The sequence below is a fragment of the Anomaloglossus baeobatrachus genome, chromosome 3 (genome assembly GCF_048569485.1).
Source record: "Anomaloglossus baeobatrachus isolate aAnoBae1 chromosome 3, aAnoBae1.hap1, whole genome shotgun sequence".
Taxonomy (NCBI): domain Eukaryota; kingdom Metazoa; phylum Chordata; class Amphibia; order Anura; family Aromobatidae; genus Anomaloglossus; species Anomaloglossus baeobatrachus.
Genome location: NC_134355.1, coordinates 456,452,103 through 456,683,802, shown reverse-complemented (window position 1 = coordinate 456,683,802; position 231,700 = coordinate 456,452,103). Strand labels below are relative to the sequence as shown.

Genomic DNA, 231,700 nt, shown 5'->3' with positions numbered 1-231,700 from the left:
TTTGTCACCTTTTGGACACCTTTGAAGGTGTTTTCTATCTGTTTTTATTTGCCTCCCAATGATTTCAATGGGGTTCGAGAGGTTCGTCGAACGGTTCGTTGAGCCGAACTCGAACGCAGCCTCCGTTCGACGAACCGAACCGAACTCGAGCCTTTAGATGCTCGCTCATCTCTAGCTATTATGTGGTACAGTATCAAATGCCTTTGCAAAGTCCAAATAAATCACATCAACTGCATTACCAATATCCAGATTTGCCCTTACCCCCTCATAGAACCCCAACAGATTGGTTAGACACGACTTATCTGTCATGAATCCATGCTGTCTGTCAGTTATTATATTATTTTCTGCAATATATTTTTGCATGTCATCCCCATGTCATGTCATGTGTGACTCCCACCGAACTTGCAGGCACATGCACTAAACAGATCAGAATTGCAGATCAGAACTTGCAGGCGCATGTGCAGATCCGGCAGTTCTGATCTACTTAGTGAATGTGCTGGCTCCATCACGTTTCAGGAACCCTAACATATCTGTGCAAGTGCTGGTTCAGCCATATTATTGCAGTTCTTATTGGGAACATAGAGCGCTTATGCGATTTTGTTAACAGCACGTGAGCATTTGTATTTGAACCTAGTTCAAATGTGCATGCAAGGATCCAAAAATTCTGATCTGCTTAGGGCATTTGCAGATTTCAACATATCATAGGATCTTGGACACATCTGCGCAAGTGTGTATGCAGGCATTTTTTTGTAGCCCTATAATGGGACATAATACGATTGTTGGTTATGCAGGAAGAGTCAGCTTACATTTCCTGTCTCTCACTTTCCTCGAGTGCTCACCGCCATTACATGATGCATACATACACTTTGGCCGGTCGTCCACACATCTTGGTACAATTTAGGTAACTATCCATTATATTCAAAGTTTGTAAGCCAGGAATTTTGTGCAGCCTCTGCCCCTCCCTGATGAAGCCACAGTGCTAGCGGTCATACATATAGGGTTACAACCTATCCTGCTGTCTACATAATTTTGTTTTTCCTGGTCATCCCAATTTAGTATTTTTTACTCAAACTTGTATATTGATTGTGCCATACCTCCCAACTTTTGAAAAAAAGAAAATAGGACAAATTTTCACACCACTAGCCACACTCAAGGCAAACCCATTTGGCAGTGAAGAACTTACAGCAAATGTCCTGGACTTTCTTTCAGTCATAAGATGTTGGCTGTTGGTCTCACATAAAACTGGCCATTTTTGTGTGCTAAGTATATCATTTCTTTACATGTTTCCTTAAGAAGTATTGCATGTCTATATTCCTATATTTATTGTTACATATACAAGTGCATCTCAATAAATTAGAATATCCGCAAAATGTTACTTTATTTCTGTAATTCAATACAAAAAGGAAATGCATGTATTATATAGTTTTTACAAACAGAGTGATCTACTTCAAGTGTTTATTTCTGTTAATGTTGATGATTATGGCTTACAGCCAATAAAAACCCAAAAGTCATTATCTCAGAAAATTAGAATGGGGAAGACTGCTGACTTGACAGGTGTCCAGAAGGCAGTCATTGACATACTTCACAAGGAGGGTAAGACTCAAAAGGTCATTGCTAATTAAGCTGGCTATTTACAGAGTGCTGTATCCAAGCATAATAATATAAAGTTGAGTGGAAGGAAAAATTGAGGTAGAAAAGAGAGCACAAGCAACTGGGATAACCGCAGCCTTGATAGGATTGTTAAGAAAATGCCATTCAAAAATTTTGAGGAGATTCACAAGGAGTGGACTATTGCTGGGGTCAGTGCTTCAAGAGCCACCAGACGCAGACAGGACATGGGTCACAACTGAAAGTAAATTTTGCATGTTATTTGAAAATCAAGGTCCCAGAGTCTGGAGGAAGAGTGAAGAGGCCACAATCCAAGCTGCATAAGGTCTAGTTTGAAGTTTCCATAATCCGTGTGTAGCGGTTGCCTGGATCTACAGACTTAGAAGGGCTGTAATGGACAGGCTAGAGGGAAGCCACTCACCAAGCAGGACCCCTAGAACCCTGAAACCCTTTAACCTCTATACAAGGATTTTGAATCACACAGGGCCCAAGGTGATCACTACCTGTGGAAGGCTGCAGTCCGATGAGAGTAGTATTCAGGCAGGGTCGAACCGGGAAATGCAAAACAGGAACAGATCATCAGGCAAGGACGTAATCAGAATACAAAGCAGAGGTCAAATCTGGATCGGGCAGCGAGGTACATAAACGGCAGGCAGGAGGGTAGTCAGGAAACAAGCAAAAGTCAGAACACCAGAATCATTAAACAGAAAAGGGCGGGACAGGAATCAGGAATACAGAGCTATCTCTGGCAGTGGTCAGCAGACAGGAGGGGGAAAAACAAGGGTGTGGTGTCTTCCCATTGGTTGTAGCTGAATGATGGTAACTTCAGCTGGAAGACACATGCCACCTCCAGTCAGCCAGCGGTACTGCAGATCCCAAGGAAACCCAGCCCAGTGGATAAGCGCAACCTGCGCTCACCAGCGCCGCTGGCCTCTCCCATCACCAGCTCTATCCATGGCAGGAACACGGCGTCGCCTGGTGATTGAAGTTGAAGCCGCTGGAGCAGAATCCGGTGGGGACGTAACACAGTGATGGTTTGAGGAGGCGTCTCGAAACATGTCTTGTGATTTATGCTTTTATGGAGATGGTGTATCCCCCTCTTTTTCCCCTATTTTAAACAATGAAATAAAGAAGAAACTTTGAATTTTATACAGTGCTGGATCATCAGTCTTTTTTCGTCCTCAATGTTAGAGCTGCTGTCTATGGATGAACAGCTCCAGAGTTCTCATCCTTGGAAACCAGAGAAGAATTTGATTCATGCACCGAGAGTTAATTTATGCACTGCATTGAGAGAAGGAATTGGGACCAGAGCACTGAATAGCAGGACAGCGGGACTGTTGTGCTATTGTACATTTAGTGCAATCTTTCTTGCACTTGTTTATTTTAACTTTGGGCTGTAGTTAATTAATTGCTTAAACACTGCTGAATTCCATTATTGTCAACCTTTCATTTTTTTCATAGACTGTACAATATCTTCCAAAATAAATGGAAAACCACCAAAGTTGTATTCTATGGGTCTGAGGCTTTTTTTGTAACTAATGGTTCAAAGTAATATAACAATAAAACATTGTCAACTTACATTTTGCATTTTCAAATAAGAAACAGAATAAACAGCATGTGCAACAATAAAGGCCCCTAATTAATACTTGGCTGCACACTCTTTGGCATTGATGACAGCCTCCAAACATTTCTTGTTGCCATCTTTAAGCTTCTTTCACTTTTCAGCTGATATTTTCTTCCACTCTTCCTTTGCAGTTTTTTCAAGCTTTTTTTTGAATGTTTGAAGGATTCTTTTTCCCAATGGCAGATTTCAACTCATCCCAAAGATTTTCATTGAGGTCAGGACTCATTGCTGGCCATTTTAAAACAAATTATTTTTCATTTTTCAACCATTCCTGTGTACTTTTAGATGTGTTCTTTGGGTCATTGTCTTGCTGAAGGACCAATGATTTTCAACTCAAACCAAGTTTTCTTATACTAGGTTGTACATTTCATTCTAAATACTCTTGCTAATTTTCAGATTTTATGATTCCTGTGATACGGTAAAGGCTTCCAGTACCAGATGCAGCAAAGCAACCCTACAGCATTATGGATCCTCTACTATGCTTAACTGTTGGTAGGGTGTTCTTTTCCTTATAAACTTCATTGCACCATCTATAAGCAAACTGTTGCTTTTCATTTCCAAAAAGGTCTATTTTCATTTCATCTGTCCACAGAACATTTTCCCAGAATGATTGTGGTTTGTCAAGGTACTTTTTGGCAAAGATCAGTCGTTCCTTTTTAGGTATTTTCTTCAGCAATTGTTTCTTCCTTGGTAGTGCGAGTGGACTCGCAGATACCTGGGATTGGTAGCTACAAGCGAGTTTAAAAAAAAACCTAATTCGAATTGATACTGGATATCTGGCCAGACACTGGTTCCCCTATAAGTCTATGAAGATCCCAATCAGGAGCTTAAAAATGGTGGTTGAAGGGATAGGGGGATTGGAGCAGGCGAGTAGGCTGCTCATTAACCTCATACATATGCACTGTTTACCCTGCCCACCAGCAGTCGTCATGTCTCTGATTGGTTGCAGTGAGACATGCCCCCATCCTGTGTGACAGCATTTCTGACTGCTTTCAATCAGATACACTGTCTGTGTGTCTATATTACTGTAAAAATAAATGAATAAAAAAATTTGCATAGGTTCCCCCGATATTATATTATGCAGCACAGATAAAGCATACGTCTACACACTTCAGCCTCAGCCGTGCGCTTATATTAGTTGTGTATCAAACAAAGTGGGACCACATGCGGCTTTTTCTAAAATTATAAAACAGAGTGCAGTCCCCTTCAATTTTGATACCCAGCCATGATAAATCCAATAGGTGGAGACTGGTATTCTGAGGCTGGGGAAACCTGTGCTTATTGGCCCCTCCAGCTTAAAAATAGAAGCCTGCAGCAACCCAGGATTGTTGCATCAATTTGATGTGACAATGCCAGCACTTTACCCAGCTCATCATGATTGCCCTGATGCAGTGGCAATTGGGGTAATAAGGGGTTAATAACAGCTCCCAGCTGCCACTAAAATCTAAATTAGTAATGAGAGGTGTCTATGAGATTCCCTTATTACTAATCTGTAAATGAAAAGAAATAAACACAAACACCAAAAAAAAAACCTCAGTCTCTTTCACCCCTTTATTAACATGCAAAACACCCAGGTCCAACGTATTTTACACGAGGTTCCATGATGATTCCGGCTCTGCTACATTACTGAAGGCATGGTACTTGGACATAGAACTTGACCACCTGCTGTGAGCTTCAGGTAGAGACTGAGCCACACAATCATTCAGGTTATTTGCGGTCACAGCTGAAGGCTCCACCTGTGACCACAGGTAACCTGACATCAGGTGAACTTATTGAACTGAGGGATCTCACCTCAGGTGAGGTCACTGAGTTTACAGACCTACATTTCCCGACAGAATACCACGTTTTTTTTACCCAGAGATGCAGATTTGCTGCTAAAATGTCTACACCATAAACATTTCGGGACCAAATCTGCATCTCTTGGCCAAAAAATGTACAAAAATGGTTTTGACGTTGTTTCAGTTTTCTGCCAGGAGGGGCAAATTTGGTGCTGAAATCTGGTGTAGACAATTAAATAATTTAAAAAAGCTGCATGTGGTCCCTCTTACCTTGATACGCAGCCAAGATAAGCGCACAGCAGGGGGCTGCAGCCTGTAGCAGTATGCTTTATCTGTGCTGGGTATCCTAATCTGTGGGACCATATGACGATTTTTTTCATTTGTTTTTACATCAATATATATATAAAAGCACACACAGATTGAAAGCAGTCAGACACACTGTCACACAGGGTGGGAATGCTGCCTGACTGCAACCAATCAAAGATGCGGGGACTGCCAGTGGACAGGCGAAGCAGTGCATTTGTATGAGGATAATGTGCAGCCCCAGAAGTAGACTTAATAAGTATAACGTGCCTGCTTTCCCCTTTATTTTTTTTTAACCCCTTCGTCCCCGGCCACTAAAACACCCTAATGACCGGGCCATTTTTTGCAATTCTGACCAGTGTCATTTTGACAGGTTATAACTCTGGAACGCTTCAACGGATCCTGGCGATTCTGACATTGCTTTTTCGTGACATATTGTACTTCATGAAAGTGGTAAATTTAGGCCCATATTTTTTGCGTTTATGTGTGAAAATTTTGGAAATTTTGCAAAAATTTTGAAAATTTTGCAAATTTCAAACATTGAAAATATACGCCCATAAATCCGAGAATTATGTCACACAAAATAGTTACTAAATAAAATTTCCCACTTGTTTACTTTACATTAGCACAGTTTTCTAAACAATTTTTTTTTCGTTAGGATGTTAGAAGGGGTCAAATTTCATCAGCAATTTCTCATTTTTCCAGCAAAATTTACAAAATATTTTTTTTAGGGATCACATCACATTTAAGGTGACTTTGAGAGACATAGGTGACAGAAAATACCCCAAAATAACCCCATTCTAAAAACTGCACCCCTCTCACTGCTCAAAACCACATCCAAGAAGTTTATTAACCCTTCAGGTTTTTCACAGGAACCAAAGCAATGTGGAAGTAAAAAATGAAAATTTTACTTTTTAACACAAAAATGTTACTTTAGCCATAAAATTTTGCATTTTCACAAGGGAGAAAAGAGAAACTGCACCATACAATCTATTATGCAATTTCTCCTGAGTACGCTGATACCCCATATGTGGTAAAAATCAATAGTTTGGGCGCACAGCAGAGCTCGGAAGGGAAGGCGCGCCATTTGAATTTTTGAACGCAAAATTAGCTGCACTCATTGGCGGACGCCATGTCGAGTTTGAAGACCCCCTGTCGAGTTTGAAGACCCCCTGTCGAGTTTGAAGACCCCCTGAGGTGCTTAAACAATGGAGCTCACCCACAAGTGACCCCATTTTGGAAACTAGAGCCCTCAAATATTTTTTCTAGAGATTTGGTGAGCACTTTGAACCCCTGGGGGCTTCACAGAAGTTTATAACATTGAGCCGTGAAAAGAATTATTTTTTTACCACAAAACTGTTGCTTCAACTAGGTAGCTTTTTTTTCACAAGGGTTTCAGGAAAAATTGCACCATAAAATGTATTGTGTATTTTTTCCTGAGTATGACGATACCTCATATGTGGTAAAAATCAATTGATTGGGTGCACAGCAGGACTCTGAAGGGAAGGAGCACCATTCGAATTTTTGAGCGCAGAATTAGCTGGACTCATTAGCGGACGCCATGTCGGGTTTGGAGACTCCTTGAGGTGCCTAAACAATGGAGCTCCCCCACAAGTGACACCATTTTGGAAACTAGACCCCTCAATAAATGTATCTAGATATTTGGTGAGCCTTTTGATCCCTGGGGGCTTCAGAGAAGTTGATAACGTTGAGCCGTGAATATATATATATATATATATATATTTTTTTTTTTTTTTCTTACCACAAAACTGTTACTTGAACCAGGTAGCTTTTTTTCACAAGGGTATCAGGAAAAAATGTACCATAAAATGTATTGTGCAATTTCTCCTGATTATGGAGATACCTCATATGTGGTGGAAGGTATTTTTTTGGGTGCACAGCGGGGCTCAGAAGTGAAGGAGCACCATTTGACAGCAAAATTGGTTGGAATCATTAGCCCAAGTGAGGTTGCACTTGGAGACCCCCTGAGGTTCCTAAACAATGGAGCTCTCCCACATGTGACCCCATTTTGGAAACTAGACCCCTCAAGGAATTTATCTAGCTGTTTAGTGAGCCCCAAGGGGCTTCACAGAAGTTGATAATGTTGAGCCATGAATACATTTTTTTTTTTACCACAAAACTGTTACTTGAACTAGGTAGCTTTTGTTTCACAAGGGTATCAGGAAACAAAATGCACCATAAAACATATTTTGCAATTTTTCCTGAGTATGCAGATACCTCATATGTGGTGGAAAGTAATTGTTTGGGTGCATGGCGGGGCTCAGAAGAGAAGGAGCACCATTTCACAGCAAAATTGGTTGGAATCATTAGCGGAGGCCATGTCACGTTTGGAGACACCCTATGGTGCCTAAACAGTGGAGCTCCCCCACAAATGACCCCAGTTTGGAACTAGACCCCTCAAGGAATTTATCTAGATGTTTGGTGAGCCCCTTGTACCCCCAGGGGCTCTGCAGAAGTTGACAACGTTGAACCGTGAAAATTATTTTTTTTTTTAGCACAAAATTTTTCCTTCAACCAGGTAGCTTTTTTTTTTACAAAGGTATCAGGAAAAAATGCACCATAAAACGTATCGTGCAATTTTTCCTGAGTACGCAGATACCTCATATGTGGTTGAAATCAATTGTTTGGGCGCACAGCAGGGCTTGGAAGAGAGAGCGCCATTTGACTTCTCAAACGCACAGACACCGTGCATCACTGATCGGCCGCTGCAAGACGCACGGTCAGATGAGATACAAAAAGCGTTGGGGATACGGAAAAAAAAGTCACTCCAAAAATTGAGCAAGGATGCCCATCCATTATGTGCATCCCTCATAAGTGCTTGGCTGCTGCAGGACGCACACACAGATGAGATGCAAAAAACCGACGCAAGATACGGACAAAAAAAAAAAAGTCCCGCTGAAAATTGACCACGGATGCAGATACGTTATCTGCATCACTGATCAGCGCTCGGCGGGAAGCATGGACGGATGAGGTGTAAAGACGGACAGGGGATACATAAAAAAAACAAATTATACTCAAGAAGATCACTGACCAGAGTAGCTGCAGGAGGAATAGAAGGCAGCAAGTAGACAGCTTCTTACAGGAGCAGCAGGCAGGAAGTTGGACAGCTCATCAGAAGACCCAGGAAGGACCCAGGAAGGACCCAGCGATGGAAGCAGATGTGATCAGGCTAGTGAAGACCTCGAACGACTCGATGAAGGAAGGTAGGGGACGTCAGAGGGAGAGCAAATTGAGAGGGGGAGGGGGAGACCGGAGAAGCAGAGGCAGGAGAATGGGAGTGGAATAGAAATCGTGGGGAACACAGATCGGCAGGGGGCAGGGGAAATCACGGGAGCGCGCAGGGACCATCAGGGGGAGCGCGCAATTCTCGCGTGGAGCAGGAGCAGCGATCAGGCGGCGGCATGAGCAGCGCCGGCGGCAGCAGCGTCGATGTGGTACTACAAGTACCAGCCAGTGCATGCCGCAGACATGCTGGGGGAGTACTTCCCAGACCAACACAAGCCTGGGGAGGGTGGTCACCTCCAGATCAGACCGCCCCACTGCATGCTGATTGGAGTGCTTGCGAATCATAGCACGATCTCCTCCAATCAGTGCTGCAGGGGCTGAGGGGCGCCATTTTTGAGCTCCAGCTATGATCTGCTGCAACTGCTGCAGCACCTCATAGCAGGATTTCACAGTATCGCACTTGTACAGGCATTGTTTTAGCCGAAACCAGTGCGATCGATGTGGTTGGCGGTTTAGATTTGAACAGCCAATCACAATGATCATCGATGGGGGGTGGCGATGCCACCCCCCCTGGGGTCAGGCAAAGGTCTCCTGCTGTAAGAATTAGCAGGGAACATCATTTGAAAGCCGTTGCTATGGCCACGGCAATCAAATGAATTTTCGACAGCAAAGTTACGTCCCTGGTTGTTAAGTCACGTAAAAATAGGACGTAACTTTACTGTCCGCGGTCGTGAAGGGGTTAATTACCCAAGTTGCCAGACCCAGCTCGTTACCCAAAGTTCTCTGAGAACTCTGGGCCCAGGGTCAGTGTATGGGTACTTTTGAACCCACGCGGATCCGAACTTTTACAGTCCGGGTCTGCCTATCACTATTCCTTGGCCTTCGCCCATAAAGCTCTGCTTGGTTTAGCGTACGGGGCATGGTTCTTGTTGAAACCATGACCACAGACTGTTCCAGGTTGGCCTTCAGGTGTTTGGATGTTTGACGTGGTGTTTTTTTCCACCATTTGCACCAACGTTCAACGACACTGCTTGTCGTCTTTCTCCCACATTCTCTGACAGCTCCTTTATGTTCACCATTGTGGCAAAGGAACAGCGCCTACCATGTGGCTTTTAAAAACTCTGAAGTCATCATTCATTGGGTAACTTATGTCACATGGGCACTGACAATTTATCACAGATGATTCACATGAGTGATTTACCATAGGTGATTCAGACTCAAAATATGTTACCATACTAATTTAATGTAAAGGAGCCAATACCTGAGTCACAGCAGCTTTAGGTTTTTCTATTTTTCCCTCCAATTGCTTTTTATTTAAATTGTTGTTTATCAAGTGCTCTTTTGTATCTAACACGAGTGCTCTATACAAAAAGCTGTTTTACTTGATTCATTTTTTTCAGGAGATATTCCACATTATGTGCTTAACTTTATGGCTGCCAATAATGATGCGCAGGACTGTATGTTTCCTTTGCATGCTCACATGCCAGGTTTCAGTTTGCTGTGTGGCTCATTTGCAGTATGTTTGTTGCCAATAGCAACCAATTTTCATGGCACAGAGTGACTATCTGAGTTTGTTCAGGCACAGCAGATTTTGGGTGGGGGTTACACCCTTTCCTGCTGTCTATAGAATTTTGTTTTTCCTGATCATCTCAGTATGGTATCCTTTCTTAAGCTTATGTATTGGTTGTGTTATGTACATTTATTTAGTGCAACCTTTCTTGATTGATTGATTGATTGATTGATTTGACAGTGGGCTGGAATGAACTATTTGTGTATATGTATTCATTTGCATGTTGACCTGCCAGGCTTCAAAGTATTGTGTTTAGCTTATTTTTCAGTGTTTGTTGCCAATAGCAACCAATTGACACAGCAGAGAGTACCTGACTTTATCTGAGTTTGTTCAGGCACAGCAGATTTTGGGTGGGGGTTACACCCTTTCCTTCTGTCTATATTATTTAGTTTTTTCCAATCACCTCTGTATGGTATTTTTTCTCAAACCTATGTATTGTTGAGCTAGTGTACTTACAGTGCAGCCTTTCTTGCACTTAACAGTGGGCTGGAATGAATGATTTGATTATAAGTATTAATATACATGTTCACATGCCAGGCTCCTGTGTAGCTCATTTGCAGAATATTTGTGCTAATAGCAACCAATATACACAGCACAGATTGATTGACTCTTTATCTGAAATTTCTGGGGACTGCAGTGCTCTGGCCGACAGGTACACATGCACTGAAGGACAGCGTTCATCTGTGGGGGGAGTTCGCACACAATGTGCTTCCATTCCACAGATGAAGAGAGGAGTGGAAGTGCCAGCGACCCCGTACTGTATATGCCACCAGCAACATGTATGCCCCCACAGGGGTAAATGTGCTCCCCAAGTAAATGTATGCCCCCAGTACTGTATGTGGTCCCCAGCAATGTGTATGTCTCCTAGTACTATGTGCCCCCTAGCAATGTGTATGACCCACAGTGCTCTATATGCCCCTTCAGCAATGTGTATGCCCCCTCAGTAATGTGTATATGCCCCTAGTGCTATCACCATTGTACTGTTTTCCTCCTCAATAATGTGTATGCCCCCCAGTATTGTGCATGCCCCCCAGTAATGTGTGTGCTCCTACAGTGATGTATACCTCTAGTAATTTGTATGCCCCCCCAGTGCTTTATGCTCCCCCAGGAAAATTTATGCCACCAAAGGATGTCTATGCCCCCCAGTGATATCTATACCCCCAGCCTCCCCTGTAATGTATATACCATAGTCTTATGTCTTCTGTGATGTATATACTCCAGCCCTTCCTGTGATGTATATACTGCCGCTCCTATGTCTCCTGTGATGCATATGCTCCCAGCCGCTCCTGTGATGTATGTGCCCCCAACCTCTCCTTTGATGTACATGTCCCAGCCCCTCCTGTGATATGTGTATATGACTGTGTATATATTTGTCTGTTTTTATATGTATTTTTGTGAACATGTCTTAAAATATGTATGTGTACACATACCTGTTTCAGTAAGTATCTGTGTATGTGCGTGTCTGCATGTACATGGGGCCACTGAGACTCATTCGCCCGATGCCCTCAAAAACCTCGATTATTTTGTATAGAAGGCTAGCCTAGACTCTGTCAATGCTACTGCAGCCCACAGATCTAAGGTGTCTGGGAGTAACCCAGGTCCAAGTTTTGCCCTGAGGCCTAAAGGACTTTACTTATGTGATGCCCTGGACTAGCCAGGTAGTCACAGACATACCAACACACACACCCCCACCCTAGACAGTTACAGCAGCCAAACACAAAACCCTTGTTGCCTCCCTCCAGAGTCTGATGTCCACACCAGGTGGGGCGGAGCCAGGCGGTTGGCCCCAACCACCGAGGAGTTCACAGGCATGGAGGCGGGAAAAGTGTCAGAGTTTGGAGGTGAAAGTGATAGGAGTGAACACTTGGGTGTCTGGGTTGGAGCCAAGGCACTAACAGCAAGGTTGGCAGACGATGGTGGCCGTCTGTAGGAGTTAGTGGAACTCCGCAGAGCCGTAAGGACCGTGGTCGAGCGTTGGCCCGCCGGTACTGGACCGGGGAACGGAGTGAAGCTAAGCACACAGGCAGGGCCATCGGACCCAGACCAGGCTTGGAGCCGCCGTCAATAGTCAAATCCAAATGTGACAGGAACCCCAGGGGTTTCTCAACTACTAAAGTCCCGATTGAAGGCAACCGTCCACCCAGAGACCCAGAGAGGATATACAGCCACCGCCACAGGCTAGAGATCCAAGGGCCAGCGCCTGCGGGCAAAACGGGCTCCTATGGCACCTATACACCGGGGAGCGGACTACCGGTGGGCAACCACAGGAGTCAGAACATTTTCAAAGGTGCAGGGAAAGACAGCCACCATCAACAACACTGCAGCCGGCTGCTGGAACCGTCCATCCGGCCGTTTTGGTTTACCAGAGACTTTGTCAGTGATTGTCTGAGTGAGTACACCAGTGCCGTCAGGCACCACACCGCGCTGTCCCTGCAACCCTGCACCCCAGCCATCCAGCCTCCCCGTTACACCATCGGGCCCCGGGATCACCAACCCCTGCCCACGGAGGGGACAACATCTCAGCTGCACTCCCGGGATCCCCGTTACCAGCAGCGGTGGTGCCATTATCACCACGACCAGTGGGTGGCGTCACGAACAATCTCCCTAAACATACCACCCCCTTTTCACTCACGGGTGAGGAGCGCTGCTCGAGTCCCCGGGTCCGGTCCACCGCTGGAGCCACCAAGCAGCAGCAGCAGAAGCCCCGGACCCGAGCGTGGCGAGCGCGTCCCCTCCGCCCGCGACACTTACCTTAAGTGGCTTAACCAAAGTTACTTTTTTATTATTATTATTATTATTATTATTATTATTATTATTATTCTGCACCTGGGGACAATATTTTAAGGAAACATAAGATATTTTAATTAAAAAATGTAGTTTTGTTCCCGGACCCAAATATTCCTCTAGTCTGTTCTATTAAAATTCAAATGTCACGAGAGCTAAAAAAGTTCCACAATTTACCATGTGAATTAACATCCATTATACAGTACAGGTTTGTAAATAGATTTCAGCACACTCCAGCCTGACGGCAATTCTTCTGTATGAATACAATAGTGTAAGTGCAGCACCAAAGACTATTGGTCACTGGAGAGGATTTAATTAAGGGCGTGTACGTAGTAGTAACGTTAAAAGAATAGGAGCTACTGAAGACATCCACACTAAGCCCTGGAAGACAGCTGTAACTCCTGCTGTATAGGTTATCCAGAAGACACAAGAGATGGAAACCAATAAGCCAGGTACACATGCCCTGCTGAACCCGGGGGAGGAGAACGAAATGGTAAGATGACATTCCATATGAAAACTATGTATAAAATATCACATTATTTCAATATAAATCCTCTATTTACTAATAATAAGGTAAAATTGATTGGGTAAAATAAGATGCATATCATAATCATGTCTTCTAAACTGAAGTGGACCTTTGGTGCAACCCGTGCAGATGCCCAAGGGTAGGGGGCAGCATCAGCTTCTGTCACACACACATATTGGACTGCAGGGGACCCACATACACTTCTGGCACAGGAGTTCTGTCTGTATTTACCTATTTATAAAGACAGTACATACATCTATAGTGATACTTCTTTGAGTCAACCAACCAAGATTGAAGGGAAAAACTAAGTTTTACAACTAAAAGAAGGTGACACATATATCTATGAAATGATATGTGTTGGTCTTCTAAATATTTGGCATTTTAGAGAGGTGTCGGTGGTCTATTGAAGACATTTCACTATATTACATGACACACAATATGAAGATCTAATAGAGAATGGTTACATTATGTATTATAGTGTGTGAAGTACTATATGGTATAAGTATTATGTACACTTCTGTACGGTATGTGTACAGTATGTACGGTATATGTATGACGTATTATGTACACCTCTGTATGGTATGTGTACAGTATGTATAATATATTATGTACAGAATGTATGGTATGTGCATTATGTTCAGTCCTATATGGTATATGTAAGGTATATATCGTATATGTAAGATGCATTATGTAGAGTATGTGTGGCATGTGCATGATGTATTATGTAAAGTACTCTCGGGTATATGTATTACGTCCAGTGTGATATGTGTATGCTGCATTATGTAGAGTACACTATGGTATATGCATGATGTACTATATACCATACTATATGCTAGAGATGTATTATATATGGTACTGTATGGTATATGTAAGATGCATTATGTACAGTATGTATGGCACGTGCATGATGTATTATGTAAAGTACTCTCTGGTATATGTTTTATGTCCAGTGTGATATGTGTATGCTGCATTATGTAGAGTACACTATGGTATATGCATGATGTACTATATACCATACTGTATGCTAGAGATGTATTATGTATGGTACTGTATGGTATATGTATTACATACAGTACTTTACAGTATATGTATGATGTATTTTGTGCAGTACCTTATGGTATATGTATGATGCATTATCTTCAGTACTTTTTGGTATATGTTTAATGTCTTCTGTGCAAAACTGTATGGTATATGTATGATATATTACGGTATGTGCACTACTGTATGATATACAGGGGGTGAAATAAGTATTGAACACGTCACTCATTTTCTAAGTAAATATAGTTCTAAAGCTGCCATTGACATGAAATTCTCACCAGATGTTGGTGACAACTCATCCAATCCCCACAGGCAAAAAATCAAGTCATAGATATCCATGAATTAAATTATGTGTAATACTGAGAAGTACTACAGGGAAAAAGTATTGCGCAGGCTTACTGAAACTTATTTATTACTTTGTTTAACCCTTTGCTGGTGATGATAGTTTCAAGACGCCTCAAGTAAGGAGAAACTAGTTGCATGCATTGCTCAGATGTGATTTTGGTCCATGATTCCACAAAAATAATCTTCAAATTCTGAAGGTTCAATGCAGGAATATGGTCTGATCATACCATAGCTCCTAGACAGGGAAGATCATTAAGTACAGTACACCCATATCACAGTATGGGATCACAGCTGATTCTTTTTGTAAGGCAAAGCATTTCCCTGCCTGTTTTAAAGGGACCCTGTCACCAGTTTTTTCAGTATTGAACCAAAAGTAGTACCTTTTGCAGCTCCTGGGCTGCATTCTATGAAGGTGCACCTTGCTCCCTGACTCCCCTTGCTGACCCCAGAAATGACTTTATAAAATCTGACCGCCATGTATGCAAATGACCTGTTCTGGTTGGATGGGCATGCTCCTTTTCGGGTCCTGTTACCCCTTCCTGCCGCTGTTTGCTATCCGCCTTTGATGATTGTCGTGTCTGACGCCTCCATCATCCATGTAGCTGGGCTGAATCTCATGCCTGCGCAGTCATTCCTGGCTCATGCAGGCGCACTTCACTCTGCCCCATAGCCATAAAAATAGGTGAGATTGCGCGAGGCTGTGAGCTCGCTCACAATGTCGCATCTACGCAGAGAGATCACAGGCTCGTGCAAGCGCACTTATGTTTTCGGCTCTGCCCGCAATGGGGCAGAGTGTAGTGAGCCTGCGTGAGCTGGAAATGACTGTGCAGACGCGAGATTCAGCCCAGCTATGTGGATGATGACGGAGGCATCAGACCCGTCAATCATCAAAGGAGGAGGGCAAACAGCGGCAAGAGGGGGGAACAGGAGCCGAAAAAGAGCATGCTCATTTGACCAGAACAGGTCATTTGCATACGTGGCGGTCAGAGTTTATAAAGTGATTTCTGGATTCTGCAAGGGCAGTCAGGGAACAAGGTGCACCTTCATAAAATGCAGCCCAGGAGCAGCAGAAGATGAGAATTTTGGTTCAGTACTGAAAAAATTGGTGACAGGTTCCCATTAAGCAATATTTTACTTCAAAGAAAATATAATTTGCAATCCTGTGCTGTAATGTCTGTATACTCTTTTGCATCATCTCCTGCCCAGGAGTTGTGGTATCATCAGACAATGTTCCTAGAGGGTCAGACACGGCCATTACACAGTACATAGCCGGGACATTATTTATAAAATTATCTCTGTCCAAGAACATTTTTTTTAAACATTTCCAATTGTGGAACTTATTTTTATTACAAGATGTATTGATTAAAATTAACGTTGTTGGTGTGAAAAATGTCTTTAAGCCGGCCATGTGCATGAGTTGGATAAATGACAGATATATTTTTCAACTCCCCCAAAATCAAACATTCCACTTGCAAGAATGCGGATGCTTTTTCAAAAAGGCTAAAGTGGCTGCCACACCATGGCACTTATGTCCCAGCACAGCCTTTTCTTTGTTTCTCCTACGGGATGCTGGGATGATTACTCTATGTTAGATTTAATGTCTACTGAAAGCTATAAACGAAAGATTAGGTTCTGTGCACTGGTGGACACAGACAGAATGGGGCCCATGTGCAAGAACAATATATGGGCCCTTTGCAGCACAAGAACTAATAAAAATGCAAAATTGCACCTGTTTTGGAGGTAGAAATGGGCCTCTTTACCTCTTGGGCCTCTGTGCGGCCACACAGGTTGTACCAATGATATGTCTGCTCCTGGTTCTGTGACATTTGTACCTGGTGCAAAGTAATGCTTTTGACAAATGTATATGTTTTTGGGGGCGGGGACCGCTGCCGCTTCTTCTCGGGGGCCTTCTCGGATCTGTGTTCGCTGCTGCGGCTCGAGTGGTGAACGGACCCGGGCTCGCACGGCTGTCCGTCCTCACAACCGTCAGAAAAGGGAATATTTACAGGGGAGGTGTTGTGTCTGTGACGCCACCCGTGGGTTGCGGGGAGGGATGGTGCCACCGCCGCTGCCTGGTGATGGGGAGCCCGTGGCTGATGGAGCGGGGCAGCAAGATGTGATACCCTCCACGGGTAGGGGAGGTGTAGTCCCGCGGTCCGTGGTCTGAACACGGAAGTGATGGCTGCTGGAGGTGGCGCGCCGAGTTGGATCGGAGGACAATGGTGTACTCACAGTTCAGTAATTTCACACAAGTCCAATAGTAAACCAAGTTGCCAGTGGCTGGCTGCCCTAGGAGGGTGCATTCGGGTCCCACACCCAGGTGATAAACAGGAGTCCCTTCCTCCTGCACTTTGTGTTTGTCTTTCTCTTTAGACGACTTCGTGTGGAATGGAGAAGTCCACTCCCGGTTCGGTATGTGTTGGGAGCTGTGGCCTGCGAAAACTGACCCTTGGGATTTCAGTTGGTTTTTGACGGACACCCTATCCCCCGCGTTGGGCTTCCGTTTCGCTCTATCTGGGCAGTTGATGGAACAAGGCCTGAAACCTTGTCCCCGGCTGGTTAATTGAAGAGGGGCCTTGCAACCTTCCTCGCCCTAGGGTTCAAACACCCCGACTGTGCACGGCCTCCGGACCAGATTCCCGCTGTCGGCACCGGCGGGCTACAACCCTGCCCCGGTCCACTTTAAATTTCCCGCTACCGGATCTCCGTCGCCTGTGGCCCTGTTCACCTCCTGCCACCTAGCAGGGTAGTCCAAGGGCTCCTACCCCTGACTACACTGCACTGTCTGTACTTGACCTCCACTTGACTCTCTCAGACTAGACTGCAACTGAAACTCTAAACTCCAACTGCAACTGACATGTTCCCGCCTCTGACACCTCAGGACCCCTAGGTGGGCGTTCACATCCACCTGATCCCGCCCACTGGTGTGTTCCTATTATCACGAGGGGGTGGCTAGGGTTTAATGGCTGTGTGTTGCCTAAGTGTGGGTTTCTGGTGGTAACAATGAGGATGTACTAATATGTGATTACCTGGTTTTGCCAGGGCGTCACATATAAGCCATTTAACTTTGACTTAAAAATGTTAGGTAGGAGAGCAATATCAGATCTCGGAGACTCAAACTCCTAGCACCTCCAAAAATCAAACTGTAGCTCTATACATTGTGAAGTAACCGTACACCCTATGCTTGAATAGGAGAGAGCTGTGGTACTATTCACGGCCACTATACAATGTAAGGCATTTTGCCTAATCCGGCTCAATTTGGTCCCTTCAATACGCTAATTGCCGGATGTTCTGGAAGCTGATTTAATCTTGACAATCCAATGAATGTGGTGTTTCAGCCTTCCTCAGATATAGATTTCCATGAATGAGGGTAATGGACTTGTAAATGGATGTATAAATTAAAAACACTGCAAACGGTAGGAATGAAGCTCATTTCAGCACCATTCCTACAAAGTTTGAGACCACAGCTCAGTACACTTCCATTAAGCAAGGCCGTGATCCTCTAGCCTGATTCTGGCCGGGAGTCTGCATATCGCATACTTGTGACCACCGTTCTCAGCTATGACATTGGTGAATCCTCACAGCGCAGAGTGCGTGTAATGTGAGGCTTCACAAGTGACTACAGACTTGTCATTTTAGACTGGACAACCCCTTTAATGCACGAAGTGAGGAAATATCACTAGTAAAAAGACACAAAAACATATTAAAAATACTCTAATGGTATGTTTAGATGGAGTTTTTCCACATGGACTTTAAAGTGGTTCTGCTTTAAAGTCCATATAAAAATCTGAGAGAACCAAAAAAATGAGCTTGAACCCCTGTTAGGTATACATTCACACTGTATATATATTTTACTGCACATTTTGCACTTTTATGCAGGAATCAATATTGACCTTGTAAACTAGGGTGCCTGTCCCTGTGGGGTGCACTTATATAGTCCTGGACACCACACTGGATCTAATTGTTTGGGCGTCACTGATAGGCTGTAAGCAGCCAGTCACTATGCACTATATAAATGTGACTGGTGCCCTTTAGGCTATGTGCGCATTTTGCGTTTTTTTCCGCGGAAACGCTGCGTTTTGAACTGCAGCGTTTTCAGTGCCAAATTGCATGCGTTCAGCTTCCCCAGCAAAGTCTATGGGAAAGCCGTAAAATCAATGCGCATGCTGAGTTTGTAAACGCAGTGTTTTGGATGCCCAAAATCGCTGTGGAAAAAAAGCAGCATGTCACGTCTTTTGTGCATTGTAGCTGCGTTCTCCACCCATTGAAATCAATGATGTGGGTCAAAACGCAACCAAAATGCACTTGGACTGCATTTTTGTTGCGTTCCGCATGCTTTTTTGACAAGCAAAACGCAGGTCCTTCAGTCTCTCTCTGTCAATGTCGGTCAATCTCTGTCTATGGATGTCGGTGAATCTCCCTCTGTCTGTCGGCTTGTCGGTCTCTTTCTCTGTCAGTTGGTTGCTCTGTCTGTCTCTCTCTCTCTTTGTTGGTTGGTCTCTCTCTCTGTCTGTCCCTCTCTCTGTCCGTCCGTCAATCTCTTCCCCGCTCTCATACTCACCGATCCCTGATCACCGGCGCTGCGCTGCACGGCTGTCACACTGCTTCGGCGGCTTTTCCTCTTTTGAAAATGCCGGACGCTCATTATTCAATCTGGTATTCCCTGCTTTCCCCGCCCACCGGTGCCTATGATTGGTTGCAGTCAGACACACCCCCACGCTGAGCTGTCTCACTGCAACCAATCACAGCCGAAGGTGGGCGGGTCTATATCGTGCAGTAAAATAAATAAATAAATAATTAAAAAAAAAGACGTGCGGTCCCTCCCAATTTTGATACCAGCCAGGGTAAAGCCACACGGCTGAAGGCTGGTATTCTCAGGATGGGGAGCGCCACGTTATGGGGAGCTCCCCAGCCTAACAATATCAGCCAGCCGCCTGGAATTGCCGCATTCTTTAGATGCCACAGTCTTGGGACTCTACCCGGCTCATCCCGAATTGCCTTGGTGCGGTGGCAATCGAGGTAATAAGGAGTTAATGGCAGCAGCCCATAGCTGCCACTATTCTAAGTCTGAACTGGGTGCAAAAACCTAAAAAAACATCACTATGGGGAGATAAGGTATGCACACCAGTGACTATGTAAGGGGAATACATGGAATAGCAGAAACTGCTGTGTGAATACTGACTTGAAAAATCCAATAGCTATATGTAAGAGTGAAAATGTGAAAAATGGAATCTGCATTACTGCCATGAACATATGAATCAAGAGAAATTTAGCTACTGAATTGATCAATGCAATACATGGAATAGCAGAAACTGCAGTTTCTGCTATTCCATGTATTGCATTGATCAATTCAGTAGCTAAATTTCTCTTGATTCATATGTTCATGGCAGTAATGCAGATTCCATTTTTCACATTTTGACTCTTACATATAGCTATTGGATTTTTCAAGTCAGTATTCACACAGCAGTTTCTGCTATTTCATGTATTCCCCTTACATAGTCACTGGTGTGCATACCTTATCTCCCCATAGTAATTTTTTTTAGGTTTTTGCACCCAGTTCAGACTTAGAATGGTGTTCCAAACGTTATTCCTTATTTGTTAGTTGTTTTTCGTTTGTGAACCCTCCCCAACCACACCTATTGCCAATCCATATCATACGCATAAATAGCCTGGGTCTCAGCTTCCCATACACGGTAAGTTTTTTAACTGCATGAGAGGACACACACAAGCTAGGGACCCCAACGTAGAGAAATACTTTGGCGTAGTGTTGGGGCTCTATTGCATTGATCAATTCAGTAGCTAAATTTCTCTTGATTCATATGTTCATGGCAGTAATGCAGATTCCATTTTTCACATTTTCACTCTTACATATAGCTATTGGATTTTTCAAGTCAGTATTCACACAGCAGTTTCTGCTATTTCATGTATTCCCCTTACATAGTCACTGGTGTGCATACCTTATCTCCCCATAGCTGCCACTATATCCTAGGTTAATCATGGCAGGCGTCTCCCCGAGATACTTTCCATGATTAACCTGTAAGTTAAAGAAAATAAACACACATAGCCAAAAACACTTTATTTGGAATAAAAGACAAAAAAAACCCACCCTCTTTCACCACTTTATTAAAATCCTCAAATACCCTTCCAGGTCCGACGTAATCCACACGGGGTCCCGCAACGCTCTCAGCTCTGCTACATGAAGCTGGCAAGAGAAGTTACAGACCAGACCACTCTCTGTCAGCTCCATGCAGCAAATGAAGTGAGCCGCGCGATCAGCGATGAAGTCACAGGTGAGTTGCGGTCTCGGGTGGAGGACTCCAGCTGGCCGCGGGTAACCTGAGTGATGGCACCACTAATCTCGCTGCTCACTACAGTCACTCAGGGAATTAGCGGTCACTGGTGAGTCCTTCACTGGTGACCGCTAATCAGTACGCCACACACAGACAGAGCCGCGGTATGACAATGAAGTCAGGTGAAGTTCACCCGAGTTCATTCTCATCGCGCGACTCTGTCTGTGTTTGCTGTCAGCCGGCATGTAGCAGAGCTGAATTGCCGGGGGAACGCACTGTCAAAAATGCATCCAAAACGCATGCAAAATGCATGGAAAAAGCATCCAAAATGCATGCGTTGTGGATGCATTTTTTTTTACAAACGCAGTGTCCAGTCTGCCAGAGGGTGCGTTCTTTTCTGCACTGCAGAGAACGCAATGTGCACACATACCCTTACAAGCATCAAGAGGGTCTGCTGCATCCTGTAAATATATTCGTTTTGTCACCTGTTTTGCCTTTATACTGCTATGGTTTTTTTTAATTTTTGTGTCCTTTTTTGTGTTTTGCTTTTAAATCTACCAAAATAGTGGACATATCCAGAAATACGGAAATGTCGGGTTAGAGTTGGTGAAAGCACTGTAAGGGGCAGCTGTGAGGCATGGAGCAAACTGGGAAACAATCAGAACTATACTGAGCCCTATATACTGTGCTGTGTCCCCAGTCTATAGGAACTGTACCAGTATTCTTATAAGGAAAATGTGGACTAATAAAGGGCATCATATGGATCATATAGTGTTTTTGATAATGCAAACTCCACATACTAAACCTGTGTTCTGCTGTATTACTATATAGCTATATTAAAGTCTAAATTGGAAACCATTGTCACAGTAAACGTTGTACTTATCACTACAGTCATGTGCATGAACCCTTTTCAGAACCGGATTATAGGATTCTGAAACCTTCAAAATTCCATTCATCAGTGCATAATAAATAGTTATTAAATATGACAGTGACATTTGGTAAAATTTGATTAATATTAATGAAAACTGCGTACTACTCAGTGAACCCAGTGTATTATTTGCATATTTCTGAATCACTATAAGTAGACCAGTACAACCTGTCTGTCCTGGTCGGGTTCTGGAACACTGTTTTCATATGGTATCAAATAACCTGCCAAGAAAAAATACAAACAAAATATTCAATCAGAGATGATTCTCTATGATATTGTGTGGCCCCCATAATTGAAATTAACAAAACCACAATTCCTAAAAGTTTAAAATTTTATCAAATAATTTGATATGAGAAGAGCACTTAAAAAAAAACAAAAAACAAATGAAAGAACCAAAAAATGTGAGGTAAGCAAGGATCTAGGTAAGCCTAAAGAGCCCTACCGTTGCCCCTATGGTCTCACGCTACCTTGCCATGGAGGTTGGCACCCTAATAAAACGCAAATGGTGGCCCTGCTCACTAATGACACCCTTAAAGACCCTGATGAGTCCCTAAAATGGATCCTATCAGAAATATCCACAATACCAAATCTGATCAAATAGGTTTTAACAATCAGGCTCAAAAAAGATAACAACGGTGGTGTCCACTATTAATATGCCATGCTGGATCTTAATAGATACCGCATGTAACAACCAATCAAAATGCCAGGACTACTGGTGTACACAACAGTGCCCCACAAAATTGAATTGAAAAGCCCACATAGGTTGCAAACCAAAACCAAAGAGTTTTTTATGTAACAGAACGTTTGCAACATTTCTGCACCTGTTATCTAAATTAGGTTATTTGCATTTTTATCTCATTTTTTATTGTGTTTTTTACTTTACATTTTTTGTCTCTTATTGCTATATCATGCGTTAATCACTTCACCTCCCAGCCTGTTTTCATCTTCCTGAGTCTTGCAGAAAAGTACTCACAAAATATTAGTTTATTAATAAGTATTAAAATATGTAGAGAGTCCAAAATTAAAAAGAAAAATATAAAAAAGCATATAAAACTAGATATAAATCACACGTGAATAAAAGAATAGGAGGCACTAACCCTCATACATTAGGCATTGGGGTATACTGCAGGTGGACCCAGACATATCAGATTTGTTAGCCCCCTATCCAGCTATCACCTTTAGGATAGATAGAACAATGTGCAACCAATTGGTACACAGCAGATACATACATTTTCCTTTCCCCTGCATCCAACTAGCTTACCAACAGAAGAGTGGGCACCTTTAGATGTTGTAAATGTAAGTTTTGTAAATACGTAAAGACAGGAGATACCTTTTTCAGTGAAAAGACAAAAATACTTTTTTACCTCTTGTGGCAGCCTATTCCACTCGTTGATCACCCTTAAAAACCAAATGAGAATTCAAGAAACATATTGGTGACCATATGGGGGACATCAAATTCTCCCGAGATACCCCTATCTCTAGGCACATCAGAGTGACATATGATGAGAGACTGGAGTGCTTTACTTTTAGTGACTGGAACTGTACAATCCTTCAAAAATAAACTTAATGGATACATAGAATGCAAACTGTTAACTCACAGGGTTTAAATGAACAAATCTCATATAACTCTTTTCTATAACTTGGCACATTGTCTCCTCATCATTTTTGGATTTTAGCATCCTCCAACCAACCCACTGACCCATATGGGTATTATGATGGATCTTCTTTTTAAACCCATCTATTTGGATGGGATATTATTCAGCGATGGGGTCCTGGGTTCAAATCCCACCAAGGACAACATCTGTAAGGAGTTTGTATGTTCTCCCAGTCAAAAATAGAGCACTTCTGGAGGAGGAAGGGCAGAGTTTTATTTCCTTTTTTTGTGCACACTACATCTGATAACGCTTATTTATCTTCAGCGCAGGCCATTCAGAGACTGCAAGTTGCACTTGGCCAAGCACCAAGTGCACCCGAGCACCACGATACTCGCTCAAGTAGTTTGCATATATAAAGCACCAGAACTCCAAACTCGAGCACTGATTTTTTTGTAAAGTCTTTATTAGGTACAAACACCGAACTTTACTATTCAGGTTTGCTCATCTCTACTAATTACTTGGCTAATAAATAGAGATGAGCAAACATGAACTGTAAAGTTCGGAATTTGTACTGAACACGGATTTTAAAGTAAACTCAGTGTACAAATTTAGAGTTCAGGTGCTGTGCGTATGCTAACTTCTTGATCGAGCATCGGGGTGCTTGTCTATACTTGGTGCTTGGCCTAGTGAGAGCTGTTTGCAGTCTATGAATGGCTATTACTTGGGGTAAATACAATGCTTTCAGATACTGTGTCTAAAAGTATCAAACAAACAAAAAAAAACAAGCCTTCCTTTGAAAATGCTCTGTTTATGAGTGCAGAGCCATTGACTTCCAGTGGGGCTCGGGCTCTGGGATCAAGTTCAGGTCTTGCCCAGGTCCCGAACTGAACTTTATCTAAAGTCTGGCTTAACCCAGCAAACCCAAACTTCCACAGATCCTCTCATCTCTATTTATAACCTTTTATTTTTTAGTAATTTTAATACAAAATGTGCAGTTATGAGTGAAACTTCATATGGTTTCCTGCATTCATCCTTTGAGGCTATTCATATTTACAGATCTTGATAGTAGAAGATCCTGGAAACGATTTAGGATAATCTTGTTTGCTACAATTATGAGTCAATGTAATGCCTTGTTTGCTACTCCCAACCTGCACATAACGTATACACAATACCTGCAGTAATAGCCTGAAGTTACTTTACCTGGCGGTACGCTTTGCCAAAACAGTTAATTGAAAACAGGGAGTCTGAGACAAGCCAAAAATACTTGTACCTTATTTATTTCTATGGGCTATTGAAGAGTTCCAGCTATCTAGTCAAAAAGGCAATTATTCACCAGTGTAATCCACCCCATGCCACAAATTAACAACTGGAATTGATAACACATACTTTTCAGCACAATACCTTCTATAAAGGTTTAGGAGAAAGTCTATCAGGGTGGAAAAAAGTAGAATTTGGAAAACTAAATAGGTACATTCACTGGAGCACGAACCAGAAAACAATCTTAGGCTATGTACTTAAGACACTAGGATAATAGTAAAAACAAACACATTGTGACAATAGAGTGAGTCACTATATCAACAAATAAATAATTAAGATTTAAAGAAATCTAAAATGTTTTACGTTAATTATTGAGCCATAAAAATAATACACTTAAGGCCCCGTCACACTAAGCAACATCGCTAACAACATCGCTGCTAACGAACAACTTTTGTGACGTAGCAGCGATGTTGCTAGTGATGTCGCTGTGTGTGACATCCAGCAACAACCTGGCCCCTGCTGTGAGGTCGTTGGTTGTTGCTGAATGTCCTGGGCCATTTTTTAGTTGTTGCTGTCCTGCTGTGAAGCACACATCGCTGTGTGTGACAGCGAGACAGCAACAACTAAATGTGCAGGCAGCAGGAGCCGGCTTCTGCGGAGGCTGGTAACCAATGTAAACATCGGGTAACCAAGAAGCCCTGTCCTTGCTTACCCGATATTTACCTTTGTTACCAGCCTCCGCCACTCTCACTGTCAGTGCCGGCTCCTGCTCTGTGCACATGTAGCTGCAGCACACATCGGGTAATTAACCCAATGTGTGCTGTAACTAGGAGAGCAGGGAGCCAGCGCTAAGCATTGTGCGCTGCTCCCTGCTCTGTGCACATGTAGCTGCAGCACACATCGGGTAATTAACCCGATGTGTGCTGTAACTAGGAGAGCAAGGAGCCAGCGCTAAGCATTGTGCGCTGCTCCCTGCTCTGTGCACATGTAGCTGCAGCACACATCAGGTAATTAACCCGATGTGTGCTGTAACTAGGAGAGCAAGGAGCCGGCGCTAAGCATTGTGCGCTGCTCCCTGCTCTGTGCACATGTAGCTGCAGCACACATCGGGTAATTAACCCGATGTGTGCTGTAACTAGGAGAGCAGGGAGCCAGCGCTAAGCGGTGTGCGCTCCTCCCTGCTCTGTGCACATTTAGCTGCAGTACACATCGGGTAATTAACCCGATGTGTGCTGTAACTAGGAGAGCAAGGAGCCAGCGCTAAGCAGTGTGCGCTGCTCCCTGCTCTTTGCCCGTGTAGCTGCGTGCACTGGTAACCAAGGTAAATATCGGGTTGGTTACCCGATATTTACCTTAGTTACCAAGCGCAGCATCTTCCACACGGCGCTGGGGGCTGGTCACTGGTTGCTGGTGAGCTCACCAGCAACTCGTGTAGCGACGCTCCAGCGATCCCTGCCAGGTCAGGTTGCTGGTGGGATCGCTGGAGCGTCGCAGTGTGACATCTCACCAGCAACCTCCTAGCAACTTACCAGCGATCCCTATCAGGTTTGATCGTTGTTGGGATCGCTGGTAAGTTGTTTAGTGTGACTGGGCCTTTAGAATTGGTGAATGTAAAATATGTTGTGCCTTTTTGGGGAAGATTGTGGCACTCAATAGGTGCAATATAATGTATTGGGATGGTTAGTTATGCTACTAAAAGGGATGCAAGCAATCTGTTATATTGCATCTATACTTTATATTTCCATACTAAACTACCATGTAATGTATTATTATTATTATTATTTCACCATTTATTTTATGGCGCTTTACATGTGAAAAGGGGTATTCTTTATAGGGGAAAGTACAATAATCATTAACAAGACAGGTACAGGAGGAGAGAGGTCCCTGCTCGAGAGGGCTCACAGTCTGCAAGGGATGGGTGAGGACTGGTTGGGCAGTGGTATAGTGAACTGAGGGTTACTGCAGGTTGCAGGTTTGTTGGAAAAGGTGGATCTTCAGGTTCCATGGTAGGAGAGAGTCGGATGTGTTGGGGTAGAGAGTTCCAGATTATGGGGGAGGCAGGGGAGAAATCTTGTATGTGATTGCGGGAAGAGGAGATAACAGGGAAATAGAGAAGGAGATCTTGTGAGGATCCGAGGTTTCGTGTAGTTGAGTAATGGGAGACTAGGACACAGATTAATTTATTATAATTATTTACCACATATGTACACTACCAACTTGATAAACACAGAAAGGATATTCCAAAAGGGAAACTAATTGAACTGTATGTAGTGTTTTTAGAGATGCTATGTTTGAGTGAATAATGCTATGTGAATACAGCTTAATAGTATCATTATCAGTAAACATTGCAGCTATTAGCCTTTATTTTTACCAGATATCTCACATAAAAGCTGGAATCACACAAACTTAAAAAAAACAGTCCCATTTTCATCCAGGAGAGTAGGATGATTTTTTTTCTCACTTGTCATCCGTGTGCTGTCAGTGTGCAATCCGTGTTTTTTCTCAGCAGCTATTTGTCATTTACAATCATGTATAGGACCATTTACATTATTCTGTGCTACATGATAGTAATGTATCCATAAAAATGGACGTTACTATGATGGTGCGTGTGCCGTCCGTGTGGAGTCCATTTTTTTCTCGCACCCATTGACTTGTATTGGCTAGTCTCAGATGATTTCGGAAGCAAATCGAGCATGTTGCGACTTTTCTCTCATCCAGAATCTGGATGAGAAAAAAGCTGACCAACTGCTCTGCCTCATTGACTAACATTGGTCCGAGTGCAATGAGAGATTTTCTCGTGTGAGTGTACCATAACAAGGCTGCAGAACCCAATTTTTATTTTATTTTTAGTCCGTGCTGCTTCAGCTAACCGGAATAACCGTGGGTTTGTTCATCACTACTGTTTACCAATCGGTTAATTTTATTTTATATTTTGATAGATTTAACATTTCTGAACTCAGGGATATCACATATGTGTATTTTTTAGATTTTTTAAAGGTTTATTTTCAAAGGGGAATGAGGCGGATTTGATCTTTTGTGTTTATTCTACAGGCGGGAGGTTGCCCAATGATGGCCTTTTCTACCCAGTGCCAGCTCAGATCGGTCACAGGTCCCTACTGCCGACTAGTCTGCAGATTCTCGTCGGCAGACTAGCTCTCCCTCGCTGCTGTGTCGTTAGGTTATGACTGCCAATGTCACGCTCATCACTAGTTAATATATACAATAGTCAATTGGCAAATATTTATTGGTTCACTGCTGGTGGATGGTCCATGATAAGGGTATGCATTTTTGCTTCTAAAACATATGTTGGCTGGAAAAATACTGCATGAAAAATATGCGTTTTTAATGCGTTTTTTTTCCCATTCATTGGAATGAGTGAAAATCACTGCTACAATGCAGAAAGAAGTGACATGCTGCAGACAAGAAACAGCTTCAAATCTGCAAGGAAAATATAATCAGCATGTGCATCAGATTTCAGACATGTCATTCACTTTGCTGGGACTGTCAAACACTGCATATTTTTTGCTGTAAAGATATAGCGAAAAACAGGAGATGTAAACATATCCTAAATTAATTATTTGTCTAATATATACAGATTTTTTGGGATGTGACTGGTCCTTTTATTAATCCACCTGAACCTGACCATAATATAAAGTGTGCGGAGCCTTTTATCAGCAGGAATCTGCATAACAATGTCAGGGACCAAGTGGAGGAAGTCGGACACATCCACTGCAAATATTGTCCTAATAAAAGCTATTTACACAATTTACACCTGCCATTGCCCACTCACATTGTTTTCTCAGTCAGCTGCAGGGAGGCAACAAAAGGGCAAACCTCCCTGTTTTGTACTAATAGCTTTTATCACCACAGGAGGGTGATAAGTAGATATGGAGGTAAATGGGACTTGCAGACAGAGAGGCAGGAGTTACCAGAGAGCAGAGGAGGAGAGTTTCACATCTCTCCATGCTGAAAAAAGCCTTAGGTCAAATTTACACTTTAAGTATTTGGTGAGTTTTTCACCTCAGTATTTGTAATACAAAATCAGGAGTGGGTAATAAATACAGAAGTGGTGCCCGTGTTTCTATTATACTTTCCTCTGATTGTTCCACTCCTGGTTTTGGCTACAAATACTGAGGTAAAATACAGACCGAACACTCAATGTGCGCACGTGGTTTACTACTCACCAACCAGAATGGCAGAGGGGGTTGCAGTAGAGGCAGTGATCTTGCTGCCATTCAGCAGTTGCTGCCTGCGCCAGCCTGCTCTTACTATGAGCTGAGTGCAGCTGAGAATGATGCTGACTGGCTGCATCAGCATTGGTACTTCTTTCTCCTTCATGTGCCTGTGAGTAAAGGCCCAGTCACACACAACAACTTACCAGCAATCTCGAAAACGATGCGACCTGATAGAGATCGCAGGTAAGTCGCTGGGAGGTCGCTGGTGAGATGTCACACAGTCACATCTTACCAGCGATGCAGAACAATACAGATCGCAGTAGCGACCTGTATAACGATCTCAGCAGTCACTGTGACCCTGTCACACAGTGTCAAACACAGCGATGGGTCCTGCCCAGCAGGACATCGCCTTTGAAGAAAATGGCCTGGACCATTCTGCAACGACTAGAGATCTCACAGCAAGGACCTGATCGCTGGTAGGTGTCACACATAACAAGATCACTAACGGGATTGCTACTGCGTCACAGAAACTGTGACTCAGCTGCGATCTCGCTAGCGATCTCATTATGTGTGACGGTACTTTAGAAGGAAAGGAGGTCATGTGGGAGAGAGGGTGGGAAGTACAAGGGTCTAAATGTTCTATTGCATGAAAGAGCTACAAAGTGACAGTGTTTCACTGCTAGCACTGGCCCATCTGGAAATTGTCAACATTGCAAGATGGCCAGTCCAACTCTGGACTCCCTCCTCTTAGAAATTGGAGGTGGCTACTTCCAGGGAAAGTCTAAGGGTATGGTTCCACTTGCGTTTTGCACGGACAAGTGCAATCTAATAAAATATCCGATTGTTCTCACTCTAGTGCAAAACTTTGGGGCAGTGTTCATTTGTGATTGATTTCTCATGCCATGGCGGCATGCAGAGTGAATCGCAGCATGGTGAATCGCAGCATGCTGCATTTGGCAGAGAGTCTCAGCTCACGAACCCCCAAACAAGTCTAGGGGAGCATGTGAAACATCACACTGCACACATATGTCATCCAAGTGCTGTGCGATATACACAGAGACAGGCCGGGGAGAAGATGGGGAGAAAGTGTTCCCTCCCTCTTCTCTGCAGCTGTGACCCGATCGCACAATCGCATCACAGTCGCATGACACTTGGCTGACACTCGCAGCTGAGGGTCATTAGTATATCACTTCCGATGCTCTCGCATTGAAAGCTATGCGCAAGGGGCACCGTACCCTAAGCCTAAGTTCCCATGATAAATATTTGTTGTATTTTTTTCCACTACCTATTTTCATTGTGCAAAAAAATGCAGGAATTTATAGTTCTAGCAAAGTGGATGGGATTTATAGAAACCTCATGCCCACTGTCCTTTTTATTTTAGCACCACGTAAACTGAACTGCAGTGCGGTTTTTAAATCTGCAAGATGTCAATTTTTTGTTGCAGAAAATGTGAGTTTTCTTTGTGTATTTTTCTGTAGACTTAAATGAGATGAGGAAAATGAGGAAAACAGGTAAAAACGCTTACATGTTTATAGTGTGTTTCTGCAGCAGAAAAGCATGAAAAATGCATGTAATTTGCATATGACATCAGTAAAGAGGGTAGTTGGAAGTTTGCAAAACAAAACAGTTTTATTTCAGCATGACACACTATAAATTGATGAAAACTGCAACAGAAAATCCCAATAAAGAAGGGCCCGTGCCCATGATCGGTGTAAGCAGTGGATTGGATGCAGAGTGTTTTTGCTGTGTCCACAATGGGGTTTATAGAAATAAAGTGCCCACTGTGCTTCTTTTAGATGCTTCATAAACTGACATGCGGCGTAGCTTTCTATACCACAGCATGTCTTTTTATCCTGCAGAGACGCTAGTGTTCTAAGTAGGAGAACACAGCAAAAATACGCTGTGTCAATGACTCTCTGTGTACGGCAGCACAGTCTTCTGCCCAGGACACTAGCATCTCCGCAAGAGAAAGTATGCTGTGTTTAGAACGCGCACCCATTGGGCTCATGTACATGTAGAATTTTTACACCAATCCGCACCTTTGTTTGCATGCATTTTTTCATTGTGTTTTTTAACCTAATAAATAATTTAAGAAAACTATGTGGGTTTTCCCCTTTGTTTGATAACCAGGAAAAGTAAAGCAGAAAGCTGTGAACTCATATATTATCAGATTGGTCCATGGTTATTGTTCACTTCCCAACCTAAAAATACAAGCCCACTGCTGCCCTAAAAGTGGCGCATCACATTAGATGCGCCAATTCTGGCACTTGGCGTCAGCTCTGCCCGACTGCCCTTGTGCGGCGACAATCGGATTAATGGTAGTTGGGGTTGATGTAAGCCATGTAGTGTTAGCTGGTATCAAGCCCTGGTGTTAATAATGGAGGGTCGTCTATCAGACAAAACCTCCCCAATTATTTTGCCCAGGTTTCCAGGTTTACCAATCTAATTAAATAAAAAAAGTAATTCAGGTCCAATGTAAGGCAGGGATTCCAATATAGTCCAGGGAATCTTACATAGTCCACAAATAAAAACCTGAAAGCCATAAAAAATAGAAATAAAATCAAGATATTGTCCTTTATTCATCAATTTAATAGAAGGCATATTTCCGAGCTCTGTCGTAGTGGCTACTATGAAGTTTCTAAAATTACCTAGATCAAAGCCTATGGAGCCCCAGGATGAGGTTCCATTAACTATGAGCAGCAGCCGTGCCCGACTCCCACTGTGACTGTGAGGAGCGGTGACATCAGCAACATCATCGCTCATCACTGATGAGTGGTGACATCAAAACTGTCATTGCTCATCACTCTGTCGAACAGTGACATCAGGAACATCATCATCATGATGAGCGGTGATGTTCCTGATAGACTATGTTGAAGCTGGGAGCTTTGCTTTCTAATAAATTGGGGAACGAAGGACAGTCTCTTGTTTTTATTTCTTTTTCTTTTTATGTATTTCATGTTTCCATTAGTGGATTATGTCTAATTACTTACTCTATGTCCGAATCCCTGAACCAAGAAAAGTGTGGGGGAGTGTTTATTTAAATTAAATATTTTTGTGTGTGTGTTTTTTTTCTTTTTACTTACTGAGTTAGTAATGGGGTGAGTATAAAGCATCTTTGTCTTCTCTATGGGGAGTTTGGCGATCTCTGATAGCCAGTTCCCCACTCCCGTAACTTCATGATTGCATGTAGCTGTACTTACTATGCAGTGACATTTTAGAACTTCACTGCAGATTAGGACCAGGATTGCCCAAATGTAAAGTCAACCAACGATCTGGAAACAGTTAGGCTATGTTCGCACGTTGCGTCGGAGTACCTGCAGTTTATTCTGCACGTTTTCCTTCCCTTGGTTTTTGACCAAATGGCTTTTGACCATTTTTTAGCGGTAAAAACGCATGCGTATTTACCGCGTTTTTAGTGCGTTTTCAGCGCTTTTTACCTGCGTTTTCACCTGCGTTTCTGCAGATGCGTTTTGTAGATCAAGACACTGAGAAATAAAGTTGAAATAGTCAAAAAGAATGAAAAAAGAGAAAAAAAGTATAAAATTAACTTTTAATAAAACTATATGGAAAATTAACAATTTTAGGCCCGTTTCACACGTCAGTGAAAAACACAGACGTTTTTCACTGGCATGTAAAACACGCACATGTCCCTGCGTGTGCCGTGAATCTCGGCACACGTGGGTTGTCTAAGTGCAATCCGGGCTCCGTTCTCCGTGGCCCCTGATTGCACGTAGAAATCAACTCACCTGCGCCCGCTCCCACTCTCCATGGTGCTAAATCCTCCCGCGGTGCAGCATCCGGCCGGCGCTTACCCCTGCAGCAGCTGCTTCCGGGTCGGCTGTGTCGCGCATGATGAATATGCGCGACAGTAATCAGCCGGCTTAGAAGCAGCAGGGAGAACGGGCTGCAGAGGACATCGCTGGACGCCGGGTGAGTTAAAATGTTTTTTATTTTAAAAGCACGTTTTTTTCTGGCACGTGTTTCTTGGACCACACCACTGCGTGGTCCGTGGGACATCAGTGATGCCAGAAAAAAATGGACATGTCTCCGTGCGGCAAACACGCACACGCGGGTACGCCGCACGGAGACACGTGCAGTGAAAAATCACTCATCAATCATTCATTAGAATGGGTCTGCGTATGTCAGTGATTCTGGTACGTTTAAAAAAAAAAGCACAAACGTACCAAAATCACTGACATGTGAAAGGGGCCTTAATGAAATAGTAGTAGTTATGCACATTTTAACAGAAAAATAGGTAAAGTTTATTATTTTTTAGCATTTAAATTTTCCGTTATTGTGTGTGTGTAAAGGAACATTAGAACCCTTTAATTTTTGGCCAGAAAAGCATGTGTTTTTGGAGCCAAAAACGCAGTGGAAAAGCAGGTAAAAAGCATAAAAAACGCAGGAATTGTGATTTTGGTTGCATTTTGCCATTTCTCATTGACTCCAATGTTAAGGAAACGCTGCAGAAATGGCAAAAACAACTGACATGCTGCTTCTTTTTCAGCATGGTTTTTGACCCAAAATATGCAAATTAAACGCTGCAGAAAAAAAAGCAAAGTGCAGACAGGATTTCTGCTTTTCCCATAGACTTTGCTGGAAAACAAAAACGCATGCGTTTTAGCGCAGAAATGCTGCTGCTAAAAACGCTGCAGAAACGCGGGAAAAAATGCAACGTTTGAACATAGCCTTAATCAGCATTCTCAGTGATCGGAGCACTACTTAATGATCATCAACTTGGGATCAGTACCTTAACCTGAGTTTTGTTGATATTGCCCTGGCAGTAGAGGCTAGAACTCAGAGGCCACATCTGTTAGACTGGGAGGAGTACAGACTCTTTATACTACATTAACAATTTCACTTATTGTTCGAATTAAATTACTCCCATAGGTGATTTATTTAGAATTTCATAATATTTTTATGTCCGTGCATTTGGAACTAGCACAATAGATCCCTTTATCGGATATCCTCAAATAAGTATCTATCGGGGGTTACTTGTAAAGAAGGAATGAAAAGCACTGATCAATGCAAGACATTTGCATAAAGCTAGTAAATTTTTGGCTTTTCATAATTAGAGATTTTAGCTGTCTCATACTATGACTAACTCAGATTAAGGAATACATAACCTTGCTGCCAGTACATGTTCTTCTTCATTTTGCATTTTTAAAAACTTGTGTACAGAGGATTAGCACAAGAACCATAATTATGGTATAAATATGTCCAATTATTATAATATTGGATTGAGTCAGCCATGATATAAACACTCCCAATTATTCTGTACTACTTGTTTAACAATTACAGTGCCTGTGAAAGTATTCACCCCTCTGGCTTTTTATCTATTTTGCTACTTTGCAACCCGTATTTAAATATTTTGTAATCCAATTTGTCATCAGCACTAAATAATCTAAATTGAGGAAGTGAAGGGAGAAAAATATAGGCAAAAAAAAAGATTTCTGAGTTATAATAAAGAAAAATTGCCATGTGCATATTTATTCACCCCTATTGTTATGATGCCCCTTAAAACTTCTGGTGCAAACAATTATGTTTTTGTCCATTCAGCAGGTTGGACAATTCAAATGCGTTTTTGCTTTTTTTTTTTCCAAACATGAAGGTTTAATTATAAGAAAATTAAATAATATAAAATCAGTTAATATCTATATAATATAGCAGAGAGTTCAAATATAAATATTTCTAATGTGGTAAAACATTTTGCCAGTATTTTGCAACTGAAAATATTAATAGTTTTGACGTTTTTGCCACAGAAATAATATATAACAATTTTTGGGAGATGAATTATGAACAGATGTTGTGAGATGGGGAAATTCCTTGTTTTTTTTTTTCTTTAAATATACAAATACTGCATGGTTTGAATCTAAAAAGTAAAGTGATGCCTCACTATTAAAAATTGGTATTTGTATTGGTATTTTATATTGGTATTTTCATCATTTTTGTCCATTTAGCTGGTATTTTATGAAAAGTTTTATTTGTTCATGTTTTGTGTTTTTTCTATGTAGGTTCTTTCTCACACATGTCACTAATTTCTTATAATGAATGTGATTCATTTAAGTTGGTGTGGTGACCTATTAACATACTCACCAAGTCTAAGGCTATGTGCGCACAGTGCGTTTTTTGCGGCGTTTTTGCGCGTTTTTCGGGTGCGTTTTTGGCCTCAAAACTGCATGACTTTGCTTCCCCAGCAAAGTCTATGAGTTTTCATTTTTGCTGTCCGCACACAACTGTTTTTTTAAGCTGCGTTTTTGAGCTTGAAAAAAAAAATGGACATGTCAATTCTTTCTTGCGTTTTTCTGCGTTTTCCGCCCATGCAATGCATTGGAAAAACGCAGCAAAACGCAGAGATCAAAAACGCAGCAAATCGCAGCCAAAAACGCACCAAATCGCGGTAAAAACGCATGCGTTTTTTGATGCATTTTTTCGACGCAGGTGCGTTTTTGTGCATTTTTAGCGGCCAAAAACGCACAGAAACACAGCATAAAAAAAAACGCAGTGTGCGCACATAGCCTAAGATCAGTTCCTGATTGAATCGCGTCTGGTGTACCGTGCTGGTTGTGACTGTCTTTTTCTTGTGAAATCTACAATTTTGTAAATTTTAAAGAATCCAATAAAGAAGCGGATTTTATTGTAATTTTCCCGGAAGCTGGTTCCTTTCCTTCACTTGCAAACAATTACCTTCACAATTCACATGCTTAGTGAAAGGAAGTCCACCTGTCTGCAGTCTAAGTGTCACATGGTCTGGCAGTATACAGACACCTTTTCTGAAAGGCCACAGAGCTGCAACACCATTAAACAAAAGGTACCACTAACTAAACAACACCATGAAGACCAAAGAGATCTACAAACAAGGTAGAGACAAAATTATTGAGAAGTACAAGTCAGGGTTGTTTTTTAAAAACAATACCAATCTATGATGATCCCCTGGAGCACCATCAAATCATCAAAAGGAAAGAACATGGTACCACAAGAAACCTGCCAAAAATGGGTCACCCACAAAAACTCTCACACCAGGCAAGGAGGGCATCAATCAAAAAGGCAGCACAGAGACCAAAGATAATCTTAAAGGAGCTTCATAGATCCCAAGAACAGACTGGGGTATCTGTCCATACAATCTCGTTAAGCCATATACTCCATAGAACTGGCCTTCTGGCAAAAATTGGAAAGTTTGTTTTGATTTTGCCAAAAGACATGTGGGAGACTCCCCAAATGTATGAAGGAAGGTGCTGTGGTCAGATGAGATCAAAATGTACCTTTTTGGCTACCAAGGTAAACGTTATGTCTGGCAGAAAACTAGCACAGCTCATCACCCCAAGGACACTATCCCTACAGTGAAACAGTGATGGCAGCTTCTTGCTGTGGGGATGGGATTTTTTTCAGCAGCAGGGGCAGGGATGATGAGAAATCCAGGGATATTCCTGGACAAAACCTATTTCAGTCTCCCACTGATTTGAGGCTGGGATGGAGGTTCACCTTCTAACAATACAATGACCCAAAGCATACTGCTAAATTAACACTGGAGTGGTTTAAGAGAAAATGTGTAAACATATGCCAGGAGCCTAGTGAAAGCCCAGACCTTAATCCAATTGAGAATTTGTGGTCAGACTTGAAGATTGCTGTTCACCAAAGGAAATCATCCAACTAAAAAGAACTGGAGTAGTTTTGTCATGAGGAATGGGAAAAAATCTCAGTGGCAAGATATGGAAGGCTCATAAAGACTTATCCGAACTTGCAGCTATAATTGCTAATTGCTAATAAAGGAGGCTTTACACTTATTTTACGAGGGTGAATAGTTATGCACTCTGAAGTTTTCAGTTATTTGTTGTTTTCTTCTCAAGAGAAAGAAAACCAGTTGTAGGCATGTTGTTTACTAGAGTTGAGCGATGTTCAAGGTTCGCCAATTTCATGTTCGAGGGATTTTGGGGGGTGTTCGAGAAGCTTGACGAACTCGAGCTTTTTGCTAAAAGCTCGACAGTTCAAGTTACGTTCGAGAACGGTTCGAGCACCAAAAAGCCAAGCTAGTTACTAGCTGGCTTTTCACTGTAATAGTGTGATTCACTGTGTATCACGCTATTATCAAAATTCAGCGTATAGTGTGCGGGGGGTACGGGGTTTAGATCAGTGCTGCTGCTGAGTGCTGAGAGAATGCCGATCGCCATTTTTTTTTTCCCTAACCGCGCGTACAGTGGGGCGGGCCAGGCTGTCAGCAAATCACAGAGACACACACTGCACAGTGGATTTTTGCTCGACAAGCAAGGACTTGTGTCATAGGCTGAGTATGTCACATGTCTTTGCTCTATAAGATCCAGCCATTTTCCCCGTCGCCGCCATTATCTGTCTGCTGCGTGTGGGTGACAGTCACTACTCCCGCTCCCGCTGCTACTGCTGCTGTGTGCGCTATAGAGATACAGTGCAATCTACATCGCTCTTTAGGGATTAAGGACTACTGTTTTTTTAAGCCCTTTTCAGGGCTGATTTAAAGGCGTAGCTGCTAGGCAAGTCCATGCAAACGCTGTGCATTCTACCCCCCTGGCCATTTTTTGCCAGGCTATTTTATTTCCCCAAAGAGCTGACACTTTTTGTAGCATCCTAAAAGTGTCTGGAATACTAAGTTAGTGTTCCTTTGCTGTCCACTGACCCACAGCACCCGTGCATTCTACCCACCTGCCCATTTTTTGCCAGGTTATTTTATTTCCCCAAAGAGCTGACACTTTTTGCGGCATCCTAAAAGTGTCTGGAATACTAAGTTAGTGTTCCTTTGTTGTCCACTGACCCACAGCACCTGTGTATGCTACACACCTGTCCATTTTTGCTACACAATTCTAATTGCAAACTGTGCTGCCACTGTTGAGGGCATACTAAAATTGCCTGGGATACTCAGTGTTGGTTCTTCAGCTGTCAATAAAGCTAGACCACCTCTGCATTGTACACATGTCAATTTTTAGCTACGTAATTCTAATTGCAAACTGTGCTGACACTGTTAGGGGCATATTAAAATTGACCGGGATATTCAGTGTTGGTTCTTCAGCTGTCAATAAAGCTAGACAACCTCTGCAATCTACACCACCTCTCCATTTTTGCTACCACATTTTAAGTGTCCTATCTTGTTGCTAACAAAATGAGTGGCAAAAGGACAGATGCTGGTGGAAAGGGGAACAGGTGTGTTGGAAAAGGAAAAAAAAGTTTGTGTCCGTGGGGTAGGTGGTAAAGCTACAGTGCCTACAAGTAGTATTAAACCCCCTGCAGATTTAGCAGGTTTACACATTCGGAATTAACTTGGCATTGTGACATTTGGACTGTAGATCAGCCTGGAAGTGTGAAATGCACTGCAGCAAAAAAGAATGTTATTTCTTTTTTTTTTTTTTTTTAATTGTGAAAAGTTTATTTAGAGGGTCATTTATTATTCAACCCCTCAAACCACCAGAATTCTGTTTGGTTCCCCTAAAGTATTAAGAAGTATTTCAGGCACAAAGAAAATGAGCTTCACATGTTTGGATTAATTATCTTTTTTTCCAGCCTTTTCTGACTAATTAAGACCCTCCCCAAACTTGTGAACAGCACTCATACTAGGTCAACATGGGAAAGACAAAGGAGCATTCCAAGGCCATCAGAGACAAGATCGTGGAGGGTCACAAGGCTAGCAAGGGGTACAAAACCCTTTACAAGGAGTTGGGCCTACCTGTCTCCACTGTTGGGAGCATCATCCGGAAGTGGAAGGCTTATGGAACTACTGTTAGCCTTCCACGGCCTGGACAGCCTTTGAAAGTTTCCACCCGTGCCGAGGCCAGGCTTGTCCGAAGAGTCAAGGCTAACCCAAGGACAACAAGGAAGGAGCTCTGGGAAGATCTCATGGCAGTGGGGACATTGGTTTCAGTCAATACCATAAGTAACGTACTCCACCGCAATGGTCTCCGTTCCAGACGAGCCCGTAAGGTACCTTTACTTTCAAAGCGTCATGTCAAGGCTCGTCTACAGTTTGCTCATGATCACTTGGAGGACTCTGAGACAGACTGGTTCAAGGTTCTCTGGTCTGATGAGACCAAGATCGAGATCTTTGGTGCCAACCACACTCGTGACGTTTGGAGACTGGATGGCACTGCATACGACCCCAAGAATACCATCCCTACAGTCAAGCATGGTGGTGGCAGCATCATGCTGTGGGGCTGTTTCTCAGCCAAGGGGCCTGGCCATCTGCTCCGCATCCATGGGAAGATGGATAGCACGGCCTACCTGGAGAGTTTGGCCAAGAACCTCCGCTCCTCCATAAAGGATCTTAAGATGGGTCGTCATTTCATCTTCCAACAAGACAACGACCCAAAGCACACAGCCAAGAAAACCAAGGCCTGGTTCAAGATGGAAAAAATCAAGGTGTTGCAGTGGCCTAGTCAGTCTCCTGACCTTAACCCAATTGAAAACTCGTGGAAGGAGCTCAAGATTAAAGTCCACATGAGACACCCAAAGAACCTAGATAACTTGGAGAAGATCTGCATGGAGGAGTGGGACAAGATAACTCCAGAGACCTGTGCCGGCCTGATCAGGTCTTATAAAAGACGATTATTAGCTGTGATTGCAAACAAGGATTATTCCACAAAATATTAAACCTAGGGGTTGAATAATAATTGACCCACACTTTTATGTTGAAAATTTATTAAAATTTAACTGAGCAACATAACTTGTTGGTTTGTAAGATTTATGCATCTGTTAATAAATCCTGCTCTTGTTTGAAGTTTGCAGGCTCTAACTTATTTGCATCTTATCAAACCTGCTAAATCTGCAGGGGGTTGAATACTACTTGTAGGCACTGTACATTAACATCTGCTGAAGAAAGGCCATCTTCCAGCAAAAGTAAGATGTCTACTACTTTCCGTGGCCAATCTGATGTGCTCCCTTTTTTTGCGGAACCGAACAACTCTAACAAAGGTAGATGATGCACCAAAAAAGAACATGCTTGAATGGATCCAAAGTGCTCCAACAAGTGGCCTCTCCTCCACCTCAACTTCAACATCCAAAAAACAACAGTCCCCTGAGTTGTCACCCCAATCACACTTGCTTTCTCCCAGCTTTCAAGTCTCCACCCTCCATGCAGAGTATGGTGTAACAGAGATGGCTGAGTCTGCAGAGCTGTTCAGTCACACTATAGCCTGGTAATTAGAGGTCTACTCCCAAGCTACAGTGAGTACAGACCAGGAAATGGTCTGCAGTGATGCTCAGAAGCTTTGTGAGTCTTATTCAGGGCCTGATGACCAAGTTTCTGAGCATAATGTACACCCTCATTTCCAAACTGTAACACCTGTTGGTGGAGACAATGAGGAACATTCTGATGATGATGAGATGCAGATACCTGATTGGGATGACAACTTAACTATTCAGTCAGGGCAGGAAGAGGTTAGGTCTGAGGGTGAGGGGAGTGCAAACACAACGCTTGATTATGAAGTTCTAGATCTCACTTACTGTCAACCCACAGTCAGGCACTCGAGGAGGTCAGCAGAGGCAGTGAAGGAGGATGCGACTGACGACGAAGTTATCTTGCGCCTTCCTGGACAGAGTCGGAGTACTGGAAGCACATCAACAACTGTATCCTCAGCCACAACTCTGCCTCTCATCACAAGTCGGGGTGGCTCTGCAGGTTGCATTTGCTCTAAGCCTTGCCTTGCCTGGTCCTTTTTTGACCTCGCAAAGGATCTCCCAAATCATGTGATATCTAAGATTTGTCGCCAATCTATAAGTAGAGGCCAAAAACTCACTAGTTTGACAACTTCTTCCATGAATTGTCACATGAATAACAAGCATAAGTCCCAGTGGGAAGCTTACTGTGCTACAATGCGGCCTAGCGGAGTGGGCCAACCACCGTCTGCCCCTTCAAGTGCATCCGCGCGCTCTTCTTCCTCTATGCCTGTGGGGACAGCTGTCACACATGTTTTTCCACACACACCTTCCACTTCTTTAATCGCAACAGGCAGTTTGCTTAGCAGGTCGTCAGTTGTTTTGGGAGGGGAAACAAGAGCTGGTGTAGAGCTCTATCAGACATCAAGAGCACCAAGTTTGGATGAAGGCAACATCATGTCTCTGCCTGCACTTTCCTCACAGACCTGCAGTTTTCCAGGGACACCCTACTAAACACCGTCTCCACACAGCAGCCAGATCTCGGTCCCTCAGATGTGGACAAATAAAAGGCCATTTCCTCCGAGCCATGACAAAGCCAAGAGGTTGACTTTCACCCTCTGTAAGCTCTTGGCTACCGAAATGCTACCTTTCCGCCTGGTGGACACAGAGGATTTTCGAAACCTTATTTCAGTCACAGTGCCCCAGTACCAGATGCCCAGTCGCCACTACTTCTCTAAGAAAGGTGTGCCTGCGCTACACCAGCATGTCGCACACAATATCACCGCTTCCCTGAGAAACTCTGTGTCTGACAGGGTGCATTTCACCACCGATACTTTGAACTGTAGGCATGGACAGGGGCATTACATGTCGCTGACTGGGAACTGGGTAACTATGGTGAGAGATGAAGAAGGGTCTGCTGAACAAGTCTTGCCATCCCCATGACTTGTGCGTCAATCCTCTTTACGTAGAAGTTCCTCCACTGCTTCTGCCTCCTCAACCTCATCTGGGTCCTCCACCTCCTCCGCAAGCATGCCTTGTCAGGCCACCCACGTTGTAACTGTGCACAAGGAATCTTGTACACCTCCTTACTATGCTGGCAGCAGAGCTCAATGGCATCAGGCGGTCTTTACGTTGAAATGTCTGGGAAAAAAGAGTCACACAGCTGAGAAGTTGTGGTCAGCTCTGCGGTCCGAGTTTCGTAAATGGTTGTCTCCACTCAACCTGCAGCCTGGGAAGCCCGTTTGTGACAATGCTGCAAACCTGGGTGTGGCCCTTTGCCTGGGCAAGGTGACACACATGCTTTGTATGGCTCACGTGTTGAACCTTGTTGTCCAGCAAGTTTTAACCCACTATCTCGGCCTAGATGGGCTTCTGCACAGGGCACGGTCACACTCTGCTTCCTTCTGCCGTTCAACCGGCGCAGCTGGCCAACTTGCATCGCTCCAGAAGTCTTTCGGCCTGACGGTTCACCGCCTGAAATGCGATGTGGCGACACGCTGGAATTCAAAATGTTTGCAGCAACTGTGGCAGCACCACCGAGCCCTGGTGCAATACGTTATGACATATAGCCTGGGCCAATGAAATGCAGAGGTGGGGCAGATCAAGCTGCTGGAGTGGTCTCAGATCAAGGATCTATGCACCCTTCTGCAGAGTTTTGACATGGCGACGAATATGTTTAGTGCTGACCATGCCATTATCAGCATGACAATTCCAGTCATTTACATGCTGGAGCACATGCTAAACACTGGGGGGGTGGAACAAGAGGAAGGGTAGGAAGTACAAGAGGATTCATATGCGCAAGGGATACCAACATCTACAAGGTCCAGACATTCAGCATCACCAAGGCAGCAGGCATGGGACGGTGGGGGAGAGGGATTAACAAGGGCGCATGGTAGCAGCTAAAATGTTGAGAAAGGTGCAGGAGACCAGGAAGAAATGGAGGACGCTCTCTCGATGGCCATGGAATGCTCAGCAGATGAGGGAGACCTTGGTGAAATTTCGGTTGAACGAGGTTGGGGGGAGATGTCAGAGGTAGAAAGCACGGTTCTCACCTCGCCGCCACAAACACAGCGACGACTTGGTCCACATGGATACGCAAGACACATGAGCGCCTTCTTGCTGCACTACCTACAACATGACCCTTGCATTGTCCGAATTAGAAGTGATGATGACTACTGGGTTGCCACACTATTAGATCCCCGATACAAATCCAAATTTGGCGAAATAATTCCAGCCATAGAAAGGGACGCACGTATGCAGAAGTATCAGCAGAAGCTGTTACGCAATCTTAGCTCGGCTTTTCCACCAAACACCAGTGGTGCATGGAGTGAGTCTCCCAGTTGTAACTTGGCAAGCAAGGGACTATCTCGTCATTATCAGTCAAACCGTACCAGCAACACCATATCTGGTGGTGTTATCAGCAATTTTTTTAAATCGTTTCATAATTTTTTTAGACCATCCAATGCAACAAGAGACAAGAAGTCTGACACATAGTCAACGGCTGGAGAGGATGATACAGGAGTATCTTCAAATGAACATCGATGCCATGACTTTGCAAATGGAGCCTTGCTCATTTTGGGCTTCAAATCTTGAAAAATGGCCTGAGCTCGCCACTTACGCCTTGGAGATCTTGTGTCCCGCAGCCAGCGTTGTTTCCGAACGTGTCTTCAGTGCTGCTGGGTGTGTGCTTACAGATAAGCGCTCATGTCTGTCCAGTGACAATGTGGACAGACTAACGTTCATCATGATTTTAGAAGGGCATGACATGCCTTTATCTGTGTCTACTCCTCTTTTTCCTCGTCCAGCTGTTTTGTTTTCGCATGAGTATATGTCTTTGTCACTTTCCCATGTGTTTGTGGTGTCTTTGGAATTGTTTGTCACCTTTTGGACACCTTTGAATGTGTTTTCTATGTGTTTTTATGTGTTTGGGTTTGCCTCCCATTGTTTTCAATGGGGTTCGAGAGGTTTGTCGAACGGTTCTTCGAGCCGAACTCGAACACGGCCTACGTTCGACGAACTGAACTCGAGCCTTTAGAGGCTCGCTCATCTCTATTGTTTACATGAACTGATGCAAACAGCTCCAAAAAAATTGTGACATTCTAGGTTGTGAAGCAGCAAAACACAAACAATGCCAGGGGAAGCTAATACGGTCGCAAGGCTCTGAACATGTGCATCCAGTGTATGAACTTTGAAATTTGATTCTCATGCTGTTTTGCTTGGCAGGACTGTACAATTGAAACTTTCATCTGCATTCCAACATTGTCACGTACTGCAGCATAGGCATAGCTTAACAGAATGCAGACATTGCACCTGGGCCTTGGTTCCATTAGGCTAGTCTAAACACTCATCAGCTACTTAAGAAGACAGTAGTAGCAGAATTTTTCCATACTTTGTTACAGATTTTGTATACCTCAAGCTGTATCTCAGTACTGTAGATTAGTGTGGAGATACCTATATTTTACTAGTCAGATTAATTGCTCATAAAAAGAATGAGAACTACTGACTCACTCACAAGTAGATCAGTAGGCGACTGGAACTGGGATTAGAGATTTAATTGCTCAACTCGATGACATCAATTGCAATGTAATGGCTGAATTTCAAAAGGCTTATTCCACCTTTATAAGCCTTGTCAATATGCTATTTTAGGGAAGATGAGACAATACATTGGTATCCCCAAGGCTTCCTGATCTATTATACTGACCACACTTTGATTTTGTTTTTTTTTTAATTTATCATATATCTCTTTAAAAAAGAAAACTAAACAAAATATGAAAGAAAGGAAAATAATAATAGATAACATAATGTATGAAACAAAGTAGAATTGAATAGCAAACATGTTACTCTATGAGGTTGCTCCCATGAGCTATTTTTCTCAGCCATAATCGGACTGAGAAAACAGTTGCAGCATGCTGCGGGTAGAATCCGATTAATCTTCTCTCGCACCCATACAAGTCTATAAGTGCGAGAGAAACATCGAACTTCACTCACATTACACTGGAGTACAGTGTGATAATTGCATCAGCTGGCAATAGAGGAGATAGGGAGATTAGTCCCTCCCTCTCCTCCGCAGCTGTGCTCCTATCGCAGAATCGCAGCACAGTGGCATGACATTCGGCTTACACTTGTTGTATAGCAAAAGTATAACTCAGAAATTTCAAAGTTTCCGTGTTGATTACCGAATGTAAGTAAGGAAATAAAGGTACAGAAATAAGTAAAGAGGGGAAAAGGTGACAGAAGAAAAGGGGGGGAGAATGGGTGCAAAAACTCATAGCACTAAGAAATAGTTTCACTGATTAAATAACTCAGTTCAATAGAATCGCTGAAAAATCATTGCATTCGCTAAACATAATTAAAATCTGCCAAGTTCTAAAGAAATAATCGGGATTGAATTTATTGTGCGTTAAGAGCCTCTCCATTCTACATGAAGAGTCGATTTATGCAGCCCTTTGTAGGATAGATGGGGCTATCTCACAACGCTATTTTCTCGGGACAATGAAGCTGTCAAGCAATGCTTCAGTATTTCTTGCTTGATAGCTTTATAGGAACTTGAAATCATTTGGTAGAGTAAATGCTGTTGATAGGACATGTTGGAGTTTAGTTTTATGGCTGAATGCCCAGACTATAAATCTTTTCACTTCTATCCTGGCGGGGAATTTTGGGTTATCAAATAAAGCGGTCATAAGCCTGGTATATTGGAGATTTTAAGCTATGAAATATTTTGTTCCCAAGTCTGAAGCGTGACAAGTGTTAAAACAGGTAGATAAGTCAATGGTGGGCGACATCCCCTATGAATCCAGGGCAGAGAAGTCAATAATAATTGGGATAATGAGAATTCTTAAGATACCCACTGCTTCTGCTCAGCACCATGAAATCAATCCAATAGGCGCGCTGACATTGCTGCCTGATGATAGGACCGGAAATCCAGGAGACCAGTTTCCACCCTCGCTTTGGATCTACTTAATCTACCAGATCTCCAGATAGCTACATGGTTTATTTAGATGTTTAAAATAAACATGGAAAGGCTATAGGGACTGCCTGAAACAAATAGAGGAATTTAGGGAGGAGATCTATTTTCAAGACATTAATTCTACCAAACAAAATAAGACAACCACAATTTATTAGAAAATGTAAGATCCTTAATGATACAGATTAGTAAATATTTGTGATTGTAATGAAAAAATTGAGACATGTTTGGTAATAACTGTACAGTCCCTGACAAGAGTTCTGTTGCTTAGCCATGTTATGTAAATAAAAGCTTATAACCTGACTTTAAATTTATCCATTGGTTTCATAAATTACTCTTTTAAAAGCTGAAACCCTCCCAAATTTGGTTTAGGTTATGAAATTAAAGTTGCTGCAAAGCTGAAATATTCATCATTTAATGAACACAGAAAGGTCAGATTTTGACAAGACAAATGTTTTGTCGCCTTGTTATATAATGCACCCAATCCTAGTTTACATCCTCACCTGTGCTCACTAAATGATCGGTTAATTAGTGGGTTTGTATAAAAAGAAACCCAGCATCCCAGACCTTCACTTGAACGGCAACTTGACCTCTGACAACATACCAAAAATCCACCTTACGACCAAAGCCTTTAATGTGTCTCAGCGTCAAGTACAAAGAATTAAAAAAAGATTTTAAGAGACTAGAGATGTTTTTGACAAGCCTAATTCCAGCAGACCCCGCAAGACAACTGCTCAGGAGGAAAGTTTGTTGGTTAGAAAATCCAAAGCCAGCCGCTTTTCCACTGCAGCAGAGCTCCGAAAGGCCTGGTCACCTCAAGTCACTGGGTCAACTAGAACAGTTTGTAGGATTCTGTCTCGAAATATCCTCCATGGTCGAATCAGTACCCAGAAGCCAGCACTAAACAAAAGGCAATTAAAAAAACGTGTGACATTTGCCAAGTCCCAAAGCCTGCTAAACAGAAGGACGCTGGAGAAGTGGCAGAAGGTGGATTTCTCTGATGAATCTTCAGTTGAATTACACCACATCCACCACAAATACTGCAGGAGACCCACTGGAGCCCGAATGGATCCAGAAAACAAAACAGTTAAGTTTGGTGGAGGAAAGATCATAGTCTGGGGTTACAATCAGTATAGGGGTGTGCGAAACATTTGCAATGTGGAAGGCAATATCAATAGCCTAAAATATCCAGAAGTATTAGCCACCTCTTACATTCACAAACATAAAAGGGGTCAAATTCTGCAGCAGGATGGTGCTCCATCTCATACATCCATTTCTACAACAAAGTTCCTCCTGGCAAAGAAGATCAAGGTGCTCAAGGACTGGCCAGCCCAGTCACCAGACATGAACATCATTGAGCATGTTTGGGGTAGGATGAAAGAGGAAGCTTGAAAGACAAAACCAAAAAATCTAGATGAACTCTGGGAGGCTGAATAAATTGTATGAATCATTGTTGAGCCACATGGATGCAGTCCTTCAAGCTCATGGAAGTCACACAAAATATTAAATATGGATCTAATAGCACCACAACTTCATTCACTAATGTTATGCAACATATCTTTGTATTAGTAGTTAATTATTTGTTTGAATTTGGGCGGCACGGTGGCTCAGTGGTTAGCACTGCAGCTTTGCAGCGCTGGAGTCCTGGGTTCAAATCCCACCAAGGACACCATCTGCAAGGAGTTTGTATGTTCTCCCCGTGTTTGCGTGGGTTTCCTCCGGTTTCCTCCCACACTCCAAAGACATACAGATAGGGACTCTAGATTGTGAGCCCCAATGGGGACAATGTTGCCAATGTATGTAAAGCGCTGTGGAATTAATAGCGCTATATAAATGAATAAAATTATTATTATTATTATTATTAATTTCACATTACTTTCTGTGGGTGACAAAACTTTTGTCTTGCCAAGATCTGACCTTTCTGTTTTCATCAAATGATCAATATTTCAGCTTTTCAGCAACTTTATTTTCAAAACCTAAACCAAATTTGGGAGGTTTTCAGCTTTCAAAAGAGTAATTTATGAAACCAATGAATGAATTTAAAGTCAGATTATAAGCGTTTATTTACATAACATGGATAAATGACAAAATTTTTGGCAGGGACTGTATATCCAAATATATCATTGATGAGTAACACCAGCGAACAGAAGCTTTGAAGTGTGAGTTTTTTCCAGGGAAGAGATGTTAATATTGAGGATCTCTTAAGAAATAGTAGTCCTTGAATTCTTTCAAGTTGGATTGTAAAGTTGTTCTGGGGTTTAGATATATAACAAAAAGTCGTCTGCATATAACGCAGGTTTATGGGATTTACGCCCAGCAGTGATGCCGTGAATATTTGAGTTGGATTGTTCCTTAAATCTATTGGTAAGTATTCCATTACGATATCATATAGGAAAGGGAAGAGTGGGTATCACTGTCTAGTCCCATTAGAACCTGCAAAGGAGTATAAGAACATACAATTACACCAAATTTTACCCAAGGGGTTCTCATACAAGACCATTATTTTGTTATATATGCTTGGGCTTAAATTGATCTGTTCCAAGCTAACCCGGTTAAATGTCTTCTCGGCATCTATTGATAACATTCAAGTTGGGGTTTTCAATGTCTGAGCTTGTTCTACAAGGAGCAGTGATTTAGTTGTATTATTTCTTGCTTCTGTATGAGGGACAAATCCCACCTGGTTGTTATGTGTAATATGGGGCATAAATGGGGCTAATCTCTGGCTTTAATATTATAGTTTCACATCAATATTCACTAACGAAATTTGACAATAAATTGAGTCTTTTCCATGCTTGAAATAATTGTGATGTGAGCTTCTAAGGTTTGCTAAGGATTGGGGGGCGAAAAATAATTAAACTTTGGTTAAATATGGCGACAGTAGTGGGGCTCATTTCTTATAAAATTCAGAGGTGTATCTGTCTAGGCCAGGGCTTTTATTTGACAGTGACATCTAGTAATATTTATTCCTCAGTAAAGGGTTGGTCTTGAGTATCATGAATATCCTCAGTAAAAGAGGGGAGAGCTGTTTTACTAATGTATTGACCTATTTTGCCTGAGGGTGTGATTGGAATAAAGCTGAATATTGACCTTTAATGTTATATGAGGATTTGTAATATTCCTTGAATGGCTCATCAATTTGTCGGGACTTATTAACTTCTGTTTCTCTTGAAGTACAGATAGTTGGTATGCAGGTGGCGGGAGCTCTTGGATGGATACTTCTAGCCAGTAGACCACCACATTTGTCTGCAAATTCATAGAAAAATTGATGCATCCTGTCTCTATGCTTGGAATACAAAAATACATACAGCTGCACTCTAAAATGCTAACATTGAATAAGAGAATTCTGGTTTTGCATTACTGCTATAGGAAAATTTGAATAAAGAGATACTTAGCTTATATTGGCCAATGCATGTGAGCCCTATAACCAACAACAAGGTGATCTCTTATATATTAGGTACCTAACTTTAAATGCCTCTATCTGGGATGAAAACCTACAAGTCTAGGCAGAAAGGATCATTTGGCGCCTGTTCACACCTTTTGGATGTGCGGGCCAGTCTTTTTGAGGTATATGCCTGGAATAGCTCTAATCTAATAGTTATTTTTAGGTTATCTCTTTATTTATTTAGATTAATAAGAGTTGTGGGAATTGGATTTTGTTTATGTGCTTGTTCCAGAACATGTATGTGTTTTAGTATTTCTGTTATTTTTAGCGTTGAGCTTTCTCTGATGAGAATACCTCTTGGTATACATTTTAAGGCCTCCCATTGCATAAAAAGTGGGGTAAAGTTTTTTTTGTGATTTAATAATAATTCAATGATTGTCTGTTTCATGGTCACTACTGTATTAGTGTCTGGTAAAAGATTTGGTTTAGCCACCAATACCATAGTTTGGGGGATGCTTCTGGTGGTTGGAATGTGAAAAAAAAATAGTGCATGATCGTAGCAGGTCATGGTACCGATACAAGAAGCAGGACTCTTACTCAGCAGTAGAGATGAGCGAACCGGTCCCGGTTCGGCTCGAGGTCGGCTCGCCGAACGGAGGTCCCGTTCGAGTTCGGTTCGTCGAACGTTCGACGAACCGAACTCGAACTGCATAGGAAACAATGGCAGGCAATCACAAACACATAAAAACACCTAGAAAACACCCTCAAAGGTGTCCAAAAGGTGACAAACAACTCACAACACAACACAAACACATGGGAAAGTGACAAGGACATATACTCATGCGAAAACAAAACAGCTGGACAAGGAAAAAGAGGAGGACACACAGATATAGGCATGGCACTCCCTTCTAAAATCATGTAAAACACCGCAAGGTGACTCCAAGCGTAGTCTCCCTTTTTTTCCAAAAATTGGGCCCCACACACACCCACCCATTCAGTGGCAGCACTTGTGCCCTAGTTGTACACTTCACAGCTAGATTTGAATCAATCACATTAAAAAATACGCCATACTTAACCGTCCCCAGGATGACACCGGGGTAGGTAGCAAAGTCTTTCCCGATCCCAGCTCTGTTCATCTTGGCTCCTTTTAAAAACAATGTAAGCAAGGGTTACTCCAAGCGGAGTCTCCCTTTTTTTCCAAAAATTGGGCCCCACACACACCCACCCCTTCAGTGGCAGCAGTTGTGCCCCAGTTGTACACTTCACAGCTAGATTTGCATCAAGGACATTCAAAAATACGCTATTCTTAACCGTCCCCAGGATGACACCGGGGTAGGTAGCAAAGTCTTTCCTGATCCCAGCTCTGTTCATCTTGGCTTCTTTTAAAAACACAGCAAGCAAGGGTTACTCCAAGTGGAGTCTCCCTTTTTTTCCAAAAATTATGCCCCACACACACCCACCCATTCAGTGGCAGCACTTGTGCCCTAGTTGTGCATTTCACAGCTAGATTTGCATCAAGCACATTCAAAAATACGGCCTAATTAACCGTCCCCAGGATGACACCAGGGTAGGTAGCAAAGTCTTTCCTGATCCCAGCTCTGTTTATCTTGGCTTCTTTTAAAAACACAGCAAGCAAGGGTTACTCCAAGCGGAGTCTCCCTTTTTTTCCAAAAATTGGGCCCCACACACACCCACCCATTCAGTGGCAGCACTTGTGCCCTAGTTGTACACTTCACAGCTAGATTTGCATCAATCACATTCAAAAATACGCCATACTTAACCGTCCCCAGGATGACACCGGGGTAGGTAGCAAAGTCTTTCCTGATCCCAGCTCTGTTCATCTTGGCTCCTTTTAAAAACAATGTAAGCAAGGGTTACTCCAAGCGGAGTCTCCCTTTTTTTCCAAAAATTGTGCCCTACACACACCCACCCATTCAGTGGCAGCACTTGTGCCCTAGTTGTGCACTTCACAGCTAGATTTGCATCAAGCACATTCAAAAATACGGCCTAATTAACCGTCCCCAGGATGACACCAGGGTAGGTAGCAAAGTCTTTCCTGATCCCAGCTCTGTTCATCTTGGCTTCTTTTAAAAACACAGCAAGCAAGGGTTACTCCAAGCGGAGTCTCCCTTTTTTTCCAAAAATTGGGCCCCACACACACCCACCCATTCAGTGGCAGCACTTGTGCCCTAGTTGTACACTTCACAGCTAGATTTGCATCAAGCACATTCAAAAATACGCTATTCTTAACCGTCCCCAGGATGACACCGGGGTAGGTAGCAAAGTCTTTCCTGATCCCAGCTCTGTTCATCTTGGCTCCTTTTAAAAACAATGTAAGCAAGGGTTACTCCAAGCGGAGTCTCCCTTTTTTCCAAAAATTGTGCCCCACACACACCCACCCCTTCAGTTGCAGCAGTTGAGCCCTAGTTGTGCACTTCACAGCTAGATTTGCATCAAGCACATTCAAAAATACGCTATTCTTAACCGTCCCCAGGATGACACCGGGGTAGGTAGCAAAGTCTTTCCTGATCCCAGCTCTGTTCATCTTGGCTTCTTTTAAAAACACAGCAAGCAAGGGTTACTCCAAGCGGAGTCTCCCTTTTTTCCAAAAATTGGGCCACACAGACACCCCATCAGTGGCAGCACTTGTGCCCTAGTTGCAAACAGGATGTTTTGATTTGCATCAAGCACATTCCAAATCCACAAGCATTTACTCTCCCCAGGATGACACAGGGGTAGTAAATTCCTTCTGGATCCATGACTTGTTCATTTTGATGAACGTCAGTCTGTCCACATTGTCACTGGACAGACGCGTGCGCTTATTTGTCAGCACACACCCAGCAGCACTGAAGACACGTTCAGAGACAACGCTGGCAGCTGGACACGACAAAATCTCCAAGGCGTAACTGGAGAGCTCTGGCCATTTTTCTAGATTTGAAGCCCAAAAGGAGCAAGGCTCCATTTGCAAAGTCATGGCATCGATGTTCATTTGGAGATACTCCTGTATCATCCTCTCCAGCCGTTGACTATGTGCCAGACTTGTTGTCTCTGGTGGCCTTGCAAAAGAGGGTCTAAAAAAATTATGAAAAGATTCCATAAAATTGCTGTTACCAGCACCAGATACGGTCCTACTGGTACGGGTAGACTGTTGAAGATGACGAGACCGTCCCATGTTTGTCAAGTTACAACTGGGAGATTCACTCCCTGCACCTGCACGGTTGTTTGGTGGAAAAGCCGAGCTAAGATCGAGTAACAGCTTCTGCTGATACTCCTGCATACGTGCGTCCCTTTCTATGGCTGGAATTATGTCACAAAATTTGGACTTGTACCGGGGATCTAATAGTGTGGCAATCCAGTAGTCATCATCACTTCTAATTTTGACAATACGAGTGTCATGTTGGAGGTAGTGCAACAAGAAGGCACTCATGTGTCTTGCGCAGCCATGCGGACCAAGTCCATGCTGTGTTTGTGGCATAGAGGTGCTACCCGTTCTTTCTTCCTCTGACATCTCCCCCCAACCTCTTTCAACTGAAATTTGACCAAGGTCTCCCTCATCCGCTGAGTCTTCCATGTCCATGGACAGTTCGTCCTCCATTTCTTCATGTTCTCCTGCACCTTCCTCAACATTTCGCCTGCTACTATGCGCCCTTGTTGATCCCTGTCCCCCATGGTCCCATGCCTGCTGCGTTGGTGATGATGGACGTCTGGACCTTGGTGATGTTGTTGTCCCTTGCGCATATGAATCCTCATGTAGTTCCTCCCCTTCCTGTTGTCCCACCCCCTGACTCCGAATAGTGTTTAGCGTGTGCTCCAGCATGTAAATGACTGGAATCGTCATGCTGATAATGGCATTGTCAGCGCTAAACATATTCGTCGCCATGTCAAAACTGTGCAGAAGGGTGCATAGGTCCTTGATCTGAGACCACTCCATCAGGGTGATCTGCCCCACCTCTGCATCTCGTTGGCCCAGGCTATACGTCATGACGTATTGCACCAGGGCTCGGCGGTGCTGCCACAGTCGCTGTAACATGTGGAGAGTTGAATTCCAGCGTGTCGCCACATCGCATTTCAGGCGATGAACCGGCAGGCCGAAAGATTTCTGGAGCGATGCAAGTCGCTCAGCTGCGGCGCTTGAACGGCGGAAGTGAGCAGACAGTTTTCGTGCCCTGTTCAGAAGGCCATCTAGGCCGGGATAGTGTGTTAAAAATTGCTGGACGACAAGGTTCAACACGTGAGCCATACAAGGTACGTGTGTCACCTTGCCCAGGCGAAGGGCCGCACCCAGGTTTGCAGCATTGTCGCACGCGGCCTTACCAGGCTGCAGGTTGAGTGGAGACAACCATTTATTAAACTCGGACCGCAGAGCTGACCACAACTCCTCAGCTGTGTGACTCTTATTCCCAAGACATGTCAAGCTAAAGACCGCCTGATGCCGTTGCGCTCTGCTGCCAGCATAGTAATGAGGGGTGCGTGATTCCTTCTGCGCAGTGAGAACGCTGGTGGCCTGACCAGGCAGGCTTGGGGCGGAGGTGGAGGACCCAGATGAGGTGGAGGATGCAGAAGCAGTGGCGGAACTTGGACAGACAGAGGATTGACACACAAGTCGTGGGGACGGCAAGACTTGTGCAGCAGACCCTTCACCATCTATCACCATAGTTACCCAGTGCCCAGTCAGCGACATGTAACGTCCCTGTCCATGCTTACTGGTCCAAGTATCGGTGGTGAAATGCACCCGTTCACACACAGAGTTTCTCAAGGAAGCGGTGATGTTGTGTGCGACATGCTGGTGTAGCGCGGGCACACCTTTCTTAGAGAAGTAGTGGCGACTAGGCATCTGGTACTGGGGCACAGCGACAGACATAAGGTCTCTAAAATCCGGTGTGTCCACTAGGCGGAAAGGCAGCATTTCGGTAGCCAACAGCTTACAGGGGGATAGAGTCAACCTCTTAGCTTTGTCATGGGTCGCAGGAAGTGGCCTTTTATTTGACCACATCTGAGGGACAGAGATCTGGCTGCTGTGTGTAGACGGTGTTGAGTAGGGTGTCCCTGGAAAAATGCAGGTTTGTGAGGAAAGTGCAGGCGGAGACATGATGTTGCCTTCATCCAACGTTGGTGCTATCGATGTCTGAGAGAGCTGTACACACTCACTTTTTTCCCCTTCCAAACCAACTGACGACCTACCAAGCAAACTGCCTGTTGCGGTTACAGTGGTGGAAGTTGTGCGTGGAAAAACAGGTGTGACAGCTGTCCCCACAGTCCTAGAAGATGAAGAGCGCGCGGATGCACTGGAAGGGGCAGGCCGTGGATGGTTCGCTCCGCTAGGCCGCATTGCAGCACAGTGAGCTTCCCACCGGGACCTATGATATTTATTCATGTGACGATTCATGGAAGAAGTTGTCAAACTGCTGAGGTTTTGACCTCTACTAAGAGAACCATGACAAATTTTACAGATCACATAATTTGGGCTATCTTTTTCTATGTCAAAAAAGGACCAGGCTAGGCAAGGCTTAGAGGCCATGCGACCTGTTGATCCACCCCGAATAATGCTCAGAGGCAGAGTGGTGGCTGAGGATGCAGTTGTAGACGTGCTACCAGTGCTCCGACTCTGTCCAGGAAGGCGCAAGGTAACTTCATCGTCGGTTGCATCCTCCTCCACCGCCTCTGTTGACCTCCTCGAGTGCCTGACTGGGGGTTGACAGTAGGTGGGATCTAGAACTTCATCATCAATTGTTGTGTTTGCACTCCCCTCCCCCTCAGACCGAGCCTCTTCTTGCCCTGACCGAATATTTAAGTTGTCATCCCAATCGGGTATCTACGCCTCATCTTCATCAGTATGTTCCTCATTGTCTATAACCACAGGTGTTACAGTTTGTGACAAAGGGTCAACATTATGCTCAGAAACTTGGTCCTCACGGCCTGAATCAGAGTCACAAAGGTTCTGGGCATCACTGCAGACCATTTCCTGTTCTGTACTCACTGTAGCTTGGGAGCAGACCTCTGATTCCCAGGCTATAGTGTGACTGAACAGCTCTGCAGACTCAGCCATCTCAGTTCCACCATACTGTGCAGGGCTGATGGAGACTTCAGAGCTGGGAGAAAGCAAGTTTGATTGGGATAACAACTCAGAGGACTGGTGTTTTTTGGATGCGGTACTTGAAGTGGCTGAGAGGGCACTTGTTGGACCACTTGAGATCCATTCAAGCATTTTCCTTTTTTGGCCATCATCTACCTTTGTTCCTGTTGTTCGTGTCCGTAAAAAAGGGAGCACATCGGATTGTCCACGGTAAGTAGTAGACATCTTACTTTTGCTGGTAGATGGTCTATCTTCAGCAGATGATAATGGAGCTTTGCCACCTTCCCCACGGACAAAACCTTTTTTTCCTTTTCCACCACGCCTCTTCCCCTTTCCACCAGCATCTGTCATTTTGCCACTCATGTTGATTGCGACAAGATTATGCACTTAAAATGTGGTAGTAAAAATTGAGAGGTGGTGTAGATTGCAGCGGTGGTCTAGCTTTATTAACAGCAGAATAATAAAGAATAAATATCCCTGACAATGCAACTACGGCCCTTAAACTGGCAGCATCAATTGCTAATATAATGGCTTAGTTATAATGAGTTGGAGTGTGCAATGCAGGTAGAGGTGCTGCAAATGTCTTTGCACTAGTGGGACTATAGCAAAGTCCAATAGCCACGTTTAGGATGCCATTAGGTACACTGAGTGTTTGCTAGTATAATGGGCTTAGTTATAATGAGTTGGAGTGTGCAATGCAGGCAGACGTGCTGCAAATGTCTTTGCACCAGTGGGACTAGACAAAAGTCCAATAGCCACGTTTAGGATGCAACTAGGTACACTGAGTGTTTGCTAGTATAATGGCTTAGTTATAATGAGTTGGAGTGTGCAATGCAGGTAGAGGTGCTGCAAATGTCTTTGCACTAGTGGGACTATAGCAAAGTCCAATAGCCACGTTTAGGATGCCACTAGGTACACTGAGTGTTTGCTAGTATAATGGCTTAGTTATAATGAGTTGGAGTGTGCAATGCAGGTAGAGGTGCTGCAAATGTCTTTGCACTAGTGTGACTAGACAACAGTCCAATAGCCACGTTTAGGATGCCACTAGGTACACTGAGTGTTTGCTAGTATAATGGCTTAGTTATAATGAGTTGGAGTGTGCAATGCAGGCAGAGGTGCTGCAAATGTCTTTGCACTAGTGTGACTAGACAACAGTCCAATAGCCACGTTTAGGATGCCACTAGGTACACTGAGTGTTTGCTACTATAATGGCTTAGTTATAATGAGTTGGAGTGTGCAATGCAGGTAGAGGTGCTGCAAATGTCTTTGCACTAGTGGGACTATAGCAAAGTCCAATAGCCACGTTTAGGATGCCACTAGGTACACTGAGTGTTTGCTAGTATAATGGCTTAGTTATAATGAGTTGGAGTGTGCAATGCAGGTAGAGGTGCTGCAAATGTCTTTACACTAGTGGGACTATAGCAAAGTCCAATAGCCACGTTTAGGATGCCACTAGGTACGCTGAGTGTTTGCTAGTATAATGGCTTAGTTATAATGAGTTGGAGTGTGCAATGCAGGTAGAGGTGCTGCAAATGTCTTTGCACTAGTGGGACTATAGCAAAGTCCAATAGCCACGTTTAGGATGCCACTAGGTACACTGAGTGTTTGCTAGTATAATGGCTTAGTTATAATGAGTTGGAGTGTGCAATGCAGGCAGAGGTGCTGCAAATGTCTTTGCACTAGTGTGACTAGACAACAGTCCAATAGCCACGTTTAGGATGCCACTAGGTACACTGAGTGTTTGCTAGTATAATGGCTTAGTTATAATGAGTTGGAGTGTGCAATGCAGGTAGAGGTGCTGCAAATGTCTTTGCACTAATGGGACTATAGCAAAGTCCAATAGCCACGTTTAGGATGCCACTAGGTACACTGAGTGTTTGCTAGTATAATGGCTTAGTTATAAAGAGTTGGAGTGTGCAATGCAGGTAGTGGTGCTGCAAATGTCTTTGCACTAGTGGGAATATAGCAAAGTCCAATAGCCACGTTTAGGATGCCACTAGGTACACTGAGTGTTTGCTAGTATAATGGCTTAGTTATAATGAGTTGGAGTGTGCAATGCAGGTAGAGGTGCTGCAAATGTCTTTGCACTAGTGGGACTATAGCAAAGTCCAATAGCCACGTTTAGGATGCCACTAGGTACACTGAGTGTTTTCTAGTATAATGGCTTAGTTATAATGAGTTGGAGTGTGCAATGCAGGCAGACGTGCTGCAAATGTCTTTGCACTAGTGGGAATAGACAAAAGTCCAATAGCCACGTTTAGGATGCCACTAGGTACACTGAGTGTTTGCTAGTATAATGGCTTAGTTATAATGAGTTGGAGTGTGCAATGCAGGCAGAGGTGCTGCAAATGTCTTTGCACTAGTGTGACTAGACAACAGTCCAATAGCCACGTTTAGGATGCCACTAGGTACACTGAGTGTTTGCTAGTATAATGGCTTAGTTATAATGAGTTGGAGTGTGCAATGCAGGTAGAGGTGCTGCAAATGTCTTTGCACTAGTGGGACTATAGCAAAGTCCAATAGCCACGTTTAGGATGCCACTAGGTACACTAAGTGTTTGCTAGTATAATGGCTTAGTTATAATGAGTTGGAGTGTGCAATGCAGGTAGAGGTGGTGCAAATGTCTTTGCACTAGTGGGACTAGACAACAGTCCAATAGCTACGTTTAGGATGCCACTAGGTACAGTGAGTGTTTGCTAGTATAATGGCTTAGTTATAATGAGTTGGAGTGTGCAATGCAGCAGAGGTGCTGCAAATGTCTTTGCACTAGTGTGACTAGACAACAGTCCAATAGCCACGTTTAGGATGCCACTAGGTACACTGAGTGTTTGCTAGTATAATGGCTTAGTTATAATGAGTTGGAGTGTGCAATGCAGGTAGAGGTGCTGCAAATGTCTTTGCACTAATGGGACTATAGCAAAGTCCAATAGCCACGTTTAGGATGCCACTAGGTACACTGAGTGTTTGCTAGTATAATGGCTTAGTTATAAAGAGTTGGAGTGTGCAATGCAGGTAGTGGTGCTGCAAATGTCTTTGCACTAGTGGGAATATAGCAAAGTCCAATAGCCACGTTTAGGATGCCACTAGGTACACTGAGTGTTTGCTAGTATAATGGCTTAGTTATAATGAGTTGGAGTGTGCAATGCAGGCAGACGTGCTGCAAATGTCTTTGCACTAGTGGGACTAGACAAAAGTCCAATAGCCACGTTTAGGATGCCACTAGGTACACTGAGTGTTTGCTAGTATAATGGCTTAGTTATAATGAGTTGGAGTGTGCAATGCAGGCAGATGTGCTGCAAATGTCTTTGCACTAGTGTGACTAGACAACAGTCCAATAGCCACGTTTAGGATGCCACTAGGTACACTGAATGTTTGCTAGTATAATGGCTTAGTTATAAGGAGTTGGAGTGTGCAATGCAGGTAGAGGTGCTGCAAATGTCTTTGCACTAGTGGGACTATAGCAAAGTCCAATAGCCACGTTTAGGATGCCACTAGGTATACTGAGTGTTTGCTAGTATAATGGCTTAGTTATAATGAGTTGGAGTGTGCAATGCAGGTAGAGGTGCTGCAAATATCTTTGCACTAGTGGGACTATAGCAAAGTCCAATAGCCACGTTTAGGATGCCACTAGGTACACTGAGTGTTTGCTAGTATAATGGCTTAGTTATAATGAGTTGGAGTGTGCAATGCAGGCAGAGGTGCTGCAAATGTCTTTGCACTAGTGTGACTAGACAACAGTCCAATAGCCACGTTTAGGATGCCACTAGGTACATTGAGTGTTTGCTAGTATAATGGCTTAGTTATAATGAGTTGGAGTGTGCAATGCAGGTAGAGGTGCTGCAAATGTCTTTGCACTAGTGGGACTATAGCAAAGTCCAATAGCCACGTTTAGGATGCCACTAGGTACACTGAGTGTTTGCTAGTATAATGGCTTAGTTATAATTAGTTGGAGTGTGCAATGCAGGTAGAGGTGCTGCAAATGTCTTTGCACTAGTGGGACTATAGCAAAGTCCAACAGCCACGTTTAGGATGCCACTAGGTACACTGAGTGTTTGCTAGTATAATGGCTTAGTTATAATGAGTTGGAGTGTGCAATGCAGGTAGAGGTGCTGCAAATGTCTTTGCACTAGTGGGACTATAGCAAAGTCCAATAGCCACGTTTAGGATGCCACTAGGTACACTGAGTGTTTGCTAGTATAATGGCTTAGTTATAATGAGTTGGAGTGTGCAATGCAGGTAGAGGTGCTGCAAATGTCTTTGCACTAGTGTGACTAGACAACAGTCCAATAGCCACGTTTAGGATGCCACTAGGTACACTGAGTGTTTGCTAGTATAATGGCTTAGTTATAATGAGTTGGAGTTTGCAATGCAGGCAGAGGTGCTGCAAATGTCTTTGCACTAATGGGACTATAGCAAAGTCCAATAGCCACGTTTAGGATGCCACTAGGTACACTGAGTGTTTGCTAGTATAATGGCTTAGTTATAATGAGTTGGAGTGTGCAATGCAGGTAGAGGTGCTGCAAATGTCTTTGCACTAGTGTGACTAGACAACAGTCCAATAGCCACGTTTAGGATGCCACTAGGTACATTGAGTGTTTGCTAGTATAATGGCTTAGTTATAAGGAGTTGGAGTGTGCAATGCAGGTAGAGGTGCTGCAAATGTCTTTGCACTAATGGGACTATAGCAAAGTCCAATAGCCACGTTTAGGATGCCACTAGGTACACTGAGTGTTTGCTAGTATAATGGCTTAGTTATAATGAGTTGGAGTGTGCAATGCAGGTAGAGGTGCTGCAAATGTCTTTGCACTAGTGGGACTATAGCAAAGTCCAATAGCCACGTTTAGGATGCCACTAGGTACACTGAGTGTTTGCTAGTATAATGGCTTAGTTATAATGAGTTGGAGTGTGCAATGCAGGTAGAGGTGCTGCAAATGTCTTTGCACTAGTGGGACTATAGCAAAGTCCAATAGCCACGTTTAGGATGCCACTAGGTACACTGAGTGTTTTCTAGTATAATGGCTTAGTTATAATGAGTTGGAGTGTGCAATGCAAGCAGACGTGCTGCAAATGTCTTTGCACTAGTGGGACTAGACAAAAGTCCAATAGCCACGTTTAGGATGCCACTAGGTACACTGAGTGTTTGCTAGTATAATGGCTTAGTTATAATGAGTTGGAGTGTGCAATGCAGGTAGAGGTGCTGCAAATGTCTTTGCACTAGTGGGACAAGACAACAGTCCAATAGCCACGTTTAGGATGCCACTAGGTACATTGAGTGTTTGCTAGTATAATGGCTTAGTTATAATGAGTTGGAGTGTGCAATGCAGGTAGAGGTGCTGCAAATGTCTTTGCACTAGTGGGACTATAGCAAAGTCCAATAGCCACGTTTAGGATGCCACTAGGTACACTGAGTGTTTTTTAGTATAATGGCTAAGTTATAATGAGTTGGAGTGTGCAATGCAGGCAGACGTGCTGCAAATGTCTTTGCACTAGTGGGACTAGACAAAAGTCCAATAGCCACGTTTAGGATGCCACTAGGTACACTGAGTGTTTGCTAGTATAATGGCTTAGTTATAATGAGTTGGAGTGTGCAATGCAGGTAGAGGTGCTGCAAATGTCTTTGCACTAGTGGGACAAGACAACAGTCCAATAGCCACGTTTAGGATGCCACTAGGTACACTGAGTGTTTTCTAGTATAATGGCTTAGTTATAATGAGTTGAAGTGTGCAATGCAAGCAGAGGTGCTGCAAATGTCTTTTCACTAGTGTGACTAGACAACAGTCCAATAGCCACGTTTAGGATGCCACTAGGTACACTGAGTGTTTGCTAGTATAATGGCTTAGTTATAATGAGTTGGAGTGTGCAATGCAGGTAGAGGTGCTGCAAATGTCTTTGCACTAGTGGGACTATAGCAAAGTCCAATAGCCACGTTTAGGATGCCACTAGGTACACTGAGTGTTTGCTAGTATAATGGCTTAGTTATAATGAGTTGGAGTGTGCAATGCAGGTAGAGGTGCTGCAAATGTCTTTGCACTAGTGGGACTATAGCAAAGTCCAATAGCCACGTTTAGGATGCCACTAGGTACACTGAGTGTTTGCTAGTATAATGGCTTAGTTATAATGAGTTGGAGTGTGCAATGCAGGTAGAGGTGCTGCAAATGTCTTTGCACTAGTGGGACTATAGCAAAGTCCAATAGCCACGTTTAGGATGCCACTAGGTACACCGAGTGTTTGCTAGTATAATGGCTTAGTTATAATGAGTTGGAGTGTGCAATGCAGGTAGAGGTGCTGCAAATGTCTTTGCACTAGTGGGACTATAGCAAAGTCCAATAGCCACGTTTAGGATGCCACTAGGTACACTGAGTGTTTGCTAGTATAATGGCTTAGTTATAATGAGTTGGAGTGTGCAATGCAGGTAGAGGTGCTGCAAATGTCTTTGCACTAGTGGGACTATAGCAAAGCCCAATAGGCACGTTTAGGATGCCACTAGGTACACTGAGTGTTTGCTAGTATAATGGCTTAGTTATAATGAGTTGGAGTGTGCAATGCAGGTAGAGGTGCTGCAAATGTCTTTGCACTAGTGGGACTATAGCAAAGTCCAATAGCCACGTTTAGGATGCCACTAGGTACACTGAGTGTTTGCTAGTATAATGGTTTAGTTATAATGAGTTGGAGTGTGCAATGCAGGTAGAGGTGCTGCAAATGTCTTTGCACTAGTGGGACTATAGCAAAGTCCAATAGCCACGTTTAGGATGCCACTAGGTACACTGAGTTTTTGCTAGTATAATGGCTTAGTTATAATGAGTTGGAGTGTGCAATGCAGGTAGAGGTGCTGCAAATGTCTTTGCACTAGTGGGACTATAGCAAAGTCCAATAGCCACGTTTAGGATGCCACTAGGTACACTGAGTGTTTGCTAGTATAATGGCTTAGTTATAATGAGTTGGAGTGTGCAATGCAGGTAGAGGTGCTGCAAATGTCTTTGCACTAGTGGGACTATAGCAAAGCCCAATAGCCACGTTTAGGATGCCACTAGGTACACTGAGTGTTTGCTAGTATAATGGCTTAGTTATAATGAGTTGGAGTGTGCAATGCAGGTAGAGGTGCTGCAAATGTCTTTGCACTAGTGGGACTATAGCAAAGTCCAATAGCCACGTTTAGGATGCCACTAGGTACACTGAGTGTTTGCTAGTATAATGGCTTAGTTATAATGAGTTGGAGTGTGCAATGCAGGCAGAAGTGCTGCAAATGTCTTTGCACTAGTGTGACTAGACTACAGTCCAATAGCCACGTTTAGGATGCCACTAGGTACACTGAGTGTTTGCTAGTATAATGGCTTAGTTATAATGAGTTGGAGTGTGCAATGCAGGTAGAGGTGCTGCAAATGTCTTTGCACTAATGGGACTATAGCAAAGTCCAATAGCCACGTTTAGGATGCCACTAGGTACACTGAGTGTTTGCTAGTATAATGGCTTAGGTATAATGAGTTGGAGTGTGCAATGCAGGTAGAGGTGCTGCAAATGTCTTTGCACTAGTGGGACTATAGCAAAGTCCAATAGCCACGTTTAGGATGCCACTAGGTACACTGAGTGTTTGCTAGTATAATGGCTTAGTTATAATGAGTTGGAGTGTGCAATGCAGGCAGACGTGCTGCAAATGTGTTTGCACTAGTGGGACTAGACAAAAGTCCAATAGCCACGTTTAGGATGCCACTAGGTACACTGAGTGTTTGCTAGTATAATGGCTTAGTTATAATGAGTTGGAGTGTGCAATGCAGGTAGAGGTGCTGCAAATGTCTTTGCACTAGTGGGACTATAGCAAAGTCCAATAGCGACGTTTAGGATGCCACTAGGTACACTGAGTGTTTGCTAGTATAATGGCTTAGTTATAATGAGTTGGAGTGTGCAATGCAGGTAGAGGTGCTGCAAATGTCTTTGCACTAGTGAGACTATAGCAAAGTCCAATAGCCACGTTTAGGATGCCACTAGGTACACTGAGTGTTAGCTAGTATAATGGCTTAGTTATAATGAGTTGGAGTGTGCAATGCAGGCAGAGGTGCTGCAAATGTCTTTGCACTAGTGGGACTATAGCAAAGTCCAATAGCCACGTTTAGGATGCCACTAGGTACACTGAGTGTTTGCTAGTATAATGGCTTAGTTATAATGAGTTGGAGTGTGCAATGCAGGTAGAGGTGCTGCAAATGTCTTTGCACTAGTGGGACTATAGCAAAGTCCAATAGCCACGTTTAGGATGCCACTAGGTACACTGAGTGTTTGCTAGTATAATGGCTTAGTTATAATGAGTTGGAGTGTGCAATGCAGGCAGAGGTGCTACAAATGTCTTTGCACTAGTGTGACTAGACAACAGTCCAATAGCCACGTTTAGGATGCCACTAGGTACACTGAGTGTTTGCTAGTATAATGGCTTAGTTATAATGAGTTGGAGTGTGCAATGCAGGCAGAGGTGCTGCAAATGTCTTTGCACTAGTGTGACTAGACAACAGTCCAATAGCCACGTTTAGGATGCCACTAGGTACACTGAGTGTTTGCTAGTATAATGGCTTAGTTATAATGAGTTGGAGTGTGCAATGCAGGCAGAGGTGCTGCAAATGTCTTTGCACTAGTGGGACTATAGCAAAGTCCAATAGCCACATTTAGGATGCCACTAGGTACACTGAGTGTTTGCTAGTATAATGGCTTAGTTATAATGAGTTGGAGTGTGCAGAGGGCAGGAGGGTACAGTGCCAGGATTGTGGGGCTCTGGGTAGAGGAAAGGAAGCCTGCCTTTCTATTCCCTCCTAATGGGGAAATGCAGCGACGAAATCCCTGACCTTTGCTACACAGACGCTGTCGCTGTTTTCAGGACCTGTCACCTTAACTCTGACCCTGCCCGTACGAGCCCTTAAAAGGACTGATGGAAAGTGCTATCCCTATGCTGTCCAGCGCTGTGTATGGAGCGCATACAGCAGTATCGGCGATAGGACAAAGGACGGAGCTGCGCCAGTGATGTCTGACACCAAGGACGCATAAGAGATAATGGCGTCCTGGAGGAAAATGTCCGGTTTTATAATGCACGGACATGTGACATGGACATCCTATCACACATGCCATTGCTTCTCTGGCTAAAAGTCCACTTAGCTGTGTGTGTGTCTGGGATTGGCTGACATGCTGGCCCGCCCCACAAGACGTGCGCGCTTAGGGAAGGAAGACAAGGAAAGAAAAAAAAAAATGGCTATCGCCATTATACAAACAGCAGTGATCTGAAGGTGCTGTTCCCGCACACTATACACTGAAATGTCATAATAGTGTGAGTCACAGAGTGACTTACACTATTACAGCGGAAATCCAGCTAGGAATTAGCTGTTTTTTTGCTGCTAGAACCGTTCTCGAACGTTTCTAGAACTATCGAGCTTTTGCAAAAAGCTCGAGTTCTAGTTCGATCTAGAACAGGCCCCAAAATCACTCGAGCCTAGAACTGGAGAACCTCGAACCGCGAACCGCGCTCAACTCTACTCAGCAGATGATAGTTGATCAAAAAGCGATTTAATTCTACAGAATGAATTTTGAATTGATGAGCTGTAGGTGTAGTCTCTGTCTTTTGTTTGTAGAATGTGCCAAACATCTACCGCCTGTAATTTGAATAGCTTGTTTTTTATTGTGGTCAAGTAAGTAGGTTGTATTGATGATTTACCCACAGATGATTATAATAGTTTGTTCATTGTCAGGGTGAGGTCACCTCCTAGAATCAGCAGACCCGCCATAAAATCTTCCAGCAGGCTCAGATACACTTGACAAATCTTTGCTTGATCCTTGTTTCGGAGATAAACATGAGCACAAGTATAGATTAAATACTAATATATTTTTTTTATAGCGACAACATATTCCGTAGTACTTTATAGATTTGATTCATAATTAAGACCTTTGGAAAAAGGAAACAACAATTTTTTTTTTGTATTCAATCCCATTAAGGTAAAAAGTAGACTTCTATGTAAGGCAATACTGACCCCTTTGAATTTAGAGATTGGATTTGTGCCATGATACAAGTGTGTATAATAACAATTCTTTACTTCTGGAAAATGATTGCTTTTAAAATGGTCTCTTATATGAAGATGATCTAAACTCCCAATGTATGCATACCACATAAAATAGACCGTTTTTGTGGGGTATTGAATCCCCTGACATTTAATGAGTCTACTTTAATCACAAGTCATGTTTTTTGGATAAGGTGGGGATATAGGAAGGAAAAACAAGTGGGGTAGGAGATAGGAAGAAAGAATAAAGTGTTAGTTACATACTTAGAAAAAAGGAAATTGGAGAGAAAAAGAAGATAAGCTAATAAGAGAAAATTAGATGATTACCTCAAGCCTAAATTGAGGTTAGACAATAAGAAAAACATTCTTTTTTCGTATTAAAGAAAAAAATAGGAATTTTCCCAACCTTTAACTAACAGGATATTCTACTGGAGGGTGTATTTCATAGGTGGTAGGAGCAATTGCTATGAATAGCAGTAAACTACACATTGCATAGTGGGGAAAATAAAAATATACTGGATCAATTCCCTATACTGTAATTAGAGGGTAATCTTAATATGTTAAACAAACCAGATGAATTCACCCTCTATGAGATGTAATCTCTTTCTTTGTAATATTTTGTTTTTTATTGTACTATTGTCTTTTTGTAATCATGTTAATTTTGCTTTCTGTAACATCATGTTCTTTTCTCTTATTCATGTCATCAGTCTTATTTAGACCTGGAGAAAAGTCCTACTGGGACTGAAACGTTGGGGACAAACTTGAGTGAAAAAAACTCCTTTGTTTCAATAAAAACAATGTTTTTTGCATTATCCCGGATCTTGTTTTACCTTTCTTGTGGTGTGTCGGAGCGTCTTTTTCTAATATTGGACTATTTTTTCCAGAACACCCCAACTTTTATAGTTGAGCCAGGTCTACTACTACTCCAGATGAATTCACAGGCTAAAAAGAAAAAATATGTAAATTTGTGAATTCTTTCCAACAACTTTTTGTGAAAACAATTTGCAAATCTCTTTTTCCTATATAATCAATGGGAATTCATCTTAGATGCAAAGAAGTTCCAAAAATGTGATAGTGTAAATACAGGTTACCATGACTTATCAGAAAAAAATTATCTACACATACAGGTTCCAAAAACGTATCAGAAGAAAGTTATATACATATACATTTTCCAGAGTCCTATTATAAACTTGTTCTTCATAAGGCAAATTGCAATAATCTATCAGTTAGTGATTTCATGTGCCTACATGTCCTTACCGATGCAAGCACAGGAAATAAGATTCCAGAATATAAAGGAACATTTTAATCTAGTTAAAGGAACAATACAGATATCGCAGATGGTTCAGTTATGTATATGGTCAATGAACCAGTTGTAATGGTCATCTTCGTTCTCATGGTTGTTGAGGGCAATGATGGTTACCGTACTGGTCAGGAGGAGCAAGTGGGTTTCCTGGCCATTCAGTGATGTAGTTGTAGGTAGTCCTAAGTCCTCCAAGAACAACTGTAGGCCTTGTGGATATTTTTTGCAAACGGGGACTTAGAAAGGGAAGCCTTAGATATGAGATACCTTTTTCTCTTAGCACTTGTAGGACAGGATGTAAATCTTTTCATTTTACTACATTGTCTCTCAGGGGTTCACTAAGAAATGTAGCCGAGCTTCATCAAAGTGAAAGGTGCCTATATTTCCGACTTATCACATTATTTATTCTTTAATATTGAAGTAGTGTGTCTGACATATTATTTCTTGTGTTTGTTAACATCAATGTTGTGGAGGTGGAGGGCTCGGTATGCATTATCAGTCAAGATTCCTACCTCAGGTGGATACACAGAATGGTATTAAAGAGGTCAGTTAGAGTGGGTATAAGATTAGCTGTATATTTAGGTTCTGGAAGATCCCATATTTAGATATTGTTTTGCTGAATGTGATTGTCTAGGTCTTTATAAGTACTCAATCTGTCTAGTGTGTTGCTCAATAGTCAGATGCTGATTTGTTTGTTCTACTATAATTATGGCCAAGAAGACTTCAGTTGAGACACTCTATCAGAGATCTTTGAGATAGTGGTATTAAGGCCTTGAATTTCTGATTTATATTTATTTTCCAAAAGAGCAATGTAGCCATCCATGTCTGACTTTGCTGGTAATTTTCCCCTTTGGGAGCGGAGTTCTCTGATTTCTCCCATGATTAGTGCTGTACCCTCAGAGGACAAATCTGAAGGAGTCCCATCCATAAGAATAAGTGGATGAGGATGAGTAGGTGGTGGGTAGCGCTGAAAACCCTCAGCTAGTTGAGCCTCCCTCTGTTCATCTCCATGTATCCTATACTCATCCTATCCTATTGTTGCTTTAATTTCATAGGAGCTGTTTGGATACAGAACACTGATGTGGAGACAAGTACTATGTATTATTGGGTATATCTTTTCCTTAGGGTTTCTGCTACTCTTATTTTATTGGAAACCTGAATGGGACGTCTGGTGTCAATGTGCTCCATGTGCCCTTGAGAAAGCTGATGTTATTTTACTGAGAACCACGGTGCGTATTTATGCCTTTTCAAATATATTTGAACAATGACCCTGTTTACTTATTTAAATGCCGTTTTTTGTTGATTGTCTAACAATTGTTATTCTATTGTTAATCACTCAACCTGAGTTCTAATGGGTACAGTTTCTTCTTGTAACAAGTTGTCATAGACCAGGCTATGCTTCCTGGTATCAAAATTAGCTCTCCTTTAAAGATAATAAACCTAGCTCCCTAACCGGACTGAGCTACTCTGTACATCAATGTCTTATATTTTTAAAAGTTTTTGCCGCATGCACTGACCCATCCAAAGACAGCTGTTTCAGGGTTATTTATTTTTTAACAACCCATGACTACCTTCAACTGGACAAGTTTTAAATTCCACATCCTAATAAAAAGACCTAAAATAAGGATATGTGCTCCAAAGAGTAATAACAATCTTTATATAGCGCCAACATATTCCGTAGGGCTTTACATACATCAACAACACTGTCCCCATTGAGGGTCACAATCTAAATTCCCTATCTGTATGCCTTTGGCGTGTGGGAGTATAACCAGAATACCCAGAGGACACCCACGCAATCACGGCGAGAACATGCAAACTCCTTGCAGATGGTTCATGGTGGGATATGAATCTAGGACCCCAGCGCTGCAAGACTACAGTGCTAACTTCTGAGCCACTGTGCCACCCAAGAATGAAAGTAATGTGCATGCAAATGGGCCACTAACGTAGATGGAGTCCCACAGTCAGTGAGTTAAGGCACTCTTAGTGACATCTCCAACTTGGGCTTTCAAACTACTCTAGCCATTGCTTTGATCCTGGAGTTTGGTGTCACCTGACCAGATAGCTATATAAGCCACCTGACATGTATCCCAAAACTTCCACCTAGTGTGTATTAGTGTGTCTGAAACAAACCAGCTAAAAGATCCTCCTATAAATGTTTACATAAATGTTTATGAAAGAGATAAAAAATAGGGGACTAGAGTAAACAGGGAAATCCACTAAATTTAGGTGTAAGTATTTGTGTCCCTAATTGACACCTAAATATGTCCTTACCTGGCCGCAGAGGTTGATACTCTAAAGTTAACAATATGCTCAATGTGGACTCACCCTTAATATCCCTAAAATTAACCTACCTCCCTGACACAACAACAGTGCAGATTTAAATTTACAAAAATAAATAAATTATATAAATTTTTCATGGCTTAGAATAAGAGTATGTAGCTAAGTTCAAAACGTTCCATCTTATACACACATTCTTTTCGGCCAATCTAACCAAATATCGTTGGCACATGAAATAAAACTCTCATGTGAGGTGGCCCAATGTAGATATAAATCAAGGTAATATTTTCACCCACACCATATTAGAGATCACATGACAGACCACAAATAGCGATAATACAGCATAGTCTTCTACAGGGATGTATTAAACCCAAGTAGTCACAAGTATTGATAAGGGTAACAATGACTCTCCAGTCTGATAAGAGCTCATGATAAATGATTAGATGAAAGGAAAGGGTTAAAACGGAGTTGCCCTATTTAGAGATATGAGTACAAGATTCCATTAATGAGATTTATTATTCCAATACAGTCCTGCAGAGATTTGGTTGCCTGGTCAAACCCATGCTAGCAGGGCCTTCAAGCATCTTCTCCCACCACTCTCTGCCCGAACGTTGGTTCCTAGTGGCTCGTCTACCAGCATCTTTTTGTCGCATCTATTTATATTGATTCTCCTATGTTTTACCTAGTTTCTTAATCTGTCCAGTCTGATCTCTCCGCTTCTGACCTCAGTTACATATACTAAAACTATGCTGCCTACCCTGACTGACTGTCTTACTACATCTCTACCTGTGCCCTTTGTACCTTGTACATCTGCCGTAACCCGTTGCTCAGCTGCTGCAGTCTTGAGGACTGCCTTGCTACTGTGTTTCTCTGAAAATAAGACCTACCCTGAAAATAAGCGATAGCAGTAGTTTTTAGCATTTTTGGCATAAGGCTTAACTATAAGCTCTACTCTGAAAATAAGCCCTAGTCGTGGTTCAATAAGAAGTGTCCATGCAGCTAGTAAAGTTAAAGAGTACTGCTGGACACTTCTTTATAGAAAGCAGAAACCCCCAAAAGAGAGAGGAAAGAAGAGAGAAGACCCCATGATCATACTCACCAAATGCCAAACTGGAGGACCTGTAATGGAATACACAACCACACACATCAGATCGCACACCAATGCACATCAGATCGCACATGCACACACATCAGATCACACACATACATTAGGTCACACAAACACACACATCAGATCACACACACTCCCACATCAGATTGCACACACACACACACACACACACACATCAGATCACACACAAAATCACACAGCAGTTTGCGCACACACACTCACCACATCTGGTGATACTAATTGCTTCTGGCAGGCATAAGGACTACCCCAAGTTTTCTATGTGTTCCACCACAGTTCATCACGCTCCACTACACTGCATCCCAGGATTCTCTGCCAGCCAGAAGCAATCGGTATTGCCAGATGTGGTGAGTGTATGTGCGATCTGATGTGTGTGTGCATGAGTGTGTGTGTGCACTCTGATGTGTGTGAGTGTGTAGACCAGGAGCAAGGGAGGACCACGTGGAGCATACCTGCAAGGAGTGCCTGACAAAGATTGCAGGAGGACCTGGATGCAACGCAGATGCCTGTTGGAAACTCAACACATTGCTTCCTTCTCTCCTCCAACATCATCTCCCGATGGAAAATAGTAAGGCCCTCATACACATTAGACTGTTGGCCACTCCTGGTGATATTGATAGAATTGGCTAATTAATAGGTTTATAAAAATAAAAAAATACTGAAAATGCATGTACACTACACATGATTGTATCAGAGCCCATTTTGTTAATATATTTTCTGCCTCAATTCCTTCTAAATGTTAAGATTTTTAATCACAAAGTTAAATTCCCCATATACATCAGCTTGAATTCATGGCCAATGGCCATTTTCAACCATAATGGTAAAATTTCAGTTGCCAAGATGAAATAAACAATTGTTTTGTATGATGGCTGACCAAAAAGCATTCAATAGACTTGTTGGTCGTATTGGATTTTTCACTAGCTGTATTAACGGCCAATGCAGACTGAGATACTTATTTTTGTTTACTACCAATGAGTGACCATTTGTCTGACAAATGAATGATTCTTCTCTAGACCACATTTGCCTAATGTGTATGGAGGCCTTTACTTAACCAGCAATTTGCAGAAGACGGATGTTTATGTCCTGCCTAGAAACACCCATATTTCCAACAGGGAGCAACCAAGACCTTGTTGCACCACCAACTTTGGATGAGGTTTACATAAGCGCTATCCATTTTTGGTTGTGCACAGCCCACAATTTGTCTGGATTACATAAAAAATAGCAAATCCTAACAAATTCAGACAGTTGGCAGCTTTCTATTTGCTTATGAAAAAATCGGAAATGTATACCAGTTTCAGTATGGATAGCAGAGATATGGATTCTAATGCCTTAATCACCTGTGTGTCATTACATTACCAGGACAGATTTTTAGTTTCCGAGTGCAAAGAATGAAACTATCTATCAAATGGCAGAAATATGAGACCTTAAACAGATTTTGTAAGGCATGAGGAATTGTGGCAAACATATTTTATAAATGATATACAATTTCATTATATCTAAATACCTCTTTAGCTTTTAATTACTGACTTTATCTGAATTGTTTTCCTTCTAGGATGATTTTAAAAAATACACTAAGAAAAAAGTATTTTGGGTAAAACCTTTAACAACAACAGATAAAAGATCAGATGGGGTGACTTCTGATGAGAAATCTCTAATCAACAAAGCTTTGATCATGCCAGAATGCAAGGTTTGTTCTTCATTTCATTATATTAAATGTCCAAAATTGAAACGCTATAGTTTATTCACACTATGCATTTACTGGGAACAAGTTAAGATTTGTTTGGCAGATCGGGTTGTAAGTAAATGTTAATAGAATTTCTAAATATACCAATAGCACATAAAGTCATAACTAGAGTTAGACAAATGGGCCCCTCTATCATTCTAGATATTTTTTAAAAAATATGTATTCGCATCCCCAATTAAATAAAAAGATATAATAAAGATCAAATATATAAAGCTCACAGAAAATGTAGTAATAAAATCATTTTCTAACTAATGCTTCTAGATAATAGTCATATAGTTACCAAATAACAATTCAATAACACCACATAAAAATAAACGCTGTCATACTATGAACATATATTATTACCAAATAGTCTGAATAGAATCACCATCTTGTTACTGAACAAAATTCACTATATCAAGAACTAATATACCAATATCCCATAAAAGGCAAAAATACTGCCACACCATGGCCAGACCACATATTACCACCACATACTGACAGAATACTATAACCACACTGATCAATTAGCAAAAATTACTGTACTAACGCTAATGCACACAAGTGAGTGATATACGCAAGAGTTCTGTAGATAGTGTAAGTACATGTAGTCCAGGTAAATCCAGTGATGCATCAAAAAAGTTTCAATGAAAGTAGTTCATTTTTTATTTTCTTCCTCATCTGGCTCAGACCACTATATTGAGGCATGACTCGTCTCTGAAAAAAATAACACAGAAACATCTATGGTTTGCTTCTAGAACAACATTCCTACTTTATTCCCCAATTTTGCATTGTACCATATAAAGAAGAAAAATTCTATAGTGCTGACCTAGTACCATACACAGTAAAAGCACCCATCTTTTAATTTCCCCACAATAACAGTATCCCCAAAAATAAAATTTATTACAGTAGTGATACCTCCCTTTGTGGCCCCCTTAACAGTAAAAATGTCTTCCCCTGTGGCCACACATAGTAATAATGCACATGCCCCATTTTGTGGCCCCGTAAAATAGTGAAGTTCCATTCATGCCTCAGTAAACTAGTAATGTCTGTCTTTGTGCTGAAATACAACAGTAATGCCCTTCTCCCAGTGGTAATAATACTGTAATAGCGTCTACCTTTTATGCCTCAATACAGTTGTATTGTCCTGAATTGTAGCTCCATAAATTATTAGTTGTTTGGGCCGTAATGGTGAATATTATCTATGGCCCTTATTCTGGTCCCCATATAGTAGTAATGTCCCCAATTGTCCTCATATCATACCCCATTGGCCTTTTTTTTTATAAGATCTAGAGTGCTGTAGGGGCCCATTCATTTAATATTGTCCCACATTTGGCCACATATAGGAAGAATGTCCAAAATTGAAACTATATAGTAATAATGTCCCTCCAATTGGCCCCATATAGTAATAATACCCTCAATTTGCCCCATATTAATAATAATGGCCGCCAATTGGCTCTATATGCTAAAATATTTCTTTATTCTGGCCCCAATACTGTAAAAATGTACCCAGTTTTTGCACCAATGCTGTAATTATGTCACCCATCTAGGCACAATGTGGTATTAAAGATCCTCCTTCCTGGCACTCTTCACATAGGCATTAAAAAAGATTCTTTTTATCTGTCCCTGCTCACACAACCCCTTCAGAGCTGGTTCAGAGCGATGGCGCAATACAGTGATATTATTGTGCCACTTGCGACAAGACACAGATATCTACTGCTGACCTCTGAAGGACCGGTGTAATTATAGAGGAGCAGAAAGCCAGGGGTTATCTTCTCAATAATACTTTCAAACTGAATATGTGTGTGTGGACACATATCCAGCTGTAAATAACTAGGGCACCGACAGGACCCCTTTCTTCACGGGCCTGACTGTTATGCATATTGGAATAATGTGCAGTGCTGTCATGTTGAAGTGAGCTTGTTTGAAATTCTTTTACATATAAAAGTAGTTGTTTGATTATTTAAGGCTTTGTCGCAATAAATTTATATTTTTTTCTTGTAGAGCCCTAATGTGCCAGTCATCAGAGATCTAGTGTAAAAATCATAAGTCATTTTTAAATTAGCCTAGATGTGAACTGGGACTATGCCAGTGCAAAAAGCAATGCAAGAACTCATAGCTTAACTCATTAAAGTGAACCTGTCAGGTGCAATATGCACCCAGAACCATGAGCAGTTCTGGGTGCATATTGCTAATCTCTGCCTAACAGTTCCGTTATCTAGTAGCATAGATAAAGAGATCTTTAGAAAAAGTATTTCTAAAGATTTTTTATCATATGCTAATGAGGCCAGTGACTAGTCGCAAGGGCGTTAGTTCCCTTGGCTAGTCAGCCCACTTAGCATGTAAGCATATCCCTCTGCCTGTGCCAACATGCTAATGAATGCGCAGCAATAGAGGCATGGTCACTCTCACCTCTGTTGCCACCGCTGGTTTTCAGCTCAGTGTGCAAGATCAGAACATCCCCGGACTTCAGGTCATGTTCACTACACCAGTTTGAAGCCGGGATGCATACACCAAGGTTTATAGTACGCATGACTTGAAGTCCGGGACTTCTGATCATGTGCAACGAGCCAAATACCAGCGGTGGTAGCAGAGGTGAGCGTGACCATGCCTTTGATGCTGTGCATCCATTAGCATGATAGCACATCCACAGGGGCGTGTTTCCATGCTAAGGGGGCCGACTAGCCAAGAGAACTAATGCCCTTGTGACTAGTCGCTGGCTTCATTGGCATATGATAAAAGATCTTTAGACATACGTTTTCTAAATATCCCTTTATCTATGCTACTAGATGCAGGGATGGTTAGACAGGGATTAGCAATATACACCCAGAACTGCTTGTGGTTCTGGTTGCATATTGCACCTGACAGGTTCCCTTTAACATCTTCACAGTCTCTATTTTACATCAACTCTTTGTTTTTTTAGGTGCGATGTTTAAGAGTACAGAAAATTAGATATGTTTGGAACACATTAGAGGGAAATTTTCAGAAAATTGGGTGAGTCCAAGAAATATGGGTACACCTCATTGAAACATAAGATTTCACCTAAATCTCCCTTAACACAAACACAAGCACAATTTCCTAAATTTTGACAATATTAAATTTCACTGAACATTTTTTAACCTATAACATGAACGTACGGTTAATAATATAATTTTCATTACAAAATATTCAGTGTTAAGTTTTACTCAACTTACATACATACACAGTGGCATGCAAATGTTTGGGCACCCTTGGTCAAAATTACTATTATTGTTAACAATTAAGCAAGTTGAAGATAAACTGATTTCTGAAATAACATAAGGTTAAAGATGACACATTTCCTTTGTAGGCATAAAAAAAACTTTTAGCATTTTTAAAATTACAAAAAGGAAAATGGGACAATGCAAAAGTTTGGGCACCTGTGGAGATTTGTGTGCTCAGATAACTTTGACCAAGGTTTCAGACCTTAATTTGCCTGTTAGGGTAATTGCTTGTTCACCATCATCATTAGGAAAGGCCAGATGATGTAAATTTCACAGCTTTATGAAAACCCAGCCTCCTCTATCCTTGTGCCAGAAACCAGGAGCCATGGGTTTTTCTAAGCAGCTGCCTAGCACTCTGAAAATGAAAATGATGGAAGCTCAAAAAGCAGGAGGAGGCTACAAGAAGATAGCAAAGCGTTTTCAAGTTGCCCTTTCCTCAATTTGAAATGTAATTGAGAAATGTCAGTTTCCAGGAACAGTGGAGGTCAAGATAAGGTCTAAAAGACCAAGCAAAATTTCTGTGAGAACTGCTCCAAAAATTGCTAGAGAAGCACATCAGAACCCCCGTGTGACTGCAGAAAATCATCAGGAAGATTTTTCAGACTCTGGAGTTGTGGTACATTGTTCTACTGTTCAGAGACACCTGTACAAATATGACCTTCATGGAAGAGTCCTCAGAAGAAAATCTCTCCTGTGTCCTCATTAATCTACTCAGCATCAGAAGTATGCAAAAGAACATCTAAACAAGCCTGATGCAGTTTGGAAGGTTGAAAAAGAACTTTATGGCCTGAATAAACAAAGGTATGTGTGGAGAAAAAAGGCATAGAATTTCAAGAAAAGAACATATTGCTAACCATCAATCATGCTTTGGGTTTGTGCTACAGCTAATGGCATGGAGAACATTTCATAGGTAGAGGGAAAAGATTCAATGAAATTTCAACAAATTGCTGAGGCAAACATAACACCATCTCTGTAGTTGAAAAGAGAACAGGTTCTACAATAGATAACAATCCAAAGCACACATCAAAATCTAGAACAGATTACCTCAAAAAGGTGTGAGCTGAAGGTTTTACAATTATCCTCACTGTCCCCTGACCTGAACATCATTCAAAATCTGTGGCTAGACCTCAAAAGAGCAGTGCATGCAAGATGACCTCGGAATTTCACATAAATGGAAGAGTTTTCAAAGGAAGAATGGATGAAAATACCTCAAAGAAGAATTGAAAGACTCTTGACTGGCAACAAAAAGCATTTCCAAGCTGTGATACTTGCCAAAATGTAAAAGATTAAAAATATATATTTTTTTTTTACCTAAAATACAAAGGAAATGTGTCATCTTTAACTTTATGTCTTTTAGAGAACCATGTTATCTTCAACTTGCTTAACTGTTCACAATAACAGTTATCTTGACCAGGGGTGCCAAACCTGTGCATGCCACAGTATAAGGAAATGTCAAATGGATTTACCAAAAAGTTGTATTTAGTTAAAGAACGCACAATATTTTTTAGAATTTATATATATATATATATATATATATATATTTTTATTTGTCCCTCTTTTAAAAATATAGACATTCTTGCATTTATTGCTCTCCTGATATTTATTTTATATATTAGTATTTATTAAATTTGAATAGTTTTCCTTGATTTCTTTTGAATTAGGGTTTTAGAAGATGAATACTCTTGCTCAGATATACAAACAAAGTTTGGCTCTGGTTTTACTCCAGAAGAACAAGAAATGCGGTATGTGTAGACAACACAAAGGTGTACAGCTATAGATCTAACTGTATAGAATATTTTAGATTAGACTGTTGCAATTTTTTTTATCCAAGATTTACTAATAGGTCACTGTAATTAATTTTAAAATACAGAAAACAAGTATGTGGAATGAATACACTCGAGGTAGAAGTTACTCCAATCTGGAAGTTGCTTTTCAAAGAGGTGGGAGATTTATATAATTTTTTCTCGTAATATTGTTCTTTACTCTACAAATTAGGAGACAGAAATTGGACAGAAATGCTTTGGAGTTTTCCATCCAAGAAACGATGGTGTTTTCTTGAATTTCATTTCATTTTAAGTCATCAGCATGTTAATTTATGTTGTTCAATTTGCTGATGTTTTGTGGATTTCCCCACAACCCAGAAATAAAAAAATAACACTTTTTTCAATGTTTTAAATAAAATCAATCAATATACTTTCCTCTATTGATGCATTTGTAGCTCCCTTACTTGGTCCTCTGCCATTCTCTGTACAACTTGGTCTCCTGTGATGACATTTCGTCCCATGTGTTAACTGCTGTCAATCACCGCTAGTCGCCGCAGTGGTGACTTACTAATCAAGTGACTGGCTGCAGCACTCATTCAAGGAAGTCTGAATTCTTTGTGTATTTTATAATCCAAAAAGGAGTTTGCAAAAACACTTCTATTGATTGCATGACTCCTTTAAATATGTTTAGCATTGAAATTGTAATTTGCTGCCCTTTAATTGCTATCATCACCCAGTTAAGGCAATATTTATTCATAGATCTCAACAGTATCTATAAGATTTGTATATAAAAATTCAGACTGCTCCTAATGTACTCAGGAATTTTGCAATAAGGAGGTTGTACGCATTTGGTGCAAATGAAGACTTGGTGTCCCATTCTGTTTGTCCTGTCTGTGACCCTGGGGCCTATTTCATAATCTAGTTGCTTGTTAAAAAGGTAGTTCACACCTTTTGTATGACACTGTATATTGCACATTTCATAACACCTGCAAGGTGGTATTAGATCACTGTCACCTAAAAAGAAAGTGTTTTACTTAAAGAGACTCTGTCAGAAGGTTTTTGCTACGTCATCTCATACCAGCATGTTACATAGTTACATAGGTTGGAAAAAGCCCTAGGTCCACCTACTTCAAACTTCCTCCACCAATTTTACATTTTGTCCCTACTGTAAATAGTTTATAATCGACAATGTTGTGTGTACTGAGGAAATCATTCAGCACTTTTTTAAAGGCTGTTATAGTATCTGCCATTACTACCTCCTGTGGTAGGGCATTCCACAGTCTGACTATTCTAACTGTAAAGAACCCTTTCCTATTTACTTGCCGGAATTTCTTTTCTTCCATTCGCAGTGTATGCCCCCTGGTTCTTAGTATTGTCTTTGGAAGGAATAAGTCATGTGCCAGTCATTTGTATTGACCACAGATGTATTTATACATATAAATGAGATCTCCTCTGAGATGTGTTTTTTCTAAGCTAAACAAATCCAACTTTTCCAACCTCTCTTCATATGGGAGGCCTTCCATTCCTTGCAATGATCTAGTTGTCTGCCTTTTAACTGACTCTAACTTCAAAATAACCTTTTTAAAATGTGGAGCCCAAATGTTGTAGGAAAAGATTCTCTCAATTCAATGATGTATCATTTAGATCAGTGTTCCCAAACTCCAGTCCTAAGGAGCTGCCAACAGTGCTCCATATATTACAATGCAACCCCATAGTCCTCCACATATTATAATGCATCCCATATATTATAATTCACCCTACATAATCCTGCACCCTCAAACTCCTCCATATTGTATAATGCACCCCATAGACCTTTACATAGTATAATGCATCCCATATATTATAATTCACCCTACATAATCCTGCATATCATACGATACACACCACATAGTCCTCTATATATTATAACGCGCCACATAATCCTCCATATGTTATAATACATCCCCATAGTCCTCCACATATTATAATGCACTCCCCATAGTCCTTTAATCACCAATGTACTCCCACTGTGTCTGCGCTGAGTCATCATAGTGCAGACACAGCGGGAGAATGATGGAGGAGGGAGTGTTAGCAGATTGCTTTCTCTCTCATTATTGCATCCAACTGTATCGGCAGCCCCAGACTCATGGGCTCCATAGCGGCCATATGGTCTGCGGCATCAGTTTTACTGTTGTGTTTGAATTGCATAGCAAAATCCTGCAGACAGGTTCCCTTTAATAGGTATAGCAGATCATTGCTGGTTGTACAGTTGATGTCATACTTTCATTTTCTACCTTTGCAAAAAAAAAAAGAAAACACAACAGATTTTAAACTAAAGCTTATATTTTCTGATGACAATTAAGTACGTTTCAGCAGGACTAAGTTATTCAGCACTGTGTGGTTTATTGCAAACATTCACCTATTGACAATATGCAGTAAAGCAGTGCATTATTCCAAAGTACCGTAACTATTTCCAATAATTCTTATTCCCTTTATTTTCCATAGGTTTTGAATCCATATTACCTTTTTCAAGCTTTCTCTTTGAGTCTTTGGTTTGCTACTGGCTACATTGAATATTCTGTAATTCTAGTTGTGATAACCTTGCTCTCCATTGCTGCCACAATATACAATATGAGAATGGTAAGTGATCTTAGAGATGTAATCTTTAGGCCTAAGTATGTATATGTAGAACTGACAATATACATTTCTGTTAGACATAGATAGATTGAACAAAAATATAAACACAACACTTTTGTTTTTGCTCTCATGTTTCATGAGCTGAACTGAAATATCTAAGGCCGCTTTCCCATTGTGTTTTCACCTACGTTCACTGGTCCCGTTGGGGCATCCGTCCGAACCCCTCTCCACAAAACATGTTTTAGATACATATGCCAATGGAGCCATTTACTATAATAGAGACGACGGAGTCAGCTTGTGTTCTGTCTTGCACCATTTTCGGGCATATACGTTTTCTGCAGGAGGACACCTGCCTCTTTTTGCTTATTTAATTTTAGCTCCACGTCATCATTGCTGCTGTTGTTGTGCAATATAAGACGCAGGAGGAGCAATATACATTGACGACCTGACCCACCAATGCTCGCACCAGTGCACACATCAATCAAAGTGCAGTGCATTTCTGCAACTTTTATTACAGATATTTCAACAACCAAGCATCCGATCTGTCTACAAAAGGTATGCCTGGATTCAGCATCCTAGTGTCAGTATGGCACTGCTTTTACTTTATACAGTGCCTACAAGTAGTATTCAACCCCCTGCAGATTTAGCAGGTTTGATTAGATGCAAATAAGTTAGAGCCAGCAAACTTCAAACAAGAGCAGGATTTATTAACAGATGCATAAATCTTACAAACCAACAAGTTATGTTGCTCAGTTAAATTTTAATAAATTTTCAACATAAAAGTGTGGGTCAATTATTATTCAACCCCTAGGTTTAATATTTTGTGGAATAACCCTTGTTTGCAATTACAGCTAATAATCGTTTTTTATAAGACCTGATCAGGCCGGCACAGGTCTCTGGAGTTATCTTGGCCCACTCCTCCATGCAGATCTTCTCCAAGTTATCTACGTTCTTTGGGTGTCTCATGTGGACTTTAATCTTGAGCATCTTCCACAAGTTTTCAATCGGGTTAAGGTCAGGAGACTGACTAGGCCACTGCAACACCTTGATTTTTTTCCCTCTTGAACCAGGCCTTGGTCTTCTTGACTGTGTGCTTTGGGTCCTTGTCTTGTTGGAAGATGAAATGACGACCCATCTTAAGATCCTTGATGGAGGAGCAGAGGTTCTTGGCCAAAATCTCCAGGTAGGCCGTGCTATCCATCTTCCCATGGATGCGGACCAGATGGCCAGGCCCCTTGGCTGAGAAACAGCCCCACAGCATGATGCTGCCACCACCATGCTTGATTGTAGGGATGGTATTCTTGGGGTCGTATGTAGTGCCATCCAGTCTCCAAACGTCACGTGTGTGGTTGGCACTAAAGATCTCGATCTTGGTCTCATCAGACCAGAGAACCTTGAACCAGTCTGTCTCAGAGTCCTCCAAGTGATCATGAGCAAACTGTAGACGAGCCTTGACATGACGCTTTGAAAGTAAAGGTACCTTACGGGCTCGTCTGGAACGGAGACCATTGTGGTGGAGTACGTTACTTATGGTATTGACTGAAACCAATGTCCCCACTGCCATGAGATCTTCCCGGAGCTGCTTCCTTGTTGTCCTTGGGTTAGCCTTGACTCTTCGGACAAGCCTGGCCTCGGCACGGGTGGAAACTTTCAAAGGCTGTCCAGGCCGTGGAAGGCTAACAGTAGTTCCATAAGCCTTCCACTTCCAGATGATGCTCCCAACAGTGGAGACAGGTAGGCCCAACTCCTTTGAAAGGGTTTTGTACCCCTTGCCAGCCTTGTGACCCTCCACGATCTTGTCTCTGATGGCCTTGGAATGCTCCTTTGTCTTTCCCATGTTGACCAAGTATGAGTGCTGTTCACAAGTTTGGGGAGGGTCTTAATTAGTCAGAAAAGGCTGGAAAAAGAGATAATTAATCCAAACATGTGAAGCTCATTGTTCTTTGTGCCTGAAATATTTCTTAATACTTTAGGGGAACCAAACAGAATTCTGGTGGTTTGAGGGGTTGAATAATAAATGACCCCCTGAATAAACTTTTCACAATTTAAAAAAAAAATAATTAAACAAATATTCTTTTTTTGCTGCAGTGCATTTCACACTTCCAGGCTGATCTACAGTCCAAATGTCACAATGCCAAGTTAATTCCGAATGTGTAAACCTGCTAAATCTGCAAGGGGTTGAATACTACTTGTAGGCACTGTATACAAAATCCTGGTGGCTGGTTCCCTTTAATGCTAGAATCCCAAGTAGCCAATACTTATATACAAAAATAGAAAACATATACAATAATTGCATTTAGCCATTTGTGTTAGCTCATCCCTAGTACATTGCAAAATTGTTGATCTTCGAGTTCAGCTCATGAAAAATGGGAGCAAAAACAAAAGTGTTGCATTTTTATTTTTGTTCAGTATATATACTGTGTGTATATATATATATATATCTATATATCTATCTATATATATATATATATATATATATATATATATATAGATATATTTATAGATAGATAGATAGATACATATACAGAGAGAGAAGAAAAAATTAGAGTAGCACTATTTTCACCTTCAAGTTGTAGGTGCCAGGCTTCCAAGGCAACATTCCATTGCCATAATATAGGGAGAAAAAGATGAAGGTGGCACTCCATATGTTACAAGAATGAAAAAACTTTATTGCCTCATAATGTTTATCAGCAACGTTTTGTTTCCTGAGAACCTTCTTCAAGCCTAAAAATAGCAGCCTGCAGCCACCCAGACTTGTTGCCTCCAGTAGATGCGACAATCCCGATACTTTACCCAGCTCTTCTTGCCCTGGTGCTATGGCAATCAGGGTAATATAAGGGGTTAATGACAGCTCACAGCTGCCACTAAGTGCTTAATTAGTAATGGGAGGCATCTATGAGACCCCCCCATTAATAATCTGCAAGAGAAAAAAATTAACACAAACATCAAATCCTTTATTTGAAATAAAATACAAAAACCCCCACTTTATCCAATTTCTTAACTCCTAAAACACTTAAGTCCGACGCAATCCACACAAGGACTCACGACTATTGTGGCTCTGCTACATACTGAAGTCACAGTGCACGAGCACATTATAAAACATGACTGCATGATGTGGGCTTTAGGCAGAGACTGACTGAGCCACATCTGTGAGCGGTGACATCACTCAATTTATTTGCGGTCACAGCTGGCGGTTTCCACAGTACCCCACCTGTGACATCAGGCAAACTGACCTCAGGTGTCCTTATTGAACACAATCACGTCACTTCAGGTAAAATCATTCAGTTCAATGAAACCTATATCAAGATCCGTTGCTGGCAGCTCACTTTGCAATTCCCGACCAATGACATCCTAGATGTGCTTGAAACACTGCAGCCCATTGCAGTATTTTTAGCTCACACAAGATGCTCACAGTAGCTTGAGCAAGAAGCGGTCTTTCATTGTCATAAAAAACTACTACTGTTTCAATGATTATGTCATACTCTATTGCTAGTTAAATTGGATATCACATACAAAGTCTAGATGTCAGTATCTACATAACCCATAATAAGGTTTTTACACAACACTGGACTACAAGCCAGACTTTCAGCTACAGGTGTTTCACTGACCTCATGCCACCATTTTCAAAGGCTATTGTGCAGAACCATACAGCAATGGACTTTGAAATGGAGATCTGTCCTGTTCAGTAATGAGTTTTGGTTTTATAATAGATACAATGATAGCCAGAAATAAATCTGGAAACCACGTGGGCACTCTATGAAGAGGCGTTCACGAGAGTATGTCACACTGATCCTACTCCCAGGATTGTGGTGTTTAGTGTCATAACTTACAGTAGCCATTAGCCAGACCCCTCTAATCTTCAATTCAGGTCTACTAACAGCTAAGTGGTACTTTGATATGCTTGTGGAACCAGTGGTACGGCCATTTCTCTAAACAGTTAGTCGTTCAGTATATCACCAGTTTGCATGTTAATTGTGTATGGCCTCAATGCTTTACCATAGCCTGCAGCATCTCTGGACTTGTCTCCCATTGAGCACATTTGAGATATAATTGGACAGCAATTGTAAAAGAGAGTTACCAGCAATGCATCTCGATGAATTGTGGGCTCAAGCACATTCAGCGTGGCAGAATATTCCTCAGAAAGCCATTATAATCTTGTTGATAACATGCTGCATTTAGCCCTAATGCTCAATACTGAATAAATCAAGATCATTTTGAAAATTTTGTTTCCAGTTATTTAGTATTTGGCTATCATTAACATGTCTATCGATGCTGTGATTTCTATAATTTGTTCTTCATGGGGTTGCAATTTCAGTGTTGTGGAGTGTATAAGTATGATATGTGTGTTGTAACTCATTTTATCCATATACTTTTTTTCAGCAATCTGTTAAATTACACAAGATGGTTTCATCTCATAACAGTATGAAGGTTACTATACTTAACAGAAATGGAGGTGAGTGATGTAAACACTTGATATTCAACAATTAGTTAAATAAGTACATTGAATTTCTTTATGTTAAATAGGTGGTGGCGGAGAGGAGGAGGTGTGAGGGAGTTGCACAGTATTAAGGCTAGGGCTGCACTTACTCCTGTTACCTCCCAAGAGAAATATACTTGAGCTGTAACCTCTGGGACTCTTTATATATAGTACTATTGATCCGCAACTTTACTTCTGAATATAAAAAAAGTGTTTTCCAACTAGAACAGTTTTCAGAATGAGAGATAACTATTGTGAGAGGATTTCAATGCCAATAAGAGGAACAATGGTTAGCTTATTTTATAGCAGCTGAGACTTCCTGCTAGTGGAGTGAAAAACATGGTGACAAATAATTTGTAACACTTCACACTTAAATACTGTGAATTAAAGGACTTAGAATACTATCTAGATTATTGACATGTATTTGTTTTTTTCTGTGCAGAAAAGGCACTTTTGCATAGGAAGCGATCTGTTATCCTCTAAAGGGGGCTTTACACGGAGCGACATCGCTAGCGATGGCATCTGCCCCCGTCGTTTGTGCGTCACACGCAAATCGCACCCGTGGTGCACAATCTCGCTTGTCTGTGTCACACGTACCGCCTTCCCTAACGATGTCGCTGTGGGCGGTTAATAGCCTCCCCTGAAAGGGGGAGGTTCGTTCGGCGTCACAGCGACATCACAGAGCGGGCCACCAATAGAAGCAGATGGGCGGAGAGCAGCCGCATCTCCATCATTCCCACCTCGGTGCTCGTTGAGGACACAGGTATGCTGTAGTTCGTCGTTCCCGAAGTGTCACACATAGCAATGTATGCTGCCACGGGAACGACGAGCAACCTGCGTCCTCAACAACCAACGATTTTTTGAAAATGAACGACATGTTTTCCATCATTAACAGCCATTCGTTGGTGTCACACGCAATGACGTCGCTAACAATGCCGGATGTGTGTCACGGAATCCATGACCCCGGCCATATATCGTTAGATACGTCGTTGCGTGTAACGGGGCCTTTATTATTTGTATCTCCCGTATTGTTCAAATACAATGACACTATACTTTATGAATGTTTGAGAACTTTAACGCAACATGTAATATTTGCACAAGAAAAATGTTCATGTTTTCAAAACGGCCTTGATAACATAAATGGCACATTCCAATTTCACAATACTATTGTCTGAATTGAATACAAGTTTAAAAGAGCCTGTCAGCACGATTTTTCTAGTTAAAGACATGGTTATAATGGTGGTATATTGATTTAATCTATACTTTCAGTGAGTAAATTCGTTTTGTAATTTTTCATTAACCTGCTTTTGAAGATTTCATGTAATAATATTTAGGCGCACAGGGGCGGGACTGTGGGAAGGGTCTTCTGCTCCTGTCCCGGCCCCTCTCTCTATCTCTGGTGTCTCGGTATACATGGAGTAGAAGGAAAGGGTTACCCCACGCTGTCGTGTGGAATGAGGAGATAGCTTAGGAGAATATCTTATTCAATGCATTTCAGAGTCAGTATAACTCCTTTTTCAGAAATCAAAATCACAGATGTACATCGGTGATTTTGATTCCTGAAGAAGGAGTTATATTGACTCTCAAACGAGTTGAATAATAAAATCAAGAATATATTCTCCCAAGTTATATCCTCATTCCATACGAGAGCGTGGGGTAACCCTTTCCTTTTACTCCACATATACCAATTCCCACACAGTGTCTGCAGCAGCCATCATGGTAATCTTTTCTGCTTATGTGGTAGTTGTGACCCTCACAACTGCTCCAGGTGAGTGCTTCCCTGTTATTTAATCTGGTTTCACCAGGATAAGACACTATTTGCATCTTTGTCTTTTACAGCAAAACTTTTACCTATGGTGTCTCTATGACAGGTCATTGCTTTGTGACTAATCTGCCTCTTGTTTGAGAGTTCACACTGACACCATCCTCACTGCCTGTGGCACTTGCGTAGATAGATTTCTTGGCGGTCTTCAATAAAATGGCACCGGTGGCAATGCATGTACAGGTTGAGATCTCGACTCAATGATGTCCTTTAGAAATTTAATTGAGCCAAGATCTCAACCTGCGCATGTGCTGCCATCATTGTTATTTTATTGAAGACAGCCAGGAGACCAGTCTGCGCAAGTGCCACCTGTGGTGGATGACGCCGGCGCAAACTTTCAAACATACAACAGGTCACTCACAAAGTAGTGACCTGTCATACACACACCAGAGGTAGACAGAAGGGCTGGGGCAGGAGCCAAAGACCTTACCATCAGTCCCGCTCCTGTGCACCTAAATATTATTGCATGAAAACTTTATTAGCAGATTAAATAACAATCATAATCTCTTCACTAAAGGTATTACTTTAACGTGCAAAATTATAATAACACGTTCCCTTTGGAACTTTGAAATACATTTTGGCCCTGATTCATTATAACCAGCAATTTTTACACTAGTCTTGATGAGGGTGGCGTGTGAGGAATCTGATCCATTAAGAACACACCTCAGGCTTGGTGAGTGATGGGCACTTCTGTGTGTACCTCATCATAAATCTTACTCAAGTCAAGGACTGAAGTAAGATTTTTGTGGTGAAGTGCACCCCCGTTTGTCATAAATTTGATAAGCGGAGGACACACCCCTATTTTGTCAGACATGGGGGAAAATGGTGTAAAAACGCCAGAAGTTGACAATATATTTTGTCAGTCTTGTGTTGAATTGGGGCCTAAATGTTTGAATGCCTCAATTGCTAAGATTTAAAGGGATTTTCTAATTTTATTTATATTTTATGCCACAAACATACAGCAATAGAAACTAAAATAAATGAGCCTTACTTACCTTATGGTGCTCTAATGCTGCCTCTCCACTGCCCCACCTGCAAAAAGTGACTACTGATGCCAATTATTGGGCTTTAAGGGAACCTGTCACTGGATGTTTACAATACTCACCTAACGGTCGGTGCGGAGCAGACTGGTTGGATGGGCGTCTCTGTTCTCCGGGTCCACGCCTCCTCTTTCAGCCATTTTTGTCCTCCTTCTTCTGAAGCTAGTCTGGATGATGCGTTCTACGTTATCTACACTAGCAGACATTGAAGTCCCGTGCAGGCGCACTACAATACTTTGAGCTGCCCTACTCAGGGCAAATCAAAGTACGCCTGCGCAGGACCTCAATGTCGGCTTGTATGTATGAAGTAGAACGCGTCATCCTCACTAGCTTCAGAAGGAGGACAAAGATGGCCAAAAGAGGAGGCACGGATCCGAAGAATGGAGGCACCCATTTGACCAGTCTGGTCCACACCGACCATTAGATAAGTATTATAAACATCCGGTGACAGGTTCCCTTTAACAGTCTCTTTGCAGCATGAGTCCAGCGATTTGAAGTCATGTCACCACTATAGCTGTGTCACTAAAGACCAGGACACTAGTGGTGAGGCAATGCTGGAGCAGCACAGGTGTAATAAGGCATATTTTAATATTATTTACTAGAGAATGCCTGTGGTGTAAACCACTAAAAGGGATGAAGATTTTAACAGTGATTAATATAAAACCAGAACACTTCTTTGTTATTTCCAGCTCAACAATATGCTATAATACAGTATCCTAAAGTGTATGTTTATGTAATATTTATGTACCAATGGTACAATTTATGCAGAGAAAGTAATGATAGTAACTACAACATTTTTCTTCAGATATACAAGAAGTAGAGTCTCAGGATTTGGTACCTGGAGATGTCATTGTTTTAACAGGAAAGAAATTCTATTTGCCCTGTGATTCCATCTTAATTACAGGAAGCTGCGTTGTTAATGAAGGAATGCTAACAGGTAACATTTCAGCTCACACAGATGTCTTCTTGTTTTTTGCTCTATACACCACATATAAAAAAAAAACAATGGAAGTAAAACATAACATAACAAACATAATTTGTGATGACCGTCTGAGCACAAATCCCTAGCATTAACTATTCTGCATGTTATTTATCAGCCATCATGTAGTAACAAACATAATCTCTGGAGCAATGAGTTGCTGTTGAGGTTGGAGATAGAGATGGGCAAATAAATTCGAGTGAAATTCAATTCTACTCGAATGTTAGGAAATCTGCACTATGCACACGCCAAACTGAGGATTGTTTTGTAATTTGCTTCTGTGCAAATTCAGCAAAGTGGACTATAAAAGATTGTTTCTGTACCTTAAAAGGCTATCAAAATGATAGAAAAAAACCTCCTTTTGCTCATTTCTCTAGCCCCTCCACATCACTCATCTGGCCCTTGTCACATCTTCAGATTGTCTCCTCTCACGCTGAAATCCCTGGAGCTGTTACACTGGGTCAGGACTAATGGCTTGGCTTTGATGAGGACCTGGGAGAGTGTTGTGCAAGGCAGCAAAAAGTCATGGCGCCATTCTGTCATTTTTTATTTATTTACACATTACATTTATTATGCTCTGAGATCTTGCATTGGAACCTCAGTGGCTCTGCAAACGCGGCATAGCGTCCACAATCTATCCCAGATAATTTTATACTGCAGAAATTAAAAACTATTTCATCCCTTCCAAGCCATGTTGTGCGCCAAACAATAATTTTCCACTACATAAGGGATATCAGTGTACTCAGGAGAAATTGTTCAAAAAACTATTTGGTGCAATTTTTCCTGCTAACCTTGTGAAAATGCAAATTTTGAGCTAAAACAACATTTTTGTTGGAAAAAAGTTTTTTATTTTCCCAGCTCAATATTATAAAATTCTGTGGAGCACCTAGGAGTTTAAGGTGCTCACCACGAATCTAGTTACATTCCTTCAAGGGTCTAGTTTCCAAAATGGGGTCAGTTGTGGGGCGTTTTCAGTATTTAGGTCCATCAGGGGCATTCCAAACATTATATGTCCCCTGTTATTGATTCCAGACGATTTTGAGTCCCAAAAGTCAAATAGCTTTCCTTCCCTTCTGCCGTGCAACCAAACAGTAGTTTTCCACAACGTATGGGGTATTGATGTAATCAAAAGAAATTGTACAACACATTTTATAATATATTTTCTCCTGTTACCATTGTAAAAATGCAAAATTGGGGCTAAAGCAACATTTTTCATTTTTGTTGAAAAACTGTTTTATTTTCTTGTTTTGACATTGCTTTAATGGGACTCACCTAAAGGGTTAATAAACTTCCTAGATGTTGTTTTGAACATTCTTAAGGGTGCAGGATTTACGACTAGGATAAATTAGAATGCATTACGAAAAAACAGTCTCAGAATCACTGTGATCTGTTGAATTGTTCCAAAGTTATTACCTCATAAAGTGACAAATTGGCCTGTACAGAAAGGTAAAAACAGGCTGAGGGGGTGAAGGGGTTAAAAAGATGTTCCTGTGCTGAGATGATCTTATACATATGCTCCTGCTATGTACTGATATACTGTTAAATAAAATAGAAAGTCCAGCTGACCCCGAAGACTGCTCAAGTTTATCGGCGGTTGGATCCCGCTGCTACTTCAGCACCATGCACAAGTGAATGAGCAAAATGATACAGTTTCCATACTCTTATTTATAATAAAACCCAGCCTTTAACCCTAGAACGCATACCTGGGCCTCACAGGCCTGCTAGGTTACTTGTTTTCTATGGTAGATTTCTATCGTTGCGCGTTCTAGGGTTAATGGTAATTTTCTTTAAAATCAATACATCAGACATAATTCATAAATGATATAGCAGGTCCATTGGAATTGCAGGACTCACACCAGACGCGTTTCGAGCGTAACGCTTTTAAGGCCACTTTACACGCAACAACATCGCTAACGAGATGTTGTTGCGGTCACGGAATTTGTGACGCACCTCCGGCCTCGTTAGTAACGTTGTTGCGTGTGAAACGCAGGAACGACCGTTAACGATCAAAAATACTCACCATATCGTTGATCGTTGACACGTCGTTCTAATTTCAAATATCGTTGCTGCTGCAGGTACGATGTTGTTTGTCGCTCCTGCGGCAGCACACATCGCTATGTGTGACACTACATGAACGAGGAACATCACCGTACCTGTGGCCGCCGGCAATGAGGAAGGAAGGAGGTGGGCGGGATGTTACGGCCGCTCATCTCCGCCCCTCCGCTTCAATTGGGCGGCCGATTAGTGATGCCGCTGTGATGCCACACGGACCATCCCCTTAGAAAGGAGGCGGTTCGCCAGCAACAGCGACGTCGCTAGGCAGGTAAGTATGTGTGATGGCTGTTAGCGATGTTGTGCACCACGGGCAGCGATTTGCCCGTGACGCACAACCGACGGGGGCGGGTGCTTTCACCAGCGACATCGCTAGCGATATCGCTGTGTGTAAAGTGCCCTTTAGACTTGGTGAATCTGAACAACTAGTATGTCTGCAGTGTTGAAATAGCTGATCAATTGATTGGTAAATCAAAACATCTGACAGCTAGCTGGACCACATCTATGCTATATACTGCCAGAATTTAGAGTTAAAAACATACAAACTAATGCACAGTAGTTAAAAAAAGACAGAATAAAGTGCAATAAACAAATCCATGGACAATATGCAAAATACATTCATTATACATACAACAATTTACTGAAAAAAATAATTAATTAAATAAATTTTTACTATAAAAAAAAAGGAAAAATGACAATTTAAATAGAATACTGCATCCATTAATAATGTAATATCACCTCATATCTAATGTTCAAACCCAGTGGAGCCTCCGTTCTCAACACAAAAATCCAATATGCTTCTCTATTTCTCAAAAGGAACCACAGCCACACCATGATTTACCAGACGTATATATAGATAATAACCATCATAGTATGTATAAAGTCCTGGATGGGGACTGAGGATAAGTCGTAATTAATAGCAACCGAGGAGAAAACACACGACCAAAATCCAAAGTGCAAAAGTGAGATCTTTATTAGCATAGGGGTAGGTGCGGGGCGGCACAGTACAAGTGAGGGCACGGACAATAAAACACTGACTATAATATATAGACAATTAGTCAAGTAAATGATATATCCATATTAAAGATCACATAACCTCAATCATTATGCATGTGAAAGACCAATTGATAACTTGTACTTGATAAATAAAGAAATACAAGTGTCAACAGGAAAGATTGCATCACGAAGAAAAGGGGGGGGGGGAAGGATTACCCGCATATCCCATGCATCAGAGTACCCAATTGATTGCAGTATTTGGTTCTAAGGACCGTAGTTGCAAAAAACTTTATTTGAAATTCAAGGGAACCCAAGAAAGTGCATATTAATAATAGAATCTTGGGATGCACATAGCCTGTATTGACACCAATTTGCAGACTGACACAGTGAGCCTTATAGACAGGTTGTGATCATGTCTAAAGGTCATATGATGCACATAAAGGAGTAAATGGACAAATATATACAACATCAACCAGGGAGAGCCATACCATTATGTATGATAGAGGAAAACCTTTTCTACACATTTTATCAGTGTTGGTCCCCAATCCAGTATTAAATGGTGTGACTAATACTATACCTGGAGGATTAGGTGGTCAGTGGGTGTTGTCCGCGTCCTTCCCGACGGCCGTTTCGGACAACACCCACTGACCACCTAATCCTCCAGGTATAGTGCCACATCAGACAACTCTTACGGTTGTGGAAGTTTCCCCTTGTATATGGGTGTTACAGCTATATTAGTCACACCATTTAATACTGGATTGGGGACCAACACTGATAAAATGTGTAGAAAAGGTTTTCCTCTATCATACATAATGGTATGGCTCTCCCTGGTTGATGTTGTATATATTTGTCCATTTACTCCTTTATGTGCATCATATGACCTTTAGACATGATCACAACCTGTCTATAAGGCTCACTGTGTCAGTCTGCAAATTGGTGTCAATACAGGCTATGTGCATCGCAAGATTCTATTATTAATATGCACTTTCTGGGGTTCCCTTGAATTTCAAATAAAGTTTTTTGCAACTACGGTCCTTAGAACCAAATACTGCAATCAATTGGGTACTCTGACGTATGGGATATGCGGGTAATCCTTTCCCCCCCCCCTTTTCTTGGTGATGCAATCTTTCCTGTTGACACTTGTATTTCTTTATTTATCTAGTACAAGTTATCAATTGGTCTTTCACATGCATAATGATTGAGGTTATGTGATCTTTAATATGGATATAGCATTTACTTGACTAATTGTCTATATATTATGGTCAGTGTTTTATTGTCCGTGCCCTCACTTGTACTGTGCCGCCCCGCACCTACCCCTATGCTAATAAAGATCTCACTTTTGCACTTTGGATTTTGGTCGTGTGTTTTCTCCTCGGTTTCTCTATTTCTCAGCATAACATCTCTGTCCCCACTATGGGTGCGTTTATTTATAGATTCATTTGCAAAAATCCGAAAACTATTCATATTGTGGTTATGATAATTAATAAAATGTTTTGCGACATTGGACACTTTCCTATTGAAATTATCTGAAATATCATAGAGATCGTAGCTTATCCTACATTTTAACCTTCTAATAATGCAGCCCACGTATTTAAATTTACACTCAGTGCATAAGATGACATACACTACATAACTGGAATTCTGGTTTAAACATTTATGGATCTTAAGTAAGAGAAAATTTGCATGTCTTGAGGGAGGGCCATATAGTGAATACTATTTTGAGAATAGTCTCTAGGAGAGCGCCGACTTTGGGACAATCATTATCTCCTAGTTAATTGAAATGTCATAAAAAAAACTTGTAATAATTCCATGTGGTTAACCATGTGGTTTATCCATGTAGAACATGTACTTTTTCTCTGAAAACACACAATTTTGGTAATTATGATAATAGTAAAAAATATAAGAGCCATACATTTTTAAACTATAATTCTGATTATGTAGTGTATGTCATTTTATGCACTGAGTGCAATCATATGTGGGCTGCACTATTACAAGGTTCAAATGTAGGATAAGGGAATATCTCTATGATATTTCTGATAATTCCAATAGGAATGTGTCCGATGTTGAAAAACATTTTATTAACTATTATAACCACAGTATGAATAGTTTTTAGGTTTTTGCAATTGAATCTATAAATAAATGCACCTGTGGTGGAGAAAGAGCATTTATGCTGAGAAATAGAGACGCATATTGGATTTTTGTGTTGGGAACTGAGGCTCCACTGGGTTTAAATATTAGAAATGAGGTGATGTTACATTATTAATGGATGCAGTATTCGAAAAACGTCTGGTGTGAGTCCTCAAATTTCCAATGGACCTGCTTTATCATTTATGAATTTTGCCTGATCTACTGATGATTTTAAAGAAAATTACATTGAAGTCTGGATTTTATTATAAAGAAGAGTATGGAAGCTGGATCATTTTCCTCATTCGCTGATGTACTGTGTAATGGCTGTGTCTGACCATACAGGGACATGGTCTGATCATACCACAGCTCTTGGGCAGTAGAGGATGCAAAAAGAGTATACAGATAGCAAAGCATGAGATCATAGCGGAATTTTTTTGTGAAGTAAAACATTTCCTTGTCTGTTTTGTAAAAAAATGTTGTATCTTAAAGAAAGAATAATTTTCAATACTGTGCTATAATATCTATTTTATTTTTTATTTCCTCCCCTGCTGAGGAGATGTGGTATGATCAGACTATGTCCCTGTACGGTCAGACACAGCCATTACATAGTACACAGCAGGGGCACATATATAAGATTATCTCAGCACAGTAACATTTTCATTAAACATATCAAATTGTGGAAATTATTATTATTCCAAGATATATTAATTAAATTGAATTTTGTACTTGGGACAACCCCTTTAAAATCTCTTTCATGATAGAAAAAGGCAGGAATTTATTAGGCCACTTAACAGGCAATGCATTGTCACTTAAGAGTGATGAATGTACGGAGATCTGTTCTATTATCTAAACTGTGGTGTATCGTTTGCTTCAAGGTCATTGTTAAATAACTGGCAAATATATGAATGTCCTTCATTGTGGAAGTGGGAGTGTTCATAAATACTGTAATCAAGGGATGAAGAGAAATCAGAGACTTTTTATCTGCATTTTAAATTTGTTAAAGTCTTTCCTTGGTAATTAATATGTTTTATCCAAATTAGGATAAATCTATAAGATGTCTGAAATAAATCTGTACTGAGAACACACAGGGCCTGCATGCTCCACATAGCTATTGTTTAGGTATAGCATTAGAACTTCATAAAAGTTTAGAGGCTTTGAGTTATCCACTGCTTGCTTGTTTTGGGGGGCTTAAGCTGGGTTCACACTAAGCGACAGCGACAACGACGTCGCTGTTACGTCACCATTTTCTGTGACGTAACAGCGACCTTGTAAGTCATTGTTTTGATCGCTGCTTAGCTGTCAAACACAGCAGCCGAAGCAGCGATCATAACGACACGCGTCGCTGTGCTGCAACATGTGCAGAGAGCAGGAGCCGCACACACTGAGCGCTGGCTCCCTGCTCTCTTAGCTACAGTACACATCGGGTTAATTCCCCAATGTGTACTGCAGCTACATGTGCTGAGAGCAGGGTGCCGCACACACTGCTTAGCGCTGGCTCCCTGCACTCCTAGCTACAGTACACATCGGGTTAATTACCCGATGTGTACTGCAGCCATATGTGCATAGAGCTGGGAGCTGGCGCTGTCAGCGTGAGAGCAACGGAGGCTGGTAGCGAAGGTAAATATCGGGTAACCACCTTGGTTACCCGATGTTTACCTTGGTTATAGCTTACCGCAGGCTGCCAGACGCCGACTCCTGCTCTCTGCACATTCAGGATTGTTGCTCTGTCGCTGTCACACACAGCGATGTGTGCTTATCAGCGGGAGAGCAGCAATAAAAAAACGAACCAGGGCTGTGTGTAATGAGCAGCGATCTCACAGCAGGGGCCAGATCGCTGCTCAGTGTCACACACAGCGAGATCGCTAATGAGGTCACAAAAACCGTGACTCAGCAGCGATCTCAGCAGCGATCTCGCTGTGTGTGAAGTACCCCTTATAGTCATTCCTTATTGACATAATGACAATGCAAATGAAAGAAACTGATCATTACTTTTATTTATTACTAGATTTTATTGACATATTAAAGGGAATCTCTCGGTAGGATTAACCATCCTAAGCCGTCAACATGGACATGTAGGTCATAGAAAGTTGAACAAAATGATACCTTGATATCTGTGATATGACATCTTATTCCAGAAAAATCCACTTTTGTCTTATATGTAAATGAGCTGCTAAGATCTATCAACCAGACATAGATCTCCCTGAGATTCTGCCTCTAGAGCTTATTGTAAATCAAAGAGGGTATTACCAGTGTGAGACATGTAATGACTGACAACAAAAAATAATAATAGGACCCACAGTTATTTATTATTAAATTAATGCACAGGTGCAGATATAAATTATGTGGCCAATATAGAAACATATATACTTACACTATGCATCAGCACAACACACATAATGAATACATGAACTCCACTACTGCTGTAAGGTTAAAAATGTAAGGTACTTAGTTAACGCTTCTTGATCAAAAAGCTCAAAGCTATCAACCACATCAATTCTACATATGAATGGACTTTATTACATACTATATGTCCTACCTCTCAATGTGGTAAAACAGGCCTCATCTAAATGGAAAGTGAAATAAATCCAGATGTAGCTTGCAATTATAAGGTTGCGTGAAACGATGTGCAGATAAGAGTGCTGAGCCCTGAAAGGGACCATACTTCCCCAATATATACTACAAAAAAAACAAGGCTCGGTTTAAGTCCTTGTTTGGCACATGGATAGGTAACATATAAGTAATAGGGTCCATCCTTGTTTAGGTACACCTTGACTTGGTTGGATGGTTTTTGTGCTCTTTGATCAAAAAGTGCTAACTATGTACTTTATGTTTTTAATGTTCACAGCAGTAGTGCAGTTCATGTATTCATTAATCACATTGTGCTGATGCATCATGTATGCATATTTATGTAATGACTGACAGTCTGCTCTCCTGATCTACATTTCCCACACTGACAACTCTCCATTATTTATTTAAAAAAAAGCTCTGGAGATACTCTCAGGCAGATCTGTGTCAATCAAATAGATATTAACAGCTCATGTATATATAAGAAAAACATGGATTTCTCTGACATAAAACATCACATCCCAGGTATCATGTTATTCACCTTTCTATGCTTTACATGCCCATATAGACAGCTTAAGAGGGTTAATAATACTAACAAATTCCCTTTAAAGAGAACCCATCAGCACAATTTTGTAGTGTAAAGTAAAGACATGGCTATAATTACGCTGTAATACAGATTAAATTGATACCTTTGGTGAACAAATCCAATTTGTGGTTCTTCTTTAATCACTATTTCGTGTTTCCTGCTAATCAGTGCACGGCATTTCTCCTCCCTGTCTGTGATTCCGCAGCCTTTCTGCCTCCCTCCATCCTTTCAATGACCTGCCAACTTAGTCTGAAATCTCAGCAGTGACTTGTCATTCACAGATCTGAGGCAGGCGGCAGGGACTGGTTGCTACAGACAGGGAAAAGACGACCCAATTAGCAAAAAACTTCAAATGTTTATTACAGAAAAAACACAGAGTTAATTTCTTCACCAAGGTATCGATGTAATCAGTATTACAACGCCATTACAGCCATGTCTTTATGTTACATTACAAAATTGTGTGGACAGGTTCTCTCTAAGTGATCTACATTTATAGCATTACTAAATTGGTAGAAAAAAAACACCTAGAAAAAAGGAGGAAATAAAAGTAACAACAATTAATATACTATAATAATACACTAAAAAGGTTTTTCAACATTTAAATATCTAGTGAACAATAAATCCAGATTCTTCTAATTGACACTGGACATATTATGTAGATGCTCTGATGAGACACTTAAAAGTACAATAGGGGTAATAAATTATATGTAGCAGGAATAGCCAGAGGTATTTTTACATGTGTAGTTTAGCATGATTTCTGTAATCTTGTAGAGAAATGTAATATGGGGGAAACCCAATTAAACATAGCACAACATAAAATTGTTAAAAGTAACTGGTTATTAAAGAGGACATTTTACCAATTTTAGCATATTAAACTGGACACGTCACGGAATTGTGGTTGCAGATCTGAATAAAACAACTTTTTTTAATTTCTTATCTCTGTCAAGGAGATATTTGCTTGTAAAGTTTAGTTTCTGGTTTATGGTAAGTCCAAGTTGGCGTAAGCAGAGAGTCATCTTCACGGATGTTTATTTCTTCCCTTGCATGATGATAACCAATCATAAGTAGAATGCATCATGCAGAGAAAAAAATGAACATGGCTACATAAAAGGTATAAACATGCTTTCTCCTGTGAGACATATACGCAGAATTGCACCCCTCTGTGATCTGACTATCAGCAGCTACTGTGCAGAGTAGAGCAGAGTTGAGTGTCATGACAAACACCTCTTGCAGATCTATTCTCAAGGCACTGTCAATGTCGGGGAGGGGGTACTACATCAAAGTGGATAGTATCTTAAGATGAGAGCTGCAATAGGAATTTGTAAACACACATGACCCTGCCCTACCACCCCTCTTTACACACTGACAGTGCCATAACAGGAGATCTGCAAGAAATGTTAATAATGACACACAGCTCTGCTCTATGCTGCACAGTGGTTGCCAGCAGTCAGACCTCAAAGGAGAGCAGGGCTGCAACATTGCATATTTCACAGGAGGTTTGACCTTTTCTGGTGGGATATTCTAAAACTCCCTTAGATGTAGCATAAATGAAAATCTAAATTTTGTAAGCTAATATCTCCGCAATGGAAACAAAAAATTAAAAAATAAAAAAAGATTATTTATTCAGCGCTCCAAGCTTTATCTTTTATGTTGTCAGTGACCAATTTAACATGTTAAAAGTGGTGAAAGGTCCTCTTTAAGGGTTAAAAATAGAAAATATATTAGAAAGTCCCAACTCTTTTTAGGTCCCCTTTGTAGTATTAATTCATTGTATTATCATTGGATGTTTTACAACATGGCAAATGTGACAATGACCAGTATGCGTTTGTGTAGGCATAAGGCCAGAGTCACACTTGCGAGTGACTCGCGTGAGTCTCACATTGGCATCACCCAGCATGGCCGCACATTCTTATGACAGGAGCGTCTCAGCTGCATGGAAATACATGCAGCTGAGAAGCTCCTGTCCATAAAGTGTGCGGCCATGCCGGGTGATGCTGATGCGAGACTCACGCGAGTCACTCGCAAGTGTGACTCTGGCCTTAAGTTTAAAATGTTAGCTTATCAGCAACTATTTAGGATCAGGAAATGTAATTTGTTCTGCAAACAAGTTTTGGATGTTTGTATTTAAATATTGAGTTGTATTTTAGGGGAAAGTGTTCCTGTGACCAAGACACCATTGCCAAATGTTGACAATTCCATTCCTTGGAAAGTACACAGTGGTGAAGATTTCAAGAGACATGTGCTCTTTTGTGGCACGGAGGTCATCCAGACTCAAGCTCCTAGCAAGTGTTTGGTGAAAGCAGTCGTATTAAGAACAGGTATTGGAATATAGTTCCCATTGTAGATTAAGGAAGATTCATGAGCAAAAAGAAAAAACTGATAACTTTGTTTATCTTTGTTAATGTACTTCGAACAGATTCAATTTTAAATAATAGGAATCATATATTTTATAAATACAAAAAGTGGTATGGGCAGCTTTACTGTGCATTATATAATGGTGTACTGGCCATTCTACATTTGGGGACGTCTTACGCCTAGAGCAGCCAGAAAGCTAAGTCCTAGAACAAATCCTGTAAGATATTCTATCATTTTTTTTTTTTTTGCATTTTATTTTTATTTTAACTCTATTTCCCCATGTTTGAAAAGAAAAAAGACACTGATTCCTTCTGTCATATGTACTATGTAGTATAATCAGTAAATTCATTACAAAATTTCTTTGTTGCTAACTTTAAAGTGGCTCTGTTGCTTGCTTTACCCTATTTATTATTATTTATTATTATTTATTATTATAGCGCCATTTATTCCATGGCGCTTTACAAGTGAGAGAGGGTATACATACAACAATCATTAACAGTACATAACAGACTGGTGAATGAGGAGAGAGGACCCTGCCCGCAAGGGCTCACAGTCTACAGGGAATGGGTGATGGTACAATAGGTGAGGACAGAGCTGGTTGCGCAGTGGTCTACTGGACTGAGGGCTATTGTAGGTTGTAGGCTTGTTGGAAGAGGTGGGTCTTGAGGTTCCTCTTGAAGCTTTCCATGGTAGTGGAGAGTCTGATGTGCTGAGGTAGAGCGTTCCAGAGTATGGGGGATGCACGGAAGAAATCTTGTACGCGATTGTGGGAAGAGGAGATAAGAGAGGAGCAGAGAAGGAGATCTTGTGAGGATCTGAGGTTGCGTGCAGGTAGGTACCGGGAGACTAGGTCACAGATGTAGGGAGGAGACAGGTTGTGCATAGCTTTGTATGTCATGGTTAATGTTTTGAACTGGAGTCGTTGGGCGATGGGAAGCCAGTGAAGGGATTGGCAGAGTGGCGAGGCTGGGGAGAACTGTATACACAATTCAATATTCTCTCAGACTTATTTAGGTTTGTGTACAGTGAAAATCCATTTTCTTGACTAATTTTAAAATTATTATTTTAGTAGACCAGCTAGGGCCTAAAATTCTACAATGCTCATTTTAACTGGAAGATTATATAGACATTGTGGCATGAATTAGGAAAAAACACAAGCCTCACAAGGTCTAAAAGATCTTTTTGATAACATATAAAGATTATATTTTGAAATCTAGCAACAGACATGCTTTACAATGCATCTATATTTATATTTCCTAAACCCCAATTACTGGTCAAATCTAGCTGCCCGTTTCCATCAAAGATCATAATGGTATGTATCATCTAATCTATCTAAATAAAGGTTGACTGTCATCACAAATTGATTATTCAGACTAAGTTCAATACCTTGTAGGGAACATAGCCCAAATGAAAATTGTACATTTAGTATTTTAACGAGTTCCTGCATTTTCTCGGAATCCTCCTTTATTCAGATATACTATTCAGGTGCTCAAAGCACACTTAGCATTGGTACCTATTTGTTAAACATGAACACTTTACCAGAGCAAGCATTGTCAATCAGGAAAAAGGGGGTGGAGATACATGTATTCTATGCAAGGGGAAGGTGCACAGAACTCTTCAGCCTCTCAAAAGGGTGTATTGAGAACCTCATTAGCATATTTGATAAAGGAGGATTTGAGGCAAAAACAGAAATAGATTAAAACACCTTGGGCAAACACCTTTATTAAGACTATTATCTCTAATATGTTCTATGCTTAATTTGGACGCAGTTTATGTTGACAGATGCCCTTTAAAGGAGACCTGTCACACTGGATATAGGGTTAATCAGCAGGTCAATAACATTGTGAAGGTGCTCAGTCATCATACTAAAAGTGTGACTGCCTGACTGGAGAAAATGGATTTTTATTCTTCTCGAAGCTGTAGGCTTTCAGTCATTAGGGGTGCCAATGTGGCTACAGTCACTGCTCACAGCAATGTGAGTGTCAGCTGTAAGCAGGCAACAGCACTATCACTGACAGCTGGCTCAAAAGTGCAGCAGAATCAACTGTCATTTAAAGCACCAGGGTGTGCTTACAGCCACCATGTTGAAATGCCAGTGTGTGCTTACAGCCACCATGTTCAAATGCCAGTGGATGCTTACAGCCGCCAGGTTAAAGTGCCAGTGTGTGCTTACAGCCACTATGTTGAAGTGCCAGTGTATGCTTACAGCCACTATGTTGAAGTGCCAGTGTATGCTTACAGCCACCATGTTCAAATGACAGCGTATTCTTACAGCCGCCAGGTTAAAGTGCCAGTGTGTGCTTACAGCCACTATGTTGAAGTGCCAGTGTATGCTTACAGCCACTATGTTGAAGTGCCAGTGTGTGCTTACAGCCACCAGGTTAAAGTGCCAGTGTGTGCTTACAGACACCATGTTCAAATGCCAGTGGATGCTTACAGCCGCCAGGTTAAAGTGCCAGTGTGTGCTTACAGCCACTATGTTGAAGTGCCAGTGTATGCTTACAGCCACTATGTTGAAGTGCCAGTGTGTGCTTACAGCCACCAGGTTAAAGTGCCAGTGTGTGCTTACAGCCACTATGTTGAAGTGCCAGTGTGTGCTTACAGCCGTCAGGTTAAAGTGCCAGTGTATGCTTACAGCCGCCAGGTTAAAGTGCCAGTGTGTGCTTACAGCCACTATGTTGAAGTGCCAGTGTATGCTTACAGCCACTATGTTGAAGTGCCAGTGTGTGCTTACAGCCACCAGGTTAAAGTGCCAGTGTGTGCTTACAGCCACTATGTTGAAGTGCCAGTGTGTGCTTACAGCCGTCAGGTTAAAGTGCCAGTGTATGCTTACAGCCGCCAGGTTAAAGTGCCAGTGTGTGCTTACAGCCGCCATGTTAAACTGCTGGAGTGTGCTTACAGTAACCACTCGCAGTGCTGTGAGGGATGAATGTAGCCAACCCATCATAAACCTGTGTGAGAGAAACTCGACGGCACCTGGAAGGAATAAAGTTTGTTTTCTCCCAAGTGCCACACTTTCATTATGGTAAATGGGCATCTTTCTAGCACTATTAACCTCCAGATTAACCCTATATCTGCAGATTAATAGCATTATCTGACATGACAGGTTCCCTTCAAACTGTATTTAAATAAATGTAGGTTTTCACCTACTGTAAATGTTGTAACGTGTCTGTGTGTGGAGAAAAGGCGAATGCTTGACTTGTACTAAAATAAGCAAAGCAATAGGGTCTCACATAAATTTTGAAAATACTTGGGTCAGAAAAGAAGAACACAGACAAAAGTGGTTGTGGTGATCATTGCTTCCAAAATATCCAGGGCACTGTGCAGAACACCAAAAGCTCGAAGATAAATATGGGTTTATATTACCTGATTTTATAGCATCAAGCAACCGCTCTATCAGTAAATATAACCCGATTGGTGGTTAATGTAATAGCTTATTTACACAGGCTGATTCCACTTCAGATACACTCGGAATAATCAGTAATAGAACGTTCAGTGCACATAGGCTGCCATCGTTCTCTGCAGCTCAGGTTGATGTTCTACTGAAAATGATGATTTTTTTTTTTTGTGCAAACCAAAAGATTAATTCACTCAATGAACAATCATTTTGCTCATGGCATCTAAGTGACCTGTTTAGTCATCTCAGATTGCATGATTATTGTCAGCGAGCAGTCCTAAGTATTATTATTTATTATTCATTTCTTGTGCAGTTTAAATGTACTTTACCTTTTTATGAATGGGAAATTTTCATTTTTTTGAGATTTAATTTTTTACTTCTGTTCTTATAAGGATCGTAATTTTACATTTCTCCGTCAAGGTAATCATAGCAGGGCTTGGTTTTTGTGGGATGAGATTTAGTTTTGAATTCACTGTACTATGTAATGTACTGACAAATTAGAAAACAAAATTGTAGTGAAATGGTGGAAAACAACACAATACCCAATGGAATTTTTGGTTTTCTAATTATGGCATTTATTATTTGGTAAAAAAAAAGAGGCCTGGCAGTTTTATCCTTCAGGTCAATATGAGTATCGCCATACTAAACTTAGAATTTTTTTTATATCTTACTGTTAAAAAGATGAAGAACTTTATAAAAAAAAGAATTGTTTTTTGTCACCTTTTCTTGAGGTCTGTATTTTTTTCTGTCATGGAGCTGTGTGAAATCTGTAATTTCTGGTGCTTTGATCATACTTTTTTATTTCCGGCATTTCAGAATACATATAAAGTTTGGATTGAGTTTTTGTTGCAATTGTTTGTTGGCATTGCAGCGACTGAAAAAATAATATTTTTGCATTTTGACCTTTTTTTACTTTTGGTGTTTAACACATGGTTAAAAGAATTTTATAGATTGCACTTTTTACAGACATCAAAAAAATGTTTTTTATTTTTCTTTATTTTTTACAGGGAACCTGTCAGGTCCCATATGCATTCTGAGCTATAAGCAGTGTGTTGTGTGGCCTAGGTTCCCCTTCCTATCCATCCCTGTGTTGTAATATTGTGTAATATTAAATTAATAAAAAGCATTTTATTACTTACATATTCCCTATGTAAATGAGCAGGTCTCTAGCCTCATGGGCGTCACATCGCCCTGTGGGTGTTTGCATGTATTCCGTGGTATCAAGCCCACAGGGGTGTGATACCATGGATTTACATGAGTGATGTCACCATCAGAAACTTCAGATCCCGCGTGTGCGTACTTACCATTCTCACAGCCGTCATCAGAGTGCTCGCTTCTCTGCTTCAGATGCGCTCTGTGCATCTGTGCAGCAGTCTTCTGAGCATGCGCAGTGCTCATCTGAAGCAGAGACCTGCTCATTTACATAGGGAATATGTAAGTAATAAAACGTTTTTTATTACTTTCATATTCCACAATATTACAACAAAAGGATGGGTAGGAAGGAGTTATTAGGGAGCACAACACACTGCTTATAGCTCAGAATGCATATGGGACCTGACAGGTTCCCTGTAAATGGGAAAGGAGGAAGAACTTTTTTTTAGAAAATATTTATTTATAGCTTTGAATACTTTTTTTGTATTTGCCTGGATTTCTTCAGTCCTTTTAGGGCACTTCAACTTGAGATCATTTCATCGCTTACACTATATACTATAGTTGACATTATTGCAGTACAGAGTGAAAATGACCAATATGGCAGTTAGGCCTCTTTCACACATCAGTGATTTTGGTAAGTATGTGCTAGTTTTTATACATACTAGAATCATGGACATACGCAGAACTATTACAATTCCAGACCCATTACTGGCTGCGTAATAATGTATGTAGCCACAGCCGACCCGGAAGTAGCTGCTGTGGTGGTCAGCACCGGCCGGAAACATAGCAGAGCCAAAGACTTCAGCACCATGGACAGCATGAGCAGGGACAGGTGAGTTTATCTCCATGTGTAATTACGTATCACGGAGCATAGATAACGGATAGCACATGATCAACCCACATGTGCCGTGAATCAGGGCACATGGAGGGACATATGCGTTTTTTACACATCAGTGAAAAACTTCTGTGTTTTTCACTGATGTGTGAAACAGGCTTTACAGAGATTTTCAGCAGGACCCTGGCTGCAAAGACACCGGTTTCTGCCAATCTCACCATCTCATGCTGATGGGAGTAGGTGCATGCGTGCACGAGTGATTGCACTATTTAAATACTGCTGGCAAAGATTAAACTAAACCCGAGATGATCAAAATCATGTTGGGTTTTGTTTACCTTATGGCTAGTATGAACATGCGCTTATAATTTGCATGCATACCAACTCACACTCCGGCTCATTTTTTTTCTTTTTTCTGTCAAAGATTTGTCAGTGGCATTAATATAGTTAAACAGTTCCAGGCAGTGCTAACTCTATATGTTAAAGGCATCTCTCCGGCACAGTGGGCAGCTGTCTGGTATAGTGCGAGCTCAGTTCTGGAGACCACAGCCAATGTTACCACATGCCGTATCTTTATGTTTTGTGGTCACCATTGGGTTAAAGCTTAAGAAAACAGTTGTTTAAGTAGACTTGTCAATGACTTATCAAAAGTAAAGCAACAAACTGTATTATAGGTGCCACGTTGTAGGAGCATTCATGTGGAAACCCTTCAGTTAATGCGCAAGTATTTAGTGAACATTCTCTTTTATATTCTCAGGATTCAATACAGCAAAAGGTGATCTCGTGAGGTCTATCCTCTACCCCAAACCAGTGAACTTTAAACTGCACAGAGATGCAATCAGATTTTTACTTGGGCTTGTGGCAATTACAGTCGTTGGAGTGATTTACACACCTATTGTCTTTACAAAAAATGGAGTAAGTTGTTTTTCAGTTTTGAGATGATAAATTGCTCCAAAAGGTAATAACTAAAAGTTATTCAAATAAAAAAAGGTATTCTTGTAGTACTATTTTATGGGCATTCTTTGGGGACTTTTTCTTATACAATGAAATTAAAGATGATATTTCACCACATTTTTCATGTTAAACTGGACATTGGATGTAATAGTGGCCGAAGAGTCAAATCATTTTTTTTTCCATTTTGCCTCTCTTTTGCACTGATATTAGCACTCAACGTATTTGGCACCTCATGAGTTAACTGTTTTAAAATCCAATTTGGTGTTATCAGACAGTTTTCATTGGGGATATACACTTCTCCCTGTATGCTGCTGATCAACTCTAAGCAATATATATGATGTATGACAGTCTAACCTCCTGCATGAGTCAGTGTTGGAGGAGGAGCAGCACAGCTGAGCTTAGCTATGTCACATTACAAGCCCTTCTGTCAGTTCTTCTGAATATTCAGTGTGTCAGTTTATGTCATTTTGGTCAAGCAACTTGCACTCGCTCTGCAGTGAAATCAGGGCTGTCATTACATCTTGCACAGGTCTCACCTGTCCTGTGTAAACTGAGATGTAATAACTCCCTAGTGTGAGCCCACTGTAGGGCAAGTGCAAGTTAAGCACAACCGTTATAAGTGTGATATTGCCACTTCCAGCACTCATCTCTGGACAGTCAATGTGGGCAAGAAGCAGTACAGCAGAGCTAACAGTAGAGAGAGAGAAGAGCTGATAGAAGGGTGTGCAGTGTAACACAGCTAAACCCGGCAGCGCCGCTCCTCTCCCCACACTTATCCACACAGGAGGTGAAACTGGGAGATCAGAGCTGTATCATTACATCTCACAGTGAGAAAGCTGCTCTATGCTATGGTGGGGGCATGTTATTCTTTTCTTTGAATGTTGTCTGTTTATAATTAGTCAGAATTATACAGGGAGAAGTACATGCCTCTAGTGAAAACTGTGTGATAACACCCATTTGGACTTTAAAGGAAAAATGTAAAAAAAAATGGATTAGACTCTGCAACCACAATAACATTGTGTCCAGTTTTACATTAAATTTTGGTAAAAAGGTCCTCTTTACAATAATTGTCCATTTTTCACAGCTTTCCTCACAAACTGAACCGCACTTTTATGCATTCAATGGCTGCTTGTGGAGGAGCAGTGTCCAGACCCATCCATCAGTCCAATTTTAAAACACCTCACAATGTAAAGTTTAATTTCTATTGGAGAAGGCTGATTGATGAAAACGTCTGGTCACACGAGCAGCCATTTTATGGACAGAAGTGCTGATCAGTTTGTAAGAAAATCTGTACAAACAAGTGAAAGTGGACAGTCCATTTAAGATATGTACCTAGTATCTGAATTACTTTTAATAATCAAAATAGCCCAATATGAATTAAGAAGCTTTTATAAATGTAGATTTTTGTGGGCATGGTAACATGATTTCCAGGAGCCAACGTCACGCAGCTACTGGACATCTTGACCAGGCACGATGCTCATTTCGGCAGCATCAGTGTGCCTTAGAAGCCTGGTGTGCATGTCTCGGCTTCAGAGAGGCGCATCACGCATGAAGCTGCCGGAATGAGCCTCGTGCATACTCAAGATTTCCAGGAGCTGTGGTGATAACATGGAAAGAGGGACGACTAGTCTCGGAAAACAACATCCCTTTATCTAGTCATAGGCCTAATTACTATAGGAACATTGATTTTAGTAAATAATATATACAGGGCTGGTTAAGCAGTGAATTTTGGCATAGAGATGTTAATACTGATGGGTTGGGGGCATAAGGGACCTGACAGCTGTCCTTTAAGGAGAAGCTCTGTCTGAAAAATAATTTCACATATTAATTATCCTGTAGTATAATGTTAGCTAGTAACTCAACATATGGAGTTCTAAACTATCAAATTCTTACTTACCTCCATGGCCCATTTTTATAGCTCCTACTGTATGTTGCGTTCTACTTGGCTCTAGATGCAGACGTTGTCCATAACAAAACAAACAGCATTGAAGGCAGGACGTACCAAGAAGTTTCAATAGAAAATTCTCTTAATATCCGTTTTGCAGTTAGCAATAAGAACATTTTCTACACTGAATACCAGTATTGTTACAAAATATCACCTCGCTATCATATATTGTATAGTTAATTATCATCAAACAGTATTTTTACAGCCATAAAGCCTTATAAAGTTATTATGTGAATTATAATATAGGTTTTAGATATTGAATATAAGATTTTAGTGAATTTAATCTCATGTTTATGATTTAGGCTTCTGTATCAGACACTGTCATCTGGTCATTGCTTATCGTTACCGTCAGCGTTCCCGCAGCTCTCCCCGCAGCAGTCCAAGTCTGTATACTGTATTCCCAAACTAGGCTTAAGAGGAATGGCATATTCTGTCTAAGTGCACAACGGATTAATATGTGTGGCCAACTAAATATTATCTGTTTTGATAAGGTAAATTATGTGTTTTTTTTCTTATTATTTTATCATTAAAACCACCAGGATTTTCCTATATAAACTAAAGCCAGCGCTATACTGGCACTATTATGCTGATGCTAACCAAACCTTTAGTTGTGAGAACAGATTTATAGTTTCTGAAATACAAGCAAGTAAAGTTTGTGAAATGCACTGTTATTTGATGATAGGTGCAATAGAATATTTAATAGGCGGGTTTTGCTAGTTATTCCCACCTCTGTCTGCCTTCCTGTCCTTCATCCTCCCTCTCCTTCCTCCCTCCTTCCTCCCCTTATAATAACAGAGACAGGGGGAGGGAAGACAGGCAATCAGACAGGGGTGGGAATAACTAGCAAATTCTGACCCATCTATTAGATATTTCATTGCACCTATCATCAAATAACAGTGTACTTCACAAACTTTACTTGCTTGTATTTAAGAAACTATACATCCAATCCCACAACTAAAGGTATGTTTAAAATCAGAATGATAGCGCCAGTATAAAATTGGCTTTAGTTTATACAGGAAAATCCTGGTGGTTGGTCCTCTTTAAGCCAGCCAGAATTCTGATATCAACTGCTTTAAAAAGTAGCATAAGTTTTGCTAAACACGAGGCTGTGCAAAACTTGTGACTTTTGGTGTTTTCATGCCATTTTTGCCGAGCTCTGACAAAGTGGGTAGAGCTGGGATGGGAAAGGGGCATGGTGACCCCTGCTCATTAAAGTCAGGAGAATAGGCAACATTCTTTACCCCAGAAATCTTAGTACAGGTTCAGATATTGATGATGATGATGATGGAAAAATGGCCATGCTGGTAAAGCCACCTTGAAATCATTGAACATTAAACAGGTATCTGATATTTAAAGTTATTTTTCAAAAAGGCATTTTATTTTCTAAATATCCCGCAAAGATTTTTCATTTTTATTGTACTCACCCTTTTCCCCCAAATCAGTGCAATAAGTTGGCGTGTAGCTCTGGCATTTGGCAATCCAGAGAGCCACATTTCCCACAAAGCTTAGTGTCGGCTTTTCACCAGTGCTAGCTCTAATCAGCCATGCACACTTTTCTGTTTTTGTACTAACCCTCTCTTCCGACCTGTCTGCATGCATTCCGAACCTTTTTTTCACAATAAGTGGCTGAAGGCTATCGGCACATGCTCAGTAAAGATGGTAACTCAGTTGCAGTAGGCATAGACTGCACAGGCACTGGCAATGAATAGTGTGTCTGACAAAGATGGGTAGTGCCGCTGGAGGTAGACTGCACTGAGCATGTGCATCAGCAATGGTATTCTATTTGAGTCTACATTAGGCTTGCCTGAGCTTACCAATTGAATGTCATCAGAATTGGAAAAAGTGCAAACAGCCAAAAATTAGGTAGAGAATTGTGGGGACGTTTTGATGGCAGTAAATTTAAACAAATGCTAATTTTCAAAGCAGGGAAACATTTATGCTAAGATTTTGACTGTTAGGGGCACTTTGCACACTACGACATCGCAGTTGCGATGTCGGTGGGGTCAAATCGAAAGTGACGCACATCCGGCGTCGCAGTCGATATCGTAGTGTGTAAATCCTTTTTGATACGATTAATGAGCGCAAAAGCGTCGTTATCGTATCATCGGTGTAGGGTCCGGCATTTCCATGAATTGGGAAATACCGATGTTATGATGTTGTTCCTCGTTCCTACGGCAGCACACATTGCTGTGTGTGAAGTCGCAGGAGTGAGGAACATCTCCTACTTGCGTCCTGCGGCTCACCCCGGCTATGCGGAAGGAAGAAGGTGGGCGGGATGTTTACGTCCCTCTCATCTCCGCCCCTCCGCTTCTATTGGCCGCCTGCCGTGGGACGTCGCTATGACGCCGCATGACCCGCCCCCTTAATAAGGAGGCAGTTCGCCGGCTAGAGCGACGTTGCAGGGCAGGTGAGTGCATGTGAAGCTGCCGTAGCGATAATGTTCGCTACGGCATCTATCACCATGATATCGCAGCTGCAACGGGGGCGGGGACTATCGCGCACGGCATCGCAGCATCGACTTGCGATGTCATAGAGTGCAAAGTGCCCCTTAAACTAATCTTTTAAAGATACTTTCTTCTGTGACCGCCTTTTTCAGTTTGCCATGAATATCTTTATAGTTCATAATGTATTTTTATACAGACAGGCACTTTAACAGAAGATGGAATGGAATTATGGGGTATTGTTCCTTCAGATATGAGAAGGTATGGTTACCATGCATAATAGAACTCCAATTAACAATATATGTGTTTAACGACATGGTAGAAGAAAATAGAAAAAAGGGTATAAAAGAGAAATAGTCCATCTATCGAATTAATGTATGACATTACATAGTCCACAACATTCATTAGTAGAAATGATTCTAATATACAGTACATGCATTAGAGATACATTCTGATTATCCACTACTAAATTTACTTGCTTCTCATGAAAAGTTACTACATTAATAATATTAATAATATAACAAGAGATTCAGTATAGCTTTCTTAGCTATGAGAGTGAAGGTCTACTGCCTAACGGCTTAGGTGGCCATACATGTTAGCTGTTGGCCGAAAATTGCTCCCATACACCTAGCGCTCCTGTATTCTCTATGAAAAAGTCACCTACAAGTGTTCCGGCGGTTTATCTCAGGGAGAATGCATTGTGATCAGCAGTCCAAAACCTGACATATGTGATTGACACCTGTCCAGACCATGGATTGGCTGACATCCACATATACATTAGACCATCATCTTAACTCATTGATATGTGTATGAGGGCCCTAAAACTTGTTATTTAACTATTCTGATTATCACATGTCCCAAAATCTCTCATAAACTGTATTTTCCCAGTCTGGGAGCTCTGTAATCACTGCCTAATAAAACTAATAGAATATCCTAATAGAATTTGAATCTAGAATAGCTCAGAAATCTGAGACAGTAATATTGGGTCAGGATTGGGACAGAAAGAAGTAAATGTTTCCAGTACTTTGATGTTCAAAACTTAGATGTTGTTTTAGATAAACAGCACTTATCATTATTAAAGCTCCAGTCCAGTGGAACTTGGGGGGGTTCACTGCTGAGTGGTGCTTTAAATATTAAGTCCTCTGCCCCCAGTCTTATACATAGCATCTGGCATTTTTACCTTTTTTCAGTGATCCGGTCCTTTGGCACCTTCTTGTGACCATAACCTCTAACTGGCCAGAAGGCAGAAGTTACATCACAAGTAAAGTTAAATGAGTTCCGAAATATTTGTATTCGTAATACTCCTAACGAATACTTTGTAATACTCGTGTATTCGTTCCGAAGAGCGAGTACAATACAAGTCAATGGGATACGCAAGTAATTTTCTGGACTCCAGCAGAAAATTACTCGCATATCCCATTGACTTGCATTGTACTTGCATACTTGTTCCGAATACGAATATTTTGATACTCGCTCAACTCAAGCTCTCAATTCAAGTTCATGAGAGCCAAAACAAGGCTCTCATAGACCTGCACTGATTTGTAACTTCTGGCTTTCTCCATGAAACACTGGAGCAGCCGGCTGGTCACAAAATGCCCGAGATTGATGGGAGCGGCGGTTATAGAAGTTGAAAACATAGGTAGGTGAGTATAAGGGGTACTTGGCACGTTGCGACATCACTAGCTGATGGTAGCAATGCTGAGCACGATAGTACCCGCCGCCATCGCACATGCGATATCTTGTGATAGCTGCCGTAGCGAACATTATAGCTATGGCAGCTTCACACGCACTTACCTTCACTGCGACGTCACTCTGGCCGGCGACTCACCTCCTTCCTAAGGGGGCGGGTCGTGCGGCGTCACAGCAACGTTACAAGGCAGGCGGCCAATGGAAGCGGAGGGGCGGAGATGAGCGGTACGTAAACATCCCGCCCACCTCTTTGCTTCCGCATAGCCGGTGGAGACAGGTAAGGAGAAGTTCCTCGCTCCTGCGGCTTCATACACAGCGATGTGTGCTGCCGCAGGAACAAGGAACAACATCGTACCTGTCGCTGCAGCGAAATTATGAAAATGACTGACACTACACAGATCACCGATTTCTGACGCTTTTGCGATCATTTATCGGTGCATCTAGGCTTTACACGTTGCACCGTCGTTACTGGTGTCGGATGTGCGTCACTTTCAATTTGACCCGACAACATCGCCGTAGCGATGTCGCAACGTGCAAAGTACCCCTAAGACTAGGGGCAGGGAACTTAGACTTAAAGCACCACTCCAGCAGTAAAATAATGAAAAAAAAATCTAGATTGGTGCTTTATTTCATTTAGTGCAACATTTTACTGTATCTCTAAAACATTTTTGTGATAACTTCTGAATTCTCTTGTAGCTTCCAAGAAGTTTATTTATTTACACCAGGTAGTAGCTTGCCATGGAGCCCGGTACTAGTAGGAATGGTCAGCTGTCATTCATTGATTTACTTGGATGGAAAAATACAGGGAGACCCATTGGACCTGAAAATGTTCGAGGGTACAGGCTGGGTACGTTCTATATAAAAAATACTAAATTAATGTTTATGGAAATGTTCACTGATGTTTTGTATCTAAATCCCTTATTTAATACAGAGGGTCTTGTTATAAAAATATGTTTCCAGAGAAACTCCAGCGGACAGATTCCAAGGCAAAAGTTTTCTCATAAAATTCTTTCAAATTTAATATCATACAATCCATTAAAAATAGATCCACACGTGGGGCAAAAGTAGTAACACGGGTAAGGGTAGTAGCCCCCCTGGACTACGTGTTTCGCCATATGTGCGCCTTCTACATGGTCCATAAACAATAAACTTCTTGCAAATCGTTAACAAGGGAAGTGGGGGGTAGGGTAAAAACAAACATGCAACACCCATGTTAACTCTATATTTACATACCCCTCCAGTAAAATACAATGAACCGTTTATCATTATATAAACAAACAGGAAAAAATAATACTTGCACAAGGAACAAATTATTCTGCTATTATAATCAAAAAAGAGTGAGCGAAATGAAACTTAGAAGGCGAGCTCCATCAAAAAAGCACATATGTATTACAAAATATGCACAAAAGGGTAGATCTAATAAAATGAAAGAATTCTTCACATCAATTATTATGTTTTAGCATTAAAGACAATGCTGAATTTTATAGACACATTAACCTCATAGGTGTTCGATTAATGATTGCTATTAATAATGGGTGAGTCTATCAGCATATTAACGATCCTAAGTTACACCACAAAATGCAAATGTCTCTTAAGGGTGCTTTACACGTTGCGACATCACTAGCGATAGCTAGCGATGTCGTGCACGATAGCACCCGCCCACGTCACTGTTTCGTCATGAGGGTAATCGCTGCAGTAGCGAACAATATCGCTACGGCAGCATCACACGCACATACCTGCTTAGCGACGTCGCTGGAGACACCGAACAATCTCTCCTTTAAGGGGCGGTTCATTCGACGTGACAGCGGCATCACTAAGCGGCCGCCCAATAGCAGAGGAGGGGAGGATATGAGCGGCCGGAGCATGCACCACCAACAATATTATGAAAAGGAGCGACATATCAACGATCAACGATTTTTGACGTTTTTGCAATCGTTGATCGTCGCTCCTTTTAGTCACACACAACGATGACGCTAACGGCGCCAGATGTGTGTCACGAACACCGTGACCCCGACGATATATCGTTAGCGATATCGTTGTGTGTAAAGCACCCTTTAATGAAATCTGTAGAAAAATCCTAGATTCCAGATACAACTAATAGCATATTCTAAGGTTTTGCCTTTTATACAGACCATCGGGCATGCGGCTGCCCAAAGTAAAGATCCAATAACTCTCCCTATTTTGGAGTTTCCATTTATGGTTACCTCCTCTCAGAGGTTGAAAAACCTTCTCAATGCCCGCAAATAGGAAGGTGGACACATCTCTATTGTGTTTTGTTACAAAATGCCGCGAGGCCGAAGAGATGTTAATCGCAGTAATGCTAATCACAAAGAGGGTCTTGTTGTCACTCTCACTGCCACTTAGCCCCTACAGCACACATCCCTCTAGCACCACACTAACTGAGTCCCTTCTTGAAATACTAGATTATGCTAAAGAAGTGTTCAATTAAACTCAAATATTTACTTTAATATCTTTACACTTGTGTTCGGAGATTTGGTCTTTCTGTTACTCTTTTGTGAACAGACATAAAGAATTCATGTCCTCAATGGATCCAGTACATAACTGATGCAAGCGCAAGCAGAGGGGCTCCACTGATTATTAATGGATCGTCAGGATTCCACTATGTGGAAATGAACTTCACAAAATCCTCCAAAGTAAATGCAATAGTGAGAGATTTATTTAGTACAACAGGTACATATTATCAATGGATAGAAATAATTAGTGCTTTAGGAGAAAATGGATAAAAGACATTTTGGCTCCCCCGAGTCTTTGTCTAGACTTCAGAACATCAGTATATTAAGAAGGAATCCAAGTGTAATGGGCACTAAGTAGCACCAAGTAGAAGCACCCACTTAGCATTGCTTTGTGCCCGTTACACCCAGACTCCACCTTACATATACATACATAACTTCTACAACTTGGGATAGTCTAAGCAACTCTTTTTTTCATTGGCGCCTGAAGCAGTCAATATTTCTATCCATTCATGGGCGGACATTGCTGCAACCTGTGCAGCTGCACGTGATCCAAAGGGGTAAGGGGGCCCATTTCCACCTCCAAAGTTTGCATTATGATGAGCTATTGGCATGGAAAGGGCCCATTTATTGTTCTTGCATAGGGCCCCATTTATGCCAGTGTATCCATTCAAGATATGTACCTGCTGAACTAAATAAATGTCTAATGATTGCATTCATGTGGAAGTGTGCAGTGAAGTTCATTTCCATGTATGTTGGGACTTCAGTCCTGTCTACTAGCACCTTCTACCACCTGATGATTGAGGACTCCCCAGTTTAAAAGAACTGGATTTTATTCTGTGTTAGTTTTCAGAATGGAATAAAAATGTTTGGTAGAATGCACATTTTCTTCTATTCTAAAAGAGACATACAGTGGGCAAAAAGTATTTAGTCACCCACCAATTGTGCAAGTTCTCCCACTTAAGATGAGAGAGGCCTGTGATTGACACCATAGGTAGACCACAACTATGAGAGACAAAATGAGAAAACAAACCCATAAAATCACCTTGTCTGATTTTGCAAGATTCTATTTTCAAATTATGATGAAAAATGAGTATTTGATCAAAAATGTTGTTATATATCTTTGTTGACAAAGACAGAGGCCAAACGTTTTCTGTAAGTCTTCACAAGGTTGGCACACACTGTTGGTGGTATGTTGGCCCATTCCTCCATGAAGATGTCCTCTAGAGCAGTGAGGTTTTGGGACTGTCACTGGGAAACATGGACATTGAATTTCTTCCAAAGGTTTTCTATGGAGTTGAGATCTGGAGGCTGGCTAGGCTACTCCAGGACCTTCATATGCTTCTTACAAAGCCACTCCTTTGTTGCCCTGGCAGTGTGCTTGCAATGATTATAATGCTGAAAGACCCTGCACACGTTTCATCTTCAATGCCCTTGCTGATGGAAGGAGGTTTGCACTCAAAATCTCACGATACATGGCCCCATTCATTCCTTCATGTACACTGATTAATCATCCTGGTCCCTTTGCAGAGAAACAGCCCCAAAGCATGATGTTGCCATCCTGATGCTTCACAGTAGGTATGGTGTTCTTTGAATGCAAGTCAGCATTCTGTTTCCTCCAAACACGACTAGTTGTGTTTCTACCAAACAGTTTTACTTTGGCTTTATCAGACCATATGACATTCTCCCAATACTGTTCGGGATAATCAAATGCCAAACCAAATGATGTATGCACAAACAGAATATACTAAACCTTCCTCTTGAAGGCGGCCACAGCCCAGGTGCAAGATGCTGTTGTCACAGCCACTACCACTCAACCCTCAAAGCTAGGGGGGAGGAGCAGCTGCTCAGCTGGGCTGCGGCCGCTTTCAAGAGGAAGGTTTACTACATTCTGTTTGTGCATACATCATCTGGTTTGGCACCATTGGTATGTTTTTTCTTTTTTTGATACAGTTCTATGTGTTTTTTTCTTGATAATCCAAATGCTCTCTAGCAAACTTCAGACGGGCCTTAATATGTACTGGCTTAAGTAACGGGACACATCTGGCACTGCAGGATCTGAGTCCCTGGTGGCGTAGTGTGTTCCTGATGGTAGCTTTTGTTACAGTGGTCCCAGCTCTATGCAGATCATTCACTAGGTCCCCCGTGTGGTTCTGGGATTTTTTCTCACCGTTCTTGTGATCATTTTGACCCCATGGGGTAAGACCTTGCATGGAGCCCCAGATCAAGAAAAGTTATCAGTGGTCTTGTATGTCTTCCATTTTCTTATTATTGCTCCCACAGTTGATTTCATCAAACCAAGCTGCTTGCCTATTACAGTTTCAGCCTTCCCAGCCTGGTGCAGGGCTACAATTTTGTTTCTGGTGTCCTTTGACAGCTCTTTGGTCTTCACCATAGTGGAGAATGGAGTGTGAATGTTTGAGGGTGAGGAGAGGTGTCTATTATACTGATAACAAGTTCAAACAGGTGCCATTACTACAGGTAATGAGTGGAGGACAGAGGAGCCTCTTAAAGAAGAAGTTAAGAAGTTACAGGCCTGTGAGAGCCAGAAATCTTGCATGGTTTTAGGTGACTAAATACTTATTTTCCACCAGAATTTGCAAATAAATCTTGCAAAATCGGACAAGGTGATTTTCTGGATTTGTTTTCTCATTTTGTCTCCCATATTTGTGGTGTAACTATGATGTCAATTACAGGCCTCTCTCATCTCTTTAAGTAGGAGAACTTGCACAATTGGTGGCTGACTAAATACTTTTTTTCCCCACTGTATAATGGAACCAAGACAGACCCCATAACAATAAACAGGGTGTCAAAGTGGTCTCTCTGCATTAGCAGACCTGTGACAGGTTCAGGCCCAAAGTCTCACAGTGCTCTGAGGCTCTTTATATTAAATGTGTTAAATTTCTTTTGGTAGCTCAAGGGTTAATGTCAATTTTTCTTGTCAGGAGCTTCTCATTACCTCTCCTTGGGTGCATCCGGTTGGTGACCACTCTCATCCCCTATATATGATCACATCTCCCAGTAGAGGTTGCCGGTTATTCTGATTGCATTCTGAAATTAGCCATGTAGATGGAAGGAGCTGATAGACCCCTTGTAGTCAGAAGCGGTGTAGGCTGCAGTCCAGGTGTCTGACTGCAGCCATGAAGTTGGACCTTATCCTTATGTTGATTCCCCCTGACTTTCTTTGCTTCCCTTCCATGTTGATTTGTGCAGCAGTGTGTCTTTGCTGGCCATCTCACTAGAAAAGGTATGTGCAGGGCTAGTGAAAGTTTAGATATCCGGCTCGGCAACCGGTTGAAACATCCTGAATAGGGACGCTAGGGAGCTCAGGAAACAGCTTGTGGTGTCCTTCAACCCTCTCCCTAGTGGTAGTGTCGCGGGCGGAGGAGGGGACGCCGCGCTCTCCTACTGCTCGGGTCCGGCTGCCGCTGCGGCTGCTGCGGCCTGCTGCTGCTGCTCGGTGGCTCGAGCGATGGGCCGAATCCCGGGGACTCGAGCGGCGCTCCTCGCCCGTGAGTGAAAGGGGATTGGGTTTTGGGATAGTTTATTGTCCGTGACGCCACCCATGGTTGTGGTGATTAAGTGGACACCACCGCTGCTCTTTCTGGGGAGCCCGGGAGTGATGGTATGGAGCAGCCAGTTGTTGGTTTGCCCCTCCGTGGGTAGGGGTTTTGGTGGTCCCGGGGCCCAGTGATGGGGTTGGTATGGTGGACAGGCGGGTATGGGGCCTGTGGAGGTGCAGGGGCGCAGGGGCAGCGCTGTGCCGCACAGCACGGAGGTATTCACTCAGCCAGTAAACACGACACAGTTCTCGGTAAACAAACGGCTGGTTGGATGGGTCCCTCGGACGGTTACGGTGCTGATGTTCCCTGCAGTTAGCGGTGACAGTCGCTTCCCTGCACCTATGTAAAGTCTTTTTGGTAGCGATGGGTTCCCACCGGTTACCCGCTCCCCGACCTGGACATGAGCCGGAGGAGCCTCTCTCTTGCCCGCAGGCGCTGGCCCTGGGAAACTGGTGCCTTGGCGGTGGTGGTGTCTCCCCTTAACGGTCGGACTGTTGCCTTCAATCGGGACTTGGTTGTTAGGAGACAGAGGTCCCCTTCACTGACAGATTTGGCAAATTATGGCGACTCCTAGCCTTGCCGGGATCCGAAAGGCCCCTGCCCTGGTGCTGACTGTTCTTCGTATACTGCTCCAGTACCGCCGGGTCACCACCCGTCCGCGGTCCTTCCAGCAACCTCCAAGCAGTCCCCCTGCAGACTATCACCGCCGTCTGCTGACCTTGCTGTCTCAGTCCGGGGCACATACCCGGACCAACTTCAGGCTATCTTAACTGTTCCTTTTCTGTCGCCACTCTTACTGTCCTCCTTTACCACTTCCTTCTATTTCACTCCCCTAGCTTCACTGCCTGGTTTTCCCGCCTCCAGGGCTGTGAACTCCTCGGTGGGCGGAGCCAACTGCCTGGCCCATCCCCTGGTGTGGACATCAGCCCCTGGAGGAAGGCAACAAGGATTTTAGGTTAGCCTAGGTGTACCTGCCGGGAATGTGGGGTGCGTGTGATGTTGTGACCTGTGACCCCTGGCTTGCCCAGGGCGTCACAGTAGGGCCACCATTGTTGAAGTGTCCCTGATGTATCTCTTGTTTGTTGCTTGTTTCATGGTGCGCCGGACATCACCTAGTCCGTGAATGACGTGGGGTTTCCCTGTATTAGTTTGCATACTTGAATGCGGTGTGAAGATTCAATGACCCCTTCTCATATACAACACCATGGAATCAATAGTGCTCTATAATTAAATATTAATAATATCCTTATCATGTGAGAACATGTTATCTATTTTTTTAAACTGTTGTTCAAAATTTCTGCTTTTACATTTAAAAATGCTTTATTTAAAGTTCATGAAACAATTCAATTTGCAAACCAAGTGCACGATGATATAGCATATCACATTTTTGTAAATATTATATTATATCTTTACATGAGGCAACACTGAAGATATGACACTCTGATACTATGTAAAGTAGTCAGTGTGCAACTTGTATAACAGTGTAAGTGCCTTCTAAATAGCTCAACACACAGCCATTAACCCCTTAACGACAGCTTGCAGTAATATTACGTCCTAGCGGTCATAGTGTTACTGCCAGCAGCTTGTTGCGATTGGCGCACATCTCAGCTGATTTTCACAGCTGAGATGTGTGCCTGTCAGGCATGAGCAGAATTGTTATCTGCTCGTGCCGTGTAACCCCTTAAATGACGCTGTCAATATGTGACAGCGCCATTATAATGGCATACACGGTAAACATTTACTTACCTGCTGATACCGGAAATCACGTAACGTGATCATGTGACTTCCGGTGGTTGTCATGGTAGCACAGGGTCCTGTGATGACTCCTGTAACTCACATGACTCACTTTCAGTTTCACCTGGCCCAGAGGTGGTTGAAACATGAAATGAGCATATCTGCTATTCACAGCTGTGTAGTTGTTTTCAGCATATATGGCAGAGCGATCAGATTGCTGATCCATATAGTCCCCTAGGGGGACTAGTAAAATAATTAAAAAAAAGTTTTAAAAATTTTAAAAAAACCTAAAAGTTCAAATCACCCCCCTTTCGCCCCATTGAATATTAAAGGGTTAAAAAATTAAAAAATATACATATATTTGGTATCGCCGCGTTCAGAAATGCCTGATCTATAAAAATATAAAATCAATTAATCTGATCGGTAAACGGCGTGGCAGCAAAAAAATCCAAACGCCAAAATTACGTTTTTTGGTTGCCACACATTTTGCGCTAAATGCAATAACAGGCGATCAAAACATAGCATAGATACTATCAAAAGTAGTATCAGTAAAAATGTCTGCTTAAGACACAAAAAATAAGCCATCAATGAGCCATAGATACCAAAAAATAAGACCGCTAAGGGTCACGGAATATGGCATAAAACGTGCGCCACTTTTTTCGTACAAACTTCTGATTTTTTTTTAACCCCATACATAAAAGTAAACCTATACATGTTTGCTGTCTATGAACTCGCACCAACCTCAGGTATCATACTGACACATCAGTTTTACCATATAGTGAACACAGTGGATAAAATATCTCAAAAACAATAGTGCTATTGCACTTTTTTTGCAATTTTTCCGCATTTGAAATTTTTTGCCATTTTCCAGTACACTATATAGTAAAACTTATAGTCTCATTTAAAAGTACAGCTCGTTCCACAAGAAATGATCCCTCACAAGACCATATTGACTGAAAAATAAAAAAGTTACATGTCTCGGAAGAAGAATGGCGAAAAAAACCCCCCGCAAAGCGAAAAATCGGCCGGTCGTGAAGGGGTTAATGTAAAAACTGCTGGTAAAAAAGTGTGTACACCCCTAAGTGAAAATGGCCAAATTGTGCCCAAAGTGTCAATATTTTGTGTGGCCACCATTATTTTCAAGCACTGCCTCAATTTTCTTGGGCATGGAGTACACTAGATCTTCACAGGAGCCATTACCCCATACTGAAGAGAGGCGGCTGAATCACACTGCTGCATGGAGTACATATAATGTCATATATGAGTAATAGGTGATCATTGTTACTAATTTATAATTTTAGATTTTACAAGATACTGACATGGAAACCAAAGAAGATGAGGACTTGCAGCAATATAAAATTGTTAAACCTGGATTAGATTCTGAACAGGTAAATTCTCCGAGTTCAAACAATTTCCTCTAGTGCAGTGTTCCCCAACTCTAGTCCTCAAGGGCTACTAACAGATAATATTTTCCAGAGTTTCCTAGTATTGTACAGGTGATGGAATTTTCACCTGGGGAATATGATCTATTGGTGTTTCCTGAAGACTGGAGTTGAATAACGCTTTAGCATATGTATTTAAAGTAGTATGATATATGGTAATCAATTCTAATTCATAATTTTGTGCTCTGTTGATTAAAGGGAACCTGTCAGCAGATTTGGGGCCTATAAGCTGCAGCCACCACCACCGGGCTCTTATATACAGCATTCTAACATGCTGTATATAAGAGCACAGGCCGCTGTGTAGAACATAAAAAACACTTTATAAAACTCACCTAACGGTCATGCTGTGTTGGAGTTGGGCCTCCGTTGTATAGGCATCTCCGTTGTCCGGTGAACGGCGCCGCCTCTTTCGGCCATCTTCGTCCTCCTTCTGAGGCCTGTGTGTATGATGCATCCTACATCAAACACTCTTGCCGGTACCGCGCAGGCGCACTACAATACTTTGATCCGCCTGTGCAGGATCTCAATGACGGCGAGTGTTGATGACATAGACACGTCATGCACCCCGGCTACAGAAGAAGGAAGACAAAGATGGCCAAAAGAGGAGGCGCCGGCACCGGAGAACAGAGACACCCATCTGACTCAACTCCACCACAGCGCGACTGTTAGGTAAGTATTATAAAGTGTTTTTTATGTTGTACACAGCGGCCTGAGCTGTTACATACAGCATGTTAGAATGCTGTATATAAGAGCCTACTGGTGGTGGCCGCAGCTTATAGGCTCTAAATCTGCTGACAGGTTCCCTTTAACCTAAAGTATCCACAAATTAATTATTATTTATTTACTGAAATAACGAGGCAGATTAATTCCAATACTTATAGAACAAGTTAAGATCAGTCATAAAATACATCACATTCATTATAAAGGCTCATACTGGATGATATACTGTATATAGTGCATATTTAGACACGTGTGTAAATTTACACAATCTCTTGGTGATCTTTTTTGAGACTAATATTTGTCGCACTTTTCATGTTTTAATAAACGCCTCTTTTTATCTGATTCCTCTTCCCTGTGAAACCATCTTTTAGGCTATGTGCGCACTCTGCATTTTTACCTGCGTTTCCAACTGCAGCGTTTTAATGCCAAAATGCATGCGTTTTGATTTTCAAGCAGTCTATGGGAAATAGGGATTTGTTGTGCGCACTTTGCTGTTAAAAACGCAGCGTTTTAGATGCAGAAAATTTGGCAAAATATCAGCGTATAAAGAAGCAGCATGTCAATTGTTTTTCCTATTTTGGCAGCGTTTTGCTAACATTGGAGTCAATGAGAAGTTGCAAAACGCAATCTACTTCAAAAATCTAGCATTTTACATGCTTTTTTGATGCAGAAAACACGCTTTTCGGACCAATTAAATGCATGCGTTTTTGACAAAATATTAATGGCATGATAGGTCCCTTTACATACACACATAGTCCGACAAATACATTTATGAAAATCAATAAATAAATGTAATTTTATCCATAAATATTAGCTCACAGTTAACATTTTAATAAAATAAGCAATTTTATGTATGATTTTAATCATGATATTTGTTATCATTTTTTTGCTTTTTTTTATAGTGTTTGAATGTTTAAACTTTATTTAGCAGTGTATTTGTATTCAAAACGAATCTGACTTTAGGCAGTAAAAAAGCATGTAAAACGCAGTAAAAACGCAAGTGTATTTATAGCGTTTTTGTGGTCAAAACAAAATTTGACAGACAATTTCTGCCAGTGGATGCAGTTAGAACTGCAAGTAACTGAACGCAACGTGTGCACATAGCCTTTGCACAGGTGCGATGTCGGTGAGGTCATGTTGAAAGTGACGCACTTCCTGCGTCGCTCTCGACATCGTAGTGTGTAAATCCTAGATGATACGATAAATGAGCGCAAAATCGTCGTAATCGTATCATCGGTGTAGCGTCGGCGAATTCCATAATTACGCTGATGCGATGGTCCGATGTTGTTCCTCGCTCCTGCGGCAGCACACATCGCTGTGTGTGAAGTTGTAGGAGCGAGGAACATCTCCTACCTGCGTACCGGCTGCAATGCGGAAGGAAGGAGGTGGGCGGGATGTTTACATCCCGCTCATCTCCGCCCCTCCGCTTCTATTGGCCGCCTGCCGTGTGATGTCGCAGTGATGCCGCACGACCCGCCCCCTTAATAAGGAGGCGGTTCGCCGGACAGAGCGACATCGCATGACAGGTGAGTTCATGTTAAGCAGCTGTAGCGATAATATTCGCTACGGCAGCTATCACAATGATATTGCCGCTGCGACGGGGGCGGGGACTATCGCGCTCGGCATCGCAGCATTGGCTTGCGATGTCGTAGTGTGCAAAGTACCCCTAAGAGTGAACTCCATTCACTCTTTTGGACTTTTCATAAATAAGTAAAGAATTTTGTACTGGAATCGAAGCACACTGAATATAATAAATGTGCTGCAAAGTTCTACTCTGGTGTTAGTTTAACAAAATGACAGATAATATTGAATTCTGTAATCTGCAATCTGATTTTGGAATGTACAAAGTGTCCGGATTGTCTCATGTCTTGATGCATTTGTTTTCTAACATTGACAAATTACTGCACAACAGACAATACTATTCTATGTGTGTCAATATGAACTTGATGGAGCAAAGGTGTGAAAACCTTATCCAATATAAGAATAATATATTTTGTATTAAAACTAGTCCTCTTCGATCAGGTTCCAGTGGAAGGTATAGCCATCCTGCACCAGTTTCCGTTCTCATCGAGTCTACAGCGCATGTCAGTCATTGCTGAGATCATGGGAAAAGATGAATTTTTCATTTTTATGAAAGGAGCTCCAGAAATGGTAGAACAGTTTTGTACACCAGACACAGGTATTGTTACAAGAACAATTAAAACTATTTACATCTTTAAACACATTTTTATTTCAGTGAATGTACTTTTACAAATAAGAGATTTGGCTTGCAATTGTTTTTATATTTATATTTGGCAATTGGCTTGTGTAGCAGTTAAGTGTATACACTACTGCAAAAAGCAAAAAGTTGAAACTAGCATTAGGAACAAGCTATTTTATTATTAACACATTTTTTAAATCCAGAGTTGCATGTTACTGCTTATGCTTACATGTTTTGAGCTTTATCTTTACTGTTCTTAGCAACTAACCATCACAAGAGATGCACTAAAATACCGGGGGTGTCTAATTACAACTGCATCATGGACCCCACCCATTTAACACATGATAAAATCAAAGAATAAAAAACAATGAAAAAAATCTATTTTTATGGAAAAAAACAAACTATATAGAATTTAATAAAAGTTACATGATTTCCCTTTTAAATGTAAAGGGAATCTGTCAGCCAGTTTTTGCTATGTAATCTAAAAGCAGCATATTATAAGGGCAGAGAGCCTGATTCCAGGGATGTGTCATTATTCGGCTGTTTCAACAAAATCAGTGCTTTATCAGTTGGAGATTATCACTACAGGACTTGGTGTCTCATGCTTCCTAGCCTATTGCTCTGTGTAACCCCACCTTCTTCACTAATTATCAGCTTTCTACAATGTACATTGTACACAGAGAGCTACCAGTCAGTGATATGGGTGGGGATATACAGGGTTCAGCTTTCTGAGCAAAGTTAGGCGTGCAGCAGAGAAAACAGTAGTAGTATCAAAATGAGAGCATGAAGCCTAGTAAGTGACATATCAATGGAATCAGGGTCTCAGGCCTTACATCATGCTGCTCTCAGATTACCTAGTAAAAAACCTGGCGAACGATTCCCTTTAAACCCAAGGAAAAATGTGATACTAGTAAAATAGGAGTTTTAATTTTCCCAGCGTTAAACCCAATTTCCTACTTTTTGGAGTTGTGATTTAGATAGTAGCCAGGGCTAAGAATAAGCAGGGAATGCCACTATCCTGAAATGGGTGGTGAGTGTTTTGAAGATTACTACTATTTTTTAAGTATATAAAGTATATTACAAAAGAGAGTACACCCCATTATATTTTTGTAAACATTTTATTATAACTTTTAAAGGGACAGCACTGAAGATCTGACACTATGATACAATGTAAAGTACTCAGTGTACAGCTTGTATAACAGTGTAAATTTGGTGTCCTCTAAATTTATCAATACACAGTTGTCGCGGGCGGCGGGGCACTGCGCTCACCACGCTCGGGTCCGGCGCTGCTGCTGCTGCTCGGTGGCTCGAGCGGTGGGCCGGATCCGGGGACTCGAGCGGCACTCCTCGCCCGTGAGTGAAAAGGGGGGGTAGTTCGGTTTCGGGATTTGGTCCGTGACGCCACCCACAGGTTGTGGTGAGGTTGGGCACCACCGCTGCTATTGACGGGGATCCCAGGAGCGATGGCAGGGAGCAGCTGGGATGTTTCTCTTCCCTCCGTGGGTAGGGGGTTGGTGGTCCCGAGGCCCGGTGAGGTGACGGGGAGGCAGGGTTGGCAAGGTGCAGCTCCCCAGCATGTATATGTGCCACAAGAGCCCTTTTGCCCGCAGGCTCTGGCCCTGGGAACCCTAGCTGTGGCGGTAGCTGTATTTCCCTTTTGCTGGTTGGACGGTTGCCTTCAATCGGGTCTTGGCTGTTAGGAAACCCCTGGGGTTCTGGTCACTAACGGATTTGACCTGTTTAACGGCGACTACAAGCCTGGTCGGGGTCCGCAGGCCCTGCCGGTTTGTGCTGGCTTCACTTCGCTCCCCGGTTCGGTACCTGCGGACCACCGCTCGTCCCCGGTCCTACGGTTCCGCGTTGATCTGCCTCTCCTGCAGATGGCCACCACCGTCTGCCAACCTTGCTCTCGGTGCCCGGGCCACGTACCCGGACACAGTCAGTTTGCTCCTCTACTACCACTTCCCTAACTGCACTCGAGCTCTGCCCGAGCTGAACTCCCTTCCTTTCCCACCTCCAGGACTATGAACTCCTCAGTGGGTGGGGCCAACCGCCTGGCTCCACCCCACCTGGTGTGGACATCAGCCCCTGGAGGGGGGGCAACAAGGATTTGTGTCTGACTGATGTGCCTATCTCGGGGTGGGGGTGTCGTGTTGTAGTCTTTGTGACGACCTGGCTAGTCCAGGGCACCACATTCCCCCTTGGTTAAATGCAGACCGTCCGCGGGCTGCCCATCCATCACCCGTTTTATTTTTCAACTGTAAAAGGTAGAAAACATATGAAAACATTCAACAAAAGCATATTTATGAATCTTCCCTTAGCCGGAGGCACGGTACTTCAACGTTACAAACACATTTTTATTAATAACGGTCGGCTTCCGCTCTCCTACCCAAACAACCTGGCCCTGATGCTGCCCCTAAGAAGTGGGCAGCACCCCTTGACCCCAGTCCAGATCCAGGCTGCCCGAGCGGGAATGGGTACGGTGTCTCGTACCCTACTGTCACTTCAGGGGACCTCACGTTCATGGGGGACCCCTGACCCCCGGAGGATCGCCACCGGTTGCGGTAGTGGCGGGCCTGGGCCAACACTTTCCTCCAGGCCCATCCTCCAAATCAGCCTCTCCGGAGGCAGCAACGGAATTATGCCCAACATATTTACATTTCCACTAGTTTGTGGGTGCCCTGCTAGTTCTCAGGCATGTCCATAAGCAGTTTCTTATGCAACGGTACAAAGGGTCCCTACGGGGACTACTTGCCGGCAACGGCCGAATCAATCACAGTCGACAATCAGGTAAAACTTCGGTTGATTACTTTTCATTCAACAGGTTAATGGTATTGGTGGTCCCAACGGGGACAACGGTGCAACGGAGGGACCGCTGACTTTAGGGCGGCTACCACCACGGGGGGTCGGCCCAATCGGGGACCGGATGGTACATCGGGTTCTCCTTCCATAGGCAGTGCAGTCCAGAACCGCTGATCGCCGGTGGAAACGGTGGTGGGGGCAGCGTGCTCGGGATCTCCTCCTCCATCAGCTGCACTCTCTCGGGACCTCCTGCTGCGGTACCGGCCCCCGGCTCCTGGCTCCCACTCAATCAAGGCTGGTTCAGGAATTTGGGTGGCCTGATGACGATGCAGCACGGCCGCCGCGGCCCCTTGCTCACGGGCCCACACCACGGTGACCATTCTGCGCACCTCCGCCTTCTAATCCAGCAGCTGCTGCAAGCTCTGTGCCCTCACCTTCAAGCAGAACCGGCCCAGCTCCCGTTCCAGCCACGCAGCGGTCCCGGCGGGGAGCTCACCCGGGCTGCAGTCTTCAAAGGCTACTCCTCCTCTGCCCCTCCAGAGCTTGGACGCACCGGTGGCAGGCGCTCCCACTCTCCAGCCCGAAGACGCCGCCATCTCTCCATCCGTCACCCCCTTGGTCTTTTCTCCGGCACCTCCTCTTCAGGGGTGGGGCTTCGGCTTTCGCTCCTCCAATGGTCGAGAAGACGCTCGAGCGGGAAAATCTTCGCGCCCAAGATGGCGGATTCTGAAATTTTTCGGCCGGACACCGCCGGCGGGACTCAAGGCGCACTTCTACCAGCCGGTAGAATGGTAAGATCCTGTTCGTGACGCCAAGTTTGTCGCGGGCGGCGGGGCGTTGCGCTCACCACGCTCGGGTCCGGCGCTGCTGCTGCTGCTCAGTGGCTCGAGCGGTGGGCCGGATCCGGGGACTCGAGCGGCGCTCCTCGCCCGTGAGTGAAAAGGGGGGGTAGTTCAGTTTGGGGATTTGGTCCGTGACGCCACCCACGGGTTGTGGTGAGGTTGGGCACCACCGCTGCTATTGACGGGGATCCCGGGAGCGATGGCAGGGAGCATCTGGGATGTTTCTCTCCCCTCCGTGGGTAGGAGGTTGGTGGTCCCGGGGCCCGGTGAGGTGACGGGGAGGCAGGGTTGGCAAGGTGCAGGGTCGCCTGGACTGCGCAGCACGGTGCCAGATGGCACGGTAGTACTCACTCAGACACAAATGGATGCAAAGTCTCTGGTAAAACAAACGGCTGGATGGATGGGTCCCGCAGCCGGCTGCTGTGGTTTCTCCCGGACGGGTGGTGGTGGCTGCCTTTCCCTGCACCTTTTGTGTATGTTCGGTCCTGATGGCTTCCCACCGGTAACCCGCTCCCCAGCATATATATGTGCTGGAGGAGCCCTTTTGCCCGCAGGCTCTGGCCCTGGGAACCCTAGCTGTGGCGGTAGCTGTATTTCCCTTTTGCTGGTTGGATGGTTGCCTTTAATCGGATCTTGGCTGTTAGGAAACCACTGGGGTTCTGGTCACTAACGGATTTGACCTGTTTAACGGTGACTCCAAGCCTGGTCGGGGTCCGCAGGCCCTGCCGGTTTGTGCTGGCTTCACTTCGCTCCCCGGTTCGGTACCGGCGGGCCACCGCCCGTCCCCGGTCCTACGGTTCCGCGTTGATCTGCCTCTCCTGCAGATGGCCACCACCGTCTGCCAACCTTGCTCTCGGTTCCCGGGCCACGTACCCGGACACAGTCAGTTTGCTCCTCTACTACCACTTCCCTAACTGCACTCGAGCTCTGCCCGAGCTGAACTCCCTTCCTTTCCCGCCTCCAGGACTGTGAACTCCTCAGTGGGTGGGGCGAACCGCCTGGCTCCACCCCACCTGGTGTGGACATCAGCCCCTGGAGGGGGGGAACAAGGATTTGTGTCTGACTGATGTGCCTATCTCGGGGTGGGGGTGTTGTGTTGTAGTCCCTGTGACGACCTGGCTAGTCCAGTGCGCCACACAGTCATTAATGGCTGGCAACAAAAGTGATACACCCCTAAGTAAAAAGTGATACACCCCTAAGTAAAAATGGCCAAATTGTGCCCAGAATGTCAATATTTTGTGCAGCCACCATTATTTTCAAGCACCGCCTTAACTCTCTTGGGCATCGAGTTCACTGGAGTTTCAAAGAAGCCACTGGACTCCCATTCCACTTCTCCATGATGACATCACGGCGCTGGTGATTTTTAAAGATCTTGCACCCTCCACCTTCTGTTTGAGGATGCCCCACAGTTGCTCAATAGGTTCAGATTTGGACATATGCTTGGCCAATCCAGCCCTTTTATCCTTAGTTTCTTTAGCAAGGCAATGGTCGTCTTGCAGGTGTGTTTTGGGTTGCATTCCTGTTGGAATACCGCCCTTCAGCCCAGTTTCCAAAGGGAGGGGATCATGCTCAGCTTCAATATGTCACAGTAAATTTTGGTATTCATGGTTCTCTCAATGAACTATAGCTCCCCAGAGTCGGCAGCACTCATGCAGCCTTAAACCATGACACTATTATCACCATGCTTTACTGTGGGCAAGACACACTTGTCTTTGTACTCCTTACCTGGTTGCCACCACACACGCTTGACACCAACTGAACTAAATAAATTTATCCTGGTCTCATCAGACCACAGGACATGGTTCTAGTAATCCATGTCCTTTGTCTGCTTGTCTTTCGCAAACTGTTTGCAGGCCTTCTTTTGGATAGAATCAAACATTGTAATGAATTTGTATTCCTAGACCCTTCTATGGGTCTGTGATCTGAAGTTGCCTTTTAATATGACAACTTTCATGTGGTTTACGTTGTGTCCTGGAGTACAGAAATGTTGAAATGTTTGGCCACGTTTACCTGTTGCCAAACATTTCTGAGCTCGAGGACACAACATAAACCACGTGAAAGTTTTCATATTAAAAGGCAACTTTAGATCACAGAATCATCGAAGGGTCTGGAAATACAAATTCATTACCATGCTTGATTCTGTCCACATAGGACCTGTCAGGAGGATTTATGAACCACTACAAAATCTGAGAGGTCTGCTCCAGAGATGATGAGGGCAGCAGACCTCTGATCCTACATGGATATTGAGACAATACAACTTTTACACCACTAATCAAAGCTAATTAAGGATTCACTCTCTAAGCACAGTGTTTGTTTATTCAAATGCTCTTTTGTTATACCATCCCTCTGCCCTGTTTGTGTATATATTTGTGTTTCTTCGGATATTTTGTCATACCATGCCTGATGAAGAGACCTGAGAAGTCTCGAAAGCTTTCTCTGTAACATCATTTATTTTATTTTAGTTAGCCATTGAAAGGTATCACAACTACAAGATTATAATTTTGTTTCTCTCACTGAGACCAATGAATCATTTAATGGAGACAGTGATTACTATGACTGTAAAGCCCTGTGGAATACATTGGCTCTATATAAGCAAAAATAAATAGATATAATGGTTAGAAATAGGTTATTCCTTATGTACACACACATCTTACTTTGAAAACTCAGCTGAATATCTATCTTTTTTTTCTCATTTGTAACTTTAAAGGGAACCTGACATATAGAAAAAATGCTATTAGCCTGCAGATATGGGTTTAACCCCTTCACGACCTTTGACGGATCTAGCCGTCATGGTGCCCTGGTACTTAAAGACCCATGACGGCTAGATCCGTCATGGCGAAATCGCGGCCCCGGAGCACCGGGCACCGCGATCGGTTTTAAAAAACTGTAGATTCGGGAAGGAGAGGACGTGTACCTGACCTCAGGAGGGGTGGTGTCTCCTTCCTGGACCTACGGAGGCTGTGATTGGCTGAACGGCGTTCGTCAGCCAATCACAGCCAGTGTTATGTTTCAGCCATTGAAAATGGCTGAAGCATTGAAATCCAGCTATGTCAGTGCAGCTGCAGCACTGGACATTGGCTGGAGCTCAGTGAGCTTTACTGCACCCGCCCCCAGCTCTGATTGGAGAGATCGGCCTTGTGACCGATTTCTCCAAGCAGCACCGTGCCTCTGGAACCGGGTGAGCTCGCTGTAGGAGATCGCTCTCCTTAGCTTCTCCCTCCGTGGAATCTGAGGAGAGCGATCCCTGCGGGCGCCCATCTGTGAGTCACAGCCCCCGATCCACCGCTGCCCTGCTCCATATGCTTCGCCCCTGCTCTCCCACTGCGCCCCTGCATCTGACGCCGCTACTCTCCCCCTGCATGTGACGCCGCTACTCAGCAGTAAGAGCAAGCGGCGTCAGATGCAGGGGGTGGCGCAGCGGGAGGAGAGCGTCACGGCGGCCGCTGCACTCTCCCCATCAGCCGCTCCCCCACCCCAGCATCTGCCGCTCCCCTCTCCCCATCAGTCACTGCCCTCGCCCCATCTGCTGCTCCACCGCCCCAGCATCTGCCGCTCCCCTCTCCCCATCAGTCACTGCTCTCGCCCCATCTGCTGCTCCACCGCCCCAGCATCTGCCGCTCCCCTCTCCCCATCAGTCACTGCTCTCGCCCCATCTGCTGCTCCACCGCCCCAGCATCTGCCGCTCGCCTCTCCCCATCAGTCACTGCTCTCGCCCCATCTGCTGCTCCACCGCCCAGCATCTGCCGCTCCCCTCTCCCCATCAGTCACTGCTCTCGTCCCATCTGCTGCTCCACCGCCCAACATCTGCCGCTCCCCTCTCCCCATCAGTCACTGCTCTCGCCCCATCTGCTGCTCCACCGCCCAGCATCTGCCGCTCCCCTCTCCCCATCAGTCACTGCTCTCGCCCCATCTGCTGCTCCACCGCCCCAGCATCTGCCGCTCCCCTCTCCCCATCAGTCACTGCTCTCGCCCCATCTGCTGCTCCACCGCCCAGCATATGCCGCTCCCCTCTCCCCATCAGTCACTGCTCTCGCCCCATCTGCTGCTCCACCGCCCCAGCATCTGCCGCACCCCTCTCCCCATCAGTCACTGCTCTCGCCCCATCTGCTGCTCCACCGCCCAGCATCTGCCGCTCTCCTCTCCCCATCAGTCACTGCTCTCGCCCCATCTGCTGCTCCACCGCCCCAGCATCTGCCGCTCCCCTCTCCCCATCAGTCACTGCTCTCGCCCCATCTGCTGCTCCACCGCCCCAGCATCTGCCGCTCCCCTCTCCCCATCAGTCACTGCTCTCGCCGCATCTGCCGCTCCACCGCCCCAGCATCTGCCGCTCCACCGCCCCAGCATCTGCCGCTCCACTCTCCCCATCAGCCGCTCCACCGCCCCTGCATCAGCCGCCACACTCTCCCCATCAGCCGCTCCACCGCCCCTGCATAAGCCGCCACACTCTCCCCATCAGCAGCCGCACTCTCCCCATCAGCCGCTCCACCGCCCCTGCATTAGCCGCCGCACTCTCCCCATCAGCTGCTCCACCGCCCCTGCATCTGCCGCCGCACTCTCCCCATCTGCCGCTGCACTCTCCCAATCAGCCACAGTTCTCTCCCCATCTGCCGCTGCGCCCCTGCATCAGCCACCTCACTCCCCCATCAGCCTCTGCGCCCCTGCATCTGCCACCTCACTCCCCCATCAGCCTCTGCGCCCCTGCATCTGCCACCTCACTCCCCAATCAGCCTCTGCGCCCCTGCATCTGCCACCTCACTCCCCCATCAGCCTCTGCGCCCCTGCATCTGCCACCTCACTCCCCAATCAGCCTCTGCGCCCCTGCATCTGCCACCTCACTCCCCAATCAGCCTCTGCGCCCTTGCATCTGCCACCTCACTCCCCCATCAGCCTCTGCCCCCTCCCTGATCTGCTGCCTGCTCTCTCTCATCCCCTTAATCCTCTTCCCCCTCCCCCCCCCCTCCCGGATCTGCTGCAATCATGCTGCCTAGATCCATTCTGTAAGGTAGCTATCCCCAATCTCACCTCTCACTCCCCTTCCACCCTTCCCCTCTCCCCCCCTTCCTCCGCCACTCCTGCATCCGTTGTGCCCTCACCCATCCTCCACCGCTCCTCCATCCACCACGCCCTCCCATCCTCCGCCGTGCCCCCTCACCCATCCTCCGCCGTGCCCCCTCACCCATCCTCCGCCGCTCCTGCATCCGTTGCGCCCTCTTCTATCCTCCATCCATCTTTTTTCCATCCCACCTAGTCCCCCCCCTTTTTGCAGTACATCCGTGCGTTCGTCCTAATTTTTTTTTCTGTAAACTAAGAAAGAAATACAAATAAACTTAGTTTAGGGCCAGTAAAATTATACTGTAGTAATCATCAACTACAGTATTTTTTACTGAATATTGTAAGTGTCAGCCCAGTGCCACACATGAGAGCGATGCTCGAGTCTCACACCGCAACATCCGGCACGGTCGCTCTCTTCCAGACAGGAGTGTGCGGCTGTGTCGGGTGATGCGATGCGAGATTTGTGCATTGCTCTCACGTGTGGCACTTGCCTTAGTGTCAGTTGCAGGTGCATATATTTTTTTTTTTTTACTGACGTCTGTATTTTTTATTATGCCAAACTAATATTTCTTTGTATGGGGGGGGTCTAGTTTCCAACATGGGGTCACATGTGGGGGAGCTCCACTGTTTGGGCATATCAGGGGGATCTCCAAACGCGACATGGTGCGGCTAACGATTCCAGCTAATTTTCCATTTAAAAAGTCAAATGACGCTCCTTTCCTCTGGAGCTCTGCCGTGCGCCCAAACAGCGTTTTTCTGCCACATATGAGGTATCAGCGTACTCAGAACAAATTGCCCAACAAATTTTGCGGTCCACTTTATCCTGTTACCCCTGTACAAATTAAAAAATGGAGCCTAAAATAACATTTTGTGGAAAAAAAAAAGTACTTTTTTGTTTTTATGCCTCAATGTATGAAGCACGTGAGGATTCAAAGTGCTCATTACCCATGTAGATTTATGCCATGGGGGTTTAGTTTCCAAAATGAGGTCACTTGTGGGGGAGCTCCATTGTTTAGGCACCTCAGGGGGTCTCCAAACGCAGCATGGCGTACGCTAATAATTCCAACCAATTTTGCTGTGAAATGGCGCTCCTTCTCTTCTGAGCCCCGCTGTGTTCCCAGACAATTACTTTCCACCACATATGAGGTATCTGTGTACTCAGGAGAAATTGCACAATACATTGTATGGTGCATTTTTTTCCTGATACCCTTGTGGAAAAAAAAAGCTACCTGGTTGAAATAACAATTTCATGGTAAAAAAAAAATATATATATTTTCACGGCTGAACGTTCTTAACTTTTGTGAAGCCTCCAGGGGTTCAAAGTGTTCAGTAAACATCTAGATAAATTCAATGAGGGGTCTAGTTTCCAAAATGGGGTCCCTTGTGGGGGAGCTCCATTGTTTAGGCACCTCAGGGGTCTCCAAACACAACATGGCATCCACTAACGATTCCAGACAATTTTGCGTTTGAAAAGTCAATTGTCACACCTTGCCTTCCGAGCCCTGCTGTGCGCCCAAACATTTGATTTCCACCACATATGAGGTATCTGTGTGCTCAGGAGAAAATGCACAATACATTTTATGTTGCAATTTTTCCTGATACCCTTGTGAAAAAAAGCTACTTGGTTGAAGTAACAATTTCGTGGTAATTTTATTTTTTTTTATTTTCATTGCTCAAAGTTATTAACTTTTGTGAAGCCCCCAGAGGTTCAAAGTGCTCAATAAACATCTAGATAAATTCCATGAGGGGTCTAGTTTGCAAAATGGGGTCACTTGTGGGGGAGCTCCATTGTTTAGGAACCTCAGGGGGTCTCCAAACGCAACATCACATCTGCTAATTATTCCAGACAATATTGCTTTCAAAAATTCAAATGATGCTCCTTCTCTTCCGAGCCTTGCCGTGCGCCCAAACAATTGATTTCCCCCACATATGAGATATCGGTGTACTCAGGAGAAATTGCACAATTAATTTTATGGTGCATTTTTCCTGATACCCTTGTGAAAATGCTAAATTTTATGGCTAAAGTAACATTTTTGTGTAAAAAAGTAAAATTTTCATTTTTTCATTCCACATTGCTTTGGTTGCTGTAAAGCTCCTAAAGGGTTAATAAACTTCTTGGATGTAGTTTTGAGCAGTGTGAGGGGTGCAGATTTTAGAATGGGGTCACTTTTGGGTATTTTCTGTCACCTAGGCCTCTCAAAGTCACTCCAAATGTGATGTGGTACCTAAAAAATTTTTTTTGTAAATTTTGTTGGAAAAATGAAAAATTGCTGATGAACTTTGAACCCTTCTAACTTCCTAACGGAAAAAAATTTTGTTTCGGAAATTGCGCTGGTGTAAAGTAGACAAGTGGGAAATGTTACATAGTAACTATTTTGTGTGACATATCTCACAGATTTATGGGCATAAAATTTCAAAATTTGAAAATTGCGAAATTTTCAAAATGTTCGCCAAATTTCCAAACTTTTCACACATAAACGCAAAAAATATCGGCCTAAATTTACCATTGACATGAAGTACAATATGTCACGAAAAAACAATCTCAGAATCGCCAGGATCCGTTGAAGCGTTCCAGAGTTATAACCTGTCAAAGTGACACTGGTCAGAAATGTAAAAAATGGCCCGGTCTTTAAGGTGAAAACAGGCTGGGGGCTGAAGGGGTTAATCTGCAGGCTAATAGCATTATGAACCTTTGCAGTGCCTGCTGCCGGGAGGAAATGAATAGGTTCCCTTTAAGTTTAATAAATTCCAAAAAAATCCTAATATTTACTTTTACCAATTATGAATAACCCCTTAACGACCGCCGATACGCCTTTTAACGGCGACAAATTAGGGTACTTCTTCCGATCTGCCGCTTTTTAATGGCGGTTGGAAAAAAGGGTCTAGCGCCCCCCAGAGTCAGAAAATTTCCGGGGTCTCAGCTGCCGGGGGTAGCTGAGACCCTGGAGATCATGATTCTGGCCGTTTTTTCCGGTCCCCGCTCACCTGATGACCGGTATACACCGTATACCAATGATCAGGTTACAGTAAATGACCGCGCCGGTAAAAAATCATTTATCTCCCATCTGGCATAAACAAACATGTCAGATGGGAGATAAATCTCCTCCCCCGGTCCTTTCGGGTCCCCCGGTGTCGCTAAAGTGTCCCCCCACCCCCCCTTCCTCCCGAAAATCTAACATGGCGCTGCACATACCGGCGCGCACAGCAGCGCGCCGGCCACATTTCCCCCTTTCCTATGGTTTCTGTCGCATGTGCTATGACACATACGACAGAAACCTGCTCCCCAGGCCCTGCCAAGTCACCCCCTATCCCCACCCCGGTGTTCCCCGGTGTCCCCCGTACCTGTTAGCTCTGATCCCCCGCGGCCCCCTCCTCCGGCTCCTTCACAGTGCACGCCGGTCACACGTGCAGAGCGCGGCTGTCAGCTTCCTGTGTCTGTGACTCAGACGCTGGCTGCTGCTGCTGCTTGCACAGAGTCTGTAGCTGTGACCCGGGGAGGGTGGGTGCAAATTCTTTGCACCCACTCTCCTCAAATGGATGGTCTGCACTCCTAGAAAATGGGGGATACATTCCCTGAACGTGCCCCCCATATTCTAGAAGGTCCAGAATCGCCGCGGGACTTTCACAATGGATTACAGCAGGGACTTGATTTTTTTTTATTTTCTTTTCAATAAATTGGCCAAAGAGGGAATGTTTTTGGGGAGTGTTTTTTCAAATACATTTTTTTTTTGTTGCCAATTTTTTTTATTATTACTGTCAATTAGTTATGTCTGGTATCAAATAGACGCTGTGACATAACTAATTGCTGGGCTTGATGCCAGGTGACATTACACATCTGGTATCAACCCCATTTATTACCCCGTTAGCCACCGCACCAGGGCGCGGGTTGAGTTGGGGCGAAGCGCCAGGATTGGCGCATCTGATGCGCCACTTCTGGGGCGACTGCGGCCTGCTATTTTTAGGCTGGGAAGAGTCCAATGACCATGGCTCTTCCCACCCTGAGAATACCAGACCCCAGCTGTCAGCTTCACCTTGACTGGTGATCTAATTTGGGGGGACCCTACGTTTGTTTGTTTTTTTTTAATTATTTATTTATAAATAATTAAAAAAAAAACAACAGCTTGGGGAAGCCCTCCAAATTGATCACCAGCCAACGTGAAGCTGTCAGCTGTGGTTTGCAGGCTACAGCTGTCTGCTTTACCCTAGCTGGCTATCAAAAATAGGGGGGACCCCACGTCATTTATTTTAATTATTTTTTTTTCTTTTTGGGCTAAATACAAGGCTAGGCACCCTTTAGTGCCACATGAAAGGCACTAAAGGGCGCCAGCTTAGAATATGCAGGGGGGTGGGACGTTATATATGTTTGACATTAATTAATAGAGAGAAAAGAAGTGCCAAAAAACTGAGGGATCACCATATACATAATTAATCAAAAATATTTTATTGTATATCAAGGAACATAAAAAGCACATTTGTGTCACACAACACCAAATGGTATCACAACAACCATAGACACATTTTAAAAACATTTAAAAACATACAAAAAGGAAACCATGTGATTCCCTATATAAAGTGGACCAAGATTCTAACCAAGCTAGCTGGCATAATGAACAGATCAGAAGTTAGTTAAATTTTCAAAGCACATGGTGTTGCAGCATAGCAAAAAATGTGCTGTAGCACTTCACAAATAATTATACATATTGAACCCAGCAACAGCTTGGGTGGGTAAGGTGATTCCCTGGACCTTCAAACAGCTTTGTGCTTTACATTATCCTGCTTTAACCCTTTGAACTTTGGTGCATAGACACACGAGTCAAGTCAAAATCTGTCTCCTTGAGGAGGAATTTTTTTTTTTTTGCACTCATTTTCTCAGCCCAGGGCTAGGGATTATCAGGCTGCAGCTCTGGGAATTGTGGTGCTCAGGTTTAACCTGGGGTTATGCTAGTTGAGATATTGGGATTTCTATAATTTTTCTGCACTAGGCTGCATTGTCTAAGTATCAAGGTATATTATGACTGCATTACAAGCTGTTGCTGGGTTCAATATGTATAATTATTTGTGAAGTGCTACAGCACATTTTTTGCTATGCTGCAACACCATGTGCTTTGAAAATTTAACTAACTTCTGATCTGTTCATTATACCAGCTAGCTTGGTTAGAATCTTGGTCCACTTTATATAGGGAATCACATGGTTTCCTTTTTGTATGTTTTTAAATGTTTTTAAAATTTGTCTATGGTTGTTGTGATACCATTTGGTGTTGTGTGACACAAATGTGCTTTTTATGTTCCTTGATATACAATAAAATATTTTTGATTAATTATGTATATGGTGATCCCTCAGTTTTTTGGCACTTCTTTTCTCTCTATTAATTATTAGCTTTCAGTGCCAGGGGTGATCCCAGGATTTGGTGCCCTCCTACTTCTTGAGTAAACAATATATGTTTGACATCTATCCATTCATCCATTGTAGCATTTTAGGCTATGTGCCCATAATCAGGGTTTGCAGCGTTTTGGGCGCAGAGTGTTTTCCCTGCGTCCATAACGCTGCGTTGTGCAGTAGAAGCACAGTGGAAGGATTTTTAGAAATCCCGTGCCCACTGTGCTTCTTTTCTCCGCAGCATAAACCGACCTGTGGCGCAGCTTCCCGAGCCTCAGCATGTCAATTTATGCTGCGGAGATGAGTGTTCTCTGCAGGTAGCATAGAACTAAAGTCCACAGCAGCCTGAACCCAAATCGTGGGCATGGGCAGCTGCGTTCTCCCGTGGACAACACTCACATCTCTGTAGGAAGGCTGACACTGTGTACTGGACGCCGTGTCGCTGGATCATGGCCACATAGCCTAAATGTGAGAAATTTGTTGCTACAGCAACATTTTTGTGAAGTACCTGTGGATTCAAAATGCTTACTATACTCCTGAATAAAATCCTTGAGGGGTCCAGTTTCCAAAATGGAGTCACTTGTGGGGGGTTTCTAATGTATAGGTAACCAAGAGGCCCTGCTAATGTGACATGGTGCGCGCAATTTATTTCAACTTTTCCAAAATTCAAATGGTGCTCCTTCCATTCCAAGCCCTCCCATATATCCAAACAGAGGTTTTTGGCCACATATGGGGTATCCCTGCGCTCACAAGAAATTGGATAACAACCTGTGGGGTCCACGTTTTGTTGTTGCCTCTTGAAAAAGTGAGAAATGTGATGCTAAAGAAACATTTTTGTGAAAAAAATAAAAATTTTCAATATGGCAACCTAAGCTTATCAAATTCTGTGAAGTATTCGTGGATTCAAAATGCTCAATATACACCTAGATAAAAGCCTTGAGGTGTCTTGATTCCAGAATGGGGTCACTTGTGGGGGGCCTCTACTGTTTAGGCTCTTTAGGGGCTTTCCAAATGCGACATAGCGTCCACTAATTATTCCAGCTAAATGTTCAGTCAAATTGCACTCCTTCCCTTCCAAGACCTGCCGTGTGCCCAAACAGTTGATTTCCACCACATATAAGATATCACCAAATTCAGGAGAAATTGCAGAATACATTTCATGGTGATTTTTTTCCTGTTACCCTTGTGAAAAAAAAGCTACCTGGTTGAAGTAACAATTTTGTGGTGGTAAAATTTTATTTTTTTATTTTCATGGCTCAACATTATAAACTTCTGTGAAGCACCTGGGGGTTCAGGGTACTCACCAAACATCTAGATAAATTCCTTCAGAGGCCTAGTTTCCAAAATCGGGTCACTTGTGGTGTTTTTTTGCTGTTTGCGTACCTTAGGGGTCCTCCAAATGCAACATGGTGCCCGCAATCTTTTTCAGCCAAATTTCCTTTCCAAAATTCAAATATTGCTCCTTTCGTTCCAAGCCCTCCCATTTGTCCAAACAAAGGTTTCAGACCACATGTGAGGTATCACCGCGCTCATAAAAAAGTGGGTAACAAACATTTGGGTCAAATTTTTGGAATTACCTCTTGAAAAAGAGAGAGAATTTATGCTAAAGCAACATTTTTGAGAAAAAAATTACAATTTTCAATATGACAAAGTAACGTTATCAAAATCTGTGAAGTACCTGTGGGTCCAAAATGCTCAGTATACCCCTCGATAGAAGCCTTCAGGGGTCTAGTTTCCAAAATGGGGTCACTTGAGGGGGGTTCCTTCTGTTTAGGTACCTTAGGGGATCTGTAAAAGCAACATGGTGCCGGCAATCTGTTTCAGCCAACTTTGCTTTCCAAAATTCAAATATTGCTCCTTTCATTCCGAGCTCTCCCATTTACCCAAAAAATGTTTCTGACCACATGTGGGGTATTGGCGCGCTCATAAGAAAGTGGGTAACAAAGTGTGAGGTCCAATTTTTGGTGTTACCTCTTGAAAAAGTAAGAAAATTAGTGCTAAAGTAACATTTTTAGGTAAAATGTTAATTTTTATTTTTTTTCATTCCACATTACTTTAGTTCCTGTGAAGCACCTGAAGAGTTAATAAACTTCTTGAATGTGGTTTTGAGTACCTTGAGGGGTGCAGGTTTTAGAATGGTGTCACTTTTGGGTATTTTCTGTCACCCAGGCCTCTCAAAGTCACATCAAATGGGATGTGGTCCCTAAAAAAATGGTTTTGTAAACTTTGTTGAAAAAATGGGAAATTGCTGATGAACTTTGAACCCTTCTAACTTCCTAACCCCAAAAAATGTTGTTTCAAAAATTGCGCTGATCTAAAGTAGACAAGTGGGAAATGTTATTTATTAACTATTTTGTGTGACATATCTCTCCGGTTTATGGGCATAAAAATTAAAAGTTTGAAACTTGCAAAATTTTTAATTTTTTTGTCAAATTTCAGATTTTTTCACAAATAAAATAAAAAAATATCATCCTAAATTTACCTCTAACATGAAGCCCAATATGTCACGAACAAACAATCTCAGAATCACCGGGATCCATTGAAGCGTTCCAGAGTTATAACCTTATAAAGTGACACTGGTCAAAATTGCAAAAAATGGCCTGGGCATTAAGTACAAAACTGGCTTCGTCCTTAAGGGGTTAAATAAATACAATGTTAAATTATTGCATTAAATATGAATTGATCTTCTGCATGAATGTGCAAGCCAATCAAGATCATATATCGTTGTGTAGAAATATCATGGCGCCAGTGACAGTGTGAATTAATATATGTAAGAATTAGCCACACATATCATTTTTAATATCATTGACTGAAAAAATATATTTTTTTGTTGTGTAGTGCCAATAAATTACCGTAAAGAACTTGAACATTATACTTTACAAGGTTTCCGAGTGATTGCGCTGGCATATAAGCAACTCGATACAAATAATGCCCAGAGCATAGAAAGCTTAGAAAGGTAAAGTATATAAAGCATGTAACTATAAGCTTTTTATGTTTGTTGTAACTGATCATCATCTTTACATGTTATAAGTACATTACATACCATTTTATTAATTTATTTGCTCACTCATTCCTTATCACCATGCTTTCTTTAGGGAAGAAGTAGAGTGTGATTTAGTATTTCTTGGATTCCTTGTAATGGAAAATAAACTAAAACCTGAGACAAAACCGGTGCTTCAAGAACTTACGGAAGCAAAAATAAGGACTGTCATGATAACCGGTACACTTATGTTATACTACTACAGATCTAACAAAGATATATTATAGAACTGGCTCATGGTTTTATGTGTTAGGCTTCAAAAAGTGTCATTCTAATGCCATTGAAATTTGTTAAAAAGAACATGTGCATACATTATGTTGTTTTAGATTGAGATTCTTTGTTGTCTACTAAAGCAAATAACATATAACTAACATAGCTAAAAAAATAAGATCAAATTATATTCTATGGATTGCATTAAAACTGCTTCCTTTTGGCTAAATGATCAGCAGAAATAGAGAGAAAAGTAGGCAAGACGTTTTGTTGCTGTCTTATTTTTTTAGGTGACAACCTCCAGACTGCTTGTACTATTGGGAAAGCGTCGGGGATGATACCTCCAGGAAGTGACTTGCTTGTTATAGAAGCCAATGCTCCAGAAGAAGGTTCTCCAGCAACAATTACTTGGGGAAGTAGTGAGGAAATCCAAGAAAAAAGTAATGTACCAGAGGTATGGCCCAGTATTTTACAGTACAACTTTCTCATGCAAAAACAAAATCACAGTCTTCTTGTAGAACAGATTACAGATATAACAGGGAATCATAATTACTGAAAGGTACTAAAATATTTTTTTTTTTTTTTTAAATCTGTCAGTCAAATTGGATAGAGATTTTGAGTTCACCAACGCACTCTATTCTTACAATTCTTTTTCTATTTAAAGCATTTACATATCATTAGTAATATAAGTCATTTATGATATATCCTTAAAGGAAACCTTGCATCAGGTTTTTGCAACCTCATTTGAGAGCAGCATGATTTAGGGGCAGAGACCCTGATTCCAGTTATTGTCACATCCCCACCGGAGTCCGCTCCTGTGACCTCTGCTTTGGTCACCAGGCACCGCCGTATTCCCACTGTGGACAGTGCTGGTGATATGGGAGGAGTCGGTACTAGTGGCTCTGGTGGGTGCAAACTCTGTCCATTCACTAGGCAGGGTTTTCTGGAATCTGCAATACTACTTGCTGACTGTGGTGGGGTTTGTCTTCCAGCTGAAGTTTCCACCTTTCTGCTACAACCAATGGGAAGACACCACACGCTTCTAATTCCCCCTCCTGTCTGCTGGTCACTGGCAGATATAGTTTTGTATTCCTGCTTGTTTCTGGTTCCTGCTCTGTTCTAAATATTGATCCCTGTGTTTTGACCTCTGCCTGCTCTCTGACGACTCTCCTGCCTGACGTTTTTGCATCTCGCTGTAATCTCCGGTTTTGATTTCAGCTTGATTTCCTGGCTATGCACTTGTCTGCCAATTTTGTCCCTTTTCAGTATTTCCTGGATTGACCCGGTCTGATGACTACTCTCCTCTGGACTCAGCCTTCCACAGGTAGCGATCTACGCAGCCCTGTAGTAATTCCAAATCCCTGCATAGGGGTTAAATAGTTTTGGGGCTCTAGGGATCCTGCTTAGTGGGCGGCTTTCCTCTAGCCTGTCCGTGACAGCCATTCTGAGACTGTGGTTCCAGGCAGGCGTTATAGTTATGTGTCAATACTGAGTTGATTGCTGTCATGTTTTTGAAATCGCTGTTTTCTCTGCTGCAGATCTATCAGTTCGCAGAATGCTGAGCTCAGTATAACCCCACTCACACCCCTGATTGGTAGCTTACTGCCCATGTACAGTATAGTGAAGATAAACTGGAAAAACAATAGCGCAATAGGGTCTTTCCCAGGTTAAAAGAATATCAAGATATAGGGAATTGCTCACCTGGCGAACTTGTGAAGCTACAACAACACAATGCACTTGAATATGGCTGCTGCAGACCCTCAAGAAATTCTAGAATGAAAGAAATAGAGGATAAATTGGGTTTTTAGCACTGCCAAGAGCACCAGTAAATGAAGACAAGGATCTCTGATAGATGAAGCCAGGAGACCAGGAAAAGTTCAAGTATAGTTTGTCAACGTATTTCAAAGTTAACAATCTTCTTCCTCAAATCTCTGGTTTGTCCAAAGGGAGAGGTTTGCTAAGATTGAAACGTGTTGACAATAAACCACACGTAAACCTTTCCTGTTCTCTTGGCTTCATCAACTAGCGATTCTTGTCTCCAATTCACTGGTGTCCTTGGCAGTCCAGAAAACCCAGTTTATCCTCCATTTCTTTCATGCAGGTGCAATATTCAGAGAAAGCTGCCAATCAGTGGTGTGACCCTGGTTATAATGAGCACAAGAACATACTTGACAACCTGACTGAAGAGTTATTAGTCCTCCAATAATAATCTCCTGCTGATTAAAAAGTGATTTTTATCAAAACTACACCAATCAGCCCAGTAAGTAACAAATTGCTGGAATCAGGGTCTCTGTCACTACATTATGCTGCTCTCAGATTAGGTAACAAAAACCTGGTGACAGATTCCCTTTAAAGAATACTACAGTTATACTACTATATACTTTATAGTATGCTATAGTATGCTACCAACTACAGTTTGTTACTAAGACCTTTTTGGTGTATGCACTGGTGATGGTTATCAGGTGCAGAGTATACTCAAGAAGATAGAAATCTACAATGTTTAGGTCGTATTGGTTTTTAAGTAATTTTACCCAGATTTCTGCTCACAATGGTCATCGATCAATGATTATCTCATTTAAAAGCCATTTTACACAAACCAATCAAATCTGTGTTAGATCAATCCTTATTAAAAACAAAATTGATTCCCAGACAGAATATTGTAGGTAGCAGATCCTGTGTCTAGATATCAAAATGTGTGGCCAATGATTGTTTTAAAGGCTATATAAAAAAACTGTTAAAAATGTAAGCATTAACCAAGCACTGATGAAACTCTGATCCAAAACACTAATGAAATGTCTGTGTATTTACACACAAGAAAAATCACAAAAGTCTGAATATGGCCTAAAGCTTCAAATGCATTTCAAAGTGTAAACCTCTTCATCAGATATGAGATCTTCTGCATGAATATGATGTTAGCTGTGGTCCTCTGCTAGTCCTTTATTTAGTCAGTCTATTGTAACGGGGTGCCAGGGGCGCCTCGGGGATTGTAGTCGTGGCCCCTTCTGCTAGGCTTACCCCTGGTGCCGCCGTCACTTTGGGGACAGGAGATGACTTGGTGGGGCAGAGTGTGGTGGTGCAGACACCGTCATCAGTTGTACAGAGACTCTGCAGACATGGATCAATTGAACCAGCAGGCATTTTTATTACGCGCTTTTTCTTCACAGGGGCACAACACTTCAGGTGACTTCACACTTTTTGGCTGAGGGGAAAAACCTGCTCCTGACGTCTCCTCCAGTGGGGATGTGCCCGGCTAATCCACTTCACCTGGCTCCCACTACGGCTATCACAGACCGGACCCACACCAGTACTGCTTCACACTTGAGGTTCCGCCTTCTCCTTTTCTCTCCGGCTTTCCTATTCACCCAGCTCCCACACTCTGCCCCTTCTCTGCTTCTTCTCTCCCGTCCCGGACTCAACTGACTGCTGGTTCTAGCTTTTTTCTTAACAACTCTCCTCCCTCCCCTTTCTGCTGCCGGCTCCTCCTTTCCTCTGCCCTGTTTCTGTGGAGACAGCCGTCCCACCCGGCCACTAGGGGATCCCACTAAAACAGTGTGATAATCATTAAAACATTTTTATTAAATAACATCAACATTCCGGGGAAACTGTACCTCATTGTAAGGGGTCTGCCCACCCCTTACATACCTCCCCTCTTTAAGCCTAAGCCTCCCGGCAAGGCACAAACCTAAAAACTACATTTATGTCATAAAGTCATTGTAATAAAACTATAAACATGTCCACCTTAGGGCACACGCAAGGGGCCCACCAGTCCGGCGCCCGGAGTCCCTCCTGAGAGCTCCCGGTCTTAGAAGAAAGCGTGCCCGGAGGCCTTCAGTAAGCACTCCCGGTCTTTGCAGGTCTTCCGCCCGGAGGCTTTTGCAGCACTCCCGGTCTTAGACGGCAGGAACACCAAATAGCAAAGTTTCCTTTAACCACACGGATGGAGCCCCTGGCTCAGTCCAGCGTCAGGCTCCCTCCGGGCTCAGTAGCTTGAACAAATTGCAAACAGCAGAACTTCTCCGGCTCTGAACAATGCCGGTATCTAACATAAACAGGTCCACTATCTTCCGGTCACGACGGTTCACTCGGGGTGATAAGCACGTTGCCATTCCGCCCATTGAGCCTTCACGTAGTCAGACAAGGACTGACCAGGCAACCGGCGCAGCCTCCGGAAGGGTTCATAGTTGACGGTTGGCTCCGGTGTCTCAGTCTCCGGTCTTGTCTCCTCAACCCCCGACGGGGGCGAGGGGGTCGCTGCACGGGATGGCTGGGGGCTGCCCATGACAATCACCGGGTGAGTAACCAGGCTCTGTTGGATAGCCAGCACCGCCGGGGTCCCCTTCTCTGGGTCAGCGCTCGGTCCGGTCATAACTTCAGGTGCTACTGCCAGTGTGCTTTTCGGGCGGGAAATCTCAGCCAGTACCGGTCTTTGCTGTGCACGCCGCCGGTATTGGCATTCTTCCCACTCGATTTCTTGCTGCCATTGGGCAGCCTCTTGGGTAGTGGGCATCCGGGTCACTCCTACCGCAAATAGGCCCCGGCATCCCACCTCTCTCATGAACCGCACCTTGTCTCCCGGGTATAAAGTGTGAAGGCGTTGTGGTAGGCCCTCAGTGTTCAGGTTCACCCGGTTGTAAAAGTAATGATCACCGGTCTCTTCATCCTCGATGAAACCATAGCCCTCTTTCTGGTTGAACTTTACCACAGTTCCGACGGTACACTGTCGTTCGAATTCTTCACTCCGGGGACCGGCCATCATTTCACGGGCCACGGTCTCGGCCAGCAACCTCTCCTGTACCGGGTCGGGTTCTGGTGATGGGGACTTCCGCCGAGTCTGGGACGACGGCTGCACTGGATCCCAGAAGAAACCCCACTCGTCCTTTTCTAGCTCCCGGGCGTGTGATTCTTCCGGGGCCGGAACTGTTGCGTGGGTTGAAGATCCCACCGCGACCGGCGGGGGTACCTCCGGGCACCGGTAGGGAGTTCCCAGGAGCCTGTTCCCCGACGGCAGCTGTGCCGTGTAAGTAGCTCGGACCTCGGTCGTGGTCTCTCCGGTCGCGGCGTCCCAGGTGGTAACCCAGGTAACCTTCGTGGGCCGCTCCGGTCCTCCGGGCACAGCCGGTAAGTTAGAGGTGAGTCCTTCCGCAGCTGCAGCCGCAGTCGGCTTCTGATGTCCCCTGCCCAGGCCAGTCGCGACCAACGCAGCCATCGCAGCTTGCTGTCTTTCGGAGTTCTCCATCTTGCTTGCAGTCTGCGTCTCTGGTAATGGCGTCAGGGTCAGTGGAGATGCTGGAGGAAGTGGAGGCGGGCCTATTTTTCCCGCTCTTGGGTATACTCCACCCCCAGTCTCCCACATCAGATCGACCCCTCCGCGGCGGTTCTTCTTTTTTTCTGGAACACCGCCCACTTCACATGTCTTCTTCAGCATCCTGGGGCCAGCACCTCCCCTCTTTGAGCGGCGCACTCCGCACTTCTTTTTCTTCACCGGCCAGCCCCAGGCTCTTCTTTTGGCGCCAATTCTTCGCGCGCCCACTGTGTCCATAAAGACGGCGGCCATCTTGCCGCCATCTTGTGCCCAGTCCAACGCCTTAGGCACTACTTCTTCTTCCCACCATGGGATCGGGACCCTTTGCCAATAATCCGGATCCTGTGCCCTAGGCACCACTTGGTCTCCATCTTCTTGGATCGGGACCCCTTGCATATAATCCGGATCCTGCCGACTACGCCACATGTAACGGGGTGCCAGGGGCGCCTCGGGGATTGTAGTCGTGGCCCCTTCTGCTAGGCTTACCCCTGGTGCCGCCGTCACTTTGGGGACAGGAGATGACTTGGTGGGGCAGAGTGTGGTGGTGCAGACGCCGTCGTCAGTTGTACAGAGACTCTGCAGACATGGATCAATTGAACCAGCAGGCATTTTTATTACGCGCTTTTTATTCACAGAGGCACAACACTTCAGGTGACTTCACACTTTTTGGCTGAGGGGAAAAACCTGCTCCTGACGTCTCCTCCAGTGGGGATGTGCCAGGCTAATCCACTTCACCTGGCTACCACTACGGCTATCACAGACCGGACCCACACCAGTAGTGCTTCACACTTGAGGTTCCGCCTTCTCCTTTTCTCTCCGGCTTTCCTATTCACCCAGCTCCCACACTCTGCCCCTTCTCTGCTTCTTCTCTCCCGTCCCGGACTCAACTGACTGCTGGTTCTAGCTTTTTTTCTTAACAACTCTCCTCCCTCCCCTTTCTGCTGCCGGCTCCTCCTTTCCTCTGCCCTGTTTCTGTGGAGACAGCCGTCCCACCCGGCCACTAGGGGATCCCACTAAAACAGTGTAATAATCATTAAAACATTTTTATTAAATAACATCAACATTCCGGGGAAACTGTACCTCATTGTAAGGGGTCTGCCCACCCCTTACACTATCTCTGATATTCTTGTACATGACCCTCTGCTAGTCCTTTAGTTAGTCAGTCTATCCCTGATATTCTTGTACATGGCCCCCTGCTAGTCCTTTAGTTTGTCAGTCTATCCCTGATTTTCTTGTACATGGCCCTCTGCTAGTCCTTTAGTTTGTCAGTCTATCCCTGATTTTCTTGTACATGGCCCCCTGCTAGTCCTTTATTTAGTCAGTTTATTCCTGATTTTCTTGTACATGGCCCTCTGCTAGTCCTTTAGTTAGTCAGTCTATTCCTGATTTTCTTGTACATGGCCCCCTGCTAGTCCTTTATTTAGTCAGTCTATTCCTGATTTTCTTGTACATGGCCCTCTGCTAGTCCTTTAGTTAGTCAGTCTATTCCTGATTTTGTTGTACATGGCCCCCTGCTAGTCCTTTATTTAGTCAGTCTATTCCTGATTTTCTTGTACATGGCCCTCTGCTAGTCCTTTAGTTTGTCAGTCTATCCCTGATTTTCTTGTACATGGCCCCCTGCTAGTCCTTTATTTAGTCAGTCTATTCCTGATTTTCTTGTACATGGCCCTCTGCTAGTCCTTTAGTTAGTCAGTCTATTCCTGATTTTGTTGTACATGGCCCTCTGCTAGTCCTTTAGTCAGTCTATTCCTGATTTTCTTGTACATGACCCTCTGCTAGTCCTTTATTTAGTCAGTCTATTCCTGATTTTGTTGTACATGACCCTCTGCTAGTCCTTTAGCTAGTCAGTCTATTTCTGATTTTCTTGTACATGGCCCTCTGCTAGTCCTTTAGTTAGTCAGTGTATTCCTGATCCTCTTGTACATGGCCCTCTGCTAGTCCTTTAGTTTGTCAGTCTATTCATGATTTTCTTGTACATGGCCCTCTGCTAGTTCTTTAGTTAGTCTATTCCTGATATTCTTGTACATGACCCTCTGCTAGTCCTTTAGTTAGTCAGTCTATTCCTGATTTTCTTGTACATGACCCTCTGCTAGTCCTTTAGTTAGTCAGTCTATTCCTGATTTTCTTGTACATGACCCTCTGCTAGTCCTTTAGTTAGTCAGTCTATTCCTGATTTTCTTGTACATGACCCTCTGCTAGTCCTTTAGTTTGTCAGTCTATTCCTGATTTTCTTGTACATGACCCTCTGCTAGTCCTTTAGTTAGTCAGTCTATTCCTGATTTTCTTGTACATGACCCTCTGCTAGTCCTTTAGTTAGTCAGTCTATTCCTGATTTTCTTGTACATGGCCCTCTGCTCGTCCTTTAGTTAGTCTATTCCTGATATTCTTGTACATGACCCTCTGCTAGTCCTTTAGTTAGTCAGTCTATTCCTGATTTTCTTGTACATGACCCTCTGCTAGTCCTTCAGCTAGTCAGTCTATTTCTGATTTTCTTGTACATGGCCCTCTGCTAGTCCTTTAGTTAGTCAGTCTATTCCTGATTTTGTTGTACATGGCCCTCTGCTAGTCCTTTAGTTAGTCTATCCCTGATTTTGTTGTACATGGCCCTCTGCTAGTCCTTTAGTTAGTCAGTTTGTCCCTGATTTTGTTGTACATGAGATTCCATCATCACATAACCCACTGCATTTTCTTATTCCATAAAAAATCATAATGGACATATTTTTTTTAATATGTTTAATGGTTTTCTAAAACTGTTTCCAGTTATTGAAATCTCCACTGCTTTGGCTGCCATTTGTTTAAAAAAAAAAAAAAAGAGCTTTACTCACCCTCCCCAGGTTCAATGCTGAGGCTCCACCGCTGCTACCATGATTTCTATTGTCTTTATTTCTGTTCAGGCCAAAAGACTACTGCTACTCCAGCAGGATACAGCTAAACCCCCACTAGGTGGAGGCAAGTGGGTGGGGGGGGGGTTTAGCTGTATCCTGCTGGAGTAGCAGTAGTCTTTTGGCCTGAGCAATATACAGCTACAGCTGCAATTCCATCTTGCTGTAAGTAATGATATTTTCTTTTTTGCTTTTTTATGTCTTTATTTCTGACGTCAAGTTGACAGTGCTGCAGGTATTCGGTGAGCTCAGCAGCTGTGAGCAGCTTATGCCATCACCTCAGGCAGAGCTGCTGACCTCAGTTGTTGGCTGCAGCATTGTTGACATGACATAAACACTACAGGCAATAACAGACATGGGGAGTAGCAGTGAAATCTTAGTGCTGGACTCGTATACATGAGTAAAGCTTGTTTTTTTTAAACAAATTTCAGTGATGGAACCTGGATTTTACAAAACTGCAAAACTCCTTTGTTCTCAGAGATGAGAAAATCTATTTGAAGTGAATCAAATTTGTGTGGATATTTGGGAGTACGCTGAACCCAGCAGATTAGAACAACTTGCAATTTGCTTCACGGAAATCTACTAAAATTTCTCTTGCCATTTTACAGATTGCAGCAAATTACAACAACCAGAGTAACTAGATAAACTTCCTCGTAACACTTTACAGCTATCACATCACATGATAGAGCACAGCCAATCAAGAGGAATAATCATAGCCTGTATAAAAGCAGAAGCAGGAAATGCAGCAGTCATTTGTGGTGATTCTGGATAGTGAGTGGATGTCACAACTCACATATAGGCCATAAAGATAGGGAGAAAAGCTATAAAACACTGAACAAACCGTACAGATAGTGTGTGTGTGTGACAGCAGAGCAGGGAAGAATGATTACCTTCTCTTTTTGCATAGACATATACTGTATCTTGAGGTCACTTTGACATTACTAAGGGATTAGATACAGTCATATGAGATCTCAGTACTACATAATTCTTTTCAGGGAAATTGGAGTACTTGTGATTCCAGGTTAATTATTTGCTGCAACTTATATTTTTGGGGAAGAATTAGAATTTAATTTAAATAGTTTTTATTGATTTTTAAATGTTGCGTAGGGTTATAATTTCAAAAGACTCACTTGTCTAGTTGCTAATTAATACTTCTCGTTTTTTTATAACCCTAATACACAGGGCTCACGTATCACTATCTGTGACACACATAAAACAAGAACAGGTTTTCATTTTGCTATGACTGGAAAGTCCTATCAAGTTATTGTGAATCATTTCTATGAATTACTTCCTAAAGTGAGTATAACAACATTTGAATCACTTGCATACTAATTGATATAGAAATAAAGGCTAAGGGCGGCTTTGCATACTACGACATCGCAGGTGCGATGTCGGTGGGGTCAAATCGAAAGTGACGCACATCCGGCGTCACTTGTGATGTCGTAGTGTGTAAATCCTAGATAATACAATGAACGAGCGCAAAAGCGTCGTTATCGTATCATCGGTGTATTCTCTGACATTTCCATAATGCCGCTGCCGCGACAGGTACGATGTAGTTCCTCGTTCCTGCGGCAGCACACATCGCTGTGTGTGAAGCCGCAGGAGCGAGGAACATCTCCTTACCTGCCACCGGCGGCTGTATGGAAGGAAGGAGGTGGGCGGGATTTTTACATCCTGCTCATCTCTGCCCCTCCGCCGCTATTGGCCGCCTGCCGTGTGACGTCGCTATGATGCCGCATGAACCGCCCTCTTAGGAAGGAGGTGGATCGCTGGCCAGAGCGACGGTCGCAGGGCAGGTAAGTGCATGTGAAGCTGGGGTAGCGATAATTTTCGCTACGCCAGCTATCACAATATATCGTACCTGCGACGGGGGCGGGGACTATCGCGTGCTACATCGCAGCATCGGCTTGCGATGTCGCAACGTGCAAAACCCGCCTAAGGCTGTGTTCACACATTTAAGATTTTCATGCAGTTTATTATAAGCCAAAAACCGTGAGGACAAGTACAATAGGGGCACCTCTATCATATTCACGGATCTTGTCCACCACAGAATCATTATCATCATCATTGACTTGGCTGACAGTTACCTCATTGCGGAAAGTGGCCTCAACAACTTGCCTTTCTGTCTGATTCCCACCAAGAAATGTCCCCTGCCAGTGCCTCTACCACCATGACTCTCGGAGCCAGCAATATAGCTTGGCATTCTATTCGTGTCCTCCATCTCCACACAGCTAGACTAACTCAACATTAGCAGCCAATTTCACTAGATATCCATTGCTGAAAAAAGACAATAACATAATAGAGCAATATAACAATATAATTCTAGATATAGTGATTAACCCATAAAACAAGAGAAACATAATAGTACACACTAGTAAATTATAGTAATTGTTGACTGCAATTAAAATAGAAAAACACCGTCCCCACTCCCAACATTTTTCACTGCACAGAGGCCTTAACAAAACAGGCTATGAGAAGAAAAGCTAGGTAAACCCCCTCACATCCCAAAAGGAAGCACCTGCAAGAGGCCACTGCAGTCGAGTGGTGTGTATAAGTGTAATATTGGAGTATTATGCTATCTCATTCTGTGAGGTAGTCGGTGGTATTTAAATGTCTGGAACATTGAGAATTTTCATTTGTCTTTAAAAAAAATAAATAAAATAAAATAAAAAACAACTTGGCTTTACAAAAAAAAGATGCTAAAGAAATGGAAAAAAATGATATTTATTATGGCTTGTCTATCTCACAAGTCAGGACGCATACTTTATTCTGACAGACAATCCTTAGTTTCAGTTTTTTTCTTCAGTAGGAAATTAGAACTTAGGGTACCTAAATTATTCTTTTTTTTATGTGCAGTAGTTCATCAAGAATTAAAAACATAGTGTTATTAAGTTGCTTTAATTCAGTATTTCATGTATCAATCAATTAACATAGTTACAAAGACTCTGCAGGTCCTGCACCTTCTAGTTCTTGAATCTGTGTATTATTATTATTATTCACAGACTGTGATTACCACTCCTGTTTTCTATGTTCTTGAGTGCAACAGTAGTACACTATACTCTGATTTAGAACTTTCAATCTCAATATATTTGTCACGCCAGAGTGTACAAACCTTCAGCACGCAGTGCCACACAAGTGTGAAAACAGGGATGGTATAGAAGGAAGGCCCTGGCGATAGGGAGAGGGGAGACCTCCTGCCCTACAACTCACCTGAGTCTCTATCCTAAGCTCCCTATCATCCCTATATGAGCCCCCCACCCGCGTCGCCCTCACATGCCTAGGTCCCCACTTGCCCTAAACTCACCCTGGCTAGTGAGAAGGCCAGCAAGGGCACTAGTCTCACCACTACAATAATACAACACCAGGTAAGGGAGACAGACAGACTTAAAAAGATACAAAAATAAAAAAACTTCAAGTTTCTTCAATGTAATAAAAACACCACTGCTGCAATAGTCACAACTCCTTAATTTCTATAGCAAAGGGGAGTGGTCACAAAAGAGCTGCACCTGGGTTTAAGGCTACAAAGGACAGCCACATAAGAAACAGTCCTTAACCCCTACAGCACTAAAAGAAAGTAGATTTCACTCAAATACAAGTATTAGATCTGCGTATAATAAGGCATTGTGACATTCTGATCCCAGACTCGCCAGAGGTCTTCCCAGAATGTGGCGATACCCCACATGTAGTGATAAAGTACTGTTTGGATAAATGGCAGGGCTCATAAGGGAAGTAGAACTATTCACAAATTTGGCTGTAATGGATCGCTGGAACCATGTCGCATTTGCATGACTACTAAGGTACCGAAACAGCAGAAAGCCACCAGAAGTGACCTCATTTTGGAAACTACAACCTCAAGGATTTTATCCAGGGATAAAGTAAGCATTTTGAACCCACTGAGAGTTAATAGAATTTAATCAAATTTTGTTGTCATATTGAAAATTTTCATTTCACAAAAATGTTGCTTTAGCCCCAAATTTTCTATTTTTGCAAGAGGTAACAGCAAAAAGTGGACCACTCAGTTTGATGCCTCCTTTCTTCTAAGCACAGCCATACCTATAGTCAAAAAGTTCTGTTTGGACAAACGGTAGAGAATTCATGTAGCGGTGTGTTGAGCATTTTGAACCCATAGGTGCTTTACAGAACGTTTTAAAATGTGAATATAAAAACGATGGTTACGTTTTGTTTTTTTTGCTACAATGTTTTATCTCCAAATTTGTAATTTTCACAATGGATAGCAGCAGAAAACAAACCCTATAATTTGTTATGCAATTTCTACTGAACACAGTGATACCTCATAGATGGTCAAAAAAGCCGGCGGTGATTAGACCGAAATGAGCAAGGACATATCAGTACGTCCTTGGTTGTAAAGAGGTTGATCTTTATTTTTTAAATGGCAAGAAGAATACAATTCTACATTTTTATCTTATTTTATTCTATTTTTTTGTTTATTTTATTTTTATTTTGTTGTTTACCATTCATTACGATTCATACAGTCATGGACGAAAATGATAGCACCCTAGGAACAGCTCAAGTAAATGAAGCATTTGTCCAAAAAATTATTGCATTTACACTTGTCTTGTCTCTTTTGTGAAAGTAGAGAAAAAAAGTATTCAGCTCACCCATGTAAGGTCCTCCAGTCTGCGGTTGATGCACGTAGTCCTGCGGACAGGCAGGTCCAGCTTCAGAGTAAACGGTAATAGAAAATGAGTGGGACTCAGCACCAATATGGATGAATAAAAATCTTCATGCTTTATTTGAAAAGTTTAAAAATAAAGAAAAGGGTCACAAATCATCCAAAATCGCCATGCGACTTGCCGTGCGGCTTGACGCGTTTCGGACACAAAAGGGGAATTTAAAAACAGTCCTTAATCATAAGCCATGTAGGATGGGAGGCAAGAGATATATATAGCACCTTAAGAAGCAATGAAATACAAGAGCAAGATGGAAAACAGGAAGGGAGTCCACCCGAAAACATGCAAATTAGTAAGAGGGTTGGTATTAGAGATGAGCGAACCGGTCCCGGTTCGGGTCGAGGTCGGTTCGCCGAACGGAGGTCCCGTTCGAGTTCGGCTCGTCGAACGTTCGACGAACTGAACTCGAACTGCATAGGAAACAATGGCAGGCAATCACAAACACAGAAAAACACCTAGAAAACACCCTCAAAGGTGTCCAAAAGGTGACAAACAACACAAACACATGGGAAAGTGACAAGGACATATACTCATGCGAAAACAAAAGAGCTGGACAAGGAAAAAGAGGAGGAGACACAGATATAGGCATGGCACGCCCTTCTAAAATCATGTAAAACACCGCAAGGTGACTCCAAGCAGAGTCTCCCTTTTTTCCAAAAATTGGGCCCCACACACACCCACCCCTTCAGTGGCAGCAGTTGTGCCCCAGTTGTACACTTCACAGCTAGATTTGCATCAAGCAAATTCAAAAATACGCCATAATTAACCGTCCCCAGGATGACACCGAGGTAGGTAGCAAAGTCTTTCCTGATCCCAGCTCTGTTCATCTTGGCTCCTTTTAAAAAACACAGCAAGCAAGGGTTACTCCAAGCGGAGTCTCCTTTTTTTCCAAAAATTGGGCCCCACACACACCCACCCCTTCAGTGGCAGCAGTTGTGCCCCAGTTGTACACTTCACAGCTAGATTTGCATCAAGCACATTCAAAAATACGCCATAATTAACCATCCCCAGGATGACTCTGGAGTAGGTAGATAAAGTCTTTGCTGAACCATGACTTGTTCATCTTGGCTCTTTTTAAAAACAATGTAAGCAAGGGTTACTCTAAGCGGAGTCTCCCTTTTTTCCAAAAATTGGGCCCCACACACACCCACCCCTTCAGTGGCAGCAGTTGTGCCCCAGTTGTACACTTCACAGCTAGATTTGCATCAAGCACATTCAAAAATACGCCATAATTAACCGTCCCCAGGATGACTCTGGAGTAGGTAGATAAAGTCTTTGCTGAACCATGACTTGTTCATCTTGGCTCTTTTTAAAAACAATGTAAGCAAGGGTTACTCCAAGCAGAGTATCCCTTTTTTCAAAAAATTGGGCCCCACACACACCCACCCCTTCAGTGGCAGCAGTTGTGCCCTAGTTGCAAACAGGATGTTTTGATTTGCATCAAGCACATTCCAAATCCACAAGCATTTACTCTCCCCAGGATGACACAGGGGTAGTAAATTCCTTCTGGATCCATGACTTGTTCATTTTGATGAACGTCAGTCTGTCCACATTGTCACTGGACAGACGCGTGCGCTTATCTGTCAGCACACACCCAGCAGCACTGAAGACACGTTCAGAGACAACGATGGCAGCTGGACACGACAAAATCTCCAAGGCGTAACTGGAGAGCTCTGGCCATTTTTCTAGATTTGAAGCCCAAAAGGAGCAAGGCTCCATTTGCAAAGTCATGGCATCGATGTTCATTTGGAGATACTCCTGTATCATCCTCTCCAGCCGTTGACTATGTGTCAGACTTGTTGTCTCTGGTGGCCTTGCAAAAGAGGGTCTAAAAAAATTATGAAAAGATTCCATAAAATTGCTGTTACCAGCACCAGATACGGTCCTACTGGTACGGGTAGACTGTTGAAGATGACGAGACCGTCCCATGTTTGGCAAGTTACAACTGGGAGAATCACTCCCTGCACCTGCACGGTTGTTTGGTGGAAAAGCCGAGCTAAGATCGAGTAACAGCTTCTGCTGATACTCCTGCATACGTGCGTCCCTTTCTATGGCTGGAATTATGTCACAAAATTTGGACTTGTACCGGGGATCTAATAGTGTGGCAAGCCAGTAGTCATCATCACTTCTAATTTTGACAATACGAGGGTCATGTTGGAGGTAGTGCAACAAGAAGGCACTCATGTGTCTTGCGCAGCCATGCGGACCAAGTGCACGCTGTGTTTGTGGCATAGAGGTGCTAACCGTTCTTTCTTCCTCTGACATCTCCCCCCAACCTCTTTCAACTGAAATTTGACCAAGGTCTCCCTCATCCGCTGAGTCTTCCATGTCCATGGACAGTTCGTCCTCCATTTCTTCATGTTCTCCTGCACCTTCCTCAACATCTCGCCTGCTACCATGTGCCCTTGTTGATCCCTGTCCCCCATGGTCCCATGCCTGCCGCCTTGGTGATGATGAACGTCTGGACCTTGGTGATGTTGTTGTGTCTTGCGCATATGAATCCTCCTGTAGTTCATCCATTTCATGTTGTCCCACCCCCTGACTCCGAATAGTGTTTAGCGTGTGCTCCAGCATGTAAATGACTGGAATCGTCATGCTGATAATGGCATTGTGAGCGCTAAACATATTCGTCGCCATGTCGAAACTGTGCAGAAGGGTGCATAGGTCCTTGATCTGAGACCACTCCATCAGGGTGATCTGCCCCACCTCTGCATCTCGTTGGCCCAGGCTATACGTCATGACGTATTGCACCAGGGCTCGGCGGTGCTGCCACAGTTGCTGTAACATGTGGAGAGTTGAATTCCAGCGTGTCGCCACATCGCATTTCAGGCGATGAACCGGCAGGCCGAAAGACTTCTGGAGCGATGCAAGTCGCTCAGCTGCGGCGCTTGAACGGCGGAAGTGAGCAGACAGTTTTCATGCCCTGTTCAGAAGGCCATCTAGGCCGGGATAGTGTGTTAAAAATTGCTGGACGACAAGGTTCAACACGTGAGCCATACAAGGTACGTGTGTCACCTTGCCCAGGCGAAGGGCCGCACCCAGGTTTGCAGCATTGTCGCACACGGCCTTACCAGGCTGCAGGTTGAGTGGAGACAACCATTTATTAAACTCGGACCGCAGAGCTGACCACAACTCCTCAGCTGTGTGACTCTTATTCCCAAGACATGTCAAGCTAAAGACCGCCTGATGCCGTTGCGCTCTGCTGCCAGCATAGTAATGAGGGGTGCGTGATTCCTTTTGCGCTGTGAGAACGCTGGTGGCCTGACCAGGCAGGCTTGGGGCGGAGGTGGAGGACCCAGATGAGGTGGAGGATGCAGAAACAGTGGCGGAACTTGGACAGACAGAGGATTGACACACAAGTCGTGGGGACGGCAAGACTTGTGCAGCAGACCCTTCACCATCTATCACCATAGTTACCCAGTGCCCAGTCAGCGACATGTAACGTCCCTGTCCATGCTTACTGGTCCAAGTATTGGTGGTGAAATGCACCCGTTCACACACAGAGTTTCTCAAGGAAGCGGTGATGTTGTGTGCGACATGCTGGTGTAGCGCGGGCACACCTTTCTTAGAGAAGTTGTGGCGACTAGGCATCTGGTACTGGGGCACAGCGACAGACATAAGGTCTCTAAAATCCTGTGTGTCCACTAGGCGGAAAGGCAGCATTTCGGTAGCCAACAGCTTACAGAGGGATAGAGTCAACCTCTTAGCTTTGTCATGGGTCGCAGGAAGTGGCCTTTTATTTGACCACATCTGAGGGACAGAGATCTGGCTGCTGTGTGTAGACGGTGTTGAGTAGGGTGCCCCTGGAAAAATGCAGGTTTGTGAGGAAAGTGCTGGCGGAGACATGATGTTGCCTTCATCCAACGTTGGTGCTATCGATGTCTGAGAGAGCTGTACACACTCACTTGTTTCCCCTTCCAAACCAACTGACGACCTACTAAGCAAACTGCCTGTTGCGGTTACAGTGGTGGAAGTTGTGGGTGGAAAAACAGGTGTGACAGCTGTCCCCACAGTCCTAGAAGATGACGAGCGCGCGGATGCACTGGAAGGGGCAGGCGGTGGATGGTTCGCTCCACTAGGCCGCATTGCAGCACGGTGAGCTTCCCACCGGGCCATATGATATTTATTCATGTGACGATTCATGGAAGAAGTTGTCAAACTGCTGAGGTTTTGACCTCTGCTAAGAGAACCATGACAAATTTTACAGATCACATAATTGGGGCGATCTTTTTCAATGTCAAAAAAGGACCAGGCTAGGCAAGGCTTAGAGGCCATGCGACCTGTTGATCCACCCCGAATAATGCTCAGAGGCAGAGTGGTGGCTGAGGATGCAGTTGTAGACGTGCTACCAGTGCTCCGACTGTGTCCAGGAAGGCGCAAGGTAACTTCGTCATCAGTTGCATCCTCCTCCACCACCTCTGTTGACCTCCTCGAGTGCCTGACTGTGGGTTGACAGTAGGTGGGATCTAGAACTTCCTCATCAATTGTTGTGTTTGCACTCCCCTCCCCCTCAGACCGAGCCTCTTCTTGCCCTGACCGAATATTTAAGTTGTCATCCCAATCGGGTATCTGCGTCTCATCTTCATCAGTATGTTCCTCATTGTCTATAACCACAGGTGTTACAGTTTGTGACAAAGGGTCAACATTATGCTCAGAAACTTGGTCCTCACGGCCTGAATCAGAGTCACAAAGGTTCTGGGCATCACTGCAGACCATTTCCTGTTCTGTACTCACTGTAGCTTGGGAGCAGACCTCTGATTCCCAGGCTATAGTGTGACTGAACAGCTCTGCAGACTCAGCCATCTCAGTTCCACCATACTGTGCAGGGCTGATGGAGACTTCAGAGCTGGGAGAAAGCAAGTTTGATTGGGATGACAACTCAGAGGACTGGTGTTTTTTGGATGCGGTACTTGAAGTGGCTGAGAGGGCACTTGTTGGACCACTTGAGATCCATTCAAGCATTTTCCTTTTTTGGCCATCATCTACCTTTGTTCCTGTTGTTCGTGTCCGTAAAAAAGGGAGCACATCGGATTGTCCACGGTAAGTAGTAGACATCTTACTTTTGCTGGTAGATGGTCTCTCTTCAGCAGATGATAATGGAGCTTTGCCACCTTCCCCACGGACAAACCCTTTTTTTACTTTTCCACCACGCCTCTTCCCCTTTGAACCAACATCTGTCATTTTGCCACTCATGTTGATTGCGACAAGATTGTGCACTGAAAATGTGGTAGTAAAAATTGAGAGGTGGTGTAGATTGCAGCGGTGGTCTAGCTTTATTAACAGCAGAATAAAAAAGAATAAATATCCCTGAGAATGCAACTACGGCCCTTAAACTTGCAGCATCAATTGCTAGTATAATGGCTTAGTTATAATGAGTTGGAGTGTCCAATGCAGGTAGAGGTGCTGCAAATGTCTTTGCACTAGTGTGACTAGACAAAAGTCCAATAGCCACGTTTAGGATGCCACTAGGTACACTGAGTGTTTGCTAGTATAATGGCTTAGTTATAATGAGTTGGAGTGTGCAATGCAGGCAGAGGTGCTGCAAATGTCTTTGCACTAGTGTGACTAGACAAAAGTCCAATAGCCACGTTTAGGATGCCACTAGGTACACTGAGTGTTTGCTAGTATAATGGCTTAGTTATAATGAGTTGGAGTATGCAATGCAGGCAGAGGTGCTGCAAATGTCTTTGCACTAGTGTGACTAGACAAAAGTCCAATAGCCACGTTTAGGATGCCACTAGGTACACTGAGTGTTTGCTAGTATATTGGCTTAGTTATAATGAGTTGGAGTGTGCAATGCAGGCAGAGGTACTGCAAATGTCTTTGCACTAGTGTGACTAGACAAAAGTCCAATAGCCACGTTTAGGATGCCACTAGGTACACTGAGTGTTTGCTAGTATAATGGCTTAGTTATAATGAGTTGGAGTGTGCAATGCAGGCAGAGGTGCTGCAAATGTCTTTGCACTAGTGTGACTAGACAAAAGTCCAATAGCCACGTTTAGGATGCCACTAGGTACACTGAGTGTTTGCTAGTATAATGGCTTAGTTATAATGAGTTGGAGTGTGCAATGCAGGCAGAGGTGCTGCAAATGTCTTTGCACTAGTGTGACTAGACAAAAGTCCAATAGCCACGTTTAGGATGCCACTAGGTACACTGAGTGTTTGCTAGTATAATGGCTTAGTTATAATGAGTTCGAGTGTGCAATGCAGGCAGAGGTGCTGCAAATGTCTTTGCACTAGTGTGACTAGACAAAAGTCCAATAGCCACGTTTAGGATGCCACTAGGTACACTGAGTGTTTGCTAGTATAATGGCTTAGTTATAATGAGTTGGAGTGTGCAATGCAGGCAGAGGTGCTGCAAATGTCTTTGCACTAGTGTGACTAGACAAAAGTCCAATAGCCACGTTTAGGATGCCACTAGGTACACTGACTGTTTGCTAGTATAATGGCTTAGTTATAATGAGTTGGAGTGTGCAGAGGACAGGAGGGTACAGTGGCAGGGTTGTGGGTCTCTGGGTAGAGGAATGGAAGCCTGCCTTTCTATTCCCTCCTAATGGGGAAATGCAGCAACGAAATCCCTGACCTTTGCTACACAGACGCTGTCGCTGTTTTCAGGACCTGTCACCTATGGCTCTGACCCTGCCGGTACGAGCCCTTAAAAGGACTGATAGAAAGTGCTATCCCTAAGCTGTCTAGCGCTGTGTATGGAGCGCATACAGCAGTATCGGCGATAGGACAAAGGACGGAGCTGCGCCAGTGATGTCTGACACCAAGGACGCAGAAGAGATAATGGCGTCCGGACGGCCAGATACTCGTTTTTATAATGCAGGGACATGTGACATGGACATCCTATCACACATGCCGTTGCTTCTCTGGCTAAAAGTCCACTTAGCTGTGTGTGTGTCTGGGATTGGCTGACATGCTGGCCCTCCCCACTACACGCGCGTGCTTAGGGAAGAAGACAAGGAAAAAAAAAAAATGGCAATCGCCATTATACAAACAGCAGTGATCTGAAGGCGCTGTTCCCGCACACTATACACTGAAATGTCATAATAGTGTGAGTCACAGAGTGACTTACACTATTACAGCGGAAACCAAGCTAGGAATTAGCTGTTTTTTTGCTGCTAGAACCGTTCTCGAACGTTTCTAGAACTATCGAGCTTTTGCAAAAAGCTCGAGTTTCAGTTCGATCTAGAACAGGCCCCAAAATCACTCGAGCCTAGAACTGGAGAACCGCGAACCGCGAACCGCGCTCAACTCTAGTTGGTATATCATTGGATTCTCTTAACCCCATATGCGTATGTATATCTACTGGGGAATTCAATGAAAAACAATTCTTAGATTACAAAAAGACCTCAAAATAAGGTCAATGCAAGCATACATGTGTATATGTGCACCATTCCACCCACCCATATATTTCGTATAGCAATTATTTCACTAAGGAAACAAGAAGATTATTTCATTGGTCTATAAAAAGATGTTCATGCAGATATTATAATAAGTGGATATATCTTATATAGATGGTATGTGTACACATGCATATAAATGCATGTGCTCTGTGGGTGCAGGGCAAAGAAAAAGATAGATAGAAATAGAAATACATGTATGTGGACTAGATATTATATCGTTTCCAGTATAGGATTTTATATATTATAGACATATGAAATAAAAAAAAAATTTTTTTCATTTTAGTTTTTATTTTTATTTCTATATTTTGTATGTGTAGCTATATGAGCTCTATGTACACATGTGTGCAGTGTGTACACATGTGTACGATGGGAGAAACTTATAAAACATAGGATATCCAGGAATTCAGTTATGAGAATTATTAATGAGATTTATATCCTACTCTGAGATATGAGTAATTCTCCAATAAATTCATATTATCCTTTTGTGTTAATATTTATATCTTCTGATTGTTTCCTCAGTATATATCTATCACACAAAATGTTCATATGGCCATTGATATTGGAGGTGAGGTAGAATAAAAAAAAAAAAACCCTATGATTGTATTTCATATATATATATATATATATATATATATATATATATAATAATCATATGACATAGCGTAGATCGGAACAATAATTAAGTCCCTTTGGATGCCAGGTATCGAAGCCGTAATATCCATTTAGCCTCGGTGTAGAGAAGTTCACGAAACCAAATCGCCTCCTCTTAGAGGTTTTTTGACTTGCTCGATGCCTACAATGTTCATAGTGGAAAAATCACCGTTGTGAAGGTCAAGAAAATGTCTGGTGAGACCTGAAATAGATCTTTTATTATTATTTATTTCGGCGGATTCGAAGAAAGAGTTGGGAGTGGGATGTGGGTATGCTCGGATATCCTTTTTCTGAGAGGCCTGGAAGTGCAGCCTATGTAGTCCTTCGAGCATATGGTACAAGAGGCCTTATATATAACATATGTAGTAGAGCAATTTATGAAAGCGGAAATGTTATAGGAAATGTCACCCACTGGAAAAGACAGCGTTTTTCTCATAAATTTACAAAGTCCGCATCGTGGCAAAGCGCACTTGTGGGAGCCTTTTGTACTAAGCCAGGTCTCTGTTTTATTTTGAGAAATGAAAAGACTAGGAGATATCATATTGCCTATGGTTTTGACCTTCCTGGCCACGACATTGACACCATTGGATAATATTTGAGTTAACTCCGGATCCTGTTGGAGAAGGGGAATATAGCGTAAAAAAACTTTTTTTATTTCAGAAAAATCAACACTGTAAGGAGTAGAGAAGACAATGCGGCAGTTTTTTTCATCAGATTTGACTTTGTCAGAGAGTAGATCATTGCGGGTTCTTTCTCCAGCGTTTTTTTCAGCACGAGAGAGGATCTTATTCTTATAACCTCTGTATTGTAGACGCTTCTTCATAGTTTCCAATTCCAGGGAGTAGGCAGTATCTGTAGAGCAAAGCCGGCGTGCTCTGAGAAATTCGCCAAGGGGTAGATTATGTATGGTATGCCTAGCATGATTGCTATTTGCATGCAAGATAGTGTTTCCCACTAAGCGGTTTTCTATATAAAGAAGTATTAATGGAACCTGTTTCGGGGTCACCGGTAAGATATACATCCAAAAAGGGGGTAGAATTTCCAGAAAACATTACAGTAAAGCTCAAATTCATGTGGTTTGAATTCAAATAAGAAAGAAAATTATCTGATAGGTTTGTGATGGGTGCGTTTTTCTTGCGTTTCCAGATCATTATGAGATCGTCTATGTATCTCGCGTACCAAAAAATTTGATCCAAAAAGGGATTGTCAGGTGTATGTATGTATATGGCTTCCCAGGAAACCATGTATAAATTAGCTAGAACGCAAGAAAAACTAGCACCCATAGGGCATCCATTAACTTGTAAAAAGAACTGTTGGTTAAAGCTGAAAAAATTATGTTTCAAAAGAAACTCACAGATCAAAATGACATAATCTTTGTGTATGTCACTCATATTGGTCAATCGATTTAAATGGTGAGATAAGGAATTAAGAGCTGATTTATGTGGAATGCATGAATATAATGATGCAACATCACTTGTGACCCAGAAAAGGTTGTCAGTCCAGGTAAGGGCAGGAAGAATTTGTAACAAATGTTTAGAATCCCTGATGTACCCAGCTGAATCTTTCACAAGAGGCTGTAAGATGTTATCTAGCCAATCTGAGGTCCGACTTGTGAGAGAATTGGTGTTGGCTACAATAGGTCGTAGTGGTGGTGGAAAGAGACCCTTGTGGGTTTTGGGAAGTCCTTGAAAGATTGGACACACAGGAACATCATTAATCAGGAAATCATGGGTTGATTTATCAAAAATACCCAAAGACAATCCTTGGTCAAGAATGGTATTTAATTTCCTGGAAAAGGCTTCTGTAGGATCAGATGTGAGCCGTTTATAAGTGGTGGGATCCTCCAACATGTGCATAATTTCTCTCTCATACAGCGAACTGTCGAGAATGACCACTGAGCCACCCTTATCGGCTGCTCTTATGGTGATATAAGGGTTTTTACTCAAATCCTTAAGAGCTTTGCACTCATGGGTGCTAAGATTGTTGGACGATGCAGAACTGGAGGAAAGAATATTTTTTATTTCAGTTTCCATTAGATCCTGGTATGTGTCCATAATGGGAACATGTGAAGCCACTGGATAAAAATCTTTATTCGTTGTTTTAAACGGAGAAATATGAAGTTCAGGACTATTGGAGTTGTCTATTTCAGACAGGATTTTTGTGGAGATATGTTCCCTGAGACTCATATGTATTGGAAAGGAGGATTCTTCAGTGGCGGCACTGGAGGTGGAAGCAGTATCAGCACGGCTCTGTTCAGATGAAAGGAAATGTTTTTTAACCGTGAGGTTTCTGATAAATATGTTAATGTCCTTAATGGTCTGAAACAAATCGGCCCGGGATGTAGGGGCAAAATTCAGACCCTTTTTAAGAACCTGTGATTGAGCAGAGCTGATAGAACATGCAGATAGATTTATAACAGAAAACTCAGCATGATTGGATGTACTCAATACCTTTGATGCCGGTTTCTGTTGGTGCGTCGAGGAGTGAATTTTACCGCACCTCTGGTGCATCCTTCCTCCTCGATGGCCATTCCGTTTTTTGACTTCTTGGGAATCGCACCTTCAGCAATATTTGAACTCCTATCTGAATCCAATGAACTGCCACTTCCACCTGTGGTATCCAGGTCGGTTGAAGTGAATATTACAGACTTTTCCTTAGGATTATAATCCTTGCGGTATTTCAAGATGGATCTTTTGGACGTATTCCAAGAATAAACTTGGTTGGTACTGTAATCATTAGTATCCCTCTTATACTTTCTTTGTTTGTATTGAATGAGATTATCTTCAATTCTATGGATATTAATGAGGAATTTATCATGGAGTTTTTTATAATCCACTGCATCATAATTTGTGTTCAAGAAATCTTGAATTTTATTAATTTGTATGTCAAAAGATTTTAGTCTTTCTTCCTCCTCCTTGATGATGAGATTCATGAAGTTGAGTGAACAGGTGGTAAGAATATTATTCCACTCTGTCTGAAAATCTTGGTGGAATATAAAGGTGGGGAACTTTTTTATTCTTAAGCCACGTGGGATTATGGATTTTTCAATGTACTTTTTGAGAGTGGCTGAGTCCCACCAGGTCCTGAGTCTCTGTGTGAACGCTTTTTCAAGGTCCCAAAAGGTATAAGTTTTTTCTGAGCCAAGGGGAAAATCAGGTGTGTCCACAATATTATCAGAAAAAATGGATTCAAGTTTTTTTCGCCTCTCCTCATTGTCAAATGATGAGATATCCATAATTTGCTCTTTGTAAAAAAATATATATGTATATATATGCTTGATGACAAAAAAGTGCTGATGTTTGGCAGGCGTCAGGTATGATTTGTGACCAAAATAGTAGAAAAACTCTTATATATGTTAGATTCTTATAGTTGTATGTGCATAGCTGGAGATATATATTAAAGTGTTTCGTAGCATTATAAATCCAGTATATGTTAGAACAAATTCAAGGGTGGGCGCGAATAAAAAACGCCAAAAACAGGGAAAGTAGAGAAAAAAGTATTCAGCTCACCCATGTAAGGTCCTCCAGTCTGCGGTTGATGCACGTAGTCCTGCGGACAGGCAGGTCCAGCTTCAGAGTAAACGGTAATAGAAAATGAGTGGGACTCAGCACCAATATGGATGAATAAAAATCTTCATGCTTTATTTGAAAAGTTTAACCCCTTAACGACCGCGGGCCGTAAAATTACGTCCTAAATGACATAATGTTACTGCCCGCGGTCCTCCGGCGGCAGCATGCCGCGATCGGCACACATCTCAGCTGATTTTCACAGCTGAGATGTGTGCCTGCTAGGCACGAGCAGAATCGTTATCTGCTCGTGCCGATTAACCCCTTATATGGCGCTGTCAATACATGACAGCGCCATTATAAGCGCGATTGCGGTAAGCATTTACTTACCGCCCGAAACCGGAAGTCACGTGACGCGATCACGTGACTCCCGATAGTTGTCATGGTAGCACAGGGTCATGTGATGACTCCTGTACTACACATGACTTGGTTTCACTTTCGCTGTGCCCGGGGCACAGCAAAAGAGAAAGACAGCGTATCTGCTGTTTACAGCCTTCCAGCTGTGATCAGAAGATACTGCAGAGCGATCGGAATGCTGATCGCAATAGCCCCCTAGGGGGACTAGTAAAATAAAAAAAAAAAGTTAAAAAATAAGTTTTAAAAAATTAAAAAAAAACAAAAAAACCTAAAAGTTCAAATCACCCCCCATTCGCCCCATTGAAAATTAAAGGGTTAAAAAAATAAAAAATATACACACATTTGGTATCGCCGCGTTCAGAAACGCCCGATCTATCAAAATATAAAATCAATTAATCTGATCAGTAAACGGCGTAGCGGCAAAAAAATTCCAAACGCCAAAACGACATTTTTTTGTCGCCACAACTTTTGCGCAAAATGCAATAAGAGGCGATCAAAACGTAGCATCTGCGCAAAAATGGTACCGTTAAAAACGTCAGCTCGAGACGCAAAAAATAAGCCGTCATTGAGCCTAAGATCCCGAAAAATGAGAACGCTACGGGTCACGGAATATGGCGTAAAACGTGCGCCACTTTTTTCGGACAAACTTCCGATTTTTTTTTAACCCCTTATATAAAAGTAAACCTATACATGTTTGGTGTCTACGAACTCGCACTGACCTGAGGCATCACACCCACACATCAGTTTTACCATATAGTGAACACAGTGAATAAAATATCTCAAAAACCATAGTGCTATCGCACTTTTTTTGCAATTTTTCAGCATTTGGAATTTTTTTGCCATTTTCTAGTACACAATATGGTAAAACTGATGGTTTCATTTAAAAGTACAGCTCGTTCCGCAAAAAATGAGCCCTCACATGACCATATTGACTGAAAAATAAAAAAGTTACGTCTCTCAGAAAAAGAATGGCGAAAAAAAAAAACGGAAAGCGAAAAATCGGCCGGTCGTGAAGGGGTTAAAAATAAAGAAAAGGGTTACAAATCATCCAAAATCGCCATGCGACTTGCCAGCACCAATTCTCTCACAAGTCGGACCTCAGATTGGCTAGATAACATCTTACAGCCTCTTGTGAAAGATTCAGCTGGCTACATCAGGGATTCTAAACATTTGTTACAAATTCTTCCTGCCCTTACCTGGACTGACAACCTTTTCTGGGTCACAAGTGATGTTGCATCATTATATTCATGCATTCCACATAAATCAGCTCTTAATTCCTTATCTCACCATTTAAATCGATTGACCAATATGAGTGACATACACAAAGATTATGTCATTTTGATCTGTGAGTTTCTTTTGAAACATAATTTTTTCAGCTTTAACCAACAGTTCTTTTTACAAGTTAATGGATGCCCTATGGGTGCTAGTTTTTCTTGCGTTCTAGCTAATTTATACATGGTTTCCTGGGAAGCCATATACATACATACACCTGACAATCCCTTTTTGGATCAAATTTTTTGGTACGCGAGATACATAGACGATCTCACAATGATCTGGAAACGCAAGAAAAACGCACCCATCACAAACCTATAAGATAATTTTCTTTCTTATTTGAATTCAAACCACATGAATTTGAGCTTTACTGTAATGTTTTCTGGAAATTCTACCCCCTTTTTGGATGTATATCTTACCGGTGACCCCGAAACAGGTTCCATTAATACTTCTTTATATAGAAAACCGCTTAGTGGGAACACTATCTTGCATGCAAATAGCAATCATGCTAGGCATACCATAAATAATCTACCCCTTGGCGAATTTCTCAGAGCACGCTGGCTTTGCTCTACAGATACTGCCTACTCCCTGGAATTGGAAACTATGAAGAAGCGTCTACAATACAGAGGTTATAAGAATAAGATCCTCTCTCGTGCTGAAAAAAACGCTGGAGAAAGAACCCGCAATGATCTACTCTCTGACAAAGTCAAATCTGATGAAAAAACTGCCGCATTGTCTTCTCTACTCCTTACAGTGTTGATTTTTCTGAAATAAAAAAAGTTTTTTTACGCTATATTCCCCTTCTCCAACAGGATCCGGAGTTAGCTCAAATATTATCCAATGGTGTCAATGTCGTGGCCAGGAAGGCCAAAACCATAGGCAATATGATATCTCCTAGTCTTTTCATTTCTCAAAATAAAACAGAGACCTGGCTTAGTACAAAAGGCTCCCACAAGTGCGCTTTGCCACGATGCGGACTTTGTAAATTTATGAGAAAAACACTGTCTTTTCCAGTGGGTGACATTTCCTATAACATTTCCGCTTTCATAAATTGCTCTACTACATATGGTATATATAAGGCCTCTTGTACCATATGCTCGAAGGACTACATAGGCTGCACTTCCAGGCCTCTCAGAAAAAGGATATTTGAGCATACCCACATCCCACTCCCAACTCTTTCTTCGAATCCGCCGAAATATAAAAGATCTATTTCAGGTCTCACCAGACATTTTCTTGACCTTCACAACGGTGATTTTTCCACTATGAACATTGTAGGCATCGAGCAAGTCAAAAAACCTCTAAGAGGAGGCGATTGGTTTCGTGAACTTCTCTACACCGAGGCTAAATGGATATTACGGCTCGATACCCGGCATCCAAAGGGACTTAATTATCGTTCCGATCTACGCTATGTCATATGATTATTATATATATATATGAAATACAATCATAGGGTTTTTGTTTTTTTTGGTTTTTTTTATTCTACCTCACCTCCAATATCAATGGCCATATGAACATTTTGTGTGATAGATATATACTGAGGAAACAATCAGAAGATATAAATATTAACACAAAAGGATAATATGAATTTATTGGAGAATTACTCATATCTCAGAGTAGGATATAAATCTCATTAATAATTCTCATAACTGAATTCCTGGATATCCTATGTTTTATAAGTTTCTCCCATCGTACACATGTGTACACACTGCACACATGTGTACATAGAGCTCATATAGCTACACATACAAAATATAGAAATAAAAATAAAAACTAAAATGAAAAAAATTTTTTTTTTATTTCATATGTCTATAATATATAAAATCCTATACTGGAAACGATATAATATCTAGTCCACATACATGTATTTCTATTTCTATCTATCTTTTTCTTTGCCCTGCACCCACAGAGCACATGCATTTATATGCATGTATACACATACCATCTATATAAGATATATCCACTTATTATAATATCTGCATGAACATCTTTTCATAGACCAATGAAATAATCTTCTTGTTTCCTTAGTGAAATAATTGCTATACAAAATATATGGGTGGGTGGAATGGTGCACATATACACATGTATGCTTGCATTGACCTTATTTTGAGGTCTTTTTGAAATCTAAGAATTGTTTTTCATTGAATTCCCCAGTAGATATACATACGCATATGGGATTAAGAGAATCCAATGATATACCAACCCTCTTACCAATTTGCATGTTTTCGGGTGGACTCCCTTCCTGTTTTCCATCTTGCTCTTGTATTTCATTGCTTCTTAAGGTGCTATATATATCTCTTGCCTCCCATCCTACATGGCTTATGATTAAGGACTGTTTTTAAATTCCCCTTTTGTGTCCGAAACGCGTCAAGCCGCACGGCAAGTCGCATGGCGATTTTGGATGATTTGTGACCCTTTTCTTTATTTTTAAACTTTTCAAATAAAGCATGAAGATTTTTATTCATCCATATTGGTGCTGAGTCCCACTCATTTTCTATTACCTTGTCTCTTTTGTGCATATTGCAACAAAACAAAAACAAATTGGACATAATTTCACGCATAACTACAAAAATGGGCCAGACAAAATTGTTGGTATTTTCAACTTAACATTTGGTTGCACAACCTTTGGAATAAATAACTACGATCAATCGCTTCCTATAACCATCAACACGCTTCTTCACCTCCCAACTGGAATTTTGGACCACTCTTCTTTTACAAACTGCTCTAGGTCGCTCATATATAAAGGATGCCTTCTCCCAACAGCAAAATAAGATCTCTCCACAGGTTTTCAATGGGTTTTATTGCTGGCCATTTCAGAACTCTCCATCTCTTTGTTTACATCCATTTCTGTTTGCTTTTTGAAGTATGTTTTGGGTCAATGTCCTGCTAGAAGGCCCATGACCTGACATTGTGACCCATAATCTTTTGACAATCTTCAGATTTCATTATGCTTTGGACATAGTTAAGGCACCAAGTGCCAGAGCCAACAAAATAACCCCAATACATCTTTGAACCTTTAACATATTTCACTGTAGGTATTATGTTCTTTTCTTTGTAGGCTTCATTCCATTTTCAGTAAACAGTAGAATGATGCACTATACCAAAAGACTCTTTCTTGGTGTCATCTGTCCACAAGACACTTTTAAAAAAGGATTTTGAAATATTCACGTACATTTTGTCAAACTGCGGTTTAGCTTTTTTATATCTCTGTGTCAGCACTGCAGTGGAATCCTCCTTGGTCTCCTGCCATAGTGTTTCAATTCATTCAAAACCCAATAGATAGTTCACACTGACAGTGATGCACCCTGATCCTGCAGGACAGCTTGCATTTTTTTGGAACTTAATTGGGGCTGCTTATTTACTATCCGGACTATCCAGCGTTGCAACCTTTCATCAATTTTTCTCTGCTGTCCATGTCCAGAGAGATTAACTGCAGTGTCATGCGTTGTAAACTTCTTGATTGTTGTGCACTGTGGACAAAGGAACATCAAGATCTCTAGAAATTGACTTGATATTGTTGATATTTTTCAACAATTTTGGTTCTAAAATTCTCAGACATTTCTCTTCTCCTTTTTCTGTTCTCCCTTAATGTTACTTGCCAAAGGTGAATTTGAATGAGCATCACATGCTTGAAACAAATTTACCTACATTTTTCTAAAAGTACCAACAATTTTGTAAGGCCCATTTTTTGGGTTTTGTGTGAAATTTTGTCCAATTTGCCTTTTTATCTCTGTTTTCTATTTTTGGTGTTGTAATACACACAAAGGAAATAAATATGTTTATAGTAGAGATGAGTGGACCCGAACTTTAAACTTCAGTGTTCATATGGAACACAGTGAAGAACAATACAACAACACTTCACAATAGTTTAGATACAAAAATTGTGTCTCTCAATTTATTGAGTACAAGGTAATTCCATGATATTAGTACATATGCGACATTTTGACCTATCCCAGGTCTTACTCATTTTGTCGCTTAGTCCTGTATTGAGAAGATGTCTAAATCGGCGCCGTGAGCTCTGTGGGGTGTGGTTGTTTTGTTCTTCATAGTGAATCTTTGGGTTTTACCCAGTACAACCCACCAGTAACTACGCTGAGTGCACACCAACATTTCCGCACAAATTTCATACTGAACACAGACTTTACAAAAGAAATCAGTGGTCAAGTTCAGAGTTCAGGTGGTATATGTATGGAAACCTCTCAAGTGAGCATCGCTGTGCTCGGGTACGCTCAGTGCCCAGCCCAATGTGAGCTGCTTGCATTGTTTGAATGGCTTGCACTGGTGGTAAAATCATTGCTATGTAATATAGTGTGCACAAAAAAAAATGAAATAACCCCTCCCTTCCCCAGAAGTGCTCTGTTTATGGGTGACTGCATGTGGGCAGAGAGTCAAACTGACCAATCAGTGAATTTCAATGAGGTTAAGGTCCAGAACAAAGGTTTATCTAAAGTCCAGCTGAATCCAAAGAACTAAACTTCCACGGGTCCGCTAATCTCTAGTTTGTAGCAAAACGTGTAATTGCAATAATTTTCTGGGAGAAATACTTCTTTCTGAAATAATTTCAAGGGTGCCAACACTTTCGAGTATGACTGTAATTGCTATGCGCTAACAGAGATTTATACTAGATAGCTCTGGGGTCTTTGTTAGGGGGTTTGCTTGCAGTATAAAGCTGTCAGCTCCAGTGATCACATGATAGGGGCTGGCAGAGGATGCAAAGGGAGCCTCTTCTCTTTGATGGCATTCTCAGAACAATAAAAAAAAGATCTATCATTATTAACTCGTTTTCCTACCAATATCATTTCTTGTATATCCAGATTAAAAGTTAGCTTGGTGATCCCACTGCTTAAAAGAAATCTGTCAGCAGGTTTTTGCTATGTAATCTGAAGACAGCATGCTGCAGGGGTTAGCAGGAAGATATCAATTAAATTTGCTTCTTTTCACACTGTGTGCAGTTATTTACCTGCAATGTTTGTTTTAGCTTCAGGAGATTATATATGCCAGACAAGGTCAGCTAGAGGTCAGCTAGTCTGGCACACCCCTTCCTGTTATTAGCATCTCGCTGTCTATAGGCAATGTACATAAGGAGCCTGTGTGGGTGGGGGCAGCTTTCTGAGCTCTGCTGCATACAAAATCTGAAAACTCTGTCAGAACCACTGCACCCAGTAAACTAGATGATATACCATTGGATTCAGGGTCTCTTTTCCTACATCATGCTACTCTCAGAAGAGGTAGCAAAAACCTGTTAACAGATTCCCATTAAACATGAGATTCCCTTATTGTTATAAGTATTATTAAGTATAACATATCATAATTAATTTACAGATCCTTCTCAATGGCACAATTTTTGCTAGAATGAGTCCAGGACAAAAATCCAGTCTTATTGAAGAATTGCAAAAAATAGAGTAAGTTGATATAGTTATGTAAAGTTGGATGTTTAAACAATTTACGTTTTAACATATTAAGAAAATGAATGACTTTGTTGGGAAGATGAAAAAGATGAAACAATTACTACATGGATGAGTTGGGTTTTCAACAAGACATCAATATCCCATTATACAGCACAAGAAAAAGGTCTACATTTGTAATCTGCAACCTTTCTTACCTTGAGATACAATAAGCTCCATTAGATGGTTGTGATCCACACTTAGCATGACCCCTTCCAGCTGTACCATAGTGACACCAAGATCCCTGCAGCCCCAATATAATGACAGCCAAAGCTTCCCCACAGGAATCACAATGAAACATTATGCCCTAACTTCCTTATGAATTGTATACTTATAACCAGGGTTCCCCATATTACTCACTTTCACTATTTTTGCACCAAGCACGCTCATCACACTAGCGCACCCAGCTAAGTGCTCCTCTAACTGGCAGTATCATCCTATCTTCAGTTCATATATTTATTCCCTAGGGATGAGCAAACCCAAACTATAAAGTTCAGGGTTTGTACCGGAAAAAAAAAAAAGTTAAATTATTACTTAGAACTTCCAAGATTTAATTTTAACATAGAATAATGTCCCAAGATGTTCATCAACTCCTATGGGGTGTCGTACTGATAACTTTCTCAGAACGACGGTTCATAGGTAACTTCTGGTCAGCGGCAGCCCGAAATTTCTTTCTAGCGGTAACATCAAGTTTGGGTCCCAAACCCAATGAACCCTAATATCCATGGGTCCTCTCATTTATATTATCCTCCCTTCCCCACAAGAACATGCACATACTAATCTGCTCTTCTGTGAGGGGCTACCCACAAGAATCACCAATTGGAGACCTTCTCTTTGTAGTTATTTGCTAAGCCTGTTACTAAACCTGGCAGTCAAGCCACACAACATAAACTTATGACCCACATGTGACTCTGGTGACCACAGATTGCCGACCCCTGCTTTATGTTTAAGATTTTAATGAAAAAACTTCAAAAAGTTACAGTACATTACACAAATTTGATATCAATTAATTTCCAATGTATTTTCCTTAGTTATTATGCTGCAATGTGTGGTGATGGAGCAAATGACTGCGGGGTGAGTAACATTTAAAATTCTTTCTTATCGCTTATGATTACATTTTCATTGAGATATTTCTTCCCTTTCTTTTACACTGTAATGTAATACTGCACACCGTAGTTTCCTTAATCCTGAAATTTAAATTAGTCAAACTAATAATGACTAGTGATGGATGATCATGCTTGGCACTGCTCTTAACTCGATCGAGAATTTGGGTGCTCGAGACACTCGATACTTGAGTGAGTATCCTGGTACTCAGGCACCATGATCGAGTACTGATTTTCAGCTACTAAACATACATGGATTACCTGCTAATCACTGTAGCGCCATAGCCATGTTGGCTACTGGCATTACTGTGAGTGCATGGCAACATAACAGCCAGATGGCCTACCTCAGAGACATCATGATTGGTGCACTGTACCCAGAAACAGTGTAAGGAAAGTTTCTGTTGGAAAAGGGACAGAGTCTCATCTGCTGGTGCAACACTAAACCAACAGTCCTTTTAAGGGCTAATTCAAATAGATTCTATTCTATACTAATACCACTCTTAACAGTAATTATTAGTTATAAGGTTACTTTCTGGAGTAGGGATATTGTATTAGAGGCATTTAGGCAGAGTTCTTTATCTTTCCATATGTTGCTGTTGCCACATACAACCAACAGTCTTTTTAAGGGCTTAATACATTGCAGTTTCTAATAACATTGCTCTTGTCTGCATGCATAATTTAAAATTCACAAGGTGCGCAGCAAGGAACGCGGAATGGACGTTCCCCTGATGGTGGTGCATGCAGAAGCTGTGGCTGTGGGCCAGGGCAAACTGAGCCTGCTGCAGAAGAATACAAAACACACTTATCTAGAACTAGCTTCCCCTCTCACTATACAGGGGGGCGCAGGACACCACTATTAAAGCCAGAACACTGTGAATAGCTTTTGGGTTAGATGGCAGAAAATGCTTCAAAATCTGTTTACTAGCTCCACCCTTTGCTCAATACAGTCCAGTCTGACTAGTCAATAGTCTGGACCACATAATCTTCACCCTGATCCTCCTTTCCCCCAAAAGTCCCATGATACAAGTGACCCCACACTTGGACATTTGAGCAACTCTTTACCTTTCCCTTTATAGCTTCTTCTGGCCTCTCACCTTACAGGTGTCAAGAGGAATAAGAATAGATCATGTACGGTGATGCCCAAATATTTGAGCAGCCATCATCAGTTCAAGCCTATGACATCAATATCAATATCTGCGATATCAATATCTGCGGGTAACACCACTGTCTCCTCCACTGTGCTACGTTTTGGGTCATCCCCTGTCCAGAATGCAAGCATAAATGCCTCCTGCCCTGCACCTGTCATTGCATATTTTCAACCACCATCAGCAACCAAGTCCTTGTCTCAGCACAGCATTCAGCTGTCGCTTCCCCAAGCCATGGAAAGCAAGCTGAAACAAGCATCCATCCATCTATTATAATTTTCCTCTGATTTTACCACTCCTGGTTTTGGCTACAAATTCTGGTCTAAAATACTGACCAAATACTCTATGGGTGCACAGGGCTTTAATAGAGGTGATTAATTGTTTTCAGCAGACAACCTCTGTAAGTGCATACCTGCTACAGTGAGAAGAAATACAGAGAGAAATACAGCCACATCATGACTAGACCACATATTACCACCACACAGAGACCGAATACAACCACATACAAGGAAGAAATACCGTGACCAGAAAACATATCAACATAGTGTTCAATAGAGATGAGCGAACTGGTCCCGGTTCGGCTCGTCGAACGTTCGACGAACCGAACTCGAACTGCATAGGAAACAATGGCAGGCAATCACAAACACATAAAAACACCTAGAAAACACCCTCAAAGGTGTCCAAAAGGTGACAAACAACTCACAACACAAACACATGGGAAAGTGACAAGGACAAATTGTCATGTGAAAACAAAACAGCGTTACGAGGAAAAAGAGGACGAGACACAGATATAGGCATGGCACGCCCTTCTAAAATCATGTAAAACACCGGAAGGTGACTCCAAGCAGAGTCTCCCTTTTTTCCAAAAATTGGGCCCCACAGACACCACTTCAGTGGCAGCACTTGTGCCCCAGTTGTACAATTCACAGCTAGGTTTGCATCAAGCACATTCAAAAATACGCCATAATTAACCGTCCCCAGGATGACACCAGGGTAGGTAGCAAAGTCTTTCCTGATCCCAGCTCTGTTCATCTTGGCTCCTTTTAAAAAACACAGCAAGCAAGGGTTACTCCAAGCGGAGTCTCCCGATTTTCCAAAAATTGGGCCCCACACACACCCACCCCTTCAGTGGCAGCAGTTGTGCCCCAGTTGTACACTTCACAGCTAGATTTGCATCAAGCACATTCAAAAATACGCCATAATTAACCGTCCCCAGGATGACACCAGGGTAGGTAGCAAAGTCTTTCCTGATCCCAGCTCTGTTCATCTTGGCTTCTTTTAAAAAACAATGTAAGCAAGGGTTACTCCAAGCGGAGTCTCCCTTTTTTCCAAAAATTGGGCCCCACACACACCCACCCCTTCAGTGGCAGCAGTTGTGCCCCAGTTGTACACTTCACAGCTAGATTTGCATCAAGCACATTCAAAAATACGCCATAATTAACCGTCCCCAGGATGACTCTGGAGTAGGTAGATAAAGTCTTTGCTGAACCATGACTTGTTCATCTTGGCTCTTTTTAAAAACAATGTAAGCAAGGGTTACTCCAAGCGGAGTCTCCCTTTTTTCCAAAAATTGGGCCCCACACACACCCACCCCTTCAGTGGCAGCAGTTGTGCCCCAGTTATACACTTCTCAGCTAGATTTGCATCAAGCACATTCAAAAATACGCCATAATTAACCGTCCCCAGGATGACTCTGGAGTAGGTAGATAAAGTCTTTGCTGAACCATGACTTATTCATCTTGGCTCTTTTTAAAAACAATGTAAGCAAGGGTTACTCCAAGCGGAGTCTCCCTTTTTTCAAAAAATTGGGCCCCACACACACCCACCCCTTCAGTGGCAGCAGTTGTGCCCTAGTTGCAAACAGGATGTTTTGATTTGCATCAAGCACATTCCAAATCCACAAGCATTTACTCTCCCCAGGATGATACAGGGGTAGTAAATTCCTTCTCGATCCATGACTTGTTCATTTTGATGAACGTCAGTCTGTCCACATTGTCACTGGACAGACGCGTGCGCTTATCTGTCAGCACACACCCAGCAGCACTGAAGACACGTTCAGAGACAACGCTGGCAGCTGGACACGACAAAATCTCCAAGGCGTAACTGGAGAGCTCTGGCCATTTTTCTAGATTTGAAGCCCAAAAGGAGCAAGGCTCCATTTGCAAAGTCATGGCATCGATGTTCATTTGGAGATACTCCTGTATCATCCTCTCCAGCCGTTGACTATGTGTCAGACTTGTTGTCTCTGGTGGCCTTGCAAAAGAGGGTCTAAAAAAATTATGAAAAGATTCCATAAAATTGCTGTTACCAGCACCAGATACGGTCCTACTGGTACGGGTAGACTGTTGAAGATGACGAGACCGTCCCATGTTTGGCAAGTTACAACTGGGAGAATCACTCCGTGCACCTGCACGGTTGTTTGGTGGAAAAGCCGAGCTAAGATCGAGTAACAGCTTCTGCTGATACTCCTGCATACGTGCGTCCCTTTCTATGGCTGGAATTATGTCACAAAATTTGGACTTGTACCGGGGATCAAATAGTGTGGCAATCCAGTAGTCATCATCACTTCTAATTTTGACAATACGAGGGTCATGTTGGAGGTAGTGCAACAAGAAGGCACTCATGTGTCTTGCGCAGCCATGCGGACCAAGTCCACGCTGTGTTTGTGGCATAGAGGTGCTAACCGTTCTTTCTTCCTCTGACATCTCCCCCCAACCTCTTTCAACTGAAATTTGACCAAGGTCTCCCTCATCTGCTGAGTCTTCTATGTCCATGGACAGTTCGTCCTCCATTTCTTCATGTTCTCCTGCACCTTCCTCAACATTTAACCTGCTACTATGCGCCCTTGTTGATCCCTGTCCCCCATGGTCCCATGCCTGGCGCCTTGTTGATGATGAACGTCTGGACCTTGGTGATGTTGTTGTGTCTTGCGCATATGAATCCTCCTGTAGTTCATCCCCTTCCTGTTGACCCACCCCCTGACTCCGAATAGTGTTTAGCGTGTGCTCCAGCATGTAAATGACTGGAATCGTCATGCTGATAATGGCATTGTCAGCGCTAAACATATTCGTCGCCATGTCGAAACTGTGCAGAAGGGTGCATAGGTCCTTGATTTCAGACCACTCCATCAGGGTGATCTGCCCCACCTCTGCATCACGTTGGCCCAGGCTATACGTCATGACGTATTGCACCAGGGCTCGGCGGTGCTGCCACAGTTGCTGTAACATGTGGAGAGTTGAATTCCAGCGTGTCGCCACATCGCATTTCAGGCGATGAACCGGCAGGCCGAAAGACTTCTGGAGCGATGTAAGTCGCTCAGCTGCGGCGCTTGAACGGCGGAAGTGAGCAGACAGTTTTCGTGCCCTGTTCAGAAGGCCATCTAGGCCGGGATAGTGTGTTAAAAATTGCTGCACGACAAGGTTCAACACGTGAGCCATACAAGGTACGTGTGTCACCTTGCCCAGGCGAAGGGCCGCACCCAGGTTTGGAGCATTGTCGCACACGGCCTTACCAGGCTGCAGGTTGAGTGGAGACAACCATTTATTAAACTCGGACCGCAGAGCTGACCACAACTCCTCAGCTGTGTGACTCTTATTCCCAAGACATGTCAAGCTAAAGACCGCCTGATGCCGTTGCGCTCTGCTGCCAGCATAGTAATAAGGGTGCGTGATTCCTTCTGCGCAGTGAGAACGCTGGTGGCCTGACCAGGCAGGCTTGGGGCGGAGGTGGAGGACCCAGATGAGGTGGAGGATGCAGAAGCAGTGGCGGAACTTGGACAGACAGAGGATTGACACACAAGTCGTGGGGACGGCAAGACTTGTGCAGCAGACCCTTCACCATCTATCACCATAGTTACCCAGTGCCCAGTCAGTGACATGTAACTCCCTGTCCATGCTTACTGGTCCAAGTATCGGTGGTGAAATGCACCCGTTCACACACAGAGTTTCTCAAGGAAGCGGTGATGTTGTGTGCGACATGCTGGTGTAGCGCGGGCACACCTTTCTTAGAGAAGTAGTGGCGACTAGGCATCTGGTACTGGGGCACAGCGACAGACATAAGGTCTCTAAAATCCTGTGTGTCCACTAGGCGGAAAGGCAGCATTTCGGTAGCCAACAGCTTACAGAGGGATAGAGTCAACCTCTTAGCTTTGTCATGGGTCGCAGGAAGTGGCCTTTTATTTGACCACATCTGAGGGACAGAGATCTGGCTGCTGTGTGTAGACGGTGTTGAGTAGGGTGTCCCTGGAAAAATGCAGGTCTGTGAGGAAAGTGCAGGCGGAGACATGATGTTGCCTTCATCCAACGTTGGTGCTATCGATGTCTGAGAGAGCTGTACACACTCACTTGTTTCCCCTTCCAAACCAACTGACGACCTACCAAGCAAACTGCCTGTTGCGGTTACAGTGGTGGAAGTTGTGGGTGGAAAAACAGGTGTGACAGCTGTCCCCACAGTCCTAGAAGATGACGAGCGCGCGGATGCACTGGAAGGGGCAGGCGGTGGATGGTTCGCTCCGCTAGGCCGCATTGCAGCATGGTGAGCTTCCCACCGGGCCATATGATATTTATTTATGTGATGATTCATGGAAGAAGTTGTCAAACTGCTGAGGTTTTGACCTCTACTAAGAGAACCATGACAAATTTTACAGATCACATAATTGGGGCGATCTTTTTCTATATCAAAAAAGGACCAGGCTAGGCAAGGCTTAGAGGCCATGCGACCTGTTGATCCACCCCGAATAATGCTCAGAGGCAGAGTGGTGGCTGAGGATGCAGTTGTAGACGTGCTATCAGTACTCCGACTGTGTCCAGGAAGGCGCAAGGTAACTTCGTCATCAGTTGCATCCTCCTCCACCACCTCTGTTGACCTCCTCGAGTGCCTGACTGTGGGTTGACAGTAGGTGGGATCTAGAACTTCATCATCAATTGTTGTGTTTGCACTCCCCTCCCCCTCAGACCGAGCCTCTTCTTGCCCTGACCGAATATTTAAGTTGTCATCCCAATCGGGTATCTGCGTCTCATCTTTATCAGTATGTTCCTCATTGTCTATAACCACAGGTGTTACAGTTTGTGACAAAGGGTCAACATTATGCTCAGAAACTTAGTCCTCACGGCCTGAATCAGAGTCACAAAGGTTCTGGGCATCACTGCAGACCATTTCCTGTTCTGTACTCACTGTAGCTTGGGAGCAGACCTCTGATTCCCAGGCTATAGTGTGACTGAACAGCTCTGCAGACTCAGCCATCTCAGTAACACCATACTGTGCAGGGCTGATGGAGACTTCAGAGCTGGGAGAAAGCAAGTTTGATTGGGATGACAACTCAGAGGACTGGTGTTTTTTGGATGCAGTACTTGAAGTGGCTGAGAGGGCACTTGTTGGACCACTTGAGATCCATTCAAGCATTTTCCTTTTTTGGCCATCATCTACCTTTGTTCCTGTTGTTCGTGTCCGTAAAAAAGGGAGCACATCGGATTGTCCACGGTACGTAGTAGACATCTTACTTTTGCTGGTAGATGGTCTATCTTCAGCAGATGATAATGGAGCTTTGCCACCTTCCCCACGGACAAACCTTTTTTTTCCTTTTCCACCACGCCTCTTCCCCTTTCCACCAGCATCTGTCATTTTGCCACTCATGTTGATTGCGACAAGATTGTGCACTGAAAATGTGGTAGTAAAAATTGAGAGGTGGTGTAGATTGCAGCGGTGGTCTAGCTTTATTAACAGCAGAATAATAAAGAATAAATATCCCTGACAATGCAACTACGGCCCTTAAACTGGCAGCATCAATTGCTAGTATAATGGCTTAGTTATAATGAGTTGGAGTGTGCAATGCAGGCAGAGGTGCTTCAAATGTCTTTGCACAAGTGTGACTAGACAAAAGTCCAATAGCCACGTTTAGGATGCCACTAGGTACACTGAGTGTTTGCTAGTATAATGGCTTAGTTATAATGAGTTGGAGTGTGCAATGCAGGCAGAGGTGCTGCAAATATCTTTGCACTAGTGGGACTATAGCAAAGTCCAATAGCCATGTTTAGGATGCCACTAGGTACACTGAGTGTTTGCTAGTATAATGGCTTAGGATGCCACTAGGTACACTGAGTGTTTGCTAGTATAATGGCTTAGTTATAATGAGTTGGAGTGTGCAATGCAGGCAGAGGTGCTGCAAATGTCTTTGCACTAGTGTGACTAGACAAAAGTCCAATAGCCACGTTTAGGATGCCACTAGGTACACTGAGTGTTTGCTAGTATATTGGCTTTGTTATAATGAGTTTGAGTGTGCAATGCAGGCAGAGGTGCTGCAAATATCTTTGCACTAGTGGGACTATAGCAAAGTCCAATAGCCACGTTTAGGATGCCACTAGGTACACTGAGTGTTTGCTAGTATAATGGCTTAGTTATAATGAGTTGGAGTGTGCAATGCAGGTAGAGGTGCTGCAAATGTCTTTGCACTAGTGTGACTAGACAAAAGTCCAATAGCCACGTTTCGGATGCCACTAGGTACACTGAGTGTTTGCTAGTATAATGGCTTAGTTATAATGAGTTGGAGTGTGCAATGCAGGCAGAGGTGCTGCAAATATCTTTGCACTAGTGGGACTATAGCAAAGTCCAATAGCCACGTTTAGGATGCCACTAGGTACACTGAGTGTTTGCTAGTATAATGGCTTAGTTTTAATGAGTTGGAGTGTGCAATGCAGGCAGAGGTGCTGCAAATATCTTTGCACTAGTGGGACTATAGCAAAGTCCAATAGCCACGTTTAGGATGCTACTAGGTACACTGAGTGTTTGCTAGTATAATGGCTTAGTTATAATGAGTTGGAGTGTGCAATGCAGGTAGAGGTGCTGCAAATGTCTTTGCACTAGTGTGACTAGACAAAAGTCCAATAGCCACGTTTAGGATGCCACTAGGTACACTGAGTGCTTGCTAGTATAATGGCTTAGTTATAATGAGTTGGAGTGTGCAATGCAGGCAGAGGTGCTGCAAATATCTTTGCACTAGTGGGACTATAGCAAAGTCCAATAGCCACGTTTAGGATGCCACTAGGTACACTGAGTGTTTGCTAGTATAATGGCTTAGTTATAATGAGTTGGAGTGTGCAATGCAGGCAGAGGTGCTGCAAATATCTTTGCACTAGTGGGACTATAGCAAAGTCCAATAGCCACGTTTAGGATGCCACTAGGTACACTGAGTGTTTGCTAGTAAAATGGCTTAGTTATAATGAGTTGTAGTGTGCAATGCAGGCAGAGGTGCTGCAAATGTCTTTGCACTAGTGTGACTAGACAAAAGTCCAATAGCCACGTTTAGGATGCCACTAGGTACACTGAGTGTTTGCTAGTATAATGGCTTAGTTATAATGAGTTGGAGTGTGCAATGCAAGCAGAGGTGCTGCAAATATCTTTGCACTAGTGGGACTATAGCAAAGTCCAATAGCCACGTTTAGGATGCCACTAGGTACACTGAGTGTTTGCTAGTATAATGGCTTAGTTATAATGAGTTGGAGTGTGCAATGCAGGCAGAGGTGCTGCAAATATCTTTGCACTAGTGGGACTATAGCAAAGTCCAATAGCCACGTTTAGGATGCTACTAGGTACACTCAGTGTTTGCTAGTATAATGGCTTAGTTATAATGAGTTGGAGTGTGCAGAGGACAGGAGGGTACAGTGTCAGGATTGTGGGTCTCTGGGTAGAGGAATGGAAGCCTGCCTTTCTATTCCCTCCTAATGGGGAAATGCAGCGACGAAATCCCTGACCTTTGCTACACAGACGCTGTCGCTGTTTTCAGGACCTGTCACCTATGGCTCTGACCCTGCCGGTACGAGCCCTTAAAAGGACTGATGGAAAGTGCTATCCCTATGCTGTCCAGCGCTGTGTATGGAGCGCATACAGCAGTATCGGCGATAGGACAAAGGACGGAGCTGCGCCAGTGATGTCTGACACCAAGGACGCAGAAGAGATAATGGCGTCCGGACGGCCAGATACTCGTTTTTATAATGCAGGGACATGTGACATGGACATCCTATCACACATGCCGTTGCTTCTCTGGCTAAAAGTCCACTTAGCTGTGTGTGTGTCTGGGATTGGCTGACATGCTGGCCCGCCCCACAAGACGCGCGCGCTTAGGGAAGGAAGACAAGGAAAAAAAAAAAATGGCGATCGCCATTATACAAACAGCAGTGATCTGAAGGCGCTGTTCCCGCACACTATACACTGAAATGTCATAATAGTGTGAGTCACAGAGTGACTTACACTATTACAGCGGAAAGCCAGCTAGGAGTTAGCTGTTTTTTTGCTGCTAGAACCGCTCTCGAACGTTTCTAGAACTATCGAGCTTTTGCAAAAAGCTCGAGTTCTAGTTCGATCTAGAACAGGCCCCAAAATCACTCGAGCCTAGAACTGGAGAACCTCGAACCGCGAACCGCGCTCAACTCTAGTGTTCAAATACAACCACATAAAAGAGAGTAATAATGCCTGGACATAATTAGACCACATAGTAACCAAATATTATCAAGTAGAAGGGACAAATACCACCAAACCATGACCAGACCACATATTACTACCACACAGTGACGAATAATACTACAATAATAATCATGAATAAAGACCATAATACTAATAACACTAACATCATCATAGGTGCCATTATACACAGGAGCTCTGTATATATTGTCAGTGTACAGGTAATACAGTGATCATCAGTGACTTTATAAACAGGAGATCTGTATATAGGTAATACAGTGATCCCTAGTGACAATATGAACAGGAGCTCTGTATATAGTGTCAGTGTACAGGAAATACAGTGATCACCAGTGACATAATACACAGGAGGTCTGTATATCGTGTACAGGTAATACAGTGATCACCAGTGACATTATACACAGGAGCTCTGCATATAGGTTATAGAGTGTGTGTGTGTGTGTGTGTGTGTGTGTGTGTGTTTGTACATGTAATACACTGACTTACCAGTGACATCTCTAGCTGAAGTTATTCATCTGCGTTTTCCTCTTTATCCAGCACTTACCGCTATCACTTTTTCTGGCCGTGACACAACTCTGCAGAAAATAACACACAGTCACCTACAGCTGACCACTCCCAAAGCACATTCCCCACTATTTCCCCAATTTCTACACTGTCAAACTTTTTTCCCCATTGAAGACAATATCCTCAAAATTAACCTATATTTAATAAGTAATAATGTCCCCTAATTTGCTCCTACAGTAATTATGCCCCACTTACCAACATAAACCAATAATGTATGTCTCTCATTCTAGCCCCATATAGCAATTATGTCCCCCATGCTGGTCCCCTTTAATTAAAAATATCTGGGGAAACAAGTGGAATCAGAAGGGATTGTTAATTACTTCCTGCACAAAATATCCCCCACACACACTGCTCCTCTCCAAAATAGCCCCACAAACTGCCGGTTTCCATAATGTCTTCCCAAAACTTGCCCTTTCTATAATATTTCCCCCATACTCTCTGCATAAATTGCACCCCACTCCTCATTATACTATCCTGCCTTTCTCAATCCCCTTCCTAATTGCCTCATAATAACCCTCATTTTCTCATAAAGTCCCCCACTGCACCATAATGTCACTCAGAAAGATATACCACTTCTCCCCCACCACAGCCTCCTCATCTAAAATTATTCTAAAAGTCATCTTCAGCTCCTCATGGATCGCTTACCTCTTTTCCTCTGCAGCCCTGCGTATCCTCTTCTTCTCTGCAGCCCTGGCCCTGGTGGCAGTGCTGCCGCATGTCAGTGCGGGGCTGAGGAGCTCTCTGCCTCAGTCCTGTTGCCGGCTGCACTCTTCAAATGTACCTTCCTCTGAAAGATGCGCATACATTTGAATAGAGGTGCGGTCTCCAGGACCTGTGCACCACATATATACAGGCCTGGCACTCCCGCAGTGCAGCGTTGAGGACCTTTGGTGAGTCTCATGACTGTGATGTCATCAAAGGAAGGTCATTCTGCAACCGCAGAAACTGCAGTGATAGTAAATAATTTGTATTACCGCTGCAGTTTATGATTGAAAGGCTCGGGGCCCCTCAGAGTGTGGAGGCCCTGCCCAGTCTGCCTGCACATAACCCAGGCCCTGAGAAATAGATGGCTCCCTGGACCTGTAAAGCCGCCCTCCACTATATAAGGCAAAGCAGCCCACTGAGGACGCGGAGCCCACCAGGGGGTTCCCCGATGCCCCAGTGAGCCAGTCCGACCCGGTGTATGACAATGCCGTCAATATTTACAGTCACAAAATACATGTGAGAGGGATATGGCAGGGCCTAAATATTGTGTAACATTCAACTTTCTGACTTAAACATTGTCATGTTATGTTTCAGGCCTTAAAGGTTGCCCATGCTGGAATCTCTTTGTCAGAACTGGAAGCCTCTGTAGCCTCACCATTTACTTCAAAAATCCCGAATATTGAATGTGTGCCAAAACTAATAAAGTGAGTTTCACTAAAGTGAAGACATCTAAAAACTATAGAAGATGCAATTTTAACAAATTTCCAGAAATTATCGGTATTGTCTTTGCAGCAATCTAATCAGGAATTAAAAAAAATTAATCATTATATGTTCAATTTAACAAAATAAACGCAAATACAGTTTTTTGGATAGCCAGTTTGTATATTTTCTAGTCTCATACATGCTTTTTACCATACTACATCTCTGGTGTGAGAACTTTAGTAATTTTTTTTTAATGAACCACAAATACATTTTTTTCTCAATATGCTAGCTGTTATTTTCTCTTTTTTTTTTTTTCTTAAAGCATAGACTCAGCATTCATGTTATTTTGAAGCATGTGATTGAAAGAGTGGCCTCACAGATATTAAATATGGTGGCCCATGGAAAAGTATCCTGCCTCCAATATCAGTTCCACACGTAGCTGACAAGTATACTGGAACAAAACCACCAGCTATATATTGCATTTATTAGCTGGTTCAGACTTGGCATCTGACTAGAGATGAGCAAGACCAAGTTTTGCTGTTCAGTTTTTGGTCAAACACTGACTTTTTTTAAAAAACAAACAAAGAGAGTTTGGGTTCTGAGTTTGGAAGCCTTACGTATAAACTTCACTCGTGCGAGCATCACTATGCTGGTTGCTATGCCCTCTACAACCCACTTGCAATGTTGGACGGGCTCACACTGGGGGGTAACAACAGCGTTATCAGATGAAAAAAAGGAAAAAAATCAGCCCACCCACCGAAGGAAGGGATCTTGTTATGGCTGGCTTCATGTGGGTGGAGACCTGCACTGCCAATCAGTGACTTCCATTGTGGTTCGGGCCAAGTCCGAACCTGTGGAGGTATGGTTTGGCTTCACACGACTCAAAAATCAACTTGAAACTGTCTCAGCAAGTTGATGTATCGTGAAGAATGCGTCAGTGCTGAAATCTCTGATCCCCAAATCATTCCAAATAACTCTTTCAAACACTTGAAGAGCCTGACAAAGCTAAACGGGTAAATTACTGTAACTCATTGCCTGTTCACCTTGCCATACTATCACCGGAAGCAGGCTACTTTTCCATGGGTCACCCTGTAGTACTGACAGATCATTCATATACATATATTATGTAAAATACGCTTTTCATTCTGGTAAAAAAAGCATCAAATATCCTCAGGATAGGAATGTTATTGGCCTCAAGGTAAAAGCATGGTCATTCATTAACTGGTAAATAGGATCTAATAAATGATGTCACTTATTTCTATTTAGTTAGGTATTTATTTAATTTTATTTATTTATATTACTTTTCAGAGAAGGAAGAAACTGTCTTGTAACCTCATTCTGCGTGTTCAAATATATAGCAATGTATGCTATCATTGAATTTATATGTTTGCTGCTTCTGTTTTGGGTATGATCATATAATATAATATGTTACTTTTCTGCTGTCTCTATTGGCTGTACCTTAATACAACCCATTTCAAATTTGCCCTTAACAACGGCTATTTATGTCATATTGTTAGTAGTGGTGCTATCATCATTACTGCTGCTTTACTATTACTGTTTCACCTTTTCTCTTATTTACATGTGTTGCGTCTTTGTCATGGAAATGATTAGAAATTACTAAAAAACTCGCTTTATAAAAGATAGATTATATTTGGTACAATTTCAACACCTAAAGGGGCTTTACACGCAATGACATTGCTAACGAGATGTCATTGGGGGTCACGGAATTCATGATGCACATCCGGCCTTGTTAGCAACATCGTTGCGTGTGAAACGCAGGAACAACCGTTAACGATCAAAAATACTCACCTAATCGTTGATCGCTGACACGTCGTTCTAATCCCAAATATTGTTGCTGTTGCAGGACACAGGTTGTTCGTCGTTCCTGCGGCAGCACACTATGCTATGTGTGACACCACGGAAACGAGGAACAACATCGTACTTGCGGTCGCCGGCAATGAGGAACGAAGGAGGTGGGCGGGATATTCCAGCCGCTCATCTCTGCCCCTCCGCTTCTATTGGGTGGCCGCTTAGTGACGCCGCTGTGACGCTGAACGAACCTCCTCCTTAAAGGAGAGATTGTTCGGCGGCTACAGCGACATCGGTGAAGAGGTAATTGCATGTGAAGCTGCCGTAGCGATATTGTTTGCTACGGCAGCGATCATCCCGTGATGCGTTACCGATGTGGATGGGTGCTATCGCTCGCGACATCGCTAGGGATGTCGCAGAGTGTAAAGCCCGCTTAAGACAATATGTCATACCTGCAGCCAATCAGTGACCACTGATTGGCTGCAGTGGTTGCATAATGCCCCCCACTGGAAATTAAGTGAGGAGACTGGAGGGAGACACAGGCAGAGGTATAATAGGCGTACCTGTTTTATACTTGTTATAAAACTACTCTGGTGCACTATTTGCACTCCTCCATTTTTTCTCTGTTGGATGGCTGAGGAGAGTTTCACCTTTCCCAGCACACCCACTGAGAATGATCGAAGCAAGCACAGTGGATAGCTTATCATTTTCAATGTAGTCAATAAACCTTTTGTATTTCTTATAGTGTGAATCCAGGTAATAGGCGCTCACGCAGAGAAATGGTTAAAAAAGTAGTGGACATTGTTAAGTTCAATAGGAACAGTTTATTGTAAATGGATAAAATAAAATATTAAACACAATGCGTTTCAACTGAAGAAAGTCTTCCTCAGGTATCAATTGATACCTGATGAAGGCATTCATAAGCCGAAACGTGTTGTGATTTACATTTTATTTTACTCTTTTACAATAACATGTTCTTACTGTACTCACCAATGTCCATTACATTTTAACCATTTCTCTGTGGGAGCACCAATTCTCTGGATTCACATTATCAGCTATCATCTGTTAGAATGGCTTCTTGCAGCAAGATGCCTACACCCTTGGTTATGTAGTTATTGGTGTCGTGCCTCTCAGACAACCCATTCAGGTAAGCAGAATGTCTGCATTTACACCTGTCTAATGATATACTTACTACGCTCAGATAGTGCCACAATTTGTTTCCTCTTTTACTAAGGAAACTCCATTTTCCTTTTATATTTCTGATACTTTTCAAACTAGAAAATTAAGCAAATAAATATGACATCGTCATATGATAGTTTTGTCAATAGGGCATGCACAATTGTTGCATTACATCTAAAACTACCATTTTAGATGTGTAACTTACTTTGCAGAGTACTGCATAATAGTATTACAGGTTACATTATAATATTGCTCCAACACTTTACATTATTTCTTTTGTTTTATTTTTGATTGAAAAAGTCCATACTTTTTACGTTTTCTTTTTATGTAGAAAGCAAAGATTCTTGGAGTTCGCCATTATCTAATGCAAGATGTGGCTATAACCATTGCTGTCACATTGACAAGTGAGTCTATTAAAGGAAACACATGAAAAATGAGTGTATGTCCAATACTTAATGTCATTTTGTTATACTTTATACTAATGCTGTGTTCCCACGTTTCTTACCCACGGCAGTGCCATAATGCAGAGTAGCTATAGCCATACGATCTACAGTCCTTTTTAACGTGAATTTTACATCTTTACTGTTGATCTAGGTATCTTAATTCTGTTGAAGCTAAAAAGTGAACTTTATAGTGATAATTTTTAATATTACTAATTAGAAATTAGTGACTTTTCCGAAGTCCAATGAGAGATTAGATTTTATGTTTTGTTTTGTTTTTTTAATTTCTTCAACTAATCTAACAAAAGGGTGGCCGGCTGCTATTTTATTGGATTCAGGTGAAGTAAATCAAGCATTTTTTTCAGAAACTAAAGCTAATTCCATTTTTTTTAAGCCAATTCTTGTCACTATTTGTAATATTTTGCATTTTCTATATGCATCAAATGGCAGTCAGTTACATGTATGACTTGATATCACGGTAAATAGTTGAAGTAAATTTGTGTTAGGCCAGAGTCACACTTGTAAATGCCTTGCGTGTATCTCACGTGAGTCTCGCACCGCATCACCCAGCACGGCCGCACACTCTCCTGACAGGGGCGGGTCAGCTGCATGTATCTCTTTGCAGCTGAGACACTCCTGTCCGGAGGATGGCAGGCCGTGCCGGGTGATGTGATGCGGGACTTGTACGAGTCACACGCGAGGCACTCGCAAGTGTGACTCTGGCCTTAGCATATAAGTCAAACTATCATGTACTAACAGCATAATATTCTTTTTCAGTGAGCCTCACTGGCCCAGCTCTGAAACTGGCTCCCTTTCGGCCCTCTGGACAGCTCATTTCTCCACCTCTGTTATTGTCAATGGTTCTGCAAACCATCTTTAGTTTGATTGTGCAAACAATTGCTTTCACAGTGGTCCAGAATCAGGCATTTTATGATGATTACGATGTCTTCAGGTAAATTTATATGTAGTCTTAGTCTATGGATTGAGATATAACCCGGTTACTAGTTTTAAATCTAAATATTTATTTTATACTAAAGGAAATATGACATCAGAACAAGCTGGACATTAGGTTCATAGAAGAATTTAATCTTTTCACGAACAATTATGCAAAATAGATGTGATCTACATGAAACAATAGATTTTTTTAGTACTGCCTAGGTAGCTACCTGAAAATCAATGGAACAGTTAGGCTATGTGCGCACGTTGCGTACAGTCACTGCAGAAATTTCTGCAGCGATCTGAAGAGCACACGTGCGCTTCAAATTGCTGCAGAAAATGTCCGTAGTGAAAAAAAAAATGCCGATTCCATGCGCTCTGCCTGCAGCTCCTCCCATAGACAGAGCAGGAGCTGCCGGCAAAGCGCACGGAAGAAGTGACATGTCACTTCTTAGAACGCGCGCTTCGGGCAGCAGCCGAAGCGCTGTGCTCTAAGACACCACGTGCGCACGGCTCCTGCATAATCTCCATAGACTATGCAGGGAATGTAGGACGCATGCAGTTACGCTGCGCTACAAAGTGCAGCGTAACTGCATGTAATTACGCAACGTGCGCACATAGCCTTACATGACACATTACCTGTGTTTAACTGAGATTATCTGATACCTTCTAAACAATTATGAAACAAGATTTTAACTACTACTGTATACAGTATAGCATTATATAGCTTCCAAATAAAGAAATGTGCAGAGCACTCTGTGTCAATGATCTGGAGGTTCAAGGAGATCCGGGTGACTTCCACGATACACAGGTAACGTCACTCGAGGATTGCAAAATACAGATCTTTCTAGATGCATCATTTTGAGAGTGTGGAGTGATATTTCTTATATAATTTAGCTAGCATGCATTGTTAATAAATTATATACCGTACTGGTCAATAGTTTGGACACAATTTTCCATCCAATGGTTTTCCCTTTTCTTAAATGTATTGTGCACACTGTAGATTCAGACTAAAGGCTTCACAGTGAGCAACACACATCTAGAATCCGTCTGCTCACCTTTTCTATATCTCACAAATATATGGCAGTTGCTACCAAAAAACTCACATTTTGACTCCTCAAGTCTGTGTTAATTAATAATTATTACTTGAAGAGACAGAAGGATTTGGATTAACATTGACAGAAGTTCTGTGGTTAGTTCACCAAGATATTTAGAACAACTTCCCTGCTGTGTTCTTGCAATAATGTAGTGAAAGTGTACCTACAAGAATCGATGCTTTAAAGGGAACTTGTCCGCAGGTTTTTGCTACCTCATCTAAAAGCAGCATGATGTAGGCAAGGAGATACTGAATCCAATGATATATCACTTAGATTACTGGGTGCAGCCATTCAGACACATTCAAAGATTTTAGATTTTGCATGTAGCAGAGCCCATACAGCTACCCCCGCCCACACCATTTGTACCTATAGCCAGAAGCTGCTAATCACAGACAAGGCAGAGTCGAACCTGTGCTCATGCGCTGCTTAGACCAACTAATAATAAAACTAGGAAGCTTAAGCTAACATTGCAGGTAAGCAAAAAAAAACACTTTATAATTAGAAATGCAGAGCTGAATTCTCGGTTTTAACTCTTACAGCATGCTGTCTTCAGATTATAAACCAAAAGCCTGCTGACAGAATCCCTTTAATGCTTTTTTGAAGGCAAATGATCGTTACAACAAATAATAATTTGGTTTAGGTTTGTCTTTTGTTTATTCCCTTTGCTTTGTCAATTGATAAAGATAAACTATTAATACTTTTATTTTTTTTTTTTAAGAATTTAGTGTGCAGCATTTTTCAACTGTGTAAAACTTTTGCATCCCACTGTATTTTTTATATATTGTTATATTTATATTGGGGTTCTTTATCTTTTGCAGTGGATGTCTTACTTTGAATCACAGTGCACTGAACAATACTGTAGATGAGACTCTCTTGGTTAATCGAAATTTTTTAACGACCACTATGTGGTTCATAAGTGGAATGAATCTCATTATTGTAGAATTTGTATTTTGTAAAGGAAGACCTTTCAGAAAGCCAATCTACACTAACTGTAAGTAGGAAATGTGGAAATTTAAGTGATTACTGTATGATAATTGTGCTCAGAGCCATCCATAGTTAGGTTCTGTACAAATGTACAACATACAGTTAGGTCCAGAAATATTTGGACAGTGAAACAAGTTTGTTATTTTAGCTGTTTACAAAAACATGTTCAGAAATACAATTATATATATATAATATGGGCTGCAAGTTCACAGAGAGTTTTCACATCCAAATCGGAGAAAGGGTTTAGGAATCATAGCTCTGTAATGCATAGCCTCCTCTTTTTCAAGGGACCAAAAGTAATTGGACAAGGGACTCTAAGGGCTGCAATTAACTCTGAAGGTGTCTCCCTCGTTAACCTGTAATCAATGAAATAGTTAAAAGGTCTGGGGTTGATTACAGGTGTGTGGTTTTGCATTTGGAAGCTGTTGCTGTGACCAGACAACATGCGGTCTAAGGAACTCTCAATTGAGGTGAAGCAGAACATCCTGAGGCTGAAAAAAAAGAAAAATCCATCAGAGAGATAGCAGACATTCTTGGAGTAGCAAAATCAACAGTCGGGTACATTCTGAGAAAAAAGGAATTGACTGGTGAGCTTGGGAACTCAAAAAGGCCTGGGCGTCCACGGATGACAACAGTGGTGGATGATCGCCGCATACTTTCTTTAGTGAAGAAGAACCCGTTCATAACATCAACTGAAGTCCAGAACACTCTCAGTGAAGTAGGTGTATCTGTCTCTAAGTCAACAGTAAAGAGAAGACTCCATGAAAGTAAATACAAAGGGTTCACATCTAGATGCAAACCATTCATCAATTCCAAAAATAAACAGGCCAGAGTTAAATTTGCTGAAAACCACCTCATGAAGCCAGCTCAGTTCTGGAAAAGTATTCTATGGACAGATGAGACCAAGATCAACCTGTACCAGAATGATGGGAAGAAAAAAGTTTGGAGAAGAAAGGGAACGGCACATGATCCAAGGCACACCACATCCTCTGTAAAACATGGTGGAGGCAACGTGATGGCATGGGCATGCATGGCTTTCAAATGGCACTGGGTCACTTGTGTTTATTGATGACATAACAGCAGACAAGAGTAGCCGGATGAATTCTGAAGTGTACCGGGATATACTTTCAGCCCAGATTCAGCCAAATGCCGCAAAGTTGATCGGACGGCGCTTCATAGTACAGATGGACAATGACCCCAAGCATACAGCCAAAGCTACCCAGGAGTTCATGAGTGCAAAAAAGTGGAACATTCTGCAATGGCCAAGTCAATCACCAGATCTTAACCCAATTGAGCATGCATTTCACTTGCTCAAATCCAGACTTAAGACGGAAAGACCCACAAACAAGCAAGACCTGAAGGCTGCGGCTGTAAAGGCCTGGCAAAGCATTAAGAAGGAGGAAACCCAGCGTTTGGTGATGTCCATGGGTTCCAGACTTAAGGCAGTGATTGCCTCCAAAGGATTCGCAACAAAATATTGAAAATAAAAATTTTTTTTTGGGTTTGGTTTATTTGTCCAATTACTTTTGACCTCCTAAAATGTGTTTGTAAAGAAATGTGTACAATTCCTACAATTTCTATCAGATATTTTTGTTCAAACCTTCAAATTAAACGTTACAATCTGCACTTGAATTCTGTTGTAGAGATTTCATTTCAAATCCAATGTGGTGGCATGCTGAGTCCAACTCGCGAAAATTGTGTCACTGTCCAAATATTTCTGGACCTAACTGTATCTACCTCCCAATATGAAAGGGAAATTTTAGTTTGATTGGCGCGTGAGGCGTATTACCTTCAAAATTTGTTGTATAGCAAGATCATTTAGACATAGATATTACTGATCTTAGAATACTTTGTTTGCCATCACTCTTGGAGTTATTAAGTTTCTTCATATTGGTACTTATTTAGATACAATGTAATACTGTATTGTACATATTAGATATTTGTTATTTTACATATTTAGTAATAGCTCCCTTGTAAACCTTTCTATATTCTAAACACGAGGTACATTCTGACTTCTTACTGTTAAATGGGTGGACAGAAGGCTGAAGAAATGTCATTCTAAATCCCTATTTATTTGTAATATGGCTGTATTAAAAATTCCTTACACTTTCCTCACTACACTATCTTGTTACTATTGATATTTTTCCCTACTTCCTATCTGATTCTGATGACACTTCATTTGAGAAGCATGCTGGGATACTCAAGCAAAGCGTCATCAGGAAGCAGAGGCTGCTGTCAAAGCCACAGCTCCTGCCCCCTCCCTGAAAAGAAGCATCAACAGTGACGCTTGTTTTAGAGTCTGGTCTGGTCACTTTCATTGTGCAATTTGTACAGTGACAGCGCACAGTGTATTGCTGGCTCAGAATAATAGTCAGCAATAGATCAGCACACACTATCAGTGCGAGGTTTCAGAATACTTGGCGTCATTCAGAAACCAGTGCCGCCCCACAATTAACATCACTTACAGGCAGGGGTGGGATTCAAATTTTTAACAGGTTATCTGTAAACCCCGCCCATTTGAAAACCACACCCATTCTGTAACCACACCCATTTGTTAGCCACACCCATTTTTACGCACTTTCCTTTCCAAAAAATACTAGTAATTTAAAGTAAAATCTCTTTCCCCTTCTCCTCCTATACCTTCACTCTCCTGTCCAGCCCCAGTTGTTCTAGTCACTGTCACTTTTATTGTACTAAATGGTTTTTCTACAGTTTTTAAAAATAATTACTAAAGGAGCCCTGCTAAAATTGGAATGGGCGACCTTCCCCATACAGATCCCATCCCATTTGGCTCCTTTCCCCCTACAGATGCCATTCAATGTGGTCTCTTGCCCCCTGCAGATCCCATCCCATGTGGTCTCTTGCCCCCTGCAGAGCCCATCCCATTATGGCCTCTTTCCCCCGGCAGATCCCATCCCATTATGGCGTCTTCCCCCTACAGATCCCATCCCATTATAGCCTCTTTCCACCTACAAATCCCATCCCATTATGGCCTCTTTCCCCCTACAGATCCCATCCCATTATGGCCTCTTTTCCCCTGCAGATCCCATCCCATGTTGTCTCTTTCCCCCTGCAGATCTCATCTCATTATGGCCTCTTTCCCCCTGCAGATTCCATCCCATTATGGCCTCTTTCCCCCTGCAGATCCCATCCCATTATGGCACCTTTCCCCCTGCAGATCCCATCCCATTATGACACCTTTCCCCCAGCAGATCCCATCCCATTATGGCACCTTTCCCCCTGCAGATCCCATCCCATTATGACACCTTTCCCCCAGCAGATGCCATCCTATTATGGCCCCTTTCCCCCTACAGATCCCATCCCATTATGACCCCTTTCCCCCTGCAGATCCCATCCCATTATGGCCCCTTTCCCCCTGCAGATCCCATCCCATTATGGCCCCTTTCCCCCTGCAGATGCCATCCTATTATGGCCTCTTTCCCCAGCAGATCTCATCCCATGTGCTCCTTTTCCCCTGCAGATTGTGTCCCATATGGCTCTTTTTCCAATATTGCTGCCATCGTATGTGGTCTCCTTTCCCCATATAGCTGCCATCTTATGTGGCCTCTCCCCATATAGCCACATATAGCTCCCATCTTATATGGCCTCCTCTCCCCATATAGCCACATATAGCTCCCATCTTATATGGCCTCCTCTCCCCATATAGCCACATATAGCTCCCATCTTATGTGGCCCCTCTCCCCATATAGCCACATATAGCTCCCATCTTATATGGCCTCCTCTCCCCATATAGCCACATATAGCTCCCATCTTATGTGGCCTCCTCTCCCCATATAGCCACATATAGCTCCCATCTTATATGGCCTCCTTTCCCCATATAGCCACATATAGCTCCGATCTTATGTGGCCCCTCTCCCCATATAGCCACATATAGCTTCCATCTTATATGGCCTCCTCTCCCCATATAGCCACATATAGCTCCCATCTTATATGGCCTCCTCTCCCCATATAGCCACATATAGCTCCCATCTTATGTGGCCCCTCTCCCCATATAGCCACATATAGCTCCCATCTTATATGGCCTCCTCTCCCCATATAGCCACATATAGCTTCCATCTTATGTGGCAACTCTCCCCATATAGCCACATATAGCTCCCATCTTATATGGCCTCCTCTCCTCATATAGCCACATATAGCTCCGATCTTATGTGGCCCCTCTCCCCATATAGCTGCCATCTTATTTGGCCCCTCTCCCCATATAGCTGCCATGTTATGCAGCTCCTCTCCCTGCTCCCTGTATCTTCGGCTCACTGAGCACTTACCTGCTCCAAGCACTGGCCTCTCCTGTGTCTTCCATCCTCTGCGGCTCTCTGCACACTGATGCTGACATGACAGACGGCAGAAGGAGGAGCTACCTCCTTACACTGCCATGACCTCTGCAGCGTCAGCGTGTCGCTGCATGCTGGGTTAGGGAGTAGACAGGCTCCACTCAACCTGGAAGTGTGGCGCGGAGGTGCGGGGATTCATTTGTGCTAGAGTCTTAAAGAGACACTAACACAAATGAATACAGGGAGGAACTGGATCGCCGGAGCTATTTCTTGCCGGTTTGGGGAACCGGCTGCTATTTTAACAACCAATTCTCCCAAACCAGACAGAACCAGCTGAATCCCACCCCTGCTTACAGGGGTGGCACTGGTCTCTTAATACTGCCAGATAATCTGACACTGCACACTTACAATGCGCGGTGTTCTGTTTCTAGCTCTACTGTTATGAGCTGGTAACACAGAGTGCACTTTCACTGTGCAAATGACAAAATGACAGCACATAGGGACAGCACAGACGAGCCTCTGAAGTGAGTGTCACTGATGATGCTTTGTTTCAGGGAGGGTGCAGAGGCTGTGGCATTGACAGCAGCCTGTGCCCCCTGATGACACTTTCCTTCAGTATCCCAGCATGCACTAGGATTCACAAACAAAGCATCATCAGACAGGAAGTAAGGAAAAAATGTCAATAGTAGTTAGATATTGTGGTGAGGTGAGGGAATTTTAAATGCAGCCATATTAGAACATAGTTTAGATTGGGCCAATAAATAGATAGGGATTTAGATTACAATTTCTTCAGCCCTAGGACGACTTCTTTAAGGTCAATCGTTCTACCGTTATTCTAGTTTCAAATTTATAGTATTAATCCATATTACAATATTTCAACATTTTATTATCCTATTTTTTCTTTTGTAGTTGTGTTTACCATAATAATGATTGCCCAACTGGTTGCCTATTTATTCGTCTATTTTGCGAATATTGAATCCGTGTATCACAATATGGAGGTGAGAAACACTTAGAAATTTATGTATATTATATAAAGGGTATTTTGTCAATTTGGCTTTTTTGCTTATTCCACAAACCTAACTAATATTAGACCTTTTTTATTTGCTGCCCAATACCATCTAAAAATTTTGGATTAAAGCAATAGTGTGATATCTCTATCACTGCCTGCCTTTCCTGTCTATTTTTTTTGTCGCCGGGTTGCACTGCGCTTCAGTTATGGGTGACATGAGTTAACAACATTAGTTCTGTATCCTCTGAGGCTTGTTCCGTACAGGGTAGTATTGTCTGTCTGTTTACTCACTACTGAGTAGCCTTGGCAGAGCTGAAAGCTATTTAGCTAGCATTAAAAAGCACCTGTGTGCAGTGCCTGTGTACCCCGTGGACTTGACTGATTCTGACCTTGGCTCATTTAGTGACTATTCTCCTGCCTTAGGCTATGTGTGAACATTGCATCTTTGTGGTGACCACAAAGATGCACGTTTTTGGTCCCAAAAAACGCGCCCTCGGCATGCCGCGTTTTACTGCGTTTTTTTATAGCGTTTTTGCCCAGTGTGTTTTTTAAGTCAAATATATTGACTGGAAGGGCTCAAAAACGCTAGCAAAACCACAGAAAGAATTGACATTGTGCACCTTTGTGGTCACCACAAAGACACAGCCAAAAAAAGCTGCAAGGTGCGCACAGCAAAAATGAAATCTCATAGACTTTTCTGGGGAAGGAAATGCATGCAGTTTTGGGACCAAAACTGCACCCAAAAAACGCACAAAAATGCGGCAAAAAAATGCAGCTTGCACACAAGGCCTTCTGATTTTGTCCCTATACGTATATCCTGGTTCTGACCTGGCTACCAGACCATTTTTTTCTACCAGTCTGCACCCCAGTTAGCAGCTGTCTCTGTGGCCTCAACCCAGGGTCCTCCGTGTCCAGATCCCTGTAAAAAAGTTAATGGGTGAAGGCCAGGGCAATCCCTGGAATCTGATAAAAAAGTGGCTTGTGCTAAGCTTGTCCTTGGTTTCCATTTTCACATCTGTCAAGCAACCTCTGACAGACCCACGTTCCAACTGAAATATTTTCTATTCCAATGAATTGAAAAATGAATTATTTGAAGCAGTTACGTAGCTATATACAGAGGTTATAATAAGTATTGAACACCACCAATATTCTAAGAAATATACTAGTGCATAATTAACAGAAATATACACTTCAAATAGATCACTGTTAGTAATATATATATATATATATATATATATATATATATATATATATATATATATATATATATATATATATATATAATATACGTGTTTCATTTTTTGTATTGAATTACTGAAATAAATTAACTTTTGGAGGATATTCTAATTTATTGAGATTCACTTGTATTTCTAAATGTGCTATTGATATTAAATTCTCACCAGATTTTACTAGCAACCCATCCAATCCACACAGGCATAGAAATCAGACCATAAATGTCTATAAATTAAGTTATATGTAATAATGAGACATGCCACAGGGAAAAAGTATTGAACACACAAAGAAAGAGAGGTGCACAAATCCATGAAAAGTCATGACTCTAAGTGAAATTTATCAGTAATTACAAAGTAATTCTGCCACTTTTTAAACAATAATATCAACTTTTTCAACTGATGGCCTATAAAAGGGTGTCTCATTACCAATGTGCCACACAAGAAACATCTCATGATGGGTAAAACAAGTGAGCTGTCTTAAAAACTTTGCAACCTTATTGTTGCAGAACATACTGATGGCATTGGTTACAGAAGAATTTCTAAACTACTGACGGTTGCAGTGAGCACTGTTCGAGCCATAATTCCAAAGAAGAAAGAACATCATTTCACCATAAACTATCTGCGACCAGGTGCTCCAGCAAGATTTCAGACACAGGAATGAAAAGAATTATCAGAACTGAAGTGCCAACAACCAACTGTGGAAAGGAGCAGGCACAATTATCTCAAAGAAAATAATAATTAATGCACTCAACCTCCATTGTCTATATGCACACTTACCAAACAAGACTCCATTGATGAACAAAAAACATGTTCATGCATATTTAAAGTTTGCTCAACAACATTTAGACAAGCGAGAATATAGGGAGAATATAGTTTGGTCTTATGTGATGAAAATTTAACTCTTTGGGTGCCAAAGAGTTTCACCCCAAAAGCACCATACCAAAAGTGCAGTTTCGGTGGTGGCAACATCATGGTATAATGCTGTTGTTCAGCATACAGAACTGGCAAACTTCATATGATTGCAGAGAGGATGAATGGACAAATGTACCAAAAAAATCTTAATAAAAACCTGCTGCCATTTACCAGGATGAAATGAGGTTGGATATGTCAGCAAGACAATAATCCCAAACACACAGCCAAGGAAACTCTCAATTGGTTTAGGAGAAAGAAAATAAATCTGCTAGAATGGTCCAGCCAATTACCTGACCTGACTCCAACAGAAAATGTATGGAAATAAATCTCAGAGTTCATAGAAGGAGCCCACCAAACCTTCAGGATATGAAGAGTGTGTGAGTGGAAAAATTAGCCAAAATAACACCTGAGCAATGCATGCTACTAGTTTGTCCATACAGGAGGCATCTTGAAGCTTTCCTCACCAACAAAGGCTTTTGTTTGAAGTATTAATTACATTTCAGTAAGCTTGATTCATACTTTTTCCCTGTGTCATTTCTCAATATTACACACAACCTGTATCGACATCTATGGTTTGATTTCCTTCCCTGTGGGGATTGGATGGGTTGTTACCAATATCTGGTGAGAATCTCATGTCAATAGCACCTTTAGAGATATATTAGTTACATAAGTGAAAAATGTTTTAGGTACTGGAAATATGGACCATATAATACTAGTTGCTTATTTTCCTACACAGCTTGTCTGCACACCGTACTACTGGAGGTGGAATACCATAATCATGGTAGCTGCTCTTTTTGTAGTTTCATATCTAATTGAGGTAATACTTTATTATTATTTCTTTTAGCACAGTTTAGCTATGCAATTATCTTATAGAGTTTTATTGTTGTTATTACTATTGGTCTTAGATGGATAAATATATTTTTTAATTATTTTTTTTGCTGAATTTTGCTGCATTGATATTCGTTTTCCATTATTCTGGAGAAGAGACATTTTTCATTAGTAGCAATGGGCAGTCAGTACTTGTTCAGATTACATTCCCTTTCCTTATTTCAACAAAGTTTCTTTATATGCTATATGGCTCAAGTGTGAGCAATGGATTATTTTTATTATCTTCTTTTAGCACCTTCTGTCGTGCCTTTGCTGTAAGAAGGTTGCAGATTTCAATAATTATAGTGAAGCAATTAAGCAAAGTTTACGTTTTGTTTTTGTGACACATAATAAATACCGTGTTTTGCCAACAATAAGACACTGTCTTATACTTTTTTTGCCCCGAAATTAGAACTAGGGCTAATTTTCGAGTAGGTCTTATTTTTGGGGAAACACGATTGGGTATATGTTTACCCCCCAAAAAAAGCAGACCCCCCCTTCCCAGGAGACTCATACTTACCAGAGCCTGGAAGTCTGCATGGCTCCCAGGTCCTCCTGCGATCTTCGGCTGGTGCTCCAAAGCAAGTATGCTGCATGTGTACCTCCCCTGCTTCTAGCCGTTATGCACACACACATCAGATCACACACACAATCACATATCAGATAGCACACACCCACACACACACACACACACACCACATCTGGTGATACACATTGCTATTGGCCAGCAGGGGAATATGGGACGCAGTGCGGCGGAATGCATTGAGGACTTGGCAGTGGAATGCATCGATGTGTTCCACCACAGGTCCTCTATGCATTCCACCGCACTGCATCCCAGGATTCTCTGCCGGCTAAAAGCAATTGGTATTGCTGGATGTGGTGTGTGTGTTTGTGCGATCAGATCTGTGATTGTGTGTGTAATCTGATGTGTGCGCGCACAATCTGATCTGTGGGGGTGTGATCTGATTGTGTGTGCGATCTGATGTATTCTTTGAAGAACTGTGTTCTTTGAAGAACCTAGAAAATAAGACAAATTTTCAGTTGTTTCACACTTTTTTGTTAAGTATTTCATTCCACATGGGTGAATTCATAGCTTTGATGCCTGCAATGTGAATCTACAATTTTCAGAGTCATGAAAATAAAGAAAACTCTTTGAATGAGAAGGTTTGTCCAAACTTTTGGTCTGCACTATATATACACACATATTATATATATATATATATATATATATATATATATATATATATATATATATATATATATATATATATATATATATATATATAATATACAGCTATAGCAAACATTAAGGGACCACTACAATATTTGCAGTTTTTCTGATCTTTCTCTTTATAGGTATACTAGATGTAGTACCCGGGTGTTGCCCAAGATAGTAACTGTCTTTGTCTCTCTCCCAGTCACTGTCTTTCTGTCTCTGTCTGTCTCTTTCCCTATCTGTCTCTGTGTGTCTGTCTGTGTCTATGTCTCTATGTCTATCTCTCTGTCTGTCTTTGTATCAGTCTCTTTGTCTCTCTATCTCTGTGCCTGTGTGTGTCTATCTGTCTCTCTCTATCTCCGTCTGTTTGTCTCTCTCTATCTGTGTGTGTCTGTCTGTCTCTCTCTATCTCTTTCCCATCTGTTTCTTTCCCCGTCTGTCTCTTTCCAGGTCTGTCTTTTTCCCTGTCTCTTTTCCTGTCTGTCTTTCCCTGTCTTTCTGTCTGTCTCTTTCCCTGTCTGCCTGTGTGTGTCTGTCTCTTTCCCCGTCTGTCTCTTTCCCCGTCTGTCTGTTTACCCGTCTGTCTATTTCCAGTTCTGTCTCTTTTCTAGGTCTGTCTCTTTCCCAGGTCTATAGCGTGCTTTACACGCTGCGATCTCGCTAGCGAGATCGCAAGCGATCATGCCCCCCCGTCGGTTGTGCGACACAGGCAAATCACTGCCCGTCGCGCACAACCTTGCTTACCCCCGTCACACGGACTTACCTGTCCTGCGACGTCGCTCTGGCCGACGATCCGCCTTTCTAAGGGGGCGGTTCGTGCGGCATCACAGTGACGTCACACGGCAGGCGTCCAATAGAAGCATGGGGCAGAGATGATTGGGACGTAACATCCCGCCCACCTCCTTCCTTCCGCATTGCTGATGGAGGCAGGTAAAGAGATGTTCGTCACTCCTGTGTGTCACACATAGTGATGTGTGGTGCTGCAGGAACGACAAACAACATCTCTAATTAGAAGAGAACGATTTTTTGTTTTAGGACCACCTCTCCGCAGCAAACTATTTTGGCCACTTTTGCTATCGTTTTAGGTCGCACATAAGTGTCACAATGCCATATCGTTAATAACGCCGGATGTGCATCACAAACAACGTGACCCCGACGATAAATCATTAATGATATCGCAGTGTGTAAAGCCCGCTAAACTCTTTCCCTGGTCTGTCTCTTTTCCCATCTGTCTCTTTCCCCGTCTCTTTCCCTGTCTGTCTTTCCCTATCTGTCTCTTTCCCTGTCTGTCTGTCTCTGTCTGTCTCTTTCCCCATCTGTCTCTTTGCCCGTTTGTCTCTTTGCCCGTCTGTCTCTTTCCAGGTCTGTCTCTTTCTAGGTCTGTCTCTTTCCCCGTCTGTCTCTTTCTCCGTCTGTTTCTTTCCATGTCTGTCTTTCCCTGTCTCTCTGTCTGTCTCGTTCTCCGTCTGTCTTTTTCCCAGTCTGTATCTTTCCCCATCTGTCTCTGTCTATCTCTGCCTGCCTCTGTCTGTTTCTCTATCTCTCTCTGTCTATTTCCCTGTCTGTGTCTGTCTGCCACTGTCTCTTTGTCTGTCTCTGTCTGTCTCTATCTGTCTCCCCACCGATATCATGTTACCTCACACAGAAGCTTCTTATACTATGAATCTCTTCGTTCCTTTAGCAACCAATCAGAGTTGCTATTAATAACTTGTGGCTTCCAGCTCCATTGACTTTAATGGAGCCAAGTTTTTTGTAGAGTAACTGGCGGGGTTAAGTTTTCCCGTAAAAACATAGTCTATGACGTTCCCTGAGTCACATGAGGCATATGTGCAAAATTTCATGATTGTAAAAGCGACGGTGTGGATTCCTTTAGCGGACATACATAAACATATACACACATACATACACTCAGCTTAATATATTACATTTTTGAGTTAAATGCAAATTGTTCTCTTTTGTTCTATAAACTACTGTCAGCATGTCTCCAAATTTACAAGCAATACATTTTGTATTTATTTTCTGAAAATGAGAAATGGTCAAAATAACAAAAAAATGCATTGCTTTCAGACCTCAAATAATGCAAAGACAAGTTCATAATCATTTAGAAACAACACTACTAATGTTTTAACTCAGGAAGAGTTCAGCAATCAATATTTTGTGGAATAACCATGATTTTTAATCACAGTTTTAATGTGTCTTGACATGCCTTCCACCAGTCTTTCACATTGCTTTTCAGTGACCTTATGCCACTCCTGGTGCAAAAATGTAAGCAGTTCTTCTTTGTTTGATGGCTTGTGATTATCCATCTTCCTCTTGATTACATGCTATAGGTTTTCAATGGGGTTCAGGTCTGGAGATTGGGCAGGCCTTGACAGGGTTTTGATGTGGTGGTCCTTCATCCACACATTGATTGACCTAGCCGTTTGGCTTGGCGCATTGTCTTGCTGAATAAAACAGTCCTCAGAGTTGAGGAACATTGCCTGAGCAGAAGGAATCAACTGTTTTTCCAGGATAACTTTATATGTGGCTTGAGTCATACATCCTTTGCAAAGTTTAATCTGCCCAATTCCAGCCTTGCTAAAGCATCCCCAGATCATCACCGATCTTCAACCAAATTTTACAGTGGGTGCAAGACACTCTGGCTTGTATGCCTTTCCATATCTCTGTCTAACCATTAGACGACGAGGTGTTGGGCAAAGCTTAAAACTAGCCTCATCACAGAAGATTACCTTACTCCAGTCCTCTATGGTCCAATCCGCAATCCTCACTGGCAAACTTCAGCCTGGCTCTCCTTTGCTTCTCATTGATGAAAGGCTTTTTCTAGCTTTACATGACTTGAGCACTGCCTCTAGGAGCCTGTTGTGAACTGTTCTTGCCATGCACTTTATCCCAGCTGCCTTTTGCCATTACTTTTGTAGGCCATTGATATGGCCAGCCCAATCTCCAGACCTAAACCCCATTGAAAACCTCTGGAATGTAATCAAGAGGAAGATGGATAGTCACAAGCCATCAAACAAAGAAGAACTGCTTCAATTTTTGCACCAGGAGTGGCATAAGGTCACCCAAAAGCAGTGAGAAAGACTGGTGGAAAGCAACCCAAGATGCATGAAAGCTGTGATTAAAAATTATGGTTATTTCACAAAATATTGATTTCTGAACTCTTCCTCACTTACAAAATTAGCATTGTTGGTTCTAAATTTATTATTTGAGGTCTGAAAGCAATGCATTTTTTTGTTATTTTGACCATTTCTCATTTTCAGAAAATAAATACAAAATGTATTGCCTTGAAATTCAGACACATGTTGGCAGTAGTTTATAGAATAAAAGAACAATTTATATTTTACACAAAAATATACCTATAAAGAGAAAAATCAGAAAAACTGACAATTTTGCAGTGGTTTCTTAATTTTTGCCATAGCCGTGTATATGTATGTATATATATATACAGTCAGGGCCAGAAATATTTGGACAGTGACACAAGTTTTGTTATTTTAGCTGTTTACAAAAACATGTTCAGAAATACAATTATATATATAATATGGGCTGAAAGTGCACACTCCCAGCTGTAATATGAGAGTTTTCACATCCAAATCGGAGAAAGGGTTTAGGAATCATAGCTCTGTAATGCATAGCCTCCTCTTTTTCAAGGGACCAAAAGTAATTGGACAAGGGACTCTAAGGGCTGCAATTAACTCTGAAGGTGTCTCCCTCGTTAACCTGTAATCAATGAAGTAGCTAAAAGGTCTGGGGTTGATTACAGGTGTGTGGTTTTGCATTTGGAAGCTGTTGCTGTGACCAGACAACATGCGGTCTAAGGAACTCTCAATTGAGGTGAAGCAGAACATCCTGAGGCTGAAAAAAAAGAAAAAATCCATCAGAGAGATAGCAGACATGCTTGGAGTAGCAAAATCAACAGTCGGGTACATTCTGAGAAAAAAGGAATTGACTGGTGAGCTTGGGAACTCAAAAAGGCCTGGGCGTCCACGGATGACAACAGTGGTGGATGATCGCCGCATACTTTCTTTGGTGAAGAAGAACCCGTTCACAACATCAACTGAAGTCCAGAACACTCTCAGTGAAGTAGGTGTATCTGTCTCTAAGTCAACAGTAAAGAGAAGACTCCATGAAAGTAAATACAAAGGGTTCACATCTAGATGCAAACCATTCATCAATTCCAAAAATAGACAGGCCAGAGTTAAATTTGCTGAAAAACACCTCATGAAGCCAGTTCAGTTCTGGAAAAGTATTCTATGGACAGATGAGACAAAGATCAACCTGTACCAGAATGATGGGAAGAAAAAAGTTTGGAGAAGAAAGGGAACGGCACATGATCCAAGGCACACCACATCCTCTGTAAAACATGGTGGAGGCAACGTGATGGCATGGGCATGCATGGCTTTCAATGGCACTGGGTCACTTGTGTTTATTGATGACATAACAGCAGACAAGAGTAGCCGGATGAATTCTGAAGTGTACCGGGATATACTTTCAGCCCAGATTCAGCCAAATGCCGCAAAGTTGATCGGACGGCGCTTCATAGTACAGATGGACAATGACCCCAAGCATACAGCCAAAGCTACCCAGGAGTTCATGAGTGCAAAAAAGTGGAACATTCTTCAATGGCCAAGTCAATCACCAGATCTTAACCCAATTGAGCATGCATTTCACTTGCTCAAATCCAGACTTAAGACGGAAAGACCCACAAACAAGCAAGACCTGAAGGCTGTGGCTGTAAAGGCCTGGCAAAGCATTAATAAGGAGGAAACCCAGCGTTTGGTGATGTCCATGGGTTCCAGACTTAAGGCAGTGATTGCCTCCAAAGGATTCGCAACAAAATATTGAAAATAAAAATATTTTGTTTGGGTTTGGTTTATTTGTCCAATTACTTTTGACCTCCTAAAATATGGAGTGTTTGTAAAGAAATGTGTACAATTCCTACAATTTCTATCAGATATTTTTGTTCAAACCTTCAAATTAAACGTTACAATCTGCACTTGAATTCTGTTGTAGAGGTTTTATTTCAAATCCAATGTGGTGGCATGCAGAGCCCAACTCGCGAAAATTGTGTCACTGTCCAAATATTTCTGTACCTAACTGTATATATATATTTTGTGTGTGTGTGTGTGTGTGTGTGTATATATATATATATATATATATATATATATATTTACAGTGCCTACAAGTAGTATTCAACCCCCTGCAGATTTAGCAGGTTTACACATTCGGAATTAACTTGGCATTGTGACATTTGGACTGTAGATCAGCCTGGAAGTGTGAAATGCACTGCAGCAAAAAAGAATGTTATTTCTTTTTTTTTTTTAAATTGTGAAAAGTTTATTCAGAGGGTCATTTATTATTCAACCCCTCAAACCACCAGAATTCTGTTTGGTTCCCCTAAAGTATTAAGAAGTATTTCAGGCACAAAGAACAATGAGCTTCACATGTTTGGATTAATTATATCTTTTTCCAGCCTTTTCTGACTAATTAAGACCCTCCCCAAACTTGTGAATAGCACTCATACTTGGTCAACATGGGAAAGACAAAGGAGCATTCCAAGGCCATCAGAGACAAGATCGTGGAGGGTCACAAGGCTGGCAAGGGGTACAAAACCCTTTCCAAGGAGTTGGGCCTACCTGTCTCCACTGTTGGGAGCATCATCCGGAAGTGGAAGGCTTATGGAACTACTGTTAGCCTTCCACGGCCTGGACAGCCTTTGAAAGTTTCCACCCGTGCCGAGGCCAGGCTTGTCTGAAGAGTCAAGGCTAACCCAAGGACAACAAGGAAGGAGCTCCGGGAAGATCTCATGGCAGTGGGGACATTGGTTTCTGTCAATACAATAAGTAACGTACTCCACCGCAATGGTCTCCGTTCCAGACGAGCCCGTAAGGTACCTTTACTTTCAAAGCGTCATGTCAAGGCTCGTCTACAGTTTGCTCATGATCACTTGGAGGACTCTGAGACAGACTGGTTCAAGGTTCTCTGGTCTGATGAGACCAAGATCGAGATCTTTGGTGCCAACCACACACGTGACGTTTGGAGACTGGATGGCACTGCATACGACCCCAAGAATACCATCCCTACAGTCAAGCATGGTGGTGGCAGCATCATGCTGTGGGGCTGTTTCTCAGCCAAGGGGCCTGGCCATCTGGTCCGCATCCATGGGAAGATGGATAGCACGGCCTACCTGGAGATTTTGGCCAAGAACCTCCACTCCTCCATCATGGATCTTAAGATGGGTCATCATTTCATCTTCCAACAAGACAACGACCCAAAGCACACAGCCAAGAAAACCAAGGCCTGGTTCAAGAGGGAAAAAATCAAGGTGTTGCAGTGGCCTAGTCAGTCTCCTGACCTTAACCCAATTGAAAACTTGTGGAAGGAGCTCAAGATTAAAGTCCACATGAGACACCCAAAGAACCTAGATAACTTGGAGAAGATCTGCATGGAGGAGTGGGCCAAGATAACTCCAGAGACCTGTGCCGGCCTGATCAGGTCTTATAAAAGACGATTATTAGCTGTAATTGCAAACAAGGGTTATTCCACAAAATATTAAACCTAGGGGTTTATAATAATTGACCCAAACTTTTATGTTGAAAATTTATTAAAATTTAACTGAGCAACATAACTTGTTGGTTTGTAAGATTTATGCATCTGTTAATAAATCCTGCTCTTGTTTAAAGTTTGCAGGCTCTAACTTATTTGCATCTTATCAAACCTGCTAAATCTGCAGGGGGTTGAATACTACTTGTAGGTACTGTGTATATATATATATATATACAGTTAGGTCCAGAAATATTTGGACAGTGATACAATTTTTGCAAGTTGGGCTCTGCATGCCACTACATTGGATTTGAAATGAAACCTCTACAACAGAATTCAAGTGCAGATTGTAACGTTTAATTTGAAGGTTTGAACAAAAATATCTGATAGAAATTGTAGGAATTGTACACATTTCTTTACAAACGCTCCACATTTTAGGAGGTCAAAAGTAATTGGACAAATAAACCAAACCCAAACAAAATATTTTTATTTTCAATATTTTGTTGCGAATCCTTTGGAGGCAATCACTGCCTTAAGTCTGGAACCCATGGACATCACCAAACGCTGGGTGTCCTCCTTCTTAATGCTTTGCCAGGCCTTTACAGCCGCAGCCTTCAGGTCTTGCTTGTTTGTGGGTCTTTCCGTCTTAAGTCTGGATTTGAGCAAGTGAAATGCATGCTCAATTGGGTTAAGATCTGGTGATTGACTTGGCCATTGCAGAATGTTCCACTTTTTTGCACTCATGAACTCCTGGGTAGCTTTGGCTGTATGCTTGGGGTCATTGTCCATCTGTACTATGAAGCGCCGTCCGATCAACTTTGCGGCATTTGGCTGAATCTGGGCTGAAAGTATATCCCGGTACACTTCAGAATTCATCCGGCTACTCTTGTCTGCTGTTATGTCATCAATAAACACAAGTGACCCAGTGCCATTGAAAGCCATGCATGCCCATGCCATCACGTTGCCTCCACCATGTTTTACAGAGGATGTGGTGTGCCTTGGATCATGTGCCGTTCCCTTTCTTCTCCAAACTTTTTTCTTCCCATCATTCTGGTACAGGTTGATCTTTGTCTCATCTGTCCATAGAATACTTTTCCAGAACTGAGCTGGCTTCATGAGGTGTTTTTCAGCAAATTTAACTCTGGCCTGTCTATTTTTGGAATTGATGAATGGTTTGCATCTAGATGTGAACCCTTTGTATTTACTTTCATGGAGTCTTCTCTTTACTGTTGACTTAGAGACAGATACACCTACTTCACTTAGAGTGTTCTGGACTTCAGTTGATGTTGTGAACGGGTTCTTCTTCACCAAAGAAAGTATGCGGCGATCATCCACCACTGTTGTCATCTGTGGACGCCCAGGCCTTTTTGAGTTCCCAAGCTCACCAGTCAATTCCTTTTTTCTCAGAATGTACCCGACTGTTGATTTTGCTACTCCAAGCATGTCTGCTATCTCTCTGATGGATTTTTTCTTTTTTTCAGCCTCAGGATGTTCTGCTTCACCTCAATTGAGAGTTCCTTAGACCGCATGTTGTCTGGTCACAGCAACAGCTTCCAAATGCAAAACCACACACCTGTAATCAACCCAAGACCTTTTAACTACTTCATTGATTACAGGTTAACGAGGGAGACGCCTTCAGAGTTAATTTCAGCCCTTAGAGTCCCTTGTCCAATTACTTTTGGTCCCTTGAAAAAGAGGAGGCTATGCATTACAGAGCTATGATTCCTAAACCCGTTCTCCGATTTGGATGTGAAAACTCTCATATTGCAGCTGGGAGTGTGCACTTTCAGCCCATATTATATATATAATTGTATTTCTGAACATGTTTTTGTAAACAGCTAAAATAACAAAACTTGTGTCACTGTCCAAATATTTCTGGACCTAACTGTATATATATATATACTGATACAGATAGCCTGAGCTCAATAGATCCTTTTATTACTTCATTGTAATATGCTTCTCAACTCTCTATGATGCAATGACTTTCAGTATGTGCACCATAAGGTTACCACTAGGGGAAGAAAATTGAAGTTAGGTTTATATTTGCGCATAAAGTTGAATAGGAATTGCATAAATCTGTATTCAGATAATAGCCACCCTGTCATAAAGAGATGAATGTATTTTTACAAATCTGTAGACATATAGTGATAGTCTATGGATGCAAACTATTTGTAAGCAGTAACAATAATTTATTTTACTATCTTACAGGAAGGATTTATTGAAAACCGAAGACTGTGGCTGATGATGAAATCTTGTGTTAACTACCGATCAAGGAGTCAGTATAGAGTTTTAGAAAGATCTCTGTGCAAGGACACAACGTGGCCTCCTATAAGCCAAACTTACTACTCTAATCAAACAGAACGTGAAAATGATGCTCAGAAATATGTATATGATAATCCAATGTTTGTTGCTGAAATGGAGAAAACTCTTTACAATGGAACTGAACGTCAACCATAAGAATGGCGGGACTACAGAGTGAAGAAGCAATGTAAAAAAGTCCCTCTGCACTTGGAACCTTTTGAACACGTAAAAATAGGGTTAAAGAGGACTTGTCAGCTCTCCCTATATGGCTGTTTTTCTAAATAATAGCTTGGATCATCTTAGAACACAGCTTTGTGCCATTCTTCTATTTCCTTTGAGAGATGTATGAATTTTTTGACAACTTGAAGTCACCACTTCACTTGGCAAAAGGGCGTGTCCCCACACAGTATAATATTGTAAGCGCTAATTGTACAGTGTCAGACAATGAAGAACGGACCCACAATTGGTAACACCAAGCTGTTTGTTCCTAAATGTTTAGGAGGAAACTACTATTTTCAGAAAATAAATACAACATTTTTTGCTTGGAGATTCAGAGACATGTTGTCAGTAGTTTATAGAATAAAAGAACAATTTACATTTTACTCAAAAATATACCTAGAAAGAAAAAAAATCAGAAAAACTGAAAATTTGGAAGTGGTCTCTTAATTTTTGCCAGAGCTATGTATATATGTATATATGTGTACACAATATATAGTTGTATAAAAATAAATAATTTAAAACAAATGAAGTAGCGCTGCGCGCTATTTTTGATTCTCAGCGCACATAAAGCGGACAGCAAGGGCTGCCACCCCCATCTGACTGCCTTTACCTTAGCTGGCAATCAAAATACAGGAAAACCCACTAAGTTTTTTTTTTTTTTTTTTAAATTTAAAAAAAATATTGAAAAAAAAAATGTGTGGGTTTCCACCGTAGTTTAATCGCCACTCAGGTAAAACCAGGCAGCTGGGGGCTGGAAATGACGCATTGTTTCTTAGCGCCATTTCCAGGTGCTTTACCTTATACAGCGGCCCTGATGGCGGTGGCACACTGGGTAATAAAGGGGCTAATACCAGCTTTGTATTCTCAGATGGTACTAAGCCCAAAATTCATGGTGTTACGCCAAATTAGACATGGCCACCATGCATTTCTAGTAACAGTAAAAAAAAACACAACACGTAGAAAAAAAAAATTTATTCAAAATAAAACGAAAAAAAAAAAAATAGACTCCATCTTTTTTATTATTATTATTATTATTATTTATTATTATAGCGCCATTTATTCCATGGTGCTTTACAAGTGAAAGAGGGTATACGTACAACAATCATTAACAGTGCAAAACAGACTGGTATAGGAGGAGAGAGGACTCTGCTCGTGTGGGCTCACAGTCTACAGGGAATGGGTGATGGTACAATAGGTGAGGACAGAGCTGGTTGCGCAGTGGTGTACTGGACTGAGGGCTATTGTAAGTTGTAGACTTGTTGGAAGAGGTAGGTCTTGAGGTTCCTCTTGAAGCTTTCCACGGTAGGGGAAAGTCTGATATGCTGAGGTAAAAAAACGCCTTAGTCCGACGTAGTCCACTAGTCCGACGTAGTCCACAGGTAGAGCCATGTCAACTCTGCTTCATCACTCTGTAAAGACAAGCGGCTCTACAGATAGAGAGAAGCAGAGAGAGCATTGTCAGCTCTGCTACACCGCTCTGTACAGAGCGAGAAACAGGCTGACAGTGAGGGTATAATTCCATCGTTATCAGCCAGTATGGCCTGATGCTCTTCAGACAGGAGCGCCTCAGCTGCATACAAATACATGCATCCAACCACTTCTGTCAGGACAGTCTGCGGCCGTACTGGGTGATCCCGATGTGACACTTGCACAGTGACAGTCAAAGGTAAGTTAACAGTACCTTCCGTGACATCATAACCATGTGACCAGTCTGTAACTAACAAGGTAATACAACATTCACACCTGACTGGTCACATAGCTATGACATCACGGAACGTCCTGTAAGTCAGTGCTGGTTACCGGGAGGGCACAGCAATGATCAGACGCGGAAGCAGAAGCAGCCGGGAGACAGAGTCTGCAGGACGCGTCACGGGCCCTGTAAGTATAATGACAATGTTTATTATTAACTATATCCTTTATTTTACAGCCTCCCCTGCCTCATCCCATAATTGTAAAGCCCGAATTTGGTGTTCGGACGCAAGTTCACGTTATCTCAGAACCCGAACTCGATCTTTACAAAACGTTCGGGCGAGGCTCCCGAACGTGAACATCAGGAGGATCGCCCATCACTAGTAGAGGAAATAAATGCCACCATGAAAGCAGTTTTGTACTGTCTATTCATTTTTTTCTTTACGTTTATATTTAATTTAAGGGACACAATCAATTAATCTTACAGCCTACATTACTGAAGGTTTGTTAGAAAAACTTAAAGTGGCATTATGCCATAAGCTGTAAGAGAGTAGGGGGTGAATACCCTGTAATGTCCTTACCTTGAGCCCTTTACTGTTTTTATCTGCCCCTGGCCTGCTGTATCTACAATTCTTTCAATCAGACTTACAGTTAGGTCCAGAGATATTTGGACAGTGATTAAAGAGGTTGTCCACTACTTTTACATTGATGGCCAATCCTTAGGATAGGTCATCAATGTCTAATCGGCCAGGGTCTGACACCCGGCACCCCCGCCCATCAGCTGTCCTCGTTGCCGATGGTGGCAGCAGGCAGCCGGAAATGCTCCATTTCGGAGCTGTTCCGTCTTCTGATAGCGGCGATGGGCGGATACTGCACATCCACCTACTGATGATTTGCATGTGAGACAGATTTGCAGTAACTGACCTCGGCCACTTTAAATTGAAAGGGCAGCTTTGTAAATGAGCATTTCTGGCTGCTTGCTGCAGGGACCAAGAACAGCTGATAGGTGGGAGTGCCAGGTATCAGACTCCAGCCGATTACACATTAATAACCTATCCTAATGATGGGCCGTCAATGTTAAGCTAGTGGCCAACCTCTTTAATTTTTTGGACTTTGCATGCCACTACTTTTTATTTAAAATGAAACAACTGAGATGCAATTGAAATGCAAGATATAGACAAGGCTCTCAAATAAGGTGAAAACAAGAACGGTGATTTATTTAATGATATATTAGCAATCCCAAGAGCAGAATGAGAACATTTTGGTTTCTTTCAGACCTTCATCAGTTTATGGATTGCTTGGAAAAGGCTGCTGGGAGGGCTGGCGCAGGTGCAGACATGAGGTGTCCACCACAGTAATAGATTGGCGCCATTGGATTGCTAATATACCATCAAATAAATCATCATTATTGTTTTCACCTCATTGGAGTGCCTTGTTTATATCTTTCTAATCATGGGCCTGCATTCTACCTGAGGTTTTTGCTATGTAATCCGAAGACAGCATGGAATAGAGGCTGACACACAGAGTTCAATGATGTACCATTTATTACACAATGTTTACTTATAGTGAAGTTTTTGCACCTGTGATTATCATTACCTGAACTACACTAGTCTGACTACACCCCTTTCCCCTCTGATTAGCAGCTCACTGTCAATAGACAGTGTAAATGTGGCGCCCCTGACCTGGTCAGGCACCACTGAGTACTGCACCCATGCTGGGGACAGTACAAAACAGGTAATCCAGAAGGCTGACCGAGGTGTGACTACACAGGCGCATAGTGATCAGGTCTCACACATTTACCTTTGAGAGGACCCCTGGGGATCCCAGGAGGGGGCGAAGCCTCCATCTCCACTCGAGGGGTGTGGTAGAGAGCCTGGTTGCTAGGTGACGTAGGCAAGAACAGGAGAGGAGGGAAGAGTGAGCCGAAGGCAGTTGAGTGGTGAAGTTCAGGGAGGGCAGAAGCAGACCCTGTAGCTCTACACAATTCTGACAACGTACGCGCAGGGACTACCGACGGGGGAGAACGGTCACCTGGTAGTGCTGCCCGAAATCCACACACGGCTAAAGAGAGAGCAACGGAGTGGAAAGTAAGGAGACTGTCAGGGAGGTACCAGGCCCAAACGGGTAACAGGTCCCGGGGCAGGGATAGATCCACCTGTCCTTTGCCAAACCTGCATGAGGGGGCACTTTACACCCCCAAGACAACACCACAGAGTCCGCAGCCACGTAGCAAAGTGAGGGCCCATAGCTCACAGGAGGCAAGCAGCCGGAGTGACCTGGTCCAGGCTACAAGCAAACGGGCCAAAAAGAAGGGGAGAGAGGCACCAGCAACTTCCCTGGGCGACCCCAGCAGGGCTTCAAGCAGGGGTTACCCCAAAACACAACGGGCTAAGGAAGGCGAGTTGGTAGCCACCCTCATAAGTCAGCCTGAAGGACACCTGGTTCCAGCCTGGTTCATCCCAGCTACGCCCGGGTTACTCACCCTGCCACCATCAGTGAGTAAAATCCCTGAAAGACATCCTGCTTGTGCGTGTGAGTCATTCTGCGACTTGTAGTTCCACACACCTACACGGGACCCTGGGGCATGCCTCACTCTCAGGAGGCTATTACAACTGACTGCACCTACTATCAGCCCCAGGCACCCCTAACCTGCAGTGGCGGTCCCCACTGACCGCAATTCTGAGAGTGGCGTCACGACAATCAAAATAGAGGATTTCCTACCTGTGACAAGATCCAGCCGCGTGGAGTCCCTGAAGGTAATGCACCGCTGCACCGACACCGAACCTCGGGGCCCCACACATCTGGCGTCACGAACAGGATAAGGACTAGACCTGTTCAGACAGGTGACCATGTGCCTGGGCGGTCCGCTTGGAAAATTGGAAGCGCCGCCATATTGCCACCATGAAAAGCGCGCTGAAAAACAACAGCAGCCCGCGCTGGGAGAAGTTACCGCCCACGAAGAGGTGTGGCTACCCAGAGATCCCCTGGAGAGTCCTGGTCTCGCAAGTGATGAGAGCGGAGGCGTTCAGAGACGTCGGGAAGGAAAGGGAGCCAGAAGCCTGCTGCTGGAAAAGGCAGAGCAGAAACTGATAAGCCTGCTGTTGGGAGAAGAGTTCAAGGCAGTGAAGGAACTGGCACTGAGACTGCAAGGAAGAGTCGGAGGTCTGCTGCTGAGAAAAGATCTGCAGAGCGGCGACGACGTGGTGAAGATGGCGTCTGAAGATAGGAGCCCAGAGCCGGGTTCCGCTGCCTGGTGGTCCTGGGAGCTTGCCCAGTTCAGTAACCGACTGGAAGCAAGGATCGTGCAGCAGATCCGAGAGGGACGTGCGGAGCTGCAGGAGATGGCTGCGGCGGTTCAGGCCTACGAGAGGGGAACCGCACGACGAGTGCCAGACCGAGCGGCGACGACTCAGGCCTCGACGATGTTACCGATGGGTGAGTCCTGTGTTGCCCCTGTCAGCGCGAGTGCCCCGACCCTTGCTGCCATGCCCGCGGTCCCTGAAGAGGCGCCCGGCGCTGCAACGCTGAATCAGGCCGCAGCCACGCCAGGTGCGGCCCGCCGAGCCCAGGCCGCCGCAACGATGCCCAGCCCGGCCCGCAAAGATCCGGCTGCCGCCGCGACCCTCCTCCACGCCGCAGGTGTGACGCTGACCTAGGCCGCCGCCATGCTAGGCCCGGCCCGCCAAGACCCCACCGCAGCAGCGACGCTCGTCCGCGCCGCAAGTGAGGTGCTGAACCAGGCCGCAGCCACGTCAGGTGCGGCCCGCCAAGGACCGGCTGCAGCTGCGACGCCAATCCAGGCCGCAGAAGCGCCCAGCCCGGCCCGCACAGATCCCATCGCAGCTGCGACGCCAATCCAGGCCGCAGAAGCGCCCAGCCCGGCCCGCACAGATCCCATCGCAGCTGCGACGCCAATCCAGGCCGCTGCCACGCCAGGCTCGGCCCGCCAAGACCAGGCCGCTGCCACGCCAGGCTCGGCCCGCCAAGACAAGACCGTACAACTATTTACCCCGGCCTGCAAGGCCAGAGCAGACACCGCTCCCCAGCCCAAGGAAGTCCCTGCTAGGAAGTCCCTGCTGGGGGAGGACCCCGAATACTGGAAGCTGAAGGCTGATCTAGAGGCCCACTTCCCAAAGGAGATGGTGGACCGGTATCTGCTCCCTCCGCATACTCACAGGAAGACTCCTGCAACATTCATGCAAAAGAGTCCCCCGCCCTGGCCTGCTGATGAAAATCCATCCCTAGTGCTGCCACAAGAGGAGTGCCCAGAAGAACTAAGGGGGAGGGGAGGCCAGGAAGCTGAGAAGTTGACCCCAAAGCCATCAGCAGTAGATGCAGCGCCAGTCCAAGAGCCAGAGATGCTGCCGTACTCCCGCTGGGATGAAGAGGGCCCGACATCCTCCGCTGAGGAAGATCTGTCCAGTTACATCACCTGGGAGCCTGCAAGCGGTGAGGTGGCAGCCAGGCAGGACCCAGCCCGCAGGACACGGCGCCGCAGCAGGACAAGGAATCCACCTGCACAGCAGTCTCCCGAGGAGAAGGACGAGGTCACGGCCAGAGACTTAGAGGAAAAGCGGTCCTTGAGAAGAGCCAAATCGCAGGTCAGAGGCCCACTTTGTCGAGGAGTTGTAGAAGACTTCAGTCTAAAGTCTGGATATGGCTTTATAGTAGCACCTGGTGTAAAAGAGGGCATCTTTGTGAACAGAAGGGATGTTAGAGCACATTTACCCAGAGGACATCCAGGAAGAAACCTACAGATAGGAGATTCAGTAGAATTTACAAAGCACCAAGGAGAACGCGGATGGTACGCACTAGATGTTACACCATGCCCCAGAAATCCCTGCAGTAACCCTGCTGTCTCAGCACTACAAGATAAAGAAAGAGAAAAAGAAACAGACACAGAAGAAGAGGAAAGAAAAGACAAAGAACCCATTGATGAGACCACTACGGATGATGACACAGATGGAGAAAGCAATAGGTGCCGCAGCCCTACAGGCCCAAGCCCTGGTAAGGAGGAAGAAGGAGCAAAGTTCATGTAAAGTAAAGTAAGAAGTACACCAAGTTAAAGTACAGTTTTGCAACGTTTACAAGTTCAAGCATGTGCCCACATGAACTTATGTGAGAAACCCTTTTGCACTTTAACCCATGAACCTTAAGGCTATGAACTGGCTATAGCCACAAACTCTCGCAGTGTTTATAGTTACCCCAGAGGTACCACCACTACCAGGGAGCACGCCTGTTTATGGGGCCTGGCTCTCCACCAGGCCAGGTATACCCTGAAACCACCAGACCATGAAAGCCGCCTCTACATCCTGCCAGAAGTGGCTGAAGGCGCGGCCAACGGGAGAGGCAGATGGGAAGAAAGGTCTGGGGAAGCTGATGGCCCAGACCTGGTTACCAAAAGAAACCGGTGACCTGCCGCCTGAGAGGGTTTAGGGTGGGTTAACGGACTTGTGGGTGGAGGGAGGTGATGTATGGTACCTGATGGTTTTAAAACGTTTTACCATGTTTTACTGTTTTACGCATTTTAAAATGTTGTCTTGCAGCCCGAGGACGTGCTGGTGATAACTAAGGGGGAATGTGGCGCCCCTGACCTTTTCAGGCACCACTGAGTACTGCACCCATGCTGGGGACAGTACAAAACAGGTAATCCAGAAGGCTGACCGAGGTGTGACTACACAGGCGCATAGTGATCAGGTCTCACACATTTACCTTTGAGAGGACCCCTGGGGATCCCAGGAGGGGGCGAAGCCTCCATCTCCACTCGAGGGGTGTGGTAGAGAGCCTGGTTGCTAGGTGACGTAGGTAAGAACAGGAGAGGAGGGAAGAGTGAGCCGAAGGCAGTTGAGTGGTGAAGTTCAGGGAGGGCAGAAGCAGACCCTGTAGCTCTACACAATTCTGACAACGTACGCGCAGTGACTACCGACGGGGGAGAACGGTCACCTGGTAGTGCTGCCCGAAATCCACACACGGCTAAAGAGAGAGCAACGGAGTGGAAAGTAAGGAGACTGTCAGGGAGGTACCAGGCCCAAACGGGTAACAGGTCCCGGGGCAGGGATAGATCCACCTGTCCTTTGCCAAACCTGCATGAGGGGGCACTTTACACCCCCAAGACAACACCACAGAGTCCGCAGCCACGTAGCAAAGTGAGGGCCCATAGCTCACAGGAGGCAAGCAGCCGGAGTGACCTGGTCCAGGCTACAAGCAAACGGGCCAAAAAGAAGGGGAGAGAGGCACCAGCAACTTCCCTGGGCGACCCCAGCAGGGCTTCAAGCAGGGGTTACCCCAAAACACAACGGGCTAAGGAAGGCGAGTTGGTAGCCACCCTCATAAGTCAGCCTGAAGGACACCTGGTTCCAGCCTGGTTCATCCCAGCTACGCCCGGGTTACTCACCCTGCCACCATCAGTGAGTAAAATCCCTGAAAGACATCCTGCTTGTGCGTGTGAGTCATTCTGCGACTTGTAGTTCCACACACCTACACGGGACCCTGGGGCATGCCTCACTCTCAGGAGGCTATTACAACTGACTGCACCTACTATCAGCCCCAGGCACCCCTAACCTGCAGTGGCGGTCCCCACTGACCGCAATTCTGAGAGTGGCGTCACGACAATCAAAATAGAGGATTTCCTACCTGTGACAAGATCCAGCCGCGTGGAGTCCCTGAAGGTAATGCACCGCTGCACCGACACCGAACCTCGGGGCCCCACACATCCAGAGTGCCTGGTGTGGGCGGGGGCAGATTTCTATTTCTTTGACTTAAAAAAACTCTTTCACAGTATGTTTTGGGACATTGTCCATCCGTACTGTGACACACCATCAAATCAACTTTCCTGCATTTGTTTGATTCTGAGCAGAACATATAGCCCTGTACACCTCAGAAACAATCCAGCTGCTTCTGTCTTTAGTCACATCCTCAATAAACACTAGTTCCATTGGGAGCCATACATGCCCATGCCATCACTCTGCCTCCACCATGTTTTCCATGGAGTGTGGTGTGCTTGGATCATAAGCCATTTCAAGTTTTCTCCATACTTTCTTCCCATCATGGGAATTCCCATGGCTATGAAGCTAAGCTCATCTTACGTGTTGTCATATGATACATATGGTAAAATTCTAACTTTAGAATTAAAATCTGCTAGTTCATTTTCAAGAAATCCTTTTTTTATATTCTGATAATGAGATCTCTGTTATTCATGTATTTTTGTCAATGTTTTCCTTGATTGTTAGTGCTGCCTTTACCAAAGTCAGCCCTGCCTCCATTAAGATCTTGCTTATTTTCGTAAAGCCCAAGTGCTCCCCAGCTCCTTAGACCAAAGGAAACACTGTTACATTTTCAGATATAGCTGTAGCACAAATGGCACATGAACAGAAAAAAGTGATAAAAGCGTAGCATTAGTAGAGTTAAATAAGTTTAGGAGATAGGGGATGAGCATAGCCTGTCTACTGTATTGTGTACAATAAGAGGATACCACATTTTCTGTAATTTACTGTATGATGTTTATTTAATAAATAATAATAACGTCTGTTTATTCTAATTGTTTTTACGCTGCCATTTTTAGTAACTTTTTTGAAGAAAAAATAAAAATCAAAATGTTATCTTTCAGCTTTTTTCTACCTCTAATATATATCTGCATATTATGCCTGTGAAAAAGAACAATACCGTTAAGATTTTAGGCTGAGAAAATACTCCCAAAAATAGCAATGTAAATTATAGCTCGAATATCTGGGAAAGCCGCCGGCCAGGGCTCCTAGATACCGGCGCCAGTCTTTGTCGCACACCCCTTATCCTGCTGGGTATGGGAAGCCTCGACCCCCTGAAGCCCGCTCCGCAGAATATCTGCATACTCTGCATCTGCTGTCAGCCTCACGGTAAACGACTTTGGTATAATTATAATCATCCACAACATCCAAGTCTCTGCAGCCCGTAACGGACCTCTAGACGAATGCACGCATTCATTACTCGTCCAGCCTGGTACATTCAACAGGCAAGTTCCTTGTCTTTATTTCACTTATTTCACAACGCTGTTCTGTGAGCGCTATTGTTTATTGTGTATCATTATATCTCTCACTAGATCTACTCTCACGCGGAGTGTATCAACTATTAGCTGCTCCAGTATTAGCTTTAGTTTATAAGCTTCAGCATTTCAGCTTTAGCATTATAATTTATTTACATCTGAGCGCTGGTATATTCTATTTTCTTTTTAAATTATAGCTCACTGTTAGTGTTTCTTCCTCTCAGGCCTCCGACACACATACGTGCCGCCGGTATGTGTTTGGTACGTTTTTGCACGTACCGGCGGCATGGAGACACGTAGACCAATGCTACCCTATGGTAGCAGACACATACTCGTAAAACCACACGGAACATGTGTCCGTGTCGTTTGTACGTGTATGCGTTTTCCCACATGGTCGACATGTCCATTTTTCGCAGGCATGGACCCGTTAAAGTCAATGGGTCCATGCCTGCACGGACGGCACACGTAGCATGTCCGTGTGCTACACGTACCGTCCGTGTGCGTTTTTAATTCAAACATCAGCTACACTTGTTACCAATCAATCAGGTCAATTTAAGGTCATTAATTCTGGCGCCAAAGACTCCTATCCTGTCTCATTTGCAATCCAGATGGCAGCTGGTCACCTTTCCTCTCACTGCAGGGGCAAACTGAGCACTCTGAACCCCACATGTATTCAGAATGGCTCCAAGGATAGATACAGAGAGGCTGATTGGGGAAGTAGAGAGGCATCCAGAGTTATGGGACACACGTGTGGATGGATACTACAACAGGTTGATGGTGGAGAGAGCATGGATGTCTGTAGCTGAACAAGTCTACCCCAGGAATGGATGGTCTCAATGCACCCCTGGAAGGAAAGCTAAATATGGTGAGTGCAGACATTTTCATGGCTTCTATCATTACCTAAATGTGCTCAATCAGTAGGCAGAATGTCTATATATTGAAACAGAATATTGTGCATGTATTAATGGTCCTGACTCATTTTGAGCAACATCGGAGACACACATACAGTAAAGTTTGGTTGTTTTTGGATTGATAGCAGTGTACTCATTTTTTTTAGCTGATTAAAGGGAAATATGAAATGTCATGCATTAAATGCACTTCACACAGACATTTCAGGTTGTAAAACCAACTCGCCTAGATGTGCACATAGTTACAGACCTATATATTTTTGTTGTGAAAGCTACATCCATATACACAATGGTAGGCCAATATATGTCTGCTATAGTTGTTAATTGGTTTATCTGAAAGTATGCAAAGACTAAATGTTTTTTAATGGAGTGTATTTTGGACATATGTGAACATATGGCAATGCATGTTGTTGTGGTGATTATAATGTATCCTTATTATTTTTGCTTTATTCCTTTTTTAAACATACATACAACATGATTTAGAAATGTATCTCTGTTTATAACAGGGGTCTGTTGGGTTGCTCATGTGTTTATAATTACAAATTATGCTTGACATGTGATTTTGTGGGTAAACACTTTTTTTTTGTTAAAAATTTTTCATAATTAGCTGAAATATTATTGAGGAGTTTTTATTTTTTTAATTAATAATAAATCCAAATTATCCTTTTGCTGTTTTCTTACAGTGGATTTGGTGAAAAAGCATTGGCGGTCAGCAAGAGATCAATTCCGCCGAGAATTTAACCCTGTTGCTACCTCTGCTGCTGCAAAGAAGAGAAAATATATTTACTATGATAGACTCAGCTACCTAATGCCAATTATGGAGGTTCCAAAGTAAGTTTGACTGAAGTAATTTTCTGGATGTTGTAATTATTATTGTAGTATTCATTAATATTGTCATCTACTCAAACAGTACCGAGGATAATCTTGAGGACAGTGAAGAGGCGAAGTCCGCAGTGTTGTCAGCAACAGCTACATCAGCATCTGAGATGGAGCCTACCTTCTATCAACAACCCACAACCAAGAACACCATCCAGCCAGAAGCAGACGAAGTGTCATCAGATTTGGGTTTGGGAACAAGTCAATCCACTACCCAAATTACAGGCCAGTCTACAGGGCAACAAAGTGGCCCATCACCAGGCGAGAGTAGTCCACAAAAACATGCAGGCACACAGCCTAGATCAACAACACATAACCTTCGGTCACTAGCACAAACGTTCCATGGTCGCAGACATAGGCGTCATGAGGATTTACGTTCTCTGCCAGAGATCATTGATACCAGAATAATACACATGATGAATTCACTAATACCAGAGAGTGATGGAGAGAGATTTTGTCTCTCCCTCTCTTCCATTGGTTGCACCTGATAGGCAGGACAGGTTGAGGGCGTCTATAATCACACTGATTTCTGCATGCCAACGTGATCCTGAGCCAATATCTGTTTTTGAAGTGATAGAGCAATGGAGAGTTAATCCACGTGGCCCACACACAAACACTACACAACACACTGTGGAAACCCAAACTGATGAACATACATATAATTCTCAACAAAATACTGTAGTGCAACAAGCACATATATAGTGGCCACCTTCTTCATTGCTAACTGAACCACAAAATAGGCCTATAAGTTTACCTCTACAATCAGGTACATTAGTTACACAAATGCCATCACAACAGCCATCTTTTTACTACCAAGGGCCACAACAGACACCTTTGCAAAGCTCAATGACCTATCAAAGTAATGTAAGTAATGTTCATAGACTCCCACAAATGGTACATCAACCAGCATCATACCATATGCAACATAATCAACAGCAATAGTACTTTCAAAGTCAGCCTTACCCAACCAACTTCACATACCCACATACTCAGCCTGTACCGTCGCAACAATATCTACCACCTACACTAGGTCAACAATCTGTTCCAACCACAACAGCAATGTTTGCGCCAAGCACAACAACAGTCACAGGTGGAAACACTATTCAGTAACTTTCAACAACATCTAGTGTTGTGCAGCCTACATATGCAGTAGTTGATAATGCCATGGAGACTACACAGGAAAGCATCACTAGCCTAGAGGATTTAGTTGACACTTAACTTAATATAAAAATGTAACAACAACATTGATCAATGTGTTCAACATTTTTTGTAAAAAATGGGTCGGATTTTACTTGCATGTTGCTCTATCACTTCTAAAACATGACCTGCATTTTTAGATGTTGGCTGGCTCTTGACATGAGGATATGACGATCCAAAAAAACCCCCTGTGTTCTGTAAAATTATGCACGCACATAACCAACTACATTTACATTCATACACCTTTATCTTAAAAAAAAACAAGGCAATATGCAGTATCTGCATATTGTCTGGTCCCTAACTTGTATTCCCATAGTGTCAAACAAATTATGTTTGCGTGGCATTATGGCATAATACAGTATGGTGTGTTTTCTGGGATAATGTCTCAGAAAAAAATATTAACATATGTTAAAAATACAGGGTGTTTTGCAAAAGGTAACATACATACATAGTTAACTAAAACCTAAAATTAGATTTGTTTCATTACAACTGTGGAATAACAAGTTTTTTACTGTAAAAATCTTGGAGTAACAATCCACAAATACATATATATGTTTAACCTAAAATAAAATAACAAACCCAAACGTTTTAGGTTAACAAAACAAACCATATTACAAATTAAAATATATATCTACCCATGTATGGTCATTTTCCCTTTTGCAATACATATGTGTTTGTGAATATGTAACCTACTGTTATTAGTACTTTGAAATGTAAAAATTATACGTTACTATGCAGATTTCAACTAAAATAATCTTTAAACTGATTCCTAACATGGAGACCAGATGTGGCCAAATAGGTTCTTACACTTCCATTACCTACTAATGGGGCATTAAGACCTGGCAAATCGTCAAAATCATCGTCATTGCTTTCATTCAATCTACAGTAATTATGTAAAATTACTGTAGCTTTAATGACAGCCTTGACAGTGGTTGGTTGGAGTTGGATGGTGGTTTGATAAATGCGCCATCTTGAAGCCAAAATGCCAAATGCTCGTTCTACATAGCAACGTGCTCTGGCCAAGGTGCTATTAAATTGAGCTTTGGATCTGTCTAGTCCACGTCTTGGATATGGACACATCAAATGCCTAGACAAGGCAAACCCCTGATCTGCAACCATGACAAATGGTGCATTAGGTCCATTTGTACCAGGTAGAGGCCTTGGTGCTGGCAAATTTAGATTGTCTGACATTAATCGACGTGATAAGCGTGAACGTCTGAAAATTTGTGCATCAGAGGCACTGCCATAGGCCCCAATATCAGCAAAAATAAAACAGTAATTAATGTCTACCAAACCAAGAATTACTACAGAAAAAAACTTGTGAAAATTAAAATATCTAGAAGCAGTGTTAGGTGGTTTCTTCACTCTAATGTGTTTGCCGTCTATGGCGCCAATACAATTAGGAAAGGTTGTTTTCTGAAAAAAAATCTTCTGAAATGCGCATCCAATCCTGTGATGTAGGCTGCTGCATGACATGATGCTTAAGGGTCTCCCATAGCACAGTGCAGGTATGCAGTATTATTACGCCAATTGTCGATCTTCCCAATAAAAATTCAAAATGAAGACTGCTGATGGATTGCCCAGTTGCAAGGAATCTACAAATGACAAGGAAGTGATATTAGTATGTGTATTACTTATTTTGATAATGTTTTTTTCAAAAATGTGAATTACAATGTCTGGATACATACAGTTCTTTAAGTTTGTTTTATGCATTTAATAAACCAACACAAAAGAAATGCATTATTTTCCATATTGGAAACTTGGAATAATTTATGTTAAATAAACAAGTTTGATCAGATCTTGACTTTCTTTGAATTTTTTCATGAAAGGGCAGAAAGGTATGACTGATGACACAAACCATGTCATTACACTGACATTATGATATATTGTTTTTTTTTAAAGAAATTTCCAAGAAATAGGATTATGCATTTACATATGGGTCTTTACTGAATGATTCAAAATAAATCCACATTATAAACCAATTTTTTCAAGTATGAATAGGCAATAAAACACATACCGTAAAGTTACCAACAAGCGTTCCTCTGGGGAGATGCTGAGACGCATACAGGCGTCCCGATGTTGCAGATGGTGACGCACAAGGCCCAGGATGGTATCAAAGGACATTATGGTTATACAGCAGTAGGCATGGAATTTTGTTGGAAATTTTCTCATTTCACCATAAAGAGTGTGAAAATGTCCATGCGATTTCCAAAGCATAACTAGGGGGTGGATCCACATCCTTTTCAAAAGTTAGGTTATATTGAAGCATATGTCGCCTAACACCAAATCTAGATGTTAACCATAGCAAATACATTGTTGCTTCATTTGATAGAGACATTTTGGAGTCTGTATATTGAGTAACAGAACCCAGATAAAATGAGTTTAAATAATGTCTAACCCAAAAAAACAATGATGGGAGGTAATTGACCAATTAAACACACCAGTATCTCATGATGATGCATTAAGAACATAATTTGTAATAGAAAACGTATCGTTAAAAACGGAAGTCACACGGACACCACACGTACGTATTTGACACCAACACGGACATTAGACACGTACACACGGCAAGCATACGCCATCACACGGATGTCACACGCACCGGAGAAACGCCCATAACAAAACGGAACACAGACCCGAAAAACGGAACGTGAGACACGTACGTTTTTTATGCGGAAGTGTGTTTTAGGCCTCATACAGTAGGGCATTAGTAAAAAAGAATCAAAAAAATAATTAAGAATGCAAAGATAATCAAAAAGACCTGTGCAGGGGAAATCATCTAGTACTGCAGAGGCAGTGTCTTTTGTAGTTTATTCTATTACAAATATGAGACAGTATACAGGACAATAAGAGTGTTTATTGGCAGTGAGTCTTAAGTTATTACTCCCTTCTGGAGGGCCTTTACCTGTGCCTGACCTTACCCCACATATCTATTACAGTCAGTGAAATCCTGTAGAATGATAATGTACTGTAGTTTGGACCTTAGGCCTAGGACACACGGCGAGAAAAACGTTGCGAATGGAATGCGATAAAAAATCACATTCCACTGGGACCAATATTACTCTATGGGGTTGCTCCCATGAGCAATTATTTTCTCAGCTCCAATCGGACCGAGAAAACAGTCACCGCATGCTGTGAGTGGAATGCGATCCTGTTCCACTTGCACCCATTCAAGTCTATGGGGCAAGAGAAACATCGCATTGCTCTCGCGTTAAACCGGTGTAACGCGAGAGCAGTGCAATTCTTGCATTAGCCAGCAACGGAGGAGAGAGAAAGATAAATCTCTCCTTCTCCTCCGCAGCGCTGGCCCTCCCCTCCACGGTGCCACACCCCTCTCCACAACTGTGGTCTGATTGCATGATCGGACCACAGTCCCATGACACTCGGCTCCCTCTGTGCTGCAAGCATGTGCCGAGTGTCATGCGAGCACTCGCACAAATCCCCATGTGGCCTCGGCCTTAGGGTCTCGTATGCATGAGGTGTATACATGCAGTGTCAGTCTGTGGTGCCAAGGGCCTAATAGTAACATAGATTCCAGAGGCCCACTCTACCTCTGTATTTTCATGCAGTTTTACCGCAAAATGTTGCAGTTTTCAAATACAATTAATAGCTATGTATTTTTTCAAATAAACATCATTTTCTCACATGCAACTACATGCCTGGTTACAATCAATTTGAAAACCATGGTACCCGGCGGTGTCACTCCTGCACAGATGCCCGGCAGGGCATGTACCTGTTCACTTGTGGGCCTGCCTGAATTTAGATACATGTCTTGTGCATTGTCAGCTTGTATGAAGTTCAGGAATCCTAACTACCCAACACACACATATAGGCATAAACATTGTAGGTATATGTTAACATTTTCTCTGTGTTTCTGGGGTCAGTGCTGTTATTTTGAAAAAGGAGGACACTCTAAAGCGGGCTTTACACGCTACAGCGATCTCGTTGGGGTCACGGATTTTGTGACGCACATCCAGCCTCTGTAGCGATGCCGTTGCGTGTGACACCTATGAGCGATTTTGCATCGTCGCAAAAACGTGCAAAATCGCTCATCGACGACATGGGGGTCCATTCTCAAATATCCTTACTGCAGCAGTAACGAAGTTGTTCCTCGTTCCTTCGGCAGCACACATCGCTCCATGTGACACTGCAGGAACGAGGAAGCTCTCCTTAGCTGCCTCCCGGCCACAATGCGGAAGGAAGGAGGTGGGCGGGATGTTCGTCCCGCTCATCTCCGCCCCTCCACTTCTATTGGGCGGCGGTTCAGTGACGCTGCAGTGACGTTGCCTTGATGCTGAATGAACCACCCCCTTAGAAAGGAGGCGGTTCGCCGGTCACAGCGACGTCACAGGGAAGGTAAGTAGTGTGACGGGTCCGGGCGATGTTGTGCGACACGGGCAGCAATTTGCCCATGTCGCACAACAGATGGGGGCGGGTACACACGATGGCGATATCGGTGACGATATCGCAGTGTGCAAAGCGGCCTTAAGTATAATGGCTTTTTTTTTAATTGGCTTCTCTACAGGAATGAAAAAATATAAGCATATAGTCATGACCGAAAGTGTTGCGACCCTTGAAATTGTTCCAGAAAATGAAGTATCGTATTTCTTTCACAAAATTATTGCAATTACACATGTTTTGGCAGGACACGTTTATTTCCTCTTTGTGTGTTGGGACAACACAATTGGACATAACTTCCCACAAATCCTGAATATTGGCTGGACAAATTTGTCGGTACCTTTTCAAAATTGAGGGTAAACAACTTTATTTGAAGCATGTGATGCTCGTTTAAACTTAGCAGTAGCAAGTAATCGGTGTGGGCAATATGAAAATCACTAATATAGCAGTAGCAAGAGCAGATACCCAAAGGATTAGATGTCAAATAGCAGGGTAAATTATTAAAATGTAACTTTTAATGGTAATTTAAAAACAGGGGAAAATTCACAGTCAATAAACACATAAAGTGACAATCCGGTATGTGGGGAGGTAAGTACAGCAAAAGTCAGCTGACCTCTATCGGAATGTCACAACAAAAGACTAATAGCAATATGGAATTCAGAGGCAAACAGCAACCTTTAAATAAAGGCAAATAAATTTGGAATGGTCTCACCGGTATGTCTTTTGCTCATATCCCTGGTGGTAGAAGGATCGCAGAAGGGGAGCTATTTAATGCTTAGCTACCACCAGCCCCTCAAGTTGAGATCCATTAGTGGCGTACTCCAGTCCCCCTACGCGTTTCGTAACAGCAAACTCATCAGGGGAGCTTTTACAGGATTGTGAAGCCAAGGGTATAACATCTCTTGTGCAGAGGTTAATAATTTACCCTGCTATTTCACAATATGAAAATCACACCTGAAACCAGATAAAAAGGGGAATCTGTGTGACTCAAGCAAGGATTGCATCACATCACCCAGACTGGTTGGCAGCTCTCATGACAGGAGCATGTTAACTTCATGTATTTCTATGAAGCTGACACGTTCCTATCAGCACAGCTGCCGGCCGGTACAGGTATGCAAGTGTAACTTCAGTCTAAACATGGAGAACCGAAAGAAAAAAAGAGAACTGTCTAAGGACTTGAGATTGAACTAACACTGTTGAAAAATATAAACAATCTCAAGGTTTCAAGTTCATCTCCAGAGATCTTGATGTTCCTTTGTCGATGAAGCACAACATAATCAAGAAGTTTACAACCCATGGCATTCTAGCTAATCTCCCTGGATGTGGACAGCAGAGAAATATTGCTGAAAGTTTGTAACGCAAGATCAAACAGATGGTGGATAAACAGCCCCAATAAAGTTCCAAAGAAATTCAAGTTGTCCTGCAGGCTCAGGGTGCAAAATTCTGGAATGTCTTACTAAAGGCCTTACCATTAACCAACCGTCCCCCACCCACCAGGGTTTTTAACGATTCAAGACGCCGTCCAGGTAACAATGGCCTCCCTCACCCCTGACCAGACCTATATATACAACCCCCCTTAAGCACCACCCCCTAACCAATGAAACTGACCCCAGGTCCTAACTGACCACAAAGCTCCTCCCCAGATTTGCTGCACAAGCTGCATTTTAAACTTAACCCTTTAATAACCCTTTGGCCTAGCATCCCTTTTAGTCATGCTGCCCTCCCTTGAGCCCCTTTGGGGCAGCAGTCCAGGCTATTCCTTCAGTGTCAGTGCAAACTATTCTTCAACAATTGAATGAAATTTCAATGAAATGGTATGGCAGGAGACACAGAAGGATCCAACTTCTGACAAGGGGACATATAAAAAGCTAGACTGCAGTTTGTTAAAATGTACATAAGCAAAAATTCTTCCGGGAAAGCGCCTTGTGCACAGACGAGACCAAGATAGATTTTTTTGGTAAACCACATCATTGTGTGTAAAGTTGTGAAGCATTAAATAACAAAGAAAATCTTTTAAATTGAGTTACTTATTATTGGTAGTGATAAACAAATATAATCAGCACTATTTATTACTTGATCGAACATTAAGGTATTCAGGACATTCGTTACTCTTCGTTTATTTTGGTATTTGCTCCGTTAGTTTCCCCTTCACATGTTTGGTGCCTGATTTTCAGCCCCTAAACATGCTGGGATTGCCCGACATTCACAGTAATGCTGTAGCCATCTTTGATACTGGCATTACTTGTGATTGGCAGGTGCAGTGGGGAAAAAAATTGAGGTGCTGTCCCAAGCCTCTTTGTGATAACCAGTACAGGTAAATAAGACAGCTGGGGACTGATATTTTCATCTGAAAAGGTGCATGGTTATTGGGGCCTCCATAGGATAAAAATAGGCTCTTTTAAGGTTTCCGGACCTCACAGCTTCCAGAAGACCAAGTGGCTGTGAACTCCAGTAAACTTTTAGGTTACCAGAGCTCACAGGCACTGAGTCTCGTGTCAGCTGTCAACCCAGTAACTTTAAGGGAGTCTTTAATGGAGCCTTTAACCTTCTTGGAGTTGCCAGCTGCTAGATCCTCTGCAGCCTCCAGGTGTCCCAAAAACAGAGAACTCCAGCAAAGTTAAATGTACCACCCCAAGGCTCGGCCGGCTGCCGAGCCGCTCAGATCCATGCTCGTCGGTGGGTGGCTTGAGCTCTTCCACGGACCCAGGGGTCACGTCGCTCTGAAAGGGGGTTGGTGCTACACGTAGGGACTTCGGTGGGGAGTCCACGGCCGGAGCCACGGTGGTTTGCAGGGGATTTAAGTTCGTGCCGCCACCCACGGGTTGTGGTGAATGGATGGACACCACCACTGACGTTGACTAGGCTCCTGGGGATGGTGTTGCGCAGCTTGGTGTTGACCCCCTCTATGGGTAGGGGGATGATGGTCCCGGGGGCCCGAGGGAGGTGCTGAGGCGAGGGGATGGATGTGTGCTGGGGTGCTGGTGCGGTGCGGCACGGTGTGCAGCCCGAAGGCACTGGTGTACTCACTATGATAAAACATGCTGGAAACCTCTCTGGTAAACCAAACAAGGTGATGAACGGTGCCCGCAGCCGGCTGCAGCTTCCCCTTAACAAGTTGGTGGTTTTCTCCTTTTTCCTGCACCTCTTTAGTGTAAACGTTGTGACTCTTATGCCTAAGCAACGGTAGCTCCGCCCCCCTGGTGTGAACATCAAACCCGGAGGGTGGTGACAAAGGTTTGTAGTTTGGCTGCTGTCACCTTTCTAAGGGGAGGGTGTGTGTGTGCACGGGACTACCTGGGACGACCTGACTAGTCCAGGGCGTCACATAAAAGCTCCCTTAAAGTTACCAGGTGCCACCATGTCCCCAATTTGGCAATCCGACAGTACAGCAGCGGGTTCACAGATGGTCACATTTAGGACTGTGGAGACCCAGCTGTGAACTTTGATGGCCTGACTGACATCACCGCTTCTCACAGCCTGGTTCCCCTGCTGCCCTCATTGTGTCCCAAGAGCTGCCTTGAATGCTCGTGTTTCCCATCACTGCAGCTTCTCGATGTAAAAGAGTTGGAATCGTTGCGGGATGTCATGTGGATTACATCAGACCTGCTGGGGTGTTTTGGGGGTTAATAAATTGGTGAAAGAAGGTGTGCTTTTTTATTACTCATATTTGAAGTAAAGGATTTCTGAGTGTTTGTGTTTTTTTTTTTCATTTTACTTACATTGTTATTAAATCACAGCTGGCATGAACGTCATATATTTCCCACGATTGCCCCTGCACCAGGGCAAATGGGTTGAGCCAGGTAAAGAGCCACAACTGGCCATTTAAATTACACTGTCACATTTTGACAGCGCGATCTAAGTGGCAAGCAGGTGCACTGATTATCGCCACATGACCAATGACATACCAGGGGTTTAAATACAGCATGCTTTATGTACGGTGCTTTTCTGACATTTTCTCTATGGGCTTCTTAACACCGCTGCAGGCACTGCGCTTCAATTCAATCATGACCTTTTGCACTTTTGCCTTTGCACCTTATTGTGTAATAACCTGCAGGTATTGGGATACGCAAGGAATGCACGGAACCACGGGGGTTAATCAATGCAAATTTAATAATGTATTGCACAACACAGGTGGAGGAAAAGCAAATGATAAGGAAATGCAATATACATACAACTACTTTGAATCACTTGTCAAGGGTGGGAAGCCTCAGATTGTACTCCCAAAAGCAAAACACAGAAATCCTTGTTAAACAACAAAACACAGGGTCCTTGTTATCTTACTTGTATAACACAGTGCAGAGTCTTTTCCTATCTGTCCCTAACTAAAAGTAGTGTGCACACTTAACTGCAGATTTCAGCGTGGGGTACCTCGTCACCGTTGGGGCCCGTATTCCGCCGGCAGACACCTCTAAAGTTCAGTCTTTGTCCCGGGTCTGTAACTTGCACGTGCTGCCTGGCTCCTCGCTCCACATCCAGCCTCTTTGGATCTGTAATTTTGCAATTTGCACATGCTGTCTGGCTCCTTGCTCCACATCCAGCCTCTTTGGATCTGTTTCTTGGGGGGGACACCACGCAACACTCTAAGGTACTTGGACCTCGGAAAAACAGGGCAGACTCAGGCCTTCTATCTTACAGCCCACTCCAGCACACTCCTCTCTGCAAAACAGCCACATGTAGACTCCTCCTCCTCCTGTTCCAGACTGAATCAAGTCACTTGAGCAGCAGGACTTTTGCCCGCTGTTCTCTGTTTTGACAGCAGGTGGCAGCATAACACAAGGAAGTCCACCAAACAGTCTTTTAACCTAAATATATATATATATATATATATATATATATATATATATATATATATAAATGTTAACAGGTCTTACATTTCTTCCCCTCTTTAACCTCGGCCGTCCCGGCCGATACACTCCTGAGGCACTCTGCAAAGGGGCACACGGTGGCAACTCCTGCCCTGCTTCACAACCTGTTGCTTGGGAGCCAATGTCGTAAAACAGGATTCAGTGACAGAACACACAAATTCATCTGCCAAGTACTGATCAGGGGGAATACCAGCATTAGCCCGCTCAGTCCGGCGTGGCACCACAGCTAACTCGCCAGACGTCGGCGCCGTATCAGGGAGTACAGTATTCCCGTCCCCATCTCTGGAGATTAGTGACTTCTGCTCTGCAGAGGTGGCACCTGTGTCTTGAACGGATGGGGATGTGGATCTCTCCCAGTCTGTTGGGTTGGTCGGGGCCCGCCACCATTCTTCATCGTCAGAGCCCTCTTCGAAGGTAACAGGAACA

At 42.8% G+C, this 231,700-nt stretch overlaps 1 protein-coding gene across 1 annotated transcript; it reads left to right on the top strand.

The window, feature by feature from the left end:
• Positions 1-66,498: 66,498 nt before the first annotated feature.
• Positions 66,499-209,959, top strand: LOC142297274 (putative cation-transporting ATPase 13A4). Its single transcript, XM_075341528.1, has 30 exons — positions 66,499-66,564; positions 67,479-67,652; positions 71,382-71,516; positions 74,476-74,546; positions 76,456-76,536; positions 76,665-76,734; positions 79,042-79,176; positions 83,554-83,626; positions 87,318-87,449; positions 97,965-98,135; positions 104,311-104,468; positions 106,755-106,943; positions 109,093-109,154; positions 111,279-111,429; positions 119,652-119,738; positions 122,535-122,691; positions 139,624-139,741; positions 139,881-140,005; positions 140,326-140,489; positions 149,402-149,515; positions 171,485-171,564; positions 172,638-172,680; positions 184,187-184,296; positions 185,603-185,699; positions 187,614-187,686; positions 188,500-188,674; positions 190,574-190,746; positions 195,938-196,026; positions 198,918-198,998; positions 209,013-209,959. The coding sequence occupies exons 1-30, from the start codon at positions 66,499-66,501 to the stop codon at positions 209,259-209,261; spliced, it is 3,603 nt and encodes a 1,200-aa protein (XP_075197643.1). The 3' UTR covers positions 209,262-209,959.
• The last annotated feature ends 21,741 nt before the right edge of the window (positions 209,960-231,700 follow it).

Excerpts from the sequence above, each read along its gene's own strand:
- LOC142297274 (XM_075341528.1), top strand. The coding sequence starts at position 66,499 with ATGGTCATCTTCGTTCTCATGGTTGTTGAGGGCAATGATGGTTACCGT. Across the intron at positions 79,177-83,553 it reads CAATATACAATATGAGAATG|CAATCTGTTAAATTACACAA; the intron begins GTAAGTGATCTT and ends ACTTTTTTTCAG. Across the intron at positions 196,027-198,917 it reads CCGTGTATCACAATATGGAG|CTTGTCTGCACACCGTACTA; the intron begins GTGAGAAACACT and ends TTTCCTACACAG.